At 46.9% G+C, this 286,291-nt stretch overlaps 11 protein-coding genes across 13 annotated transcripts in view; 2 read left to right on the top strand and 9 right to left on the bottom strand.

The window, feature by feature from the left end:
• OR10H3 (olfactory receptor family 10 subfamily H member 3) overlaps positions 1-2,353 on the bottom strand; it is a 4,349-nt gene extending 1,996 nt beyond the window's left edge. Inside the window, exon 1 of the mRNA XM_004060210.2 lies at positions 2,287-2,353. Within this exon, the coding sequence (XP_004060258.2) occupies positions 2,287-2,308 (22 nt within the window). The 5' untranslated portion in view covers positions 2,309-2,353. The remainder of the gene's footprint in view (positions 1-2,286) is intronic.
• An 8,925-nt stretch (positions 2,354-11,278) lies between these two features.
• On the bottom strand, positions 11,279-12,305 carry LOC101153947 (olfactory receptor 10H2). The gene has a single exon (XM_004060209.5). It carries the CDS (start codon positions 12,283-12,285, stop codon positions 11,308-11,310), a length of 978 nt encoding a protein of 325 aa, XP_004060257.3. The 5' UTR covers positions 12,286-12,305; the 3' UTR covers positions 11,279-11,307.
• Positions 12,306-43,793: 31,488 nt separating this feature from the next.
• On the bottom strand, positions 43,794-63,847 carry LOC101153230 (cytochrome P450 4F12). The gene is made up of 13 exons (XM_004060207.4): positions 63,766-63,847; positions 63,174-63,372; positions 60,779-60,923; positions 58,889-58,942; positions 58,667-58,794; positions 56,677-56,798; positions 55,386-55,656; positions 54,269-54,335; positions 53,954-54,083; positions 44,875-45,008; positions 44,719-44,783; positions 44,431-44,513; positions 43,794-44,035 (listed from the first exon to the last, which is right to left on the bottom strand). The coding sequence occupies exons 2-13, from the start codon at positions 63,369-63,371 to the stop codon at positions 43,858-43,860; spliced, it is 1,575 nt and encodes a 524-aa protein (XP_004060255.3). The 5' UTR covers position 63,372; positions 63,766-63,847; the 3' UTR covers positions 43,794-43,857.
• A 3,223-nt stretch (positions 63,848-67,070) lies between these two features.
• LOC101135418 (cytochrome P450 4F2-like) lies at positions 67,071-72,754 on the bottom strand. Its single transcript, XM_004060236.3, has 6 exons — positions 72,720-72,754; positions 72,498-72,624; positions 70,543-70,664; positions 69,652-69,922; positions 67,374-67,452; positions 67,071-67,204 (listed from the first exon to the last, which is right to left on the bottom strand). Exons 2-6 carry the CDS (start codon positions 72,573-72,575, stop codon positions 67,071-67,073), a joined length of 684 nt encoding a protein of 227 aa, XP_004060284.3. The 5' UTR covers positions 72,576-72,624; positions 72,720-72,754.
• Positions 72,755-74,076: 1,322 nt separating this feature from the next.
• Positions 74,077-95,823, bottom strand: LOC101152881 (cytochrome P450 4F3). 2 transcript variants are annotated; one of them, XM_004060206.5, is made up of 13 exons: positions 95,788-95,823; positions 95,120-95,318; positions 92,722-92,866; positions 89,735-89,788; positions 89,516-89,643; positions 87,558-87,679; positions 86,664-86,934; positions 84,300-84,366; positions 83,983-84,112; positions 78,452-78,585; positions 78,294-78,358; positions 78,040-78,122; positions 74,077-77,630 (listed from the first exon to the last, which is right to left on the bottom strand). In XM_004060206.5, the coding sequence occupies exons 2-13, from the start codon at positions 95,315-95,317 to the stop codon at positions 77,465-77,467; spliced, it is 1,563 nt and encodes a 520-aa protein (XP_004060254.4). In that variant the 5' UTR covers position 95,318; positions 95,788-95,823; the 3' UTR covers positions 74,077-77,464. The 2 variants fall into 2 exon arrangements, with proteins under 2 accessions (XP_004060254.4, XP_018871750.3); XM_019016205.4 differs by lacking the exons at positions 92,722-92,866; positions 95,788-95,823 and adding an exon at positions 90,952-91,096 and having other exon boundaries at positions 95,120-95,405.
• Positions 95,824-105,517: 9,694 nt separating this feature from the next.
• On the bottom strand, positions 105,518-121,151 carry LOC109024954 (cytochrome P450 4F8). The gene is made up of 12 exons (XM_055372038.2): positions 120,954-121,151; positions 118,705-118,849; positions 117,306-117,359; positions 117,087-117,214; positions 114,527-114,648; positions 113,489-113,759; positions 113,090-113,156; positions 112,761-112,890; positions 108,339-108,472; positions 108,179-108,243; positions 107,931-108,013; positions 105,518-107,581 (listed from the first exon to the last, which is right to left on the bottom strand). Exons 1-12 carry the CDS (start codon positions 121,149-121,151, stop codon positions 107,416-107,418), a joined length of 1,563 nt encoding a protein of 520 aa, XP_055228013.1. The 3' UTR covers positions 105,518-107,415.
• Positions 121,152-124,171: 3,020 nt separating this feature from the next.
• Positions 124,172-125,130, bottom strand: LOC101152273 (large ribosomal subunit protein uL23-like). Its single transcript, XM_055372037.2, has one exon. It carries the CDS (start codon positions 125,128-125,130, stop codon positions 124,660-124,662), a length of 471 nt encoding a protein of 156 aa, XP_055228012.1. The 3' UTR covers positions 124,172-124,659.
• Positions 125,131-152,065: 26,935 nt separating this feature from the next.
• On the bottom strand, positions 152,066-172,729 carry LOC101151919 (cytochrome P450 4F3-like). Its single transcript, XM_004060203.4, is given in 14 exon segments — positions 152,066-152,736; positions 153,089-153,171; positions 153,651-153,715; positions 153,812-153,945; positions 159,653-159,782; positions 159,974-160,040; positions 160,378-160,648; positions 161,378-161,499; positions 163,350-163,414; positions 163,417-163,476; positions 163,568-163,621; positions 165,333-165,477; positions 172,064-172,262; positions 172,676-172,729. Coding segments are annotated over 13 exon segments (1,572 nt in total). The 5' UTR covers position 172,262; positions 172,676-172,729; the 3' UTR covers positions 152,066-152,558.
• Positions 172,730-185,461: 12,732 nt separating this feature from the next.
• CYP4F22 (cytochrome P450 family 4 subfamily F member 22) lies at positions 185,462-229,219 on the bottom strand. Its single transcript, XM_004060202.4, has 14 exons — positions 229,081-229,219; positions 214,005-214,111; positions 212,245-212,467; positions 207,963-208,107; positions 200,451-200,504; positions 200,203-200,330; positions 199,872-199,993; positions 197,153-197,420; positions 193,857-193,923; positions 193,615-193,744; positions 189,738-189,871; positions 188,777-188,841; positions 187,233-187,315; positions 185,462-186,695 (listed from the first exon to the last, which is right to left on the bottom strand). The coding sequence occupies exons 3-14, from the start codon at positions 212,464-212,466 to the stop codon at positions 186,518-186,520; spliced, it is 1,596 nt and encodes a 531-aa protein (XP_004060250.2). The 5' UTR covers position 212,467; positions 214,005-214,111; positions 229,081-229,219; the 3' UTR covers positions 185,462-186,517.
• A 28,905-nt stretch (positions 229,220-258,124) lies between these two features.
• Positions 258,125-269,189, top strand: PGLYRP2 (peptidoglycan recognition protein 2). The gene is made up of 5 exons (XM_004060201.3): positions 258,125-258,603; positions 261,313-262,383; positions 265,770-265,980; positions 267,904-268,201; positions 269,082-269,189. Exons 1-5 carry the CDS (start codon positions 258,543-258,545, stop codon positions 269,169-269,171), a joined length of 1,731 nt encoding a protein of 576 aa, XP_004060249.1. The 5' UTR covers positions 258,125-258,542; the 3' UTR covers positions 269,172-269,189.
• Positions 269,190-273,232: 4,043 nt separating this feature from the next.
• Positions 273,233-286,052, top strand: RASAL3 (RAS protein activator like 3). 2 transcript variants are annotated; one of them, XM_004060200.5, is made up of 18 exons: positions 273,233-273,288; positions 273,416-273,762; positions 276,177-276,313; positions 276,477-276,555; positions 276,663-276,724; positions 277,526-277,581; positions 279,103-279,229; positions 279,332-279,430; positions 279,924-280,466; positions 281,041-281,185; positions 281,439-281,583; positions 282,794-283,030; positions 283,125-283,326; positions 283,420-283,538; positions 284,185-284,575; positions 284,867-285,024; positions 285,568-285,631; positions 285,738-286,052. In XM_004060200.5, the coding sequence occupies exons 2-18, from the start codon at positions 273,435-273,437 to the stop codon at positions 285,879-285,881; spliced, it is 3,036 nt and encodes a 1,011-aa protein (XP_004060248.1). In that variant the 5' UTR covers positions 273,233-273,288; positions 273,416-273,434; the 3' UTR covers positions 285,882-286,052. The 2 variants fall into 2 exon arrangements, with proteins under 2 accessions (XP_004060248.1, XP_055228010.1); XM_055372035.2 differs by lacking the exon at positions 285,568-285,631 and having other exon boundaries at positions 273,248-273,288.
• Positions 286,053-286,291: the final 239 nt, after the last annotated feature.

Below are 286,291 nucleotides of genomic sequence, written 5' to 3'. Positions count from 1 at the left end.
TAGAGAACATTTTGATTACAGTATGAATGAATGATTATGTATGAGTAATATTAAAGCATTATTATTGATCTAATTGTGAATTTTTTAGAGACAAGGTCTCACTCTGCCCCCCAGGTTACAGTGCAGTAGTAGGATCATGACTCACTGCATCCTGGAACTCCTGGGCTCAAGTTATGCTTCTTCTCAGCCTCCTAAATAGCTGGGACTACAGATGTGTGCCACCTCACCTGTCTAATTAAACATTTTTTTTTTTTTTTTGTAGAGACAGGGCTTTGCTTTGTTGCCCAAACTGGTCTCTAATTCCTGGCCTCAATCTTCCTGTCTCAGCCTCCCAAAGTGCTGGGATTATACACATGAGCCACCATGCTCAGCTAATTATTTTTTTAAGTGTTAACTGGTTATTTTGACTATGAAGAAAAATGTTTAGTTTTTCAATGCATACCAAGATTTTTAAATCTCACACGCACACACATGCACACACACTAAGGGACAGGGAATAATATTTATACCCATTAAAAGAACATAGCAACCAGCATCAATACTATAAATCCATATAACTATATATCCTGGAATATTCATTAATAAATAATCAATACAACTTCAGTGAGATAGATAGAAATAGCCAAATCGACGGCAGATTGATTATTTTTTTTTTTGAGACGGAGACTTGCTCTGTCACCCAGGCTGGAGTGCAATGGTGCGATCTCGGCTCACTGCAACCTCCCCTTCCCAGGTTCAACTGATTCTCCTGCCTCAGCCTCCCTAATAGCTGGGATTACAGGCGCGTGCCACCACGCCTGGCTAATTTTTGTATTTTTAGTAGAGGCAGTGTTTCACCATGTTGGCCAGGCTGGTCTCAAACTACTGACCTCAGGTGATCCGCCCACCTCAGCCTCCCAAAGTGCTGGGATTACAGGTGTGAGCCACCACACCTGGCAGATAGATTATTATAGTTAGAAATTTTAACAGAGTTCAGAAATGCAATTTATTATTAATTACAAAGCAATTAATAATATCCAGACATTAGCTATTATATATATTAGACTCTTCACCAAAAAGAAAATTAACACTCTTTCAACCACTCAGCGACTTTTACAAAAATGGACATTTCATTAGGATATAAAAATTTATTTAATTCCCAAGCATAATAATATGATATAGATTATAATGAATTAACATTAAAAATCAATAGGGAAGAAATAGCTTTACAAATCTCATGTGTTTGGAAGATAACTATATAATTAAATAATCTACAGTTTCAACAGTAAATCATAAAATGGAGGAATATTTAGAATTAAATGACAATTTAAATATTGAATGTCAACATTTTAACCTAAAATAGTACTTTGAAGGAAATATACAGCTCAAAATACCTTTATCAAAAAACTGCCTCAAGAAAAAAATCATGCATGATAAAATCAAAATCAAGTTATTGGAAAAAATTAATAAGATAAACAAGGAGAAGGTACCAATAACACAACCCAAACTTACAAATGGGAAATAATTACAGAGACAATTGATATTTTTAAATTAATAAAAACAGTAAAAGAAATAACAAATTTACATTGTAGATGAACAAGTACTTAGAAAAATACAAAATTCCAAAACTGGTGCAAGAAAAAAGGGGATGCTATATGTTCAAATAAGCTTTAAAGAAATTGAAATGGTAGTCAAAGATCATCTCTCTAAAATCTTTGCCCCAGTGGGTTTTATTAAAGTGTGGTAAGTACTATTAAACTGTTAAAAAAAAACAGTTGGTTAGAATCTTACACATGATCTTCAAAAAAATAGAAAAGAGTTAGGAAATCTGACAAACACACCTCCTCAAGTTAATGCAATCTTGGTCTAAAATCAGGCAAGAATCTTCACCGAAAAAAAGAGACAATTATAGGCTTACTTCACCTATCCAGGCAGATTTAAAATTCCAGAATAAAACATAACCTATTCAAACCTAATGGTGTATTAAAAATAGTTTACCATGATCAAGTGGCATTGGTTTATTCCATAAATGACAAGATTGGTTAACATCAGAAAACCTATCATACAATTTATCCCAGGAATCAATTTAAAAAGAAAAATCATGATTATTTCAATCAAGGCATAAATACATTCTCTAAAACCCTACTCCTATTATGATTTAAAACAAAAACACTTCACAACACAAAATCCAAGGAGACTTTCTTAACTAGATATAGAATATATAGCACAAAATTAGCAAATACAACACTGAAGAAGAAACTTTTCCATGCATCACTTTAGAGTCAAGAAAAAGCCAAGGATACTCACTAATTCCGCTGTTCTTTAACATGGAGCTGAAAGTCGTGAGCGATGGTATAAGGTAAGAGAAAGAAACAAGTTATCCAAGGTATCTAAGGACTGGAAGGGAAGAGACGTGATCATCTACCTAGAAAAGATAAAAGAATGATGACATCATATATTAGAACAGCAACAGAGCCCAGTGATGCAGAAGGCAAGGTCAGCTGGCAAAAACCCCGGTGATCCTCCTAGTATCACACCAGTAACAAGCATTCAAGAAGTAGAATCTGAATACAGAGAAAGAGAACAGTCCCAATAGCAACACAAACTATTAATATAAAGAAACATCGCTCAGGATCCCTTTACACCACAAAGTTACTAAGCACTCTAAAGGGCTTTTGTTTATGTGGTTTACAACTATCCATTTTTACCATATTGGAAATGAAAATTGAAAATCATTAAAAATATTTAGTTATTAGTATATTTAAAAAAGTATGCCCAGGCATGGTGGCTCACGCCTGTAATCCCAGCACTTTGGGAGGCAGAAGTGGGTGGATCACTTGAGGTCAGGAGTTTGAGACCAGCCTGGCCAACATGGTGAAACCAGGTCTCCACAAAAAATACAAAAATTAGCTGGGCATCGGGGCACGCGCCTGTAATCCCATCCACTCGGGAGGCTGAGCCAGAGAATCACTTGAACCCGGGAGGCGGAGATTGCAGTGAGCCGAGATCATGCCACCGCACTCCAGCCTGGGCAACAGAGTGAGACTTCGTCTCAAAAAAAAATTTCTAAAGAGCAATAATAAGTCTATTGAATGCTAATATGAGAAACATTTTCAGGCAAATAATCACATTAGGAAAAAAGCATTTCATGAGAAGAGTGGCCTTGTTTGACATTTTAGCCAATACATCACATGTCCTTGCTTGGCAGGAAACAGCTTGATGCTTTCATTTGCCTCTTCATTCAGTCTGTGGCAATATATTGAAGCATATGATGAAAATATATTCTCACATGTAAATTTGAAAAATAAGGATTTCAGGGACCACTCTGCAGAGGTCCTCATATCACACTTTGAAAAAATCTGCTATAAAATATCTAGGAATTAACCAAAAACATGACATAGCTCCAAAGAAAAAATTTTAAATACATACTAATAAAAATGTGGAAGATGATCTGAACACATGGGGAGCAGTATGGAGTCTTGGCTGGGATGGCCTGATGTGCTAATGGTGTCAATTCATCCTCAAATTATAACCTCAATACTTAATAATACTCAATAATATAATATTGTATTATATTTACAATTCCAGTGAATCAACTGTAAATTTGATAAAACTATTTGAAAATTCCTTCAGAAAAATAAATATCAAGCCAGGCACGGTGGCTCACAGCTGTAATCCCAGAACTTTGGGAGGCCGAGCTGGGCAGAACACTTGAGGTCAGGAATTCAAGATTAGCCGGAGCAACATGGCGAAAGCCCGTCTCTACTAAATATACAAAAATTAGCCAGGTGTGATGGCCCACTTGTAATCCCAGCCACTTGGGAGGCTGAGGCACGAGAATTGCTTGAACCTGGGAGGCGGAAGTTGCAGTGTGCTGCCCGGGTGACAGAGTGAGACTCTGTCTAAAATAAATAAATAAATAAATAAATAGATAAATAAATAAATAAATAAATAAAATGGAATCAAGGGAAGAGCTGTTCCCTCCCACGCCCTGAGACACACAATAGAGTCACAGTCATTTTTAAAATTATGAAACGTGGAACAGACACAGGTCTGGGTAAGTTGATTGGAAATCTCAGAAAATAACCCTGCATTATTCAAAACCTAATATAGTACACGATAAATGTACCGGCACAAATCAAGAGGAGAAGGTAGATTGTTCACCCATTGTAGTGAGAAAACTGCTCATTTTATGAAGCAAGTCAATCTGAATTTCTGCCTAACTCTACATACAAAGGAGGATCCAGATGCATTCAAGAAATAAATACCAAATATCAAGGTGTAAATTTCAGAGAAGAAAGTATAGGAGAATAACTTTGTGATCTAGGCTTGAGGAAAGACTTCCTAAACAAAATTTCCAAAGCACAATCATTAAGATGATTTTTAAAACATTAAAAAAGTCAACATTGAGGATTTCCATTCAACAAAGGATTTCCGGGATGAAGTTAACAGGCAGATGGGAAATGGGGAAAAATTATTTGCATTGTCTAAAACTGACAGGAGCACATCCAGTGGTGTGGGGAATTTCTTAAAAACTGACAAGAGAGTTCTATCTAGAACAAACAAGAAACCAGTTATATCAAGAAGAAGTAGGTATCTTAATGCAAAAATGAGCAAAAGATGTGAGAAGATAATGCACAGGAATTACTCAGGCAGATGAAAGGATGCTCGAAAAACAAAGAAAAAAGAAAAAGAAAAAAGGAAAAGAATGGAGGGAAGGGGAAAATGAAAGAGAGACTGGAATTTCACTGTGTACCTATGCAATTCCAAAAATTATAAAATGTCCATTATTGGTTGGGCTATGAGGAGAAAGAAATATTTACGCACTATAGGCTGGGCGCGGTGGCTCACGCCTATAATCCCAGCACTTTGGGAGGCCGAGGCAGGAGGATCACATGAGGCCAGGAGTTTAAAACCAGCTATGCCAACATGGCAAAACCCTGTCTCTACCAAAAAGACAGAAATCAGCCAGACTGGAGGTACACATCTGTAATCCCAGCTACTTGGGAAGCTAAGGCATAACAATCACTTGAACCCCTGGAGGTGGAAGTTTCAGTGAGCTGAGATGCCGCCACTGCACTCCAGCCTGGGCCACAGAGTAAGACTCCATCAGAGGAAGAGGAAGAGGAAGAAGAAGAAGCAGAAGGAGAAGGAGGGGAAGGGGAAGGGGAAGGGGAAATACTTACATACTATTAGTGGGCATGTAGAATGTTGGAAATTAAAATTTTTAATGGGATTCATGCTCTGTGTACCAGCAAATTTGCTACTGTATATCTATCTTGACTTCTGAAACCTGTTTATAGGGGGACATGTAAAAGAATGTTTCCTGCAGCAGTTACTTTAGTGGGGGTGATGGATAAACCTCCTTGTCCCTAATTGGGGAGAAGGCAGGTAAAAGTATATAGAGGCAAACAATGGATATAGAGGCAAAAGGATATAGAGCTTTTGTCATGAGTTAGATGCACACATAGTAATATAAATGAACTTTTAAAATAATATTGAGTGAAAAAAACAAAAAAACAGAATGAACTCTTGTGGACACATTAAGAATATATGTACATAAAACTATTCTGAATGATAAAGTAATAATGAACCCATGTCATTTGTCAAAATCCATATACACAATGCAAAGAGTATAACCTAATACAAACTATGAAATTTAGTTAATAATAATGCATCAATATTGGTTCATCGAGTGTAACACAGGTGATACAGAAATGCAAGATGTCAATAATAGGAGAGACAATCCCACATGCAGGGGTGAAGCATATGTGAGAACTCTCTTTACTTTCTGATCAATATTTCTATAAAGTTAAAACTGCTCTAACAAAATTAAGTCCATTAATTTACCATTTTAAAATAGTCACGTTAAATTTTGTGCAGACAGAAAGCAATGTGTTTCTTACAAGAACATATACAAATCAAAAAGTGCATACTAAGTATGTGAAAATGCCTGTCAAAGAACGGAAACAAAGTGAAACAAATGAAATAAGAGAAGGATCTTTCACAAATCAATGTTAATCAAAAGCCACAAACTGAAAATATCATGGACTCAAACCTTTGCACCTGAATTCTACCATAAAAGAAACAAATATTTTTATGAATAATGTGAGCCACATTGCTACAAGAGTTTCTGAAATCCTTCTTTCTGGATGGGCCCATTCATCATTACATACCCCTAGTAGTCTCACTAGGATATTGTCTGAAGTATCCCCTGACCAAAGCAGGAGTCAGTCAGGCGCTTGGAGAACACAGAATCACCCGGACAGTGAGGAACTTTACTGGAGTGAGGATGACGTATCCCACATGAAAAGACCACACTTATGACACGGAAGGAAAGTCTTCTGACCACGCAGCTGCCCTACCCAGAAACCATACTCCAGCATCAGCCACCTTCCTTCCCCATCCCTCCCATTGCTGGGCGCCCTCTCTCCTACTAAGCACTTCTCCATCTGCTCCCCTCCTCTCCATCCCCTCTCCTGGGCCGCTGCCCCATCCTCCTCATCTCCTCTCCTCTGCACACACTCCACTCTGGCTTCCAGAGAGAATTTCCTGAAATGTTTACAAGTTGTGGAGGCATCAGACTCAGGGTGGAAACCCCAGCCATCACTGTGTGTCTTTGGAGAAAGGACTTTGCAGCTCTGAGGCTCCTCTCCCCAAGTGAAAAACAGGAGTAACCAGAGCACTGTGAGAGTCCACCTTGTAAAAGTCATTGTCATTGACTGATAATGATTTTGGTCTTCTGAGCTGGTTTGTTTGTGTCGTTCTGTACCAAATGTCACTTGCTGACCCCATTCTAGGCTAATTCTCTGACCCCAGCAGGGTCCTTAGGATTTCTGGCAATGACACAACACAGTGTCTGATCCAACCAAGAGTCTCATCTAACCTTCCCCCTCTCCTCAAGCCCCTGTCTCACCCCTACAGTCCAACATCCCACCTCCCGCTTACTGGAGCAGCCACAGCTCTCAAGGCCCGGCTTCCCCATCTCCTCTGACAAGGGGACAGAATTCTGCCTACTCTGGTATCATTGCAGATGGCTCATACATACAGGCTGAGCAAACATCTCACAGCACTGGAGTGCATCCTGCCCTCCCACAGAGCCTTGCCCCCAGGTTAGCAGGGGCACAACAGTGAAGACAAAATATACCTAGAACAGGGTTTCTCAGTCTCAGCACTAGTGAGGTTTGGGACCGGATCATTCTTTGTGCTGGGAGCTGTCCTATGCTTTGTCTGACATTTAGTGGCATGCTTGGCCTCAATCTCTTAGATGCTAGTAGGAAAATCCCCTCAACCCCCATACACAAGTCCTGACAACCAAACTGTCTCCAGGCGTGACCAATTGTCCCCTGAGGGCCAGAATCACGTCCAGTTGAGAACTGATATGAGTGCCTGGGCTCACTAAACAACCAGGCATCTTGAGTGGGCAAACACAGAAGGCCCCAGACAGTCAACTAAAGTTGAGATCTCTCTCTTTTCCTCGTCTCCCCAGTTCTGCACCCCAACTCTAGGCTGGGCAGCTCCATCCACAGCTCTCTGACTCTGCCCTTGTACCCTCCTCCTCTTGGTCCACCTTCACCTGGGGCTGCCTTCAGTGAAGTGGCTCTAAGGAAAAGGCATAAAAAACACCCTTTTTAGGTGTTTTCACAGGACACCTGCAGGCAAGTGTAGGAGCCAGACCCAGGGCCTCCTTGAACTGGTGCTGTGAGCTTTATTCCTGCAGTGGCCTTCCCAGCAGGTCATTCCCATGGGCCTCTACAGGAAACCACGCTGGAAAGGCTGTCGTCTGGGTTTGGAGAGGCCAGGAAGAGCCTCAGGGAGCATTCAGGAACCTGCAGCCTCCACCTCTTCCTCCAGCACACAGGGCTCACTGCTACCTCTCTGCCCAGGGAGATTTTAGCTCATGCAAAGGATGGGAAGATTCCAGTCTCAAAGGAGACAGGGATGGAGAATTCTGGTTAAAGATTGATAAGGAAGGGCCATACTGAGGGATAGCCAACCTCTCCTTCCATCACAGCTGGGAACACGGTTTTTAAGATTTCTCTGGGGTTCTTATGTTCAAGAGGGTGTCTGTTCAGTTGGTTGGGGGCCTTAGGATTTTATTTTTATTTCTCAAAATCCAACAGACCCAGTGGTGCTCTGAGCAACTGGAAAATGAGGATGTTGTGTAAAACCTTGCAGAGCTCAATAGGAGATCCGCAGTGGAAATGTTTAATATATTAGAGCGAGAAATCACTATTCTTTCCTGGGACAATAAGTCTTCACTCACTTCTGAGCCCCATTAAGGACACAACCCAATATGCTTATCCTGGACTAGGCACGTTCCGTTCACAAAGCCATAAAATTAGATGCACCATCCAATTTGTCAGCAAGAACAAGTAGTATATAGCAAACTAGGCTCGAGGCAGTCTTTTTTTTTTTCTGAGACAGGGTCTCATTCTGTCACCCAGGTTGGATTGCAGTGATGTGATCACAGCTCACTGCAGCCTCAATCTCCTGGGCTCAAGTGATCCTCCTGCCTCAGCCTCCTGAGTATCTGGGACTAGAGGCTAGTGCAAGCATGCCCAGCTAATATTTTGTATTTTTTTTTGTAAAATTGGGGTTTCCCTGTGTTGCCAAGGCTGGTCTCAAACTCCTGGACTTAAGTTAACCTTCCACCTAAGCCTCCCAAGTAGCTAAGATTGCAGGCATGAGCCACCATGCCCACCTTCCACAGCTTGTATAGAGAAATCTCTTTCTAGAACTCAATCTCCCTCAAAGCCATTGAGAAATTATAAATAATAAGCAATTTTTGCTAGCACACTTGTCTTTTTACCTGTTACACAGTTTTAGACATGGAGAGATGATCTATGAAGGGTGCTGGACATAGTATACAGCTCATCATATAGTAGACACTCATACAGTGGCTACCATTATTATTTTACTATTGCTGTGCAGCAGCATGGGAAGCAACCTAATAGCTGGGAATGAAGTGTCTGTTTACTAATTCAGTCTGAATGATGTGTCTGCCTAGGGCCATGTGTGTGTGTGATGATGATTTCCTCATCCTCACAAACTTATATAATCACAGACATAGGTCACTGATGGAAGTTCACAGACAGGATTCATTCAACCACACTGAACCCAGCCAAAACTAAGATTAGGCCCCTACCTCACACCATACACAAAGTTTGACACTCAAAATATATCAAAAACCCAAATGTAAGAGCTAAAACTACAAAACTCTTATGAGGCAACATAGATGTTCATGACCTTAGATAAAGCAATACAATGTTTTTTTAGATGTGACACCAAAAGCACAAGCAACAAAAAAAAACCAATAGGTACACTGATGTTATCAAAATGTAAATCTATTGTGCTACAGAAAGACACCAAAAAGACCATGAAAACACAACCCACAAACTATAAGGAAATAACTGAAAATCACAGATCAGATAAAAGAGTCTTAACTAAAAATATAAAGCATTCTTACAACTTAACAACAAAAATACAAACAACCCAATTGGAAAATGGGTGGAGTATCTCAATAGCTATTTCTCCAAGAACATATCTAAATAGCCAATAAGCACATGATGAGATGGTCAACATCCTTACTCACTAGGGAAATGCAGATCAAAACCACAATGAGATACCACTTCACACCCACGAAGATGGCTGTGATCAAAAAGACAGTAACAAGTATTGGTGAGGTTGCAGAGACCTAGACCCCTGCAGCATTGCTGGTGGGAATGTAAAATGGTGCACAGACTTTAGGAAACAGCTTGGAAGTTCCTTAAAAAATAAACGTAGAAATACCACTTGACCCAGCAATTTCACTCCTAGCTATATATCCCAAGGAAATGAAAGCATATATTGCAACACTTGTACTGATCACTGATAGCAGTATTACTCAAAATAGCAAAAATTAGAAACACTGAAATGTCCGTCAATGACAAATGGGTAAATAAAATGTAGTGTATCCATACAATGGAATATTATTTGGCAATCAAAATGATATACTGGCCGGGCACGGTGGTTCATGCCTGAAATCCCAGCACTTTAGGAGGCCGAGGTGGGTGGAGTGTTTGAGGTCAGGTGTTCAAGACCAGCCTGACCAACATGGTGAAACCCCGTCTCTACTGAAATACAAAAATTAGCCAGGCATGGTGGCAGGCATCTGTAATCCCAGCTATTTGGAAGGCTGAGGCAAGAGAATCACTTGAACCTGGGATGCGAAGGTTGCAGTGAGCCAAGATCATGCCACTGCACTCCAGCCTAGGTGACAGGGCGAGACTCTGTCTTGAAAAAAAAAAATCATGTACTGATACAAGCTACAATGTAGGAGAACTTCAAAAACATTATGCTCAGTGAAACAATTCATTTGAAAATAAAAGAATTATATTTATAGTTGTCCATTGATATGAAACGTCCAGAAAAAGCAACTCTAACCAGACAGAAAGATTAGTGGCTCCCTAGGGCTGGAGGGCATGGAGATTTGGAGGAAACAGAGAATGACTGATAATGAGTATGGGTTGTTTGTTTGTTTGAGACAAGATTTGGCTCTGTTGCCCAAGTCAGAGTTCAGTGGTGATCATGGCTCACTGCAGCCTCGAACTCCTGGATGCAAGCAATCCTCCCACATCAGCCTCTGGAGTAGCTGGGGCTACAGGAATGTGCCACCCCATTTGGCTAATTATCAGAATTTTTGTGTGTGTCAGGAAGGAGAACATCACACATTGGGGCCTGTTGTGGGGTAGGGGGAGTGGGGAGGGATAGCATTAGGAGATATACCTAATGTTAAATGACAAGTTAATGGGTGCAGCACACCAACATGGCACATGTATATGTATGTAACTAACCTGTACGTTGTGCACATGTACCCTAAAACTTAAAGTGTAATAAATTTTTTAAAAAAAGAACTTGTGTGTGTGTGTAGATGGCATCTCACTATGTTGTCCAGACCGATCTTGAATTTCTGACAACAAACAATTCTCCCACTCGGCCTTCCAAAGCACTAGGATTTGGGTTTCTTTTTTGGATGACTAAAATACTCTAAGCCAGATTGTCATGATGGTTGCATAACTCTGAATACACAAAAACCACAGAAATGTGCGCTCTAATGTGTACATTGTATGGTAGGTGAATTACATCTTAATAAAGCTACTATAACTCAAAAATTAAAACTCAGATAAAGACATACAGATTAAGAGTTGTGGAAGTAAACATGCTTTTAACATTTACTGAGCACCTACTATGTGATGAGTGTTGTCGTATACAGAAATCTTTACACCTGCCTTACAAGGTAAGCGTTACTAGCCACACTGTGCAGACAAGGTGATGGTCATCCTCCTATCATATTCTATCAGCACTTCCACACCAGCCACTCAGGTGCCTGAGGAATAGTTTGCTGAGGAAGGTCCTCTTCATGGCAACCTTCAGTTCTTTGTTCCTGAGGCTGAAGATGATGGGGCTGAGGAAGGGCGTGAGGACTGTGTAGGTGGTGGCCATCAGGGTGTCACCCTCCTGAGAGTGGGGACCTTTGGGCTTGAGGTACATGACAGAGGCAAAGCCATAGTGCACAATGACCACAATAAGGTGAGAGGCACAGGTGGAGAAGGCCTTGTTCCGACCTTCAGCAGAAGGGATCTTCAAGATGTCGGCCACGATGAAGGTATAGGAGAGGAGGATGAGGAGAAAACAGCCCAGCAGTGCCATGATACATACCAAGCCCACGCCCAGGGCCACAGCTGGTACATTATTTCCACAGGCCAACTTCAACAGAGGTGGCACATGACATAAAAAGTGCTGGATCTCATGGGATCCACAGAAAGTCAGTTGGAAAATGGTCATTGTCACCACCATCCCCATGACCGAGCCACCAGCCCAGGAGCAGCCCACCAGGCAGGTGCAGCCCCGTGGGCTCATGAGCACTTTGTAGCACAGGGGGTGGCAGATGGCCACGTAGCGGTCATAGCCCATGACGGTGAGCAGGAAGGAGTGGGTGAAGCCGAAGCTGAAGGAGAAGAACATCTGACTGGCACAGGCCAGGAAGGCGATGGAGTGCTGGGTGGACAGCAGGTCGGCCAGCATGCGCGGGATGATGGCCACGGTGTAGAGGATCTCGGAGACGGAGAGGGCGCACAGGAAGAGGTACATGGGCGTGTGGAGGCTGCGCTCACTCCAGACGGTGGCCATGATGAGCAGGTTGCCCAGCAGCGTGAACAGGTACATCAGCAGGAACAGCAGGAAGAGCATCAGCTGGAGGTGGGGGAAGGCAGAGAAGCTGACGAGTATGAATTCAGACATGGAGGTGTGGTTTAGCCCCAGCATGACGGCCACCCCTAGTTGGGGAAGAGTGGAAAGAAGACCCAGTGGTTAGGAGCATGGGGGTGTCTAGTGATTCCTGCCTGGGAGGACATCTGAGAGCACCTCCTTCATCTGTCCAAGCCATGGTTACTCCATCTGCAGAAAGGCATTAATAATAATGTATTGAGGTTTAAATAAGATCACTCATCTTAAGTGCTTTGCGCAGGTCCTGACACAAAGTAAGAATTTAATAAATTTTAAATATTGATAGTAATAATTATTCTGCTATTGTTATTGCCATCACGATTATTAGATCCATGCACCACCACCTACACCTTACTTTTCTGCCTTTGTTCATGCTGGTCTTTTCATGCTTCTCCCTATCTTTATGGGTCCAAATCCTACCTGAATTTTATGAGCAAGCTGCTCTCTGATTGCCACCTTCGGCTGGAAGTCATCTCTTCCCTATGGCATGGAAACGTCCAGACTCTGTTTAATTCTCGGCACCACTGCTTTCTAGCTGTGAGATGCAGGGCAGGTTGCTTCCCCTCTCTGAGCCTCATTGCTCCCATGGAAAATTGAAACCACCTTTGCAAAATTATGACTGAGACAGCAAAAGAGATCTAACTTAACCAACTCCATCTTGCTTCTAACCTCCAAGCTGTCCTTGTTCATTCCAGGACATAGGGTGAACGAAGTTTGGGAGAAATTTAGTTTATAGTTTATAGTTTGGAACAAGGACGATAACAGCCCTTTCCCAAAGCAGACCTCTTTCTTGTCTGGGGATTAGATTGCCTTTGTAGAACTAACATTAGCCACAAGATTAGAAATTATGGTTTAAGAGTCATGCAGCTGGAGGCTACAAGATTCTGACCCTCCCTAAATTGCTCCCAAGATCAGTGCTTGAGATATTTTGCAGATCCTGCACTTGATGGATCAGCTGGCACCACCCAGGTCGATAAACTGGCTCAACTGATCTTGTGGCCCCCACCCAGGAACTGACTCACCGCAAGAAGACAGCTTTGATTTCATCTCTGACCAATCAGCACTCCTGGCTCACTGGCTTCCCCTCCACCCACCAAGTTGTCCTTAAAAACTCTGCTCCCCAAGTGCTCAGGGAGACTGATTTGAGTAATAATAAAACTCCAGTCCCCTGCAGAGCCAGCTCTGTGTGAATTACTCTTTCTCTATCACAATTCCGCCTTTTTTTTTTTTTTTTTTTTTTTTTTGAGACAGAGTCTCACTCTGTCCCTGCTGGAATGCAGTGGCATGATCTCGGCTCACTGCAACCTCCGCCTCCTGGGTTCAAGCAATTCTTCTGCCTCAGCCTCCTGAGTAGCTGGGATTACAGGCCTGCATCACCACACCTGGCTAATTTTTGTATTTTTAGTAGAGATGGGGTTTAACCATGTTGCTCGGGCTGGTCTTGAACTTCTGAGTTCAAGTGATCAGCCTGCCTCAGCTTCCCAAAGTGCTGGGATTTATAGGTGTGAGCCACCATGCCCAGTCAAAAACTTCTTAGCAGAAAATGGTTATGGTCCACCGACCTCTAGGTTATGGGCCCAGCATGCTTCCACTACGTGACTCTGCTGGTCTCCTCCTCTTTTTGACCCCAACCCCAATCCTCCAATCCCAAGCCTAACAGCAAAAACCTAGGCTATCAGCCATGGCTTCTCTCATCACCTTCCCTGAGTGGCCACAGAGTCAGATCTGCCCAATTTCTCTGCCAGGGCAGCTCTCCTCCCTGCACCAATAGGAGCCCTTCTACTTTATTTAGTTTATGGAAGTTCCCCAACAAACTAAACTAGGAGGTTGTGACCCCTCTCCCACTCTCTCTCTTGCCAGTCTGCAAACAGGCTAGATGCAAAATACAAAAGTTTATGTTACAATGCAAACTGGATCAATGAATGAATGGATAAACAAAATGTGGTCCGACCACACAATGAAATATTATGCAACCACGCAAAGATTGAATCAGTCATACATGCAACAGCGTGGATGCACTTTGAGAACATGAGGCTGAGTGAAGGAAGCCAGACACGAAAGGCCACACAGTATATGATTCCATTTATAAGAAATGTCCAGAATAGTTAAATCCACTGAGAAAGAAAGCAGATGCGTGGTTGTCAGGGAATGGGGCTAGTGTGAGATGGGGAATGACTGACGAATGGATATGAAGTTCTTTTTGGAATGGTGACAATGTCTTGTAACTAGAGGTAGTAGCTGCACAACATGTGAATGTACTAAATGCCACTGATTGTCCACTTTAAAATATTTAAAGGATAATTTCAGGTTAAATAAATTTAATCTAAATTTTTGAAAGCTCATGCCAGTTAAAACAGCTTTTATCTAAAAGATAGAAGACAATAAATAGCTTTGTCCAAAAGATAGAGAATCCAGGTGAGAACACAGAGCAAAGGGAATCCTCATACACTGCTGGTGGTGATGTAAATTAGTACAGCCACTATGGAGAACAGTATGGAAGTTTCCCAAAAACTAAAATAGAACTACCTTACAATCCAGCAATCTCACTGCTAGGCATATACCCTAAAGAAAGAAAATCATAATTTTATTTTTGAGAGAGTCTCACTGTATCGCCCAGGCTGGAGTGCAATAGCATATTCTCACCTCACTACAACCTCCACCTCCTAGGTTCAAGAGATTCTCCTGCCTCACCCTCCCGATTAGCTGGGATTACAGGTGCCTGCCACCACACCCAGCTAATTTTTGTATTTTTAGTAGAGAGGGGTTTCACCATTTTGGCCAGGCTGGTCTCAAACTCCTGACCTCAAGTGATCCACCCACTTCAGCCTCCCAAAGTGCTGGGATTACAGATATGAGCCAGGAAATTAGTACATTGAAGAGATTTCTGCACTCATGTTTACTGCAGCACTATTCACAATAGCCCAGATTTGGAAGAAACCTAAGTGTCCATCAACAGATAATTAGATAAAGAAAGTGTGGTACATATACACAATGGAGTATTACTCAGACACAAAAAAGGAATGAGATCCAGTCCTTTGCAACAAAATGAATGGAACTGGAGGTCATTATGTCAAGTGAAATAAGCCAGGCACAGAAAGACAGACTTTTCATGTTCTCATTCATTTGTGGTAGCCAAAAATTAAAAGAATTGCATTCAGGGACATAGTGAGTAGAAGGATGTTTATTAGAGGCTGGGAAGGGTAGTGCACATAGCTGGGGGGAGTGGGGATGATTAATGGGTAAAAAAGTATAGTTAGACAGAATGAATAAGATCTAGTATTTGATATCACAACAGGGGGATTACAGTCAACAATAATTTAATGTATATTTTAAAAGAGCTAAATATAATTAGTTAATATAATAAGTATAATTGGAGGCCGGGTGTGGTGGCTCATGCCTGTAATCTCAGCACTTTGGGAGGCCAAGGTGGGCAGATCACGAGGTCAAGAGATCGAGACCATCCTGGCCAACATAGTGAAACTCCGTCTCTACTAAAAATACAAAAATTAGCTGGGTGTGGTGGCATGTGCCTGTAGTCCCAGCTACTCGGGAGGCTGAGGCAAGAGAATCGCTTGAATCTTGGAGGTGGAGGTTGCAGTGAGCCAAGATCATGCCACTGCACTCCAGCCTGGGTGACAGAGTGAGACTCTGTCAAAAAAATATATATATATATGTAATTGGAATGTTTGTAACACAAAGAAACAACAAATGCTTGAGGTGATGGTTGAGGTGATGGATCCTGTATTTACCCTGATGTAATTATTACTCATCGTATGCCTTTGTCAAAACAGCTCATGTACCCCATAAGTATACACACCTACTATATACCTATAAAAAATAAAAAGGAATAAAGCACTGACCCATGCAACATGGATCATGACCCATGCAAAATGAGAAGCCTTGAAAACACGATATTGAGTGGAAGAAGCCAGACAAAAGAGTCACATATATTCTGATCCCATTGCTATGAAATGTCCAGAACAGGCCAATCCATAGAGACAGAAAGCAGGTGTTGGTTGACAGGGGCTGGGAGGGGGGAATGGGGAGTGATTGCTCATGGGTAGGGGTTTTTAAGGGTGGGGACAAAAATATTCTGAAACTAGATAGAGGTGGTGGTTGTACAACCTTGTGAATGTACTAAACACCACTAAATTGTACACTTTATACTATTTAATTCAATATTATGTGAATTTTATTTCAATTTTTAAAAAGTACACCATGGGCCCGGGCACAGTGGCTCACACCTGTAATCCCAGCACTTTGCAAGGCTGAGGCAGGTGAATCATCTGAGGTCAGGAGTTTGAGACCAGCCTGGCCGACCTGGTGAAACCGTGTCTCTACTAAAAATACAAAAATTAGCTGGACGTGGTAACACATGCCTGTAATCCCAGCTACTCAGGAGGCTGAGGCAGGAGAATCACTGAGAATCACAGGAGAATCACTGAGACAGGAGAATTGCTTGAACCCGGGCGGAGGAGGTTGCAGTGAGCCGAGATTGCGCCACTGCATACCAGCCTGGGTGACAGAGCGAAACTCCATCTCAAAAAAAAAAAAAAAAAATGCACCGTGGGCCACCCTCAGTCTTGTTCTACCTCTCCCTGTCTCTGCACTGTGTTCACAGCCTAGCCTGTGCTCAGGAAGGGAGAGGGTCCTGGGGTGCCCAGGGTCAGTCCGGAGCTAAGGGAGGCAGAACCCACAGCGCTGTCCCGGCTCAGCCTTCCTGCTCCCGCCCAGGACAGCGCTGAGCCCCACCCCAGCTGTGTCTGAAAGCAGAGGGGGAGGCTCCTCAGGAAAGCTCAGGGATGGGCGGCTTCCGCCTCCACAGACTGAGACACGGGTGCCCACTGTGTCCCTCACACACCTGTCCATGTACCTGCATCCGCCTGCCACCTCTCCCCACGTGCTGCAGGCTCTGTCGCCAACACCAAGCGTGCACCCAACCGGCACGCGCGCGCACTAGCAAGAGTGTTCAGACGTGAGCCCTCACAGAGGCAGAGACCCTGCCCGCGGAGGTGGACACGCACCTACAGAGCGTCCTGGCACCATGCACACCTGGAGATGCGTGCAGACATGCGCACTCGCAGCACCACTCACGGAGACGCGCCGAGGATGGTACACGACGGTGTCCCCCCCACGCAACTTTCACCCGGGATGATTCAAATCACTGCACTCCAGCCTGGGTGGCAGAGTGAGACCGTATCTCCAAAAAAAGAAAGAAAGAAAGAAAGAGAGAGAGAGGAGAAAGAAAGAGGAAGAAAAGAAAAAGAAAAGAGAAAGAAAAGAAAGAGGAAAGAAAAGGAAAAGAAAAAGAAACATCTTCTCCATCTACTTCCTTTCACTGCATTCTGCCCTTGAGTCAGGGACTGTGTGACAAATTCCTCTGTTTCTTCCATCTGATCCCAAATACACGAAATCTGGCAGATACTCATCTTTTAATTGGCAAAATGTGTATGTATTTATGCTGCACAACATGACGTTTGGATATCTGTATACACTGCGGAATGGTTCATTCAAGACTGTCAACATGTGCATTATCCCACATAGTTATCATTCTTTTCTGTGATGGCAATACTCAAAATCTACTCTCGTTAATTTTCAAATATACAATAGATTGTTATTAATTATAGTCATCATGATGCACAATAGATCTCTTGGTCTTCCTGTCTAACTGAAATTTTATGTTCTTTGACCAACATCAAAAAGATGAAAGATAAAAAAAAATGTTGGCAAGAATGTGAAGAAAAGGGAACTCTTGTAAACTGTAGGTGGGAATGTAGATGAGTACAGCCATTATAAAAAACAGTATAGAGGTTCCTCAGAAAATTAAAAATGGAATTATCATATAATCCAGCATATAATATCCAGCATATCATATAATCTGGGTATAGTATATACCCAAAGGAAATGAGATCAGTATATTAAAGAGATATCTTCACTCCCACATTCATTGCAGCACTATTCACAAAAGTCAAGAGATGGAATCAATCTAAGTGTCCATCAACGGATAAATGGATGAGGTAATAAATACACATGGAATACTATTCAGCCTTGAAAAAGAAGGAAATCCTCTCATTCATGACAACATGGATGAACCTAGAAGACATTGTGTCAAGTGAAACAAGCCACGCAGGTTCTCTTTAGTATTAATGGTAATTTATTCTAGATGAATTCCTTTTTTGGATCTTTTCACCTCAATGACTTTCAGAGAAGGGAAAAGGGCTGTAAGCAGGAGTCTGCAGCATTTTCATTGCATTTATCTTGTGGTATCTGAATGACTGATGCACTGGTCTGTCTCCCTTCTTTGCCCAGAAGCTCTTAGAGGTGGAATCCAGGTCGCAGTCACCATTCTAGCACATATTAGGTGCGTCATAAATATTCATAGGATAACATTTTCACTAAAGATCGGAAGGCTGAGTTGGGTTGAAGGGCTCTTCAATGCCTTGGTCAACTTCTTGCTCAAGAGGTCTCCTCCATCTGAGATAAGCATTGCCTGACAATAAATATTAGTAGAAACAGGAAACCTCATGCTTGATCTGCTCTTTGGTAACAGGGAGAAATAGAAAGAGCCACACTGGCTGCTTAAGATGATGAGAGTGATCAGCCTCAACCCCTAAAGACTGTGCATGAGATAACTCTTATCTCCAGCTCAGAGGAAGTTCAGCCTCATCTACCACACACTTAACAGATGTATCCAGAGCATTGGAGCTCATCACTGAGCCAGGAGCTGTGGAGACTGCAATGGCCAGTACAGACTTAATGCCTGTTCTTGTGAACTTTACAGTGGAGGAGAGAAGGTAGATGATGAATAACTGAATTTCAGACAAGAGCAGGAGGAGCATAAGGAAGGGATGGTAGTGGCTACAGGAGTAGGCAAACGAATCCTCAGAAAGTAGGACAGGCTGATAGGAGAGAACTTCACGGAGGAGGTAGCACTTCATTTGAGTCATTCTGCAGAGGGAGAGGAAAGGTTGTGCACCAAGCAGAGGGAAGGGCATGTGCAAAGGACTTAGGGTGGGAAAATGACTGCTCATCCAAGGAACCGAAGAAGGCCAATATGAAAGGGGCCTTGGGCAGCTAGGAGTGAGGAGTGGCTCAAGGAGCCTAAAAGACAGGCAGAGGTTTGCATCCAAAGGACCTTTCCCCATAATCCATCAGACCTGAGTTGACACAGGGGATACACACATAAGGGCAGGTGGGTTCAAATGATGTCAACCACATCTGCAAAATGAATTTCAGATTAACTGGAGAATAGCCATCCACATTTTAGAAGGGTTTTGCAACTCACAGACATGGAATGGGGTTGCAATGAGAGAGTCATTTGTTTGTTTTCTCTGCGAGTATTTATTGAGCATCTATTAGGTGCCAAGCAGTGAGAACACAAGGTTGGGCAAATCCAGTGTGGCCTTATCTTCTTGGGGGGAACTTTGAGTAGAGAAAGATAGTAGGTATTGAACAAGTCATTTATATAATAAGGAGAGTGTGGTAAGTGTTAGGATGGAGGAAGCAGAAGCCTGGCCCACCTCGGAGCTCTGGAGACCTTCCCCTCCATCCCATCCGGCAGCACAAAATGCTCACAGGGGCCACTCTTGGCACCAAGTACTTTGCATACTTTGGTTCTGATGTCCAAGATGCTGTGGTGCTTTCTGTAACATTTGGCTATGTGGAGCTCTGGGACTATAGTGTCTTGGGGAAGAAAGAGCCACTTCCAATGCCTACCTATGTCTCTTGCTGCTAATCAGGCACCTAAGTTTGGAACTGAGGCTAAATGGAAAACTCTCTGGGACCATTTCCCCAGAGTAAGATGAGCTGTGTTTCTGTCTCCACTTAATCCCTGAGCTATGCATTCAAACCTAACCTCCCTGCAGCTCTGTAGCTGATCCTTAGAGACCCTTTCATTTGCAAAAAAAAAAAAAGAAAAGAAAAAAGAAAAAAAATGAAGTGGAGATGGAAATTGTGTGTCAACTTTTAATGAGTCCCCAGGTGTTAGTGAAAATCCCATGGCTTGTTCACTATCAAAACTTAGAATTGGCTTCCTGGGGATTGTTATGCAGTGGAGTTTGGCGAGTTGTGCAGACAGTTGTCCCATTGGGATCTTTAATACCAACCAAGGCTCTAATCATGTTCTTCTCTGCTGTGTCCTCCAGAAAAGATACCTGGGGGCTTTGAACGATGTGCACTGAGAGCTTTAGAGCAGGGCTGGAGGTGGCAGGTTCAGATAAATTTTACTAATTGCCTGCTTTGGAGACCCCATGACATCACTTCGGTTGAATGCTCCAGGGGCTTGTTTTCTTCTTTAAACAGAGACCAGCTGATCACCATTGCGAATTGTTTGTTTCTCTTCAGTTTCTTAAACACAGATTAATGATTAAGGGGAGACTTGTAGCATAGCCTGGATAGCTCCTTGCTTCACAGCACTGACTCATCTCAGACAGACTAAGGTTCAAATCCTGGCTCATCCACTTCCTGGCTGTGTGGCTTTGGTAAAGTGAATTGATCTCTCTGCACCTCCATCTGCCAATTGGGAGGCTAATGTTAACAGCACCTGCTTTCATTTCAGTATGCAACTCTTGACTGTGCTGTCAGATCACAGGTGCATCACCCCACACATGAGAAATCTTCCAGGGGCAAGGGCTTGATCTGACTCACCTTTGAGTCCATAGTGCCTGGAACTTGAGTTGACACTCAGCAGGACTCCATATATGTCAGTGGACTAGTTGATTCACCTAACCATTTATACTGGGTAGAGCCAAACTCCTTACCTTTTTATCAATACCATTTAATAATATTCTTAATTACCACTTATCCCACACTCAGCTAGGCACTACACTGTGCCCTTATTTCTTCACTGAGCCTTGGAGGCGATTGTCATTGTTTTCTCCATTTTCAGACAAGGTGCTTGAGTGTCATATGTGTCTGAGTTGAATGATCACATACGCCTTAATAATGGTTCTGATGGATGTCAAGCCAGAGCATTCAGCCAGTACATTCAACTGTGACATTGACAATGGCCTCTGTCTGTGGGGTCCACTGTGTCTTGGTCTTTTTAGAAGACGACCCAACCCCTGGTCTTAGCTATGGTCCCACGTATCTCTTGACTATATCTTTTTCTTAGGCAGAATTTCATCACTCCAACTAAAGATGGTGACTATTATTGCACTGACCTCAGGAGATGGTACCTGAAGGACATTTACAAGTGGAAAGATGGCTCAGCTTCAACTTTCACATGAAACTCTTTTTGGGCTTTGAGAATACTTGAGACCTTGTAAATTCCCCTTTCTGGAGCTTGGAGAGGTTTTCCAACAAGACAATTTCTCAACTGCCTCAAGGGTCTAATTTTGGCATAAACCAAACTGGCTGTCATTTCTCCTATTGTCATGCCTACTGTTATTTTTTTAAATTGCAAGTGTGTGTGTCTGTGTGTGTGTCTAAATGATGGATCAAGCAATATGAAACAGGAAGTTCTTTATTGCAGGGAGTCATAGTACTTTTAATATGTTATAATAATTGTGAATTTTTAGGAGGATAATGGACAATGTGTCATTTTGCCAAGCTTAGTGATATCCAGAGTCCTCTGGATATATATTATCTGAGGTGTCTAGCATCCCAAAGGGCACACTGGCAGAAACCCTGTCTGGAAGATTTAGTCCTAATTCCTCAGCAGGACATTCAATGGCACCCATATTCTGGCTTCCTTCTGTCTTTGAGTTTTCCTTGATTTCCATTCCCTTTACCAGAACTTCACTCCATCCTTCTGGGGGATTCTTGAGTACATTTGCCTTCCTTCATCACAATGCTTCTTCCTTAATTCTGGTTCCATGGTTTCTGGACTGGACATTTGCTATATATCCTAGCTGTGGTATTGTCCTCATCAACTCATGCTCTGCTCAAGTCCATGGTGTCATCTTTCCTCCCAAGCCCCCACTCTGTGGGACCCCGCAAGGTGCTCAGGCCTTGGACTCTGAACTGCAGGAGTGTATGGGATGCACCTGAGCCAGTGTCCCTGCAGCCACAGAGGCCAAGGAGTCCGGGGGCAATCGCTGTCCCTGGTGCTGAATGAGGCAGACCCTCTATGACCCCTGCACCCTCCTCTCACTTCCCAGAATACCTGGCACAGGATGAAGTCTGGGTTACACTTCACATCAGCCTGTGCCTAGGTCACTGGGAGACCCAAGCAAGGAGCTGTCAGGGGCCGGTGAGGATGACCTGGGTCCCTAGGGTGGTGTCTCCTGAGTCTCCAAATTATGCTCATTATTGCTACTTAGCTCTTCCCGCAGCAATGTCAGTGTCTCAGAGGCTACTGGGTAGTGGAGGAGGTCAAATGCGTGATCCCCAGTCCTCAAGCGGGCTCCAGGCTTCTCTAAACTTGGAAACCCTCCCAGGTCCATGTTTTGACACAGGCTCCTTCCAGCTCCTGTTTCAGCCTCCAAGGATCAGGGGATTTGTCCAGCTCCCACTGCAGCACACTGCCCCCAGGACCAGCTCTCCTCACCCCTGACATCAGGCCCGCTATCCCCTGACTCAGAACACCAGAAGCACCCCCAGTGAGCTCAGCTGCACTGAGGTGGCTGATTCTAGGGGTTTTGAGGGTGAGGTGGTCAAGACAATCTCAGAGGTAGGAGAGGGCCATGCAGTCAGCGTCTGGGATGGGGTCCAGCTCTGTGGGCCTTTGTGATGGTTAATACTGAGTGTCAACTTGATTGGATTGAAGGATGCAAAGTATTGGTCCTGGTTGTGTCTCTGAGGGTGTTGCCAAAGGAGATTAACATTTGAGTCAGTGGATGGGGAGAGGCAGACCCACCCTCAATCCAGGTGGGCACCATCTAACCAGCTGTCAGAGTGGCCAGAATAAAACACAGACAGAAGAATGTGGAGAGATTAGACTGGCTTAGCCTCCCAGCCAACATCTTTCTCCCATGCTGGATGCTTCCTGCCCTTGAACATCGGACTCCAAGTTCTTCAGCTTTGGGACTAGGTCTGGCTTCTTTGGTCCTCAGCCTGCAGACGGCCTATTGTGGGACTTTATAATTGTGTGAGTTAATATCCCTTAATAAACTCTCCTTTATATATACATCTATCCTATTAGTTCTGTCCCTCTAGAGATCCCTAATACAGCCTGTCAGCTGCTTTTGTAACAAGAGTAGCTTCCTTTAATTCTAGAAGTTCTCCTCACCTCTCTTCATCTCTCACCACTCCCTCACTTCCTGCCCCAAGCCCACACTACATTCTACACACACCTGATGCCCTTCCTCCTAGAGGTGACCATGTGCCACCTCTTGAGACTGTCCACGTCATCTCATTACTGCCAACAGCAGCCTCAGAGGTGGGATACTGTGAACATGGTACAACTGAGGTTTGGTGAGGTTAAGGCTCTAACCAAGAGATGTGCATCTTAGAAGATGCAGAGCCAGGACTTGAACCAGCTCTGTCTGACCCCAGAGCCTGAGTTCTTACCACCAGGCCACTCTGCCTCCAGCAGACCCTGGTGTTCTCATTATGTTCACATTGAGCTGTTTGTAAGAGGGCACTCACCATTGAATGTTGCTCCAACTTCAGCTGACAAAGCACACATGGTTCCTCCAAAGCTGGGGATAGAGAGGAGGGACACAGCTCCCTCTGCATCCTCTCCCATCCCAGCAGCAATTAGCCTACCCTAACCCTCCAGCCATGCCTCCTTTTCCATCGCTGCCCCAGATATGTGGGATCCTCATTTGTGACATGGGAACTGGGGATCTTGGATCACTCCCATCACTCCAGATGCTACAAGGCCAGTGACTTACTCAGTACAATGCTGACGAACATGACCATCAGAAACAGGATCAGAGTCACTCTCAGGCAAAAAATAAATAAATAAATTTTAAAAACTCCAAGGATTAAATGTTTTTTCCCATTGTGCTGGGGACAAATTAATCCAAGGGAGGTCGCAGGGCAAAGAATTCCCCACCACCACCACCACCACCATGAGCATACCATCACCCATGGAGTTTTCTGATTTACTCTTTGGCCTATTAAGCATGAAATTTCTTATGCTAGGTTCCTTTCAGATAAGGGAGAAGAGATTAATATCTCCACATTTCCTCTCCTCCTGCTACATAGTCTCTGTATTCTAGGTTAAATTATAATTTATGTTGAGGATTTACAATGTCTGACACACCTAGCTTAGCCTTTTGCACAGAGATACATTGGGAGTGGAGGCTAATTGGGTCAAAGGAGAAATGCCATAAGCCCACACTCCAGCCTATCAGGGTGAATTAAAGGTCTGCCTTGCCCAACTCTTGTCACACCTGCTTCCATGGTCTGAATAAAAGTTTGGGTCCCAGGACTATGAGGTTGTATGAAGCCTTCCAGCCCCATACCTGCACAACAGTTTGCAGCTCACTCTGCTCTGAACTGCCCCAACTTTGAACAGATATTCTCTATTCCTCGAAATGAAACTGCACCTTCAAAGCTCACATATTTCTCTTCTTGGCTCAGCACTGGGCTCAGCAAGTTCTCCAGATAGCTTATTATCAAATAAAATGGTGGAGAAGGGAACCCAGGCAGCTGGACACAAAAGGGAATGAGCAACAAGCCTCCCCTCCGAACATGATTTTCTTTGTAAGATCTTGGACACTCCCTGGACTGCTCCCAGCCATCTGCCTCATGCTAGGTTTCTAGTTAACTTTGAATAAAAAATTTCACATCTTCCTTCTATATGCAGATTTGGTAATTTCAACTGAGGCAGTTGTGCTTGATAATCTTCTCCTTAATACCACATGGCAAGGTCATTCCCCAATGCTTTTACTTACCTTTAGTTGAGTTTTTATATTAAACATAGGATTGGACAAGAACAGAGAATCACAATTATTGAGTAGACTCTACTTCCAAACATTGTAGTTACATTTTCTCTTGTAATTATTACAGTGCTGGGACTATTTAAGCTTTAAAATCCTTTCTTGAGATCCTGAAGCTAGTCAGTGGTTCTACTGGCATTAGAGGTTGATATGGTTTGGGTCTGTGTCCCTGCCCAAATCTCATGTTGAATTGTAATCCCCAGTGCTACATGTGGTGCCTGGTGGGAGGTGTTTGGATCATGGGGGCAGATCCCTCATGGCTTGGTGCAGCCTTCGTGTTAGTGAGTTCTTACAAGATCTGGTCATTTAAAAGTGTGTTGCACCTGCCCCCGCTCTCTAGCTCCTGCTTATGCCATGTGATGTGCCTGCTCCTGCTTTGCCTTCTAACATGAGTCAAAGCTCTCTGAGGGCTCCTCAGAACCAGATGCCACTATGTTTCCTGTACAGCCTACAGAATCATGATTCAATTAAACCTCTTTTCTTTATAAATTATCCAGTCTCAGGTATTTCCTTTTTGTTTGTTTGTTTGTTTTCTTTTTAAAGATACAGTCTTGCTTTGTTGCCCAGGCTGGTCTTAAACTCCAGACCTCAACCTATTCTCCCGCCTTGGCCTCTCAAAATGCTGGGATTACAGGCATGAGCCACCATACCCAGCCAGGTATTTCTTTATAGGAACACAAGAGTGGCCAAATACAGAAGGATATTGCCACTGATTTAATACTAGTCTTCTTTTCTGTATGTCACTCTGTTTAACTAACCTTACACAGTCTCTAAATAACTTGTAAGATTCACCTAACTACACTTTTCATATTGTCCTTTAATCTTTGTACTTACTGCATAAACATGTTTTATGCTTATTATATAGGTATTTAAATAATGCATATAGGGCCTATATTTCTCTATCAATGTTACAATTTTTATCAGCTACATAATTTTGAATCACGTTTATATACCATCATTCACCTTCCATCTGTCCAAAAGATATGAGAAGGGGAAAGAAAGGAATAAAAGGAAACTGCTAGTAGATAATCCAAATAGGCCTATATCTATTAAACAATAATTAATAACCTTCCAAAACAGAAAGCCAAGACCCCAGTTGGCTCACTGATGAATCCTACCAAACATTTAAGGAAGAAATTATACCAATTTTCTTCTGTGTCTTTTGAAAGACAGAAGCAGGCGGAATATTCCATAACTCATTTTATGAGGCCAGCAGTACCCTAATGCCACATACAGACAGAGACATTACAAGAAATCAAAGAAAAGAGAAAGAAGAAAAAGAAGAAGAAATTAAGAAACAAAAAATTATACAGATTAATACTGCTCACAAACCTAGATGCAAAATCCTCAACAAAATATCAAATCGAATCCAACTGTATAAAAAGAATTACACATGTTAACAGCAGTGAGATGATATCTTACCATGGCTTTTACTTGCATTTCCTGGATGATTAGTGATGTTGAACATTTTTTAATGTATCTATTTGCCATTTGTATCTCCTCTTTTGAGAAATGTCTATTCAGATAGTTTGCCTAATTTTTTTAATAGAATGATTTTGGGTTTTTTTTTTTTTGCTATTGAGTAAAGTTCTTTATATATTCCAGTTACTAATCCCTTGTCAGATGGATAATTTGCAAATATTTTTTCTCATTCTGTAGGTTGTCTCTTCACTTTGTTGATTTGTTTCTTTGTTGTGCAGAAGCTTTTTAGATTCATATGATCACATTTGTCTATTTGTTTTTGTTGCCTGTGCTTTTGAGGTCTTACCCAAAAAATCTTTGCCCAGACCAATGTCCTGAAGTGTTTCTCAAATATTTTCTTCTACTAGTTCAAAGTGTCATGTCTTGCATTTAAGTATTTAATCTATTGTGATTGTTAATATTGAGTGTCAACTTGATTGGATTGAAGGATGCTAAGTATTGTTCCTGGGTGTGTCTGTGAGGGTGTTGTCAAAGGAGATTAACATTTGAGTCAGTGGACCGGGAAAGGCAGACCCACCCTCAATCTGGGTGGGCACAATCTAATCAGCTGTCAGTGCAGCCAGAATAAAAGCAGGCAGAAAAAATGTGAACAGACTAGACTGGCTTAGCCTTCCAGCCTACATCTTTCTCCCTTGCTGGATCCTTCCTGCCCTTGAACATCAAACTCCAAGTTCTTCAGCTCTGGGACTCGGGCTGGCTTCCTTGCTCCTCAGCTTGCAGATGGCCTACGGTGGGACCTCACCTTGAGATCGTGTGAGTCAATAATCCTTAATAAACTCCCCTTTATGCATACATCTATCCTACTAGTACTGTCCCTCTAAAGAACACTGACTAGTACAGATTTTGGCACCAGAAATGGGGTTCACACATCTATCCTATTAGTTCTGTCCCTCTAGAGAACCCTGACTAATACATCTATCTTGATTTGATTTTTGAATAGGTTGAGAGATAGGGGTCTAGTTTCATTCTTCTAAATATGAAGATCCAGTTTTTTCAGCACTACTTATTGAAGAAACTGTTTTTTTCTAACTGAATGGTCTTTGCACCTTTGTCAAAAATTAGTTGGCTCTAAATTCATGAATGTATTTCTGGATTCTCTGTTCTGTTCCATTGATCTATGCATCTCTTTTTATACCAGTACTATAAGTTTTTGGTTACTACAGCATTGTAGTATAATTTGAAGTTGGTAGTGAAATATCTCCATCTAAGTTCTTTTTCCTCAGGACGGATTTTGCTATTTGGAGTCTTCTGTGGTTCCACATGAATTTTAGAATTTTTTGAAATTTTGTGAAAAATCTCATTGGTATTTTCATAGGAATTGCATTCTCTCTATATATTGCTTTTAGTAGTAGAGTCATTTTCACAATATTATTTCTTCCAATTCATGAACAGGGGATGATGTTCCATTTTTTGGTGACCTTTTCCATTTCATTCATCAGTGTTTTATAGTATTTCTTGCAGAGATCTTTCAACTACTTGGTGAAATTTATTAAGAAATTATATATATATATATATACACACACACACACATATATATAAACACATATACATATCTACCTAATGTAAATGGCATTGGTTTCTTTCTTTTTCTGCTAGCTCATCGTTTGTGTATGGAAACACTAGTGATTTTGTAGGTTGATTTGGAATCCTGCTGCTTTCCTGAATTGGTTTACTGGTTTTAAGAGACTTTTGGTGGAGCACTTAGGGTTTTCTATGCACATATTATGTCATCTTCAAACAGGGAAAATTTGGCGTCCTTGCCCACTCTTTTCTTTCTCTTGCCTGATCTCTGTGGCTAAGACTTCCAGCACTATGTTCAATAAAAGTGGTGGAACTGGACATACTTCTCTTGTTCCAGTTCTTAGAGGAAAAGCTTTCAGTGCCCATTTTGCATGATAGTGGCTGTGGATTTGTCATGCCTATCCTTTATTTTGTTATGTATGCTTTTTCTATACTTACTTTGTTGAGTGCTTTTTATCATGAAGAAATGTTGAATGTTATCAAATGCTTTTCCTGCATTTATTGAGATGATCATATGATTTTTGCTATTCACTCTGTTGCTCTTCAATAAATATGATGTTATGTCACTTTTTATTTGAATGTATCAAAACATCCTTGCATCCCTGGGATAAAGCTCAATTGATCATAGTAAATTATCTTTGCAGCGTGCTGCTGGATTTGATTTGCTAGTATGTAATTGAGAATTTTGGCACCTCTATTGACCAGAGATACTTGTCTGTGGTTTTCTTTTCTTCTTGCATCCCATTCTGGTTTTGGTATAAGGGTAATGCCGGCTTCATAGAATGAGTTAAGAAGAATTCCCTCTTCTTTGATTTTTGGAATAGTTTGAGAAGAATTGGTATTGAGTCTTTTTTTTTTAATGTTTGGTAGAATTCATCTTTAAAGTCATCAGGTCCTGGGCTTTTCTTTGATGAGAGAATTTTTATTACTGATTATATTTCATTACTTGTAATTAGCCTGTTTAGATTTTTTATTGTGTCTCTTCCTTTTTCATTTCTGATTTCATTTATTTGAGTCTTTTTGTTCTCACTTGGTCTAGCTAAATGTTTGTTGATTTTGTTTATTTTTTTACAAGCCCAACTCTTTGTTTTATTGATCTTTTGTATTTTATTTTTACTTTCAATTTCATTTATTTTTGCTCTAATCTTTATTACTTCATTTTTTTTCTACTAATTTTGAGTTTGGTTTGCTTTTGCTTTTCTAGTTCCTTGAGGTGCATTATTAGATTGTTTATTTGAAATCTTTCTACTTTTTTGATGTAGGTGTTTATTGCTATACACTTCCTTCTTAATACTGCTTTTGCTGTATCTCATAGCTTTTGATACATTGTGTTTATACTTTAATTTAATCCAACAAATTTTAAATGTACTTCCTAATTTTTTATTTATCCATTAGTTGTTTGGGAGCATGTTGTTAATTTTCATGTATTTGTACAATTTTGAAAGTTATTTTTGTTACAGATTTCTAGGTTTATTTCCTTGCCAGCAGAAAGTATACTTAACGTGATATCAGTACTTTTTTTTGGGGGGGGGACGGAGTCTCTCCCTGTCACCCAGGCTGGAGTACAGTGGCTCAATCTTGGCTCACTGCAAGCTCTGACTCCTCAGCTCAGGCCATTCTCCTGCCTCAGCCTCCCAAGTGGCTGGGACTATAGACACCTGCCACCACACCTGGCTAATTTTTTTGTATTTTTAGTAGAGACGGGGTTTCACTGTGTGTTAGTCAGGATGGTCTCGATCTCTGATATCAGTACATTTAAATTTGTTGAGACTTCCTTTGTAGCCCAATGTGTGGGCTACATGTGCTAATGGAAAAAAAGTGTATTCTGCAGCTGTTGCACAAACTATTCTGTCAATGTCTATTAAGTCTATTTGGTCTAAAGTGAAATTAAATTTAAATACAATGTATCTTTGTTGACTTTCTGTCTAGATGACCTGTCCAATGTTGAGAGTGGCTTATTGAAGTCCACAATTATTATTGTATCGGAGTCTATCTCTCCTTTTAGATTTAAAAATATTTATTTTCTGTATTTAGGTGTTCCAGTGTTGGGAGCATATATAGTTACTATTGTTATATGCTCTTGCTGAATTTATCCCTTGTCTGTTTTATTTTTATCTGATATAAACATAGCTACTCCTATTTGCTTTTGGTTTCCACTTGGGTAGAATGTCTTTTTCCATCCCTTCACTTTCATGTATATATATAAACTATATGTATATATATACATATAAACTATATGTATATATATATAGATATAAACTATATGTATATATATATACATATAAACTATATGTATATATATACATATAAACTATATGTATATATATACATATAAACTATATGTATATATATACATATAAACTATATGTATATATATACACTTTCATATAAACTATATGTTTCTTGATAGGTAAAGTGAATTTCTTGTAGGAAGCACATAGTTGGGTCATTTAAAAAATCCATTCAGCCAGTCTATATATTTTAAGTGGGGGATTTAATCTATTTACATTCCAAGTTATTATAGGTAAGAACCTTCTTCTGTCATTTTATTCATTGTTTGCTAGTTGTTTTGTATATCTTTTATTCCTCTCTTCTTCTCTTATTGTTTATGATTGTGGTTTTGGTAGTTTTCTATAGTAATAAGGTTTGATTCTTTTCTCTCAAGTGTATCTGCTTTGCCAGTGGATTTTATACTTCTGCATGTTGTCATGATGGTAATGATCCTCTTTTCACTTCCAGATGCAGGACTCCCTTGAACATTTCTTGTAAGACAAAAAACTCAATATTGTCAGGATGTCAGTTCTTCCCAACTAAATCTATAGATTCAGTGAAATCACAATGAAAACCAAGCCAGAAGAGAGTGGGGGCCAATATTCAACATTCTTAAAGAAAAGAATTTTCAACCCAGAATTTCATATCCAGCCAAACTAAGCTTCATAAGTGAAGGAGAAATAAAATACTTTACAGACAAGCAAATGCTGAGAGATTTTGTCACCACCAGGCCTGCCCTAAAAGAGCTCCTGGAGGAAGCACTAAACATGGAAAGGAACAACCGGTACCAGCCACTGCAAAATCATGTCAAATTGTAAAGACCATCAAGGCTAGGAAGAAACTGCATCAACTAACGAGCATAATAACCAGCTAACATCATAATGACAGGATCAAATTCACACATAACAATATTAACTTTAAATGTAAATGGATGAAACGCTCCAATTAAAAGACACAGACTGGCAAATTGGATAAAGAGTCAAGACCCATCAGTGTGCTGTATTCAGGAAACCCATCTCATGTGCAGAGACACACATAGGCTCAAAATAAAAGGGTGGAGGAAGATCTACCAAGCAAATGGAAAACAAAAAAAGGCAGGGGTTGCAATCCTAGTCTCTGATAAAACAGACTTTAAATCAACAAAGATCAAAAGAGACAAAGAAGGCCATTACATAATGGTAAAGGGATCAATTCAACAAGAAAAGCTAACTATCCTAAATATATATGCACCCAGTACAGAAGCACCCAGATTCATAAAGCAAGTCCTGAGTGACCTACAAAGAGACTTAGACTCCCACACAATAATAATGGGAGACTTTAATACCCCACTGTCAACATTAGACAGATCAACGAGACAGAAAGTTAACAAGGATATCCAGCAATTGAACTCAGCTCTGCACCAAGCGGACCTAATAGACATCTACAGAACTCTCCACCCCAAATCAACAGAATAGACATTTTTTTCAGCACCACACCACACCTATTCCAAAATTGACCACATAGTTGGAAGTAAAGCTCTCCTCAGCAAATATAAAAGAACAGAAATTATAACAAACTGTCTCTCAGACCACAGTGCAATCAAACTAGTACTCAGGATTAAGAAACTCACTCAAAACTGCTCAACTACATGGAAACTGAACAACCTGCTCCTGAATGACTACTGGGTGCATAACGAAATGAAGGCAGAAATAAAGATGTTCTTTGAAACCAACGAGAACAAAGACACAACATACCAGAATCTCTGGGACACATTCAAGTCAGTGTGTAGAGGGAAATTTATAGCACTAAATGCCCACAAGAGAAAGCAGGAAAGATCCAAAATTGACACCTTAACATCACAATTAAAAGAACTAGAAAAGCAAGAGCAAACACATTCAAAAGCTAGCAGAAGGCAAGAAATAACTAAAATCAGAGCAGAACTGAAGGAAATAGAGACACAAAAAACCCTTCAAAAAATTAATGAATCCAGGAGCTGGTTTTTTGAAAGGATCAACAAAACTGATAGACCGCTAGCAAGACTAATAAAGAAGAAAAGAGAGAAGAATCAAATAGACGCAATAAAAAATGATAAAGGGGATATCACCACCGATCCCACAGAAATACAAACTACCATCAGAGAATACTGCAAACACCTCTATGCAAATAAACTAGAAAATCTAGAAGAAATGGATAAATTTCTCGACACATACACCCTCCCAAGACTAAACCAGGAAGAAGTTGAATCTCTGAATAGACCCATAACAGGCTCTGAAATTGTGGCAATAATCAATAGCCTACCAACCAAAAAGAGTCCAGAACCAGATGGATTCACAGCCGAATTCTACCAGAGGTACAAGGAGGAACTGGTACCATTCCTTCTGAAAATATTCCAGTCAATAGAAAAGGAGGGAATCCTCCCTAACTCATTTTATGAGGCCAGCATTATCCTGATACCAAAGCCGGGCAGAGACACAACAAAAAAAGAGAATTTTAGACCAATATCCTTGATGAACATTGATGCAAAAATCCTCAATAAAATACTGGCAAACCGAATCCAGCAGCACATCAAAAAGCTTATCCACCATGATCAAGTGGGCTTCATCCCTGGGATGCAAGGCTGGTTCAATATACGCAAATCAATAAATGTAATCCAGCATATAAACAGAACCAAAGACAAAAACCACATGATTATCTCAATAGATGCAGAAAAGGCCTTTGACAAAATTCAACAACACTTCATGCTAAAAACTCTCAATAAATTAGGTATTGATGGGACGTATCTCAAAATAATAAGAGCTATCTATGACAAACCCACAGCCAATATCATACTGAATGGGCAAAAACTGGAAGCATTCCCTTTGAAAACTGGCACAAGACAGGGATGTCCTCTCTCACCACTCCTATTCAACATAGTGTTGGAAGTTCTGGCCAGGGCAATTAGGCAGGAGAAGAAAATAAAGGGTATTCAATTAGGAAAAGAGGAAGTCAAATTGTCCCTGTTTGCAGATGACATGATTGTATATCTAGAAAACCCCATCGTCTCAGCCCCAAATCTCCTTAAGCTGATAAGCAACTTCAGCAAAGTCTCAGGATACAAAATCAATGTACAAAAATCACAAACATTCTTATACACCAATAACAGACAAACAGAGAGCCAACTCATGAGTGAACTCCCATTCACAATTGCTTCAAAGAGAATAAAATATCTAGGAATCCAACTTACAAGGGATGTGAAGGACCTCCTCAAGGAGAACTACAAACCACTGCTCAAGGAAATAAAAGAAGATACAAAGAAATGGAAGAACATTCCATGCTCATGGGTAGGAAAAATCAATATCGTGAAAATGGCCATACTGCCCAAGGTAATTTATAGATTCAGTGCCATCCCCATCAAGCTACCAATGACTTTCTTCACAGAATTGGAAAAAACTACTTTAAAGTTCATATGGCACCAAAAAAGAGCCTGCATCGCCAAGTCAATCCTAAGCCAAAAGAACAAAGCTGGAGGCATCATGCTACCTGACTTCAAACTATACTACAAGGCTACAGTAACCAAAACAGCATGGTACTGGTACCAAAACAGAGATCTAGATCAATGGAACAGAACAGAGCCCTCAGAAATAATGCCACTTATCTACAACTATCTGATCTTTGACAAACCTGAGAAAAACAAGCAATGGGGAAAAGATTCCCTATAGATGGTGCTGGGAAAACTGGCTAGCCATATGTAGAAAGCTGAAACTGGATCCCTTCCTTACACCTTATACAAAAATTAATTCAAGATGGATTAAAGACTTAAACGTTAGACCTAAAACCATAAAAACCCTAGAAGTAAACTTAGGCATTATCATTCAGGACATAGGCATGGGCAAAGACTTCATGTATAAAACACCAAAAGCAATGGCAACAAAAGCCAAAATTGACAAATGGGATCTAATTAAACTAAAGAGCTTCTGCACAGCAAAAGAAACTACCATCAGAGTGAACAGGCAACCTACAAAATGGGAGAAAATTTTCGTAACCTACTCATCTGACAAAGGGCTAATATCCAGAATCTACAATGAACTCAAACAAATTTACAAGAAAAACACAAACAACCCCATCAAAAAGCGGGCAAAGGATATGAACAGACACTTCTCAAAAGAAGACATTTATGCAGCCAAAAAACACATGAAAAAATGCTCATCATCACTGGCCATCAGAGAAATGCAAATCAAAACCACAATGAGATTCCATCTCACACCAGTTAGAATGGCAATCATTAAAAAGTCAGGAAACAACAGGTGCTGGACAGGATGTGGAGAAATAGGAACACTTTTACACTGTTGGTGGGACTGTAAACTAGTTCAACCATTGTGGAAGTCAGTGTGGCGATTCCTCAGGGATCTAGAACTAGAAATACCATTTGACCCAGCCATCCCATTACTGGGTATATACCCAAAGGACTATAAATCATGCGGCTATAAAGACACATGCACACGTATGTTTATTGCGGCACTATCCACAACAGCAAAGACTTGGAACCAACCCAAATGTCCAACAATGATAGACTGGATTAAGAAAATGTGGCACATATACACCATGGAATACTATGCAGCCATAAAAAATGATGAGTTCATGTCCTTTGTAGGGACATGGATGAAATTGGAAATCATCATTCTCAGTAAACTATCGCAAGAACAAAAAACCAAACACCGCATGTTCTCACTCATAGGTGGGAATTGAACAATGAGAACACAAGGACACAGGAAGGGGAACATTACACTCTGGGGACTGCTGTGGGGTGGGGGGGGAGGGATAGCTTTAGGAGATATACCTAATGCTAAATGATGAATTAATGGGTGCAGCACACCAGCATGGCACATGTATACATATGTAACTAACCTGCACATTGTGCACATGTACCCTAAAACTATAATAATAATAAAATAAAATAAAATAAATAAAAAAATAAAAAATAAATTTCAATAAACCCAAATGGATATTTTGGCAATAGAAAAAAAAAAGAAATCCTCTTAGCAATTAGTAATTAGCAATTATTGGTGGTGGGGATGGAAGGATCCCAGTGGTTTCATTCAAACTTTTTTTTTGGTTTCGTTTATCTCTGTGTTCGTTGTGCATAAATGTAGTTTAGCAAAACAGGTTTTAGCTGGTGTAGGACTGGTCTATTAGGACAAATTCCCTTAGCATTTCTTGTCTGAAAAAGATGTTATTTCTCCTTCTGTTTTTACTTAGTTTTGTTGGATACAAAATTCCTGGCTGACAGTTTTTTTCTGAACAAGGTAGCTAATGATAGGACCCTAATTCCTTCTGGCTCATAAAGTCTCTCATGAGAAGTCTTCTGTTAGTCTGATAGGTTTTCCTTTATAGGTACCCGATGCTTTTCCTCGCTGCTCTTAGCATTCTTCCTATGATGTTGTCTTTAGATATCCTAATGACTATGTGCCTTGGTCATGTCCTTTTTGCAAATAATTCCCCAGGAGTTCTTTGAGCCTATTATATTTAGATATCTAAATCTCTAGCAAGACCAGGAAAGTTTTCCTCAGTTATTCCCTAAACTAAGTTTTCCAAACTTTTTGTTTATCTTCTTCCTCAGGAACATCAGTGATACTTATATTTGGCCATTATAGATAATCTTGTATTTCTTGGGTACACTTTCCATTTCTTTTCTTTTGTTAAAAAAAAGAAATAAAAAAGTTTGTTCTTTTTTCTTTATTGTTATCTAATTGGTTTAACTCAAAGCCTTGTCTTTGAGCTCTGAAATTCTTTCTTCTACTTGGTCAAGCCTACTTCAAAACATTCCCCTGCATTTTGTAAGTCTCTAAATGTGTCTTTCATTTCTAGAATTTCTGATTGACTTTTCTCTAAAATAGCTATTTCTTTAGAAAATTTTTATTTATATCTTGAATTAATTTTTAAATTTATTTATGTTGATTTTCAGTTCTCTCTTGTATCTCCTTGAGTAACTTAATAATTCATCTTTTGAATTCTTTATCTGGTATTTCAAAGATTTCTTCTTGGTTTGGATCTATTGCTGGAGAGCTAATGGTTGTTATAGAACCCTGTTTTGTCATATTGCCAGAATTATTTTTCTGATTTCCACTCACCTGGTTAAACTACTTCTTCTAATTATTTTTGAAGTTATTTTTGATTAATTGTGATTTTTCTTAGATCTTTTTTCCCTTTGAGGATGTGACTTTAATGTTTAGAGTTTATTGTAACCTATGGCTCTGGGTGCTTTCGTGGGTGCAGACTCTGTATTAGTTCCTTGGTTATACAGAGTCTTTGTATGGTGGCTTTCTCAGATGCTAGTTGTAGTAGCAATGTGCTCAGTGTGAGGGCAGGTTCACTGTTTCTGTTGGTGTTGGAAGGGCAGAGGTCTCTTGAAGCTTATCTCATTCCCCAGTAGTATGCACTTTATTTATTTATTTGTATCCCCCCAACGTTTTTTTTTTACCTGGTTGAACAGTTCAGGCTTTAGGCCAGTCAAGGGAGGTACCCATGAATAAAAACCAGCTGTGGTTAAAGCAGTTTGGTCAATGCAGGTCCCAGTGGGGGGCAAAGGTCCCATCCTTGACAGATGTGGTTGGGGGAGCTCTCAGGGAAACACATTGAGGTCTTTTCAAGGGGAAGGGAGGGAGCCTCCTCACCTCCCCTGCCAGGACAGCAGGAAACCTACCCACCTCCCAGATACACTCCTGACCCAGTGATCTGACTAGTCAGATCAGATAGGCACCTCTTTTCATTTGCAGGAATGCTGATATTCCCTGTAGAGAGGGACTGTGGCTCTGCCACTCACGCAAGCCTGAACCTGGAGAGTGCTCCTCCTATAGAATTCAGTCACTCTGAACTATTCCAGAGAGAATGAATGTCTACATGTGTAGCCATGCCAAGCTGTCATGGGAGAAGCTGCAGCTGTGTCTGCAGTAGTGGACAAGGGGAAGAAAAAGTCCCCTTCTCTAAGACCCTTCATTGATCCCCAGAAGTGCCTGACTGTTGAAGTAGATCTGCAGACATTTCCGCCACTGAACCCAGGACTGCACCTGTGCCTCTGCTGAAAGAAACTTCTTGCCAGGCACAGCAGCTCAAGCCTGTAATCCCAACACTTTGGGAGGCTGAGGCGAGTGGATCACGAGTTGAAAACTAGCCGGCCAAGATGGCAAATCCTCATCTCTACTAAAAATACAAGAAGTTAGCTGGGCACGGTGGCAGGCGCCTGTAACCCCAGCTACTCAGCAAGCTGAGGCAGGAGAATTGCCTGAACCCAGGTGCAGTGAGCCGAGATTGCGCCACTGCACTCCAGCCTGGGGGACAGAGCAAAAGTCTGTCTCAAAAAAAAAAAAAAAAAAGAAAAGAAAAAAGAAAAAAAGAAAAAGAAAAGCAACTTCTCATATGCAGAAAATGGGACTCAAGGTCTACCATCTGGAATCTTGTCCTGTGGTGTGCTCCAGTGATACGGTGCACTCCCCTTCCCCCTAGAAGTAGGAGTCCCAGAGAGCCAGACTACTATGAAGGCTGCGGCTCCTCTTGCTCTAGCCACCCAGTGGGGCTGCCACAATTTATGCTGGTGCTGGAGAATATCTGCAAGGGGCCAATGATGTAACCGATCCTCAAAACCCCCAGCAGTGGTACCAGCACCAGCTCTGATGGCGGAAGAAGGGGAGTGATGTAGATTCTGTGAGATTGCTCGGTTATAAATAGCCTTGTGTGTTGGCTTTCTCAAATGCCAGCTGTGGTACTAACAAACTGGCCATGTGGACAGACTCAGAACTTCCTGATTAACCAGATGGATGCAGGCAATGGTGATAGCTGAGGTCATGCACAAGTTTTCTCCTTCCTGCTGGCTGTTATTGTGCTTGCAAGCAGATGTTATAATGGACTCTGTCAATTGGCCCACAGCCAGGAGGTGGCGCTTGCAAAATAACACCAGCTGTGGTGGTAGCAGTGGAATTTGTGTCTGTCTCATGTTACCCAGAGGAGGTACTCTCGCGTCTCAGGCAGTGGCGGGCCGGGCGGGGGGGCCATAGGGCTCCCAAAAATTTCTGCCCTAAGTATTAATATATCAGGGCAGGTGGAGGGGCAAAGCCAAGTGAGAGCTCAATCAGGCAAGTCCGCACTCTGGCTCTCCACCTCTGGACAAAAGCAGTAGCCCCACTGGGGATCAGAGAGTGGTTCTCTGGTTGCAAGAATAATGTTCCAGGGAGGAGCACAGCTGCCTCTGCTTCACAGAAGAGTCTGTATGGGGAATGGGGAGTAGCAGGTGGCAATAAGCCACACCCAGCTCCTACACTCTTGGCAAGACAGGTCTTGCACCCACAGTGTTCCACTAGCAGCAGCTAGCTAGGTTCCAGGCAGTCTGTGCTCAGAATTCAAATGTGCCCCAGGCCATACGCCTTCCCTGAGGAGCCAGTATCTGCAGCTTTCAGGCCACACCTCTCCAGGTTTGCCCATTAAGCAGGGACACAAAAGTCCAATGCTGAGCCAGTATCTGCAGCTTTCAGGCCACACCTCTCCAGGTTTGCCCATTAAGCAGGAACACCAAGCTCCTGTGCTGGGAGCTGCAGCTCACTTCCCACTTGCCCCTTGGTTCTGACCACAGGGGAGTTATCCCTACTTGAGATTATATTGTGAATCTCAGTTGGGAGTTTCTCTCAACCTGTGACCACCACCTGTGTTAGCTGGCAGACATCCGTGAGGTCCCCTGTGAGGTAGGATCAGGAATGGCTTCCCTTTGTCCTGCTGGAGACTGGGAATGCCTGCCCTGATGCCACTTCTCATATACTCCCACCACTTACTAAGTCAGCTCCAGTACTCAGAAGGATTAAGACCCAGCCACCCAGTTGGCCTGCCACAAGGAAGGATTAAGACCTTCCCTCTGGCCTGGATTGCCAGGTTCCCCGGTGGGACCGTATATCCTGGAGGCACTTTATCCCTCTCTCACACTCTGGGGACTTACAGTTGTCCACCTGGCTCGTGGTGTAGGCTGCAGCCTGATGCTTCTTTCAAAGGGTGGTTTCTTTCAGTTTTCCTGTTAAGTTCCTGTGTCACTTCTTGGAAAAAACTTCACAGTGTGAATCTTTACACACTATTTTGTCTTCCAAGTGGGAGAAGCATGCTAACAATCCCTCCAATCCACCATCTCAGGAAAAAAATAAATAAACTGTCTTTCTATAATCCCCATTTCAATGGGGGTGAGATGTTTTCTTACTGTGGTTTTGATTCCCATTTCCCAGACGGTTAGTAATGTTGAGCAACTCTTCATATACCTATTGGTATGTCTTCTTTTGAGGAATGTCTATTCAGATCATTTGCCCATTTTTACTCGAATTATTTTTGGGTTTCCTTTGCTATTTAGTTGTCTGAGTTCCTCATATGGTCTGATTACCAATCCTTTGTCAGACTGAAAACGTGCAAATTTTTGTTCTCATTCTGTAGGTTTTCTCTTCACTTTGTTGATGGATTTCTTTGCTCTGAAGAAGCTTTTTTGTTGGATTTAATCCCATTTCACCATTTTACCTTTGTTGCCTATGCTGTTGAGTTCTTATCAAAAAACTTCTTGCCCATATCAGTTTCTTTAAGCATTTCCCCAGTGTTTTCTTCGAGTAATTCATAGTTTCAGGTCTTGCATTTAAGTCTTTAATCCATTTTGGTTTGATTTTTGAATGTGGTAAGAGATAAGCGTCTAGTTCCATTTTCTGCATGTACACATTCAGTTCTTTCACCATCATTTATTGAAGAGATTGTCCTTTCCCCATTGAATATTCTTGGCAACTTTGTTGAAAATCAGCTGGGTGTAAATTCATGGATTTATTTCTGGGTTCTATGTTCTGTTCCATTGGTCTTTTTCCATTGGTCTCTCTTTATGCCAGTATCATACTGTTCTGATTACTATAACTTTGTAGTATAATTTGAAGTCAGATAGTGTGATTCTTCCAGATTTCTTCTTTTCACTCAGGACTGCTTCAACTCTGTGTAGTGTTCTATGATATCATATAAATTTTAGAATCTGTTTTTTTCTATTTCTCTAGAGAATGTCACTGGTATTTTGGCAGAGGTTGCATTAAATCTGTAGAATGTTCTTGGTAGTTGAGTCATTTTCACAATATTAGTTCCTCCAACTAATGTTGGAATAATGTTCCTTCCAACATGGAATGTCTTTCTATTTTTTTTTGTGACCTCTTCAGTTTCTTTTGTCAGTATTTTATAGTTTTCCTTGCACAGCTCTTTCATCTGCTTAGTTATTTTTATTTTTAAGTCATGTATATACACTATACTATTTCTTAGTAATCTGTATTACTTAGAAATATTTTTTTTTGAGATGGAATTTCACTTTTCTAGCCCAGGCTGAAGTACAATGGCGCGATCTCGGCTCACTGAAATCTTCGCCTCCCAGGTTCAAGCAATTCTCCTGCCTCAGCCTCCTAAGCAGTTTAGATTACAGGCACACACCACCACGCCCAGCTAATTTTTGTATTTTTAGTAGAGACAGGGTTTCACCATGTTGGTCAGGCTGGTCTTGAACTCCTGACCTCAGGTCATCCAACTGGCTCAGCCTCCCAAAGTGCTGGGATTACAGGCATGAGCCACAGCGCCCAGCCACCTAGAAATAAATTTAACTAAGTAGGTTAAATTTATTTCTAAGTTATATATATATAACATATATACACATATATATTATACTATTTCTTAGTAATATATATTGCATAGAAATTAATTTAAATAAGTAGGTGAAAGATCTCTGCAAAGAAAACTATGAAACACTGATGAAAGACACTGAAAAGATCACCAAAAAAAGGAAAGACATATTATATTATAATATATATTAATTAATATATGTATGTATAGAATACCAGTCTGACGCATGTTAGGAACCAGGCTGCACAGCAGGAGGTGAGCGGTGGGCGAGCAAGCAAAGATGAGCTCCACCTCTTGCCCTGCTGATCGGATGCAGATCAGCAGCAGCATTCAATTCTCATAGGAATGTGAACCCTATTGTGAACTGCAAACATGAGGCGTCTAGTTTACACACTCCTTATGAGAATCTAATGATAAGTGTAATGTGCTTGAATCATCCCAAAACCATCCCCTACCTTCGTCCATGGGAAAATCGTCTTCCGTGAAACTCATCCCTGGTGCCAAAAAAGATGGAGACTGCTAGTCTAGATGAACTGTCCAATGCTGACAGTTGGTTGCTGAAGTCCCCAGTGATTATTGTATCACAGTATATGTCTCTCTTTAGATCTAATAATGTGTGCTTTAGATATCTGGGTACTCTACTATTGGGTGTAAATAATATTGTAAATATTTACAACATTTGCAATTATTTCCTCTACTTGAATTGATCCCTTTATTATTATATAATAAACATCTTTGTCCCTTTTTACAGATTTTAACTTAAAGTCTATTTTATCTGATATAAATATAGCTACTCCTGTTTGCTTTTGGTTCCCAAAAAAACGTAAATCAAAACCACAGTGAGATAACACCTCACCCCCACTGAAAAGGGGATTACAGAAAAGACAGTTTATTAATTTTTTTCCTGAGATGGTGGATTCGTGGCATTGTTAGTATGCTTCTTCCACTTGGAAGACAAAATAGTGTGTAAAGGTTCACACTGTGAAGTTTTTTCCAGTTTCTGCCAGATAATTTTATACTTTTGTATGTTGTCATGATGGTACTTATCCTATTTTCACTTCCAGATGCAGGACTTCCTTGAGCATTTCTTATAAGGCAGAAAATATTCTCAGGATGTCAGCTCTTCCCAACTAATTCTGTAGATTCAATGCAGTCACAATAAAAATTTAAGAAAGCTTTTTTAATGGATATCAACAAACTAACTCTAAAATGCACATGGAGAGACAAAAGACCTAGAATAGTCAACACACTATTGAAGAAGTGGAATATTGTTTGAGGAATGACAATATCCCACTTCAAGACTTACTGTAAAGTTACAGTAATCAAGATGTTGCGGTATTAGTAAAAGACAAATAGGTCAATGGACCAGAATACAAATCCCAGAAAATAGACCCACGTTAAGTATAGGCAACTGATCTTTCACAAGAGTTCCAAGGAAGTACAATGGCCCTAAACAAGAAAATATACTGTATTTGGAGATAAGAATCAAGGACAAGGTGACTGAGTGTAACAAGGGAGGGATATGAGCTGGAGAGAAGATTTGACAAGTCTGCAGGGTGCAGTGGTGCAGAATTCCTTAGGCTATGAACAGAGGTCAATGTTTGTAGCAGGACATCATTTTAAAACATTAACTGAGGCTTCTTTCCTTCTCCTACCACCTTGCACTTTCAGGTGCCTGCAACCAGTCTTAGAAAAAATTGCCTCCTAAATGCACAGCCCTCTAAAAGGCAAGAGATTATTCAAGGAGCACAAATATTAGAATTTTTGCCTGTAAGTTCCAAGACAGTCTTTAAAGTCATGGTAGAAAAAAACTATCTTGAAAGGCAACATGGTTTATTAGCCAGACTTTCTCAGAGAGGAGGTAATAATGGCCACATTTATTAAGCATCCAATATGCACCAGGCAACAAGTTCTGAGTTCTCCACATTTTGTCCTCAGGACAACCCTGAGTTAGGTAGTGTTGTTGCCCACATTATATGTTTGAGGAAACTGAAGTGCATAGAGGGGAATTAACTTGCTCAAGTCACACAGCAAAGATGAGACTTCAGCCCAACAGTCTGGCTCCAGATCCCATGCCTTTGGGATGGTGTTCTGTTTCCAATCATCTGTCTTTGAATCTCAAGGGTCAAACAGGATGTTCCTGACTGCACCCCACCCCAAGATGGGTCAGTGATGGGAATGAAGGAGGAATCTAGAGGTGAAAGGGTGAAGACGTGCCCAACCCCTGACACTTGTGAGAGTGCCTGGCACATAGCAGAAGAGAGTAGGGGGAGGATTCAGATAGCAGCTGATGGACAAGCAGCCTGGGCAGAGTCAGAGGGCTCAAAAGAGGAAAAATAGGAGCTGCCTGAAGTTAGGGAAAGGGGTCACAAAAGCAATCAACTGGAAGGGGGAGACATAGGGTGGGACGTTAGCAAGAAAGGAAACAGAACTCCTGAGAGCCTGCCAGGGTATAAGCTGCACCCTTCTATCCTTGTGTTCTGAACTGGCCAGGGACCTCGGTCTTGGGACACTCCCAGACCAAAAGAAAGGATCTGCCCCTATGGTCGCTTCTCACTTAGCCTCAGTCGTACCTCTTAAATCCGTTCTTAATCCTGGTCCCTCTCCTGCTCAAAAACCTCCCATGGCTCCATACTGTCCACAGGATAAAGTCCATACTTGGGCTCTGAGAGACCCTGCTATAAGCATGGAGGCCCTATGCTCAGCCAAAGAGGCAGTCAGGTTCTTGGTTTCAGGGAAAACATCCCGCCTACCCCACCCAGGTTAGGCCCCTTCCCTGAAGCCTCCCAGTCCCCAAGAGCCCCCTGCAGGCTGTCAGTGAGGCCCAGGCAGAGGTGACAGCACCGTTTTATTCATGACAATCTGCAAAAAAACAGGTGGATGGGTCGGAAAGTCACTGCAAGCCAACATTCAGGGGCTCCACCCGCAGCCAAAGCCCGCCCTCGGCGCGCAAGATCAGTTCCGGCTTCCTGCGGGGCTCAGTGTGGTCTGGCAGGAACCGGAAGTGCAGCAGCATCAACGCCAGGACCACTTTCATCTCCGCCATGGCGAACGCCTGCCCCATGCAGTTCCTGCAGGCGGGAGTGGGGACTGTGACTGTGCCCAAGACCCACATTTGGGTCCCATCAACCCAGGAACCTGGCCTGGGAGCCCCAGCTGCACCCAGCTCAGCCTGAGAGATAGAGAGAAAGACTAAGCGTGCCTGGGACCCCCATGTGGGCTTGTATGTCCCGGAGACTGGGCCTGACTCCAGCTCCCAGCTCAGACCAGCAGATGGAGAAGGGGACTTTGAGCACTCCGCGGACCCCTCTAGGACCTACTCATCCCCATTCTATGGACGTTTTCCCATAAACTGTGAAGGAATGGAGGGAAGGAGAGCTGGAACTGGGACCATCTGCAACGTCCCCCTTTTTTTAACTCCCGCACCCATCATCCCATCCCTGCCTCAGACACAGGGCGCTCTTACCTGGGCCCTGCGGAGAAAGGAATAAAAGCCAGAGGTGACCTCCCCTTGCTGTTCTCTGGGTCAAAGCGGAAGGGGTCGTAGACCTGCAGGTGAGACAAAGAAGGTTCGCCCGTGGGATTTCCTATGTCCAGCAGCCTTGGAGAGACAGTTGTGTGTGTTTTGGGGCGAGGTGATGTTGGATTTTCCTCATCAAAACCCTGCCCCCTCCACTAGGAACCTTGGAATTCACACACACACACACACAAAAGTAGAGGATGGGGGTGGTGGTGGTGAATGGGGAAGGCGCACCTCAGGATCTGGCCACACAGTTGGGTTGTGATGGACCCCTATAATATTGATGAGGCAGGTAATGCCTGTGGGAGAGAAAGGGGCAGTCAGGACAAGGATCCCCTGAGGGAACCATCTTCCTACCCGGGAGGCTTCTCCCCCTGAGGCTGTGGGCACCTTTGGGGATGACTCGGCCATCTGGGAGAACAATGTCCTGGGTGCAGCATCGGGAGATGAAGGGAGCTGGGGGATGTAACCTCAGGCTCTCCTTCACGCACATGGTCAGGAAGGGCAGCTGGGCCAGGTCGTCCCTAAGGAAACACCCCAGCCCCAGTCATTATCAAGGGAGCAAAGACACAACTCTCCACCTTTTCTATTTGCAAATGAGACCTTTTCTCCCTATCACAAAATAAACTCCACGGGGATCAAACATTTGAGAATTTTAAAAAGCAGAAAACAATTAGAGAAGCAGAGAATTAGAAAAGTACCAGAGAAAATTTAGCCAAATAGATAAAAATAAATACTCTGAGGAAAACACCCAGAAGCCAGCGGTAAAAAATTAACAAACTCACATAAAAATAAATATTGTCTATGGCAAGAAAGCAAACTCAAATGCAAATGAATAACAAACAAAATACCCAGATCCAATGTTTTGCTCTTATTTAGCGTGGTGCTAGAGATACCAGCAAGTGCAATTAGGCAAGGGAAAAAAGGAGAGTCATGCAATTTGTTTTTTCTGTTTTGTTTTTTTTATTATTATTATACTTTTAGGGTACATGTGCACAATGTGCAGGTTAGTTACATATGTATACATGTGCCATGCTGGTGTGCTGCACCCATTAACTCATCATTTAGCATTAGTTATATCTCCTAATGCTATCCCTTCCCCCTCCCCCCATCCCACAACAGTCCCCAGAGTGTGATGTTCCCCTTCCTGTGTCCATGTGTTCTCATTGTTCAGTTCCCACCTATGAGTGAGAACATGCGGTGTTTGGTTTTTTTGTCTTTGCGATAGTTTACTGAGAATGATGATTTCCAATTTCATCCATGTCCCTACAAAGGACATGAACTCATCATTTTTTATGGCTGCATAGTATTCCATGGTGTATATGTGCCACATTTTCTTAATCCAGTCTATCATTGTTGGACATTTGGGTTGGTTCCAAGTCTTTGCTGTTGTGGATACTGCCGCAATAAACATACGTGTGCATGTGTCTTTATAGCCGCATGATTTATAGTCCTTTGGGTATATACCCAGTAATGGGATGGCTGGGTCAAATGGTATTTCTAGTTCTAGGTCCCTGAGGAATCACCACACTGACTTCCACAATGGTTGAACTAGTTTACAGTCCCACCAACAGTGTAAAAGTGTTCCTATTTCTCCACATCCTGTCCAGCACCTGTTGTTTCCTGACTTTTTAATGATTGCCATTCTAACTGGTGTGAGATGGTATCTCATGTGGTTTTGATTTGCATTTCTTTCATGGCCAGTGATGGTGAGCATTTTTTCATGTGTTTTTTGGCTGCATAAAGTGTTGGAAGTTCTGGCCAGGGCAATTAGGCAGGAGAAGGAAATAAAGGGTATTCAATTAGGAAAAGAAGACGTCAAATTGCCCGTGTTTGCAGACGACATGATTGTATATCTAGAAAACCCCATTGTCTCAGCCCAAAATCTCCTTAAGCTGATAAGCAACTTCAGCAAAGTCTCAGGATACAAAATCAATGTACAAAAATCACAAGCATTCTTATACACCAATAACAGACAAACAGAGAGCCAAATCATGAGTGAACTCCCATTCACAACTGCTTCAAAGGGAAGAAAATACCTAGGAATCCAACTTACAAGGGATGTGAAGGACCTCTTCAAGGAGAACTACAAACCACTGCTCAAGGAAATGAAAGAGGATACAAAGAAATGGAAGAACATTCCATGCTCATGGGTAGGAAGAATCAATATCGTGAAAATGGCCATACTGCCCAAGATAATTTATAGATTCAATGCCATCCTCATCAAGCTACCAATGACTTTCTTCACAGAATTGGAAAAAACTACTTTAAAGTTCATATGGCACCAAAAAAGAGCCCGCATCGCCAAGTCAATCCTAAGCCAAAAGAACAAAGCTGGAGGCATCACGCTACTTGACTTCAAACTATACTACAAGGCTACGGTAACCAAAACAGCATGGTACTGGTACCAAAACAGAGATCTAGATCAATGGAACAGAACAGAGCCCTCAGAATTAACGCCACATATCTACAACTATCTGATCTTTGACAAACCTGAGAAAAACAAGCAATGGGGAAAGGATTCCCTATTTAATAAATGGTGCTGGGAAAACTGGCTAGCCATATGTAGAAAGCTGAAACTGGATCCCTTCCTTACACCTTATACAAAAATTAATTCAAGATGGATTAAAGACTTAAACGTTAGACCTAAAACCATAAAAACCCTAGAAGAAAACCGAGGCATTACCATTCAGGACATAGGCATGGGCAAGGACTTCATGTCTAAAACACCAAAAGCAATGGCAACAAAAGCCAAAATTGACAAATGGGATCTAATTAAACTAAAGAGCTTCTGCACAGCAAAAGAAACTACCATCAGAGTGAACAGGCAACCTACAAAATGGGAGAAAATTTTCACAACCTACTCATCTGACAGAGGGCTAATATCCAGAATCTACAATGAACTCAAACAAATTTACAAGAAAAAAACAAACAACTCCATCAAAAAGTGGGCGAAGGACATGAACAGACACTTCTCAAAAGAAGACATTTATGCAGCCAAAAAAACACGAGAGTCAGGCAATTTGAAATGTGGTAGTAAATGTATCATTTTGGCAGATAGTGATTTTATACTTAGAAAACACTAGAGGCCCCACTGGAAAACGTTTATAAACATTTAAGATCGAGCAAAGGAGCTGAATTCTCTGCTTAATCTTTCTTCTTTTGCAGTGGCTATTTAAAATTTTCATACCGTCTACAATTATCTGGTTCAGAATTTGAAAACTATAAAACATAATTCACTCCTATGGCCCAATGCCATTTACTTCTCCCCACACGTTGCCAGGTTATTATTTTTTTAATGTATGCTTTCTGGGCTGATTTTAAGCATCTTAAAAAATTATATAGGAGCACACCATCTACTATAGACACTATTCTGTATCTTTTTTGACGGGGGGAGGGAATGGAGTCTCTGTCGCTCAGGCTGGAGTGCAGTGACACAATCTTGTCTCACTGCAACCTCCACCTCCCAGGTTCAAGTGATTCTCCTGCCTCAACCTCCCAAGTAGCTGGGACTACAGGCATTCACCACCACAGCCAGCTAATTTTTTTTTTATTTTTAGTAGAGATGGGGTTTCCCCATGTTGGCAAGGCTGGTCTTGAACGCCTGATGTCAAGTGATCTGCCCACCTTGGCCTCACAAAGTACTGGGATTACAGGCATGAACCACCGTGCCTGGCGTGTATCTTTTCTCATTTAACAGTTTATCACTTTTTCATAGCCCCTGGGACTTACGTCAAAATAAGGTTATCCCTACTCTGGCGCTATGAAATAATTTTCTCATGGTTCCTTCTAGAGCTTTTAGGACTCTTTAAGAAAAAAATGATTAATCTGAACATTATCTTGTCATAAGATATGAGAACCAGGTTCAGTTGCCTTTTTTCCAGAAGGCTTTCCAGTTGCCCCAAGAGCTTTTACTTAATTATCTATTTTTTTCTCTTGATACAGATACCATCTTTAGCATATACTATGTTCATTGGGCATAGAATTTATATGCATAAATCATTAGTTTTACCATGTAGAAATAACCATCAAATGAAAAGATAATAAAAGAAAAGATACTAGTCATAATAATATAAAATACCTGGATTAAACTTAAAAAGAAACATGAAATCTCTGTATTTTATTATAAATTTCCCTCAATCCAAATAAAACATACACTTTATCACACAACAAATGTTTGCAAGGGTTGATTTAACAACAAAAAAAAAGCCACTCTGCCAGATATTAAAACCTATTAGAAAGTCAGAGTATTGGGAGGCCGAGGTGGGTGGATCACTTGAGGTCAAGAGTTTGAGACCAGCCTGACCAATGTGGTGAAACCTCATCTCTACCTAAAACACAAGAATTAGCCGGGTGTGGTGGAGGGTGCCTGTAGTCCCAGTTACTCGGGAGGCTGAGTAATATCACATTGCACCCCATAAACACATATAATTAAAATTTGTCAATTAAAAATAAAAACAAACTAATTTTCCAAAACTCATATTTTTAGAAAAAGAAAAGCTCCCAAAGATATATTGTTAATGTGCAGATCTGTCTCTTCTTTATTTCCTTTTATTTCAATAGCATTTGGGATATAAGTGGTTTGGTTACATGGATGATTTCTATAGTGGTGAATTCTGAGGTTTTAGTGCACCCATCACCCATGCAGTGTATACTGTCCCCAATATGCAGTCTTTTCTCCCTTACCCGGCACCCAACCTTGCTCTCCGAGTCTCCAAAGCTCATTATATCACTCTGTATGTATTTGTGTCCTCACAGCTTAGCTCCCACTTATAGGTGAAAATATATGGTATTTGGTTTTCTATTCTTGAGTTACTTCACTTAGAATAATGGCCTCCAGCTCCATCCAAATTGCGGCAAAAGACATTATTTCATTCCTTTTTATGACTGAGTAGTATTCCATTGTGTATATATGCCACATTTTCTTTATCCACTCATTGGTCAGTGGGCAGTTAGATTGGTTCCGTATCTTTACAATTGTGAATTGTGCTACTATAAGCATGCATGTGCATGTGTCTTTTTCATATAATCACTTTTCCTTTGGGTGGATACCTAGTAGTGAGATTGCTGGATGGAATGGTACATTTACTTTTAGTTCTCTAAGGAATATCCTTATCGTTTTCCACAGAGGTTATGTTAATTTTCATAGCAGTATATGAGCATTCACTTTTCAATACATCCACAACATACATTTATTGTTTTTTGACTTTTTAATTATGGCCATTCTCGTAGAAACAAGATGGTATCTCATTGTGGTTTTAATTTGCATATCCCTGATGATTAGAGATGTTGAGCATTTTTTCATATGTTTCGTGGCTGTTTGTGTATCTTCTTTTGAGAATTATCTGTTCATGCCCTTTGCCCACTTTTTGATGGAACTAATTGTTTGTGTTTTTTTTTTCCTTGCTGAGTTGTTTGAGTTCCTTGTAGATTCTGGATACTAGCCCTTTGTCAGATGCATAGTTTGCAAATATTTTCCCCCACCTGTAGGTTGTCTGTTAACTCGGCTATTATTATTATTATTATTATTATTATTATTATTTTGTTGTGCAGAAGCTTTTTAGTTTAATTAAGTTCCACTGATTTATTTTTGGTTTTGTTGCATTTGCTTTTGTGGTCTTGGTCATGAATTCTTTGCCTAGGCCAATGTCCAAAAGAGTTTTTCCAAGGTTATCTTATAAAATTGTTATGGTTTCTGTCTTAGATTTAAGCCTTTGATTTTTGTACAAGGTGAGAGATGGGGATGCAGTTTCATTTTTCTACATGTGACTGTCCAGTTTTCCCAGCACCATTTATTGAATAGGGTGTCTTTCCCCAATTTATGTTTTTGTATGCTTTGTCAAAGATCAGTTGGCTGTAAGTATTTGGCTTTATTTCTGGGTCCTCCTTTCTGTTCCATTCATCTAAACGCCTACTTTTATACCAGTACCATGCTGTTTTGGTAATTGTAGCCTTGTAATGTAATTTGAAGTCCGGTAATGTGATGCCTCCAAATTTTTTCTTTTTGCTTGGTATTGCTTTGACTACACAGGCTCTGTTTTGGTTCCATATGAATTTTAGAATTGCTTTTCCCAGTTCTGTGAAAAATGATGAAGGTATTTTCATAGGCATTGCATTAAATCTGTAGATTGCTTTGCACTATGATCATTTTCACAATATTGATTCTTCCAATCCATGAACATGGGATGTGTTTTCATTGGTTTGTGTCATCTATGGTTTTGTCCAGCACTGTTTTGTAGTTCTCCTTGTAGAGAGCTTTAACCTCCTTGGTTAAGTGTATTCCTAGGTATTTTTTTTTTTGCAACTGTTTTTTTGTTTGTTTGTTTTGCCCTGTGAGAGTCAGAGGGTGGTTGTTAGGTCACTGGGGTAGTGATCCAGAGGTGAGTATAACGCCTCTGCCTCACAGAAGAGTTTGAGAAGGGAGTGGAGAGTAGCAGGTGGCAGTAACCCTCATCTAGCTCCCATGCAGTTGGCACAAGGTGGGTCTCACACATGCAGTGTTCCACTCATAGCACTGGATTTAGATCCAGGCAGTCTGTGCACAGAACTCAGCCCTGCCCCAGGCCATAAGCTTTTCCCACAGAAATAGCAATGCTTTCAGGCCATGTCCTTTTTTGTCCCTGTCCAAGGCCAGGCACCCAGCTTCTGAACTCCTGTCTGCAGCACACTTCCTGCTTGCCTCCCGGGTTCTGGTCAAGGGAGTTCATCCCCACTCGAGGTTATATCAAGAAATTCATTTGGGCATTTCATTCAACCTGTGACCTCACCTGAGCTAGTTGTCTGACTTCCCCAAGGTCCCCTGTGAGATACAATAAGGAATGGCTTCCCTCAGTCCATGCTGGAGATTGTGAATGCCTGCAAGGGACTTCCTGCTGCTGCTTCTACTTTTATATTTCTTACCACTCCCTAAATCGGTTCAAGCCCTGGATAGAGTTAAGGCCTTCTCCTGTGGTCTGGATTTTCAGATTCCCCAGTGAAGATGTGTACCCTGGAAGCAGTCTCTCCCCCTCTTACTCTGAGGATTCACAGTTTTTCACCTGTCTCACAGAGTAGAATGCAGCCTGTAGCTTCTTTTGAAGGGTCTGTGAATTCTTCTGGTTTTCCTGTTAAGTCCCTGTGTTGTTTCTTGGGAAAAGAAAGCTTACACTGTGAATCTCTACACACTATTCTGTCCTTCCACATGGGAGAGGCACACTGACATTGCCTCCAACCCATCATCTTGGGAAAAAGTACCGTGTCTATTTTATACACTCTTATTTGTATAGAAGAAGTCTGTGTTCTTATAAAGTGGGCATCAAGATAGCCATCTTCTGGAGGGACACACAAAACCATTGATGGTAGAAACTACTAGGGCGACAGTTAAGAAGGAAGCTCTTTTTTTTTTTTTTGAGACAGAGTCTCACTCTGTTGCCCAGGCTGGAGTGCAATGGTGCGGTCTCAGCTCACTGCAAGCTCCGCCTCCCGGGTTCACGCCATTCTCCTGCCTCAGCCTCCAGAGTAGCTGGGACTACAGGCACCTGCCATCACGCCAGGCTAATTTTTTATATTTTTAGTAGAGACGGGGTTTCACCGTGTTATCCAGGATGGTCTCGATCTCCTGACCTCGTGATCCGCCTGCCCTGGCCTTCCAAAGTGCTGGGATTACAGGCATGAGGAAAGCTCATTTTTATAAATGTTTTAGACACTTTTTTGTTTACAAAGTGCACAATATTACTTGATATCTTGGTTTTTAAAAGCATAAAAAGTGTTGCCACCTTTTAGGACTGCTGTGCTGAGCAAAGGCTTGGACAGAAGGACACGGCCTCCAAAACACATGTCCAGTCCATTGCCTCCTCTCCATCCCCAGCCCCTGCCCTGGCTCAGGTCCCAGAATGTCTTCACTGGGACTTCATTCTACAGCTGGTCCTCTCTCCACAGTAGCTCTGAAAAGATCTTTCTGGTGCCCAGATGACCTGCCCCTCTCCTGCTCAACCACTTGTTATGGCTCCCCATTGCCTTTGGGTTAAAATGGAAGCCATTACCATTTTCCCATATTTTCCACAGCCAGACTCTGCTTTCACTTCCATAGTTATTATCTCATTACAACTCAGTTCCTTTCTCTCTCATTCTCTCTCTGTCTCCTTCTGTCTTCCCTCCTCTCTTTATCTTGCTCTCCCTCACTTTTCCTCCCTCTTACTTCTTCCTCCCTTTATAACCATCTCCTTCCCTGACACACAAACCTCTCTTTCCCCCTTCTCCCTCTCTCCTGCTCCCTCTTTTTGCATTTTTGCCCAGGCTTTCTTTTTGACCTAGGGCACTACTGCATCCAAACACCTACTGATCACCATTCAGGGTTTCAGTTGAGGCACTTTATTATTTTGGTTTTTTACTTTTTTAGAAATGGGTTCTTTCTATATTGCCCAGGTTGATCTTAAACCTGACCTCAAGTGATTCTCCCACTTCAGCCTCCTCGGTACTTGGTATCACAAGCGACAGCCACCAGATCTGGCTTGAAACACTTTCTATAACACTTTCTGTACTCCCAGCCATGCTTCTCTTGCTCTCAACTCCATCCTTGCCTATGTGGACTGGGAATGTCTTGTGGTGGGACTGTTCCTACTAGGCTGGGAGTACCTGGAAAACACATCCATAGGCAGGTTTCTTTCCAGGTCTCCAGAGCACAGAAAGGTGCTGGGAACAGAACTGGCAATGGAAAGGCATGTGGAAGAGTTTGCTGAATGAAGACTGAATGGATGAACGATGCAGGTGTTCTAGACAAAAGATAGATGACTTTTACCCCCAGGTCTCCCTTAGGACTCCCTGGACTGGACTGGAGGGTAGGAATTAGGGAACAGAAGAGCAAACATTCAGGAAGTAAAGATGTTTGAAAAAAATATGATAATTCAGAGTAAACAAGAAAGGAAGGAGTGAAGGGAAAATTCATTGACTGAACATGTCTAGATGTCATCATCTGCCTTCATATATTGTCCCTAGTTCTCTCAGCAGGCTAGGACTCTCTGTCCCAAAAGTCTGAAAACTTTCCCCTGCTAGCCAGGTTGGATACCAAGTTCTGCCTCTGTGCTCTGCTCCTAGTACTACTAAGCAATAATGGAAGAATTGACAAAAACAACTTCCCCCTCCCCACCTGAGCAAACATTCAGGAAGTGAGGATTTTCGAAAAAACTGATATTTCTGGGAGAACAGAAAGAGAGTGGAGGGGAAGTTCATTTGCTGAACATGTGCAAAGTAGCATTATCTGTCCTCACACATTGTCACCAATTCTCTTAGCAGCCCGGGTCTTTCGGTCCTAAAGGCCTGCAACTTTTCCCCTGACAGCCAGGCTTGGTATCAAGCCCTGCCTGTGGTCCTCTGCTTTTATACCCACTAAGCAATAGTGGAAGAATCCACAAAACAACTCCTCCACCCCTCCTCACTTGGGGAGCAGAACCAATGATGGGCTCAGGAACAGGCCAGAAGAACTTGCACTCACCATTCAATCTCTTTAGGATCGCGGTCCTTCAGAAGCTCTTGCACCTCCTGTCGGCAGCGCTCCTGGTACTGTGGGTGCCTCGCAAGGTTGTACAGGACCCAGGAGAGGCCACTGGCCGTGGTGTCATGGCCTGAGGAGCAGCCAGGTAAGCTTGGCTTCAGCACCAGAGGGTGGACAGCGCCCAGATATTGAGGCCCTCAGGAGGATGGAGGGAGGGGGAAGATGGGCAGAATGGAGTGATCCAGGGTCCACCCACCCAGATCCTGAGATGGAGGGACCTCTGCCTCCACTGTAGTCCCACACTGGGACCCTCACCTCCAAACATGAAGGTGTCAGCCTCTGCTCTTATATCCTCATCTGACAATGCCTTCCCATCTTCATCCTGAAGAGAAAGCAAGACACACACACACACACACACACACACACACACACACACACAAATTATACTATCTCTGAGACTCCGGAGTCTAACCTGAGATAATCTCTGAAGCTCTGATCTTCCAGAAACTCAAATGCACTCTGCACGTCTAGATCTCTCTTGTTCACCATCACCACAGCCCCAACTCCAAGGGCTTCCCCCAGATCCTTTGCCTCCTCTTTGTACCCTGGTGACAGGAATCAATGGTTCTCAAATATTTTCATTTTTCTGCATAATACAGACTTTCAGAGAAAAAGATACTGGCAACCTGGGGTACAGGATATTTGAATGGCAATTTGCCTTGGAGGTTAGAAATTATGTATTGCTCCAAAAATATTTGCTCACATTCTAGAGTGGTAAACCCAGAGAATCTTATCTTTCCAGAAGATATTTGGGTTATAAAACTATAGAAATTGCCATCTCACAGGAGAGGGGTAGTTTATACTCCAGAACAAAGCATTCTCTCTCTCTCTCTTTCTCTGTCTCTAACTTTCACCCTGTAATAAAGAAGGAGCATATGAGCTAGCTGTCCTATATAAGCTATAATACTCATAATGTGGGGGCCCCTCTCCTTGGTGCAAATTCTTGTGCATTTACAGGTAAAAACATTGTGTTGCCCTAGGAATGGGGAGCCAGCACTACCATCCTACTCCACCTGCTGTTACTGCTGTAAATAATTAATGGGCTGCTGTGATCGAGGGGTTTGGTGCATCTTTTATCATAGATACAGACGTAGACAAAGACATAGACATATAGATACACATAAAAATGTGAAAGACTAACACACTAACTTGTAAGTTGAATAAAATATCATGCTCTTCACAGTTTCAGAATTAGCAGTGCCCTGTGGGCTGCATGCAATAAAGTCATCTCTAAAACCTATCTGTGACCTTCCCTTTCTCAAGCATCTTCCATGGCTCCCAGTGCCCTTTGGATCAAAACCAATTTATTTCACCTGACATTTGACATGAAGCTCTATTCTCTCACCTAAATTCAGATCATAGAGAAACCTACCTTGCTCAGCAGAAGCACATCAATGAAATCCAAAGTCTTGGACTTGGCTTTGTCTTTGAAAAAATCATCAATACCCTGAGTGGGGAGGGTGCGACGCCGCTCCCGGATGACAGCGTCTGTGAAGTCATGCACCAGGCGGCAGGCCCTGTGGAAGCGCCGCCCGTCATGGGAGAGGTAATATAGAAAGTCCATGTGCTGGAGGATATGATGGCTTCTTTTCTCTACAAGGGCACTGAGCTCCAAGATGGTGGCAATATATTCACTGGGCCTCCTGCAGGCCAAGGGCAGAAAGGGAGGCAACAATGTAACGTATGCAAAGCCCCAGGAACACCTCCCACCAGCAGTCAGGAGCTACCTCCCATCAGGAAACTGAGTATCTAGAAATAGATGGTCCTAGAGATACATGGTGGGTATCAGTCATGAGATTGACTCTCTAGACTGTCTTCTCTCCCTGCATCCTATCTCTGAGAGCTGTCTCCATGCACCTAGGTACCCAGAGTGTAGCTTGGACACCATGCTTCTCTCCTCTGTCTCCCATCCAGTATGCAGTACTGATCATTTTCCTTACCAAAACTGTCCACACAACTCAGACTTCATCCTGTTCCAGTTCAGCCCTGCTCCAGCCCCCAGCATAACCAACTCTCTCTCTCTTTCTCTCTCTCTCTCTGTCTCTCTGTCTCTGTCTCTCTCTGTCTCTCTCTCTCTGTCTCTCTCTCTCTCTCTCTCTCTCCCTCTCTCTCTTTCACCCTGTAAGAAAGAAGGAGCAGCCGGGCACAGTGGCTCATGCCTGTAATCCCAACACTTTCTGAGGCCAAAGAGGGCAGATCACCTGAGGTCAGGAATTCGAGACCAGCCTGGACAACATGGCAAACCCCCTCTCTACTAAAAATACAGAAATTAGCTGGGCGTGGTGGCGGGCTATCAGTTTCCCACACAGCTCAGCTCTTACCACATCCATCATCAGCTGAAACTACAAAAGGTCTCTGGAAATGTCTTGATAAACTTCATACCACTTTTCCTGATTTTCAGTGCCCTTAATATCTAGCCCCTACTTCCACAACCTCATTTCTACTGTCTCTTGCACATGCTTGGCTCATCCTAACCTTCTTGCTTTTACACACATATTTCTACCTGGAAAGACAGCACTTTCTCCTCTTCCTCGACCTTCAAAGCACAGCTATGATACAAATCCTCCCGAAAGGTACTTCGGGTTACTTTGCTCATTCCTCCCTCCCCAACTTACTCCCTTTGGTCCATGGATTCACATCCCAGGCCCTAGGAAGGAACTCACTCCTGACAATGGCTGTCAAAGCTGAAGATGCATTTCTGCAGACTGTCCAAGGTCATGAGGCTGATGTGCTCAAACATGTCCAGACGACTGCTGCCCTCTGAGGCCAGGTGCTGCCACTTGTCCTGGCCAGAGAAGGGAAGAGAGCTAGAGCTGGGCCCTGCCTCCTTTGTGCCCCTCCCCAGTCCCAAACATCAGGATGGACTCCCCCACAACCAGCCTCCTGGTCCTCTGCCCCAGGAACCCATTGCCAGCAAGGACCAGACTGGGATGCGAGCAGAAACTGTTAGTATAGGAGATGAAGACCCATGGCTTGGAGTCAAGAGACCTGCATTCAAGTCTCAGCTCTGTCTCCTATGCTCTGTGTGCCCTTGGTCAACCTATTGCCCTCCTCTAGGTCCCACCTGTCAAATATTCAATAACAGTCAAGGTGATCTGCTTTGGGGCCAGATAAACCAGATAGAATCTCTGCTCCACCAGTCCTAGCTCACTTCCTGGCTGGTTGAACTCTGTCCAGCTCCCTAATCTCTCTGGCCCTCAGTTCATCATCTGCAATAGGACAAAAATAACCATAACCTCACAGGATTATTAAAATTAACTTAGACAACTTATATCCTGGCATTGGGACATGACATTTTCTCAGGCATATGATGAGTAAATGTTTGCTTTATTCATCTCCATTGTAATAAATTCATTTCAAAAATATCCCTGTGTTAGAAGAGGCACTTCTTCATCAGCCCTGAGCATCCTTGCTGGGTATGCCACCAATGCAAGACCATGATGTTCTTACCTGAGCCATTTCTCAGAGTTGTATTTGCAGATAACAACCTGGAGAGATAAGGCAATGACTCCCCCTGGACCAATATCAGGCTTGTTTCTGCCACTATTAAAGTAGATTCCCTAAGCCTAATGCCCATTGTATGTCATGCAATGTACTGCATGAGCAGGCTAATGTAGAGGCCCACCAGTGTCACCCCCATGGAATTTAGGTTGACTCAGAAAAAGGATACAAACCAACAAGAAGTACATGTTGCTTATTGTGCCATGAGTAATCACCTACCCTTTGTCTCTGATCCAGGAGTCTGTTAGAATGCATGAGACAGTAACAAGCTAACTTATCAGTTTGCATATTTAAAAAAAATCCTAGACACTTCACAAAATCCTGACCCCCAATTCTTCACTTCTCCCTGTATTCATACCCTTTCCACAGTAATTTTTCAGCAACTCCCATTAAGAGATGCATTCTATTTTACACCCCTTTGAGTCTCTACTGGACTTTTGACTTTCAACTTTCTTTGGCCAGTACAATGTGGTGAAATGATGATGTAATAACTCTAATAGACTCAAACCTGGTTGAACTTTGAAGTATTGCAGAGACAATGTCCACAGGCATTGCAGCCTCCTCTCAGTTTCTCGGAACCCAGTCTCTGCCACGTGAACAACAGGGTGCCTTCTGGAGGCAGAGAATCACATGGGGGAAAGTCCAGGTGTCACAGCTGAGCCCATCCCAGATCAGTCTGAAGGTACTGAAGCCCCAAACGTGAATGAACTGAGCCAGGATCAGCAAAGCTGCCCCCCGACCCACAGCTGCTCATGTGCCAAGAGTGATCCCTTCCACATCCAGAAGAACTGGCCAGCTGTCTCACAGACTCGTTAGCAATTGTAAACCCTTATGGCTCTAAGCCAATGAGTTCTGAAGTGGTTTGTAATCAGCAACGACTACTACACAATCTTCATTTTTACTCTCTTGAGTTTACAGGGATTCTGTGAGAAAAGCACAGAAACTGACACCTTCTGAGAACCTACTGTGTGCCAAGTAAATGGCCTCTCAAGTAGGGATTATCATCCCCATTTTACAGATGAGGAAACCAAGGCTCAGAGAGGAAGAGCAATGGCCCAGTGCCACCCAGAAGAGCCAAAATTCCAGGCCAGATCTGTCCATGGTCCCTCCACCCCAAGACTCCAGCTGGGACCCAGACTTCAAGGGACTCACAAGCATGATGTTTGCACTCTTGTTGAAGATCGTTATATAGGACTTCAGGATGTTGAAATGGAAGGCGGGCGTCAGCATCCGACGGTGGCGGCTCCACTTGTCAACGCCACTCAGCAGGAGCCCATCCCCTGGCAGGGCAGCCAAGGACAGTGGGCAAGAGCAGCACTTCCCCTACCGTCCCTGCAAGGTTGTCCCCAACCCCTTTCACCTGCAGGTACTCACCCAGCCAGGGCTTCAGGAACCTGATGGAGAGATCATCCTTGGGTGCAATGGCAGCTGACATGAATGAGGACCATCAAGGGCCATGTAGAGGGCAAGAGAGGAACTTCAGGTATAGGGCAAGGCTCCCTACTAGCACTTTCCCCACTCCATGCCCAGCATAGCAGGAAGGGGGCCAAGGGCAAAGGACGAAGGGAGGATAGAGGAAGAAGGACCAGCCCAGGCTGCAACAGCACAGTAAAGCTATGACACAACCTAGCAGGTCATAGCACACCCCAGCACGCCTTGACATGGCTCCTATATATCCCAACATGTTCTGCAACAACTGAGCACAGCTCCACACTCTACAAAATACCTTTAAAGGACCTCGGACACCCTGTCTGCCATAGCACTCTCTGTCATCTCCTGACATGGACCTGAGATAGTCTGACATGACCTCTGTATACCCCACAGACAGGCCCCAGATAGGGTTTAAATGTGATTTCTTAAATGTCCCGGACATTTCCCAGGTGTAACCAAGAGTTTTCTTCAAGCGTGATTAGAATGGATTCCGAAACCTGGCTTAGGGAGACTAAAATAATAACTCTGACAATTCCAAAGAGACCCTAGCTCCCAGACCTTGGACAAGCTACAAACATGGCCAAGAGATGACAAGGAGGAGAAAAGACAATTTCAAATCACACATCAGAGAAGAACCAGAAAGTCTCTGACATGCCCCAAGTGTCCTCGACCACAGCTGAGCCACACACATGATGACTTTTCCATATGATCCCAGGTTAAACAGAAAAGATATAACCAGGTATAATATTGAAACTATAGGCTATTTATGGGACCCCTGGGGGAAAGGTGAGCTTTCTGACAAGAACTGAGCTGCTAGGACCCATGGTTGACAGCATAAGAGAACGGCTGCCTTAAAAGAAAAAGTGATGCAGAGAAATGGTGAAATTAAGAAAAGGAGACAGATTCCTGATAATGTTCATTGACACCTGGATTCAGCCATGCCTGAAGACCACCCTCCCTGAACTTTACACTCCTTTGATTCTCTTTATTTGCTTAGAGCACACGAAGTTGAGTTTCCATCACTCACAACTGAAAGAGACCTCAGCAGCCAGAGAGCTGGTGACCTGCACAGAGTCACTAAGGATTTGGGAGTCAGAGCCATAGTTTTTGTGGGATGCTGCCACTTCCCTAGCTCAGCCTGGTGTGTCCAAGGATGAGAAGAGCAGAGAGCAAGGGGAGATCAAGCAGCTGGTGTGGGTTCTCCTATTGGAGAATCCTGAAGCCTGTAGGAGGAGAGCAGGAAACTTAGGGTGGATGAGTGATAGGATGAGGTAGAAGGAACTGACCCATCATAAGTGGATGTCACATAAATAGCAGCCCAGGTTCTCCACCAGCCACAAATCCTCCTACCGCTTTGGACTGAGGGATGGGCAAGGCTGGTGCCAGGACTGGCTGGGACCCCAAATACCAATGATGCCCACTGCATCATCCTGCCCCACACTTAAAAAATCCTACTTATTGGTCCAGACATAGCTCCAACCACTCTTCCTCCAGGAAACATTCCAGCCTGCCCCAGCAGACACCCAGTTCTCTGTGTTGTCATACCCATCTCTCTCTTGCCCATTCCTGACCCCATGAAGCTGGAAATGTCTCTGTCTAGACCCGTGTCCTTAAGCATGGGGGTTCCTTCCAGAAAGGGCCCTGAATTGAGGCCTCTTGGAGCCCCAGTGGTGCCCAGAACACCAAGACAGGGAGCAGATGGCAATGGAGGGAGAAGACATTGAGATGGAAGTCTCAATGAGGGGCACGAGTACTCAAGGAGGGACCTGGGTACTGCAGAGACCACACAGAAGTTTGGCCTGGCACCCACCACCACAAGCTCTGCATGGGTACCTGAGGCATTGGTGATAGACCGGATGGTGTCAGGGTGGCATAAAACGATGAACGGGATGATGGGACCCAGCCATATCGTAAAGCCCTGGGGATAGGTGGCCGACATCTGGGTCGAGTTCTTCAAGCCCTCCTCTGTAGGAGTGATCTGAAAGCAAGTCAAGGGCTGCCACTTCCTGTGATGGTTAATTTTAGGTGTCCACTAGACTGGGCTAAGGGATGCCCAGATAGCCAGTCAAACATTATTGCTGAGTGTCTGTGAAGGTGTTTGAGAAGAGATTAGCATTTGAAGGTAAACAGGATGGAAATAGTAATGCAGAGGAATGAGTGAGTGAGGAAAGGAATGAGTGAGTGAGGAGAGGAATGAGTGAGTGAGGAGAGGAATGAGTGAGTGAGGAAAGGAATGAGTGAGTGAAGAGAGGAATGAGTGGGTGGGTAGAGGAATGAGTGAGTGAGGAGAGGAATGAGTGAGTGAGGAGAGGAATGAGTGAGTGAGGAGAGGAATGAGTGAGTGAGGAGAGGAATGAGAGTGAGCAGAGGAATGAGTGAGTGAGCAGAGGAATGAGTGAGTGAGGAGAGGAATGAGTGAGCGAGGAGAAGAATGAGTGAATGAGGAGAGGAAGGAATGAGTGAGGAGAGGAATGAGTGCATGGGTAGGGGAATGAGTGAGTGAGGAGAGGAATGAGTGTATGGGTAAAGGAATGAGTGAGTGAGGAGAGGAACGAGTGAGTGAGGAGAGGAACGAGTGAGTGAGGAGAGGAACGAGTGAGTGAGGAGAGGAATGAGTGAGTGGGTAAAGGAATGAATGAGTGAGGAGAGAAATGAGTGAGTGAGGAGAGGAATGAGTGAGTGAGGAGTGGAATGAGTGAGTGAGGAGAGGAATGAGTGAATGCAGAGAGGAATGAGTGAGTGAGCAGAGGAATGAGTGAGTGGATAGAGGGACGAGTGAGTGAGGAGAAGAATGAGCGAGTGAGGAGAGGAATGAGTGAGTGAGGAGAGGAATTAGTGAGTGAGGAGAGGAATGAGTGAGTGAGGAGTGGAATGAGTGAGTGAGGAGAGGAATGAGTGAATGCAGAGAGGAATGAGTGAGTGAGCAGAGGAATGAGTGAGTGGGGAAAGCAAAAAGTGAGTGGATAGAGGAATAAGTGAATGGGTAGATGAATGAGTGAGTGGAATAAGTGAATGGGTAGATGAATGAGTGAGTGGATGGAGGAATGAGTGAGTGGGCAGAGGAATGAGTGAGTGAGGAGGGGAATGAGTGAGTGAGGAGAGGAATGAGTGAGTGAGGAGGGGAATGAGTGAGTGAGGAGAGGAATGAGTGAGTGAGGAGAAGAATGAGTGAATGAGGAGAGGAAGGAATGAGTGAGGAGAGGAATGAGTGCATGGGTAGGGGAATGAGTGAGTGAGGAGAGGAATGAGTGTGTGGGTAAAGGAATGAGTGAGTGAGGAGAGGAACGAGTGAGTGAGGAGAGGAACGAGTGAGTGAGGAGAGGAACGAGTGAGTGAGGAGAGGAATGAGTGAGTGGGTAAAGGAATGAATGAGTGAGGAGAGAAATGAGTGAGTGAGGAGAGGAATGAGTGAGTGAGGAGTGGAATGAGTGAGTGAGGAGAGGAATGAGTGAATGCAGAGAGGAATGAGTGAGTGAGCAGAGGAATGAGTGAGTGGATAGAGGGACGAGTGAGTGAGGAGAAGAATGAGCGAGTGAGGAGAGGAATGAGTGAGTGAGGAGAGGAATTAGTGAGTGAGGAGAGGAATGAGTGAGTGAGGAGTGGAATGAGTGAGTGAGGAGAGGAATGAGTGAATGCAGAGAGGAATGAGTGAGTGAGCAGAGGAATGAGTGAGTGGGGAAAGCAAAAAGTGAGTGGATAGAGGAATAAGTGAATGGGTAGATGAATGAGTGAGTGGAATAAGTGAATGGGTAGATGAATGAGTGAGTGGATGGAGGAATGAGTGAGTGGGCAGAGGAATGAGTGAGTGAGGAGGGGAATGAGTGAGTGAGGAGAGGAATGAGTGAGTGAGGAGGGGAATGAGTGAGTGAGGAGAGGAATGAGTGAGTGAGGAGAGGAATCAGTGAGTGAGGAGAGGAATGAGTGAGTGAGGAGAGGAATGAGTGAGTGAGGAGAGGAATGAGTGAGTGGGGAGAGGAGCGAGTGAGTGGGTAGAGGAGTGAGTGAGTGGGTAGAGGAGTGAGTGGGGAGAGGAGTGAGTGAGTGGGTAGAGGAGTGAGTGAGGAGAGGAATGAGTGAGTGAGCAGAGGAATGAGTGAGCCATCTCCCTTGCTTCTCTGGGGTCGCAGACCCCAGCCACCGTCAATACCCAGCTCACTGAACCCCATTCCTGCTCCTCTGGAAGTCCATCCACCCTGAGACCCCAGACACATTTTGCTGTCACACTCACCAGGCCCAGGTGACCCCAAAACCAGTTCCGTTTTGGGGGCTGTGGGAAACACTGGAGCCGGCGGCAGTTGTTATAGAAGGCATAGGTCCAAGCCAGGATTCGGGCGAGTAGCCAGGAGCCCACAACCAGCAGCAGGAGTAGCCATGGGGACGTTGCCACCGGTCTGAGGCCCAGCCAGGGCAGGCTCAGCAGCGACATCCTGCAGGGCAGACGGGATGAAGGGTGAGGACCTGAGGCCCAGGGAAGAGCTCCGGGGACAGTGGATAGGGGCGAAGTCAGGAACTGCTGGGGCAGGGCAGGGAGGGCTCAGGGGTGAGTAAACGAGGGCTGAGATCTAAAGTCCAGAATGTCCCAACCAAAACCAACAACCAAGTGGCCTCCAGTGACCTGGTAACCACACAGAAAGGGAAAGAGATGGGCCGATTAGAGTCCAGAAGGGCCCCGCCTGAATCCTTGGGAGTTTGCTAGGAGTCCAGTTACCAGGAAACCCCCAGTTTCCCATGCCAGCATCTTGGAGCCACCCCAGCCTTAGGCAGTCCCCTCTTCATCCCAGGCCAGGACCTTCCAGCCCTGCCACCCCCCAGCCTGGTACCTTCTGTCGGGAGCAGCTTGTCCCACACAACCTCCTCTCCTCTTCTGCTGGGAGGTCTTTGGCCCTGGCCCCTGATCTAGGGAAGGCCGTAGGAGGCGGGGCTGGGCTGGGCTGGGCTGAGGCAGCCAATCCCCACAGCCTGGGTGTGTCTTCCGTGCCTGGGCAGCCAGCCAAAACCTGGGGTTGGGCCCACTGGGTGCAGCTCAGGGTGCCCCAGCACAAACACTGAATTCTCAGGTCTCAGTACCTTCTTGGGAGTTTGCAGGGGAAGTTGGGGGGTGGTTAGAGGGGACTCTGAGCCCCAAGTTTACCTCCACCCTGCCCTTCCAAGACAAGGGTGCTCAGATAAAAGCATATACTTATCATGACAGTTCGCAGCCAGCTGAGCTGGGCCAGGCCAACCCTTGTCCCAGATCATCTGGGCTCCTCTCCAAACATGGGCGGGGAGGATGTCAGGCGCTACATCTTGGTGCAGACTTACGAGATTCAGAGACAGAAGCCTCTCATCTCTGGCTTCACAGCCTGGCAAGAGTTCAAGTCCTGCCTCCAGGCAGCCCAGGGCCTGAGTTGAGACCTGACTGCTTGAAGCAGGAAGAAAGAATCCAGCCCCAACCCCGCTGAGGATTACCTTCGTCAGAGTCTGGGGATAAAGAGCCCAGCTGGAGGAGCAAACCTAGAAGCTGGGCTCAGCTTAGGAGGACAGAGCAGAGGCACAGGGGATGAGGCTGAGAGGGGCCTTGAGCGGACGGGGTCCAGGCAGGGGAGGGCAGAGCGAGGGGACCCCGAGTGTAGTCTTTGTTCTGCCCTGTCCTTTCTCTGACTGTGGGCAGTGTGGCCATCCTGGGCTCAGGCTTCCCATCTGGGAAATGGGATGTCAGATGAGGCCTTAGAGGGCGACGGAGGAAGGCTCCTAAGAAAAGGGAGCTCCAAAAAGAGGGACCGAAGGGAAGGGGATGACAACTAGCACTTGAGCTGCTGTGTGCCTGTCTCTACCCCATGCGAAAGACTGTATGGAAAGCACTACTGTGTGCACCTAGTGTGTGCCAGTCTCACTATATAAAGCGCACTTACTGTGTATCAGATACTCTACATAAATTCTGTCTACTATGTGCCAGGTATGCCACATAAAACTCACCTACTGTGTGCAGCATGCCGTACATAATGTAAGCTTACTTTATGCAGAGTACTTCATATAAAGCGTGCCTACTCTGTGCCATGTGCTGTATATAAAGCATACCTACTGTGTGTCAGGTGCTCCACATTGAGCATGTCTACTATGTACCTGGTGACCCACAGAAAGCGCACCTACTCTGCATCAAGTAATCTACATAAATCTTGTCTACTGTGTGCTGGCTATTCTACATATAGTGCACCTACTGTGTGCCAGGAGCTCCACAAAAAGACTGTCTACTGTATGCTGGGAGCCCTTCACAAATCCTGTATCTTGAGTCCCTGGCCCTTTCTATAAACCATGCTTGCTGTGTACCAGGTGCTCTAAATAAAGCACACCTACTGTGTGCCAGATGTTCCACATAAAATGCTTCTCCCATGTGTTAGGTCCCCTACATAAAGTAAAACTACTCGGTGCAACATACTTGACATAAAGCACACATACTGTGTGCCAGGTACACTATATAAAGTGTGCCTTATTGTGTGCCAGATATGCTACATAAAGAGCACCTACTGTGTGCCAGGTATGCCGCATAAAGTGTACCTACTATGTGCTGGGTACGCCACATAAAGTACACCTACTGTGTGCCAGGTGCTCTACATAAGGTGCACCTACTATGTGCCAGGTGCTGTATATAACATGCACCTGCTTGTGTCAGATGCTCACCTGCATCACAATTCCCAAAGCTGTCCCACCACCCTCCCAACAGCTCCCTAGGCCAGAACCCTGGGCATTGTTGAAGAGACCTGAGTGATGGCATCCAGAGGAGGGAAGGTGTCCATTTAACACAAAAGCAAACTGAGTCTCAGAGAGGGCAGGCCTCTAGTCCAAGTTGCAGAGCTCATAGGAACTCAAGACTATGAGACCCTCAAGTCCAAATCCGTTCCCTCTGCCATGCTGCTCCACCCCCATTCTTTAGTGTCAATGCCATATTAATATAGGACATTTATAATGGAGTAATCTCAGGCAGTGTGATAGCCTCAAAGGGGAAATATCTTGAGGCCCTTGGATCAGCACCTGGCTCCTTCTCCCACATGCAGGATTCTCCTCCCAACAGATCCAGGGCTCCCCTCCTGGCCCTCCCTAGATCCTGCCCTGAATTGCCCTGTGGGGTGGACTCAGGTGAGGGGGGCGCTTGAAGGAAGGGGCTCCTAGCAGAACTGCTGAGCAGGAGGGTGGGGAAGACAGTACTCCTGACACTGGCTGGGTACTGGGGAGCCCCTAGACCACCCTCACCCCACTACCCCTGCCAGCTCAATCAGCCAGGGGATTCAGGCGCCTGGTCCTACAGCTTCATTCGCGTAGGGTGCATCCCCCAAAATCCCCACTACCTCTGCAAGGACAGACCTCACCTGCTGGTGGTTCCATCCTTCTTAGGCTCAGGGAGCAAAGCCAGAGGTTGATGAACAGGCAGGGTCCTAGGGACACAGAAGAAAGTGCCCCCAGTGGCTAGAGGGGCTCAGCTCACTGCAGACCTCCTGTGTGCCTGGGATGGGCAAGCAGGTTAGAGCAGGAATGGCGGCCATCGACATTGCCAACATGAGTCATGGAGCCTGTTTTAAGTCTTTTAACTATATTAACCATTTTGTTTTTCCATTTTACAAATGAGAAATCAAGTCTGGAAAATACTTAAGTGACTACCCACAGTCATACAGCTGGTAGATCTGGGCTGTGCACCCAGACCACCCACCCAGCCTCACATTGTGCCCCCCTCACCACCAGGCTGTGCTCCTTCATGTCCGTAAATGGGCGTTTCAGCAGCAGCACCTCACAAGGTTGTTGCAATAACTAAAACAGATTATGCATGCAAAATGACATTTCAGGGATAAAAAGAAGGGAGTAAAGGGGAAGTTCATCTACTAAACATGTGTTAAGTGGCATCATCTCCCCTCACATATTGTCACCAATTCTCTCAGCAGAGCAGATCTTTTCTGTCCAAACAGCCTGCAACTTTTCCCCTGATAGCCGGACTGGGTATTAAGCCTTGCCTGTCATCCTCTACTCCTACTCCCACTAAGCAATAGTAGCAGAATAGACAAAAACAACTCCTCCTCCCATCCCCACCTGGGGAGCAGAGCCATCGGCATTGCCAACATGAGTCATGGAGCTCAGGAACAACCACCAGCACCTGCACTCACCATTCTATCTCTTTAGGCTCGCAGACCTTCAGAAACTCTTGCATCTCCTGCCCGCAGCGCTCCTGGTATTCTGGGTGCATTGCAAGGTTGTACTGGACCCAGGAGAGACCACTGGTCCTGGTGTCATAGCCTGAGGGGCAGCCAGGCAGTCTTGGGTCCCTGGGCTGCTTCAGCACAACAGGGTGGACAGCACCCATGGATTGAGGGCTTCAGAGAGGATGGGGGAAGGGGGATGGGAAGGGTGAAGCCATCCAGGGTCCACCCACCACGTCCCTGGGATGAGACATCTTGGTCCTCACTGGGATCCTCTCCCTCAAACATGAAGGTGTCAGCCTCCGCTCTTATGTCCTCATCAGACAACTCCTTCCCATCTTCATCCTGGAGAGAAGGCAAAACACCCTTGAAAAGCACACAAGCTCTGAGGACTCCTCAGTCTAACATGAAATAAACTCTGAAGATCCATCCTCTTTCCAGAAACCCAAGCCCAGCTTGCACTCCTAGATGTCTCCTGGTCACCATCACCAGAGCCCACACCATGCAATCTTCCTCACTGGCTTCCTTCCTTCCTCTTTTGTCCCTGGTGGGAAGAATCAATGACACATGAATATTTTCATGGTTTCTACATGTTGAGAACTTTCTGAGAAAAAGTTACTGGCAAATGAGCTTACAGGATAATTAAATAACAATTCGCCTTGGAAGTTAGAGATTAAGTATTGCTCCAAAGATGTATACTCACATTCCAGTGTGGTAAATGCAGACAATCTTATTTATTTCCCCTGAAGACATTTATGTTGTAAGTCTACAGACTATTACATCTCACTGGAGAGAATTGGTTTACGCTTCAGAATAAAGCACTCTCTCTTGCTCTCTCTCTCTCTCTCTCTCTCTCTGTCGAGAAAATAAATAGAAAATGTGCCAAGACTCGTAATGTGGAGTCCCTCTCCTAGGGCGCAAACTCTGTTCCACATACAGATAAAAACATTGCATTGCTCTTGGAGAAATGTGGTTTGGGAATGAAGCCAATGCTACAATCCTACTCCGGCTGCTAGTGTTGCTGTGAGCAATAAATGGGCTGCTGTGATCCAGGTGTTTAATGCACTTGTTACAATAGACATCTGTCACAATAGAAAAAGTCATGGACAGAAGAAGACATAGACATAAACATAGAGAAAGATATAGATATAGACATAGACACAGACACAAATATAGACAAAGATATAGACATAGACAAAGGTATAGACATAGGCAAAGTCATAAACGTAGGGAAAGATGTAGATGTAGACATAAATAGAAACAGACAAAGACGCTGGGCGCCGTGGCTCACTCCTGTAATCCCTGCACTTTGAGAGGTCAAGGCAGTCAGATCACAAGGTCAGGAGATCTAGCGCACCCTGGCCAACATGGTGAAACCCCATCTCTACTAAAAATACAAAAATTAGCTGGGCGTGGTGGCGGGCACTCGTAGTCCCAGCTCAGGAGGCTGAAGCAGAATCACTTGAACCCAGGAGGCAGAGGTTGCAGTGAGCCGAGATCACGCCATTGCATGCACTCCAGCCTGGCAACAGAGCAAGAATCTTTCTCAAAAAAAAAAAAAAAAAAAAAAAGAAAGAGAAAAAGAAAAGAAACAGACAAAGACACAGACACAGACAAAGATGTAGACATTGACAAAGACCAAGAATTAGACAAAGACAGACACAGACATACAGAAAGATATAGACATGAGCATAGACAAAGGCATAAACATGACATAGACATAGGCACAGACATAGACAAAGACAGACATTGACAACGATATAGCTGTAGATAAATACATAGACAGACATTGACAAAGAGAAAGAGATAGACATAGACATAAACATACACATACACATACACATAGACAAAAAGACACAGAAATATACATAGACATAGACAAAGACACAGGCACAGAAAAAGACAAAGACATAGATACACAGATATGACATGAACAAAGACATATAGATCTAGATATAGACATTGACACAGAAAAGACACTAAACATAGACATAAAGACTGAGATGAAGACATACATAAAGATATAAACAGACATACACAAAGACATAAACATAGACATTGACAAAGATATAGACAAAGAAAAGACACAGACATAGACATAGAAAAGACACAAAGACATAGATATAGACACAATGAAAGAAAAAGAAGCAGATACAAAGACAGACACTAGCAATGACAAAGACAAAGACACAGACATAGTCATAGACACAGACACAAATTCAGGCATGGACAATGACCTAGACATAGACATAGACATAGATATAGATATAGATATAGACATAGATATATTAATACATATATAGACTAGCTTATTAATGCATAAATAGAGTAAAATCTTATACTTCTCAGTTTCACATCTAGCAGTCCCCTGCTAGGTGCATTCAGCAGAGTCATCTCTAAAACCTATCTCTGACCTGTCCCTCCCTTCCTCAAGCACCTGCCATGACTCTCCAGTGCCCTCTGGATCAAGTCTAAGTTCTTTGATCTGACATTTGACATTAAGCTCCCTTCTGCTTCTTGAATTCAAATCTCAGAGAAGTCCACCTTGCTAATCAGGAGCACATCAATGAAGTCCAAGGTCTTGGACTTGGCTTTGGCTTGGAGGAAGTCATCAACACCCTGGCTAGGGAGGGTGTGGCGTTGCTCCTGGATGACAGCGTCTGCGAAGTCATGCCCCAGGCGGCAGGCCCTGTGGAAGTGCCGCCCATCATGGGTGAGATAATACAGGAAGTCCATGTGCAGGAGGATCTGCTGGTTTCTTTTTGCCACAAGGGAACTGAGCTCCAAGACAGAGGCAATATATTCACTGGGCTTCCTGAAGGATAAGGGCAGAAAGGGAGGCAACAACTTAACATATCTGAAGCCCCAGAAGCACCTCCCACCAGCAGCTAGGAGCTACCTCCTATCAGGAAACAGAGTATACAGTTAACAGATGACCCCACACATACAGAGAGGGGGTCAGCCATGAGATTGATTCTCCAAGCCCTTATCTCCCTGCATCCCATCTCTGTGAGATGCCTTCATGCCCCCAGGCACCCAGAGCATAACTTGAACATCATGCTTTTATTCTCTCTCCCCTGCCTCTGGTATATAATCCTGCCCCTTCTCCTTCCTGAAACTGTTCACAAAGATCAGACCTCAACCTCTTCCAACTGTCCCTACCCTACCCTAGCCTCCTTGCATCCAACGTCAACTCCATTTAGTGTCCACACTACAGTCAGTCCCTCACAGAACTCAGCTTTGACCATGCCCATTAGCTCAAACCCCTTCAATATCTCCCTGGAAACCTCATGATAATGTTTATACCAGTCATTCAAAGACTGTGACACAACTCCTCCAGGTAGGCACTTCTGCTTGCCCTCATCAGTTCTCTCTCCCCCAGCCTACTCCTTTGGGTCCATGGCTCAAATTCCCAGCCCCTGGGCAAAGACTCACTCCTGACATTGGCTGTCAAAGCTGAAGACACATTTCTGCAGACTATCCAAGGTCATGAGGTTCATGTGCTCAAACATGTCCAGACAGGCATTGTGCTCCAAGGTCAGGAGGTGCCACTTGGCCTAGCCAGAGATGGGGACAGAGCTGGAGCTTGTCCCTGGCTTCCTGGAGCCCCTCCCCAAACCCAACCACCAAGGCACACTATTCCAGCCTCTTCGTTTTCTCCCCAAGAATCCCTCTCCAGCGGTAACCAAATTGCAGTGAGAGTAAAAGTTGTTAATATTAAGAGATGGAGATGCAAGACTGGGAGTCAGGAGACCTGGGTTCAAGTTCCAGCTCTGAATGTCCTTGGTGAACTCCTTATCCTTCCCTACGTTCTACCTGTCAAATCTTGAGGAACAGTTGAGATGACTGCCTTGGTGCCACATAAACAAGGTTAGAAACCCTGTTTCACTACTCCAAGCTCACTTATTAGCTGGGTGAACTTGGGCAAGCTCCCTAATCTCTCAGACCCACAGCTTCATCCTCTACAGTGAGGCAAAAATATCTCCTTCAAAGAATAGTGACATCAAATCAGTCAATATACACTCATACCATGGGATGGGCACATGGCATTGTTTATGGCATATAGTGAGGGTTCAATAAATGTTGGCTTTCCTTATCTGCCTTGTTATAAATTGATTACAAAAATATCTCTATGTTGGGACAGGAAGTCCTCCATGAGCCCTGAGTATCCCTTTTGGGTATGCTAAAAATGCAAAACACTGAGTTCTTAACTTCAGCCATTTCTGAGAGTTGTGTGTGCAGAGAACAGCATTCAAGAATAAGGTAATGACTCCCTTTGGACCCGTATCAGGCTTACTTTGCTTGCTATTCCCTAAGCCTAATGCTCCTTCCCTGTAATGCAACATACTACCTGAGCAGGCATTTATAAAAGCTCAACAATGTCACCCGAAGGGATTTGGGTATCCTGGAGAAACAATGCAATCTGACAGGAAACACATACTCCTTGCTGTGCCATGAGTAATAAACCACCCTTTGCCTCTGACCCAGGAGTCTCCTGTCTTCTGGCAGAATCCATGAAATAGTAACAAGCTAACTTATCAATTTGCAAGTTTAATAAAACCCCAGAGACTTCACAAAACCCTCGCCCCAATTCTTCACTTACCCCCATATCCACACGCTTGGCAATGTGATTTTTTAGCGACTTTCCTTAAGAGACAGCCTATTTTACTCCTCCTCTCCTTTTCTGATTGTGTGCTGGGATTTTGGCTTTCAATGATGAAATGCAATGTGGTGAAAATCATGAGGTAATAACTAATGAAGCTAAGCCTCGTGTCACTCCATGGAAACCTGCCTGCCTGCATTGTGAACCATGGGGTGCCTTCTGGAAGGAGAGAATCACATGGAGGAACATCCAGGGGTCCCAGCTGGGGCCATCTGTATCAGTCTGAAGCCAGCCAAAACCCAAACATTGAGAGAACTCAGCCAACACCTGCAAGGCTGCCTACCTGACTCCAGGTTGCTCATGTACCATGACTGATCCCTTCCACATAGAGAAGGACCTGCCAACTGTCCCATAGACTTATTAACATTCATAAACCTTTATTGTTTTAAACCAATGAGTTTTCAAGTGGTTTCTTATCAGCAACAGCTACTATGCAATTGTCGTCGTGACCCTCTTGATTTTATAGGGCTTGGGTGACAGAATCATAGAAACAGACACCTTCTGGGCACCTACTGTGCACCAGGAACATGACTCCATTACATCACCTTGACCACCTTTTAAGTAGGGATTATTATACCCATTTTACAGATTAAAAAAAAAAACTAGCGATCAGAGAGGAAGAACAATGGCCCAATGCCACCCAGCAGAGCCAAAATTCTACACCAGATCTGTCTGTGGTCCTTCCACCCCAAGTCTGCAGCTGGGACCTTGGCTTCAAATAACTCACGTGCATGATGTTCACACTCTCATCGAAAATCTTCATATAGGGCTTCAGGATGTTGAAATGGAAGGCAGGCATCAGCATCCCACGGTGGCAGCTCCACTTGTCACCAGCACTCTGCAGGAGCCCGTCCCTTAGCAGGGCAGCCAAGGGCCATGGGCAAGGTCATCTTCCTCCCCTGGTCCCCCAACTTTTTTCCCAACCCTGTTCACCTGCAGATACTCACACAGCCAGGGCTTCAGGAAGCCGTAGAAGACCTTGTCCTTTGGTGCAATGGTGGCTGACATGAATGGGGACAATCAGGGGCCATGGAGGTGGGTAAAGGAGGGACTTTGGGGTTGGGGGAAGTCTCCCAGCTAGAGGTTTGCACTTCTCCCCTCCGAGCCCCACACAGCAGGAAGAGGGCCAAAGAGAGAGGAAGAAGAGAGGATGGGGGAGGAGAGAGGAGACTAGACCAGGCTATAGCAGCACAGTGCAGCAATGACAGCCTAACATGGCACAGCATGCTACAGTATGACTTGACATGGCCCCAAAATAGTCTAACATGTTCTGCAAAACCTGAGCATAGCTCAACACTACAAAATGCCTCTACAGGGACCTAGCATACTTCGTCTTTCTTGGCACTTTCTACCATCCCCTGACATAAAGCCGGAACATGTGACATAGCTCCAATATATCTTAACATGTCCTGACATTCAACATCACTGATTATATAAAAATGCAAATCAAAACCACAATGAAACACCACCTAACACCAGTCAGAATGCCTCACATATGCGCCTGTATGCACGCACACGCATGTGCTGTTACGACACTGCACACAGTCACACAAACACATAGAGTTACATACGCACACACTCTGTCTTCTCTTGCTCTCTCACATACATACAATGAAACTAATAAAGACTCTATAGGGCCAGTTGTCCCCGAACCGTCCAGCAGAGTGTGCCTCCTTCACACTCACTCAGGAGAGGATGGAGGTCTCATAGCAGCCAGTAACAAGACCAGGCCTGAGTGTGTTTTGAGAATTACATACACAGGTGTAGCAGAGTCCTGTGGGTTTATGTCTCATTTATAAACCCTCACTCCCCTGAGAGGATTCTCAAAGCCTGTTTGGAGTGGGAGAGGAGACATTTGACACCCACGTGTGGGTCACTCTTTGAGGGAGTTTGCTGCATAGTGGGGCAAAGAAATGGAGCATCGACTGGTGTGAAAATGAGGCCAAGAGGGGAAGTGTTTTAAGACTGAGGAAATAACAGCATTATTGTATTCCAATAAGAATGATCCAATATACAGACAATATACAAAAATCAACCATATTCCCATATCCCAGGGTCAGCAAACCATGGTCTATGGATCAAATATGGCCTGTGTACTGTATATGTATGGCCTATGAGCCAAGAATGGTTTTTATATTTTAAAAGGTGGTACAAGGAGAAGAAGGAGAAAGAGAAGAAGAAACCAGATAGGGCGTGCAAGACCTAAAATATTGACTATGTGGCCTTTTACAAAAACAGGATACAAACTTCTACCATGTATTAACAATAAACAACTGAAGAACACATCTTTTAAAGCACCATTTTATTAGCATTGTACACCAGAAAAAATTAAATTCTCAGCTGTACATTTAACAAAATATGTGCAAGACTGTCATGGTGAAAACTACAAAACAATGATAAAAGAAATTCAAGAAAACAAATAAATACAGGGGTATACTATATTCATGAATTGGAAGAATCAATATCATTATTAAGTCTCCTCAGATTGATCTATAGATTCACAGAAATCCCAATTCAAACCCTATCAGGACTATTTGTAGAAATAGACACACTGATGATAAAATTTACATAGAAACACAAAGGAAGCAGAATAGCCAAAAATTATTGGGGAAAAAAATGTAGTTGAAGGATTCCCATGACTCCTTTAAAGATATACTATAATGCAACAGTGACCAGGGCAGTGTGGTATTGGTCCAACATGGAATAGAATAGAAAATCCAGAAATATATCCACCCAAATTTCAACAATTGAGTTTTCTACAAACCTGCAAGGCAAGTTAAAGCAAAAAGGATTTTCTTTTCTTTTCTTTCTTTCTTTCCTTTTTTTTTTTTTTTGAGACAGAATCTAGCTCTTTCACCCAGGCTGGAGTGCAGTGGCACAATCTCGGCTCACTGAAATCTCTGACTCCTGGGTTCAAGCGATTCTCCTGCCTCAGCCATCCAAGTAGCTGTGAATACAGGCACACACCACCACGCCTGGCTAATTTTTCTATTTTTAGTAGAGACGTGGTTTCACCATATTGGCCAGGCTGGTCTCAAACTCCTGACCTCATGATCTGCCCACCTTGACCTCCTAAAGTGCTGGGATTACAGGTGTGAGCTACTGTGCCCTGCCAAGGATATTCTTTTCAAAAAAATTGTGTGGAACAATTGGATATCCATATACAAGAAAACAGTCAAACCACAGTTCACACCCCATACAAAATTTAACTAAATGGAGATTATGGAATTACATGTAAACTCTGAAACTATAAAACTTTTAAAAGAAAATGTAGGAGAAAATCTCCATGACCTCCAGTTAAGCAAAGAGTTCCTATATACGGCAGTATAAACATAATTCACCAAAAATAAAAATGAGAAGTCTTACCTCATAAAAATTTAAAACATTTGCTCTATGAAAGAAAGAAACTTCAGAGTCTAGGAAGAAGACTTGCAAATCACACGACTGACAAAGGACTTGTACATAGAACTCTCAAAATCCAACAATAAGAAGGCAAACAACCGAAGGAAAATTTAATGAGCAGATGATTGAACAGACACTTCACCAAAGAAAATATAGGAGTGTCAAATAGGCACAGGAAGGCACGAGTGGCTCAACACCCTTAGTCACTGGAAAATGCGAATTAAAATCTCAGGGATATGCCACAGCATACCCATAAGGAAGGCTGAAACAAAAACTGACACTACCAAGGACTGCTAATTATTTGGAGGACCTAGAATTCTCATACATTACTTATGGAAATTAAACACGATGCAGATGCTTTGGAAACAGTTTGGCAGTGTTTTGTTTTGTTTTGTTTTGTTTTGTTTTTGAGACCAAGTCTCGCTATGTCCCCCTCCCCCAGGCTGGAGCGTAGTGGCACCACCTCAGCTCACTGCAACCTCCGCCTGTGGGTTTCAAGTGATTCTCCTGCATCAGCCTCCCGAGTAGCTGGGATTACAGGCCCACACCATCATGACCAGCTAACTTTTGTATTTTAGTAGAGAGGGGAGCCTAAGTTCTCATTGCTGTTGGAATGAGATGGCTGGATCATATTCTAAGTGTACGTATAACATGATAACAAACTATCAAACTGGGCCGGGCCTGTAATCCCAGCACTTTGGGAGGCCGAGGCGGGTGGATCACCTGAGGTTAGGAGTTCAACACCAGCCAGTGCAACATGGCGAAACCCTGCCTCTATTAAAAATACAACAATTAGCTGGATGTGGTGGTGGGTGCCTGTAATCCCAGCTACTTGGGAGGCTGAGGCAGGACAATCACTTGAACGCAGGAGGCGGAGGTTGTAATGAACCGAGATCATGCCACTGCACTCCAGCCTGGGCAACAGAGCAAGACTCCATCTCAAAAAAAAAAAAAAAATTAGGCACCCCTGTCAAAGTCTTGTCTACTCACTCTGGAGTGGTCCCCAGGTGATCTGATGTGCCTAGGGCAGAGACTTACTTTGAAAATTACTTCTGTGGTAGGAAAAGTCATGGCCTCTGATGCCAAACGAACCAGATTTATCCCCACTCTTCCACTCACAGAGTGACCTTGAGCAAGAGAGTTAAGGTCCAGTCCATAAAATTGGTGTGAGGATGAAAACCACTTTTACCTGGGAAAGCTAAAATGTCACCTTCTCCCTTCTCAGCGGTCTGCTTGTTAATAGGACAAAAACAGTCAGTGTCTGTGGAGTTTGCAGGGCATACCTGTTCTAGAAAAGTGTCTAACCACACCTGTATCTTACAGGAATATCTGTGCATCTATTGCTATAAAAATAAAATCTCTACTCCAAAAGTCATTTGATGAAGAATAACTCGATTTGTAACTGATAATGATACCTCAAGCCATTAAAGTGCCAGGAAAGAAATCTTACAAACTGAGACAAAACCTTTTAAATTATTTTCTAAAATTACATATTTTTAAAAATTTAAGACTGATTTGAATACTTAACATGCACATTTTGAAGAACACAAAATAATGTTTCCTAAGATAATTTAATATCATGGAAAATGCTCCAACATATTCTTTTGTGAAGAATCCAGATGGAAAAAAGTATATATGAGCTGTAATAGCATGTTTAGGTAGAATTCACATAAAAATCACCATTTCAACCATTCTAAAGTGTCCAATTCAATAGCATTTAGTGCACTCACAGTGTCGTGCTACCTTCGTCACTATCTAGGTCCGGAACATTTTCACCATCCCAGGAGGAAACCCCATCCTGATTAGCAGTCGCTCCTCAGTCCCACCTCCCCACAGCTGCTGAAAGCCACCAATCCACTATGCATCGCTTCAGATTGGCCTGTTCTGGAAATTTCATATAAAAGGACCGTACACTATGTGACCTTTTGCATCTGACGTCTTTCATTCAGTATCATGCATTCAAGGTTCATCCACAGTGTAGTAGGGATCACTGCTTCATTCCTTTCTATGGCTGTGTAATATTCCATTGTATGGATGGACCACATTTTGTTTATCCTTTCATCTGGTAATATATACCTTGGGGTTGTTTTCATCGTTTGGCTACTGTGAATAGGGCTGCCATGAACATTCATACACAAGCGTCTTTCTGTTTGAACACTTGTCTCAATTATTTTGAGTAGATATCTAGGATGGAATACAGGACTGTGGAACAGGGTCTTAGGGTAATTCTAGGCTTCACTTTTGATGAATCAGGGGTCATTTTAGTGGGGTCAGAGTGGGTCTCTGCAGAACTCAGCTCAGGGGCTCCACCCGTAGCCAAAGTCCGCCCTCTGCGCGCAGGACCAGCTCCGGCTTCCTGCGGGGCTCGGTGTGGTGCGGCAGGACGCGGAAGCGCAGCAGCGTGAGCCCCAGGACCGCCTTCATCTCAGCCATCGCGAACGCCTGCCCGATGCAGTTCCTAGGGGAGAGGGGTGGAAGCTCTGACTGCACCCAGGAGCCCCATCCTGGCCCCATCAAGCCGGGAACCTGGCCTGGGACACCCTTCCCCGCCCAGGTCAGTTTGAGGAACAGAGAAGGGGGTATCCGTGCCTGGATCCCCATGTGGGCTTGCATATACTGCGAGCCTAGCCCAGCTCCAACCCCCAGCCTAGACCAAGGTGGGGTGGGAGGGAGCTCTGAGCACACTAGGGATCCTTCTAGGACCAACCCAACCCTACTCTATGGGCCTTTTCCCATAAACTCCAGAGGAGGTGAGGGAAGGAGAGCTGGAACTCGGACCGTCTACAATGTCCCCCTTTTCCCTACTGTCATGCCCAGACCCCTGCACCCATCTCCCCGTCCCCGCCTCAGACACAGGCCGCCCTTACCTGGGCCCTGCCGAGAAGGGAATAAAAGCCAGAGGTGACCTCTCCTTGATGTTCTTTGGGTCAAAGCGAAAGGGGTCATAGACCTGGAGGCAAGACCAAGAAGGGTTGCCGGGTGGGGTCTCCCAGTCCGCCAGCCTTGGAGAGACAGTGGTGTGTGTCTTGAAGGGAGGCGATGTTGGATTCTCCTGATCAAAACCCTGCCCCCTCCTCTAGGAGCCTTGGAATGGACAAAAACAGAGAGGGGGGCCCCGCACCTCAGGGTCCGGCCACACGGCTGGGTTGTGATGGGTTCCAAAAACACTGATGAGGCAGATAATGCCTGTTCGAGAGAAGGGGGCAGTCAGGACAAGGCTCCCTGCCTGAGGGGCCCCTCTTCCTACCCAGGAGGCTCCTCCCCCTGAGGCTGTGGCACCTTTGGGGATGACCCGGCCGTCTGGGAGCACAATGTCTTGGGTGCAGCAGCGAGAGACGGCAGGGACTGGGGGATGCAGCCGCAGGCTCTCCTTAATGCACATGGTCAGGAAGGGCAGCTGGGCCAGATCGTCCCTAAGGAAACACCCCAGTCCCAATCCTTATCAAGGGAGCAAAGACACAACTCTCCAGCTTCTCTCTGTTTGCAAGTGAGACCTTTTCTCCCTGTAACGAAATAAACTTTTTAAAAGAATTGTTACAAAGTCGCAGGAATAAAAACAGTGTGACACTGTTGCAGAAACAAGAAAATAGACCCATGGAACAGCATAAAGAGCTCAGAAAAAGACATGAGAATAAGTGAAAACTTCACATTTGGTAAAGGGGCCCCCACCTACCCCAAACAAAATCCTGGGAAATGGATGGATTTTACAACTGTGAAAGAAAAATGTGGACCTACATAACGTCATAAAAATTAATCAAAAGTACCCTCCAAAAGTTAAAACGCAATATTTTGCAACACTAGGCAGAAAAAAATCAATCTTAATACACATTCTTAAAAGTAAATACTTTTAAAGGGTCCAAAGAAAAAGAGGAAAAATAATAAGAAAACCAGTTCCATAAAAAGAAAGCAAATAACATCAACACGTGCAAAAGATGTTCAGCCTCACTCTTACTTTTTTTTAAATGTCCATCAAAAGAAGAAATATGAAGATTGGCCAAGATTTAAAATTCAATAATACAATAGTACTATTGGTAAAGTTATGGGAAAGTTTGTGCCATAAAACTCAGCTAATAGTAAAGGATTTGCAGTCATATTGTATGGTGGCTCATGCCTGTAATCCCAGCACTTTGGGAGACCGAGGCAGGCAGATCACCTGAGGTTAGGAGTTCGAGACCAGCCTGGCCAACATGGTGAAACCCCATCTCTACAAAAAAAATTACCCAGGCATGGTGGGGGGCACCTGTAATCCCAGCTACTCAGGAGGCTGAGGCAGAATTGCTTGAACCTGGGAGGCAGAGATTGCAGTAAGCTGAGATCACACCATTGCACTCCAGCCTGGGCAACAAGAGTGAAACTGTCTCAAAAAAAATTATTATTATACAGTGCAAATGGTCTTTGATTCAGCAATTGCACTTCAGAGAATTTGTCCTGCAGAGATGCCTATGCATGTAAGGAATGGTCACTGTGCACACGTGCTGACTGCATCATGTCCAGTTTAGCAAAAGTTTGGAGACAAGCCAAATATACACTAATGGGAAAATGTTTAGATAAACAGCCACACAATGGAATACTATACAGCTACACAAAAGAAGGAAATAGGGATCACTAGTCTCACCACATACTGCAGGCTAGAAGGTAAATCAGTACAGACACTCTGGAAGGAAAATTGGAAATATCTACTATAATTGAAAATGTTTAATGTCCTCTTCAATACAGAAATGAGCTGAATAAAATATGAAATAAAATATACAGCACTCAGAAAAAGATAGCATTAAGGCACCCTGTTGAGTGAAAAAAAGTGACAAATATATACATATGTACATGTAAAACAGCAAGAAGCATATGGATATATATTTATAAAAATGAATGATTCATAGATGATGGAGAGATAGATCATTGATGGATGGATGGATAGATAGATAGATAGATAGATAGATAGATAGATAGATAGATAGATAGATACATAGATGATATAGATAGATACATAGATAATAGGTAGATAGATAAGTAGAGAGATAGATAATAGATGATAGAGACATAGTTACATAGATGATAGATACAGAGATACATAGATGATAGATAGACAGATAATAGAGATAGATGATAGATACATTGATAGATGATAGATAGATGATAGATACGTTGATAGATGATAGATAGATGATAGATAGATAGAAGATAGATAGATAGATAGATAGATAGATAGATAGATAGATAGATAGATAGCAAATCTATGGCTCTAGAAACACCTTTGGAGAATGAGAAAGGATTAGGTCAGGTGGCAGGATTGTCAAGGAAAACCCTAGTCTTATCTGTAATGTCTCATTTGGTGCAAGAAGAACTCTTTTTTATCATTCATTTTGTAATTTAATGTTGTTTTTCCATGTGGTGTATATATGTATATACACAATGGAATCCCATTTAGCCTTTAAAAAGGAAAAAATTATCTCATTTGCCACAACATGGAAGAACCTGGAGGAACTCATGCTAAGTGAAGTAAGCCAGGTGCAGAAAAGACAAACGCACATGATCTTACTTATCTTGGGACCTAAAATAGTTGAGCTCATAGAAATAGGAATAGAATGGTGGTTACCAGAGGCCAGGGCTGGGGGAGGGACAGAGAAGGGTGAAATGTTGGTCAAAGGGTAGAAGCTTCAGTTAGACAACAGGAATAAGTTTTTGAGATCTGCTGCCCAGCCTGGTGCCTTTGGTGAACAATGTATTGTATTAGTTGAAATTGCTAAGAAAGTAAACTTCAAATGTTCTCAACACAAAAATGATAAACACATGAAGTGATGGATTTGTTCATTACCTTGATTTAATAATTTCAGGTTGTATACATATATCATAACATCATACTGTGCCTCTAAACATATATAATTAAAACTTGTCAATTAAAGACAAAGAACAAATTTAAAAACAAACTCATTTTCCAAAATGTATATTTTGAGAAAAGTAAAAGATCTCAGAGATAATATGCAGACCTGTGTCTATTTTATGGACTTTCATTTACAAAGAAAAGCACAGTATGTGTTCATATAAATAAAAGTCACAGTGTGAGTTCAGATAAATGTGGGCATCGGGATAGCCATTTTCTAGAAGAATACACAGAGAACTGTTGACTGTAGTCACCGCTAAGGTGGAGCTTAATAAGGAACTTCATTTTTGTCATAAAGCCTTTCGACCATTTTTTTTAAACTACACACATAATTTTGCTTGAAATCTTGGTTTTATACTCCGGGACATGGGTCTGGGCAAAGACTTTCTCTGTAAGACCTCAAAAGCAGAGCCAATAGAGAAATGAGATTATATCAAGCGAAAAAGCTTCTGCACAGCAAAGGAAACAATCAACAAAGCGAAGAATCAACCCACAGAATGGCAGAAAATACTCACAAACTACTCATCTGACAAGCGATTAATAACCAGAATATATAAGCAGCTCAAACAACTCAATAGGAAAAGTAACCAAATATCTGATTTTAAAATGGGCAAAAGATCTGAATAGACATTTCTTAAAATAAAACATACAAATGGCCAATAGGTAGATGGAAAAATGCTCAATGTCACTAACAGTGAGAGAAATGCAAATCAAAACCACAATGAGATATCATCTCATCCCAGTTAAAATGGCTTTTATCAAAAAGACAGGCAATGATAGATGCTGGTGAGGATATGGAGAAAGGAGAACTCACACACACTGTTGGTGGGAATATAAATTAGTGCAGCCACTGCAGAGAACAGCACAGAGGTTCCTCAAGAAATTAAAACTAGAACTGCCATATAACCCAGAAATTCCACTACTGAAAAGAAAGAGAAGAAATTTCTATCCCAAAGAAAGAAAATAAATCTGTGGAAGAGACATCTGTACTTCTGTATTTATTGCAGCACTATTTGCAACAACCAAAATATGGAATCAACCTAAGTGTCTATCAATAGATGAATGGATAAAGAAAATGTAGTGTGTATACACAATGGAATACTATTCAGCCATTTAAAAGACTGAAATTTTGTCATTTGTGGCAACATGGATGGAACTGGAGGTCATTGTGGTAAGTAAATAAGCCAAAAACAGAAAGACAAATATCGCATGTTCTCACTCCACGCATGTGGGAGCTGAAAAAGTGGATCTCATGAAAAAAGAAGATAGATTGGCAGAGGGGAGGGAAGGATAAGGAGAAGTTGATTAATGGGTACAAATTTGAGGTTTGATAGGAGAAATAAAACCTAGCACTCGATAGATCAGCAGGTTCACTGTAGTTTACAATATGTACTGTACATTAGAAAGTAGTTTAAAAAAAAAAAGAAAGAAAGAAAGAAAGAAGAAAAAAAGAAACAGTTTCTGAATAAATGGATAAACAGAAAAAAAAAAGAAAGTAGTTTGCTTATGTTAGTTATGTTTCTAGCGTAAAGAAAAGACAAATATTTCAGGCGATGGATATCCCAAGTACACTGATTTGATCTTTATCAATTATATGAATGTATTAGATTATCACATGTATTTCAAAACTATGTGCATCTAATATGCATCAATAAAAATGTGTTTTAAAAAATAAAATTGCAAAAATATTCTTTATGTTAAAAGCATAAAAATGTTTCTTCCCTTCCCAGGACTGCTGTGTTGGGCAAAGGCGTGGACGGGAGGACGCTGAATCCAAGACACCCGTCCACTCCATTGTTTCCTCTCCTTCCTCCAGCCCCTGGCCTGGCTTGAGCCTCAGAATGTCCCCACTGTGCTCTCATTCTATAGCTGGTCCTCTCCAGCACACCCTCCACACTAGCCCTAGAAAAATCTTCCTGGTACCCAGATGTGACTTGTCCCTCCCCTGTTCAAACACTTCTCATGGCTCCCTATTGCCCTTGGGCTAAAACTGAAGCCATTAACATTTTCCCCAAGGCTTCCACAGCCAGCCCCTGCTACCATCTCCAGTTTTATCATCTCACCACAACTCAGTCTCTCCCTCTTTCTCCCCTTCTCCTCCTTTCTGTCCTGACCCTGCTCTCCCTCTCTCACTCTCTCTCTCTCTCTCCTCTCTCTCTTCCTCCCCCGAAGACCCCAGGCAGTCTTCTTGACCTACAGCACTGCTCCCCAACTGTACCCAATTATCTACTGATCATTATTCAGGCTTTCAACTGAGACACTTTCTATACCCCCCTAGTCCTGCTTCCCTTACTGTAAGCCCCATCCCTGCACACGTGGGCTGGGACTGTCCTACCCAGGGACAGTTCCCCCACCAGGCTGGGAGCATCTGGAAAATAGATCCCTGGTTGGGTCCTTCCCAGGTCTCCAGAGCACAGAAAGATGCTGTGCACAGATGTGGGGGTTGGAATGCAGTGTGAGAGTATTTGCTGAACGAGGACTGGATGGATGAATGATGCAGGTGTTCTGGACAAGAATGGATGAATTTTACCTCCAGGTCTCCCTTATAAATCCCTGGACTGGACAGAAGGGTAGGAATTAGGGAACAGAAGAGCAAACATTCAACAAGTGAAGACATTCAAAAAAATATTTCTTGGAGAAAAGGAAGAGAGTGGAGGGGAAGTTCATTTGCTGAACACATGCTAAGTGGCGTTATCTGTCCTCACATATCATCAACAATTCTCTCAGAAGCCCAGGTCTTTCTGTCCTAAGGGCCTATAACCTTTCCCCAGACAGTCAGGATGGGTACTAAGTCCTGCCTGTGGTCCTCTGCTCCTATTCCCACTAAGCAATAGTGGCAGAATCAATAAAAACAACCCCTTCTCCCCTCCCTACCTGGGGAACAGAGCCAACGAGAGAGGCTCAGGTACAGGGCACCAGCACCTGCACTCACCATTCAATCTCTTTAGGCTCACGGTCCTTCAGAAGCTCTTGCACCTCCTGCCGACAGCGCTCCTGGTATTCCGGGTGCTTTGCAAGGTGGTACAGGACCCAGGAGAGACCACTGGCCGTGGTGTCATGGCCTGGGGGGCAGCAAGGCAGGCTTGGGTCTCTGGGCTGCTTCAGCACCCGAGGGTGGACAACAACCTTTCATTGAGGACCTCAGGGAGGATGGGGGAAGGGGGATGGGAAGTGTGAGGGGTCCACCCACCCTGTTCCTGGAATGGAGATATCCAAGTCCCCACTCTAGCCCCACACTGGGGCCCTCACCCTCAAACATAAAGGTGTCAGCTTCTGCTCTTATGTCCTCATCGGACAACTTCTTCCCATCTTCATCCTGGAGAGAAGGCAGTAACCCCCCCAACCCCCACCCCCATAAAAAGTCACAGTACCTCTGAGGGCTCTTGAGTCTAATCTGAGACAATCTCTGAAGATTCATCCTCTTTCCAGAAACCCAAGCCCATCTTGCACTCCTAGACCCTTCTTGGTCACCATGGCCAGAGCCCCGACCCCATGGGCTTCCTCCCTGGCTTCCTTGCCTTTTCTTTGGTCCCTAATGGGAAGACTCAATGACCCATGAATGCTTTCATGTTTCTGCCTGATGAAAACTTTCTGAGAAAAATTACTGGCAACCTGGGTTACAGGATAATTAAATGGCAATTTGTCTTGGAAATTAGAGATTAAGTATTGCTTCAAAGATATTTGCCCACAATCTACGGTGGTAAATGAATCTCATCTCCCTGGAGACATTTGAGTTGTAAGTCTATGGAATATGGCATCCAGAACAAAGCACATAATCTCTCACAAAGCTGGTGCCCTCTCTCTTTCTTCCTCTTTCTCTCTCTCTATAGAAAATGTGCTGAGACTCATAATATAGGGTGCTTTTCCTAGGGTACAAAGTCTGCTGCACGTACAGGGGAAAACATTGCATTGCACTTGGAGGAATTTGACTTGGGGATGGAGAGTCAGTGCCACAATCCTACTCTGGCTGATAGTATTGCCGTAAGCAAGACATGAGCTGCTCTGATCCAGAGATTTAATGCCTCTGTCACAACAGACATACACATAGACAAAGACATAGACACACAGACATAGACACAGAAACACATAGAAAAAGTCATAGACTTAGACACAAACACAGACACACAAATACACATAAACATAGACATAGACATAGACACAGACACAAATACTCATAGACATAAACATGGACAGACAAAAACAGACACAGGCACAGGCAAATTCAAAGACAAAAATATGGCCAGGCGCGGTGGCTCACACCTGTAATCCCAGCACTTTGGGAGGCTGAGACAGGCAGATCACGAGCTCAGGAGTTTGAGACTAAAAATAGTGAAGCTCCGTCTGTACTAAAAATACAAAAAATTAGCCAGGTGCCTCTAATCCCAGCTACTTGGGAGGCTGAGGCAGGAGAATCATTTGAACCCGGGAGGCAGAGGTTGCAGTAAGCCAAGATCGCACAACTGCACTCCAGCCTGGGTGACACAGCGAGACTCCATTTCAAAAAAAAAAAAAAAAAAAAAAAAGACAAAGATATAGATATAGCATTGACATAGACGTAATCATAGACACAGACAAAAAAACATGGACATAGACATACACTGAGACAAAGACACAAACACAGAGAAAAGACAAAGACATAGACACAGACACATAGACATAGACTAGAACGAAAATATCGATATAGAAAAAGACATAAACACAGACATAGAAAAGACATGACAAGGTGGGGCACAGTGGCTCACGCCTGTAATCCTAGTACTTTGGGAGGCCCAAGGTGGATGGATCATGAAGTCAGGAGTTCGAGACCAGCCTGGCCAACATGGTGAAACCTCGTCTCTACTAAAAATGCAAAAGTTAGCCAGGCATGGTGGAGTGCCCCTGTAGTCCTAGTTACTCGGGAGGCTGAGGTAGGAGAATCACTTGAACCCGGGAGGCAGGGGTTACCAGTGAGCCAAAATAATGCCATTGCACTGCAGCCTGGGTGATAGAGCGAGACTCCATCAAAAAAAGGAAAGAGAGAGAGACAGAAAAAGAAAGAAAGAAAGAAAGAAAGAAAGAAAGAAAGAAAGAAAGAAAGAAGGAAAGAAGGAAAGAAAGAAAGAGAAAGAAAGAAAGGAAGAAAGAAAGAAAGAAAGAAAGAAAGGCAGGGAGGGAGGGGACAAAGGCATAAATGTAAACAAAGACGACACAGATGCAGACAAAGACATACAGATATGGCCAATGAAAAAGACAAAGACAAAGACATAGACATAGTCATAGTCATAGACAGAGACACAAACTCAGAGATAAAGATACAGAAAGACATAGGCAAAAACATAAACATAGACCCAGACATAGGTATAGATGTAGATATATAGATTAAAAGGTGGCCAATTAGCTTATTAACTTATAAATAGAGTAAATCTCAGACTCATCACAATTTCATTTAGCAGTCCCCTGGTAGGTGCTACTCCACAGAGCTATCTCCAAAACCTATCTCTGACCTGTCCCTCCCTTCCTCAATCACCTTCCATGGCTCCCTAGTGCCCTCTTAATCAAGTTCAAATTCTTTCATCTGACATTTCACATGAAGCTCCCTTCTACTTCTTGAATTCAGATCCCAGAGAGGCCCACCTTGCTCAGCAGGAGCACATCAATGAAATCCAAAGTCTTGGACTTGGCCTTGGCTTGGAGGAAGTCATCAACACCCTGGCTAGGGAGGGTGCGGCGCCGCTCCTGGATGACGGCATCTGTGAAGTCGTGCACCAGGCGGCAGGCCCTGCGGAAACGCTGCCCATCAGGGGTGAGATAATACAGGAAGTCTATGTACAGGAGGATCTGCTGGTGTCTTTTTGTCACAAGGGCACTGAGCTCCAAGATGGCGGCAATATATTCACTGGGCTTCCTGCAGGATAAGGGCAGAAAGGGAGGCAACAATTTAATATACCTGAAGCCCCAGGATCACCTCCCACCAGCAGCTAGGAGCTACCTCCTATCAGTAAACGGGGTATCCAGGAACAGATGGCCCCTCAGATGCAGGATGGGGATCAGCATGAAAGCGACTCTCCAGGCTCTCTTATCTCTCCCTGCATCCCATCTCTGTGAGATGCCTCCATGCCGCTAGGCACCCAGAGGATAGTTTGCACATTATGCTCTTATTCTCTCTCTCCCTCCCAGTATACAGTCTTGCCCCTTCTCCTTCCTGAAGCTGTCCACAAAGCTCAGACTTTATCCTCCTCCATGGTCCAGCTTCCACCCTAGCTTCTTTGCATCAGTGTTAACTCCATTTAGTGCTACATTACAGTCAGTCCCTGACAGAGACCCGCTTTGACCACACCCACCAGTTCAAACCCTTTTAATGAGTCCCTAGAAACCTCAAGATAAAATTCATACCAGTCCTTCAATGATCAGATATAACACAATTCCTCCAAGAAGGTTTGTCTGATTTCCCTGCTCAGTCCTCCCCCGCCCCTCACCTACCAACTTGTGTCCACGGCCCAAGATCCCAGACCCTGGGCAAGAACTTACTCCTGGCAATGGCTGTCAAAGCTGAAGACACATTTCTGCAGACTGTCCAAGGTCATGAGACTGATGTGCTCAAACATGTCCAGACGAGCACTACCCTCTGAGGCCAGGAGCTGCCACTTGGCCTAGCCAGAGAAGGGGACAGAGCTGGGGCAGGTCCCTTGCTCCCTTGAGCACCTCTCCAACCCCAACAATCAATATGCACTCCCCAGAATAAGCCTCTTCATCTTCTCCCCAGGGACCCTTTACCCAGGAGCACCAGGTTATGGTGCAAGCAAAAGCTGTTACTATTAAGAGATGAAGACCCAAGATTGGGAGTCAGGAGACCTAGGTTCAAGTTCCAGCTCTGTCCTCTGTGCTCTGTGTGCCATTAGTCAACTCATTACCCTCCCCTATATCCCACCTGTCAGATATTCAGGAACAGTTAAGATGATGTGCTTTGGAGCCATATAATTCATGTTAGAAACTCTGCTCCACCATGCCAAGCTCACTCATTAGCTGGGTGAACTTGGGTTAGCTCCCTAATCTCTCAGACCTGCAGTTTCATCATCTACCATGGGGCAGAAATACATAATCTCTCCTTCACCGAGTTGTTAAAATCAAATTAGACAACATATACTCATATCATGGAATGGGCACATGGCATTTTTTTCTGGCATATTGTGAGTTCTCAATAAATGTTGGGTTTCCTCATCTGCAGTTATAAATTGATTATAAAAATATCCTAGGTTTGTAGAGGCAGTCCCCCATGAGTCCTGAGCACCCTTTCTGGGCATGTCACAAATGCAACACGCTGATGTTCTTAACTTGAAAAATTTCTCAGAGTTGCGTTTGCAGAAAATAACTTTGAGGATAAGGGACACCCCCTGGATATGCTGCTTCTGCTTGCTATAAAAACAGATTCCTAAGCCTAATGCCCCTTCCCTGTAATGCAATATATGATGTCAGCAGGCATTTATAGAAGCCCACTTGTGTCAGCCCATGGGATTTGAGAGGCTTGGAGAAGAAATGCAATCTAACAAGCAACACATGCTGCTCTCTGTGTCATGAGTAGTAAAACTATCCTTTGTCTCTGACCCAGGAGTTTCTTGTTCTTCCAGAATAATTTATGAAACAGTAACTAGCTTAACATCAATTTTAAAGTTAAAAAATTCTAAACACTTCACAAAACCTTTGCCCCAATTCTTCCCTTCTCCCCATATCCACACCCTTTGCAATGTGCTTTTTCAGCAACTCCCAATAATAGACAGAGCCTATTTTACCCCCTGCCATTGATTCCGTGTTGGACTATTGGCTTTTGATGTCAAAATACAATGTGGTAAAAATGATGAGGTGATAACTAATGAAGCTGAGCCTCATCTTATTCCCTGGAACCCTATCTGTATTGTAAACCATGGGACTCCTTCTGGAGGGAGAGAATCAGATGGAGGAACATCCAGGGGTCTAAGCTGAGGCCATCTGTATCGGTCTGAAGCCAGCCAAAACCCAAACATGTGAGAGAACTCAGCCAACACCAGCAAGGCTGCCTACCTGACCCCAGGCTGCTCATGTACCATGACTGATCCCTTCCATCCACATCCAGAAGAACCCACCAACTGTCCCACATTCTTATTAGGATTCATAAATCTTTATTGGTTTAAACCAATGAGTTTTCAGGTTGTTTCTTATCAGCAACAGCTATTATGCAATTGTTGTCATGACCCTCTTGAGTTTACAGGGTTCGGGTGACGCAAATATAGAAACAGACACCTTCTGGGCACCTACTATGCGCCAGAGACATGACTCCACTACATCACTTGACCTTCTTTTAAGTAGGGATTTTACAGATGAGGAAACCAAAGCTCAGAGAGGAAGAGCAATGGCCCAGAGGCACCCAGCAGAGCTGAAATTCCAGACTAGATCTGTCTGTGGTTCCCCCCAACCAAAGGCTGCAGCTGGGACCTTGGCTTCAAATAACTCACATGCATGATGTTCACACTCTCATTGAAAATCTTCATATAGGGCTTCAGGATGTTGAAATGGAAGGCAGGCGTCAGCATCCGACGGTGGCGGCTCCACTTGTCACCAGCACTCAGCAGGAGCCCATCCCCTGGCAGGGCAGCCAAGGACCATGGGCAAGGGCATCTCCCTCCCCTGGCCCCCCAGGTTGTTCCCAACCCTGTTCACCTGCAGATACTCACCCAGCCAGGGCTTCAGGAAGCTGTAGAAGACCTTGTCCTTTGGTACAATGGCGGCTGACATAAATGAGGACAATCAGGGGCCATGGAGGCAGGTGAAGGAGGAACTTTGGGGGTGGGGGGAGGCTCCCAGCAAGAGGTTTGCAATTCTCCCCTCCAAGCCCCACATAGCAAGAAGAGGGTCAAGGGCAGAGGAAGAAGGCAGGATGGGGGAGGGGAGGGAAGACCAGACCAGGCTACGGCAGCACAGTACAGCAATGACGCTGCCTAACATGGCATGTAGGAGCTATGTCAGGGCTCCAGCATGCCTTGACACGCCTCCTACATGATCCAACATGTTCTGCAAACCCTGAACACGCTCAGCACTCTACAGAATGCCTTCACAAGGACCTAGGACACCCTGTCTGTCCCAGCACTCTCTGACATCTTCTCACATGGCATCTTCTGACATGGACCTAGACATGAGACATGACACTGACATGTGTTCACATGTCCTGACATGGCCACAAAATACATGACAATTCCTAACATGAGATGGTATGCTCTAACATGCACATGAGATGGTCTAACATGACCTTAAAAGCATGTTCCACATACAGGCTCCAGGTTGAATATAAATATGGTACCTTTAACGTCCCAGACATAGCCAACACATGACCCAGACTGTTCCTCACATATGACCCAAACATACTACAACACATGCCTCAGACAAGACTCAAATAATGTCTCAGACAGTTCACGTAGGGACCCTGGGTCCCAGACCTCACACAACCCCCAAACATGGCCCACATGTGACCAGCAGGAGAAAACGGCAGTGTCAAACAGCACCTGCGACAAGAACCAAACAGCCCCTCACATGCCCCAAATGTCCTTGGCCACAGATGAACCCCACATATGACCATCTCTACATGACCTCAGTTGGAATGATATACCAGATGTAACCACGTATAACATATTTCATGTGTAACCAGGACCCAGGTGTAAATATACAGGTGAAAAGACATAGCCGTACAGCAGACTTGACCATATAACAGCCATCATAGAGACACTTCCCAGACATGAGCAAACAGGAACAGAGGTCAGACAGATGGAAGTCGAGGGGAGATGGAAGCAGTGGCATCTCCACCACAGCCCCTCCTGTCTGCACATGGGCACGCGACCCGCTGGAGGCAGCACAGAGACCCCAGCTGTGGGCAAGGCGTGGCCAATGCAGTGTCTACCTGGAGCAAAGAGCACAGGCTTGATGTAGGTGGGGTGGAAGATGCGGACGATTGCGTGCCAGGGCCCCACCCACCAGCAGCACATATCACCGAAGGTGCACGCCAGGCTTTGTGTGTATAGGAGACCTTCCTCCGAGCTGTGAATCTGGAGAGAAAGACACAGGACCCAATTCATGCTCTCCTAGGCTGCGAGAGAGAAGGATCTGCAGGGAAGAGGTGGAAGCCCTCTCCCTGAGAATTTCAAGCAGCATCTCATCTTCCTCTCAGTGCTGAGCACCCCTGGGCTTCCTACTCACATCCTCCATGCAGGACTCCCCAGTCCTTCAGTTACACAGACAGTAAAGGTCTTTCCCCGTGTGGATCCACACACCATGTTCCCTGGGCTCTCATTCATCCCATTTTCCAGATGAAGAGACTGAGGCTCTAAATGATAAAGTAATTTGCCCGTAGTCCCAGACCATGGCAAGCCTGAGGCCTGAGACTGGGTCTATCTGCACCCATGGCCTGAGTCCTTAACCATCAAACTTCTTTGTGCCCCCAAAACAGTAGCTTTAGAAGGCCCAGGCCTGCCAAGACTAGGCAATCAGAAACACAGGGACTGGGTGAAAAATTGGTCCTGCGATCCAGGCCAGGAGAAGTAAATCATGGGCCTTTTCCGGGAACTCTGGGGGAAATGTGGGCTTTCCCATGAGAATTGAGCTTCTAGGACTCATTGTTGACGTCATGAGGGAAAGACTGTCTTGAAAGCAAAAGTGGCATGGAGAAAGCTAAAGCCAAGAGAGGAAGTGACACTGTGTGAGACCTGGATCCAGCCATGCCTGAAGGCCATCCTCCCCGGACTTTAAAATCAATAGATTCTCTTTCTTTGCTTAGACTACACCAGGTTGGATTTCCACCACTCACAACTGAAAGAGACCTCAATAACCAGAGACAGCTGGGAACCAGCCCAGAGTCACTCAGCATTTTGAGGCCAGAGCCATGGTCTCTGTAGGATGCTGCCTGTTTCCCTGCTCAGCCTGGCCTGTCCAAGAAGGGAAGCACAGGGGTCAAGGAGAGGGCCCCAAGCTGGGGTGGAGTCTCCTTTTGGAGATTCCCAGGGCCTAGAGCAGAAAAGCAATGAACTTAGGGCAGACAAACTACAGGATGGGGTAAAAGGACTTGACCCACACCAGAGATGGACATCACGGAAATAACAGTCCAGATCCTCCACCAGCCACAAGTCCTCCTCATTGTTCTAAGCTTTGTGACAGGCAAGGTGACGCTAGACCTGGCAAGGGGCCTTGAACACTAATGATGCCCAATTGCGTCACCCTGCACTCTCCTTTCAAACATTCCTACTCATTGTTCCAGACATGGCTCCAGTAACTCTTCCTCCAGGAAGGCTTCCAACCTGCCCCAGCAGAGAACTTGCACTTCTCTGGGCTGTCATCCATCTCCCTCTGGCCCTTTCTTGACCCCATGAAGTTGGGGATGTCTCTGTCCACACCCATCTCCTTAAGCTTGGGGGTTCCTCCAGGACAGGGCCTTCGGTTGAGGTCTCTTGGGGCCCCAGGGCAGCCCAGAACACCAGGACAGGGGGTCAGATGGCAATGGAGAGAAGAGATGCTGAGATGGGAATTGGTGAATACATGAAAGAAAGATGAAGATGGCTGAGAGAGAAGGAAAGTAGAGACCAGAGTACTGCAGGGGCCACACAGGGGCTTGGGGGTAGAGGGACTTGCAGGCCTCAAATGCACCACAGCACCCACCACCAAGTATTCCAGGTGGTACCTGAGGCGTTGATGACAGACCGGATGATGTTGGGGTGGCAAAAACGGATGACGGGGAAGATGGGGCCCATCCAGATCTTAAAGCCCTGGGGGTAGGTGGCCACCAGCTGAGTCAGGACCCTCATGCCCTGCTCCGTGGGGGTGACCTGCAAGCAAGGCAGGGGCCGTCACCTCCTGTCATGGTTAATTCTAGGTGTCCACTTGACTGGGCTAAAGGATGCCCAGATAGTTGATCATCCGTCTGTGAGGGTGTTTCCAGAAGAGACTGGCATTCAATTTGGTAAACTGAGGAAGGAAGAATCACCCTCCCCAGTGTGGGCAGAGCTCATTCAATCTGTTGAGAGCCCAGGTAGCACAAAAATGCAGAGGAAAGGCTAATTTGCTCTGTTCTGGGGCTGGCACATCCATCTTCTCCTGCCCTTGGACACCAGAACTCCACCGTCTCAGGCCTTTGGACTCAGTTACACAACAAGTGTCTGTTTATCCAGCCTGCAGACAGCAGTCCATGAAGCATCTCAGCTTCTATAATCCTGTGAGCCAATTCCCGTAATAAACTCCCCCTTCTGTCTGTCTGTCTGTCTGTCTGTCTGTCTGTCTGTCTGTCTATCTATCTATCTATCTACCTATCTACCTATTTACCTATATATATATCTACATATCTACCTATCTATCTATGTATCTATGTATCTATCTATCTATCTATCTATCTATCTAATCTATCTACCTATGTTTCTATGTATCTATCCATCTGTCTAATCCATCCATTCTATCTTATATATCTATCTATCTATCCATTCATCTATCCTATCTGTGCATCCATTCATCCATCTAGCCTATTATCTATCTACCTATCTATCTATTCATTTATCTATCTAATCTATTCATCCTATCTAACTTTTCTATCTATGTATCTATCTGCCCATCCATCCATCCATCCATCCCTCCATCCATCTTATCTGTACATTCATCCACTCATCCATTTATCCTATTATCTATCAATCATCTAGCTATCTATCCATCCATCTGTCTAATCTATCCATCCTACATATCTAATCTACCTATCTATCCACCTAATCTATCCATCCTATCTACTACTTTATGTATGTATTATCCATCCATCCATCCATCCTATCCATGCATCCATCTGTCCATCCATCCATCTATCCTGTTATCTATTTATCTATCTGTCTATTTACCCACCAACTTATCCAGCCAGCTAGCCATCTATTCACCCTATCTGTGCATCCATCCATCCATCTATCCTATTACCTATCTATCTGTCTACATTCCTCTTGCTCTATCTCTCTTGGGGCCACCTCCAAGTCCCAAGAGCGCATCCCAAGGCAGAAGGAAAAGACACACTGTCCACTCACAGAGGCCCACTTAGCTTGAGAGGAAAGATTTCCTTGTTCTGGGAGTCATTTCAGCCCAGAGGTGGGCATATGAGGAGGTCCTCACAGGGGAGGTTTGTGGGGAGCAGTATGTCCTCAGGACATGTCCCTAAGGCTGGTCCCCACATCCCTTCATGCCCTGGCTGGTTCCTCCACCAGCCACACAGGTTCCAGTTCCTCCCATGGAGAAGGTTCTGCACACAGGGGACCTTCCCTTCTCAGCAGCCACTAGGGGAGCAGAGGTGACTCTAACTGTCCATCATGACAGTGGCTCCCACCTGGGAGAAGCTTCTGCACCAGGCTCTGTGCTAGTGCATCCTGTGCACCCTCCCACTTCACCTGTGGACACACCCATCAATCCTGCCATTTGCAATGAGCAGATTGAGACCACGTTCCCCAAAGGGGAGAGCAGGTCTAAGTCAGAGGGCAAGGTCTGGGGGAGGAGAAAGGTCAGGGAAGGCTTCTGAAAGGGGAAGTGAGTGGCCAACTTTTATGTGGGTTTGGCAACAGGACCCCATTGGGACATCTTACTGGGGAGGAACAAGATAAGAGGAAGGTGCCTCCGGATGTGGTGGAGGTGACAGACAGCCCACACCTCTCCTCTGGCCCACCTGTACCCTCATAACAGGAAATAGGCCAGGTAGAGAGAGGACCCTGGACAGTGGGTGCAGGAGGCCTCAAGTCCAGCAATGGAGAATGTGGGAACACCAGGGGTTCACCTTTCTGTGCACCCAACCCCCTGCCCAAGAGCCCCGCAGAGGTGCATTAATGTGGAAAGACAGGCAGGAAAAGGATTCAACACAGGCCAAGAGTGGGAGAACAGGGAGGTGAGAAGGGCTTGGGTTGGCACCTCACAGAAATGAATAAGCAGAGGAATGAGTAAGACGCCTCCCCTGCTTCTCTGCCACCCCAGACCCCAGCCCACCCCCTCTCGCCTGAGCCTCATTCTTACCCCTCAGGAAGTCCATCCACCCTGAGACCCCAGACCCGTCCTGCTGCCACACTCACCAGGCCCAGGTGACCCAAGAACCAATTCCGTTTCGGGGGTTGCGGGAAACACCGGAGGCGGCGGCAGTTGTCATAGAAGGTATAGGTCCAGGCCAGGATGCGGGCCAGGAGCCAGGAGGCCCCGACCAGCAGCAGGAGTAGCCACGGGGATGCTGCCATCGGCCAAAGGCCCAGCGAGGACAGGCTCAGCTGTGGCATCCTGCAGGGCAGACAGGATAGTGAGTGAGGTCCTGAGGCCCAGGGAAGGGCCCAGGGAGCTCCAGGGACAGTGGAGAGAGGCAGAGACGGGCAGTGCTGGAGATAGAACAGTAAGAGTAAACAGGGATGGATAAACAGGGGCTGAGGGGTAAAGTCCAGAAAGGCCCAGCCAAAACCAGCAACCAAGTGGCCTCCAGTTACCTGGTAAGCATTTAGATTGAGAAAGATAGAGAAACTGATTAAAGTCCAGAAAGGCCCATCCTGAATCATTAGGAGGTTGCCAGGGGCTTGGTTTCAGTTAGAAAACCACTCATCCTCCAAGCCAGCAACCAGGAGCTGCCTGGGCCTTGGGCAGCAATGGAGAATGTGGGAAGGCTGGGGCTCCCCTATGTGTGCACCCAATCCCTTGCCCAGTGCTCATCTCCATCACAGGCTAGGATGCCCCAGGCCCACCACCCCCACCCTGGCACCTTCTGTCAGGAGCACTTTGTCCCACACAACCTCCTCTCCCCTTCTTCTGGGAGGTTTTTTCCCCTGGCCCCTGATGTAGGGAAGGCTGTGGGAGGCTAGGCTGGGCTAGGCTGGGCCAGCCAATCCCCACAGCCTGGGTGCCGCTCCCATGTCTGGGCAGCTAGCCAAAACCTGGGTGTGGGAGACCAGCTGGATGCAGAGGAACCAGCTCAGGGTGACACAGCACAGGCACTGGATCCTCAGGTCTCAGCACCTCCCACATAAGGTGGAGAGTAAGCCGAGAGGGGTCAGATAGAGTTTCCACTGTGTGACACCTGCTCTTAAAGAGCACCTACTGAGTGTGTGGCAGATAAAAGCATGAACTTGAGAGTTTAGGTGTCAAGTGAGCCAGGCCAGGCCAAGCCTTGTTCCAGATCATCTCCTGTGCTCCTCTCTAACCCTGGGCCGGTAGGACACCGTGTACCACTTCTGGATGCTGAATCAGGCAAGCTGGAAGAGACAAGCCTCTATCCCCCTGCTGCTGGATGGAGTTCAAGGCTTGCCTCCAGGCAGTCCAGGGCCCTGTTGGAGACCTGACTGCTAGGAACGGGAACAAAGAATCCAGCCCCACTGAGGATTACCTGGGTCAGATTCTGGAGATTAAGAGCTCAGCTGGAAAAGCAAATCTGGAGGCTGGACTCAGTATAGGAGGACAGAGCGGGGACGTGGAGGGTAAGGATGAGAGGGAACGGATGGGGTCCAGGCAAGGGAAGGGCAGAGCCAGGGAACCATGAATGGAGTCCTCATTCTGCCTCATCCTTGCTCTGACTTTGGTCAGTACTGCCCCTCCTGGGCGCAGTCTTCCCATCTGGGAAATGGGATGTTCGATGAGGGCCTTAGCGGGGGACTATGAGGGCTCCTAAGAGGAGGGAGCCCCAAAAAGGAGTGAAGGGAAAGGGTGGCAACTAGCACTTGAGCTGCTGTGTGCCAGTCTCTACTCTGCACAAAGGCTGCATGGAAAGTACTTCTACTGTGTGCCAATACTCTAAATGAAGGGCAGCTACTGTGTGCCAGGTGCTAAATCCTGTCTACTCTGTGCCAAGTGCTTTCCATAAAGTGTGCCTACTGTGTGCCAGGTGCTCTACATTAACCCTGTATACTCAGTTCCTGATATTCCTCATAGAGTGCCTACTGTGTGCCACCTGCTCTACATAATGAGTGCCTATTGAGTGCCACCCCCTGTATATGAAGAGTGCCCACTGAGCACCAGGTGCTGTCTACATAACACATGCCTACTGAGTGCCAAGTGCTCTACATAAACAGTGCCTACTGATACCACCTGCTCTATATGGTGACTTCCTACTGAGTGTTTCCTGATCTACATAAAGAGGGTCTATTGAGTGCTGCCTGCTCAAGTGTTGCCTGTGCTCCATAAAGTGTACCTACTGTGGGCTGCCTTCTGTACATAAAGGGTGCCTACTGAGTGCTGCTTGCTCTACATGAAGAGTTCCTACTCTTGCCTGTGCTACATAAAAAGTACCTACTCAGTACCACCTGCAATACATAAAGAGTGCCTACTGGCCAGGCACAGTAGCTCACGCCTGTAATCCAAGCACTTTGGGAGGCCGAGGGAGGCCGAGGCAGGCAGATCATCTGAGGTCGGGAGTTCAAGACCAGCCTGGCCAACATGGTGAAACCCCATCTCTACTAAAAATACAAAAATTAGCAGGGCGTGGTGGCGGGCACCTATGATCCCAGCTACTCGGGAGGCTGAGGCAGGAGAATCTCATGAACCCAGGAGGCAGAGTTTGCAGGGAGCTGAGTTCATACCACTGCACTCCAGCCTGGGCAACAGAGTGAGACTCTGTCTCACAAAAAAATAAAAAAGAGAGAGAGCCCATTGAATGCCACTTGCTCTAGATAAAGAGTGCCTACAGATGCCACCTGCTCTATATAAAGAGTGTTTACTGAGTATCATCTGCTCCTGATAAAGAGTGCCTACTCACTGCTGCCTGCTCTACATAAAGAGTGCCTACTGCTGCCACCTGCTCTTCATAGTGTGCTCACTCTGTGACTCACGGTCTACATATGGTCTACATAGAGTTTCTACTGTGTGACACCTGCTCTTAAAGAGTGCCTACTGGGCCAGGCACAGTGGCTCACACCTGCAATCCCAGCACTTTGGGAGGCCGAGGCGGGCAGATCACGAGGTCAGCAGTTCGAGACCAGCCTGACAAACATGGTGAAACCCTGCCTCTACTAAAATTACAAAAAATTAGCTGCGCATGGTGGTGTGTGCCTGCAATCCCAGCTACTCAGGAGGCTGAGGCAGGAGAATTGCTTGAACCCAGGAGGCAGAGGTTGCAGTGAGCTGAGATCATGCCACTGCACTTCAGCCTAGGAGACAGAGCGATACTCATCATCAAAGAAAAAAAAAAAAAAAGAGTGCCTACTGAGTAAATGTTTTTTTGGTTTTTTGGTTTTTTTTTTTTTGGTTTTGTTTTTTTTTCTTTTTTTTGAGACGGAGTCTCACTCTTGTTGCCCAGGCTGGAGTGCAATGGCACTATCTTGGCTCACAGCAACCTCCGCCTCCCAGGTTCAAGCGATTCTCCTGCCTCAGCCTCCCAAGTAACTGGGATTATAGGCATGCAGCACCATGCCCGGATAATTTTGTATTTTTAGTAGAGACAAGGTTTCTCCATTTTGGTCAGGCTGGTCTCCAACTCCCAACCTCAGGTTATCCTCCTGCTTCGGACTCCCAAAGTGCTTGGATTATAGGCATGAGCCACTGTGCCTGGCCGTAAATGTAATTTTAAAATGAGTGGGGCTGTCCACAGGCAAGGACAAGGAGAAGGAGTTTGAGACCATGCAGGAGGCATGCGGTGTTGTGGATGTTCACCAGGCCTAGGTTTGGATACAGTTCTGCTATTTCCTGGCTGTGTGACCTTGGGCAAATCTCTCAACCTGTCTGCACCTTACGTATCTCATCTGTAGGAGTCATATGGTGGATGAAACGGCTGGTGGAGTTGACCCTGAATACAGCAAGAGTTGTGAGGGTTTTACAGTTGTGCCCCAGGGAGGTGAACTGACCATCGGGGGGGGGGGGGGGCAATTCATCATCCTGACCAAAGGAGATTAATTACATGTATTATTTGCCTAAATATACTATGAAAGGATACAGAAAAAGTTAAAGTGTTTACCTTTGTAAAGATGGGGAGACTGGATAAATGAAGGGCATAGGTACAAGAAACATTTTTCACTGTGCATTTTATTTTTTACATGAGTGAATACATTTTCTGCCAAAAATATTGCATTTGAAAATTTAGCCACCAGCTGTCAAGGAGTCTCATCTGAATCACAAAAAGGAGGAGGTAGAGCAAGATGGCAGAATAAAATGCGTCATTGATCGTCTCCTCCACAGGAACGCCAAATACAACAAATATCCACACAAGAAAATACCTTCATAAGAACCAAAAATTAGGTGAGTGATCATGGTATCTGGTTTTAACATCATATCAAAAAAAGAGGTACTTTGAACTCATGGAGATAGAGAGTAGAAGGATGGTTACCAGAGGCTGGGAAGGGGAGTGGAGGAGTGAGGGGAAGTTAGGGATGGTTAATGGGTACAAATAAAGATAGAAAGAATTAATTAGACCTATAATAAGACCTACTATTTGATAGTACAACAGGGTGACTATAGTCAATAATAACTTAATCGTACATTTTAAAATAATGAAAAGAATGTAACTGGATTGTTTGTAACACAAAGGATAAATGCTTGAGGGGATGGATAATCTATTCTCCATGATTTGATTACTGTGCATTGCATGCCTGTATCAAAATATCCCATGTACCTCATAAACATATATACCTAGTATGTACCCACAAAAATTAAAAATTTAAAGAGGCACTAAAGAATGTACAAAAGACAGGTTTTTTTTCTTTTTTCTTTTTCTTTTTTTTTTTTTTTTTTTTGAGACAGAATCTTGCTCTGTCACCCAGGCTGGAGTGCAATGGCACGATAGCTCACTGCAACCTCTGCCTCCCGGGTTCAAGCGATTCTCAAGCCTCAGCCTGGCAAGTAGCTGGGACTACAGGCTCATGCCACCACGCCCGGCTAATTTTTGTATTTTTAGTAGAGACAGGGTTTCGCCACGTTGGCCAGGCTGACCTTGAACTCTTGACCTCAGGTGATCTGCCGGCCTCGGCCTCCCAAAGTTCTGGGATTACAGGAGTAACCCACTGTGCCTGGCCAAAAGAGTCTTAAACTGCCTACACTAACACTTCCCCATCTCCTAGAAGTGGCCTCATGGCTGGAGAGAGAATCTGTGTGCTTGAGTGGAGGGGAGAGAGCACAGTGATTATGGGACTTTGCATTGAAACTCAGTGCTGCCCTGTCACAGCAGAAAGCAACATGGGGTAGAATTTAGCCAGTGCCGACAGAGGAAGCATTTAGGCCAGCCCTAGTCAGAAGGGAATTGTCCATCCCAGTGGTCAGAACCTGAGTTCCAGCTAGTACCACCATTGCAGGCTAAAGTGCTCCAGGGTCCTAAATAAACTTGAAAGGCTACCACCTATGTTGGTTAAAGGCCCAAGGGCTCTACAATCAGTATGTGGTAAATCCAGCTACAAGGACTGCAATTCTGGGGCAAGTCCTGGTGCTGCGCTGGGCTCAGAGCCAGTGAACTTGGCGTGCAGACAACCTAGTGAGGCACCAGCCAGGGCAGCCAAGGGAGTCTTGGCAAGCATCATCCCTCCCACAACTCCAGGCAGCACAGCTTGCTGCTCCAGGAGAGACTTCTTCCTTCTGCTTGAGGAGAGGCAGCTTGGATACCAGCTCAGCCACAGAAGAATAGGGCACTAGACAGCATCCTGAGGCTCCCATTCCACGCTCTAGCACCCAGACAACATTTCTAAACACACTCTTGGACAAAGGAAACATGCTGCCTTGAAGGGAAGGACCCAGTCCTGGCAGGATTTACCACCTGTGGATTAAAGAGGACATAGGCCCTGAATAATCAACAGTGGTAGCTGGGTTGTACTTGTTGCAGGCCTTGGGTGAGACTCAGTGCCATACGGGCTTCAGGTGTGACCCAGCACATTCCCAGCCGTAGTGGCCACGGGAGAAGCTCCTTCTGCTTGAGGAAAGGAGAGGTAAGAGTAAAGGGGACCTTGTCTTGCAGCTTGGGTACCAGCTTAGCCACAGTGGGATGGAGCACCTGGAGTCCCTGGAGTCCCTGATTCCAGGCCACAGCTCCTGGACAGAATCTCTGGACCCACCAGATATGTGGGGAACTCACTGCACTGAAGGGAAGGTCACAAGGCCTGGCTAGATTTACCACATGCTGATTATGCAGCCCTTGGGCCTTGAGTCAACACAGGTGGTAGCCAAGCAGTGGTCACTGTGTGCCTTGGGCAAGACCCAGTGCTGTGGTGGCCTCAGATCTGACTCAGCACAGTCCCAGTGGTAGATGCCACAGGGGTGTTTGTGTCAACCCTCCCCTAGCTCCAGACAGATCAGCACAGATCGAGAGAGAGACTCATTTGCTTGGGGGAAAGTAAGGGAAGAGAAGAGTCTCTGCCTGGGAATCCAGGGAATTTTCCCAGATCTTACCCAAGACAACCAAGGCAGTACTTCTACTAATCGGCAAGAGTCCCAGCATTACTGGGATTGAGGTGCTCCCTGTGTAGATACAGCTGTGGTTACCAAAGACTTAGATTACTGCACTCAATTCCCTTTGAATATTTGGAAAGCTTTCCCAAGAAGGACAGGTACGAACAAGCCCAGACCACAAAGACTATAGTAAATGCCTAACTCTTCAATGCCCAGACATCAACAAACATTCACAAGCATCAAGACCATCCAGGAAAACATGACTTCACCACATGAGCTAAATACAACACCAGTGATCAATTCCAGAGTGACAAAGATATGTGACCTTTCAGGCAGATAATTCAAAATAGCTGTTTTGAGAATGCTCAGTAAAATTCAAGACAACACAAAGAAGGAATTCAGAATCCTATCAGGTAAATTTAACAAAGAGATCGAAATAATTAAGAAGAACCAAGATCGAAATAATTTAAAAGAACCAAAGAAATCCTGGAGCTGAAAAATCCATTTGACATTCTGAAGAATGCATCAGAGTCCCTCAACAGTGGAACTGATCAAGCAAAAGAAAGAATTAGTGATCTTGAAGACAGACTATTTGAAAATTCACAGTTAGAGAAGATAAAAGACAGAAGAATTTTAAAACGAAGTATGCCTACGGGATCTAGAAAATAGCCTCAAAAGGGCAAATTTAACAATTCTTGGCCTTAAAGAGGAGGTGGAGAGAGATCAGGATAATAACAGAACTTCCCAAACCTAGAGAAAGATATCAACATTCAAGTACAAGAAGGTTACAGAACAGCAGGCAGATTTAATCCAAATAAGACTAACTCAAAACATTTAATAGTTAGGCTGAGCAGGGCGGCTCACACCTGTAATCTCAGCACTTTGGGTTGCCGAGGCAGGTGGATTGCTTGAGCCCAGGAGTTTGAGACTAGCCTGGGCAACATGGCAAAACCCTGTATCTACCATATATATATTAGCCGGGCATGGTGGTATGCATCTGTAGTCCCAGCTACTTGGGAGACTGAGGTTGAAGGACGGCTTAAGCCCAGGGGGCAGAGGTTGCAGTGAGCTGAGATCATGCCTCTGCACTACAGCCTGAGTAACAGAGCCAGATCCTGTCGAAAAAAAAAAAAAAAAAGATTAATAGTTAAACTCCCAAAGGCCAAGGATAAAGGATCCTAAAAGCAACAGAAGAAAAGAAACAAACGTACAAAGGAGCTCCAATATGTCTGGCAGAAGACTTCTCAGTGGAAACCTCATATGCTGAGAGAGTGGCATGACATATTTAAAGTGCTGAAGGGAAGAACTTTTATCCTAGAATAGTATATCCAGCAAAAATATTCTTCAAACATGAAGGAGAAATAAAGATTTTCCCAGACACACAAAACCTAAGGGGTCTGCAGACCTGTCTTAAAAGAAATGCTAAAGGGAGTTCCTCACTCTGAAAGAAGAGGATGTTAATGAGCAATAAGAAATCATCTGAAGGTACAAAACTCACTGTAAGTACATAGACAAACACAATACTATAACACTGTAACTGTGGTATGTAAACTACCCATATATTGAGTAGAAAGACAAAAAATAGTTGTTATCTATTGCTTTGAAAATGAAATCTTTACCCCAAAAGTTATCCGATGAAGTTACTCAATTTGTAACCAATGATACCTCAAACTGTCAACTTGTATGAAGACAATTCTTGCAACGTGAGACAAAGCACTTCTATATCATTTTGTAACATCATGCCATTTTTAAGAAATAGAGTGGTTTGAATACATAACCCAAATATTTGTTAAAACCACAAAATAATGTTTCATAAAATGATTTGATGCCATGGAAAGATGTTAACAGCATATTGTGTGAGTAGCCCAAATTAACAAAAATTTGAGATAAAATAGCATTTTTTGTTTGGGTAAAATTCACATAACATAAAATTCACCATTTTAAAGGGTACAATTTAGTAGCATTTGGTATATGCACAATGTTGTGGAAACTTCACCACTATCTAGGTCCAGAACATCTTCACCACCCAACAGGAAATCCTGACCCCATTAGCACTTCCTATTCCCACTTCCCCACAGCTCCTGACACCACCAATCTCCTTTCTGTCTCTATAGATTTGCCTATTCTGGACATTTTTTTTTTTTGAGACAGAGTCTCACTCTGTTGCCCAGACTGGAGTGCAGTGGCATGATGGCATGATCTCATCTCACTACAACCTCCGCTTCCTGGGTTCAAGTGATTCTCCTGCCTCAGCCTCCCAAGTAACTTGGATTACAGGCATATCCCATGACGCCCAGCTAATTTTTCTTGTATTTTTAGTAGCGACAGGGTTTCACCATGTTGGCCAGGCTGCTCTTGAACTCCTGACCTCAAGTGATCTGCCTGCCTGGGCCTCCCAAAGTGCTGGGATTACAGGCATGAGCCACCGCACCCAGATGGACATTTCTTATAAATAAATCATACACTATGTGACCTTTTGTGTCTGACTTCTTTCACACACTATAATGTATTCAAGGTTCATCCAGGTGGTAGTATGTATCAGTACTTCATTCCTTTTAATGGCTGAGTAATATTTCGTTATACGAATAGATCACATTTTCTTTATCCATCCATCTGTTAATGGATATTTGAGTTCTTTCTACCTTTTGGCAATTGTGAATAGGGCTGCTATAAGCATGAATGTACAAGCTTTTTTGTTTGAACAACTGTTTTCTATTCTTTTGAGTATATAGCTAGGAGCTTAATATGATATAGTGGAATTGGGTCATATAGTAATTCTATGTTTTACTTTTTCAGAATCTCCAGACTGTTTTCCACCGCAGCTGCACCATTTTTACAGTCACACCAGGAATGGATGAGGGCTTCGATTACTCCACATCCTCTCCAACACTTGTTATATTCCCTTTTTTAGATGCTAGCCATCCTGTAGGTGTTGAGGTGACATCACATTGTGCTTTTGGTTTGCATAATGGGAATAATGTTTAGCATCTTTTCATGTGCTCATTTGGCAGAAAAATAGCATTTGTAAACAAAATTACATGCAAATGTGATATGACGCAGCTATATAGATGTAAATAAACATTTTCATATGTAAAAAGATCACATATGAATTAAAAACTGGAAGCATATGCAAGAAAATATAAACAGTGATTATTTTGACATTTTGAAATTATGGATGATTTTTATTTCTTGCAATTTCTTCTATAAGCATGCATTATTTATGAAACTTAAACTTTAAAGGGAAGAAAAACAAATTGACTTTCAGCATAGAATATATTAAATAGTTATTTATTTCGTTTTGCAATGTTCCATTCTTATTTTGCAGCCAATAATCCTTCCAGGTTCCCAATCTGTGGGCCCCTGAAAGGCGCTCAGTCCTTGGACTCTGCGCCCCGCAGGAGCCCCCTACAGTCAGACAGGGGGAAATCCCGGTGCAGCCGCTGTCCCTGGTGCTGAAAGGGGCGGGCCCCCCCCCCCCCCGCCCCCCCAAGCCCACACCCTCTACCTTCCTCTCACTGCTGAAAACCTTCATGACCTGAACTTTTCAGACAGGAATAAATTCCGAGTCGTGCCTCTCTAGAAAAATTAATTTTTTCCGTTCTAAGCTTTGGGCCAACCTTTCAGCAAAGTCCACTGTAGATTCTCGGATGTAATAACGGATATTTTGAGCACACAAAATATTCGAATGAATTTTCCTCAAGAGAAGGTTGCCATGCATCCCAAAGCTTGAAGCAACCTCTTGCGATTTTTTAAAATGTCAAAACTTCAAATGTGATGCAAAAAGAAGAGAGAGAGAGGCAATCAACCCTCATGGACCGCTAATGCCCAACAGATGTGGCTCAGGGATGTTGTAGATACTGGCTTTTTCAGTCTTCCAGCAGCCCAGTGAGGTGAATACTATTAAGTGGTAAACAAAACCAGGGCTACAGAGATAAACAAGTTTTCCCCAAGCCAATCAGCTAGTGAATAGCAGACTGGGATTCTCACATTTATAATACAACTTCAAGGTGATGTTTAGTACAATTCCAAGGGGATATGGATTATCTTAGCCCATTCAGGCTGCTATGACAACATAACTCACACTAGGTAGTTTATAAACAACAGGTATTTATTGCTTACAATTTTGGAGGCTGGGAAGTCCAACATCAAGGTGCCTGCAGGTTCAGTGTCAACTAAGGGCCTGTTCCTCATAGATGGCACCTTGCATGTGTCTTTACATGGTGGAAGGGGCAAACAAGCTCCCTCAGGTCTCTGTTATAAGGGGTAATCTCACTTACGAAGGCAGAGCCCTCACAACTTAATCACCTCCCAAAGGCCTCCCCTCTTAATACCACCACATGCAGACTAGGCTTCAATGTATGGATTTGGGGGCTACATAAACATTCAGGTCACGGCATGGATCTAGGGTCATAGACCCTGACTGCTTCTAGCCATCTGCCCCATCTGCCCTAAATAGCAGTCCCTGTCCTCATGGGCCAAGATGGAGCTCCAGAGGCCACATCAATCTTGCAAGCAATTTGTTAAAAAGTCAAAAAATAGCAGATGTTGCCAAGGCTATGGAGAAAAAGGAACATTTATACACCGTTGGTGGAAATATAAATTAGTTCAGCCACTAAACTAAAGGAGTATGGACAGCAGTTAGGATATTTCTCAAAGAACTGAGAGTTGAACTACCGTTTGACCTAGCAATCCTACGACTGGGTATACACCCAAAGGAAAATAAGTCATTCTGCCAAAAAGATACATGCATCCACATGTTTATCGCAGCTCTAATCACAATAGCGAAAATGCTGAATCAACACAGGCGCCCATCAATGGTGGAGTGGATAAAGAAAATGTGTAGAAATACACCATGAAATACTATGCAGTCATTAAAAAGTACAAAATCATGTCGCTTGCAGCAACATAGATGCAGCTGGGGGCCATTATCCTAAGCAAACTAATGCAGCAACAGAAAACAAAATATTGCGTGTTCTCATTTATAAGTGGGAGCTATGCATTGGATACACATGGTAATAAAGATGGGAACAACAAATCCTGGGGACTACTAGACGGGGGAAGCAGGGAGGGGGAAAAGCTGAAAAACTGCCTATTAGATACTATGCTCACTACATGGGTGATGGAGTCATTCATACTCCAAACCTCAGCATGATGCAATATACCTTTGTAATAAATTTGCATGTTAGCCCCTGATTCTAAAATAAAAATTGAAACTCAAGAATTTTTATTCTCACACCTGCAATTCTGGCACTTTGGGAGGCTGAGGTGGGCTGATCACTTGAGGCCAGGAGTTTGAGACCAGCCTGGCCAACATAGCAAAACCCCATCTGTACTAAAAATACAATTAGCCGGGTGTGGTGGTAGGCGCCTGTTATCCTATCTACTCAGGCGACTGAGTCAGGAGAATCACTTGAACCCAGGAGGTGGAGGTTGCAGTGAGCCACTGCACTCCGGCCTGGGCAACGAGAGACACCCTGTCTCAAAAAAAAAAAAAAAAAAAAAAAAAAATCTTCCAAGCAGCAGGAAGGAAGAGGGGAGGACTGAGCAGACAGACTGTAGCAGCTTTCTCTTAAGAAAGGTTACCAGAATTACCACATAATCTTTGGCTTCTACACACGGGACAGCCACAGTCACTTAACCAATTGAGCTTCAAGAAAGGCTTTCAAATGTGATCTGTATTTCAGGCTGCTATGCACCTAGCTAAAAAACAGGGATTCTAAATTGGCAAAAATTTATATCAGAATACACAATCATTTTTGGGGGGAAAAAGTCTTTACTTAGACTCTGGGAGATCCCACCCTCAGCACGGGGGTCCTGTGCTCACCCAGAGAGGCAGTGAGTATCTTGGGCACAGAGACATCTCCCCGCCTCTTCCCAGCCAGGCCCTAGATCCCCGCAGTCCTCCAGCGCCCCCTACTGGCCATCCGCGGGACTCAAGCACAGGGGCCAGCACAGATTTATTACCGGAAATCTGAAAAGGTAGTTGGTGCAAAGGTAGGTGATGCAAAGGTAGGTGGGTGGGTCACTGCAGGCCTCAGCCCAGGGGCTCTACTCGCAGCCAAAGTCCGTCCTCCGCACGCAAAACAATCTCCGGCGTCCTGCGTGGCTCCCTGTGGTCGGGCAGGATGCGGAAGCGCAGCAGCGTGAGCGCCAGGACCACCTTCATCTCTGCCATCGCGAACTTCTGCCCGATGCAGTTCCTGGGGGCCAGGGTGGACGGTCTGACTGCACCCAGGACCCAGATCCCGGCCCCACTGCGCTAGGAACCAGGCCCGGAACCCCCAACCCCACCCAGATCACCTTGGGCAGACAGGGTGGAAGCTGGGTCTGGGACCCCCATGTGGGCTTGCATATTCCCAGAGCCTAGCCCAGACCCCAGCCCCAACTGAAACCAGACGGGGCAGGAGGCTCTGAGCACACCCTTTTTCCTAGGATCTTCTTTAAAACCCCTATCACAGAAACACGTGGTCCTACAAGTCAGGCATCTGACAAGGCAGCCATCTGTGCCACCCTCAGCCCATGCCCACCTCAGACACCCCCTGGCCTCACCTGGGCCCCGCCGAGAAAGGAATAAAAGCCATAGGTGACCTCTTCTGGGCGTTTTCTGGGTCGAAGCGGAAGGGATCATAGACCTGGGGTGGAGGCAAGTTAAGGCTGCTGATGGGGCCTCTCAGGACACCCAGCCACCCCCACATAAAACAGATGTGGGTGGAGTAGAGAGGGAGTATCTGGTTTTCCGGGACAAGACCCCTCCCCCGACCAGGCCCGGGGGATGGAGAAACAGGGAGGGGCAGCACCTCAGGGTCTGGCCAGACTGAGGGGTTGTGATGGATTGCGAAGATGTTGATGTTACAGATATTCCCTGTCATGCAGGAGAGGACAGTAAGGACAAGGTCCGAGCTGCCTGCTGGGACCACCGCCCTGCCCAGGACCCTCCTCCCCTGCCATGGAGGGCACCTTTGGGGATGACTCGGCTGTCTGGGAGCACCACGTCCTGGGTGCAGCTGCGGGCGAATGTAGGGATTGGGGGATGCAACCGCAGGCTCTCCTTCAGGCACATGGTCAGGAAGGGCAACTGGGCCAGGTCGTCCCTAAGGAAACACCCAACAATTATCCAGGGAGCATACACGGCCCTCCTGCTGCCCCTGGAGACCCTCTCACCACCTCCCTCTGACCCTCAGTCCTATAACAAAATTAATTCCAGAAGCAACAAAGATGTAAGCATCAGAAAACCAAAGTCACAAAACTACTAGAAGAAAAGTTGACCTGGTGTTTTTAGAGGTATTTCTGAGCAAAACAATATTCAGAGGATGTCTCTTAAAAGTGTTCATTCCGGTGGGGTGCAGTGGCTCACTCCTGTAATCCCAGCACTTTGGAAGCCTGAGGCAGGAGGATCACTTGAGGTCAGGAGTTCAACACCAGCCTGACCAACATGGTGAAATCCCATCTCTACTAAAAATACAAAAATTAGCCATGCATGGTGGTGGGCACCTGTAGTCCCAGCTACTCAGGAGGCTGAGGCAGGAGAATCCCTCGAACCTGAGAGGCAGAGGTTGCAGTGAGCCGAGATCACGCCACCACATTCCAGTTTGGGAGGCAGAGCAACTCCATCTCAAAAACAAAAGTGTTCATTTGTTTGTGTGAAAAAGTATTTAAAATTATATAAAGAGGTAACAAAAGCAGGAAAAAAACATCTCTACAAAGGGCTCATAAAGTTATTTGAATAAATAATCTCCACTCCACACTGTAGGGGGGGATGACCATATGTTGTAAAGGTGTCAATTATTTCTAAACTAATCAATATACTTCATTCAATTAATAAAAATCTAGCTGGATTCTTTTTGGAACTTTGAAATCTTATTCTAATTGAAGGAATTTTAAAGTTCACCAAGAGCTAGGTCAATTTTTTTTTTTTTTTTGAGATGGATTCTCACTCTGTCACCCAGGCTGGAGTGCAGCGGCCTGATCTCAGCTCACTGCAACCTCCACTTCCTGCATTCAAGCGATTCTTGTGCCTCAGCCTCCCAAGTAGCTGGGATTACAGGTGTGCACCACCACACTCAACTAATTTTTGTATTTTTAGTACAGATGGGGTTTCACCATGTTGGCCAGGCTGGTCTCAAACTCCTGACCTCAAGTGATCTGCCTGCCTCAGCCTCCCGAAGTGCTGGGATTACAGGCGTAAGCCACCATGCCCTATCCAAGCTAGGTCAATTTTTAAATAAAAGATTGAAGAAGGAGAACCCAAGCTTCCAGATATTAAGAGATATTACAAATGCATACTAATAAAAATAAAATAATTTTTAAAAAAACTGTGGGACTGCTGCAAGAACAGAAAAACAGATCCATAGAACAGAGTAGAGAGCTCAGAATCAGGCCTGTGAATAGGGGGAAACTTAATATCTGCTAAAGGAAGGTCCACACGCCCCTGGAGAATGGATAGTGTGGTGGAAGTTGTTCAGACCACTGGAAATGTGGGAACAGAGAGAAACGGGTTCTTGTCTACTGCATATACAAATTTTTCCTTTATGAGAAAGGTAAAATTATAATGTTAAAAGATGATAACATAGGAGAAATTTTTGTGACTTAAGAGTAGGAATTCTTAAAACCCCAAAAGCTTAAACAAGATAAAATATAAAGGATAAATACGCATGCAAATTAAGGATTTCTGTGCAGTAAAAGATACAGCGGACCCAATTAACATTCCAATGAGAGATAAGAGATTCAGAGAAGATGCCTAAGATAGATAGATAGATAGATAGATAGATAGATAGATAGATAGATATCCAGAACAATATCTGAATATGTCAGGAATTCCTGCATATCTACAAGAGAACGAACAGGTGACCCAAGTGAAAAGTAGACAAAGGATTTGACCTAAGAATTCATGGATGCTCAAACATGAGAAATGTAAGAGGAGATGTGCAAAGTCACTAGCTATCATAGAAATGGAAGCTAGCTGACAACGAGGTACCACTTCACATCTATTCGAGGCTAGAATGGCCAAAGGTAGGTGTTGCCAAGGGTTGGCTGAGGTGTGGGTAGAGGGGTCACATGCACTGATAGTGGGGTGCACAGAAGCTGCCAATATGGAAGGCAACCTCCAGGACATGGCCAAGGAAAGATGTGTGTTTTACAGCCCAGCAAGCTGGTTCCCAACTATAGATCCCAGAGAAATTATCAGACATGCAGATAAAGAGATATGCACAAAGATGGTCATTGCACTGGAGAGATAGAAGCAGTCCAGGTATCCACTACAGAATTGAAGAGAAAAGGACTAGATCATAGCTAAAAGCAAGAGAATAAATGTACTTAGAACCACGGTGCTGCAAATCATAGTGCTACATTTATATAGCACAAATCATAGCATGCAACCACGGTGCTGCAAACGTAGCACAAATCATAGTGCTATATTTCTGAAAAGGTAAGAACCAGCACAACATCTGTGAAATAAAAACATATATAGAATTTTAAGATGTATCCACCCAACAACAAGTTTTACAGATAAAAGTATCCACCATTTTGTAATCATGCTGATGGAGGGCTGGAAGTAGAGATTTGAGATAAATGGGAAGAAATACGTATTGTATAGAAAAATGATGAGAATTTACCATGAATTGAGGAGCATCGTTAACTCAAACATTAGCATCTAAGGTCCAAAAAATTTATTAATTAACATTTTCAAAAGTATTTGTCAAACTAGCTAACCTGATCACAGAGTTCAAATGGAAAAAAATAGGAACTTGAGGGGAAAAAAACTGTAAACACAAAGTAATGAGACAGAACAAACTCTACCAAATATTAAAGTGTTTTTAAAAGTAGACTTCATGCTGCTCATGTAGGACTACATAATAAATGGAACAAAATGAAGGCAACAAATAAAACCATATATATACATACATGCCTAAGATAGGCATATATATATATATGGTTTTATTTGTTGCCTTAAAATACATATATATATAGTGTATACACTATATATAGTGTGTGTGTGTATATATATATACACACACACTATATATATACACTATATATATACACACACACTATATATATACACTATATATATACACTATATATATACACTATATATATATACACTATATATATACACACACACACACACATAGTTTCTTGTGAATTTGTTGTTATTTAGAATCATGACACAAGGACAAAATATTCACTAAACTTGGTTGGGACAATTAGACATTTGGAGAAAAAATAGATTCCAACATAGATTTCAAAGGGAAAAATTTCTAAATGTGAAAAATATTGATAAAATGTTAAACTTTTAAAAATATATAAGTCTATTAAAATAAGTCAAACAAGAGTTTTGCATTTTACTATTAGAGTATAAAAGGGTTTTTAAATAATTTTTTAAAAACACAAACAGGAATTATAAAAGAAAAACTTAATAAATTTGGTGACAAATAAATGAACCAAAAATAAAAATAAAGTCCAAGACAATGCAAGGCAACATTTTGCATAACAGAAAAAAGAAATAATTTTCTTAATATGTGAAGAGTTTTTATAAGTAAATAAGAAAACTAGTATGACCCAAAGTAGAAAAAACAAATTACGCAAAAACTGACTTCACAGAAAAAGAGATATGGATGGCTCATCGGCAGGTGAAAACAGTGCTCAACTTTACCCACATTTAAAGTTATGTTCATTAAAATAACAAAATGTTATATTGCATCTATCAGATTGGCAAATGTTTTAGTTTCATAATAGGCACTTCTGGGGAGGTTATGAGGAAATTTGGTATTCTCAAAATCTGTGTATAGGAGTAGATTTCCCAAGAGCTATTGAATTGTAAAACTCAAATGGTCTTTGGCTCAGCAGTTGCACTTCTAGGAATCTGCTCTACAAAGATGACATGTCAGCAATGATCATCGTACACCGATATTCAACACATCATGTCTTTTATACCAAAAGGCTGGAAAGTATAAAAACACACGTTGATAAGAGAATGTTTTGATAAATCATAATATTAGATTGGTCCAAAAGTCACTGCGGTTTTTGCCATTAATTCTCCAAGCAGCCCTGTGGGACAGCAATTCCCCACACCCCCAATTTACAAAGGAGAAAAGTTGTTCAGAAAAGGGAATTGATTTTACTAAGCTTGCATAGCAAGTTAGTGGGGAAATAAATATGGACTCCCAGACCATTCTGTCTCCAAAGCATGCAATGTTACCCTTGCTAGCCCCCGTTAGGTAGAGTAGTAGAGCCCTGTTTCTGGGCTCTACTCCTATTCCCACTAGGCAACAATGTCAGAATCATCAAAAAGATCCTCCCCTTTTCCCCCACCTGGGGAGAAGAACCAACGAGAAGGACTCAGAAAGGCAGAAAGGCAGAGCCACCGGCACCTGCACTCACCATTCAATCTCTTCAGGCTCACGGTCCTTCAGAAGCTCTTGCACCTCCTGCCGGCAGCGTTCTTGGTATTGTGGGTGCCTCGCGAGGTTGTACAAGACCCAGGAGAGGCCACTGGCCGTGGTGTCATGGCCTGAGGGTCAGCCAGGCAGGCTTGAATCTCTGGGCTGCTTCAGCACCCAGAGAGTGGACAGCGCCCATACATTGAGGCTCTCAGGAAGGTTGAGGGGAGGGGGAGGTTGGGCAGAATGAAGTGATTCAGGGCCGGCCCTCCACTTCCCTGGAGTGGAGAGACCCCTGTCCCCACTGTAGCCCCAGACTGGGACACTCACCTCCAAACATGAAAGTGTCAGCTTCTGCTCTTATGTCCTCATCTGACAACTCTTTCCCATTTTTATCCTGGAGACAAGAACCCCAATCACACTAGTTCTGGGGTCACTGGAGTCTAAACTGAAACAGTCTCTGAAGACCCATTATCCCAGAAGGATCCCTCCCTTGTCACCTCGAGATCTACCCCCACATGCTTCCTTCCGACCTCCTGTTTGTTCTTCCCAGGCAGCTTTCTATGCAGCTTTCTATGCAATCACCTCTAAAATTTATCTGACTTGTCCCTCCCTTCTTCGAGCACCTTCCATGGCTCCTTAGTGCCCTCTGTATCAAGTCCGGTCCTTCGATCTGACATTTGACCTGCTCCATTTTACCTCTTGAACTCAGATCCCAGAGAGGCCCACCTCGCTCAGCAGGAGCACATCAATAAAGTCCAAAGTCTTGGACTTGGCCTTGGCTTGGAGGAAGTCATCAACACCCTGGCTAGTGAGGGTGCGGCGCCGCTCCTGGATGACGGCATCTGTGAAGTCGTGCACCAGTCGGCAGGCCCTGTGGAAGCGCCTTCCACAGGGAGTGAGGAAGTACAGGAAGTCCTTGTACCGGAAGAACTGGTTATTCCGTTTCACTACAAGGGCACTGAGCTCCATGATCGCAGTAATATATTCCCTGGGCTTCCTGCAGGGCCAGTCCAGAGAGAGGAAACAGCTCCTTACCCACATGAAAGCCTGGGAGCACCTTCCAGCCAGAATCCCAGGACCACGTTCCATGCAGAAAGGGGTGCCCTGCAAGCACACTTCACTCTCTGCCTCCCATTCTCTGTGAGCTGCCTCCTGCCCCAGGTCCCCAGGGCACAGCTTGGCCATCATGGGCATCTCCTCTCTCTGTCTTATAAAACATCTGCTCCTGCCTATTATTACTCAGGTTCTCCCAAATCTGCCCCATTTTCTCCACCAAACTCAGACCTCCTCTCCCTGGCATCCTTGCATGCTGTGTCTACACGACAGTCAATCTTCCATAGAGTCCCATAGAGTCCAGTGTCCAAGCTCAGTACTGACCATGACTCTCATCTGCTCAAACACCTCCATGGCTCCTTAGGAACCTTGGATAAAATGCATCTCCCTTTGTCTGACTTTTCAAGATCCTTAAGATCTAGTTACTGCCAACCCCTCCACCTTCATTTCCAAGTGTCTCCCAACTGCCTGTTGCACATGCTGTGCTCATCTTAGCCTCCTTGCCTTGACCCAAACAGTTCCATTTGTTTGGAGGAAACTTCTCTTTCTCTCGCTCTCTCTCTCTCTCCTTCTCTCCTTCTTTGTCCTTCAGTGCCTAGTTCTCATCACCTCTCCAGGAAGGCTCTTCTTGTCTCCCTGGGCTTTGCTCTCCCCACACCCACCCCCCACCCCACTCCATCCCATGTTCCCAGGCCCTGGGCAAGAACTCACTCCTGACAATTGCTGTCAAAGCTGAAGATGCATTTCTGCAGACTGTCCAGGGTCATAAGGCTGATGTGCTCAAACACATCCAGACAAGTGCTGCCCTCCATGGCCAGGCATTGCCACTTGGCCTGGCCAGAGAAGGGAACAGGGCTGGGGCCAGGCCTTGGCTCCTCTGAGTCCCCCTGCAACCCCAACCACCAGGATGGACTCCCCCAGAGGCATGCTCCTGGTTTTCTGTCCCCGACGCCCATCCTCAGGGAGGACTAGGCTTGGGTGAGAGTGGAAGCTGTTACTATTAGGAGATGAAGATCCCATGGCTGGGTTCAAGCCCCAGCTGTGTGTACCCTTGGTCAACTTACAGCCCTCCTCTAGGTCTCACCTGTCAAATCCTCAATAGCAATCAAGATGACCTGCTTTGATGCCAGAGAGCCAGGCTAGAACCCCTTTTCCCCCACTCTTAGACTCACTGACAAGCTGGGTGAACTTGGGAAATCTCCCTAACCTCTCTGGCCCTCAGTTTCACCATTTGTCGTGGCATGGGGGAGAGAGTGGAAAATATCCTCTACCTCACAAGGCTGTGTAAATTAAATGAGACCACATATACCATGGAATAGGCATATTACATCGTTTCTGTCATATGATGAGTTCTCAATAAATATTATCTTGATTCATCTTCATTGTTATAAATTGATTACAAAAAGTCCCTATGATCCCCCTGAACATTTTTTTCTGAGCATGCCAAGAATGCAAAACTCTGAAGTTTTGTTGTTGTTGTTGTTTGTTTGTTTTGTTTGCTAGTTTTTGAGATGGAGTCTCGTTCTGTTGCCCAGGCTGGAGTGCAGTGGCACAGTCTTGGCTCACTGCAACCTCTGCCTGCTGGGTTCAAGCAATTTTCCTGTCTCAGCCTCCTGAGTAGCTGGGGTTACAAGCACGCACCACCATGCCCTGCTAATTTTTGTATTTTTAGTAGAGACAGGGTTTCACTATGTTGGCCAGGCTGGTCTCGAACTCCTGACCTCAAGTGATCCCAATGTGCTGGGATTACAGGCATGAGCCACCACACCCGGTCAACCCTGAGGTTCTTAATCTGGGCTATTTCTCAGCATTGTGTTTGCAGAGAACAGCCTTGGGGTATAAGGTAATGGCTCCTCTGGGACACACGTTAGGCTTATTCTGCTTGCTCTAAAAGCTGATTCTCTAAGCCTAATGCTCCTCCCCATCATGCAAATATACTACATGGCAGGCATCTATAGAAGCCCACCTTATCACCCCAGGGAATTTGGGTGGCTTAGAGAAAGGATCCAAACCAACAAGATGCACATGCCACTTGCTGAGACATGAGTAATAAACTTTTGTCTTTGACCCAGAAGTCTCGTGTCTTCTGGCAGAATCCATGCAAAAGCAACAAGCTAATTTATTAGCTCACAGGAGAAAAAAAAATCCTAGTCGTTTCACAAAACGCTTGGCTCCATTTCTTCTCTTCTCCCTGCGTCCACATCTTTTGCAATGTGATTTTTTAGCAACTTCCATTAAGAGATGGAGCCTATTTTGCCCCACATTGATTCATGGTGGACGTTTTACTTTTTTTGGCCAATAGAATGTGGTGAAAATGATAAGGCCATAACTAGTGAGAAGTTGGCTGGGTGCAGCAGCCCATGCCTATAATTCCAGCACTTTGTGAGGCCGAGGAGGGCGGATCACTTGAGGTCAGGAGTTCAAGACCAGCCTGCCCAACATGGTGAAACCCTGTCTCTACTGAAGATACAAAAAATTAGTTGGGCATGGTTGTGGGCGCCTGTAATTCCATCTACCCGCGAGGCTAAGACAGGAGAATTGCTTGAGGCGGGGGTTGCAGAGAGCCAAGATCGCACCACTGCACTCCAGCCTGGGAGACAAAGCGAGACTTCATCTCAAAAATAAAATAAATAATAATAACTAGTGAGAAGCATTGTATCCTCCTCTCACTGCCTTGGAATCCTGTCTCTGCCGTGTGAGCAATCCTGGGGTGTCGTCTAGAGGCAGAGAATCACATGGAGAAAAGTCCAGGTGCCCCAGCTGAGGCCATCCTAAATCAGCCAGAAGCCAGCAAAGCTCCAAACATGTGAGAGAACTGAGCTGGCACAAGCAAAGCTGCCTACCTGACCCACAGCTGCTCTTATACCATGAGGGATCCTATCCATATGCAGAAGGGCTGGCCAACAGTCCCACAGATTTGTTAGCAAATATAAACCCTTATTGCTCTAAACCAATTAGTTTTGAAGTGATCTGTACTCAGCAATGAGTACTATGCACATGTCATCATTCCTTTCTTGAGTTTACAGGGCTTCTGTGAGAAAAATGTGGAAATTGACTCCTTTTGACCACCTACTAAGTGTCAGAGACATGAGTCCATCACTTGCTCCTACCACCTTTTAGTGAGGATTATTAGCCTCATGGGGAAGTCAAGGCACAGAGAGGAAGAGCAATGGCCCCAAACCCACCCAGGAGAGCCAACATTCCAGACCCAATTGTATGTGATCCCTCCACCCCAAGGCTGCAGCTGGGACGCTGAGTTCAAGGCACTCACATGCATGATGTTTGCACTCTTGCTGAAAATCTTTATATAGGGCTTCAGGATGTTGAAATGGAAGGCAGGCGTCAGCATGCGACGGTGGTGTCTCCACTTGTCACCAACACTTAACAAGAGCCCATCCCCTAGTATGGCAGCCAAAGGCTGTGGGCAAGGGCAGAATCTTCCCCTGGCCACAAAAGTTGGTCCCCGTCCCGTCCACCTACAGTTACTTACCCAGCCAGGGCTTCAGGGTCTTGTAGAAGACTATGTCCTTGTCTGTAATGGCATCTGACATGAATGAGGACCATCAGGATCCATGGAGAGGAATAGAGGAGGGACTTTGGGTATGGAGGGTGGCTCCCAGCCAGAGGTTTGGACTTCTTTTCTCCAAGCCCAGCATAGCAGGAAGGAGGCCATGGGCAGAAGAAGAAAGGAGGGTGGGGGGCATAAAGGGGGCCGGACTAGGCTGCAACAACACTATAGAGCAATGATACACCCTGACATGGTACAGCACACCCAGCATGCCTTGACGTAGCTCCTACATGGTCCAACATGTTCTGCAACACCCAAGCATAAGTCAGCACTCTACAAAACACATTTACAGAATAAGAGTTAAAGACAGAATTCTGATGATATTAGGTGAGACCTGGATCCAGTTGTGCCTGAAGGCCATCCTCTCTGGAAGTTGCAGTCAACAGGTTCTCTTTAATGGCTTAGACTGCGTGGGGTTGAGTTTCTACCACTCACTATGGAAAGACAACTCAGCCCCCACAGAGAGCCATGGACCAGCCCAGAATCACTCAGCATTTTGGGGCCTGAGCCATGGTCTCTGTGGGGTGATACCCCTTCTGCTGCTCTCCCTGGCCTGTCCAAAGATGAGAAGGGCATAGGGCAAGGGTACAGCTCCAGGCTGGGGTGGTGTCTCCTATTGGAGATTCCTGGGGTCTGGAGCAAGAGGGCAATGAGCATATGGTGGAAGTGCCACAGGATGGGGTTAGAAGGAATCGACCCACAAGAGGTGAATGTCATGGAAATAGCAGCCCAGATCTTCCACCAACCACAACTCCTTCTCATCTTCTTGTCCTTGCTCTGGGCCTGCAGAAGGACAAGGCCAATGCCAGGCCTGGCCCGGAGCCTTGAATACTACCAATGCCCACTGCATCACCCTGCCCCTGCTTTAAAAAAAAAATTATCACTCATCGTTCCAGACCCAGCTCCTGCTACCCCTCCTCCAGGAAGCCTTCCAGCCTGCCCCAGTAGAAACCTTGTTCTCCTCTGATCTGTCACAGCCTATCTCCTCCTGGCCCATTCTGAACCCTATGAAGTTGGGGATGTCTCTGTACTGATCCATCTCTTCAAGTTTGGGGATTCCTCCAGGACAGGGCCTTGGATTAAGGCTTCTCGGGGCCCCAGTGGTTCCCAGAACAACACGGAGGTGGGGAAGATGGCAGCAGAGAGAAAAGACACTGAGGTTGGGGTTGGTGACTACAGGAAGGAAAGAGGAAGGTGGCTGAGAGAGAAGCAGGAAGGAAGGGGCTGAGTACTACAAGAGCTGCACAGAAGCTTTGGGGATGAGATCTAGAAGCCCTCCAATGTTCTCCTGTGCCCACCGCCACAAGCTCTGCAGGAGTACCTGAGGTATTGATGACAGATCGGACGATGTCGGGGTGGCACAAGTTGATGATGGGAGTGATGGGGCCCAACCACCTCACAAAGCCCTGGGGGTAGGTGGCCACCAGCTGGGTCAGGACCCTCAAGCCCTCCTCTGTGGGAGTGACCTGCAAGCAAGGCAAGGGCCATCACCTCCTGTGATGGTTAATTTTAGGTGTCCACTTGACTGGGTTAAGGGATGCCCAGATATCCAGTCAAACATTATTTCTGGGTATGTCTGTGAGAGTGTTTCATGAGAGATTAGCATTTGAAGGAAAACTGAGGAAAGAGGATCTCCCCTTCCCAGTCTGTGTGGACATCATCCAATCTGTTGAGGGTCCACGTAGAATGTAAAAGTGGAGGAAGGGTGAATTTGTTTTCTCCTCTGCAGCTGAGACATCCATCTTCTCCTGCCCTTGAACATTAGAACTCCAGGTTCCCAGGGCTTTGGAGCCAAACGGAATTGCACCACCAGTGTCCCTGATTCTCCAGCTTGCAGAAGGCATAGAGTGGGACTTTTCAGCCTCCATAAACATGAGTCAATTCCTATAACAAATGCCCTCTTCTGTCTCTCCATAGATTAGATAGATCATAGACAGATGGACTGATAGATAGATAGGTAGATAGATAGATAGATAGATAGATAGATAGATAGACAGACAGATAGATAGATGTAGACATTGATATCCTATTAATTCTATTACTCTGGAGAAATAAATACATTTCCCAGGAGGAGCCACAGCAGGTCCCACTGCAGGCTTTAGAGGTGGCACAGCCTCTGCAATGAACGGCATGTCCAGATTCTGCACACATAGGGGTAATCTCCACTCCCTCCTGCTCCCATCTCTTGGGGGCAGTATCTAAGTTCCAAGGCTACATCCCAGGGAACAGGGGGAAGACAAACTGTCTGTTCACGGAGAAGCCCACCTTGAATAAAGAGGATGGATTTTCTCATCCTGGGAGTGGCTCCAGCCCACGGACAGTCATGTGGGGTGGGCTCCACAAGGGTGGTGTGTGGGCAGCAATGTGGCCTCAGGACATGTCCCCAGGGCTGGTCCCCACTTCCTTTTATGTCCTGGCTGGGCCTCAGGGGCTCCAGGTCCTCCCATGGAGAAGGTCTGCACACTGTGGAACTTCCTTTCTCAGCAGCCCCCAGGGGAGAAGAGGTGACTCTAACTGTCTGTCAGGAAGAACAGCGGCTCTCACCAGGGAGCACCTTTTGCACATCAAGCTCAGAGCTAGTCCGTCCTGTGCTCCCTCACCCTGCACCTGTGGACACACCCATCATTCCTGCCATTTGCCAATGAACAGACTGATGCCAAATCGCCCAAAGGGGACGGCAGGTCTAAGTGAAAGGGCAGGGTCTGAAAGGTCAAAGATAACTTTAGAGAGGAAGTCACTGGCCAATTTTTATCCAGGTTGGGCAACACAACTCATTGGGACAGCTTAGTGGGGATAAAGAAGATGCCCCTGCAAGGGAGAGGGTAGAGATGGCACACATCTCTCTTCTGGCCCAGCTGTGTCACGATGTGAGGGTAGGGGGTGTATAGCTACTTCCTATGGGAAAACTGCAGCCCAGAGATGGACGGACACAAGCAAATGGGCCAGGCAGAAAGTGGGTTCCAAACAGTGAGCCCAAGAGGCCTCCAGTACAGCAGTGGATAATGTGGAAATAATGGTGAATACCTGCTGTGTAACCCCCACTCTCCCACAGGAACCCATCAGAGGTTCACTAGTGTACTGAAAACAGTCAGGAAAAGAATTCAAAACAGGCTAGGGGTGACTTCCCCTAGACAAGATGAGAAAGGCTTGGCATGGCAAAGCAGAGGAATGAGTGAGTGGGCAGAGGAATGAGCAAGTGAAGAGGGGAATGAGTGAGCGAGGAGAGGAGTGAGCGAGCAAGGAGAGGAGTGAGCGAGCGAGGAGAGGAGTGAGTGAGGAGAGGAGTGAGTGAGTGAGGAGAGGAGTAAGTGGGTGAGGAGAGGAGTGAGTGAGTGAGGAGAGGAATGAGTGAGTGAGGAGAGGAATGAGTGAGTGAGGAGAGGAGTGAGTGGGTGAGGAGAGGAGTGAGTGAGTGAGTGAGGAGAGGAATGAGTGAGGAGAGGAATGAGTGGGTGAGCAGAGGAATGAGTGAGTTTCTCTGCCGTCCCAGACCCGAGCCCACCTCCTCAGCCTGAGCCCCATTTCCACCCTTCCACCCTGAGACACTAGATCCATCCTCCTGCCACTCACCAGGCCCAGGTGACCCAAGAACCAGTTCTGTTTCTGGGGCTGCGGGAAACACCGGAGGCGGCGACAGTTGTGATAGAAGGCATAGGTCCAGGCCAGGATGCGGGCCAGGAGCCAGGAGGCCCCGACCACCAGCAGGAGCAGCCACGGGGATGCTGCCACCGGCCTGAGGCCCAGCCAAGACAGGCTCAGCAGCGACATCCTGCAGGGCAGACGGGATGGAGGGTGAGGTCCTGAGGCCTAGGAAAGGGGCTGGGGAGCTCCAGGACCAATGATGGGTAAACATGGTTAAGAGCATGGAGGGAGATTCAGGGAATCTCAGGGGAAGAGGCCAAGGGAGAGGGGAGAGGAGAAGTGACACAAAATTAGAGATCAAGGAAACTAGAGACCAGAAACCAAACAGCCTCATCTAGAACCACCAGCCAACTTGACCTCTGGTTACCTGCAAGCACCCATCACCAGGGCCAGCTCCCTGGAGCCATCCCAGTCTTGGGCAGTGCCCCTCCCTATCCAGCCCTGCCACCCCCAGCCTGGCACCTTCTGTCAGGAGAAGCTTGTCCCGCACAACCTCCTCTCCTCCTTTGCCAGGAGTTTTTTGCTTCTGGCCCCAGATCTAGGAAACACTGCAGGAGGCTGGGCGGGGCTGGGCTGGGCTGGACTAGCCAATCCTCACAGCCTGGATGCCTCCTTTGTGCCAGGGCAGCCAACCAAAACCCGGGGACTGGTGGGGACCATAACTGTAGAAGAACCAATTCAGGGTGACCGAGCATGGCCACTCAGTCCTTGGTACCTCTCATGTAAGGCAGAGGGTAAGTTGGAGGGCAGCCAATGGTGGTCTGAGCCCCAAAATCTGCAGCCACCCTGCCTTTCCAAGACCAGGGGAAGGTAGGTAAAGGAATGAAGTGTTCAGATGCCAGGTGAGCTGGGTGAGGCCAAGCCTTCTCCCAAAACATCCCCCGAGTTCCCCTCCAAATGTGGGCCAGGAGAATGCTCTGCACCATTTCTCAGTGCAGATTTAGGAGATTCAGAGACAGAAGCCTGTTGCCCTCCACTGCCAGCCTGGCAGGAATTCAAGTCCTGCCTCCCAGCAGCCCAGGACCTAGGCTGAGACCTGACTGACAGGAGCAGGAACAAAGAATGCAGCACCACTGGGGATTACCCAGGGTCAGATTCTGGAGATAACGAGACCAGCTGGGAAAGCAACCTGGATGCTGGGCTCAGCATAGGAGGACAGAGGGGGCCCGTGAAGGGTAAGGCTGAGGGAAGCTGACAGCAGACGAGGTCGAGACAGTGGAAGGCAGAGCCAGGGGACCCTGAGTGGAGTCCTCCTTCTGCTCTGTCCTTGCTTTGATGATGGGCAGTACTGCACCTCCTGGGCTCAGGCTTTTTTTTTTTTTTTTTCTTGAGACGGAGTCTCGCCCTGTCACCCAGGCTGGAGTGCATTGGCGCAACGGGATGGAGGGTGAGCTCGGCTCACTGCAACCTCTGCATCCTGGGTTCAAGCGATTCTCCTGACTCAGCCTCCCGAGTAGCTGGGATTACAGGTGCCCACTACCATGCCCAGCTAATTTTTTGTATCTTTAGTAGAGACAGGGTTTCACCACGTTGGCCAGGCTGATCTCGAACTCCCGACCTCATGATCTGCGCACCTCGGCCTCCCAAATTGCTGTGAGCTCAGATTTTGCATTTGGGAGATGGGATATGGAATGAGGGGCTTTAGAGGGGGACAGAGGAGGAGTCTTCAGAGGAAAGAGCCTCAAAAAGAGGAGGTGAAGGGAAGGAGCTGGCAACATGCACTTTAACTGTAAGGCTCAGTTACTCAAAGTGTGGTCCAGGGACCTGCGCCATGAGCATTACCTGAGAGCTGGCAGGAAATGCAGAATCCCATGCCCCAATCCAGAAATACTAACTCAGGATTGCATCTTAATAGAACCCCAGGAAATCCCTATACAATCCTTCAAGTTTAAGTAGATTTGTTTTAAGATTCCTGGCTCCAGGCTTTACAGGGATGCTGGGAGTTAACCCCTTAACCTTTCTGATTCTCAGGGCTTCTTTCAGTTACAAAATAAAAAGAAAAATCTATGCCTCTCAGGGCTGTTCATGCCACTATATGTTTCTTGAGCACCTACTATGTGCCAGGCACTGGGGATGCAACAGTGAGTGCTCGGCTGTCAAAGGTATCACATCACGTAAAGAGACAGGCAATGATCCAATAAATCAGACAATCCAATAAATCAGAGAATCAGGGAGGGCTTCCAGGAGGAGGTGACCTTTTAGCAGAGACATGAATGAAGAGGGAGACCCTCCAAAGGCAGCCATGGGATGCGGCACCCAGGCTGCGCAAAAATGCACATGACTTCTTGTTCCTTTGCAGTTCATGCTGAGATCACCAACACGTGGGACCACACAATTCATCCTTGGGAAGGCCAAGGTGGGAAGCGAAATCTGGCCCAATATTGAAGCCATAAGCATATGTTGAACTTTCATGAGCCATGAGCAAGGACTCACACCCCAGCAGGACTCTGCAGCCCGGGAGAAGCCAAGGTTCATCACTGAGGTCCTGATTCCTGGACCAGGTAGCAGAACAGGAAATTGAGGCCAAGGGCAGGAGTGATAGTCCAGAGGGAGCTCTCTATTCTGGGAGTTCTGTGCCTGAGAAGGCTGGAGTCTCCCCAAGATTTCTCATCCAACCAGGAATATCTCAGGGGCCAAATCACACAGCCTGGCTTATGGAAAGTCCCCTAGTGAGTATTGGAGGGAGGGGAGTCACTCTTGGGAAAACAGATGCTGGTGCTTCTCTGCAGGGGCCCTTCCACCCCTACCCAGAGTGGGGCAGTGGGAAAGTGCACCAGACCACAGAGTGACCAGCCTCAGTCACCACCCATCAATTCCTAAGCCTAAGTCTTCACATCTGACAAATGTGTCTCCTAAAGCATCACAAAGCATTGCCAGCATTCTATCAGACACAGGGAGAGAGAGCAGAGAATAAGTTTCAAATTAAAGATGTGAGTAATGGTCCCATCAATATAAAAAACGTACGAGTGTATGTGTGTGTCTGTATGTACACATGTGTATGCACATTGAAAAAAATCCAGAAGAATGCACGTACCACGATGGAATTGGAGAAATTACAATTGGAGTAGAAACCTTTTAACTTTCTACATGTCTCTGTTGCTTCGTTTTTCAAGCTGGGCTGCTATAAATGTAATAATTAAAACAAATTTTTTTTCCTCTGAAGTCCTTGTCCTTTATTGGGCAAGGGGTGAGGGAAGCAGACAGACCGGTTGGACATAGTAGATGGGTGTGTGAGGACAAAATGCTATCAGAAAGCCAGCCAATCCACACTCCCCTGAAACGGATGCTAACGCCCTTCAAACCCTGGGCACTGGTTTCATACACAGCCTCTTCCAGGGATAAAAGGGGTTCTTGTACAGCTTCTTGTTACCCTCAACCATGGAGGCAAGTTCTGAGTTCTGGTTTTCCTAGGACACTAACTCTAGTCACAAAGATCTCTGGAGTGATCACACATGGTGGAGTGGCAGGGTGAATATTTCAAAAGGATAAGTAGAACAGGAGTCTTGCCCAAGCCCTGTCATGTCAGTGTCTGTGTGTGGCCTCCCAGCCCAACCAGAAATTGACAGAGAGGCATGTATATGGTGAAAAGATATATATATACATATATATTCAGAATTAGGCAGCTGCACTCAGTTTAGATAATCCCAATTTTGTTGGCAACACCCAAAGCATCGTAATGAGGAGCCAGTCGAACATATACCTTCTTCTCTCCATCAGGCCGAATCAGGGTGTTGACCTTGGCCACATCAATGTCATAGAGCTTCTTCACAGCCTGTTTGATCTGGTGCTTGTTGGCTTTAACATCCACAATGAACACAAGTGTGGTGTTGTCTTCTATCTTCTTCATGGCAGACTCAGTGGTCAGCGGAAACTTGATGATAGCATAGTGGTCGAGCTTGTTTCTCCCGGGAGCGCTCTTCCGAGGATATTTGGGCTGTCTCCGGAGTCGCAGTGTCTTCGGCCGCCGGAAGGTGGGTGACGTGTGGATCTTCTTCTTTTTGTGGCTGTGGACACCTTTCAACACTGCCTTCTTGGCCTTTAAAGCCTTCTCTTTGGCTCCGGCTTTAGGAGGGGCAGGAGCTTCCTTCTTCGCTTTCGGCGCCATCTTGTGAGAAGGGTCCAAAACAAATTTTTTTAAATAAATAAGGATTTGGTACAGTGGGGACACAGTTGATCCACAACATAGGTGAGTAGTTCTGTTTCGCTTTGTTTTGTTTTGCTTTGCTTTGTTTTCTGAGACAGAGTCTCACTTTGTCACCCAGGCTGGAGGGCAATGGTGCCAATCTCGGCTCACTGCAACCTCCGCCCCACCAGGTTCAAGCGATTATCCTACCTCAGCCTCCAGAGCAGCTGAGCTTACAGGCATCAGCCACCACACCCAGCTAATTTTTGTATTTTTAGTAGAGACAGCGTTTCACCATGTTGGCCAGGCTGGTCTCGGACTCCTGACCTCAAGTGATCCGACCACCTCGGCCTCCCAAAGTGCTGGGATTACAGGCGTGAGCCACTGCGCCCAGCCAATAGGTGAGTTGTTCTTACTGTGTCACCATGAAGACCCAGCTCCCAGGAATCGGCCTGCGGTCTCCCTAGAACAAGCACACGGGCTGCCCGCTAGCTGGAGTTTCACCTTCCCTGTCCTTGAATGCTCAGGAAGGAACACGTTCTGGCTTCAGCACAACTGAGTTCAAGTCCAGGCTCTGCCACTCACTAGCTGTGTAACCCTCTGAGTCTCACAGCCTCCTCAGTAAAATGGAGAGGTCAAGTTCTAACTTTTAGGTAATTAGTTTCTCAACAACAAACTTCACATGAACACTTAAATGGTAGCAGGCATGGTGCTAGGACCTGGGACACAGGTTGAACAAGACAGACATGGTCTCTGCTGATAACCTACCAGTCACATTTGGCAGGCTCCCCAATTAGCCCCCGGAAAAGATCTCTTGATGCGTGGGTTACATCCTGTTCCTGAGTAAAGAATCTTGTGAGTTCCTCAAATCTTATCTTTAATTACTCAGATCTTATGAGTTCTTCCAACTGCTGATGTTCTGATTTTCCACTGATATGGAAAAGCACAATCCTTTGTTTCTAAACCATGAAGTTTTGCTGATATATTTATAAATCATAAAGTTTTTCTTTTCTTTTCTTTTCTTTTTTTTTTTTTTTTTTTTGAGACAGGGTCTTACTCTGTCACCCAGGCTGGATTGCAGTGGCGCAATCTTATCTTACTGCAACCTCCATCTCCTAGGTTCAAGCAACCTTCCTGCCTCAGCCTCTCGAGTTGTTGGGATCGCAGGCATGTGCCACCATGCCCAGCTAATTTTTGTATTTTTAGTAGAGACAGAGTTTCACCATATTGGCTAGGCTGGTCTCGAACTACTGGCCTCAGGAGTGATGAGCTTCTCCTCAAGTGATCTGCCTGTCTCAACCTCCCGAAGTGCTGGGATTACAGGCATAAGCCACTGTGCCCTCTCTTATAAAGTTTCACTGATCGTTTTACATACAAAATGTTTTAGCCTGTATGTTATAACCTGTACCTAATCATTATGACCTCTGTATTATATCCTCCAACAAAAACAGACAATTCTGATATAAGATGTTCCCTTCTTTTCTGCTAAACTTTCTTATAAAAACATTCCAAATTGTAAAATATTCTGGCACACATCCAAATGTGTTGGTGCATCTTTCTGGGTTGATCCTCACCTTTGGCTTCAAATAAACCTTTATCAAAATATTTCTGCCTCGGCAGCTTTAATTTCAGTCCACAAAATGATGTAGTCATCAGTGTTTCAGAGTGGCCTCCCTGGTCACCCTGGACCTTCCTGAGCAGGTATCAACCTTCATGCACGGAATCCATCGTGTTCCCCCAACTGGGATGCCCCTGCTGGATGCAACAGATAAGTTTCTCCTGAAATCAGCCAACTTCCTGTTTTAGGCAAAGTTCTCCCTTATTGAAGCTGCTTTCCCCCTTGGCTAGGAGGTGCAGTGATGTTCTCAGAATAAGAGCTACTGCTACAAATTTAAGGTAAGGGTTTTTGTTGAATTCTAGGGCAGGGTAAAATAGGATCTTTGTGAATGGTTTCTCTAGGGGGTTGGGGAGAGACAAACTTTCCTTCGTTTTATCATTTTTTGATCACATTAGGGCACTCTTGCTCCACAACATAGCTTGTCTCACTCAAAACAACCAGGATGGGAAATGGGTCCTGTTAAGACTGACCGTACATCAGCCAGTGTTTATACATAAAAGTTATGGAGAAAGTTGTTTGTTTGTTTGTTTGTTTGTTTGTTTGTTTGTTTTGAGACGGAGTTTCGCGCTTGTCACCCAGGCTGGAGTGCAATGACGCAATCTCAGCTCACTGCAACCTCCACCTCCAGGGTTCAAGCGATTCTCCAGCCTCAGCATCCCAGCCTCCCGAGTACCTGGGACTACAGATGCCCACCATCACGCCCAGCTAGTTTTTTGTTGTTGTTGTTTTGTTTTGTTTGTATTTTTAGCAGAGACAGGGTTTCACCATGTTGGCCAGGCTGGTCACGAACTCCTGACCTCAGGTGATCCGCCTCCCTCGGCTTCCCAAAGTGCTGGGATTACAGACATGAGCCACTGTGAGAGGTGACAGCGTGCTGGCAGTCCCAACAGCCCTCACTCGCTCTCGGCGCCTCCTCTGCCTGGGCTCCCACTTTGGCGGCACTTGAGGAGCCCTTCAGCCCACCGCTGCACTGTGGGAGCCCCTTTCTGGGCTGGCCAAGGCCGGAGCCCACTCCCTCAGCTTGCAGGGAGGTGTGGAGGGAGAGGCGCAAGCGGGAACAGGGGCTGTGCTCGGCGCTTGCAGGCCAGCTGGAGTTCCGGGTGGGCGTGGGCTTGGCGGGCCCCGCACTGGGAGCAGCCGGCCGGCCCTGCCGGCCCCGGGCAATGAGGGACTTAGCACCCGGGCCAGCGGCTGCGGAGGGTGTACTAGGTCCCCCAGTAGTGCCAGCCCACCGGGGCTGCGCTCAATTTCTCCCCAGGCTTTAGCTGCCTTCCGGCGGGGCAGGCCTCGGGACTGCAGCACGCCATGCCTGAGCCTTCCCCTGTCTCCGTGGGTTCCTGTGCAGCCCCAGCCTCCCCGACGAGCGCCGCCCCCTGCTCCAGGGCGCCCAGTCCCATCGACCACCCAAGGGCTGAGGAGTGCGAGCACATGGCGCGGGACTGGCAAGCAGCTCCACCTGCAGCCCCAGTGCGGGATCCACTGGGTGAAGCCAGCTGGGCTTCTGAGTCTGGTGGGGCCTTGGAGAACCTTTATGTCTAGCTCAGGGATTGTAAATACACCAATCGGCACTCTGTATCTAGCTCAAGGTTTGTAAACACCAATCAGCACCCTGTATCTAGCTCAGGGTTTGTGAATCCACCAATGGACACTCTGTATCTAGCTGCTCTGGTGGGGCGGTGGGGAACCTTTATGTCTAGCTCAGGGATTGTAAATACACCAATCGGCACTCTGTATCTAGCTCAAGGTTTGTAAACACACCAATCGGCACCCTGTGTCTAGCTCAGGGTTTGTGAATGCACCAATTGACACTTTGTATCTAGCTGCTCTGGTGGGGCCTTGGAGAACCTTTGTGTCCATACTCTGTATCTAACTAATCTGATGGGGACGTGGAGAACCTTTGTATCTATCTCAGGGATTGTAAACACACCAATCAGCGCCCTGTCAAAACAGACCACTGGGCTCTACCAATCAGCAGGATGTGGGTGGGGCCAGATAAGAGAATAAAAGCAGGCTGCCAGGAGCCAGCAGTGGCAACCCACTCGGGTGCCCTTACACACTGTGGAAGCTTTTTTCTTTCGGTCTTTGTAATAAATCTTGCTACTGCTGGCTCTTTGGGTCCACACTGCTTTTATAAGCTGTAACACTCACCGCAAAGGTTTGCCGCTTCACTCCTGAAGCCAGCAAGACCACGAGCCCACTGGGAGGAAAGAACAACTCCAGACGCGCTGGCTTAAGAGCTGTAACACTCACCGCGAAGGCCTGCAGCTTCACTCCTGAGCCAGCGAGACCACGAACCCACCAGAAAGAAGAAACTCCAAACACAGCTGAACATCAGAAGGGACAAACTCCAGACGTGCCACCTTAAGAGCTGTAGCACTCCACTTTGGAAGGCTGAGGTGGGCGGATCACGAGGTCAGGAGATCGAGACCACGGTGAAACCCCATCTCTACTAAAAATACAAAAAATTAGCCGGGCGCAGTGGCGGGCGCCTGTAGTCCCAGCTACTCGGGAGGCTGAGGCAGGAGAATGGCGTGAACCCGGGAGGTGGAGCTTGCAGTGAGCCGAGATTGCACCACTGCACTCCAGCCTGGGCGACAGAGCGAGACTCCGTCTCAAAAAAAAAAAAAAAAAAAAAAAAAAGCTGTAGCACTCACCGCGAGGGTCCGCGGCTTCATTCTTGAAGTCAGTGAGACCAAGAACCCACCAATTCCGGACACAACTGCACCCAGCCATGAAAAATTATTTTTAAAAGTCTTCATATTTACAAGTGCTGAGGAAAGTGGTCCTGCCTAACTCACGATGGTTATAAGCAACAATAGCTGAAACGGAGATCTTTTTGAAATGCCTTAAGTGACTTATTTGTGTGGGCAATTAAAAAAGATGCTAGTCCTGGCCGGGTGCGGTGGCTGACGCCTGTAATCCCAGCACTTTGGGAGGCCGAGGCGGGCGGATTATGAGGTCAGGAGATCGAGACCAACCTGGCTAACACGGTGAAACCCTGTCTCTACTAAAAATACAGAAAAAAATTAGCTGGGCGTGGTGGCAGGTGCCCGTAGTCCCAGCTGCTCTGGAGGCTGAGGCAGGAGAATGGCGTGAACCCAGGAGACGGAGCTTGCAGTAAGCCGAGGTAGCGCCACTGCACTCCAGCCTGGGCGATAGAGCGAGACTCCCCTCAGGAAAAAAAAAAAAAAGAAAAGAAAAAAAAAAGTTGCTAGTCTTAGAACCAGAAAAATTAAATGAGAGACTTTCAATGGGACTTAGAAGCTTCTAAACCTCCAACTGTTTCCCCTCCTCTTACCCCCTGTGCTATTGTGGCAGGAGAGTTCTCCCTGACAACCACACAACCAGGCCTACATGACAGTCACACAGACAGGCGTGAATAGCACTTGTGTTACACAAACAGATTTCCACAGAGCTGCCTTAAAAATTGAGCAAATAGTCCAAACTAGGGAAATAGGTGCCCAGACATCAAAGCTAGAAATGAAACATATGGTCAGTAGGAGCCTTGCACAGGCTTCTCCCTAACCTGGAACAAGTCAAAATAATAGAGACAGTCTTACATTCCTAGTGCCAGGACCCATCTCGGGTAACAGAATCTGAGACAAGTCAAGGTAATAGAGGCAGCTGTTTGAATAGATTCATTGGAGAGTCTAAGGCAGCTCTCTGGGTCAAGCTGTAAAGGAGATAAGATAGAAATAATCACTCCAGGCCAGGCGCGATGACTCACACCTGTAATCCCAGCATTTTGGGAGGCTGAGGCAGGCGGATCACCGGAGGTCAGGAGTTCAAAACCAGCCTGGCCAACATGGTGAAACCCCCATCTCTACTAAAAATACGAAATTAGCCAGGCATGGTGGCACACGCCTGTAATCCCAGCTACCTAGGAGGCAGAGGCAGGAGAATCACTAGAACGCAGGAGGCAGAGGTTGCAGTGAGCCGAGATTGTGCCACTGCACTCCAGCCTGGGCGACAGAGTGAGACTCCGTCTCAAAAAAAAAAGAAAAGAAAGAAAAAGAAATAGTGACTCCAGTACCACAGTAGACAGGCCTTGAAGGTACTAGGACCCTTTTAATCAGACTTAGCCAGAATTTTTTGCCTCTGAGCTTCTAGTTGAAACAAAATTAGTTACCAGTAGACTTAGGCGAATGATATACAGCAGATAGGCACATAACCCCAACCTATGTAAGCACTAAGAAAATTGTAACACTTTGAGTTGGTCTGTTTGAATTATCTCTGGCCTTCTCCCTGTGTCTGGTTACAGTAATAAATTCCTTTCTTTCTTAGTTTGTCTGCTTCTCCTTATCGGGCCTCAAGAAAACCCAGCCAGACCCAGTTTGGTTCCGGAAACAATATGAGTTCATCCCTTTTTCCTTGTTCACTCAGCTCCCATATATCTCTTAGGCAGAGATTTTTAGGAGTTCACAATGCACACATTTCCTTCCCTCAAAAGGGGAAAATATATATAAATGTAAAACGAAAAGAGCAAATGGAACAACTACAAAAAGAAAATGAAACTTAAGATTAAAAAATGCAGATCCAAAAATTTTTTTCTAAACTGGGAGATTAAGAAACAAAATAAAATTCTCAAACATTAATATATGCCAGGTTTTTTTGAGACTACAGCTGGCTATGTATCATGGCTGGTTCTTCTGTACATTTTAAATTGATGGACAGATTACACTAAAACAATTCAGGGGCCGAGCGAGGTGGTTGAAGCCCGTAATCACAGGACTTTGGGAGGAGGAGGCGGGCGGATCACTTGAGGTCAGGAGTTTGAAACCAGCCTGGCCAACTTGGCGAAACTCCATCTCTAATAAAAATACACAAATTAGCTGGGTGTGGTGGTACACACCTGTAGTCCCAGCTACTTGAGAAGCTGAGACAGGAGTATCACTTGATCCCAGGAGGCGGAGGTTGCAGTGAGCCAAGATCGTGCCACTGCACTCCAGCCTGGGTGACAGAGCAAGACTCCTGAAAAAAAAAAAAAAGAAAAAGAAAAGGAATTCAGAGCTCAGATGGTCAACTTATAACTTTAGAGTTAGCACACAGAGCCTTCTAAGTTCTCTGTTTTTTTTTTCTGCCCACTTTAAATCTGCTAACTTTTCTACTGGTATTGAGATAAAGCTCACTGTTTATGGTATTGCTAATGCAAAATTACTTAGAGATTGTGTGTGTGTGTGTGTGTGTGTGTGTGTGTGTGTGTGTGTGTGTGTGTGTTTAACAATTCAGCCAGTTCTAACTAAAATATAAACATTAAAATGTTAACCCTAAGCTCATTTAGAACTAAAGAAAAAAGGGGCAGAAGATGTTTTTAAAATCAAACTGCCATAAGAATTGCTTTACCCAAAATTTTGATCCACAGCCTTCATTAAGTTATCTGTTGAGACAAATAAAATTTAAGCCATGTAAACAAGTTCCAGTTTTGTCAGATGTAATATGGATCCAACTGTCTTTTATAAACTAGTAAGTTTATGCTACTCTCTCATGACTAAAATTCTAAAATAAATACTATAAAGTCTTTATGTGTGTGTATATGTTTGTTTAGATGTGTTTAAATATATGTACATATATTGTTATATGTTGTATCTATATGCTACAAAACTGACATAAATAGATGAGAGCTCATAAATTACTAAACCCAAGTATGTTCCAAGTTTATATGACTTAAAGAAGTCTTTAATAAATAAGTTGGTGTTCAAATTATTGATAAGATAAACATTTAAATGTCTTTAAAATTGTCAACGTACATTTTTGTCTGAGTTTACTGGTCAGAAAGTTTTGTATTTCTCTCCACTAGATAGTTTAAGGTGCCTGGGTTTGACACAAAGGTTATAAGACTATAAATCTGGTCAAAACCAAATGATCTTTGTTTGTGTAATTTTAATAAATAAGACATTTAATATTGTTAGCTTAATAAAAACAGCTAAATCTTCTGAGTTGTTGACAAAATACCCATATTTTAATTTAAGTTTCTCACTCGGGTGAACACCTGATAATCACAGGCTATAAAAATGTTTAACATAACCATACATAACTTTTGATAATGACTAACTTTGTCTAATATCTAAGTTCTCATAAATAGTCTAGTCAACCTATTAAAAATAAATAAATTGGGTAAGCATAAATGAGATAAATGCTTATTAAAAACTTTTTGTGTAATTCAAAATCTTAAAGTTATGTTAAATTAAATAATAGATTCTCATTAAACATCTGGGTCATTTCTAACTAAGAAAAAATTATGTCCAAGCTGAGAGCCAGATCAAGAATGCAACCCCATTCACAATAGCCACAAAAGAATAAAATAACTAAGAATACCGTTTTTTTGTTTTTGTTTTTGAGACAGAGTCTCGCTCTGTCACCCAGGCTGGAGTGCAGTGGCGCGATCTCAGTTTACTGCAAGCTCCGCCTCCCAGGTTCACGCCATTCTCCTGCCTCAGCCTCCCGAGTAGCTGGGACTATAGGCGCCCACCACCACACCCAGCTAATTTTTTGTATTTTTAGTAGAGACAGGGTTTCACCGTGTTAGCCAGCATAGTCTCGATTTCCTGACCTCATGATCCGCCTGCCTCGGCCTCCCAAAGTTTTAGGATTATAGGCATGAGCCACCGCGCCTGGCCCAATAACTAAGAATACTGTTAACCAAGGAGGTGAAAGACCTCTACAACTAGAGTTACAAAACACTGCTCAAAGAAATCAGAAATGACACAAGCAAATGGAAAAACATTCCATGTTCATGAATATGAAGAATCAATATTGTTAAAATGGCCATACTGCTCTAAGCAATTTACAAATCCAATGCTATTCCTATCAAACTACCAATGACATTGTTCACAGAATTAGAAGAAACTATTTTAAAATTCATATGGAAACAAAATATAGCCTGAGCAGCCAAGGCAATCCTAAGCAAAAAGAACAAAGCTGGAAGCATCACGTTACCCAACTATACTACAGGGCTACACTAACCAAAACAGTATGGTACTGGTACAAATACAAACCTATAGACCAATGGAACAGAATAGAGAGCCAAGAAACAAGTTCACACACCTACAACCATCTGATCTTTGACAAAGCTGACAAAACAGGCAAGGGAAAAAGGACTCTCTATTCAATAAGTGGTGTTGAGATAACTGGCTAGCCATATGCAGAAGACTGAAACTGGACCCCTTCCTTATACCATACACAAAAATTAACCCAAGATGGATTAAAGACTTAACTGTAAAACCAAAAACTATAAAAACTCTGAAAGATAACCTAGGATATGCCATTCTGGAAATAGGACTGGCAAAGATTTCATGATGAAGACGCCAAAAGCAATTGTAACAAAGCAAAAACAAAAATCAACAAATGAGACCTAATTAAACTAAAGAGCTTCTGCACAGCAAAATAAGCCATCAACAAAGTAAACAGACAACCTACAGAATGGGAGAAAATATTTGCAAACTATGCATCTGACAAAGGTCTAATACCAAGAATCTATAAGAAACTTAAATTTACAAGGAAAAAACAAGCAACCTCATTAAAAAAGTAGGCAAAAGATATGAACAGACAGTTTTCAAAAGAAGACATACACGTATCCAAAAAGCATAGAACAAAATGCTCAACATCACTCATCATTAGAGAAATGCAAATCAAAACCACAATGAGATACCATCTCACACCAGTCAGAATGACTATGATTAAAAAGTAAAAATTATATATATAGTAATAACATGCTGGAGAGGTTATGGAGAAAAGGAAATGCTTATACACTGCTTGTGGGGATGTAAATTAGTTCAGGCATCGTGGGAAGCAGTTTGACAATTTCTCAAAGGACTTAAAACAGAATTACCATTTGACCCAGCAATCCCATTATTGGGTATATACCCAAAGGAATAGAAATTGTTCTACCATAGAGACACATGCACATGTATGTTCATTGCAGCACTAGTCACAATAGCAAATACATGGAATCAACCTAAATGTCCATCAAATGGATCAAGAACATGTGGTACATATACCCCATGGAATACTACGCAGCCATAAAAAAGAATGAGACCATGTCCTTTGCAACAACAAGGATGGAGCTGGAGGCCATTATCCTAAGCAAACTAACACAGGAACAGAAAAGCAAATACTGTGTGTTCTCACTTATAAATAAGAGCTAAACATTGAGGACATATAAACACAAAGAAGGGAACAACGACACCAAGGCCTACTTGAGGGTGAAGGGTGGGAAGCAAGGTGAGAGCCAAAAACTACCAACTGGGTACTATGTGTATTACCTTAGTGATCAAATAATCTGTACACCAAACTCCTGCAACGTGCCATTTACCTGTGTAACAAACCTGCACATGTACGCCTGAACCTAAAATAAAAGTTAAAGAAAAGAAAAAATTATATTATAAAAAAAATGTTTCTAAACATTATAAAGTAGCTCATCTCTTTAACATACTAATTTGTGACAGACAACTCAAGATCTTACTTTCTAAGTTTCCACTAAAATTTAAGGTTACTAAAAATAAAAATTCAGGCCAGGCGCAGTGGCTCACAGCTGTAATTCCAGCACTTTGGGAGGCCAAGGTGGGTGGATCATCTGAGGTTGGGAGTTCCAGACTAGCCTGGCCAACTTGATGAAACCTCATCTCTACTAAAAATACAAAAACAAATTAGCCTGATGTGGTAGCACATGCCTGTAATCTCAGTTACTAGGGAGGCTGAGGCGGGAGAATCACTTGAACCCGGGAGGCAGAGGTTGCAGTGAGCCAGCGCCACCGCACTCCAGCCTGGGTGACAGTGCAAAATTCTGTCTCAAAAAAAAAACCACAATCACACTACAAGAGATTTGTCTTTACATTTCGGTCATTGGCCTTAAAAACAAAAAGTTTACATGTTATTGAAATAATTTCTGTGTTATCTTTATCAGATTTTTAATTACTTACTAAGACTAAGCTGCAAACGAGTTAGGACAGGCCTGGTGGCTCACGCCTATAATCCTAGCACCCTGGGAGGCCGAGGCAGGTGGATTGCTTGAGCTCAAGAGTTCAAGATTAGCCTGGGCAACATAGGGAAACCTCGTCTCTCCAAAACAAACAAAAAAAAAGCTGGGTGTGGGGACGTAAATCTGTAGTCCCAGCTACTCGGGAAGCTGAAGCAATGGGATAGATTGAGCCCAGGAGGTCAAGGCTACAGTGAGCTATGGTCGCACCACTGCACTCCAGCCTGGGTGACAGAACAAAACCCTGTCTCAAAAATAAATTAATTAATTAAATAAAATAAAACAGTTAAGATTTTCACGTCCATATAATTTTCTCTATTGCTTGCAAAGTCTTTTGATCATCACTCTAGTTAAATAAATATTATTTTACAACGACCTGTGATTTTAATTTGTTTTCTTTTTTTTTTTTTTTTTTTTGGTGTTTTTGACACAGGGTCTTGCTCTGTTGCCCAGGCTGGAGTTCAGTGGCACAATCTTGGCTCCCTGCAACCTCAACCTCCTGGGCTCAAGCAATCCTCCCACCTCAGCCTCCTGAGTAGCTAGGACTACTGGTGTGCACTACCACACCCGGCTAATTTTTGTATTTTTTGTAAAGATGGTGTTTCACCATGTTGCCCAGGCTGGTCTTAAACTCCTCAGCTCAAACGACCCACCCGCCTTGGCCTCCTAAAGTGCTGGGATTGCAGATGTGAGCCCCCATGCCTGGCCTACGATTCCAATTTGACAAGGTGTTTAGATCTTTTTATATCTTTTACAGGTTTCTCCAAGATCAAAATCCTAAAATAAGTCTTTATAGATTAAATAATTAGATTTTAAAAATTATGTTAAAAATGTTGTCAAATGATAAATAATACTAGATCTTTCAGTCATGTTTATAAATATGTTATTGATATAAATGTTCCAAAAATTATTTAAATTTATAAATATCGAATATATTTGCAGTCATAATTTTAATTACGTTAATCCTTTCTAAAATTAGATTTATATAAATGTTATAAATATAAATATCCTAAAGATTATGCAAAATTTATAAAAGTCTGATGATTCTGATGTGATGCTGCTGCCAGTGATAATTCTGGTCATTATCTTTTTTTTTTTTTTTTTTGAAGAAGGAGTCTCACTCACTCTGTCGCCCAGGCTGGAGTGCAGTGGCGAAATCTCAGCTCACTGCAACCTCCACCTTCCAGGTTCAAGCGATTCTCCTACCTCAGCCTCCCAAGTAGCTGGGATTACAGGTCCCCGCCACCATGCCCAGCTAATTTTTGTATTTTTCGTAGAGATGGGGTTTCGCCATGTGGCCCAGGCTAGTCTCAAACTCCTGACCTCAGGTGATCCATCCGCCTTGGCCTCCCAAAATGCCGGGATTACAGGCGTGAGCCACCATGCCCGGCCCAAAAACATTTGCAACCAACTCTAGTATAAAATTACTTTTTTTTTTTTTTTTTTTGAGACAGAGTCTCATTCTGTTTCCCAGGCTGGAGTACAGTGGCATGATCACTGCAACCTCCACCTCCCAGGTTCAAGTGATTCTCCTTCCTCAGCCTCCCTAGTAGCTCAATCTACAGGTGCACACCACCACCCCCGGCTAATTTTTATATTTTTAGTAGAGACGGGGTTTCACCAAGTTGGCCAGGCTGGTCTGGAACTCCTGGCCTGAATTGATCCATCCCCGTTGGCCTCCCAAAGTGCTGGGATTACAGGCATGAGTCACTGCACCCAGTCCAAAATTACTTTTCTTATAAAAGACTCTACAACACAGATTTCTAATAATTTAATGATCTATAGACTAAATAAAAACGTTCAAAACTCCAATAAAAACTTATGCATAAAGATTATTAACCCAACATCAAACACAACAAAAATTATAGGAGACTGAAATGATAAAAGACTAAAATGATTTATATGACCTTCTTTTTGTTGTTGTTGTTGTTATTGTTGTTGTTTCCTGACTTTTTTTTTAAATTTTATTATTATTATACTTTAAGCTTTAGGGTACGTGTGCACAATGTGCAGGTTAGTTACGTATGTATACATGTGCCATGCTGGTGTGCTGCACCCATTAACTTGTCATTTAGCATTAGGTATATCTCTTAAAGCTATCCCTCCCCCCTCCCCCCACCCCACAACAGTCCCCAGAGTGTGATGTTCCCCTTCCTGTGTCCATGTGTTCTCATTGTTCAATTCCCACCTATGAGTGAGAACATGCAGTGTTTGGTTTTTTGTCCTTACGATAGTTTACTGAGAATGATGATTTCCAATTTCATCCATGTCCCTGCAAAGGACATGAACTCATCATTTTTTATGGCTGCATAGTATTCCATGGTGTATATATGCCACATTTTCTTAATCCAGTCTATCATTGTTGGACATTTGGGTTGGTTCCAAGTCTTTGCTGTTGTGAATAGTGCCGCAATAAACATAAGTGTGCATGTGTCTTTATAGCAGGATGATTTATAGTCCTTTGGGTATATACCCAGTAATGGGATGGCTGGGTCAAATGGTATTTCTAGTTCTAGATCCCTGAGGAATCGCCACACTGGCTTCCACAATGGTTGAACTAGTTTACAGTCCCACCAACAGTGTAAAAGTGTTCTTATTTCTCCACATCCTCTCCAGCAACTGTTGTTTCCTGACTTTTTAATGATTGCCATTCTAACTGGTGTGAGATGATATCTCATTGTGGTTTTGATTTGCATTTCTCTGATGGCCAGTGATGGTGAGCATTTTTTTCATGTGTTTTTGGCTGCATAAATGTCTTCTTTTGAGAAGTGTCTGTTCATATCCTTCACCCACTTTTTGATGGGGTTGTTTGTTTTTTTCTTGTAAATTTGTTTCAGTTCATTGTAGATTCTGCATATTAGCCCTGTGTCAGATGAGTAGGTTGTGAAAATTTTCTCCCATTTTGTAGGTTGCCTGTTCACTCTGATGGTAGTTTCTCTTGCTGTGCAGAAGCTCTTTAGTTTAATTAGATCCCATTTGTCAATTTTGGCTTTTGTTGCCATTGCTTTTGGTGTTTTAGACATGAAGTCCTTGCCCATGCCTATGTCTTGAATGGTAATGCCTAGGTTTTCTTCCAGGGTTTTTATGGTTTTAGGTCTAACGTTTAATCCATCTTGAATTAATTTTTGTATAAAGTATAAGGAAGGGATCCAGTTTCAGCTTTCTACATATGGCTAGCCAGTTTTCCCAGCACCATTTAATAATAGGGAATCCTTTCCCCATTGCTTGTTTTTCTCAGGTTTGTCAAAGATCAGATAGTTGTAGATATGCAGCATTATTTCTGAGGGCTCTGTTCTGTTCCATTGGTCTATATCTCTGTTTTGGTACCAGTACCATGCTGTTTTGGTTACTGTAGCCTTGTAGTATGGTTTGAAGTCAGGTAGCATGGTGCCTCCAGCTTTGTTCTTTTGGCTTAGGATTGACTTGGCAATGCGGGCTCTTTTTTGGTTGCATATGAACTTTAAAGTAGTTTTTTCCAATTCTGTGAAGAAAGTCATTGGTAGCTTGATGGGGATGGCATTGAATCTATAAATTACCTTGGGCAGTATGGCCATTTTCATGATATTGATTCTTCCTACCCATGAGCATGGAATGTTCTTCCATTTCTTTGTATCCTCTTTTATTTCATTGAGCAGTGGTTTGTAGTTCTCCTTGAAGAGGTCCTTCACATCCCTTGTAAGTTGGATTCCTAGGTATTTTATTCTCTTTGAAGCAATTGTGAATGGGAGTTCACTCATGAGTTGGCTCTCTGTTTGTCTGTTATTGGTGTATAAGAATGCTTGTGATTTTTGCACATTGATTTTGTATCCTAAGACTTTGCTGAAGTTGCCTATCAGCTTAAGGAGATTTGGGGCTGAGACGATGGGGTTTTCTAGATATACAATCATGTCATCTGCAAACAGGGACAATTTGACTTCCTCTTTTCCTAATTGAATACCCTTTATTTCCTTCTTCTGCCTAATTGCCCTGGCCAGAACTTCCAACACTATGTTGAATAGGAGTGTTGAGAGAGGGCATCCCTGTCTTGTGCCAGTTTTCAAAGGGAATGCTTCCAGTTTTTGCCCATTCAGTATGATATTGGCTGTGGGTTTGTCATAGATAGCTCTTATTATTTTGAGATATGTCCCATCTTTGCCTAATTTATTGAGAGTTTTTAGCATGAAGGGTTGTTGAATTTTGTCAAAGGCCTTTTCTGCATCTATTGAGATAATGATGTGGTTTTTGTCTTTGGTTCTGTTTATATGCTGGATTACATTTATTGATTTGTGTATATTGAACCAGCCTTGCATCCCAGGGATGAAGCCCACTTGATCATGGTGGATAAGCTTTTCGATGTGCTGCTGGATTCGGTTTGCCAGTATTTTATTGAGGATTTTTGCATCAATGTTCATCAAGGATATTGGTCTAAAATTCTCTTTTTTTGTTGTGTCTCTGCCCGGCTTTGGTATCAGGATGATGCTGGCCTCATAAAATGAGTTAGGGAGGATTCCCTCTTTTTCTATTGATTGGAGACAGATCAACGAGACAGAAAGTTAACAAGTATACCCAGGAATTGAACTCAGCTCTGCACTAAGCGGACCTAATAGACATCTACAGAACTCTCCACCCCAAATCAACAGAATATACATTTTTTTCAGCACCACACCACACCTATTCCAAAATTGACCACATAGTTGGAAGTAAAGCTCTCCTCAGCAAATATAAAAGAACAGAAATTATAACAAACTGTCTCTTAGACCACAGTGCAATCAAACTAGAACTCAGGATTAAGAAACTCACTCAAAACCGCTCAACTACATGGAAACTGAACAACCTGCTCCTGAATGACTACTGGGTACATAATGAAATGAAGACAGAAATAAAGATGTTCTTTGAAATCAACGAGAACAAAGACACAACATACCAGAATCTCTGGGACACATTCAAAGCAGTGTGTAGAGGGAAATTTATAGCACTAAATGCCCACAAGAGAAAGCAGGAAAGATCCAAAACTGACACCTTAACATCACAATTAAAAGAACTAGAAAAGCAAGAGCAAACACATTCAAAAGCTAGCAGAAGGCAAGAAATAACTAAAATCAGAGCAGAACTGAAGGAAATAGAGACACAAAAAACCCTTCAAAAAATTAATGAATCCAGGCACTGATTTTTTGAAAGGATCAACAAAATTGATAGACCGCTAGCAAGACTAATAAAGAAAAAAAGAGAGAAGAATCAAATAGGCGCAATAAAAAATGATAAAGGGGATATTACCACCGATCCCACAGAAATACAAACTACCATCAGAGAATACTACAAGCACCTCTACGCAAATAAACTAGAAAATCTAGAAGAAATGGATAAATTCCTCGACACATACACCCTCCCAAGACTAAACCAGGAAGAAGTTGAATCTCTGAATAGACCCATAACAGGCTCTGAAATTGTGGCAATAATCAATAGCCTACCAACCAAAAAGAGTCCAGGACCAGATGGATTCACAGCTGAATTCTACCAGAGGTACAAGGAGGAACTGGTACCATTCCTTATGGTTTATATGAGCTTCTATTTAACACAATGCTAATTATTTTTATAGTGTTTTCCAAAATAAAAAATTTTTTTCTTTTAAACTATGTATGTCTTACAACAAATGGATAAAACACAATTTTATAAACAAAATTAAAACATTTACCTTTCTCTCTACCTGAATTCTCTAGAATTTTAAAACTATTCGTCAACAGCTAAGACCAAAATAATGGTTGCCCAACAACTAGATATGACTCGCAATTCAAAAGAAAACACAGAGCCTCAAGTCATGACCTGCCCCATGTCGCTAACAATTTCACCTGCCTGCAGTAACAAAATTATTTATCTCCTCAGCCTGGAAAGACATGACTTCTTGCAAATGAGCCTTCCCAATGGCGAAAGATAAATAACCCCTGTTACTCTAACCTGAACAGAGATTGGTCATCACTGCTTCCTTGAAAAGATTCTCTATCCAAAGAACTAATAATCTACAAGTCACCTTTGGCAGGCTTCCAAAGTAACCATCCCAGGAAGATCTTATGATTCGTGGTTTACCTCCTGTCCCTGAATGAAAAATAATGCATGGCAGAACCAGCTGTCCTGCACACCTACCCGTGGTGCTGATAAAATTTGGCCTGATAGTCGAGCCAAGTGCTTACTCAGTGCCATTTACCACAATAAAGGTCATGAATCATAGCCAGCCTCAAATTTTATCCTGAGTTCCTCAAACTGTTGACATGCTTAATATGTAACCTACTGACATTAAAAAAGACACAAATTTGTTTCTAAATCATAAAGTTGTACAGATTGTTTTACATATATTAATGTTTTAGCCTATATGTTGTCATTTGTAGCCAATAATTATAATCTGTATATTATACCCTGCAATGAAAAAGACAACTCCAGCTAGGCACAGTGGCTCATGCCTGTAATCCCAGCATTTTGGGAGGCTGAGGTGGGAGGATTGCTTGAGCCCAGGAGTTTGAAACCAGCCTGAGAAACAAAAGGAGATCCTGTCTCTACAAAAAAAATAATTAACCAGGCTTGGTGGTGCACACCTGTGGTCCTAGCTACTTGGGAGGCTGAGGCAGGAGGATCGCTTGATCCCAGGAGGTTGAGGCTTCAGTGAGCTGTGATTGTGCCATTGCACTCCAGCCTGGGTGACAGAGTGAGACCCTGTCTCAAAACAAGAAAGAAAGAAAGAAAGAAAGAAAGAAAGAAAGAAAGAAAGAAAGAAAGAAAGAAAGAAAGAAAGAGAAAGAAAGAAAGAAAGAAAGAAAGAAAGAAAGAAAGAAAGAAAGAAAGAAAGAAAGAAGAAAGAAAGAAAGAGAGAGAGAAAGGAAGAAAGGAAGGAAAGAAGGAAGGGAAAGAAAAACATACAACTCCTGTTTGAGTTCCCCTCCCTTCTCCCAAACCTTCTCACAAAAACATTCCAATTTATAAAAGGCTTTAAAGCATGCTCAATTTCGTTACTGTGTCTTCCCCAATCAATCCTCACATTTGACTTCCAATAAACCTTTATCGAATTATTTCTGCCTCAAAGCCTTAATTTCAGTCAACACTGCCAACCTGGTGTTCCCGTCTGACGGAGGAAGCCAACAGATCGTAAGACCAAATCCAATGATGATGGTGATGAAAGAAATTACAAGAGTGAGATGAGATAGAAAGGGACCAAGGGGGCCGTTCTGGACACGGTGATCAGGCAGGGGGCCCCCAGGAGGTGACCTTTGAGCAGAAAACTGAGTGACGTGGAAGAGTCACCTGTGGATAAGAACCAGCCCATGAAATCATGCCAGGTGTGTAAAGACCCAGCACCGGGAGGAGTAAATGAGTGGCCAAAAAGTTTGTCCATTCTTGCATCCTTCTTTAGTTGTACCAAGATAAGCAGAAACTTCAGCAATTTCCCTTGGGGTGCATGGGGTAAACAGGAACGAGTCGTCCTGCAAACTTGCCCATGGTGCTGATAAAATTTGGCCCAATAGTCAAGCCAAAGTGCTTCCTGAGTGCCGTTTACCACAATAAAGGTCATGAATCATAGCCAGCCTCCCAAGGCATGTCCAGAGCTAGACTGACTGGCTAGCACCTTGCCAGAGGCAACAGGAGATCAGATGAGCTGGAGAAAAACAGCCCCAGGAAAGTTTCAGAAAAGTCCAGATGACCCATAAGAGTTGGCATCAACCCCTCATGGGTGGGATCTATTGGGTGGTGCTGGTCCTGAACAGCTGACCCCAGCACCCTCACCAGTGACCCATCCCTATTGTATTAGTCTGTTTTCATGCTGCTAATAAAGACACAGGGTAATTTAATAAGGAAAAAAGTTTCATTGACTCACAGTTCCACAGGGCTGGGGAGGCCTCAGAAAACGTACAATCATGGTGGAAGGGGAAGCAAACATGTCCTTCTTCACATGGCAGCAGCAACGAGAAGTGCCACGCAAAAGGGGGAAAAGCGCCTTATAAAACCATCAGATCTTGTGAGAACTTACTCACTATCATGAGAACAGCATGAGAGTAACCACCCCCATGATTAAATTACCTCCCGGGTACCTTCCACGACACATGCGGATTGTGGGAACTACAATTCAAGAGGAGATTTGGGTGGGGACACAGCCCAACCATATCACCTATACATTTTATAAAATTAATCATGGAAGAAGGGAGGAGGAAAAAAAATGAACCAAGTTTGCAGCACATTCAGCATTAATCATTACGTCAGCTTGTTCTCTGACTGCTCCCTCATAGCTGTTTGCAGCTTCTTGCCTTAGAATCACATAGACCCTGTCACAAAATTAGTCTTCTTTAACTGCCCTAGAGACAGCGTCTCAAGCATTGTGAAATGTGAGTTCTCCATTTGAGATATTCTTTCAGGTTTTGCATATGAGGGAAACTACTGACATCAGTTATTCTGCAGGAATAGATAGAAAGGGACCAAGGGGGCTGTTCTGGACACGGTGATCAGGCAGGGGGCCCCCCAGGAGGTGACCTTTGAGCAGAAACCTGAGTGACGTGGAAGAGTCACCTGTGGATAAGAACCAGCCCATGAAATCATGCCAGGTGTGTAAAGACCCAGCCCCGGGAGGAGTAAATGAGTGGCCAAAAGAGTTTGTCCATTCTTGCATCCTTCTTTAGTTGTACCAAGATAAACAGAAACTTCAGCAATTTCCCTTGGGGTGCATGGAGTAAACAGGAACGAGTCGTCCTGCAAACGTGCCCGTGGTGCTGATAAAATTTGGCCTGATAGTCAAGCCAAAGTGCTTCCTGAGTGCCATTTACCACAATAAAGGTCATGAATCATAGCCAGCCCCCCATGAGGGGCTCACTCACCAAAGAAGGCAGTTTCCACATCTTGATGATTTCATCCTCCTTTCTTCAACCAATCAGTGACCCCCATTTTTTAATCCCTCAACCTGCATGGAGTCCTTAAAAACTCCAGCCCAGAACTCCTGGGGGAGATGTATTTGAGAGTTCCTTCCATCTCCCAGCTCGGCCACCCCGTGATCATTAAACTTTTTCTCTGCTGCAAACACTTCTGTCTCGGTGTATTTTCTGTTATTGCACAGCAGGGATATGAACCTGGTGGTCCTGTAACACCAGCCACCAGCCCTAGATGGAGGGACTCAGGACATGAACAACAGAGACCCTCCCTGTGACAGGGAAAAGAGGAGAGTACAGGGAGAGACAGAATATTGTTCCTCATTCAAGTGCCTGCCTAGTCAGTGAACAAGGGGGCCACCCAAGGCAGAGAAGCTGAGTGGATCTCAGTCTGTGGGATCGGGGGGACCAGCACTGACCCGCTGTCAGGAATGAACCACAACAGGAGGCTTTGGACACCTGCCTGCAGCCTCTCCAGTCGTATAAGCAGATGGCAGTTTGGTCAATGGGAGCATCCACTGATGATCAGTGGGGAGAGCAGAATGAGGTCTGTCCTCTGCCCTCCTCTTTCAGCCACAGATCTTGGTTCTAGGAGCAGCTGTTTCCTGGCACCACCAGCCTGGGAGTGGTGACAGCTCTCGGTGGATGCTAACCTCCAGGGTGCTGCACCATCCCTCATGGTTCCCCTTGGCCCTGCCCACACCTTTGCAAACAGCTCCTCCTTAAACCCCCTCCTTTAGCCCCTGTGGGTTCCCTGCCAGGACCCAAGTGCTACATTCCCCAAAAAGATGGGACCTCTCAACACACCAGTTATGTGGGTGCTGAAGTTTACATGAGCACATCATAAGCATTCTCCCAGCTGTCAGAATGGGAGCAGGGGGTTGAAGGGAGAATTCTTGTTCTCAGTGCTTACACTTAGCAATTGTTTCCTTTTATTTTATGAGGTTGTACAGCATGTTTAATTATAATTACTAATATATATAATTACAAATTATATTTTAAAAGAAATTGCTGGTCGGGTACGGTGGCTCACGCCTGTAATCCCAGCACTTTGGGAGGCCGAGGCAGTTGGATCACCTGAGGTCAGGAGTTCAAGACCAGCCTGGCCAACATGGTGAAACCCCATCTCTACTAAAAATACAAAAATTCACCGGGGGTGGTGGAGCATGCCCATAATCACCGCTACTTGGGAGGCAGAGGCAGGAGAATCACTTGAACACAGGAAGCGGAGGATGCAGTAAGCCAAGATTGCACCACTGCACTCCAGCCTAGGTGACAGAGCGAGACACTGTCTCAAAAACAAAAACAAAAAAGAAATTGCTTAGCATCGTGCCTGACATTTAGTAGAACTCCATCTATATGACTTGTGAGAAGCCAGAGAGTGTCGTGGTGAAGAACAGGGACTCCAGGTGCAGGCTGCTTCGTTCAACTCTCAACCAGCTATGTGAATTTGGGCCAGTCTATTTCTCTGTGCCTCAGTTTTCTTGCCTGAAAACCAGGAGTCATAGCAAGGCTGTTGTGAAAATTAAGTGAGTTTTAAAGAGTAAAGTGCTTACAACAACATTCCCTGGCACATAATCAGCCACAAGCATGTGCATGCCATTATTACTCTAATGACAGGACAAGGACACAGACACCAGCTATGAGCCTTGCTTCCCTCTGGCACATGCAGCAAAGCCCTTGATGGCTTCGAACTTCCTATGTTGTTTCCGCTGGCCTTTAGTAGGGTGGAGTCTCTCAGGAGAGGAGCAAGCACCAAGCTTGGGATTAGATGACCCATGGTCAAACCTGGACCTGCCACTAATCAGCTGTGTGACTTTGGGCAAGTGACTTGTCTTCTCTGAATCTCATGTTCCTCTTCAGTACAAAGGACACAATGATAAGCCTATTGAGATGGGAGAAGCCAGCAGACATGCTTGTCTTAGTTTGGGTTTCCTGGAAGTAGACCCTGATGCAAGGATTCAAGTGCAAATGATTTATTCAGAGGTGACCAAATTTCAACTGCCAGTTGTTTGTTTGGGAGGTAAGTCCAGGAAACACCAGTAGGACAGCTGGAAACTGAGACAGGAAAGGAAATGTAGCAATTAAAAGGAACTTATTTAAAATAGTTTCCACCATGGGCAGCCAAGGCTCAGCCCTCCATGGCACCTCTGGCAGACAGCATAGAACAGGCACCTCAGAGTCATCCCACTCAGGGAAAAGGAGCTGGGGCATTTACCCACCAATACTCACCACCCATTATTGAGGGCTGCTTCCAAGAGCATGAGAATGTGCTGCCTGCACTGCAAAGGTCAGACATGGGATCAAGGGCATGAAAATGTGCTGCCTGCACTGCAAGGGCCAGATGTAAGGTCAAGGGCATGAAAATGTGCTGCCTGCACTGCAAGGGCCAGATGTAAGGTCAAGGGCATGAGAATGTGTTGCCTGCATTGCAAGGGTCAGATGTGGGGTCAAGGGCATGAGAATGTGCTGCCTGCACTGCAAGGGTCAGGCCTGGGGTCAAGGACAGTGGCTCTGATAGTGGCTCCAGTCATGAATAGGAACACAGCCTGGTGTAGACAGCTACAGTGGATCAGTGACAACAACATACACACACACATGCACACCACACTCAGACACTCAGTCGCCAACACAGGGTGTAATACAGACATATGCATATGTGATCACAGCCACCCATGCAATTACATACACTCACAAACATACTTGCACACGCTGTGAATGCAGTCCCACAGATACAGTCACACACACACCTATAACCACACACCCACACACATCCTCTCCCTCTCTCTCTGTCACACACACACAAACAAACACAGAGACAAACTAATAATCCAGACACCTTGGAGTCTGTTCTCCCCAAACTGTCCAGTGGTACCTCCTTCACATTCAAGAGAGGAAGGAGGCCCCACAGCAACCGATGACAAGACCAGGCCTGAGCAGGCCTGAGTATGTTTTGTTGTTGTTGTTGTTGTTATTTATCTTTATTTTTATTTTTATTTTTATTTTTATTTATTTATTTTTTGAGACGGAGTCTTGCTTTGTCGCCCAGGCTGGAGTGCAGTGGCGCGATCTCGGCTCACTGCAAGCTCCACCTCCCGGGTTCACGCCATTCTCCTGCCTCAGCCTCCCGAGTAGCTGGGACTACAGGCGTGCACCACCACGCCTGGCTAATTTTTGTATTTTTTAGTAGAGACAGGGTTTCACCATGTTGGATGGGCTGGTCTCGAACTCCTGACCTCGTGATCCACCCGCCTTGGCCTCCCAAAGTGCTTGGATTACAGGTGTGAGCCACTGCACACAGCCCTGAGAATGTTTCTAGAATTATAAACACAGGTGTAGCAGAATCCTAGAGGCCCACTGGCCCTCTGCCTCCTCACTCACTCTCTCTTTCATAAACCATCACTCCCCTTAGAGAAAGCTGAAAGCCTAGGTGGAGTGGGAAAAGAAACCTTTGGCCGGCCTGTAATCCTAGCACTTTGGGAGGCTGAGGCGGGTGGATAACGAGGTCAGGAGATCGAGACTATCCTGGTTAACACGGTGAAACCCCATCTCTATGAAAAAATACAAAAAATTAGCCGGGCGTGGTGGCGGTCGCCTGTAGTCCCAGCTGCTCGGAAGGCTGAGGCAGGAGAATGGCGTGAACCCAGGAGGCGGAGCTTGCAGTGAGCCGAGATCGCGCCATTGCACTCCAGCCTGGGTGACAGAGCAAGACTCCGTCTCAAAAAAAAAAAAAAAAACCTTTGACTCTGCAAAGATAAGTCACTCTTTGAAGGAGTTTGCTGCAACTCCATGGATAGAACTAAAGGCAGAGGGTGAATTTGCTCTCTGTTCTGGAGCTGGGACATCCATCTTCTCCTGCCCTTGGACGTGAGAACTCCAGGTTCTCAGGCCTTTGGACTCAGATGCAACTACCCCACCAGGCATCCCTAGTTCTCCAGCTTACAGAGAGCATCTTGTAGAACTTCTCAGCCTCCCTAATGACAAGAGGCGATTCCTGTAATAAATTCCCTATTCACTCTACCTCCCTTTCTAGATAGATGGATAGATACAAACATAGATAGAGATATATTCTATTGATTCTGATTCTAAGGAGAACCCTGACTAAGATCGCAGGTCTGCCTGCAGCCTCTGGCAGTGGCGCAGCCTCAGCAGTAAACAGTGTCTAGATTCTGCATGGATAAAGGGAAGCTCTGCTTCTTCCTATTCCTTCTGTATCAGGGACATCTCCAAGCCCCAAGGGTGCATTCCAGGGCAGAGGGAGAAGACACACTATCTGCCAACAGAGAGGTCTGTTTTGGCTTGAGAGAAAATATATTCTTTTCCTGAGAGTGGTTCCAGCCCACAGAGAGTCATATGGAGTGGGCTCCACAAGGGCAGTTTGTGGGCAGCAGTGTGGCCTCAGGATACACGCTAGGGGCTAGGGCTGGTCCCCAAATCCTTTCATGTTCTGGCTGGTCCACCCGGGCTTCAGTTCCTCTCATGGAAAAGGGTCTATACATAGGAACCTTCCCTTCTCAGCAGCCTGCAGAGGAGCAGAGGTGACCCTAACTGTCCATCAGGATGGTGGCTCCCACCTGGGAGCAGCTTCTGCACCAGGCTCTGTACTAGTGTGTCCTGTGCACCATCCCACTGCCCTTGTGAACAGGCCCATCAATCTTGCCATTTACAAATGAACACACCGAGGCCGCATCCCCCAAAGGTAAGAGCAGGCCTAAGTCAGAGGGCAGGGTATGGTGGAGAGAAACGGACAAGAGTTGGCTTCTGAAAGGGGAAGTGAGTGGCCACCTTTTATCCGGGTTGGGCAACATGGCCCGTTGGGACATCTTAGTGAAAGGGAGCAAGAGGAAGGTGGCTCCAGAAGGGGAAGCGTTGGGTTGCATAAGTGCAAGTCAGATGGTGGCAGTAATGAAAGACATTAGCAGAGTGAGAGGAGCTGGAACGTGACCGTGGGGTCTGTTCTGAAAACAGAGATCAATCAAGAGGCCGAATCAAATCCAAATTCCATCTGCTCCCTCCAGCCAGCTCAAAGTCCACGATTTCTGGGTGATGTGCAGTTCTTTTTTTAATGTTTTTTTTTTTTGAGATGGAGTCTCGCTCTGTTGCCCAGGCTGGAGTGCAGTGGTATAATCTCAGCTCACTGTAATCTCCACCTCCCAGGTTCAAGCAATTCTACTGCCTCAGCCTCCCAAGTAGCTGGAACTACAGGCACATGCCACCATGCCCAGCAAATTTTTGCATTTTTAGTAGAGATGGGGTTTCGCTATGTTGGTCGGGCTGGTCTCCAACTCCTGATCTGAAGTGATCCACCCACCTCGGCCTCCCAAAGTGCTGGGATTACAGGAATGAGCCACTGCACTCGGCCTTGATGTGCAGTACTCTGCTTCACATTTTGATGTGGGCTCGTGTGGTGGGGAAATCTATAAATTTAATAGCAATTATCAGTTCTAACACATCCCAGAGTGGAGCAATCACTGGATCATGACAATTTAACTTTCTGTTTTATACTTGTTGCTTCCATTAATAGCAAACTAAGTTATTTGGATCAAAATTCCAGCATTTTTAAAAAGCTGGATGCAGCTGGGTGTGGTGGCTCACGCCTGTAGCCCCAGCACTTTGGGAGGCCGGGGTGGGTGGATCACTTCAGGTCAGGAGTTCGAGACCAGCCTGGCCAACATGGTGAAACCCCATCTCTACTAAAAATACAAAAATTAGCCAGGCATGGTGGCAGGAGCCTGGAATCCCAGCTACTCAGGAGGTTGAGGCAGGAGAATCACTTGAATCCGGGAGGTGGAGGTTGCAGTGAGCCGAGATCATGCCACTGCACTCCAGCCTGGGCAACGGAATGAGACTCTGTCTCAAAAAAAGAAAAAAAGGTAGATGCTTCTTCAATTCTTCATATAAATAAATGACATGAAAAGACAGTGAAACAATAGCGAAGACATGTAATCAACCCAAATGCCCATCAGTGATAGACTGGTTAAAGGAAATGTGGTACATATACACCGCGGAGTATTATGCAGCCATAAAAAGGAACAAGACCCGGTCCTTTGCAGGGACATGGATGGAGCTGGAAGCCATTATCCTCAGCAAATTAACACAGGAACAGAAAACCAAACACTGCATGTTCTCACTCATAAGTGAGAGCTGAACAATGAGAACACATGGACACAGGGAGGGGTACAACACACACTGGGGCCTGTGGTGGGGGCAGGAGGAGGGAGAGCATCAGGACAAACAGCTAATGGATGTGGGGCTGAATACCTAGGTGACGGGTAGGTATCACCATGCAGCAAATCACATTGCTGCAGTCACATTGCAGCAAATCACCATGGCACACATTTACCTATGTAACAAACCTGCACGTCCTGCACGTGTATCCCAGAACTTAAAATAAAATAATTTTTTTAAAAAAAGAAGAGTGAAAAATCACAAAAACATGATTCAAATAATAACAGAAACCTGGAGATAAAGTGAGTATAAATTATACCTTCTCTCTGAAGGCATTTCTCAAATCAGGAAAATTTGAAACTCTTTTAACAGTTTTGTGATTGCAGGAAAAAAAAAAACTCTAAGCCTAGGTGTGATACAAGGAGAGAAAATGGTAAAAATCCCCTCCTTGCATATGTGGAGACCTCAAAGGGCTACATCTCTCAGAGTGAGAAAAAAATAAAGCAAAACAGCTTGCAAGTGTGATTTCAGCTTAAATTTAAACCTCCTGGGTGACCTTGGTCACCACAAGCCTAGAGGGTCATGAACATAAACCTCAACCAGCAGTCCTCCAAAGACTGCTCCCTAGACAAAGCTGCCTTCTTCTGGCTGAGCACAGTGGTTCACGCTTGTTAATCCCAGCACTTTCAGAGGCCAAGGCAGGCGGATCACTTGAGGTCAGGAGTTCGAGGCCAGCCTGGCCAACATGGTGAAACCCCGTCTCTACTAAAAATACAAAAAATTAGCCGGGCGTGGTGGCGGGCGCCTGTAGTCCCAGCTACTCGGGAGGCTGAGGCAGGAAAATGGCGTGAACCCAGAAGGCAGAACTTGCAGTGAGCCGAGATCACGCCACTGCACTCCAGTGAGGGCGACAGAGTGAGATTCCGTCTCAAAAAAAAAAAAAGAAAAAAAAAATTAGCCGGGGGTGGCGGCAGTCACCTGTAGTCCCAGCTACTTGGGAGGCTGAGGCAGGAGAATCGCTTGAACCCAGGAGCGGAGGTTGCAGTGAACCGAGATCTTGCCACTGCACTCCAGCCTGGGTGACAGAGCAAGACTCTGTTTCAGATAAAAAAAGAGAGAGAGAGAACGCTGCCTTCTTTAAATCCTATGAATATTATTTCAAATATGCAAATATGGCAGCCAATACCAGGCAAAGATAACCGAAACACTGACCCCATGACAAAAATGACAGTCATTGTAATAGATACAGGTACTTTCAATGATCAGACACACTGTAAAACAACCAGGCTGATTATTGTTTAATAAGTGCAGTCGTTTAAGAACAATGAAAACAGTGAAGAACCCTGAGGTGAGAGGAAAAAAAACAACTGGATGTATTAGGAGATGAGAATTGAGATCGAGGGGCGGGGATGTAGTGCCGCTCTGGTTTTCCTCAGTGACTCAGAGCCTCAAACCTGCCCCATAGGTGCCTCCTCAACCCTGGTCCCTCTCCTGCTCAAGCACCCGCCATGGCTCCCTATCGCCCACAGGATACAGTCCCGACCTGCGCTCTGGGACAACCCGCCCTCAGCACGGGGCCACTGTGCTCAACCAGAGAGGCTGTCAGGGTCTTGGCTCAGAAACACTCCGCCTCCCCTCGCCAGGCCCTGGATCCCTGCAGTTCTCCGACGCCCCCTGCTGGCTGGCTGTGGGACTCAGGCACAGATGGATTCCCCGGAATCTGCAAAGGTGCCTGAGGAGGGCGCGGGTGGCTCTGAGACCTGACAGTGGTGGGTCACTGCAGATCCGCGCTCAGGGGCTCCACCCGTAGCCAAAGTCCATCCTCCGCGCGCACGATCAGCTCCAACTTCCTGCGGGGCTCCGCGTGGTCCGGCAGGACGCGGAAGCGCAGCAGCGTGAGCGCCAGGACCAGCTTCATCTCAGCCATGGCGAACGTCTGGCCGATGCAGTTCCTGCGGGACGGGGTGGGGACTCTGACTGTGCCCAGGACCCCCATCCCGGCCCCATCGCGCCAGGAACCTCGTCTGGGACTCCCAACCCCACCCAGATCCTATTGAGGGGCAGAGAGAGGGACTCTGTGCCTGGGACCCCCATGTGGGCTTGCATATCCTCCAAGCCTGGCTTAGACTCCAGCCCCCAGACCAGCAGACGTAGGAGTGGGGAAGTCTGAGAACACACACCCCCTTTTCCTGGGATCTTATTCAAACCCTCGACTCCCTGAAACACGTGGCCCCACAAGTCAGACCTTGCCTCCACCTGTGGCACCCTCACCCCATGCCCGCCTCAGAAGCCCCTTAGCCTCACCTGGGCCCTGCCGAGAAGGGAATAAAAGCCAGAGGTGATGTCTTCTGGAGATTTTCTGGGTCGAAGCGAAAGGGGTCATAGACCTGGTGGGTGGGCAAGTTAGGGCTGTTGGGTGGGGGTCTCTCAGGACACCCAGCCACCCGCATATAAGACAGATGTGAAGCCGGGCACGGGGACTCATGCCTGTAATCCCAGCACTTTGGGAGGCTGAGGGGCGAAACTCCTGAGGTTGGGAGTGCGAGATCAACCTGACCAACATGGAGAAACCCCGTCTCTGCTAAAAATACAAAATTAGCCGGGCGTGGTGGCACATGCGTGTAATCCCAGCTACTAGGGAGGCTGAGGCAGGAGAATCGCTTGAACCCGGGAGGCAGAGGTTGCAGTGAGCCGAGATCGCTCCATTGCACTCCAGCCTGGGCAACAAGAGCAAAACTTCGTCTCAAAAAACAAAACAAAAAAAAAGTACAGATGTGGGTGGAGTAGAGAGGGAGTATCTGCTTCCCTGGGAAAAGACCCCTCCCCCGACCAGGCCCCGGGATGGAGAAGGGGGAAGGGGTAGCACCTCAGGGTCCGGCCAGACTGAAGGGTTGTGATGGATCCCAAAGATGCTGATGGTGCAATTGTTCCCTGTCGGGGAGGAGGTGCAGTCAGGACAAGGACTCCACCACACGATGGGACCTCCGCCCTGCCCAAAGCCCTCCCCGCCTGCCCAACTGTGGGCACCTTTGGGGATGACCCGGCCATCCGGGAGCACCACGTCCTGGGGGCAGCAGCGGTGGATGCTGGAGACTGGGGAATGCAGCCGCAGGCTCTCCTTCAGGTACATGGTCAGGAAGGGCAACTGGGCCAGGTCATCCCTAAGGTAACACCCAACAATTATCCAGGGGGCAAACACAGCCCTCCTGCAGCCCAGAGAGACCCTCGCACCAACTTGTAACCGTCCAGTGAATTCACCTTGCCCGCTGCCTAGAAAGAGCCGATTTATCAAGACGGGGGGTGTTTTCGGGAAAGGGCTATTATCAATTTGGTTTCAGACTCAAACCAAGAACTGAATTCCTTCCCAAAGTTAGTTCAGCCTATGCCCAGGAATGAACAAAGACAGCTTAAAGGTTACAAGCAAGATGGAGTCGATTAGGTCTGATCTCTTTCACTGTCATTATGTCCTCAGTTATAATTTTTGCAAAGGCAATTCCAACCTCCCTCTGACCCTAAATCCAATAACAAAATGAATTCCAGAAGAATCAAGGATTTAAGCATGAGAAAACCAAAGTTGCAAAAGTATTAGAAAACTTGATATGGTATTTTTAGAAGCATTTCTAAGCAAAACACAACATATAGAGGGTCTCCTTAAAAGTGTTAACCTATTTGCATTAAAAAATGTTTAAAAATATATAATGAGGCCAGGTGCTGTGGCTTATGCCTGTAATTCTAGCACTTTGGAAAGCTGAGGCGGGTTGATTACTTGAGGTCAAGAGTTCAAGACCACCCCGGCCAACATAGCAAAACTCCGTCTCTATTAACAATACAAAAATTAGCCGGGTATGGTGGCATGCACCTGTAATCCCAGCTACTCAAGAGGCTGAGGCACAAGAATCACTTGAATCTGGAAGGTGGAGGTTGCAGTGAGCGGAGATCATGCCACTGCACTCCAGCCTGGGTGACAGAGCAAGACCCTGTCTCAAATTAATAATAGAATATACTAACAAAGACGAGGGGAAAATCTCTATAAAGATTACAGAATTGTTTCAATAAAATCCCCTCAACACTCTAGAATGAGATGACTTAATATTATAAAGGTCTCATTTCTTTCTAAATTAATCAACATATTCAAAGCAATTCAATAAAAAATCTAGCATTTTATTTTGTAGGAACTTAACCATCTTATTCTAATTGGAAGAATTAAAGTTCATCAAAAGCTAGGTCAATTTAAGAATAAAAGATCCACTAGGCATGGTGGTGCATGCCTGTGGTCCCAGCTACTCAGGAGGCTGAGGTGTGAGGATCCCTTGCGCCCAGGAGTTCAAGGCTGCAGTGAGCTATGATCATGCCAATGCACTCCAGCCTGGGCTATAAAGTGAGATCCCATCTCTTAAAAAAAAAGTTAAGATAAAATTAAAATAAAAGATTGAAGAAGATAAATCCAATTTACCAGATATTATGATCTATTACAAAGGTGTAGCATAAAAATGAAATAAAATATTTTCTAAAAGATAAAGCGGCCAGGGGTGGTGGCTCAAGCTTGTAATCCCAGCACTTTGGGAGGCCGCCACGGGAGAGCCACAAGGTCAGGAGTTAAGATCAGCCTGGCCAACATAGTGAAACCCCGTCCCTACTAAAAATACAAAAACATAGCTGGGCGTGGTGGCAGGCGCCTGTAATCCTAGCTACTCTGGAGGCTGAGGCATGAGAATCACTTGAATCCGGAAGGCAGAGGTTGCAGAGAGCCGAGATCACGCCACTGCTCACCAGCCCAGCTGAGACTCCGTCAAAAAAAAAAAAGAGGCGATAAATGCGCTGGGCAAGGTGGCTCACATCTGTAATCCGAACACAGTGGAAGGCCAAAGCAGGCAGACTGCTTGAGCCCAGGAGTTCACAACGAGCCTGGGCAACATAGTGAGACCTTGTCTCTACTAAAAATACAAAAAATTAGCCTGGTGTGGTGGCATGTGCCTTTACTCCTGGCTACTCGGGAGGCTGAGGTGGGAGGACCCCTTGATCTTGGGAGGTGGAGGTTGCAGTGAGCCATGATCACACCACTCTACTCCAGCTTGGGAACACAGCAAAACCAAGAAAGAAAGCAAGAAAGCAAGAGAGAGAGAGAGAGAGAGAGAGAGAGAGGAAGGAAGGAAGGAAGGAAGGAAGGAAGGAAGGAAGGAAGGAAGGAAAGAAGGAAGGAAAGAAAGAAGGAAGGAGAAAGAGAGAGAAAGAGAGAAGGAGGGAGGGAAGAAAGAGAGAAGGAGGGAGGGAAGAAAGAGAAGGAGGGAGGGAAGAAAGAGAGAAGGAGGGAGGGAAGAAAGAAGGAAGGAAGGAAAGAAAGAAAGAGAAAGAAAGAAAGAAAAAGAAAGAAAGAAAGACAGAAGGAAAGAAAGAAAGATGGAGGGAAGGAGGGAAAAGGAAAGAAAGGAAAAGAAAAGAAACGAAAAGAAAAGACTGGTACTGCTACAAGAACAGGAAAACGGACCAGAGGAAGAGAGAAGAGAGCTTGCAGTCAGGCACAGGAATAGGTGAAAATTTAACAACTTCTGGTAAAGAGGGGCCCACACACCCCCGGGCAATTGATAGATAATTTGGAGGAAGATGTTCAAACAATTGGAAATTTGGGAACAAAAAAACCAGATCCTTGTCTACTTCATATGCAGGATGGAATCTCTTCCTATATGAGATGAATAAAGCTATAAAGTTAAGAGAAGATAACAGAAGAGACACTTTTGTGACTTAGGGGTGGGAATTCTTAAAACCTCGAAAGGACAAAGTAGAAGATCAAAAAGAAAAAGGATAAATATGCATGAAAATTAAGGAATTATGTGTAACACAGGATACCATGGACCAAATGAACATTCAGATGAGAGATTCAAAGGTTTCTACAATATCTAGAATACAAGGAATTCCTGCAAAATAACAAGAGAAAGAACAGGTGACCCAAGAGAAAAGTAGACAAAGAATATGATCTAAGAAATCATGGATGCCCTGAGGTCTATAAGAGATTTAACCCATTTATGCCTGAGGTTTCAATTTTTTGACTTTTGAAAATCAGACCTTGGCAATGTCCTGGAGCAGTAGAATATGAATAACTCCCACATGCTTAGCATTCCGATAATGGAACACTAGGCATAAGTGGGACAATAAGAAGAGGTGCTCAGGCCAGGTGCGGTGGCTCACACCTGTAATTCCAGCACTTTGGGAGGCCGAGGCAGGCAGATCACCTGAGATCAGGAGATCGAGACCAGCCTGGCCAACATGGTGAAACCCTGTCTCTACTAAAAATACAAAAAAATTAGCCGGGCGTGGTGGTGGGCACCTGTAATCCCAACTACTCGGGAGGCTGAGGCAGGAGAATAGTTTGAACTCAGGAGGCAGAGGTTGCAGTGAGCCGAACTCAGGAGGCAGAGATTGCACCACTGCACTTCAGCCTGGGTGACAGAGCGAGGTTTCATCTCAAAAAAAAAAAGAAAAGAAAAGAAAAAAAGAAAAACTTGTAAAAGCAAAGTAATAAAATAGGATCACCTTTATCAAATATGAAAGTGTTATTTAAAGTATAATGATGAAGACATCTTGATGCTTATGTATGACTATATAATTAACTGGGCCAGGCGTGGTGGCTCACGCCTGGAACCCCAGCATTTTGGGAAGCCGAGTTGGGCAGATCACTTGAGATCAGAAATTTGAGACCAGCCTGGCCAACATGGTGAAACCCTGTCTCTACTAAAAATACAAAAATTAGCCGGGTGTGGTGATGTGCACCTCTAATCCCAGTTACTCGGGAGGCTGAGGCAGGAGAATCGCTTGAACCCAGGAGGTGGAGGTTACAATGAGCTAAGATCACATCACTGCACTCCAGCCTGGGTGACAGAGCAAGATTCTGTCTCAAATAAATAAATAAATAAATAAATAAATAAATAAATAAATAAATAATATTAAGTGGAACAGAATAAAGCCCAAGAAACAGACCCAAATATATAAATAAATTTCACTTATTGTGAATCTGCTGTTATTTAAAATCGTAAGACAAATACAAAATATTCATTAAATTCTGTTGGGGCAACTAGCCATTTGGAGGAAAATGAATACATTCCTACAACAATTCTTATACTATCATAGACTTCATAGAGAAAAAAGTAATAAATATTTTTAAACTAAAATAATAAATAAAATATTTTAAAAACAAATAAACCCATCAGAGGAAAACAAACATGAGTTTTACATTTTAATTTTAGAGCATGAAAGAATTTCCCATGCATGATTTAAAAAAACAAAAACATGGCCAGGCGCAGTGGCTCACGCCTGTAATCCCAGCACTCTGGGAGGCCAAGGTAGGTGGATCACCTGAGGCCTGGCCAACATGGTGAAACCCCATCTCTACTAAAAATACAAAAATTAGCTGGGCATAGTGGTGGACACTTGTAATCCCAGCTACTTGAGAGGCTGAGGAGGAGAATCATTTGAACTCGGGAGGCGGAGGTTGCAGTGAGCTGAGGTGGTGCCACTGCTGTCCAGCCTGGGTGACAGAGCAAGACTCTGTCTCAAAAAAAAATAATAAAAATAATAATAAAAACAAAAAATGGCACGTATAAAGAATTTGACTGCAAATAAATTAATCAAGCCAAAATAAATGAATGAAAACCAAGAACTAATTCAAAGACAATCTGAAAAAGAACTTTGCAAAACAGAAAAAAAGAACTAGTTTTCTTAATATGTGAGCAGTGCTTATAAATCAATAAGAAAAAAACTACAAAACCCAAACTAGAAGGAACAAATTGTGCAAACACTTCACAGAATAAGAAATACCCATGGTCAGTAAGTGAAAACAATGCTCAACTTTACCCATGCTTAAAGTGATGTTCATTGAAGTATTATGTTGCATCTATCAGATTGGCAAATGTTTTAAAGTTTCATAATATACACTTTAGGGGAGAATGTGAGGAAGGCATTCTCAAAATGTGTGTGTAGGAGCTATTGAATTGTAAATCTCAAATGGTCTTCAGTTAGCCAACTGCACTTCTCAGAATTGGTACTGCAAAGCTGCTCACAGATGTAAGCAATGGTCAGTGTACATGGGTGCCCACTACATCATGTTAGTTATAGCAAAAGCCTGGAAAGCACACAGATGTCCATCAATGGAGAAATGTTTTGATGAATTACAATACATCCTTATGAGAGAACACTATGCAGCTATCAAAAAGGAGGAAACAAAGAGAACTAGTTCTACCACACACTGGAGAGTTAATCAGTGCAGAGACTCTAAAAGGCAATTCGGCAGTATCTATTAGAACTGAATGGGTTTGGCCAGGCGCTGTGGCTCCCACCTGTAATCCCAGCACTTTGGTAGGCTGAGGTAGGCGAATCCCCTGAGGTCTGGAGTTCGAGACCAGCCTGGCCAACATGGTGAAACCCCGTCTCTATTAAAAATACAAAAATTAGCTGGGCGTAGTGGCGGATGCCTGCAATCACAGGTCCTCAAGAAGCTGAGGCAGGAGAATCACTTGAACTCGGGAGGCAGAGGTTGCAGCGAGCAGAGATTATGCCACTGCACTCCAGCCTGGATGACACAGTGAGACTGTCTCAAAAAAAAAAAAAAAAGAAAAGAAAAGAAAAAAGAAAGAAGAAACAAAAAAGAAAGAAGAAAAAATAATTGAATGAGTTTAATTGCAATAGATAGTAAAGGCAAAAATCCTGCAACATTTCCTTTGCTCCAGGCTGAGTACCAGGCCCTGTTTCTGAGCTCTGCACCAATTCCCACTAGGCAGTAATAGCACAATCACCAATAAGACCTTCTCCCTTTCCCACCTGAAGAGCTAAACCAATGAGAGGGACTCAGGAACAGGTCATGAGAACCTGCACACTCACCATTCAATCTCTTTAGGATCACGGTTCTTCAGGAGCTCTTGCACCTCCTGTCGGCAGTGCTCCTGGTATTCTGGGTACCTCGCGAGGTTGTACAGGACCCAGGAGAGACCACTGGCCGTGGTGTCATGGCCTGAGGGGCAGCCAGGTAAGCTTGGGTCTCCGGGCTGCTTCAGCACCCAAGGGTGGACAGCACCCATGTATTGAGGCCCTCAGAAGGAAGTGGGGAAGGAAGATGGGATGGGGTGATCCAGGGTCCACTCACCACATCCCTGGAATGGAGACACTCCTACCCCTAGTGACATCACACCCTGGGATCCTCACCCCCAAACATGAAGGTGTCAGCCTCCGCTCTTATGTCCTCATCTGACAACTTCTTTCCATTCTCATCCTGGAGACAAGACAAGACCTCTAAATTACACCAGCCATGAAGGCACCTGAGTCTAACCTAAAACAGTTCATGAAGATCCATATTCCAGGCAAGATTCCTCCCTTATCATCATTAGACCTGCCTAGCAGGACTCTTTCCCAGTCTCTTGCCTCCTGTTTGCTCCTTCTAGGAACTCTTCTACAGAGTCACCTCTAAAATATATCTTACTTGTCCCTCCTTTCCTCAAGCACCTTCCATGGCTCCCCAGTGCCCTCTGGATCAAGTCCAAGTTCATGGATCTGACATTTCACATCAAGGTCCATTCTACTTCTGAAATTCAGATCCCAGAGAAGCCCACCTTGGCCAGCAAGAGCACGTCAATGAAGTCCAAAGTCTTGGACTTGGCCTTGGCCTGCAGGAAGTCATCGACACCCTGGCTAGTGAGGGTGCGACGCTACTCCTGAATGACAGCATCTGTGAAGTTGTGCACTATGTCACAGGCCCTGCAGAAGCGTCGCCCATTGGGAGTGAGGAAGTACAAGAAGTTCATGAGCAGGAAGATGTGCTGGTGCCATTTCAGACTGAGGGCACTGAGCTCCAAGATGGCATCAATATATTCGCTGGGCTTCCTGCAGGGTCAGGCGAGGAAGAGGAAGCAGTTTCTAAACACACATGAAAGCCTGGGAGCACCTTCTAGCCAGAATCCCAGGACCACGTTCGGTGCAGAAAAGGGTGCCCTGCAAGTACACTTCACTCTCTGCTTCCCACTCTCTGTGAGCTGCCTCCTGCCCCAGATGCCCCGGGGCACAGCTTGGCCATCATGGGCATCTTACACAACATCTGCTCCTGCCTATTTCTCCTTGGTTTCTCTCAAATCTGCCCCTTTTTCTCCACCAAGCTCAGGCCTCTTCCTCTCCATAGTCTCCTTGCTTCCTGTGTCTACATACCAGTCAATCTTCCACAGAGTCAAATGTCCAAGCTCAGCACTGACCATGGCCCTCATCTTCTCAAATACCTCCCATGATTCCCTGGGAGCCTTGGATGAAGTTCATACCCCTTTGCATGGCTTTTCAATGTCATTAAGTTGTAGCTACTGCTGACCCCTCCAATCTCATTTCCAAGGTGTCCCCTTGATGGCCATTGCACGTGCTCTGCTCATCCTAGCCTCCTTGCCATTACCCAAACAGTTCTACCTACCTGGAGAACTGATCTTTCTCTCTCCCCTTCCCTGTACTTCCATGCTCAATTCTGACTCATTTTCTCCAAGAAGACACTTCAGATGCCCTGATCAGTCCTCTCTCCCTAACCTACTCCTGTGGGTCCATGGCCAAGATCCCAGGTCCTGGGGAAGAACTCACTCCTGACAATTGCTGTCAAAGCTGAAGATGCATTTCTGCAGACTGTCCAAGGTCATGAGGCTGATGTGCTCAAACATTTCCAAACGGGCACTGCCCTCCAAGGCCAGGCGTTGCCATTTGGCCTGGCCAGAGAAGGGGACAGAGCAGGAACTGAGGCCTGGCTCCCCTGAGTCCCTTCCCATCCCCAACCTCCAGGATGGACTCCCCCAGAACCAACTCCTGGTCGTCGTTCCCAGGTACCCATCCCCAAGGAGGACCAAGCTTGTGAGGGACAGAAGCTGTTACTATTAGGATATGAAGGCCCAAGGCTGGGGGTCGGGTGACCTGGGTTCAAGTTCCAGCTCTGCTCCTGTGCCCTATGTACCCTTGGTCAACCCACTGCCCTCTTTAGGTCCCCCCTGTCAAATCTTCAGTAACAGTTAAGATGATCTGCTTTGGGTCAGGCACAGTGGCTCACACGTGTAATCCCAACACTTTGGAAGGTGAGATGGGCAGATCATGAGTTCAGGAGATTGAGACCATCTGGGCCAACATGGTGAAATCCCGTCTCTACCAAAAAATACAAAAAATGGCTGGATGTGATGGCATGCACCTGTAATCCCAGCTACTCAGGAGGCTGAGGCAGGAGAATCGCTTGAACCCAGGAAGCGGAGGTTGCAGTGAGCCGAGATCACGCCACTGCACTCCAGCCTGGTGACAGAGTGAGACTCCGTCTCAAAAAAAAAAAAAAACAAAAAAAAAAACAAGATGATCTGCTTTGGTGCCAGATAACCAGGTTAGAACCCCTTCTCCACCACTTTTAGCTCACTTCCTAACTGTGTAAACTTAGGCAAGCTCCCTAATCTCTCTGACCCACAATTTCTTCATCCATAATGTGGCAATTATGATCATCTCTACCTCAAAGGATTGTGAATATTAAATTAGACAACATAGATCATGGAATTGGCATATAGTTTCTGGTATACACTAAGTGCTCAATAAATGTTAGCTATCATTATCATCCTCATCATTAGCACAGAGGCAAGTGATTGCAGAAATGTCCCCAACTTTTTGCCCCTCACCCTTGGCGATGAGACTTGGCACCTCCTTCCATTTGCAGGCAGAGCCTGAGTCTCCATCTCCGGGATTTGAGCTGGTCTTGAAACTGGCTTTCACCAGGATAATGTGGTAAAAATGCTAGTGTGCTAGTTCTGAACTAAGCATCAGGAGGTACTCAAATGTTTCTGCTCACTCTCTTGAAACTCAGGCTCCATGGTGGTAGCGAACCCAGGCTAGCCTCCTGGAAAATAAGGGACAAATGGAAGTGTCTGCTTGGCCCACCAAGGCCAGTGAGTTTTAAAGTGGTTTGCTATGCAGAAAAAGCTATATGCAATTTTTTTTTTTTTTTTTTTTGGAAATGTAGTCTCACTGTCGCCCAGGCAGGAGTGCAGTGGCACAATCTCAGTTCACTGCAACCTTTGCCTCCTGGATTCAAGCAATTCTCCTGCCTCAGCCTCCCAAGTAGCTGGGATTACAGGCATGCCCCACCATACCAGCTAATTTTTTTTTTGTATTGTTAGTAGAGATGGGGTTTCACCACGTTGGCCAGGCTGGCCTCAATCTCCTGGCCTCAAGTGATCCACCTCGGCCTCAAAAGTGCTGGGATTACAGGAGTGAGCCACCGCGCCCTGCCATTATCCAAATTTCATCATAACTGTCTTTATTAGTTTGCAAGGTTTCTGTGAGGGAGACTAGTAATTAATGCCTTCTGAACACCTACTATGTGCCAAGAACATGACTTCGGTACAAGATCTTGACCACCCTTTAAGTAGAAATTATTATCCACATTTTACAGATGAAGAAACCAAGGCCTAGGGAGGAAGAGCTATGGCACCAAAGCCACCCAGCAGAGCCAGCATTTCAGACCAGATCTGTCTGAGGTCACTTCTCCTTTCCCAAGGGCCCAGCTGGGATCCGAGTTTGTGGCACTCACGTGCATGATGTTCATGCTGTCACTGAAAATCTTCACATAGGGCTTCAGGATTTTGAAGTGGAAGGAGGTGTGAGCAGGTGGCGGTGCCATCTCCACTTGTCACCGGCACTAATCAGGAGCCCATCCCCTAGTAGAGGCAGCCAAGGGCCATGGGCAAGGACAGCACCTTCCCCTGGCCCCAGAAGGTTGTCCCCATCCCCATTCATCTAGTTACTCACCCAGCCAGGGCTTCAGGAAGCCATAGAAACTCATATCCTTGAGTGCAACAGCAGCTGACATGAATAAGGACCATCAGGGGTTATGGAGAGGGGCAGGGGAGGGACTTTGAGTGTAGGGGGAGGCTCCCAGCCAGGGATTTGCACTTCCACCCTCCAGGCCCAGCATAGCAGGAAGAGGGTCAAGGGCAAAGGAAGGAGGGAGGACAGGGGAGGAGACTGGGGACCAGACCAGGCTGCAGAGGTGCAGTAGAACAATGACACAGCCCAACATGGCACAGCACACCCCAGCACGCCTTGACATGGCTCCTACATGGTCCAACATGTTCTGCAACACCTGAGCATAGCTCAACGCTCTACAAAATGCCTTTACAAGGACCTAGGACACCCTAGCCGGGCACGGTGGATCACACCTGTAATTCTAGCACTTTGGGAGGCTGAGGTGGGTGGATTGCCTGAGCTCAGCAGTTCAAAACCAGCCTGGGCAACACGGTGAAACTCCGTCTCTACTAAAAAATACAAAAACATTAGCTGGGTGTGGCAGCGGGCGCCTGTAGTCCCAGCTACTCGGGAGGCGAACTGCTTGAACCGGGGAGGCGGAGGTTGCAGTGAGCCAAGATCGTTCTACTGCACCCCAGCCAGGATGACAGAGTGAGACGCTGTCTCCAAAAAACAAAAAAAACAAAAAGGACCTAGGACACCCTGTCTGCCCAGTACTCTCTGACATCTTCTGACATGGACCTGAGATATGTGGCATAGCCTGAGATGCGTTAACATGTTCTGACATTGACACAATATACATGACCTGTCCTGATGTGGCATGCGCAGACATGGACCTCAGAGAGTCTAAAATGACTTCCACGTGCCCTATAGATGGGCCCCAGATAGGATTTAAATCTGGTCCTATTAGCATCCCACATGTAACCTAGGCTTGATTTAGGCTTCCTCAGTATCCTGCCACACTCCACAATAAGCATTAATGAGTGAGACCCTGTCTCAAAAAAATTACAAAAAGAACTAAGAGGGAGGCCTCGATATGCTGTGTGACCTTGAGAAGTCATTGCACCTCTCTGCGCCTCAGTTTTCTGACTCAGGAAATGCCTATCTCATGCTGGTGAATGGATGTCTGGTGAATGGTGGTATCTGCCTGTCCAGCATCCATCCTCCTCATGCCTTCCCCACTCTCAATCCAAGTAGTTGAGAGGGTTCTCATCCCCTGCTCCAGAGCTAAGCATATGACCTTAAACCTATGCAATCAAGCTGCAGTGACTGGATAAGAAATTGGTCCTGTGACCCAGGCCAGGCAAATTTAGGGGAATCCTGGAAATTTTCCTGGAACTACAGGGAATTTTCCATGGGGGTTGAGCTTCTGGGATTTATCTTTAGCAGCATGAGAGTGAAACCATCACAGAGGGATACAAAGCTAAGAGATGAAGACTGGCATTATGATGGCCTGGATCCAGCCATGCCTGAAGACCACCCTTCCTGGACTTCACTTTTACTTCCTGACTTTTACTTTACAGTCAGTGCATTCTGTTTCTTTGCTTAGACCACACAGGGTTGAGTTTTCTTCATTCAGAACTAAAAGAAGCCTCAGGAGCCAGAGAGCACCAGGGACCTGCCCAGAGTCACCCAGCAGGTTAGTGGCAGAGCCATGGTCTCTGTTGGATATGTCCATTTTTCTGCTCAGCATGGCCTGTCCAAAGGTTGGGAAGGCAGGGAGCAGAGGCAGGGAAGAGGCTGCAGCATAGCCTCCTGAGAAAGATACCTGAAGCCTGGAGCACAGGGGCAGCGAACGTAGGGTGGACAAGATGCAGGACAGGGTAGAAAGGCCCAAGCCACCAGAGTTGGACATCACGGAAGTAGTGGCCCAGATCCTCCATCAGCCGCATGTCCTCCTCATTGCCTCGCATCTGGGGATAGACAAGGCTGACACCAGGCTGGCAGGGGGCCTCAGATGCTACCACTGTCCATTGCACCCCCCTACCCACCACACACCCCCAAACTTCTCAGCCCTTTCACCTGAAATATTGGTCTCTGCCTGTCTCTTTCTGTGTCTGTGTCTATGTGCTTCTCTGTTCCCTCACTCTCTTCCTCTCTCTGTGTCTTTCTCTAGATAGATATGTAGATGATGGATGGATGGATGGATAGATAGATAGATAGATAGATAGATAGATAGATAGATAGATAGACAGACAGATAGATAATAAGACAGATGGTTGGATGGACCCGTAGATAGGATGGGTGGATGCATGGATGGATCGGTAGGTAGGTGGGGAGGGAGGGAGGGAGATGATAGATAGATAGATAGATAGATAGATAGATAGATAGATAGATAGGATAGATAGGATAGGATAGATAGAAGGATGAATGGATGCACAGACAGGATGGATGGATGGATAGGTAGGTAGGTAGGTAGGTAGGTAGATAATACGACAGATAGATGAGAGAAAGAGAAAGGTAGGTGACAGATCGATAGATGATAAATAGGATAGATGGATAGAGAGATAAGAGAGACAGGTATAGATGAGAGAGATGTATGAGTGATGGCTACATAGATGACAGATATGATCAATGATAGATTTAGATATGTGTGTCTATGTGTTTCTTTTACTTTCTGTTTATGTGTCACTTTCTCTGTGTCTTTCTCTCCCTCTCCCCTCTCTCTCCCTCACTCTGTCTCTCACTGTCTCTCTCTTTCTCTGTGTGAGCATCTTTTTCCCCATCACTGTTTCTCCCAAGTCCAATTCTCCATCCCTCTCCCTGTCTCTCCCCACCAACACTTGACCATTCACCCCACTTGCTGTTTATCCCAAATTCATAATGAATCTCAGTCCATTGAACTTTCTCTCCTGTCCCCTAGTCCCAGCACAGCCTCCTGCCCCTAGCTCTAGACAGGTACCCCCAGCTTTGCAGCAAGTTAGCAGGGGGACGATGTAGACACAGCCCCTTCTCCCAAGCCTGGCTGCACCACCCCAGACCAGGCTCCACGTCCCACCCCAAGGATAGCCCTGAATTTGAGTTCATGGGAGAATGTTCTGTCTCATACTCCCATCACTCCCACAACTGTGCCCAGGCTGGAGCCAGCTGGGAAAGACTGAAGGAGATGCCCAGAAGAGATCCAGAAGGAAGTGGAAGAAAATGGGTAGAAGCCAGTCAGAGAACAAGAGCAGAGGTAGCAGGTCAGCGGGAGAGGAATGACTGGAGAATCATAAGGCCCTGTCTTAGTGTGGGCTCTCTAGAAGCAAAACCTGAATTGCAGATACTTCTGCAAGGGGTGCTATAGAAAGGAGCTTGATAAAAAGGGAGAGAAACCAGGTGAGGCAAGGGAAGGAGCCAGTCAGCTGATATTGCCCCTCTCCTGTTCACACACCCTCCATGGCTCCCCATTGTCCTCAGAATCAATCTCCTCCCCTCCCTCTTTCTTCTGCCTCTCATCCTGATTGTTCTGGTGGCACCAAGCTCTTTCTTGCTGCTCAAAAGCCAGGTGCTTGCTCTCACCTCCAAGTCTTCCAGTGGGCCCAACCTCCACATGAAATTATCTTTCTCTTTCTCTTCTTTGCTTAAAAAAAATCCTACTCATCATTCCAGACCCACTTCCACAAACCCCTCCTCCAGGAAGCCTGCCTGCCTGCCCCAGTGGCAAAAACCCTGATTCCCCTCAGGGGTCCCACAGTCCATCTCTCCTTCAAGCCAGCCCTGACCACATAGGATGTGGAGTGTCTCAGTCTAGTTCTGTGGCCCCAAGATTGGGGGTGCCTCCAAGGTAGAACCTCAACTGAGTCTCTCCAAGGATCCCTAGGATGGAGATTGGCAAATAAATGAAAGAAATAAAAGATGACCAAGGGCGTCCAGAGCCACGGGGACCTTGGGTCCTACAAGATCAACACATAAGCTGGGCAAGAAGGGGCTCACAGGCTTTGGACACTGCCATAGCACCCACTTCCGGGTGTTCTGAGTGAGCACCTGTGGTGCTGATGACAGATCGTATGATGTTGGGTGGCACAAACCAATAAAGAGGAAAATGAGGCCCAGCCACTTTTTTTTTTTTTTGAGATGGAGTTTCACTCTTGTTGCCTAGGCTGGAGTGCAATGGGGCCATCTTGGCTCACTGCAACCTCCGCCTCCCAAGAAGTGGCTCAGTCTATCAAAAAAGTCTGTCCAGATCTCATCTTTTTTTTTTTTCTGAGACAGAGTTTTCCTCTTGTCACTCAGGCTACAGTGCAATGGATAGATCTCAGCTCACTGCAACTTCTGCCTCCCAGGTTCAAGAGATACTGCTGCCTCAGCCTCCAGAGTAGCTCAGATTATAGGCGCCCATCAGCACACCCGACTAATCTTTGTATTTTTAGTAGAGATGGGGTTTCACCACGTTGGTCAGGCTGGTTTCGAACTCCTGACCTCAGGTGATCCACCTGCCTCGGCCTCCCAAAGTGCTGGGATTACAGGCATGAGCCACTGCACCAGCCATCTCATCTCTTTACTTCAATGCAAATAACAAACTTTAAAACCTGAGATCTCATTCTATAAGATCTGTGTCATGTTTTCATGTAGCTTGATGTTTTAATTATTCTTCAATCAGTCTTCACAAGCATAATTATTAATGTTTTCATACAGTTCCTTCAACAAATAGTTATTCAAGATAGACTGTGTACATTCTACATTCAGGTGATAGAGCAGGGGATAGGACAGGTGAAGTCACTTTTGCTCTCAGGGAACTTGCAGTGGTCCATATGGCTTTACCATAATTAATTCACTAGTTTTGAAAACATGTTTACTATTTATTACTAGCATAACAAATGCAATGGAAGTCTCATGTAATTATGTTACATATACCTGATTATCAACTGAATATAGTGTCCTCAAAATAAGTCATTTGTATAGTTTGAAGTTTTTGATATATACTGCAAAATTACTTTGAAGAAGAATTTTATAAATATCCACGTGCCTATCTGCTCCATATGAAGGTGGATAGCATTACACACTGAAGGCCTTATATGTTTTTAAAAAGCGTTTATCAATGTAATAGTCAAGAAGTAACATCTTGGCTGGGTGTGGTGGCTCACACCTCTAATCCCAGCACTTTGGGAGGCTGAGGCAGGCGGATCACCTGAGGTCAGGAGTTTGAGACCAGCCTGGCTAACATGGTGAAACCCTGTCTCTACTAAAAATACAAAAAAAAAAAAAAAAAATTAGCTGGGTGTGGTGGTGCACGCCTGTAATCCCAGCTACTCCAGAGGCTGACGCAGGAGAATCACTTAAACCCAGCAGGCAGAGGTTGCAGTGAGCCGAGATCATGCCACTGCACTCCAGCCTGGACGGCACAATGAAACCCTGTCTCAAAAAAATAAAAAAATAAAATAAAAAGTAACATCTGAAATTGTCTTTATTGATTATGAGATTGCATCGATTTTCTTAAATTTGTCAATAATCTCTGTCTCTATTTATTCAAACTGTGTAGGCAAAACTTTTGCCTGTTAGCCAATTAATAGTATCGCTAATGGATTTGTAGTGTAATTTGTGTGCTTTTGTCTGTAATTTTTATAAATGGTTTCCTTTTTTAGACAGAAAAAGAAAGAAAGAAAGAGAGAGAGAGAAGGAAGGAAGGGAGAAAGAAAGAGATAGAAAAGAAAGAAGAAAGAGAAAGAAAGACAAAGAAAGAAAAGAAAGGAAAGAAAGAAAGGAAGAAAGAAAGAGAAAGGAAGGAAGGAAGGAAGGAAAAAGTCTGTCCAGGGCTGAGGAGAGAGTGGAGGAAAGGATTGGGCACGGCAACAGGGAGACCAGGGAGGAGCCCGTGGGAGGCGTCCAGGAGAGAGGCGGCAAGGGACGGAGCCAGGGGAGGCAGGAGGACTCAGAGAAGGAATTGACGGAGGAGAGATTGTGCCAGGCAGCACCAGCAGACGTGCTGAGGGACAGGATGTGCAGATGAGAGGAAGAGAACATCAGGAGACCCCAAAGCGTGGGGTCTGGGAAACTGAAGGACTAGACCAAAATGGGGGACAGTGTAGGGAGGGGGGCCATGAGTTCAGATTCAAACCGGTTGGAATGGAAGTGTTTCTGAGACCACCCCTCCCCGAGAGGAGAGAAGCAATGACCTCCAGCTCAGGAGAGGTAAACTCAGAGCTCACTTCTAGAGGGAACTGATGGTCAATTTAGAAGCTGGAGCCCTGGGTAAGGAGGTGACCTCAGGAGAGAGGCAAGAGGGAGGAATGACTAGGACCATGGGGGATCTCCCCATAGTGAGGAGCCAACAGCAGAGACACGGGGGCACACGAAGGTCAGAGGAGACCAGGGAATGGCAACGTCCTGGAACCAAGGAAAAAGGAGGTACTGGGAACGACTGAGTAGTCACAAATTCAGAGAGCTGCTGGGAGGTAGATGAGTTGGGGCTGGGAAGTGTCCATGGGATTTGGGGGCTTGGGGGTCACGTTCACCTCAAGACAGCAGGATGGGGTGGAGAGCAGGTGAGGGGCGATCAGAGAAACAAAGGGAGTGAGTGGAGGCAACTCTGTCTTTGAGTGGACAGCAGAGCAAGCAGGCTGAAGGTCTGGGTGCAGAATGAGGTGCACAGGAGGTGAGTGGGAGGGAATTTACATATCACCCATCTGACCTGCTTTGTGACCTTCTCTAATAATGTTGTAGAGAAGAAATAAGAGAACATGGGTGGCCAGACACCACGGCTCATGCTTGTAATCCCAGCACTTTAGGAGGCTGAGGCAGGTGGATTGCTTGAGCCCAGGAGTTCAAGACCAGCCTGGGCAACATAGTGAGACCCTGTCTCTATAAAAAATGAAAAATAAAGACAGAACATGGGCGACTGAGCTCATCTAAGGCAAAGGTCTTCCAAATGGCCAGGAAAGAAAGTCCCATTGGCAAGAAACCAGCCCATGAGCAAATAATAGGAACTATGCCTAGGAAGGACTGGAAGAAGCTGCTAGACTGGGGTATAGAGAGAACTGGAAGTCCCAACAGGGTGTAAGATGAGAAGCAGTGAGCCAGGTGCAGTGGCTCATGCCAGCACTTTGGGAGGTCAAGGTGGGCAGACCACTTGAGGTCAAGAGTTTGAGACCAGCCTGGACAACATGATGAAACCTCATCTCTACTAAAAATATAAAAATTAGCCGGGCGTGATGGTGGGCGCCTATAATCCCAGCTACTTGGGAGGCTGAGGCAAGAGAATCACGTGAACCTGGGAGGCGGAGATTGCAGTGAGCTGAGATCACGCCACTGCACTCCAGCCTTGGTGGTAGAACGAGACGACATCTCAAAAAAAAAAAAAAAAAAAAGGTTGAGAGATAGTGAACAGAAAAAGCTGGAAGGAGAGAGGGGATTGTGGTCACAGAAGGCAACACTTGAATCAATGGCATTGGAGTGGCGCCCTTACAGATAATGACCAACCCAAGGTATGATTCTGGCAGTAGAGGGCCAACACAGCATGGAGAAAAGTCCTCTAGGGAGGAGGCTAGGATGAGGGAGATGAGGAATCTCCTCCCAGGGAATTTGGCTGTTAGGGCAGAGGCCAGAATGATCCCTTCTGAAAGGAAAAGTAGTCAACTGTTATCCAAACTGAGCAATGGGGCCCATTGACATATCTTAGGGGTGGAGGGAAATGTAAGAAAAAAAAGTGCCTGATTAAAGACATGGAGGGAGAAACCAGCCACATCTTTCCTCTGGCCCAGCTGTGCCCTGTGGGTGCGGTAGGGAGAAATAGCAAATCTTATGGGGAGGCAGCAGCCCAGAGAGGAGTAGACACCAGCCTGAGGCCCACAGAGATGGGCCAGGCAGAGAGTGGCCTCTGGACTCTCCCCCTGAGGAGACCTCAAGTCCAGTGATAAGGATTGTGGACTGAGCTAAATGCAGTGCTTCATGCCTGTAATCCCAACACTTTGGGAGGCAGAGATGGGAGGATTGCTTGAGGCCAGGAGTTTGAGACCACTCTGGGCAACATAGTGAGACCCTGTCTCTACAAAAAAAAAAAAAAAAAACTAGCAGGTCTGGTGGTGCACGCCTGTAGTCCCAGCTACTGGGGAGGCTGAGATGGGAGGATTGGTTGAGCCCAGGAGGTCAAGGCTGCAGTGAGCTATGATTGCACCACTGCACTCCAGCCTGGGTGACAGAGCGAGACCCTGTCTCAAAAAAAAAAAAAAAAATGGGCAGCCAGGGAGTACCTGCTCTGTGCAGTCCACCCTAGACGCCCCCAGTAGAACAAGGATACAATGATGCATTAATGTGGGGAAGACAAGTAGGAACTTGAGCCAAAGCAGGCTTAGGGTGGGGAAGAGAGAGAAAGAAAAAGGCCTGGGGCCATGGAGTGGACAGAGAGAAGGAATGAATCCGGTTGGGGCAGTGAGGAAATAGGGGCTCCCCTCGGCCTCCCTCACTCCTCTGATGTCCCAGACCCCAACCCACCCTCAATATCCAGCTCCCTGAGCCCCATTCCCGCCCCTCTAGAAATCCACCCACCCTGAGACTCCAGACCCGTCCTGCTGCCACACTCACCAGGCTCAGGTGACCCCAAAACCAGTTCCGTTTTGGAGGCTGCTGGAAACACTGGAGGTGGCGGCAGTTGTCATAGAAGGCGTAGGTCCAGGCCAGGACACGGGCCAGGAGCCAGGAGGCCCCGACCAGCAGCAGGAGCAGCCATGGGGATGCTGCCACCGGCCCGAGGCCCAGCCGGGACAGGCTCAGCAGCGACATCCTGCAGGGCACACGGGATGGAGGGTGAGGTCCTGAGGCCCAGAAAAAGAGCCCAGGGAGCTTCGGGGACATTGGACAGGGGCAGGGATGGGAGGTGCTGGAGGCAGGGAGAGCTCAGAGATGAGAAAACAAGGGCTGAAAGCAGAGAGGGAAACCCAGGTACAGCCAGGAGAAGAGGCGGAGAGAGAAGAGAGTAAAGAAGAGAGAGAGGAGAGAGAAAGAGAGAGGGGAAGGCTGATTAGAGTCCTGAAAGGCCCAGCCTGAATCACTGCAGGTTGTCAGGGGTTTGGTTTCAGTTACCAGGAACCCATCAGCCCCACCAGGACCAGCTCCCTGGAGCCACCCCAGCCTTGGGCAGTGCGCCTCCCTCTCCCAGACCAGGACCCTCCAGCCCCGACAGTTTCAGCCTGGCACCTTCTGTCAGGAGCAGCTTGTCCCACACAACTTCCTCTTCCCTCCTCCTGGGGCTTCTTTGTCCCTGGCCCCTCACCTAGGCAAGGCTGGGCTGGGCTGGGCAGTCAGGGGCAGCCAATCCCCGTAGGCCATAGGCCTGACTGCCTCCTCCCTGCCTGGGCAGCTGGCCAAAACCTGCAGGCAGTATCAGCTGGGTGCAGAGAGGAACAAAGTCAGTGTCACAGTTCAGAGTGGAAACTGGACCTTCAGCCTTCAGTATCTCCTGCTTGAACCTGGGGCCAAGGTGACTCTGGGACCCCAAGTTTACAGCTGCCCCTGCCCTTCCAAGGCCACGTAAATCATGAGGTTGGGAATTCAGGCGTCAGGCAAAGAGAACCAGGCAGGCCAAGCCTTGCACCCAAACATCTCCCACAAGTGGGCTGGGAGGACACCATGCACCATTTCTCGGTGCAGAATTAGGAGACTTGGAGAAGGGAGTCTCTGGCCTCTGACTGCACAACCTGGCAGAAATTCAAGTCCTGCCTCCAGCCAGCCCAGGGCTGAGATGACACATGACGGCCAGGAGCAGGAACAAAGAACAAAGAATCCAGCCTCGCTGAGGATTACCCAGGTCAGATTCTGGGGATTAAGAGGAGAACTGGAAGAGTAAACCAGGCAGCTGTGGTCGGTTTTGTTTGTTTTAATTAATGCAAAACAGATTTATTTGCATGCACAGCAGTGAGGATTAGGAAACTAGATAGAAAGGAAAGAAGCCTTCAGCAGCAAGCGAAACTCATCAGGACTCTTTTTTTTTTCTTTTCTTTTCTTTTCTTTTTGGAGGCGGATTCTCGCTCTGTCACCCAGGCTGGAGTGCAGTGGCGTGATCTCGGCTCACTGCAAGCTCCGCCTCCCAGGTTCATGCCATTCTCCTGCCTCAGCCTCCCAAGTAGCTGGAACTACAGGTGCCCACCACCACGCCTTGCTAATTTTTTTGTATTTTTAGTAGAGACGGATTTCACCCTGTTAGCCAGGATGGTCTTGAACTCCTGACCTCAGGCGATCCACCCGCCTCAGCCTCCCAAAGTTTTAGGATTACAGGTGTGAGCCACCGTGCCCAGCCAAGACCTTTAAGTAGCTGACTCTAGGATCTCTATAATGGGAAGACTTACTCAGTCTAGAAGGTGGGGTGGGAGGCACAGGGGGCAAGAGTGAGAGGGGCCATGAGCAGACAGGGTCAGGCATAGGAGGGCAGAGCCAAGGGACTCTGGGTGGAGTCCTCGTTGTGCCCCGTCCTTGCTCTGACTGAGGGCAGTGCTGGGTCTCCGGGACTGGGTCTTCCTATCTGGGAAATGGGATGTTGGCCTTAAAGGGGCACATCTTGTTCAGATACTGTCCTGAAATCCCCTATTGGGTGTTCTTAGCCCTCAGGCGCTAAGATGAGGGTGAGTGGGGTTTTCTGTTTTCTTGGTGTTTTGGGTTTTTTTCGTTTTTTGTTTGTTTTTGAGGTGGAGTCTTGCTCTTTCGCCAAAGCTAGAGTGCAGTGGCGCGATCTCAGCTCACTGCAAGCTCCACCTCCAGGTTCAAGCTATTCTTCTGCCTCAGCCTCCCAAGTAGCTGGGATTACCGGCACCCGCCATAACGCCTGGCTAATTTTTGTATTTTTAGTAGAGACAGGGTTTCACCATGTTTACCAGGCTGGTCTTGAACTCCTGACCTCATGATCTGCCCGCCTTGGCCTCCCACAGTGCTGGGATTACAGGCGTGAGCCCTCAAGCCCAGCCCCAAGATGAGAGTAAGTTTGAAGGATGGAGCTGCTGAATGAGAAAATCAGGATAGGTATTCCTCCTGTAATTGATCAAATGTTGGAGAGATGTCCAAAATTTCCTTCCCCCACTAAGAGCTAACTACATACCATGTAGCCCTGCCTGATCCAGCTTCAGGTCCTAGAGCACGTTGGAGGGCCCTGGAGCTGCCAGCAAGCTGAGATGTACAGATTCTCCTCCTTCTCTACTGGGGTGGCTCCACCTGGTCCACCCCACAGACGAGCCAGGGGCAAGGCCAGGGCCCCCTGGAGTAGGTGGGAGGCAACAGGGTAGGTGCCCAGCTAGGTCTGGGGAGAAGAGGGAGGGGGGAAATTAAAGACAGAGAGGTGCCAAAACTTGCTCCAGCCACACAATGAAGTAATTAAACATTAGCATGGGTGAAAATGAATCCTGGCACGTAGTAGGTGCTCACTAAATATTTAGGGAAGAAAGGGATTTTTCTAGCCATGAGCTATAAGAAGAGGATACTCAAGATGTGGTCCTCGGACCAGCAGCATCTTGGAAATGCAGAATCTCAGATTCGAACCCAGACCCCTTAAAGGTGATAGCCGCAAAGTCTTTGTCACTGTCTTCAGCAAGAGGGAGAGCTTAATTTCTTTCCCCTTGAATCTGGACTGGCCTGGGATTGAGAACAGAAGTGGCATGTCACCACCTCCACCACGCACTATTGGTTGCTTAACCTATAGTGCCTGGGTGACAGTGAGACCTCATCTCTGCAAAAAAAATACAAAAATACAAAAAAATTAGCCAGGTGTGGTGGCACACGCCTGTGGTCCCAGCTACTTGGGAGGCTGAGGTCCCAAGCTACTCAAGTTGCTTAACCAATAGTGCATGGTGGAGATGGTAACATGCCACTTCTCTTATGGGAAATTAACAGAATGTGACAAGCTAGATAGTGACTGAGGGGGCTGTTCTGGACTCAGTGATCAGGCAGGGATGTCCCAAGAGGAGACCTTTGAGCAGGAACCTGAATGACATAAAGGAGTGGGCTCTGCATAAGGGCCACTGTATAAAGACCCAGCACCAGGTGGGACACACATGTTCATTCTCACTTCCATCCTCAAATGCACTGAGATAATCAGGGCTAGAGGGATGCCTGCAACCAAGAGATGCAGAAGAAGCAGGGTGCACTGGAGACCCATGTGGTGACCGATGAAACCTCACCCAACACTCACACCAGAAGCCAGTGTTGAAGTTTCATTTAACACTCTCAAGAACTCAAAACCCAGCCAGGCACAGTGGCTCGTGCTTGTAGTCCCAACACTTCGAGAGGCCAAGACAGGTGGATCGTTTCACCCCAGGAGTTCGAGACCAGCAACACAGCGAGACCCTATCTCTGAAAAAGTAAATAAATAAATAAATATATATATATATATATATATATATATATATATATATATATATATATATACACATACATATATAAATACAAAGAATTAGCCAGGTGTTGTGGCACATGCCTGTGGTCACAGCTACTTGGGAGGCTGGGGTGGGAGGATCGCTTGAACTCAGGAAGTTGAGGTTGCAATGAGCTAGGATTGCACCTCTGCATTCCAGCCTGGTGACAGAGTGAAACCCTATGTCAAAAAATAAATAAATAAATAAAAATAAAAAAGATGATGAAGAAGAAGAATTGCAAACCCAACAAGCCCCTTAGTCCGTATTGAGGGCAGGACCAGCAGGTATAGCTGTAACTGCCACATTTGCAGCCCGGGTGACAGAAGACCGGATGAACTGGACTGGGAGACAGAAACCCTAGAAGGGAACTTTGGAAAAGTTCAAGGTCACACAAGAGCTAGGAACCACCACCGGAGCATGTTACTCGATGTTACTCAATGATTGCCTCTCTTCTTCTTTTTCAATAAACTTTATTTTTTTAACGTATTATATATTTTGGCCAGGTGCGGTGGCTCACGCCTGCAATCCCAGCACACTGAGAGTCCAAGGCAGGTGGATCACTTGAGGTCAGGAGTTTGAGACCACCCTGGCCCACATGGCGAAACCCTGTCTCTACTAAAAACACAACAAACATTAGCCAGGCGTGGTGGCATGCACCTGCAATGCTGGCTATCCAGGAGGCTGAAGCACAAGAATCACTTGAACCCAGGAGGCAAAGATTGCAGTGAGGTGAGATCGCATCACTGCACTCCAGCCTGAATAACAGAGCAATACCCTGTCTCAAAAAAAAAAAAAAAAAGAAAAGAAATAAGAAAGAAAATAAAAGAAAATGGTCAGGGCATTGTGGCTGACGCCCGTAATCCCAGCACTTTGAGAGGCCGAGGCAGGCAGATCACCTGAGGTCAGAAGTTCAAGACCAGCCTGGCCAACATGGTGAAACCATGTCTCTACTAAAAAAAAACAAAAATTAGCATGGTGGTGCCTGTAGTGCCAGCTACTTGTAGTGCCAGCTACTTGGGAAGCTGAGGCAGGAGAATCGCTTGGACCTGGGAGGCACAGGTTGCAATGAGCCAAGATCATACCACTGCACTCCAGCCTGGGCAACAGAGTAAGACTCCATCTTGAAAACAACAAAACAAAACAAAACTAGCCGACCACCATTCACCACTCCAAGCCTCAGAAGGGAGACTTGGACAGTGGACCCTTGGGAAGTGTGGTGTCATAAAAATAGGTCATTTGCTGCCCCTTCTCTCCCTATGCAATAGATTAAAACTGGCAGCAAACTCTTTGCTACCTCCCCATTGAGAGGCTGTGACAGCTAGTGTTTTACGTCAACTTGGCTCAGCTCTAGTACCAGTTATTAAGTCAGACACTAAACCCGGTGTTGCTGTGAAGGTGTTTTGTGGATATAATTACCATCTACAATGTGGGCTTCTTTTTTTGAGACAAGTTCTCTCTCTGTTGCCCAGGCTGGAGTGCAGTGGCACAATCATAGCTCACTGCAACCTCGACCCCCTGCGCTCAAGCGATCCTCCCACCTCAGCCTCCCAAGTAGCTGGAAGGCCGCAGGCATGTGCCACCATGCCCAACTAATTTTTCTATTTTTTGTAGAGATGAGATCTCCCTATGTTGTCCAGGCTGGTCTCAAACTCCTGGGCTCAAGAGATCCTCGAACCTCAGTCTCACAAAGTGCTGGGATTACAGACAATCTGTGGACTAAGTAAAAGAGATTACCCTGGATTAGGTGAATGAGCCTCATCCTGTCAGTTGAGAGACCTTAGAACAAAAACTGAGTTTTTCAGAAAGTAAGAAATTTTGCCTTGAGACTACAGCATCAGCTCCTGCCTGAGTTTCCAGCCTGGTGACCTGCTGCAGCTATAGATTACCGACTTGCCAGCCTATAACAGCATGAGTCAAATTCCTTAAAGATATATGTCTTTTTTTTTTTTTTTTTTGAGATGGAGCTTCACTCTCATTGCCCAGGCTTGAGTGCAATGGCATGATCTCGGCTCACTGTAACCTCTGCCTCCTGGGTTCAAGCTATTCTCATGCCTCAGCCTCCCGAGTATTTGGGATTACAGGCTTCCGCCACCACACCCAGCTAATTTTTGTATTTTTAGTAGAGACAGGGTTTCACCATGTTGGCCAGGCTGGTCTCAAACTCCTGACCTCAGGTGATCCACCGGCTTCGGCCTCCCAAAGTGCTGGGATTACAGCCCTGAGCCACCGTGACCAGCCAGATATATGTCTTAAAATGGATTTATATATATATATAGTTATAGTTATCTATATATATATGTATATATATCTTAAGATGTTAAAAATATGACTTAAGATAAATATATGATATAACTTTTTTTTTTTGAGACAGGATCTTACTGTCACCCAGGCTGGAGTGCAGTGGCGTGATCACGGCTCACTGCAGCCTTGACCTCTCGCACTCAAGCGATCCTCCCACCTCAGCCTCCCAAGTAGCTGGAACTAAAAGTGCATGCCACCGTGCTGAGCTAATTTTTGTAATTTTGTAGAGGTGAGTATTTGCCATGTTGCCCAGGCTGGCCTCCAACTCCTGGGCTCAAGCATTCCGCCCACCTCAGCCTCCCAAACTACTGGGATTACAGATATGAGCCACCATGCCTAACCCAGATATATCTTAAAATAAATATATAAATATTGGTTGGTTGGTTGATTGATTGATTGATTTTATTGATTCTGTTTCTCTGAAGGACCTTAACTGATACAGAGGTGAAGTCTAATTCCCCACTCCTTGAATCTGGGCTGTCTCTGTGTCTTCTAGGACTTCAGGGCCTAGGTCATAAGAAGCCTTATAGCTTCCTTCTAGGCCCATTGAAATAGACACCTTGGACCCAGCTGTCATGTAAAAAGGAAGCACACGCATCCCCATGGAGAGGCCTCATGTGACAGAAACTGAGACCCCCAGCAAATAGGAAGCACCAAAGTGCCAGCCATGAGAGTGAGCCACCTCAAAGTATCTCTTCCAGCCTCAAATGAGCTGCCCACACTGATGCTGTGTAGGACTGAGAAAGCCATCCTGGCTGAGCCCTGCCCAAATTGTAAACTTGTGAGCAAACTAAAAGTTGTATATATTCTGATACAGATAGGAGTTCATACACACATACCAAAAAAAAAAAACTTGTATATCTTTTTTATTTTATTTTATTTTTTTGAGATGGAGTTTCGCTCTTGTTTCCCAGGCTGGAGTGCAATGGCGTGATCTTGGCTCACTGCAACCTCTGCCTCCCTAGTTCAAGCGATTCTTCTGCCTCAGCCTCCCAAGTAGCTGGGATTACAGGCTCACGCCACCGCGCCCGGCTAACTTTGTATTTTTAGTAGAGACGGGGTTTCTCCGTGTTGGTCAGGCTGGTCTCGAACTCCCGACCTCAGGTGATCCGCCAGCCTCGGCCTCCCAAAGTGCTGGGATTACAGGCGTGAGCCACCGAGCTTGGCCTGTATATTGTTTTAACCTACTAAGTTTCCTGGTAGTTCAATATACAATAATAGATAATTGAAACAGATATATTTCCCAACAAGTCTGGAGTCATCAAAAAACTGATAATGGACTGGGTGCAGTGACTCAGGCCTGTAATCACAACAGTTCGGGGGGCCAACATAGGCGGATCACTTGAATCCAGGAGTTCCAGATCAGCCTAGGCAACATGGTAAAACCCCATCTCTACAGAAAATACAAAAAAAAGCATCTGGATGTGGTGGTGGGAGGATTGCTTGACCCCAGGAGACAGAGGTTGCAATGAGTTGAGATTGAGCCACTGCACTCCAGCCTAGGCAACAGAGCAATACCCTGTATCAAAAAAAGAAAAAGAAAAAAAAGGCCGGGTGCGGTGGCTCGCCCCTGTAATCCCAGCACTTTGGGAGGCCAAGGTGGGTGGATCATTTGAGGTCAGGAGTTCAAGACCAGCCTGGCCAGCATGGTGAAACCTCATATCTACTAAAAATAACAAAAAAAATTAGCCAGGCATGGTGGTGCGCCTGTAACCCCAGCTACTCAGGAAGCTGAGGCAGTAGAATCGCTTGAACCCAGGAGGCAGAGGTTGCAGTGAGCCGAGATCATGCCACTGCACTCCAGCCTGGGTGACAGAGTGAGACCCTGTCTCCAAAAAAAAAATTTTTTTAATAAACAAAAAAAAACCGGTAACATGTGCATAAATGCTTTTATATACATTGGAAAATGTTCATATATATATGAACGTTTTTTAATTTTTAAAAACTGAAAAAAGAGCACACCAAACTGCTGGGCCAGAGGTAGGAAGCAGAAGCAGAAAGCGGAAGAATTTCCCTTTCAAATTTTACACTTATAACTTATTCCCTGCTCCTTCCATGTCCTTGAGGAGGGAGGAGGCTGTCAGGAGAGGAGCGAGCACCCAGCTTGTGGTCAGACAGCCCATAGTCAAAGCCAGGCTCTGCCACTCCCTCACTGCCATGTGACCTTGGGCAAGTGATTTGCCCTCTCTGAGCCTCACATTCATCGTTGGTAAAAAAAAAAAAAAAAAGGGCACACTGATAGGCTTCTGGGGATTGGAGGAGCCAGCATACATGTGTGTCTTAATTTGGGTTCCCTGGAACTAGACCTTAATACAAGGAGTTGAGTGCAAATCCTCTATCAGGAGGGTGACCATAAGACAAGAGTTCAACTGCCTGTTGTTTCTTTGGGAGGTGATCCCTGGAAACACAATTAGGGCAATGGAGAAGAGGGATGGGGAAGGGAATGCAGCAGCAGTTAAAGGGACCTTTATTGAGGAAGTTTCCACTGTGGGTAGCTAGGGCTCAGCCCTGCCTAGTACCTCAGGGAGACAGAATAGAACATGCACCTCCCAGAACAAGGGAGTCTTCACCCCCAGAGAGAGGGAGCTGGGGTATTTATCCACCAATACCCACCAGTCATTACTGACAGCTTCCTCCAAGGGCATGATTTCTTCAGAATGTCCTGCCTGCACCGCACAGGTCAGACCTGGGGACAGAGGCAAGGGCTCTGACAGTGGCTCCAGCCATGAGCAGGAACACAGCCTGGTGTGTGTGGATAGTTACAGTGACTCAGTGAGTGGAGTTCTCCTCTCCTCTCCTTCCAACACACCCACCCATATGCGCACACACAGTCACACCGACACATACACATTTACACACACTCGTGTGCACACTACAACACATGCACACACTGTTACCCAAATGCACCCAAACACATACGCGGTCACACATGCACGCTCAAACGTGCACGGACACAAAATTGAACGAATAGAGAATGGATGCCTTAGTGCCTGTTGTCTCCAAATTGTCCAGCAGAGGGAGCGTTCTTCACACTCAGGAGGAAGGAGGTCCCACAGCCGCCAGCGACAGGACCAGACTTGGGTGTTTTGAGAATTACACTTGCAGTACGTGTAACAGGGCTCCGGGGACCCAGGGACCTTACTCCTCCCCTTCTCATTCTCATTTATTCACCCTCGTGGCCCTTGGCGGAAACTCAGTGTGCATTACAAGTATGATGATACCGGACTATTCTCATGACAAGAAAAAGCCGAGGTGCAGAGAGGGACAGTCACGTGCCCAAGGCCGCCCCTAGGAAGGAACAGAGCCTAGATTGAGCCCACATATGTCGGATCTCAAGGCTAACTTTGTTTGCTAGTGGATGGCGAGGTTGCGCCGAAAAGGGCCCAGGAGATGTTTGGCAAAGGATGCGCTCTTGGAGACCCTCGGTTGGGAGGGGGGTGTAGGAGAGGCAGCACCTGCAAGATCCGGGTGGCTCACGTAGGGTCTGGGACTGTCTGTTTCCCATTCAGCCCCGGAGTACGTCGGACAGGGGATCCCGGCCGACGACCCCAGCACAGGCCACCGGGGGCGCCCCAGGACACACGCCGCTGCTACTGCCTCTCGCACAGCCAGCCCCGCTTTAGCTCATCTCCACGCCCCAACTCTAGCCCAACCCCCGTCGACGCCCCCTTCTACGCTAAGTGGCTAGGGACCTAGACCAGGACTGGGAGCCTGAGGGGTGGGGCAGAAGAGGACTCAGCGCCAGCGCTGAGGCCGCACCGAATGATCATGGGTAAGTCACTTCATTCGGGGGCTCAGTTTCTACCTCTGTTAAACGGAATAATAAAAAGTGATCTTACAAGTCAGTATGAGGATTAAATGGGAATATATGGGAAGAGCACACAGGAAGCACTCAATCAAAAAAAAAAGTTTTGTTTTTGTTTTTGTTTTTTTGTTTTTCAGACAGAGTCTCGCTCTGTCACCCAGGCTGGAGTGCAGCGGCACTATCTTGGCTCACTGCAACATCTGCCTCCCGGGTTCAAGCGATTCTCCTGTCTCAGCTTCCCGAGTAGGTGGGACTACAGATGCACGCCACGTCCGGCTAATTCTTTATTTTTATTTTATTTATTTATTTATTTATTTTTGAGACCGAGTCTCGCTCTGTCGCCCAAGCTGGAGTGCAGTGGCGCGATCTCGGCTCACTGCAACCTCCGTCTCCCGGGTTCAAGCGATTCTCCTGTCTCGCCCTACCGAGTAGCAGGGACTACAGGCGCGTGCCACCACTCCCGTCTGATTTTTTTTTTTTATATTTTTAGTAGAGACAGTGTTTCACCGTGTTAGCCAGGATGGTCTCAATCTCCTGACCTCGTGATCCGCACGCCTCGGCCTCCCAAAGTGCTGGGATTACAGGAGTCAGCCACCGCGCCCTGCCCTAATTTTTTGTATTTTAAGTAGAGGGAGTTTCACCATGTTGGCCAGGCTGGTCTGGAACTCCTGGCCTCAACTGATCCGCCCACCCCGGCGTCCCAAAGTGCTGGGATTACAGGTGTGAGCTACCACGCCTGGCCTCATAATTGTTAGGTTAACTTTGGAGACCACCCCCAGGGCTCCCTTAAGCCCTTACTCCATACACACACACACATACACACACACAAACACGCGCGTGCGCGCACACACACACGCACACATGAATCTCACCCAGTCTTAAAGTTTTGCTTCTTTTCTTCTGTTTTTTTTTTTTTTTTTTTTTTTTTTTGGTTCTCCGGTTGATGGTTTTTAATTAGCAGAACTGTTTGCCTTTGGGACTGGATAATTACTTGTTTTATTGAGCTAGGTATCCTGTGTCTTGTAGAATGTTTAGCAGAGTGCTGGGTCCCTACCCTCTAGACGCGAATAGTAACCACCAGTTGTGACAACCAAAAATGTTTCCAAACAACAACGAATGTCCTCTGGTAGGAAAAATCACCCCCATTTGAAATCGCTTCACTAGTTTTTGGAAAAATATATAAAATATTTATACTAAGGCTTCCCAAATATACATGCCCAACCCAAAACTCTTAAATTGGAGAACCGTTTATTCGACTGACATGTCCAATTCCTCTGAACCGAAACTGACATCCTGACATCTCCCACAAAACAACTTACTCCACTCAGCATTCCCCACGTCAGCTGATGGCAGTTCCATTTTTCCAGATGTTCAAGCCCAAACCTAGTGTCCCCCACTTCTTTCAAACTTCACGTTTTATCCACCACCAAGCCTGACAGCACTGCCTTTGTGAACAGTCTCTCCTCCTTGGAATCCAATTGCTCTTGACCACATCTAAAGACCCCGGCTTGGTTGAAGCCACCATCATGTCTCACCTGAACGAATGCAGTCACCCCTAACTGATCTGCCTAGTCTCATCTTTGCCTCACACTGTCTCTGTTTAACAGAGCACACAAAGTCCTATGGTAGTCCTGGCATGGTGGCTCACACCTGTAATTCCAGCACTTTGGGAGGCTGAGGTGGGAGGATCGCTTGAGACCAGGAGTTCAAGACCAGCCTGGGCAACATGGTAAGACCCCCGTCTCGATAACAAATACAAAACTTAGCTGGGCATGGTGGTGTGTGCCTGTGGTCCCAGCTACTCAGGAGGCTGAGGCAGGAGGATCGTTTGAGCCCAAGGAGGCCAAGGCTGCAGTGAGCTATGGTTGCACCCCTGCACACCAGCCTGAGCAACAAAGCAAGACCCTGTCTCAAAAAAAAAAAAAAAAAGTTCATATGACAAAGCTTGTCCCTCCTCTGCTCAGAACTCCCCATTTCTGTCACAAAAAAGGCCCTGTGTGAATTTACTTATTTCTTTACTTATTTATCATTTATCATGTCTCCTCCCTAGAGGTAAACTCTGGGAACCTAGGGCTCAAACAGTGCCTGTCTCACGGCAGATTGCCCAATAAATATTTGGTAAATTAATTTTTTTTTTTGGACAGAATCTCACTCTGTCGCCCAGGCTGGAGTGCAGTGGCACAATCTCGGCTCACTGCAACCTCCACCTCCCAGGTTCAAGCAATTCTCCTGCCTCAGCCTACTGAGTAGCTGGGATTACAGGCACCCGCCACCACACGTGGCTAATTTTTGTATTTTTAGTAGAGACAGTGTTTCACCATGTTGACCAGGCTGGTCTCAAACTCCTAACCTCAGGTAATCCACCTGTCTCAGCGTCCCAAAGTGCTGGGATTACAGGCATGAGCCACCGCACCCGGCCTGTTGAATTAATATTATTGTCTCTAGTGACCTAGATGGAAATAGTCTACAGGCAAATGCTACCTAAAAGGAAGATGATACCACTATTATACCACCACTATATATATAATGATGGTATATATAGTGCATATATATATATATATTATATATGTGGTATAATAGCAGTATCATTTTCCTTTAGTGTAGCATTTTATATGTATAAAATTGCTGACATTGTCATTGCCCACCTTTTTTTGTTTGTTTGTTTTTGGAACAGGGTCTTGCTCTGTTGCCCAAGCTGGAGTGCAGTGGTGTGATCATAGCTCACTGCAGCCTCAAACTCCTCAGCTCAAGTGATCCTCCTGCCTCAGCCTCCCAAGTAGCTGGGACTACAGATGTGCACCGTTACACCTGGCTAATTTTTTATTTTTTGTAGAAATGGGGTCTCACTGTGTTGCCCTGGCTGGTCTCTAACTCCTGGTCTCAAGCAATCCTCCAGCCTCAGCCTCCCAAAGTGCTGGGATTACAGGTGTAAGCCATCATGCCTGGCCCCCATCTTTTATATTCCCGTATCAGGGACTACTCCACCATCAAGTTCCCTCAGCCAAATACCTGAGCATCACCCTTACCGCCTCCCTCCCCTCAGCCCCCACTGCTAGATAGTCACCCCAATCCTGGCCCTTCCTGTTGTCTGGACCTCAGCTTCCCTCTTTCCCAGAGTCCCAACCCCGCAGTGATCCCCCACAAGTCACCTCCCTGCCAGCCCTAGATCTGGCCGTGTCCTGTCCTGATCCCGCTCACACACTCTCCATGGCTCCCTATTGCCCTCAGCATAAAGCCTGTGCATTTGGCCCCTTCCTTCATTCTGCCCCCACTTCCCAGATCCAACCACCTGGCCCCTGGTGAGTTCCTCAAACACACTCTGTTCTCCCTCAGCTCAGGGTATTCTCAGATGTTGTTCCTTCTGCCTGGAATACTCTTCCCTCCCCTTGTCACCCACTCAACTTCCACTCCAGCATCAGAGAAGCTCTCCCTGACCCATCCCCATCCCTCTGCTATATTCATCCAGCACCCGGGGCCTCTCCTTTGGAGCACCTGTCCTGGGTTGTAAATAAACCTTTACACGTGGAATTATTTGTTCAACATCTGTCCCCCACCCCCTAAGAAGGCAGAAAACAGGGCCTGCCTGTGGTTCTGAAGCAGTGCCAGCAAACAATATGTGATCTGTTGATGAAATAAATGAATACACAAACTGACCCCCAAAATCTGAGTTTATGTCCTAGGATAAATGGCTTTCCAGCCTCCTAGCCCGCAGCTTCGCTCAGTTGCAGAGCCCCTCATTCCCATGCTGGGGGCTCCACGTGTAAGGGTCTGGCTGAGCTAGGGGTGGAGGGTGGGGTAAGTCTGCATCCTTTGCTTTTATTCTGCAAAAACAGAACACTCAGCAAAGGGTCTTTGGGCAAGGGAGGAAGGAAGGGGCTTACAAGGGTCTGAGTTTACGAAACAACAACAAAAGCAAGCAGCCTCGAACCCTACGATCCAGCCTCACGCCTGAGCAGTCTGCCCGTATGAGCTGAGGGCCTCAGGTGGGTGATGTCCGGGTTAAAAGCTCTGACGTCAGGCCCCAGCTTTCCTCAGTTTGGAAGCCTGCCAGGGGTTCAGCCAGTTGGGGGGTGTGGGGGGTGGTGGGCCCCGAGTCACAGGTGGGCCTTAGGTCCTCTGAAGGCTCAGTGGGCAAGGCCTGGAGACCTGGATCTGCAGGGGCGTGGCCTGAGGACCTCAATCCGTAGGATCCTGGGGGCAGGGCCTGATCCAGAAGGGCGGAGCCTGAGCCCAAGGGGGCAGGGTCGACCCTGGTCCCTCAAACAGGACAGGTGCGAGAAGTCAGGGGGCGGGACCTAAGCCTCAAGGGGCGGGATCAGGCCCCCTAAGGGGCGGAGCCTTGCCTTGAGGGGCGTGGCCAGCACCACCAGGCTGCTCAACAGCGGTGCCTGGTCATCCAGGAGCTGAACCTGAACTTCGAGGGGGGTGGCCTATGCCCTCGGGATCTTTGGGGCGAGTCCTGGTCCTTTGGGGGCGTGGCCTTGGCCCGTCTGGGCGGGGCCTGGACCCCTGGGCGCCGCAGGGGCGCGCCCACGCTCAGGCCCGCGGAGGCAGCGGCTCCACCTTGAGCCAGAGCCCGTTCTCCGTGCGCAGGATGAGCTCCGGTTTCCGCCGCACCTTGCGCGTTCGGTCCACGCTCAGGCGGAAACGTAGCAGTGTTAGTGCCACAACCACGCGCAACTCGGCCATGGCGAAGCTCTGTCCGATGCAATTCCTGGAGGAAGAAGGGACAGGGCTCAGGCCCAGCTTCTGTGTGAGCACTGGTCCCCGGGTGTCACATGCCTCCTTTGAAAATGAAGCAAGCATCCTGGGCTGGGTGAGGGTTAAAGTGAAACCCCACGCTGGGTGAGGGTTAAAGTGAGACCCCACGAATCGCTCAATTAATGTGACCTTGGGGTTGAGTGTCTGAATCCCGGTACAGCCTCTTACTAGCTGTGTGTCCTGGATACATGGCGGCCCCTCTGAGTCTCAGTTCCTTCATCTGTAAAAACGGGGACAAAGGCATCATAGAGCCAATGGGAGCGTGGGAGCCCAGAACTCAGGGCTTGACACACCGTTGGTGCTCAATACCCAGGATGCTATTGCAGAGTCTAATTTGGGGGCCTCCTGGCGCATTGGGGAGAGGGTGCTGGGTCTTCAGAAAGGACGCCTGGGTGCCATCTGATCTCTGCTCCTGAGAGGCACATTCCTGATCTTTCCCTGCCTCTGTTCCTCCACAGCTGGCTTGGACTGGGGGAAATAGAGGGGTTACCTGGGTCCTGCAGAGAAGGGCACATAGGCCAGTGGAGAGCGCTGCTGTGGGTTGTCCGGGTCAAAGCGGTAGGGGTTGTACACCTAGGGAGGAACAGCCTGGAGATGAGTCTGGGGGCTGCCCCAGACATCCCAGCCTGGCCCCCTTCCCTGAGCCTCTGGGGGCCAGTAAAGATGGATGGGGAGCACCCCAGGGCCACCTCTTCCATTCCACCTTGCACTTCCTGCAATGCAGCCACACCTGCCTCCTTCTGTTGTTCACACGCACCAGCGAGATTCCACCTCAGGGCCTTTGCACTTGCTGTTTCCTCTGCCTAGAACAGGCTTCTCCCTGATCCTTCATCCCCTAAGTTCTCAGCTCAAACATCTCCTCGGCAAGGCCTTTCATAACCACTCAAGCTAAAGTGCCCCCTCCACCTGTTTTTCTTTTTTTTGTTTGTTTGTCTTTGTTTGTTTGTTAGAGTCAGAGTCTCACTCAGGCTGGAGTGCAGAAGCGCGATCATAGCTCATTGCAGGCTGGGCGCGGTGGCTCACACTTGTAATCCCAGCACTTTGGGAGGCCAAGGCAAATGGATCATCTGAGCTCAGGAGTTCAAGACCAGCCTGGCCAACATGGTGAAACCCCATCTCTACTAAAAATACAAAAAAATTAGCCAGGCATGGTGGCACACACCTGTAATCCCAACTACTCGGAAAGCTGAGGCAGGAGAATCTCTTGAACCCAGGAGGTAGAAGTTGCAGTGAGCCAAGATCGCACCACTGCACACGCTCCAGCCTGGGCAACAGAGCAAGACCCTGTCTCAAATAAATAAATAAATAAATAAATAACCACAGCTCATTGCAGCCTCAAACTGCTGGGCCCAAGCGATCCTCCTGCCTCAGCCTCCCGAGTGGCTGGCACTGCAGGTGTGCATCACCATGGCTGGCTAACTTTTTTTTTTTAGAAATGGGGTCTCACTGTGTTGCCCAGGCTGGGCTGAGCTGGAACTTCTGGCCTCAAACAATCTTCCCATCTTGGTCTCCCAAAGCACTGGGATTACAGACACAAGCCACCACATTGGGCCAACTTTTTCCTTTTTTGGTAGAGATGGGGGTCTCGCTGTGTTGCCCAGGCTGGTCTCAAACTCCTGGGCCCAAGCAATTCTCCCACCTTAGCCTCTCAAAGTGCTGGGATTACAAGTGTGAGCCACTGTACCTGTAAACCGGAATTGGCCCAGTTTTTCTTTCTTTTGTGCATGTATCAATACCCAAAATCTTATTTATTTGCTTGTTATCTTCCCCCAAAACTTCACTGTGAGCCCTGTAAAGGCAAAGATAGTATCATCCTCTATTTTCAGAGCCCAGCACACACTCTGGCACACAGTAGGTGCTCAATAAATATTTTCTGCCCTAATGAATTAACAATGAGTGGGTGAATAAATGGCTAAGTGCGGAGTGGGGAGGGGTGTGCACACTCAGGCCCTGCAACCAGCCCTGCTCTCTGGCTCCCTGGGGCGCAGGGGAGGGGAGGACCTGAGGGCAGGGAGGACTGGGGCAGGCACTCACCTTGGAGTCAGGCCACACTGTGGGGTTGTGGTGGGTTCCATAGATGCTGACCAAGCAGATGATTCCTGTGGGGAAAGATGGGGTCAGTGGGGCCAAGGGGAGCCAGGGCCTCCTCCAGAAACATCCCCCAACTTGGGTCTCCCAAGAGCCATGATGTTCCCATGAGCCATCTGCCACCACCTTCTGTCCATCCTTCTCTAAAAAATTCTGCTGCCCCATCCACTCTTCCCACCTTTCCCTAAGAGGAACCTATCATCTTCTTTCTGGCTGCCAAGCTGGCCACATAGGGATCTTTCTTACTCGCAGATCTGACGTTGCTCGTCTTCAGCTCAAACACCTACCTTGGCTCCCTGCTGCCCCCAGGATTGAGTTCAAGCGCCATCACCTGGCACTCAAGGCCTTTTAAAATCTGCATCCTGAGGCTCTACTCCATAAACATGCTCACTCTTTCACTTCCACACTCCAAGCCTCACCTCCCACATTCCCTCCTCCAGGCAGCCCTCCCTGCATTCCTCTCCATATTTGAGCTACTCCAGCCCCTGTCTCTCCCTTTAGCCCATTCCTGATTCCATACGCCTGGGAATGTCTGCGCCCTGCTGTATCTCCCCCAGAAAGGGCAATACTCAAAACCTGAGCCAGGGTCCCCAGTATCAACCAAGACAGGGCTTGGTCTCCAGGGAGTAACTGGCAACCGAATGAAACTGACCCTCCCCAACTGCACCCTCACAGGCCCATCCCTGCGACACTGCCTCCTTCCTTTCCACCCAGACTCACCCGGCTCTATCCCCCTGCACACACAACTGGGTTTCCTCCAACACCCCAGAAGCAACAGGCACACAGAGAGCTATCCCATCTGCAGGGATAGTGCACCTGGGGCAGGCATGGCCAGGCCCCTGTGGACAATAGAGCAGCTACATCATTGGAGGCAGTGCACCAGCAGCAGGCGGAACATGGTAGGCACCTTTGGGGATGATGCGCCCATCTGGGAGCTTGATGTCCTCCGTGCATTGGCGAGAGACAAGAGTGACAGGTGGGTACTGGCGCAGGCTCTCCTTAATGCACATAGTTGTGAAGGGCAGCTGAGTCAGATCATCCCTGGGGAGAATGGAGATATAACTAGAGGCCGAGCCACCATGGCACCACCTCCCCGAAACACACACACACACACACACACACACACACTCAGGGGCAGCTGGGCAAGAAACCAGTCCAGGATTTTAGACTTGCCCAACTTCTGCCATTTGCAGTTGTCTCATGCACAGGTGGGAAGTACTAATACTTAGTGGTTTTTTTGTTTTTTTCTTTTCCTTTTTCTTTCTTTTTTTTTTTTTAAGACCGAGTTTCGCTCTTGTTGCCCAGGCTAGAACGTAGTGGCACATCTCGGGTCACTGCAACCTCAGCCTCGCAGGTTCAAGCAATTTTCTTGCCTCAGCCTCCCGAGTAGCTGGGATTACAGGCATGCGCAACCACGCCCGGCTAATTTTTGTATTTTTAGTAGAGATGGGGTTTCTCCATGTTGGCCAGGCTGGTCTCAAACGCCTGACCTCAGGCAATCCACCCACCTCGGCCTCCCAAAGTGCTGGGATTACAAACGTGAGCCACAGTGCCCGGCCAGTACTAATACTTAGGATGCAAAGTATCTGAGCACTGACCATTCAGAACAGCACTAGCACTGGGCCCTGTGCTGGGCCCAGCATTAAGCCTTTAATTGATGAATTATGTGGAGGTCCAGGGGCACCTAGGCGAGGTGCCAGGACAGCCAAGGGGACTCACGGCAACAGCAATATGCCAGTTTATATGGTCCATTTCTGTACTTAAAAAACTGCTGCAGGACAGGTGTGGTGGCTCTCGCCTGTAATCCCAGCACTTGTGGAGGCTGAGATGGGTGATCGTCTGAGGTCAGGAGTTCAAGATCAGTCTGGCCAACATAGCAAAACCCCATCTTTACTAAAAAACACAAAAATTAGCTGGGTGTGGTGGCGTGCACCTATAGTCTCAGCTACTTGGGAGGCCGAGGCAAGAGAATTGCTTGAACCCGGAAGGCGGAGGTTGCAGTGAGATGAGATTGTACCACTACACTCTAGCCTGGGCGACAGAGTGAGACTCTTGTCTTAAAAAAAAAAAAACAAAAAAAAAACAAAAAAAACTGGTGCAGGCCAGGCATGGTGGCTCATACCTGTAATCCCAGCACTTTGGGAGGCTGAAGCAGGTGGATAACTTGAGCCCAGGAGTTCGTGACCAGCCTGGGCAACAAAGAGAGACCCCATCTCTACCAAAAGTTAAAAAATTAGCTGGGCATGATGGCACACACCTGTGGTCCCAGCTACTCAGGAGGCTGTAGTGAGCTATGATCATGCCACTGTACTCCAGCCTGGGCCACAGTGTGAAAGCCTATCTCAAAAAAAGAAAGAAAGAAAAAAAGAAAAAAGAAAGAAAAGAAAAGTGCATTATCTCCTTATAATATTATTTACTTAATATTTTTTCCTTTGGACTTTAGGGCCCAAAATTGGGCTAATGATAACTCTTGGTTCATGTTCTAGATTAGATTAGTTTCTTTAAATTAACAGGTTCTCTTTCTTTTTTGATGGAGTCTTGCTGTTTCATCCAGGCTGGAGTGCAGTGGCGCAATCTCAGCTCACTGCAACCTCCGCCTCCCAGGTTCAAGCAATTCTCACGCCTCAGCCTCTCAAGCAGCTGGGATTACAGGCACACACCAATACACCCAGCTAATTTTTGTATTTTTAGTAGAGACAGGGTTTCACCATGTTGCCCAGGTTGGTCTTGAATTTCTGGCCTCAAGTGATCCACCCGCCTTAGCCTCCCAAAGTGCTGGGATTACAGGCATGAGCCACCGCACCTGGCCCAGGTTCTCTTTCAAAGAAACTTTATGGCTGGGCACAGTGGCTCACACCTATAATCCCAGCACTTTGGGAGGCCAAAGTAAGAGGATTGCTTGCACTCAGGGATTTGAGACCAGCCTGGGCAACACAGCGAGTCCCCATCTCTTAAAAAAATGTTAAAAATTAGCCAGTTGTGGTGGCACACTCCTATAGTCCCACCTACTCAGGAAGCTGAGGCAGGAAGATTGCCTGAGCCCAGGAGTTTGAGGCTGCAGTGAGCTATGATTATGCCACTGCACTCCAGCCTGTGTCTTAAAAAAAAATAAACTTCATGTTGCTATAAAGGGCAAACAGCATCCCTGGCATAAAGGTATTCATCCATACAAACACCACTGTGAAAGCAGTAGTGTGTTATTAAATTGTGGCTACACACCAACTCCCACCCAACTCTCTCAACCTGAGACATCTTCTCCACTTGTTTAAAAGGAAGATTAGCAAAGTGTTCAGGACACAGTAGCACCCCACTGAGCATGTCCCCCTGAGGCCATAAGGCAAAAGGTTGAAATAGAACCGAAAGGAACCTCCTCACTGTGTGAGTTGATGCTATTTAATGTTGCGGCTGTGTTTTCCTTTTCGAGACAGGGTCTCACTCTGTCACCCAGGCTGGAGTGCAGTGGCGTAATCTTGACTCACCACAGCCTCCACCTCCTGGGTTCAAGCAGTCCTCCCACCTCAGCCTCCCAAGTAGCTGGGACTACAGGCACGCGCCACCCTACCCAGCTAATTTTTGTATTTTTTTGTAGAGACAGGGTTTAGTCATGTTGCCCAGGCTGGTCTCAAACACCTCAGCTCAAGCAATCCACCCCCCTCGGCCTCCCAAAGTGCTGGGATTACAGGCATGAGCCACCACGCCCAGCCTAATGCTGTGTTTTCTTTTCATCACCCAGAATCAACTCTACATAGCATGAATCTGGTAGAGACTGGATATGTGTTCTGATTCTCCACTTCCTCCCTGAATTAGAATTATATACCTGTACCCTTTGTCATATGATTCTTCAGTGCCTTCTGCTCAGGTGAGTGGAGTATATGTCCTGCCCCATTCATGCTGGGCTTGGTCACGTGACTTGTTTTAGCCAATGCAATCCTCTAGTGCAAGCAGAGCTTTTGGGTTTTTTAAATTTTATTTATTTACTTATTTTATCTTTTTTTGTGGGAGGGGGGGACAGAGTTTCACTCTTGTAGCCCAGGCTGGAGTGCAGTGGTGCAATCTCAGCTCACTGCAACCTCCACCTCCCAGGTTCAAGTGATTCTCCTGTCTCAGCCTCCCGAGTAGGGGGGATTACAGGCGCCCACGACCGTGCCTGGCTAATTTTTGTATTTTTAGTAGAGATGGGGTTTCACCACGTTGACCAGGTTGATCTCGAACTCCTGACCTCAGGTGATCCACCCACCTCGGCCTCCCAAAGTGCTGGGATTACAGGCATGAGCCACCCCACCCAGCCCAAGCAAAGCTTTTAAATTTCATGGCTTTTTGTGCTTCTGGAATCTGCCTTGAGAAGAACACGACCCAGGGTAGCCTCTGGTCCAAAGAGAACAGAAAGGGAGTATATGAAGCAGATCTGAACCCAGCTCTTAGTTTGGAAGCAACTCCACTCTACTCAGCCAAGTCCAGCAGCAATTAGAGTAATGAGCAGACAAGAGCAAGAAATGTGTGCATACAAAAGCAAGAAACAAATGCTTGCTGTAAACCACTAAGTTTGGGAGCTGTTTGTTATGCAGCATTATTGCAATAATTGCTGACTAGGACACTTTGAGAACTTCTGCATTATGAGGTGGGCATAGGCACTATAACCACCCCCATTTTGTAGTTGAAGAAATTGCAATTCAGGAAGCTAAAGTGGCTTGTCTGAGGTCACACAATCAGTAAGTGGGAGAGCAGGCTCTGGCCAAGGCTCTGGCCTCAACCTGCCCCCTCCATTCCCCTGACCCCACACTCACCACTCCAGCTCCTCCAGCTCCCGGCCTTTCATGACTTCCTGAATCTCTTCCCGGCATTTCTCCTGGTATTCCGGATACTTTGCCAGATTGAACAGCATCCAAGAGATCCCACTGGATGTTGTGTCGTGACCTGCAGGGAGATGAGGGTATCTGAATGGAGGCTGCCTGAAGAAAGCAGAGATGCTGTCTACAGACAATGATGTCCCTTCCTGCCCTCCTCCAGCCTCACCCCACATCCTCACCCTCAAACATGAAGGTGTCTGCTTCGGCTCGGATATCCTCGTCTGACAGTTCCTTTCCATCTTCATCCTGGAATGGGCAGTAGAGGGTGCTCAGCCCACTTCATCCCACCCTCCGCATCCTAGGGGCTCCTCAAAACTCAGATATCTCCCCCGCCCCATCTTTTTTTTTTTTTCTGAGATGGAGTCTCGCTCTATCACCCAGGCTGGAGTGCGGTGGCACAATCTCGGCTAACTGCAGCCTCCGACTGTCAGGTTCAAGTGATTCTCGTGCCTCAGCCTCCTGAATAGCTGGGATTACAGGCACATGCCACCACTCCTAGCTGATTTTTGTATTTTTAGTAGAGATGGAATTTCGCCATATTGGCCAGGCCAGTCTCGAACTAGTGGCCTCAAGTGATCTACCTGCCTCATCCTCCCAAAGTGCTGGGATTACAGACATGAGCTACCATGCCTGGCTCCCCTCTCTCTCTTAAGCCAAGCTGTTGGAGGGAACTAGTCCAGGAAGATGGAAGTATGCAACTTGTCTAAGAAAGATGGAAAGTGCCCAGCGTGGTGGCTCACACCTGCAATCCCAACACTTTGGGCGGCTAAGGTGGGAGGATCACTTGAGCCTACGCATTCAAGACCAGCCTGGGCAACATGGTAAGACCCCATTTCTCCAAAAAAAATCAGCCAGGTGTGGTCATGCATGCCTGTAGTCCCAGCTACTGGCGAAGCTGAGGCAGGAGGATTAAGCCCAGGAGATCAAGGCTGCAGTGAACCATGACTGCATCACTGCACCCCAGCCTGTGTGACAGAGCAAGACCCTGAGTGAGAGATGCTGGTGAGGCTGTGGAGAAATAGGAACGCTTTTACAAGGTTGATGGGAATGTAAATTAGTTCAACCATTGTGGAAGACAGTGTGGCAATTCCTCAAAGACCTAGAACCAGAAATACCACTTGACCCAGCAATCCCGTTACCGGGTATACAACCAAAGGAATATAAATTATTCTATTACAAAGATACATGCACACATATGTTCATTGCAGCACTAATAACAAAGACATGGAATCAACCCAAATGCCCATCAATGAAAGACTGGATAAAGAAAATGTGGTACATATATACCATGCAATATTATGCAGCCATAAAAAGGAACAAGATTATGTCCTTTGCAGGGACCTGAATGGAGCTGGAAGCCATCATCCTTAGCAATCTAACGCAGGAACAGAAAACCAAACACCATATGTTCCCACTTATAAGTGGGAGCTGAACAATGAAAACACACGGACACAGGGAGGGAAACAACACACACTTGGGGGCCTATCAGGGTGGCAGGAGGAGGGAGAATATCAGGATAAATAGCAAATGCATGCAGGGCTTAATACCTAGATGATGAGTTGATAGGTGCAGTAAACCACCATGGCACATGTTTACCTACGTAACAAACCTGCACGCCCTACACACATATCCTTGAACTTTTAATTTAATTTTAAAAAAATTTTTTTGAGATGGAGTTTCTCTCGTTGCCAGATTGGAGTGCAGTGACGCAATCTTGGCTCACTACAACCTCTGCCTCCTGGGTTCAAGCGATTCTCCTGCCTCAGCCTCCAGAGGAGCTGAGATTACAGATGCATGCCACCACGCCCCGCTAATTTTTTTTTTTATTTTTAGTAGAGACGGTGTTTCAATATGTTGGCCAGGCTGGTCTTGAACTCCTGACCTCAGGTGATCCTCCCACCTCAGCTTCCCAAAGTGCTGGGATTATAGGCGTGAGCCACTGCGCCCGGCTTATCCTGGAACTTTAAATTACATTTTTAAAAAACAAGAAAAAAGAAAAGAAAGATGTAAAGAGGGACAGAAAGTCAACAGTGAGGAGAAGAAGGAAGTTCATATTTCTTGAGCAGCCTCCAACACCAAGCATCCCACTGGATGCCTGACAACCTTGTGATCAGGTTTTATGATCACCATGGTATAAATGGAGAAACTGAGGCTTGGGAAGAAGAGTCAATGACTAAGGTCAAACATCCACTAAGCGACAGAGCCAGGACAGGAATCCAGGACTATTTGAATCCAGAACCCAAAAGGTCCACAGACACACCAATGAGTGACCATAGACGTGTCTCATCTCTTCAAGGTCATGTATTTCTTTTTTTTCTTTTTTTTTGAGACGGAGTTTCACTTGAGTGCAATGGCATGATCTCAGCTCACCGCAACCTCCATCTCCCAGGTTCAAGTGATTCTTTTGCCTCAACCTCCCGAGTAGCTGGGATTACAGGTGTGTGCCACCACGCCCGGCTAATTTTGTATTTTTAGTAGAGATGGGGTTTCTCCGTGTTGGTCAGGCTGGTCTCGAATTCCTGACCTCAAGTGATCCACCTGCCTTGGCCTCCCAGAGTGCTGGGATTACAGGTATGAGCCACCACACCCAGCCCAAGGTCATGTATTTCATTTTCGCAATTGTGATGAGCTGAATGGTTCCCTGCCCACCCCCGCTCCGCTAGAATTCATAAGTCCTAACTTCCAGTACCTCAGGCTATGACCATGTTTGGAGAGAGGTCTTTGCAGAAGTAATCAAGACAAAATGAACTCATTAGGGCAGGGCCCTAATCCTTATACAAAGAGACGAAGACAGCAGAGACAGGCACAGAGGGAAGATGATCCGCAGACATAGGGAGAAGACAGCCTTCTGCAAGCCAGGGAGCAAGGCCTGGAACAGATTCATCCTTCATGGGCCTTAGAAGAAACCAGCCCTGCAGATACCTTGATCTTGGACTTCTAGCTTCCAGAACTGTGAGAGAATAAATGGCTGATGTTTAGGCCATTTAGTTTGTGGTACTTTGTAATAGCAGCCCAAGAAAACTCACGCAGTGAGTCTTACATGTTCTGACCCCATCCCAGACCCATGTGAATTTCTTTTTGTTTTGAGCATGTATATTGTTTTGTTTTGTTTTGAGACAGAGTCTCGCTTCTGTTGCCCAGGCTGGAGTGCAGTGGCACCATCATAGCTCACTGCAGCTTCCAACTCCTGGGCTCAAGCCAGACTCCTACTTCAGCCTCCCAAGTAGCTGGGACCATAGGCATGCGGCACCACACCCAACTTATTTATTTTTTGTAGAGACAGGGTCTCCCTATGTTGCCCAGGCTGATCTCCAATTCCAGGGCTCAAGCGATCCTCCCGCCTTGGCCTCCCAAAGTGCTGGGATTACACGTGTGAGCCACCACGGCTAATGGAGTTTTAACACTTATCATTTTACATGCAATTCCTGGGGAGGCCATCCCAGGCAGGGCTCCACCCTCCAGGGCCCAGCCTCACCCTGGCCAGGAGCAGCACATCAATAAAGTCCAAGGTCTTCCCCTGCTTGGCCTTAAGCCAGGCCTCGGCCCCCTGCTGACGCAGTGCCCGCCGCCGTTCCTGGATGACTTCAGTGGTGAAGTGGTGCACCATGTCACAGGCCTGACGGAACCTCCGCCCATCCGCCGAGCGGTAGTAAATGAAGTCGAGGTAGTGGTGCAAGCGATACTGGCGCCGGACAGACAGAGCGCTCAGTTCAATGATGGCGGAGATATAATCACTCATCTTCCTGCCAAGGAGAAGGGGATCTATGAGTGTAGCCCCTTCCCCTAGCATAGCACAGCCCTGGCTTGGCTAAGATAAGCCTCCTGTCCCCATTGAATAGATAACAAAGAGAAGCCCTATATTAACTCTATTTTTAAATTCATTTATTTATTTTTTTAGATAGGGTCTTGCTCTGTCACCTAGGCTGCAGTACAGTGGCACAATCATAGCTCACTGCAGCCTTGAACTCATGAGCTCAAGTGATCCTCCAGCCTTGGCCTCCCAAAGTGCTGGGTTACAGGTCTGAGCCACCACACCCAGTCTCGGGTATATTTTTGAACAGGCCCAAAGAGGGATAAAGACTTTCAACATAGCCATAGTAACTGTAGCATCACTAAAACTAAATGGTTACACTCCTCAGCATGGGAGAAAATATTTGCAAATTGTATATCTGATAAGGGATTGGTACCTAAAATAAATAAAGAATTCTTAAAACTTATTTTAAAATGGGCAATGGATATGAATAGGCATTTCTCCAAAGAAGACAGAAATTTCCAATGAGAATGTGAAAAGATACTTAACAGCACTGGTCACCAGAGAAATGCAAATCAAAACCACAATGAGATACTACTTCACCCCACTAAGGTGACTAAAATCAAAACTTATAATAACAAGTGTTGGGCTGCACTCCAGCCTGAGCAACAGAGCAATATCCTATCTCTAAAAAGCAAACAAAACAACAACAAAAAGCAAGTGTTAGTGAGTATGTGGAAAAACTGGAGCTCTCATACATCACTGGTTGGGAGAGCAAAATGGTACAACCACTTCATACCATGTTGAAACCCACTGAAATAAAGTTTAGCAGTTCCTCAAAATGTTTAAAATGGAATTACCATATGACCCAGCAATTCTGCTCCTAGGTATATAGCCAAGAGAATTAAAAACGTATGTTCACACAAAACTTTGTGCATGAATGTTAATAGCAGCATTATTCATAATGGTCGAAAAGTGGAAACAATGTCCATCGATGGGTGACTGGATAAACAAAATGTGGTATTATGTGGTAAATGGAACATTATTCATCAATGAAAAGAAATACATAACTGATACATGCTACAATATGGATGAGCCTTTAAAACATTATTCTGGGTGAAACAAGCCAGACACAAAAGTCTGTATGATTCCATCCGTGTGAAATATCCATAACAGGCAAATCTATAGAGATAGAAAATAGATTAGTGATTGCCTAGACCTGAAGGAGAAAGGGAAGGGCATGGGTTGCTAAAGTGTATGAAGTTTCTTGGGGTAGGGGGAGGATTGATGAAAATATTCTAAAATTGATTATAGTAATGGTTGCACAACTCTGAATATACTAAAAGCAATTCAGGTGTATTCTTTAAATGAGTAAATGGTATAGTATGTGAATTGTGTCTCAACAAAGCTATTATTTTTTAAAAACTAACAGGTGAAGCAGGCTTGAAGGGAGCTGTCCTCAGTCCTGAAGTGGGCTTGTTTTCATGCACTTATTGCAGTCTGTCGTTTTCTTGTTTATTTACTTGTTCATGGTTATTACCTGTCTTCCTACTAAAACGGAAGTTCTAGAAAAGCAACATCTTGTCTTTCTTGTTGAATATGATGTTCCCAGCACCTAGTTCAGGGTTGGCACTTACTAGGCACTCAGTAAATATTTCTTGGATGAATTAATTATTTAATTTCTAAGACAATCTCTGCCTTATCCAACTGGAACGTGCCCCTATAATGCCTAGAGTAACGAAGTCATTAGCTTGTTACTGAGGACCTACTATGTGTTGCAAGTTTTGCATTAATTATCTCCCTTATTCCTTATGTCCCCACTTAGACTATAAACTTCACAGAACTGTGACTGTCTGTTGTTCACCACCGTGTCCTCAGCAGCAATATCATGGTGCCAGGCACATAGTAGGTGCACAATGAATATTTGATGAATGAATGAATTAATGAAGCAAGGCATTGGTTATTTGATTCATTTACTCAACAAATATTCTCTGAGCATCAACTATGTGCCAGGGCAGTGCTGCATCATTTTATCCTTAAAGCATCTCTCAGAAAGTAAGAGATTGTCATCCTTTTTTTACAAACAAGGAAACTGAGCCTCAGAAAGTGGGGAGGACACTGTCCAAAGGCCACATACTCTTCATAGTGGAATGAAAAAATACTAACATTTACTAAGCACCTACTTTATACCTAGCCATTGATTCACATTATCTCATTTAATTCTCACACAATGACTATGGGGAAGGAATTATGATGCCCATTTTTTTTATTAAAAAAAAAAGTGAAGCCCAGAGAGATGGTCAGTTTCCTGGAACCACATGGCCCATCCGTGGCAGAGCTCCCATAGGCCAGGGTTGTCTAATGCCTGGGAGTTCCCTTTCTCCTGCCACCATCTTGCTCCTAGAGCAGCTGGCTCCATCTTCCCAAGAAGGGTCACACTCACTCTTGGCAGTTGCTGTTGTAGCTGAACACACATTTCTGAAGACTGTCCAGGGTCATGAGGCTGATATGCTCAAACATATCAAGGGAGACCGCTGAGCCCTCTGCCAGATGCCGCCATTTAGCCTGGAAGAGAGATACATGGTGACTGTGCATGGAAACCACAGAGAGGGAGTGAGCCTAACAAGGACCCGACTGCGTTTTCACTACAAGCTCATTTTATAGATAAAGTCAGTGAGGGCTCCTGACATCACATGGCTTGCCCATGCATGAGTTGGAGCCTGGACCAGCCTCACTCCCAAGACACCCTCTTCCCTCAAAGCCTTAGGACTCACATGCATAATGTCAGCGCACTGGTTGAAGATCTTCATGTAAGGCTTCAGGATGTCAAAGTGGAAGGCGGGTGTCAGCAGGCGACGGTGCCGGCTCCACTTGTCACCTTTGCTGAGCAGCAACCCATCCCCTGGGCCCAGAAGACTGAGGTTAGGGACCTCTCCTGTTACTCTGAAACCTTCCAAGGAACCCCATGCTCTTCCCTCTCTTCTCTAAAGCCCCAGCCCCAGCCTACCCACTGGGCACTCACCTAGCCAAGGTTTTAGGAAGCCATAGAAGAGGTCATCCTTGGGGGCGATGGCAGCTGTGGAGGGCAAAGGGAAAATGATGACTCAAAACAGAGTTCTTTTTTTTTTTTATGGAGTCTTGCTCTGTCATCCAGGCTGGAGTGCAGTGGTGCGATCTCCACTCACTGCAACCTCTACCTCCCAGGTTCAAGCAGTTTTCCTGCCTCAGCCTCCTGAGTAGCTAGGATTACAGGTGTCCGCCATCATGCCCAGCTAATTTGTTTGTATTTTTAGCAGAGACAGAGTTTCACCGTGTTGGCCAGGCTGGTCTTGAACTCTTAACCTCAAGTGATCCACCCACCTCAGCCTCCCAAAGTGCTGGGATTACAAGCACGAGCCATCGTGCCTGGCCTCAAAACAGAGTTCCAACCCTTGACCTTTGCTTATGACTTCCTTAGTCCTCCTCACTGGGCTCCAACCTCCCACTGTATTCACCCAGTCTGTCCTCCACACCTACCCGAGAAAAAATCCTTATAAAACACTGATCTGAACATGAGCCTCCCCTGCTCAAACACCTCCCATGGCTCCCCATTGCGCTTGTAAAAAGTTCAGGCTCAGCCTGGCATTGAAACCCAATTCCATCTGGCCCCCGTATGCCTCTCCCACCACCTCATCCTTCAACATACACCAGATAACCCTATTCTCATCGCCTGCTGTGGATCACCTCTGAACCTTTGACCAGGTTGAGCTGTCTATCCAGAATGGACTTCTTCACCTGAGTCTTCCCCTAATCCACCCCCTTTTTTTTCTGCCAGCTCAGGCCATCTGAATCACACCTCCTGTGCTCCCAGCCTCCAGCCTCACCCTCTCCAGTGTGTCCCTCATGAATGGCCCCAGGAGAATCTCATCTGACTATCAGATCTGACCACACCCCTTCCTGCTCACACACCCATCACCCTCACATACCAGCCCATTTTCAAAGCCCTGAATCATTTGCCTTTGTCCAAATCTCTCTCAAGACACCTCTGTCTTCCACCCCTCATTCGACGTCACAGAACTAACACCACATAACTTTTTGTTTTTTGTTTTTTTGAGATGGGGTCTCGCTCTGTCACCCAGGCTGGGGTGTGTGGTGAGATCATAGCTCACTGCTGCCTCCAATTCCTGGGTTCAAGCGATCCTCCCACCTCAGCCTCCCGAGTAGCTGGGACTACAGGCATACGCCACCATGCCTGGCTAATTTTTTAATTTTGTGTATGGACAGGGTATCGCCATATTGCCCAGGCTGGTCTTGAACTCCTGAGCTCAAGTGATCCTCCAAGTTCAGCCTCCCAAAGTGCTGGGACTATAGGCATAAGCCACCATGCCCGGCCACACCACAGAACTTTTCTCAGCTCCTTAAAAAGACCACGTGCTCTCTCTTCTCTGAGACTTTCCACCAGCTGTTCTCTCTGCCCCAAACACTCTTCCCTCATCCTGTATGAGAACTTGAATGCTTCTCCCCACCCCTGACCCAGCAGTCACTCTGGATTGTATCCACTTAGTTATAAGCACCTTAACAGGAGGGTTCATGTTGATTACTGATATATCATGCTAGATACATTTTTATTAAATGAATAAATAAGTCAATCCAAGGATGGATGAATGAAAGAATAAATGGGTGGATGGATGAGTAGAGGGACAGATGAGTACATGGATGGATAAATAAGTGGATGGATGAATAGCAGAGGGATAGATGGTGGGTGGGTGGATGGATGGATGGATGAACGGATGGATGGGTGGATGGTGGATGGATGGATGAGTGGATGGATGGATGGATGAATGAGTGGATGGATGGATGGATGGATCCTCCTCCTATATACTGAACAGATTTGGGGCTGAATGGGCAGAAGCCCAGGAAGGAAGTATCTGAAATTCGAGTGATATCACTTTTACCTGAATGCGACTCAGCCACCTACACAGACACACTCCCTAGGAATTGGCCAATTGCCTACACAATCATCAGCCCACTCATCCCCCCATTCATCACACCTCTTCTGCTGCCTTTCTGTGCCCAACCCAAGCTGGGTGATGCTGGGGATCCACAGATGGCTCAGCTCTATGCCCTCCCTGGAGGAGCTCCTGAGTGGGGCAGGAAGGGGAAGCAGAGACACACCATGCAATTACCAAGAAGGTAGAAAGTGTGCTAGGTGCTAAGGAAGGCTCAGAAAAACGGCTGTTGGAAGTCAGGGCAGGCTTCCTGGAGGAGGCAGCATTGAAGAGGAAAGCAGGATTCTAGTCACTCCTCTCCTCTCTGTGCTCTGGACTCCAAGATAGGCTCCACAGGGATCTTTCTGACACCAAGATCTGGTCAATAGCTGTCTTGTTCAAATACTTCCTGTGGCTCCCTATCACTCCCAGGATAAAGTACAAGTTCATTCACTTTGCTGTCCAGTTCCTGCTTAACTGTCAGTCTCATTTCCTATTCCCCCCAACATATCACCTTCACTCCAGCCACCCTAAATCACCTGAATTCCCCTGGAATTTTCACACATCTGCATCAAGGCACTGGCAGGACCTTCCATCTGGGACTCCTTCTCTGGCAAACTCCTAGGCATCCTTCGAGGCCCAGCTTCACTGACACCTACTCCAGGAAGCCTTCTCCAAACCCCCTTCTCAGCTGAACCATTGCTCTCTCATCCTCAGGTTCCTTTTCCACTCCAACTCTGACCACAATGCCAGGAAAGTCTGTGTCCACGTTCCTCACCAGTTTTCCCCTCCAGCAAAAACGAGATGGTAGGCCAGGTGCAATGATTCACACCTGCAGTCCTAGCACTTTGGGAGGCAGAGGCAGGAGGATCACTTGAGCCCAGAAGTTCAAGACCAGCCTGGGCAACACAGCAAGACTCTGTCTCTACAAAAATGTTTTTGAAAAGAAAAAAAAAAAGAGGGAGAGATGGTAATGCCTACCATGGATGAGACGGTGTACGAAATACCCCCACATGGTGCCAGCATGGAGAAACTCATGCTCAGAAAGCTGCATATCACTATGTTTGAGAGCTTGGGTTCTGGGCCAGCCAGGTCTGGGTTCAAATCCCAGCCCTGCCACTAACTAGATATGTAAGCCTGGACATGTTACCACTGCCAAAGGAGAAAATAGAACAATCTTGCCTCATGGCATCCCTATACGACTCAACAAGCTCTTGTGTTCCTGGCACATGGTAGATGCTCATTAAATACGTGCGTAGGTAAATGAATAATTGACCAACTGTTGGCTATTTTTATTACTATGGTTAAAATGATTATTTATTGGCATCAAGAACTTGTGAGATAAATAGTTGGGTTTCCTGTTAGTAGAAAATTAATGCACACCCTCTGTGGAAAACAGCAAGGTGGCTCCTTAAAAAGTTAAGTACAGAATTCCATATGACTTGGCAATTCTACTCCTAGGTATCTACCCAAGAGAGAAATGAAAACATATGTCCACCCCAAAACTTGAACACATATGTTCATAGTAGCATGATTCACAACAGCCAAAAGGTGAATGGATAAACAAAAAAAAAAAATCCATACAGTGAAATGAATTCAGCCCTAATGACCAACCTGGACAACATAGCAAGACCCCATCTCTACAAAAATAAAAATAAAAATTAGCTGGGCATGGTGGTGCGTGCCTGCAGTTCCAGCTACTCGGGAGGCTGAGGCAGGAGGAGAATCACTTGAGCCCAGGATTTCAAGGCTGTAATGGGTTATGGCTACACCACTGCACTCCAGCCTCTGGGTGACAGGGTAAGACCCTGTCTCAAAAAAAAAAAAAAGAATGAAACTGATTCCTACTACAACGTGAATGAACTTCAAAAACATTATGCTGAGTAAAAGAAAACAGACACAAAAAGATCACATTTTATGTGGTTCTCTTTCTATGATGTACCCAGAATAGGCAAATACATAGAGACAGAAAGCAGATTCGAGGTTACCAGGGGATGGGAGGAGGAGGGAAATGGGAAGTGATTACTCAATGGGTACAGAGTTTTTTTATGGGGTGACTAAAAATTTTGAAACTGGAGAATGCTGGTGGTTGCCCAACATGGTGAATACACTAAATACCACTGATTGTTCACTAGTAAATGGTTAATTATATGTTACATGAATTTCACCTCCATTTTAAAAAGATGATATAAAAGCAAGCTACAATTATATGTCTATATATCATCATGTTCTCTATAAAGCATGTTTATCTACTTTCTCTCATTAAAATTTCCTAGTCCAAAGGCCCATAAGACGATGGGGAAACTGAAGCTCCAACAGAAGCTGGGCCCTCCTCCAGGCTCAAGGGCTGTGCAGCTCCAAGCTCAGAACAGCAAGCTACTCCCAGGTGTGGCCCCAGGAGGTCCTGATCCAGGGTGGTGTCTGTGACTGGAGCCTGATCTGTGTAATTCCAGGTGGGGGCACCCTGGGGCCAAGAGGCCTCACTCCAGGCTGACTCACAGCCCCACCCTTTGTTCCATCCTGGAGTTCCCTATCTGGCTTCTCTGATGGGGTACACAGAACATCCCCTCCCTCCACTGGACGAGGGGAGGGCAAGAGGCTTAAGCATCTACTACATGCCAGCCCCTGCTGGGGCACTACTCCTCGGTCTGTTTGGAGTCTCAGAACCAGGCAGGATGGTGCTCAGGAAACTGATGCTCTGAGGGGGAGGAGGAGGGAGGAAGAAGGAGAAAAAAGAGAGACCAGGCGCTGTAGCTCACGCCTGTAATCCCAGCACTTTGAGAGGCCAAGGCGGGAGGATCACTTAAGGTCAGGAGTTCAAGACCAACCTGGCCAATATGGTGCAGCCCTGTCTCTACTGAAAAAAAAAATACAAAAATTAGCCAGGTGTGGTGGTGCACACTTGTAGTCTCAGCTACTTGGGAGGCTGAGACAGGAGAATCACTTGAACTCGGGAGGCAGAGGTTGCAGTGAGCTGAGATCATGCCACTGCACTCCAGCCTGGGTGACAGAGTGAGACTCTGTCTAAAAAGAGGAAGAAGAAGGAGGAGGAGGAGGAGGGGGATGGGGAGGAGAAGAAGGAGGAAGAGAAGGAGAAGAAGGAGAAGAAGAAAGAAGTAGAAGGAGGAGGAGAGAAAGAAGAAGAGAAGGGAGGAGGGGGAAGAGGAGGAGTAGAGAGAGAAGTAGAAGGAGGAGGAGAAGAGGGAGGAAGAAGAAAGGGAAGGAGGAAAAGAGAAAGAAAAACCTATATTAAAAAGGCAGAAGAGAAGCCCTTACTAATGCCTATCCATATTATTTTTTTTTAATTTTTTTAGAGACAGAATCTCACTCTGTTGCCCATGCTGGATGCAATGGCACAATCATAGCTCTCTGCAGCCTCAACCTCTTGGACTCAAGCAATCCTCCTACCTCAGCCTCCTAAGTAGCTGGGACTATAGGCACGCACCACCACACCTGGCTAATTTTTTAAATTTTTTGTAAAGATAGAGTCTTGCTCTGTTGCCCAGGCTGGTCTTGAACTCCTGGGCTCAAGGGATCCTCCTGCCATGGCCTCCCAAAGTGCTGAGACTGCAGGCATGAGCCACTGCAAGTGGCCTCTTATCCACATTATATTATTCAGGCTTCACAACTGCACCCATTTTACAGATCAAAACCTGAGATCCAGAGAGGCTAGATAAATGGCTGGGGTCTCACAGCAAGCATGTGCCAAGGCCATAATTTGAAGCCAACCCACCTCAGTCTTGGCCCAGGGCTCTTCCCACAAGTTGGTATTCATCCCTCAGAAGAGTCACTTCTCCCTCCCAAGGTCTAGGTTTTCCCCTTAGTTCAATAGGGATCGTCAGCCCTTCACAAATGTAATAACGGGAGACAACAAGGCATTGAGAGGGAATAGCTGCGGAAGGGGAAGATGGCAGCTTCTTTCACAGCTCCTGGGTGGCAGCCCTGGAGATGGTCCCCAGATGCGTGTTTGTAGAGGCAAAGCTGGGACAGAGATCCTAAAATTCCTGGAATCTCCCACTTTTTTTTTTTTTTTTTTTTTTTTTAGAGACTAAGCCTTGCTCTGTCACCCAGGCTGGAGTACAGCAGTGGTGCAATCATAGCTCACTGCAGCCTCCATCTGCTGGGCTCAAGCAATCCTCTCACCTCAGCCTCCTGAGTAGCTGGGACTACAGGCATGCACCACCACACCCAGCTAATATTTTTAAATGCTTTTGTACAGATGGGGTCTTGCTAGATTACCCAGGCTGGTCTTAAACTCCTGGGCTCAAGTGATCCTCCCATCTCAGCCACCCAAGTAGCCGAGACTACAGGTGCACATCACTGCCACTGGGTAATTATTTATTTTTTTCGAGAGACAGGGTCTTGCTGTGTTGCCCAGGCTAGTCTCAAACTCCTGGCCTCAAGCAACCCTCCTGCCTCAGCTTCCCAAAGTGTTGGGATTACAGATGTGAACCACCATGCCTGACCTACTGGAGCTCATTGGTTCATTTGAGAGTTCTCTCAGATGTCCCGATACCTCTGGAGGTGCCCAGGTAATATGGTTTGGCTGTGTCCCATCTAAATTTCATTTTGAATTATAATTCCGATAATCCCCATGTGTCATGTGAGGGATCCGGTGGGGGGTAATTGAATCATGGGGGCGGTTACCCCCATGTTGCTGTTCCCATGACAGTGAATGAGTTCTCACGAGATTTGATGAATTTCCCCCTTTTACTTGGCACTTCTCCTTCCTGCTGCCATGTGAAGAAGGACGTGTTTGCTTCCCCTTCCGCCATGGTTGTAAGTTTCCTGAGGCCTCCCCAGCCTTGCAGAACTGTGAGTCAATTAAACCTCTTTCCTTTATAAATTACCCAGTCTAGGGTAGTCCTTCATAGCAGCGTGAGAACTGACTAATACACCAGGTACACAAGGCCACACTGAGGATCCAGAGTCCCGCTCATGAGGAAGATAGAGCTGGACACAGACATACCCAGGTCCAAAGGGTTAGGACTGAGAATAGGTCCGTCTGGGAAGCCAGGGAAAGATTCCTGGAGGAGGCAGCCATTGGAGCTGGGTGTTGAAGGCTGAGCAAGAGCTTGCCAAGCAGACTTGGGAGTCTCACATCTTGAGATAGGTGTGGACTGCACGAGGAAGAAGCAATTCTTCCACATCTCCCTCCCTGCCAGTCAGTCAGCCCAAGTGATGACAGCAGGCTGCAGACTGAGTCACCAAGAGTCCTGGCCATAATGGGAATGTCAGAACCAAATGATGGGTGTGCCATGGCCAGGGATTGAGTAACACTTACTTAACAAAACCATAGGGAACAACTGCCTATCCAAACGTGCTTGGCTCTGACTGCCAGATGGATGGACATTCCCTCGAAGTTTCTGGAACTCTTAGTCATTGCCACATCTTTGCCCATACTGTTCTCACAATCTGGATTGCCATTCTTGCTTTGGCAAACTCTTATTCATCCTTCAAAGCCCTATTCAAATGACCCTTCCTCTGGATATCCCACCTGCCTAGAATCTCAGATAGGCTCTGGGAGTTGAGGACTCAACCATAGCTCAGAGGCCCAGCCCACGTACCTGAGGCTCCCAAAAGGGGTTTGATGTAATCAGGGTGCACCAGAACCAACAGCGGCAGGACAGGTCCCATCCATACCAAGAGTACATGGTGCATGTTGTCCAGTACCTTCTTCTCATCTTGAAGGCCCGCCTCATTTGGAAGGTACTGCAAGAGGTAAGGGAGGAGCAATGAGGAGGTACCCAGCCCCAGCTTCCCCCACTGCCTTCCTCCTGCCACCTCCTGTAGTCTCAAAACAAGACCAATAGTGCTACATTATGATTTCAGGCAGTTGGCTGCACCTCCCTGGGCCTCCATTTCCTCATCTGAAAAAAATGGAGGAGAATCAACTCTCCCTCTGAGGGCAGTAGAAAGGATTCATGAAATAACAAAGCAAGAGCCCCAGCATGGGCCTGACCCATGGCTGATGTTCAATAGCTAAAAATAGTAGCCAAGTGTAGTGGCTCACATCTGTAATCCCAACACTTCGGGAGGCCAAGGCAAGCAGATCACCTGAGGTCAGGAGTTCGAGACCAGGCTGGACAACATGGTGAAAGGCCGTCTCTACTAAAAATACAAAAATTAGCTGGGCTTGGTGGTGGGCGCCTGTAATCCCAGCTACTCAGGAGACTGAGACAGGAGAATCGCTTGAACCCAGGAGGCAGAGGTTGCAGTGAGCCGAGATCATGCCATTGCACTCCAGCCTGGGCGACAAGAGCAAAACTCCACCTCAAAAAAAAAAAAAGAAGATAAAATTAGCCAGGCTTGGTGGGACATGCCTGTAGTCGCAGCTACTCAGGAGGCTGAGGCAGGAGGACCACCTGAGCTTGGGATGTCGAGGCTGCAGTGAGCTATGGTCACACCACTGCACTCCAACCTGGGTGACAGAGCAAGACCCTGTCTCTTAAAAAATAAAAATAAAAATAGTAATGATAAACACAATAATGATCATGGTTGGCATTTATCAAGTACTTGCTATGTGAGTAATAAGATGTTACTACTGTTGTTATCTTTACCACATACAGGTGCCTGCACTGTGTTGGTCACTGTGGTAGAGACTTTTCATGTACTGGCATATTTGATCAGTACAAGAACCCTATGAGACCATTGCTATTATTTTCCTCATTTTATTTTGTTCAGCAAGGTCGAATGGTTTTTCTGAATTTGCAAGTTAAGTAGGTGACTGTTCTGGTTGAGGCTCCCCCAGAAGGAAGTCCTGAGACAAGGGTTCTAGGGCAGGTAGTTTATTTGGGGCATGATCCCCAAAAACATGGGTCATGAGATAGGGGAAGAAGACCACCAGTAAAGGATGAGTTGTCAAGGAAATTACCACCAAGGGCAACCAGGGCTCGGTCCCACTGGGGAGCTTTGGAGGACAGAGTAGCGCATTGCATCTCAGAGTCACTCCACCTGAGGGCAAGGGAGCTGAGGTATTTATACACCAATGCCCATCAGTCATTGGTTGAGGGTCACTCCTGGGGGCGTTAATTCCCAAGCTCACAGAAGCGACAGTGGCAGGACAGGCACTGGGACTCTAGGCATGCACCACCAAGCCTGGCTAATTTTTAATTTTTTTTGTAAAAACTGGGTCTTGCTATGTTGCCCAAGCTGGTCTCAAACTCCCGGGCTCAAGCAATTCTCCTGCCTTGGCCTCCCAACGTGCTGGGATTGCAGGTGTGAGCCACTGTGCCCAGCCTTTATTTCACTTGCAGAGTGGGCTCCAGCCACCAGAGACAGCCCCTAGAATGCAGGAGCTGGCAGCTGGACGTCAGGCCACTGCATCCAAAAATGGGTTGAGAGGAATATGGGCAAGCTTTGGCATCATCTGCAAAGCTAGTACCTGAACCCAGGCCACCTAGCTACAAAACTGCACTTCCTCACCTGCTGTATGAGGCAGGAAAGCTTCAGGCTCAACATCAGAAAAATCCAAGTTCAAACCCACCCTCAGCGGCTATGTGACTTTGAGCAAGCCACTTAACCTCTCTGTGCTCAAATCCATAAAAGTGTGAATCCATGAAATAGGACAGATCCATCCCCACTTCACAGGCTATGAGAATTAGAGAAGAGCTCAGCTACAAAGGAGCCTAACCCAGTGCCTAGCCGGTGATAAGGCTCAGCAATTGCCAAATGATTCAACCAACAAATGACTCCTTTCTAGCTCCTGTGTCTCCTTCCCCGTCAGGCTCAGCCCTGATCATGTCCACACCCAGGGCTCAATTGCAGCCTCACCCAGCCCCCATGGGCCCAGGAGCTGGGCAGGACAACGTCAAGGCTGGGCTTTAGAGCTGGCCCTGGCCAACTCCTCCAGGCACTAGAGCCTGGCCACTCCCTCTAGGACAACCATCAAACCCAGAGAGGGCTTTCTAGAGTAAAGGCACTGGAGATGGGGCATGAAAAATGAGTAGAAGTTGATTTAGCAGAGAGGATACCTGGACAGAGAGTACAGTCTTGGCAAAGGCCTTGGAGGTGGGAGCCTTGTTACAGGAGTGGGAAGTGATTCTATGGAGCTAGGGAGGGATGGTGGAACAAGTGAGGAGGATGGAGGTTGGAGCCAAAAGGGCCTTGAACACCAGCCTTTTTCTGAATGGCAATAGGGAGCCATGGAGGGTGTGTGAGCAGGGGCAGGGATGTGGTTCAATCCAAGAATCCCTCTGGGGCCAGGATGGGAGATGGACTGAAGGGATGAAACTGGAGGTAGGAACTCAAGGAGGGGGCTGGACCATGGACCAGCAGTAGAGGGTAAGGCCTGAGCAGAGGTAAGGGATGGAAGAAATGAAGGAGAAAAGTCCAAAAGGGAAAGTCCAGCCTATCTCATCCAGAAAGTAGAGGCATCAGAGAGTAGAACTAAAAACAGGGAGGCTGAGCACGGTGGTTCACTTGAGGTCAGGGGTTTGAGATCAGCCTGGCCAACACGGTGAAACCCTGTCTCTACTAAAAGTACAAAAATTAGCCAGGCGTGGGGGCATGCGCTTGAAGGCTTGCAGTCGCAGCTACTTGGGAGGCTGAGGCAGGAGGATCCCTTGAGCCCAGGAGGTAGAGGCTACAGTGAGCCATGATTGTACCACTGCACTCTAGCCTAGGTGGCAGAGAAAGACCGTCTCAAAAAAAAAAAAAGGAAAAGTCTAGCCTATCTCATCTAGAAACTAACTACAGAAACTAGAGGCATCAGAGGGTAGAACTGAGATCAAGGAGGCTGGAGCTTGACAGGCTGGGTTTGAACCCCAGCTCTGCCACTTACAAGCTGTGTGACCTAAGGTCAGCTACTTAACCTCTCTGTGCCTCAGTAATCTTCCATGCAAAATAGGGCTAGTCATGGGACCTACTTCCTAGAATTGTCAAGAGAACTGAATGAGTTAATATTTGCCTGGAAAAAATACTTGGCACATATCTGCAAAATTAAAAAGGACTCAGCAGGCTGAGGCCAAAGGATTGCTTGAGCTTAGTAGTTCAAGATCAGCCTAGGCAACATAGCGAGACCCTGTCTCAAAAAGAAAAAAAATTCAATGCAATAAAAGGGTAAGAGTCCTGACCTGGGACCACAGCATTCAAGGGAGAAGAGTGGAACCACATTGGGAATAGGATGTGTTCCCCTCTCCTCCTCCAACCCTGCCCTGGGATTCCAAACTCCAAAGGTAAAGGTACCTATCGTACCGTGATAGCTATAAAATTATAGAGAGCGTTCTTTTTTTTTTCCTTAGAGAGACAGGGTCTCCCTAGGTCACCCAGGCTAGAATGCGGTGGCACAATCATAGCTCACTGCAGCCTCAAACTCCCAGGCTCAAACAATCCTCGCGCCTCAGCCTCCCAAGTAGCTGGGATTACAGGTGTGTACCACTGCACTCAGCTAATTTTTGTAATTTTTCTTATAGAGATGGGGTCTCACTGTGTTTCCCAGGCTGGTCTCGAACTCCTAAGCTCAAGTAATCCTCCTACCTCAGCCTCCCAAGTGGCTGAGACTACAAGTGTGCACCACCACACCCATATAATTTTTGTATTTTTTGTAGAGACGGGGTCTCACTATGTTTCCCAAGCTGGTCTCAAACTCCTGGCCTCAAGCAATCCTCTCACCTCAGCCTCCCAAAATAATTCATCTTTAAAGTTAGTTCTGCCTCCTCCCACCTGTGTGACCTTGGGTAAACTGCTTGCCCTCTCTGAGCCTCAGCCTCATACCCCATTATACAAATCTGCTGCTAGCCCCAACCAGATTCTTGGGAGGCTGTGGGAAGCCAGCAGGCCCACCATCCTTACCTATTACCCTGCACCTGCCCAGCCCAGCCCAGCCCAGTCCTGCCTGGCCACACTTACCATGCCTAGGTGGCCCAGCAGCCAGTTGCGCCGGGGGGGCTGGGGGAAGCAGCGCAGCCGGCGGCAGGTGATGTAGAAGCTCCGGCAGAGCCTCAGGAACCGCAGCAGCAGGCGGAACAGGAAGAAGAGCAGGAAGAGGAGAAGGGTGGACACCGCGTATATGCGGAACGCCGTCTTCTCCAGCCCCAGGAGGTGCAGCAGGCGGTCTGTGATGGGCAGCATCCTGGGGACACACAGGGTCAGGGGGTCGGTGCCATGCACAAGACGATGACCCATGGGGTAAGGCGTGGTGTGCCTAGTGCACAGAAGGTTCCCAGCACACGTGAGTTCCAGACACCAGGGATACCTCTTCATCCCCCAGCCGTGATCTCCAACCAGCTGGACAGATGGATGCACTCGGGGCCCTGCTCGTATGCTCTCAGCCTTGACTTTTACAAGGCCATCCTCTTGACTTCTCTACCATAGGGCATTCTCTGCCCAGGCATAGCCGGTCAGGCTGGGAAACCAAGACACCCCTCCCAAAGGAGCAGCTCTCAACCAATGACTGAGGCTCACTGGTGGATAAATACCCCAGCTCCCTCACCCCTTGGGTGCAATGACCCTGAGATATAGGTTCCACACTCACTCTAGGCTTCCCCAATGAGATTAAACTCCAGCTGCCCACAGTGGAAACTCCCTATTGGCCACGTCCTTTCCCCCTCTTTCTTTTTCTTTTTCTTCTTTTTCAGTTGAGATGAGATTCGCATAACACAAAATTAATTATTTTAAAGGGAATAATTCAGTGGCATTGAGTACATTTACATATAATGCAACTACCACCTCCATCTAGTTTCAGGACTTCTTTCTTTCTTTCTCTCTCTCTCTTTCTTTCTTTCTTTCTCTCTCTCTCTCCTTCTTTCTTTCTTTCTTTTTGAAAGAAGGTCTCCTCTGTCACCCAGCTGGAGTGCAGTGGCACGATCACAGCTCACTGCAGCTTTAACCTCCCCAGCTCAAGCAATCCTCCCACCTCAGTTTCCCAAGTAGCTGGGACTACAGGTGCATGCCACCAGGCCCAGCTAATTTTTGTATTTTTTTGTAGAGACAGGGTTTTGCCATGTTGCCCAGGCTGGTCTCGAACTCCTGGGCTCAAGCAATCCTACCGCCTTGGCCTCCCAAAGTGCTGGGATTACACGCATGAGCTACCTCACCCAGCTAGTTTCAGAACATTTTCATTATCCCAAAACAAAACCCCATCCCTGTTAGTAGCCACTTCCCATTCTCCCTCCCTGGAGCCCCTGGCACCACTAATCTGCTTTCTGTCTCTATGGATTTAAGTATTCTGGATATTTCATATAAATCTATTAAATGCTATGCAGCCTTTTGTGTCTGGCTTCCTTCACTCGGCATCCTGTTTTTGAGGTTCATCCACATTGTAGCATCAATCAGAGCTTAATTCCTTGTACTGCTAAGTAATATTCCATTGTATGGATATTCCACATTTCCTTTTTTTTTTTTTCTTTTGAGACAGGGTCTGGTTCTGTCACTCAGGCTGGAGTGCAGTGGCATGATCACGACTCGCTCCAGCCTTGACCTCCCTGCCTCATGTGATCCTCCTGTCTCAGCCTCCCGGGTAGCTGGGACTACAGGTGCATGCCACCACACCTGGCCCCACATTTTCTTTATTCATTCATCTGTGGACGGACATTTGGGCTGTTTCTACATTTTGGCTATTATGAAATATGCTACTCTGAAAATGTGTGTACATGTATTTATCTGAGTACCTGTTTTCAATTCTTTTGGGTTCACTGTCTTCTTCCTTGCTGGTATTTTCTGTGATTACTTCCCAAAAAAATTACTTGCACTCAGGTCCTTGCTTTAGGGCCAGCTCCTAAGGAACCAAAACAAAGCAGTTAGGTAACCATAATGTTAATAAAACAATGAGCAGGCAGGAAGGGCTTGTCATCCGCCGTGCACCACCATGCTGTGGGCAGTACCAGCCTCATCTCAGAGAATCTGATATGGTTTGGATCTGTGTCCCCACCCAAACCTCATGTTGAACTGGAATCCCCAGTGTTGGAGATGGGGTCTAGTGGAAGGTCATTGGATCATGGGGGTGGTTTCTCATGAATGGTTTAGCACCATCCCCTTGGTGCTGTCTTCCAGATAGTGAGTGAGTGAGTTCTCATGGGATCTTGTTGTTGTGAGTTTTTTTGTTTTTTGTTTGGAGACAGAGTCTTGCTCTTGTTGCCCAGGCTGAAGTGCATTGGTGCGATCTCAGCTCACTGCAGCCTCTGCCTCCTGGGTTCAAGCGATTCTCCCACCTCAGCTTCCCAAGTAGCTGGGGTTACAGGCACCTGCCACCATATCCAGCTAATCATTTTTTGTGTATTTTAATAGAGACGGGGTTTCACCATGTTGGCCAGGCTGGTCTTGAACTCCTGACCTCAAGTGATCCGCCCACCTCAGCCTCCCAAATTGCTGGGATTACAGGCGTGAGCCACCCCACCACGCCTCACTTAGGTCTTCTGCCAGCCAATGCCAAACCACATTTTCCATGCAGAAGTGAAATGTGTTGGCCGGGTGCAGTGGCTGACACCTGTAATCCCAACATTTTGGGAGGCCAAGGTGGGCAGATCACTTGAGTTCAGGAGTTCAAGACCAGCCTGGACAACATGGCGAAACCCCATCTCTACTAAAAATACAAAAATCAGCTGGGCGTGGTGGCGTGCGCCTATAATCCCAGCTACTCGGGAGGCTGAGGCGGGAGAATAGCTGGAACCTGGGAGGCGGAGGTTGCAGTGAGCTGAGATCGTGCCACTGCACTCCAGCCTGGGCGATAGAGTGAGACTCCATCTCGAAACAAAATAAAAATAATAAAAATAAAGAAGTGAAATTTCTTTTTGAGACAGGGTCTCACTCTATCACGCAGGCTAAATAGTGACCCTAAAGAGTACTATCACGGCTCAATGCAGCCTCAACCTCCCAGGCTGAAGCAATCCTCCCACCTCAGCCTCCAGAGTAGCTGGGACTATAGGTGCACACCATCATGCCCAGCTAATTTTTTCTATTTTCTGTAGAGACAGAGTCTCATGACGTTACCCAGGCTGATCTCAAATTCCTAGGCTCAAGCAATCCTCCCACCTCTGCCTCCCAAGCGCTGAGATTTACAGGTGTGAGCCACCTCGCCCAGCTGCAGAAGTGAAATTTTTATTAGTTAACACTTCCTGGGAAAACAGCTAGGTGGGTCATCATCAGATTTGGAGATCCCAATTGGGATGGATATTATGACTTAAAATACAGACTACATGACCAGTCTTAAGATGGTTGCAACTGAAACAAAAAACAGAAAATAAGTGTGGTTGAGGATGTGAACAAATTGGAACTGTTGTGCACTGGGGAAAACCATATGGTGTTTCCTTTTTTTTTTTTTTTTTTTTGAGACAAAGTTTCACTTTTGTTGCCCAGGCTGGAGTGCAGTGGCACAGTCTCAGCTCACTGCAACCTCCGCCTCCTGGGTTCAAGCAATTCTCATGCCTCAGCCTACCGAGTAGCTTGGATTACAGGCACCCGCCACCATGCTGGGCTAATTTTTGTATTTTTAGCAGAGACAGAGTTTCACCATGTTGGCCAGGCTGGTCTCAAACTCCTGACCTCAGGCCATCCACCCACCTCCACCTCCCAAAGTGCTAGGATTACAGGCGTGAGCCACCACGCCCGGCCACTGGTGGTTCCTTTTAAGATTAAACAAGCTGAGCGTGGGGTGCATGTCTGTGATCCCAGCTACTCTAGAGGCTGAGATGGGAAGATTGCTTGAGCCCAGTTGTTCGAGGCTGCAGTGAGCTATGATCGTGCGACTGCACCCCAGCCTGGGTGACATAGGGAGATCCTGTATCTTAAGAAAAATTAAAATTAAACATAGAATTACCCTATAATCCATCCATTCTACTTCTGGGGATATACCCCCAAAGAATTGAAAGCAGTGTCTCGAAGAAGTATTTGCACACTCATGTTCAGAGCAGCACAAGTCATAATCACTAAAACGTGGAAGTAGGCTGGGCAGGGTGGCTCATGCTTGTAATCCCAGCACTTTGGGAGGCTGAGGGGGCAGCTCACCTGAGGTCAAGAGTTCGAGGCCAGCCTGGCCAACATGGCGAAACCCCGTCTCTACTAAAAATACAAAAAATTAGCCAGGTGTGGTGGCAGGTACCTGTAATCACAGCTAATGGGGAGGCTGAGGCCCAGGAATCGCTTGAACCTGGGAGGAGGAGGTTGCAGTGAGCTGAGATCGAACCACTGCACTCCAGCCTGGGTGACACAGCGAGACTCCGTCTCAAAAAAAAAAAAAAAAAAAAGGTGGAAGTAACCCAAGTACCCACCAACAAATGAATGTATAAACAAAATAGGGTCCATCCATATAATAGAATATTATTCGGCCTTCAAAAGCAAGGACATTCTGACACATGCTACACCAGGGTTGAACCTTGAGGGCATCCTGTTCAGTGAAATAAGCCGATCACGGCTGGACGTGGTGGCTCACACTTGTAATCCCAGCACTTTGGGAGGCCAAGGCAGGCAGATCATGAGGTCAGGAAATCGAAACCATGCTGGTTAACATGGTGAAACCCCGTCTCTACTAAAAATACAAAAAATTAGTCAGGTGTGGTGGCTCATGCCTGTAATCCCAGCTACTCGGGAGGCTGAGGCAGGAGAATTGCTTGAACCCAGGAGGCGGAGGTTGCAGTGAGCCGAGATCGTGCCACTGCACTCCAGCCTGGCGACAGAGCGAGACTCTGTCTCAAAAAACAAAACAAAACAAGACAAAAAATTAGCAGGGCGTGGCAGCATTCGCCTGTAGTCCCAGCTACTCGGGAGGCTGAGGCAGGAGATCGATTGAACTTGGAAGGCGGAGGTTGCAGTGAGCCGAGATTGTGCCACTGCACTCCAGCCTGGGTCACAGAGCGAGACTCCATCTCAAAAAAATAAAAATGAAAAAAGAAGTGTGTGCACTGAGGCTCTGTGTATGGTCCGTAGGGAAAGCCTGGTACCCCTGCGAGTGAAGTATTGCCTCCATTCATTGTTTATGCTGGCGTTTTTCTACTCATGGAATGCAAGTAAAACTTAGTGTTTGTCACCAATAAATGGTGACAAGAGCAAAACTCCGTCTCAAAAAAAAAAAAAAAACAGCGAAAAAAGGGAAAGAGACTTTCTGTTTTTAGTTTTTTTTTTTGTTTTTTTTGTTTTTTTTTGTTTTTGAGATGGAGTCTTGCTCTGTTGCCCAGGCTGGAGTACAGTGGCGCGATCTCAGCTCACTGCAAGCTCCTCCTCCCGGGTTCACGCCATTCTCCTGCCTCAGCCTCCTGAGTAGCTGGGACTATAGGCGCCCACCACCACGCCCGGCTAATTTTTTTTGTATTTTTAGTAGAGACGGGGTTTCACCGTGTTAACCAGGATGGTCTCGATCTGCTGACTTCGTGATCCGCTCGCCTCGGCCTCCCAAAGTGCTGGGATTACAGGCTTGAGCCACCGCGCCTGGCTGAGACTTTCTTTTTAAATGCATGCGTGTACTTGTGCACGCGCACACACACACAGACACAAACATACACGATGAACATCTGGATTCTATGTCTGCCTCCTCACCGATTGGCTATGTGGCCTGGTCCTCAGTTTCCCTGTTTGTACCTGGGGGCGACTATAAAAAGATGATCTCTGGGTCCACACCAGTGTGACCTTTTCGTCTGCAGCCCGGTCAGGGGGTGTGGGGTGGGTGTTACCATCTTGGCAGGCCCAAAAGTGCTGAGAGGGAGTCAACATATTCAGCCAACAGGGGTCACATGAATCATCACATCCACCCCCAGGAGCTACGTGGCTGCAGTTCAGTCCCATTCCAGCCACCACAATCCCCTTTCTAACAGCCTGTGACTCCCATGCTCTAACACCCTCCATGGCTCCCTACTCCCCTCAGCCTGGCATCCAAAGCCCTTCAGGAACTCACTCCTGCCCATCCTCCACTTCAGCCTCAAAAAGTCCCCTCCTCTGGCTGAGCACAGTGGCTCACACCTGTAATCCCAGCACTTTGGAAGGCCAAGGCGGGTGGATCACTTGAGGTCAGGAGTTCGAGACCAGCCTGGCCAACACGGCAAAACCCCATCTCTACTAAAAATACAAAAATTAACCGGGCATGGTGGCGGGCGCCTGTAGTCCCAGCTACTCGCGAGGCTAAGGCAGGAGAATCGCTTGAGCCTGGGAGGCAGAGGTTGCAGTGAGCTGAGGTCGCATCATTGCACTCCAGCCTGGGCGACAGAGTGAGATTCTGTCTCAAAAAAAAAAAAAAATTCCCATTCTCAGTCTGCTTTGAGCCCGTCTTTCTTCACCCAGCTTGTAAATGTTGGGGCTTCTAAGAGCCACGTTGTCTCCCCTTTCCTCTGTGCCCACATCCTGAGGATCTCACCCCTCCCGTGGTTTCAGAAATCCTATCTCAAAGGCAATTCCCATGTCTCAGTGTCCAGCACTGCCAGGTCCAGCCAGCTCCTGAACATCCCCCGGGGGGCATCTCCTAGACTCTCAGATTCACCTCACCCTCTTCCTCCCCCTTTCAGCCACATCCAATCTGTTGCCGGGTCCTGCTAGTTGTCCATCCTAAACATCTTCAGAATGCATTCATCATTCTCCATCCCCATCATCCCAACCCACATCAGGCCAGCACTGCAGTGGCCCCTTCCCACTGGTCCCCTGAGTTCCATCCTTTCTCCCTGCAAGAAGTCCATTCTGCACACACAGCCAGAGGGATCTTCCTCAAATTAAATCAGATCATGAACCTTCCCTGCTCAAAATTCTCCCATGGCTCCCCACTTTGCTCTAAATGAAATTTAGACTCTTTTGTTTTCACAGTTTTTCTTTTTTTTTTTTTCTGTGTTTTGTTTTGTTTCTTTTTTTTTTTTTTTTTTTTTTGAGACAGAGTCTCACTCTGTCGCCAGACTGGAGTGCAGTGGCGCCATCTCGGCTCACTGCAAACTCCGCCTCCCGGGTTCACACTATTCTCCTGCCTCAGCCTCCTGAGTAGCTGGGATTACAGGCGCCTGCCACTACGCCCAGGTAATTTTTTTTTTTTTTTTGTATTTTTGGTAGAGATGGGGTTTCACCGTGTTAGCCAGGATGGTCTCGATCTCCTGACCTCGTGTTCCGCCCGCCTCGGCCTCCCAAAGTGCTGGGATTACAGGCGTGAGCCACCGTGCCCGGCCCTTTATCACGGTTTTTCTTTTAGAGGCAGGGTCTTGCTGTGTCACCCAGGCAGAAGTGCAGTGGTGCAATCATAGCTCACTGCAGCCACAAACTCTTGAGCTCCAGAGATCCTCCTACCTCAGCTTCCCCAGTAGCTGGGACTACAGGCATGCACCACCATGCCCAGCTAATTTTTAAATTTTGGGTAGAGATGGGGTCTGGCTATGTTGTCCAGGCTGGTCTTGAACTCCTGGTCTCAGGCAATACTCCCACCTCAGCTTTCCAAAGTGCTGGGATTCCAGGCATGAGTCACCTCATCCAGCTAAATTTAGACTTTTTGTCGTGGACCACAACAACCTACATGGCCTACCCCTGTTGACGCCTCTAGCCCTGTCTCCCACCACCCTCCTCCTCACTTGCTCACCTCGGGCCGCTCCAGGCCACTCCTTCCACAGGCCAAGCAACTTCCCATCTCAGAGCCTTTGCACATTCTGTTCCCTCCATCCACATTCCTTTCCTCAGCTGTGCCCACACCAGCTCCTCATCCTCCAACCCCAGCTCTGCCCTGATGGTCCACTCCTTTGCACCGCAATCAGCCACCTCCCCTAGATCACTCTCCAAAGAATCATTGAGTGCCTGTTATGTGTGATGATTTTCACTATCATTCACTCCATCTTCCCAGTAAGCCTTAAAGAGAGCTGGAAGACTTCTGAGTGAAATCACAGCTAGAGCCCCCAACCCGCACCCAGGAAAATCCCAGCTGAAATCTCAACAAAGGAAATGTCTTCTGGAATGAATGAAATGGGAAAGAACTGGGATAAGAGAAGGTGCCAGCCCTAGAGAGGGATCCCTGCTCCAGGTGGCTGCGTACATGGGGAGATGGGTGCCTGGGGAGGGTGAGAGAGGGGAGTTGTGGAGCCCTGTGTCCGCTTCACCTCCCCGTCCCCCTACCAGGCATGGGCTGAAGTCCTTCCCAGGACAAACAACCCCTGGCTCTGCCCCCAGGCAGGACCACATGTTGTTGAGTCCCCAGTTGGGACACTCTCTGGAAGCCTCCAGTTTCTCCACTACAAAATGGGAATCATGACAAGAGGTCCACCAGATGCCCATAGGAAGACCACCATGAATGGTACATTGGGGAAGTCCTATACTTTCCACAGCTGGGGTTCTCCTGTCCCTCAAACAAGAACACTTCTGTCTGGCACCCACAAAAAAAAATAGTGCAGCCACTGTGGGGAAACCCTAGAATTATCATTTGAGGTCGGGCACGGTGGCTCACACTTGTAATCCCAGCACTTTGGGAGGCTGAGATGGGCGGATTGCCTGAGGTCAGGAGTTCAAGACCAGCCTGGCCAACATGGCAAAACCCCTTCTCTACTGATAATACAAAAAATCAGCCATGCGTGCCTGTAATCCCAGTTGCTTGGGAGGCTGAGGCAGGAGAATCGCTTGAACCCAGGTAGTCAGAGGTTGCAGTGAGCCAAGATCGCGCCACTGCACTCCAGCCTGGCAACAGACTCTGTCTCAAAAAAAAAAAAAAAAAAAGAATAACATCTCTTCAGGCCATGTACCCCATTGACCTCTCATGAGATCCTCTGAGCAAGTGGACTATCTTTCCAGAGTCCAGGGATTCCAGGTTGAATACAAAGACTTCCCCAAAAACAACAAGAATGAATTTGTATCTCTTATCCATTGCTCCTCTCAGCCGCCTCTGATAAGCCATAGTGTTATAAGTAAAATGTTTATTCAGAAACAGAATGCTTGTTCCTCGGTACTGCAAGTAAAAATCAGCATTCAGATAATAAGTTTTCTCAGCAAGGCAATTTTACTTTCTGCATAAAGGGTGCTCCTTGCAGATGGAATAATGGTGAGAGCACACCTGAACAAAGGAGGGAAGCAATTTTTATCCCTTATGCAGTTTGTCCTTGCTACTGTGTCCTGTCTCCATTGGCTGGAGCAAGACCTCACAATCTAAATTAAACCGGACTGGCTAATAATTTAAAACTTTCCTAAATAGGTAAAGGCAATAGAGAGCAAAGGAAAAGAGGAAGTTGCTTGCAAAAGGACTTAGAAAAGCAATAATATTTCCAAATAAGGAAAGGGCATGGGCTGCGAGCTGGGACATGCCTGTGAGCACATCCAGCACAGATATCTTGGTTAAAGTACAAGGACGTAGAATGTACTATGTGCCTGTGAGCATGTCTAGTACAAATATCTTGGTTAAAGTACAAAGACATAGAATGTACTTATTCCCTTATATCTAACACATAGTATTGGCAAGGATGTTGAGTCCTGCTATGATATGGCTGCACTGAACATCTTTTTCTTTTTCTTTTTTATTTTTCAAGACCGAGTCTCGACCGGGCGCGGTGACTCGTGCCTGTAATCCCAGCACTTTGGGAGGCCAAGGCGGGCAGATCACGAGGTCAGGAGATCAAGACCATCCTGGCTAACACGGTGAAACCCCATCTCTACTAAAAATACAAAAAATTAGCTGGACGTGGTGGCGGGCGCCTGTAGTCCCAGCTACTCAGGAGGCTGAGGCAGGAGAATGGCGTGAACCCGGGAGGCAGAGCTTGCAGTGAGCCGAGATCGCGCCACTGCACTCCAGCCTGGGTGACAGGGTGAGACTCCATCTCAAAAGAAAAAAAAAAAGACAGAGTCTCGCTCTGTTGCCCAGGCTGGAGTGCAGTGGTGCTATCTCAGCTCACTGAAGCCTCTGCCTCCCGGGTTCCAGCGATTCTCCTGCCTCAGCCTCCTGGATAGCTGAGATTACAGGCATGCGCCATCACACCTGGCTAATTTTTGTACTTTTTAGTAGAGACGGGGTGTCACCATATTGGCCAGGCTGGTCTTGAACTCCTGACCTCAGGCAAACCACCCACCTTGGCCTCCCAAAGTGCTGGGATTGCAGGCGTGAGCCACCGTGCCTGGCCAGCTGCACTGAACACCTTAAAGGTGCTGTCTGAGTTGGACCAACAAAGTACAGAGATGCCAAGAACAGGAAATGGATCAATGTCTGTGTGTGGGAGGTGCTGAACCTTTTCTGGCCATGAACCATTATAAAATCCCAACATATACACTGAAAATATTAAAACTGCTTTGAAAATTTGGAATTTCTGATACCTCTAGCGGGCCGAGAGACACGGTAGGTAAAGGATGTGGGCAGCAGCAGGGAACACAACAGAGGAGGTGGCTGTGGCCGGGTTGGACTGTGCTGGGGTTTGTTGTGACGGCCACTCGGTGACCTGGCTGTCCCTACGCAATACCAGCTGCCTTTGGGGAAGAAGGGCTGCCCAGCCAGCTGGCTCTCCTGGGGCACCAGCAGATCCACGCCCTGGGCACCTTCCTGTTTGGTCTTTTTTTTCCCATGTGAAAGAAGAAACTGAAAGCATGACCCCTTCTCAAGCTGGCTTAGTTGGGACAAACCCCGGACAGCCACACCAGAGAGAGGCCTTCAACCAGCCCCAGAGCTAAAAGCACCAGAGAAAGTCAAATGCTTCCTATTCAGCATGACCTAACTTCTAGGGTGCTACGGCCCCACCACTTCCTGCAGTACCCACACCATCACCACTGCTTTCTCTTCCAACAGTGATCTGTATTCTTAATTTCATTATTTCCTTTTTATTGATATGACACTATATAAAATTTTCCTCCTTCCTTCCTTCCTTCCTTCTTTCTTTCTTTCTTTTTCTTTCTTTCTTTCTTTCAAGACAGAGTCTCACTCTGTCACCCAGGCTGGAGTGCAATGGCACAGTCTTGGCTCACTGCAACTTCCACCTCCCAGGTTCAAGCAATTGTCTGCCTCAGTCTCCCGAGTAGCTGGGCCACCACACCCAGCTAGTTTTTGTATTTTTAATAGAGACGGGGTTTCACCATCTTGGCCAGGCTGGTCTTGAACTCCTGACCTCGTGATCCACCCGCCTCGGCCTCCCAAAGTGCTGGGATTACTGGCATGAGCCACCGTGCCCGACGACACTATATAAAATTTTCATTTGAGAGTTTCTCAGCTGTATCTAGTTATATCGCACAGTTTGGAAACTTTTCTGAGACTGACTTTATCAATAATCTAACCGGCAAAGATCATATCCACGTGTATGTAGTTAGACATTTTTATTTCATTGACTAACCCAGCACCATTTCAGTGATGCAAATTATGTGCCCTATGGTTCAGCTGAAACAATCCTGGACTTTCAAAAACCTTGAATAAGTCTCCCACAGTTGTATAAATTGGACAATTTAGGAATTTTAAACTTTAGATGATCATTTGCTTCCATTTTATTTTATTTTTATTTTTGTTAATGCAAACAGGACTTAAACAAATGAACTTTGATCTCCATTTTAAATATTGTTTAAAAAAATCATGTGTCTATACATACGGCTCTTGAGGACTTAGCTTTCACTACACTACAGGATATGATCTCCATATAGTTCACATAAAACTGCAGACTGATTTTCCAGAGTGCTCGATACTATTAATTACATCTCGATTAGGGCTGAAAAGAATGACCTATGTTTCTCTATACAGTTGTGTTGCTTTTGATGTTGTGTTACTGTACACAGAAGTGTGTGCACTGGGCCGGGTGCGGTGGCTCACGCCTGTAATCCCAGCACTTTGGGAGACCGAGGGGGGTGCGGATTGCCTGAGCTCAGGAGTTCGCAACCAGCCTGGACAACATGGTGAAACACCATCTCTACTAAAATACAAAAAATTAGGCCGGGTGTGGTGGCTCACGCTTGTAATCCCAGCACTTTGGGAGGCCGAGGCGGGCAGATCACGAGGTCAGGAGATCGAGACCATCCTGGCTAACACGGTGAAACCCCGTCTCTACTAAAAATACAAAAAATTAGCCGGGCGAGGTGGCGGGCGCCTGTAGTCCCAGCTACTCGGGAGGCTGAGGCTGAAGAATGGCGTGAACCCGGGAGGCGGAGTTTGCAGTGAGCCGAGATGGCGCCACTGCACTCCAGCCTTGGTGACAGAGCGAGACTCTGTCTCAAAAAAAAAAAAAAAAAAAAAATTAGCAGGGCGTGGCAGCATTCGCCTGTAGTCCCAGCTACTCAGGAGGCTGAGGCAGGAGAATCGCTTGAACTCGGGAGGCGGAGGTTGCAGTGAGCCGAGATCGTGCCACTGCACTCCAACCTGGGTCACAGAGCGAGATTCCGTCTCAAAAAAATAAAAATGAAAAAAGAAGTGTGTGCACTGAGGCTCTGTGTGTGGTCCGTATGGAAAGCCTGGTACCCTTGCGAGTTAAGTACTGCCTCCATTCATTGTTTACACTGGAGTTTTTCTCCTCATGGAATGCAAGTAAAACTTAGTGTTTGTCACCAATAAATGGTAATACAAAAAAGAGAGAGAGAGAGAGAGAGAAAAGCTTTGGGGACCCAGGAAAAATGGTGGCAGCCTCTGGAAAGGGCCTGAAAGAACTCGGGACAGGGGTGGAAGGGAAACTTAAGTTTACTATCCACTTTTCTAGTCGTTTTGGTTTCCTATACCATGAGCACATGTCACCCATTCAAAAAAAATTTAATCAATTATAAAAATTCATTAGTTCACTGCATGACACAAAGAGTGAATCCTAATGTAAACTATGGAGTTTAGATAATGGAGGAAAGGTATCAGCCGGGTGAAGTGGCTCATGCCCGTAATCCCAGCACTTTGGGAGGCCAAGATGGGAGGATCACTTGAACCAAGGAATTTGAGACCAGCCTGTGCAACATAGTGAGACTCTGTCTCTACTAAAAAACAAAAAAATCAGGCCAGGCATGGTGGCTCATGCCTGTAATCCCAGCACTTTGGGAGGCCAAGGAGGGAGGATCACTTGAGGTCAGGAATTTAAGACCAACCTGGGCAACATGATGAAACCCTGTCTCTACCAAGAAAAAAAGAAATAGCTGGGCATGGTGGTGGATGCCTGTAGCCCCAGCTACTTGGGAGGCTGAGGCGGAGGTTGCAATGAGCCAAAATCTTGCCACTGCACTCCAGCCTGGGGGACAGAGTGAGAATCTATCTCAAAAACTAAAATTAATTTAATTTAATTTAATGTTTGCTTTTGACTTCAACAGGCCTGGGTTCAAATCTCAGCTCTCCTATTCCCTAGGTTAGCAGCCTTGGGTGAACCCAGTCCCTGCCATCAGCCTCCCTTTGCCAATCTGTAAAATGGGTTGATAATAACAGGACCTACCCCCTAAGGTTGTTTGGGATGGCTCAGTGAAATGAGGCATAGAAAGGCCTTGTCACGTAGCTCACAAAATGTTAGCCATGATGACTACTCCTATTATTGCTATTTGATAGAAGTGAGAGCAATTCAAAGGTGACACCCTCAGAATGTTGTGGGCGGCTGGCATGTCCACTCCCTATCTACACCGGCCCCCGATCTCATCCAGCAGGCCCGCCTTGGCAGAGGTGGCCCTGCCCTGCCGGGGCCCGCATTATCTGGTGGTGGTGAAAGCCAGCGACTGGCTCCGAATCCCGGCCCACGCCCAGGTCGCGCTGGTTTGTCAGGTTGGCCCAGCCATTCACCCACTGAGGACTTGTTATACAAGGTGTGTGGGCTCCCAAGAAGGAGTGGAGGGCACGGACCCAGCCAGGAGCCTGATGGAAGAGCACCCCAACACTGGCCCCATCACCCCACATCCCAGCCCTCCTTTTCACTCCAAGCCTGTAGTCAAGGCAGCCTGCCCCCGTCCCAACTGATTCATGGTACCACCTTGGCTTCCTCAACATCAGAGGGCTGTCTTACCCCAGAGACTCACATATTCCCCCAAAGTGCCAGACCCCAGAAGGCTGGAGCTGAGAGGGGACTTCTAAGTTGTTTTGTTGTTGTTGTTGTTTGTTTGTTTTGTTTTTTAGACATGGTCTTGCTGTGTCCTTCAGGCTGGAGTGCAGTGGTGTGATTTTGGCTCACTGCAACCTCCCCGTCCTGGGCTTGAGTGATCCTCCCACCTCAGCATCCTGAGTAGCTGGGACTACAGGCGCCTGCCACCATGCTCAGCTAATTTTTTTTTAATTTTTTTGTTAAAAAAAATTAATATCGTGCTGGGCGCGGTGGCTCATGCCTGTAATCTCAGCACTTTGGGAGGCCGAGGAGGGAGGATCACCTGAGGTCGGGAGTTCGAGACCAGCCTGACCAACATGGAGAAACCCCATCTCTACTAAAAATACAAAATTAGCCAGGCATGGTGGCACATGCCTGTAGTCTCAGCTACTCAGGAGGCTGAGGCAAGAGAATAGCTTGAACCCGGGAGGCAGGGGTTGCAATGAGCCAAGATCACACTATTACACTCCAGCCTGGGCAACAATATGGTATCCCTATATTCCCCAGGCTGGTCTCTAAGCCCTGGGCTCAAACCATCCTCCAGCCTTAGCCTCCCAAAGTGCTGGGATTACAGGCTGAGCCACCACGCTCAGCCTGGCTTCTAGGTCTTCAGTCTCCACTCAGCACTCTAAATTTCTAAGGTTCTGAGAAAGAGCTTCAGAGTCATTTATGACTAATGAGGGCAGGGCCAAGTTGGCAAATGGGGTAAAGGAGACAGTCCTATCGCAGCTTTGATCATATTCAAACCTTTTGCTAATAATTTCCTTGGCCCAAAGGGGATCCTGGCAGAAAAAGAAGTTTTAAAACCACTAATAATCTAGACCATTGCAGGGTTGTAATTGTTTCTGCCCACCATCCCAAGTGTGGCCACACCTGGACAAGAGCCTCAGAAAGGATTCTATAAAGGTCTGCCTCTTTGCTGTGCGACCTCGGGTGAGTGTCTGCACCTCTCTGAGCCTCAATTTCTTCATCCATTAAGACAGAAGCCCTATTTACCCACCTCATGGGGCTGCAATCTTCCAGGCACATAGTAAGCCTTTGATCAATGATATCTCTCATTACTGTTGGTGCTGCCATCACGTTCATTATTGTGACCTGGCCATCTGGGGTTTGGAGAATCAGGTCCAAGTTTTATCAACAAGGAGAGATGAGTCAGGCGCAGTGGCTCATGCCTGTAATCCCAGCACTTTGGGAGGCTGAGGTGGGTGGATCACTTGAGCCCAAGAGTTCAAGACCAGCCTGGGCAACATGGTGAAACCCCATCCCTACCAAAAATACAAAAAGTAGACAGGAGTGGTGGTGCATGCCTGTAGTCCTACATACTCAGGAGGCTGAGGTAGGAGGATTGCTTGAACCCAGGAGATCGAGGCTGCAGTGAGCTATGATTATGCCACTGCAATACTGCCTGGGTGACAAAGTGAGACCCTGTCTCAACAACAACAAAAAAAAAAGAAAGAAAGAAAGAAAGAGAGAGAGAGAAAAAGAAAGAAAGAAAGAAAGAAAGAAAGAAAGGAAGGAAGGAAGGAAGGAAGGAAGGAAGGAAGGAAGGAAGGAAGAGATGGGTCCCATTCCCTGAATGCCTCTCAAGTCATCCAAGCCCCTCTGCAGATACCAACCTGGGTCACCGCCAGACACCAGGCCAGAGTTAATGTTACTGTTCAGAAACCCAAGCTGGGCCGTTTGGTGATGCCGGGGACATCGGAAAGTGGACCGGGGCTTTGGGGTCAAACAGGGCTTGTTTTTTCAAATCCCAGCTCTCCCACTGGGCACTGGGTATCCACAGGCACAGGCTTCTTCTCTCTGGCCCTCAGTTTCCTTGCCTGTAAAATGAGGGTGGTAGGGAAGATTTGGGGAGGTTCCTTCTCTTTGGGGTTTGGAGTTACACAAGAAGGAGTTTGATGCTGCCAGCCCTGGCTGGGCACAGCTCCAGGACCTAGAAATAAGGGGTGGAGCAAGGGGCACAGGGTAGGAGGAATTTAGGGTGCGCAGCCAGCCCTGGCCATCTCCTTTGCCTACGGGGCGGTGAGACACACAATGAGTGCATGAATGAGGGGTGAGCGGGCAGATGAACCAGGAGAGATGCCCTGAGCCTGGGCCTCTCCAGCCTTCGACTCCCCAGGTGGCCAGCCTCGGCCAACTTGCACACCCAGGCTGGGCCAGGCCCCTGGGAGGCCAGAAAACATCATCCTTCCAGCATCTATCAGACGAACATCACTTGGGACCAACCCCAGGACCTCACACAACCCTCAGAGCCAACTCTCGGGGCCAGAAGAACACCGTCTTTTCATAGAGGGGCTCTGCGTCTGGCATGGATGGGCAGAGGGTTCCTGATAGCAGTTGGACCACAAGCCTAACCCCATCGGTTGAATGTACTACAACCTCCCCGTCAAGACAACGTGCAGCGGTGAAATCTCAGGGCGAATCCCCATTCAGCCCCAAAGAGGCGTCCCAGGGAGGGGCTTGAACCCATCTGGGATGTCCTGACCACCAGAGGGGTCTTTTGGAGGCCCCCTGCCCATCACAGATACCCAGAGAAAAGGATGCGCCTAGGACTCCGAGGCGCACACAGAAAAAAAAAAAAAAAAAAACTCACAAATGCAGCAAACGTCGGGGACACACCCACGTGCCCCTCTCCCCACGAGTGCCCCGGGCATGCAGCCCCGTCCTGGGTCCTGGGGTGGTCCCCGTGGCCGGCTGCGCCACGCCCGCCGCCGCGCGCAGACCTTCGCCCTTGCGCCGCCAGCACCGAACCGCTCGAGCCTCGGGTTCCAGCGCAGCGCCGCGGCCGCGCTCAGGTTACAGCCCTCACCACGCGCGCACTCACCCGCGGGTCTCAGCCTCCTGCCCTCGATCCGGATCCACCGGCGCCACTACCTGGGATCTGACCGCGCCGTCCCACGGCCCAACCCTTTAACCCCGCCCGGCCGTGCCGAGGGGTCCGCCCCCGGACACCCCGCCCCGGGCTCCCGCAGGGTTCTGGGCGGGGACTCCAGCGCTGCCCCTAGAAAAGGAGAGAACAAGAAATAGGAGTGTGGAGGGGTGGAGAGCGATGGAAAGAGAGAGAGACTGAGACTGAGATGGAGAGATGAAGAGAGACAGAGACTTGGACACCTAGAAGTCCCAAACCATCAGGCTCCCTGCCCTCCTGCCACTGCTGGGCCGCATTAGCGCCCAAGTCCCGCTCTGGACCACACTCCTCCCACACCAACACCCCCCATGGCCCTTACTTCCAGGTTTGCTCCCAAGCTTGGACAGCGATCCCTAAACGATCACCCCCTGGGGCCCCACTGACCCCCGAGAAGCCTCCTTTGGGGCCCTCAGGAATTCTCTGGCTCCACCAGCCCTTGGGAACCAGCCCTTCCCCTCTCTCTGGATCCTGGGCCTAACCTCTCCCCCGCACCCACCCCTGGAGGCTCTGCAGCCTCTTCCTCCAGGAAGACCTCCAGCCTCAACAAGCAGCACCAGACTGGTTCTGCTCCCCGCCAACCCGCCCTGCGCCACTCCTCCCCACCCACTGCCAGACACTTTGACCCTCTGGCCAGGATGTTGTCCTTGGCCAACCCGTCTACTCCAGATGTGTCGAGACAGAGTCAGCTCCGCCTCTGGATGTGTCTGTCCTCCCGAGTCGGTGGGTGGATGTGTGGCTGACCTTAGCACGTGGGCAGACAGATGAGAAGACAAGAATCTCCACTTGCCCCAGCAGGTGGTAAACTTAGAAGACTTCCTTATCCTTCTTTTTTCTAAGAATACGCTCTCATTTGGTGCTGGGCCCTTGGGAAGAGGGTGTGGGAGGTGTGGGGCATGTCTCCTGGTGAAGAAGAGGACACACAAGTAATTGAAGTTTTGCTGCTTGGAGGAGGCAGACATGAGGTCAGGGAAGGCTACGTGGAGGATGTGACATTTGAGCTGGGACTGCATGGAGAGGTTGGATTTCAACAAGTGCAGGAGAGGGGGTAGAGCTCAAGCACAGAGAAACTGGAGGGTGTGACTTGGCAGATGGCTTTCCCTGGCCTTGGAGTGTGAGAGGTGTGGAGGCTGGAGGGATGCAGGAGTTGACTGTGAAGGCCAGTTTGAATGGCTGGATCTTGATCTGGTGGGCAGTGGGGAGCCATGGATGGTGCTTGAGTAGGGGAGGTGCCCCCTGTTAGTTGATTGGTCTCACTCTGTCATCCAGGCTGGGGTGACTCCTGGGCTCAAGCCATCCTCCTGCCTCAGCCTCCTGGGTAGTTGGGACTACAGACACATGCCACCACACCCAGCTAATTTTTTTTCATTTTTTTAGAGACAGGGTCTCACTATGTTGCCCAGGCTGGTCTCAAACTCCTGGGCTCAAGCCATTCTCCCAGCTCCTAGAACTTTTAAAAAAAATTATTTATATTTATTTGTGTCTTTAATCTTTTTTACTTCTGAGGAAGAGCTTATTTTATTAATTTTTTATTCATATTAACGCAGCATGAAAGCCTATTTTTTAGGGATATGAATTTTGTTTTGCCAGTAATTCTGGCCAAGGGGGAGCTTACTAGAAGCACTTTGGAAAATGCAGAGATTCACACAGAGTGAAGTTTGAGAGGGACCCCTCCAGTGGCTGCAGGGGACAGAGACAAAGGGTGGGGGTAGCTGAGACCCAGGAAGGGGTTAAGGATGAGGTCCCAGAGGTCATCTCCCCTGGCCACTGGCTAAATACAGGGTTCTAGGGAAGAGAGAAGGAAAAGAAGCCATCTACCTGGCTTCTCTGCTCTCAAACAGCTGGAGACCAGGAAGGAGGAGTAAGTGAAAGGGCCTGGAGCACTAAGAGTGGGCTTCATGGATGTGTGGCCTTGAGCTAGTCACATGGCTGCTCTGAGCCTCCGTCTCCCTATGGATAAAATGCAGAAGAAGCCCATGTGATGAGGTGGTGTTCAGCCCCACTCCCGGCACAGGGCACAGGCAGGACAAACATCAGCTGTTTGAGTTTGCAGTTGATTGGGGCCATCCCAGCAGAGTAGAGTTTTCTGCCAGGGAATGTTTAGCAACATCAGGAGATCATACTGCTGGGTGGGGGGTAGAGGTGGGGGTGGGGGAATTCAGGGTGGTGCAACTGACATCTAGTGGGTGAAGGCCAGAGATATTATTCAACATCCAGAACACCCCCACCCCCAAAGAATAATCCAGCCTCAAATGTTGACAGTGCTAAGATTGGGAAACCGTGGGTCACCTTCAGTCTAAAAGTCTCGTGGGTCTCATGGGATGACATTCAGGGAGACACCCAGGAGGCAGTTGGGCTCAGCGTGAGGGCACCTCCTGAGAATTGCATCTGTGAGTCACCTGCCTTGGGAAGACGGTGGATGGCATGGCAGTAGGTCAGCGAGATCACTCAGGAGGGAGGTGGGCAGAGAAGAGGAGGGGAGAGCAGAAGTGGGGATCACAGCCACCTTTTCTTTTTTTTTTTTTTAAGATGGAGTCTTGCTCTGTTGCTCTGTTGTCCAGGCTGGATACAGTGGCACAATCTTGGCTCACTGTAACCTCCGCCTCCCGGGGTCAAGCGATTCTCCTGCCTCAGCCTCCCGAGTAGCTGAGACTACAGGTGCCCACCACCAAGCCCGGCTAATTTTTGTATTTTTAGTAGAGACGGGGTTTCGCCGTATTGGCCAGGCTGGTCTCAAACTCCTGACCTCAGGTGATCCACCTGCCTTGGCCTCCCAAAGTGCTGGGATTACAGGCATGAGCTGCCGCGCCTGGCCTTTTATTTATTTTTTTAATCAAACAGAGTCTTGCTCTGTCACCCAGGCCGGAGTGCAGTGGTGCTATCTTGGCTGACTGCAACCTCCACCTCCTGGGTTCAAGCAATTCTCCTGCCTCAGCCTCCTGAGTAGCTGGGATTACAGGCTTGCACCACCACGCCCGGCTAATTTTTGTATTTTTAGTAGAGACAGGGTTTTGCCATGTTGGCCAGGCTGGTCTCGAACTCCTGACTTCAGAGATCATAGCTACATTTATAGAAAGGACAGGCAGCAGCACAGAGCTGGAGCTGGAGATGGAGTTTGAAGAGTCGTAGTAGGGACCATCACTGGCACCTAGACGTCAAGGAACCCAGGCTCTAGAGCTGTGTGGTTCCCATGCCACCAGAGCCCTCAGCCTGCCACAGCCCAGGGCTCAGTGGGGTGAGGTTGAAGTGGGAGGGGAGGAAGTGGAGGCTGTGGCTGGACTTGGGAAATGGTAGTAGAAAGCTGTCTGGGAGTGGATGTGGTAGGTCATGGCAGGGAGTCAAAGATAAAAAGAAGAGGGATCTCGCCATACCCTGCTGGTGGCAATGTAAAGTGGTTCAGCCGCAGTGGAAAACAGTTTGGGAATTTCTCAAAAAGCTAATCAGAATTACCATAGGACCCAGATATTCCACTCCTAGGTATACACACACAATCACTGAAAACAAGTACTTGCCAGATACAGTGGCCTACAGCTGTCATCTCAGCACTTTGGGAGGCTGAGGCAAGAGAGCATCACTTAAGCCCAGGAGTTCCAGACTAGCCTGGGGAACAACATAGCAAGACTTCATTTCTACAAAATATAAAAAATTAGCTGGACATGATGTGCATACCCGTAGTCCCAGCTACTTGGGAGGCTGAGGTGGGAGGATAGACAGCTTGAGACTGGGAGGCTGAGATTGCAGTGAGCTGAGATTGTACCACTTCACGCCAGCCTGGCTACAGAATGAGACCCTGTCTCAAAAAAAAAGAAAAAGAAAGAAGAGACAGAGAGAGAGAGAGAGAGAGAGAAAGAAAGAGAAAAGAAAACAGTTACTCACACGTAATTGTAGAGGAGTGCTCGGGATAGCACGATTTATTATAGCCAAAGGTGGAAACAACCCAAATTCCACCAACAGATGAATGGATGAACAAACTGTGGTCCATCCATACAACGGAATATTACTCAGTCATAAAAAAGAATAAAGGCCGGGCGAGGTGGCTCTTGCCTGTAATCCCAGCACTTTGGGAGGCCGAGGCAGGTGGATCACCTGAGGTCAGGAGGTTGATCCAGCCTGGCCAACATGGTGAGACCCTGTCTCTACTAAAAATACAAAAATTATCTGGGCATGGTGGCGGGCACCTGTAATCCCAGCTACTCGGGAGGCTGAGGCAGGAGAATCGCTTGAACCCGGAAGGCAAAGATTGCAGTGAGCCAAGATCGCACCACTGCACTCCAGCCTGGGGGACAGAGTGAGACTCCGTCTGAAAAAAAAAATACAAATAAAAATAAATAAAACCCTGATCCATGCCGCAATGTGGATAAGCCTCATAAACATTGTGCTGAGTGAAAGAAACCAGACACAAAAGGTCACACAGTGCATTATTCCATTTATATGAAATATTCAGACTAAGTGAATTCACAGAGACAGAAAGTGGAGTAGTGGTTGCCAGGGGCTGGGGGAGGGGGGATGGAGAGAGAAGTGGTTATAGGACCTCCTTTTGGGGTGACAGAAACACTGGAACTAGATAAAGGTGATAGTTGCACAACATTGTGAATGCACTAAATGTCACTGAATTCTACACTTTAAAGGGTTAATTTTATGTTATGTGAATTTCACTTCAATTTTTTTTTTTTTTTTTTTGAGACAAAGTCTCACCTGTTGCCCAGGCTGGAGTGCAGTGGTGCGATCTCAACTCACTGCAAACTCCAGCTCCTGGGTTCAAACAATTCTCGTGCCTCAGCCTCTCAAGTAGCTGGCATTACAGGCCTGTGACACACAGCCAGCTAATTTTTTTATATTTTTAGTAGAGACGGGGTTTTGCCATGTTCACCAGGCTGGTCTCAAACTCCTGGCCTCAAGTGATCCTCCCTCTTCAGCCTCCCAAAGTGCTGGGATTATAGGCATGAGCCACTGTGCCCGGCCTCACCTCAATTAAAATAAATACTTTATATATATATATATAATATAAAAAATATATATAAAATAATTATATATATAATTATTATTATTGGGAGGTCAAGGCAGGAGGATTGCTTCAGTCCAGGAGTTCAAGACCAGCTTGAGCAACATAGCCAGACCCCATCTCTAAAAAAAATAATTTTTTGTAAAAATTATAAAAAACAACAAATTAGTCAGGCATAGTGGTACACGCCTGTAGTCCCAGCTACTCAGGAGGCTGAGGTGGGACGATTGCTTGAGCTCAGGAGTTTGAGGTTTCAGTGAGCTACAATTGCACCACTTCACTCCAGTCTGAGCAACAGAGTGAGACCCTGTCTCTAAAACAAAAGAGGGCCAGGCGCGGTGGCTCATGCCTGTAATCCTAGCACTTTGGGAGGCCGAGGCGGGCAGATCTCCTGAGCTCAGGAATTCGAGACCAGCCTCGTCAACATGGTGAAACCCTGTCTCTACTAAAAATACAAAAATTAGCCGGGCATGGGGGCTCATGCCTGTAGTCCCAGCTATTCGGGGGGCTGAGGAAGGAGAATCACTTGAACCCGGGAGGCGGAGGTTGTAGTGAGCCAAGATCATGCCACCGCACTCCAGCCTGAGTGACAGAGTGAGACTCCATCTCAAAAAAATAAAAATAAAAAAGAACTCGGCAGGAAACAGACCTAACACTTAAGTGGAGTAATTTGTAGAGAGTTTAATAAAAAGCACTATTTTCAAAGGGATAGTGCAGCACACCAGGGGCTGGTAACAGCTGAAATTAGTTACCACCCCTAGGACCTGGGGCCAAGGAACTAAAGTTGCTAGAACCTGGACCAGACAGGGCTATGCAAAGAGGTCCACCTGTCAAGAGTTCCGAACCTCCGGTGGAGGGACACAGCCAGCCTGCATGGAAAGAAGATGAGTTACAAATACCCTAACCTCACTTTCCTCCCTCCCTCCAATGCCTGCTATGGCTCCCTGTTGTTTCAACCCAACTGGAAGCCACAAGACAAAGGAGCTCATTGAGTGGTCCATATACATCAGCCTCCTGAGACACAGAAACAGTGAGGCAGAAAAGTGGAAACAGAACAGGTGATATCAGAGATTTCAAACAAAGAAAGCAATTCAGCTGGGCAAGGTAGTTCATGCCTGTAATCCCAGCACTTTGGGAGGCCAAGGCAGGCAGATCACCCGAGGTCAGGAGTTCGAGACCAGCCTGGCTAACATGGTGAAACCCCGTTTCTACTAAAAATACCAAAAAATTAGCTGGGCATGGTGGCGCGCACCTGTAATCCCAGCTACTTGGGAGGCTGAGGTAGGAGAATTGCTTGAACCTGGGAGGTGGAGGTTGCAGTGAGCCGAGATCATGCCATTGCACTCCAGCTTGGGCAACAAGAGCAAAACTCTGAAAAAAAAAAAAAAAGAAAAAGAGAGAGCGAGAGAAAGGAAGGAAGGAAGGAAGGAAGGAAGGAAGGAAGGAAGGAAGGAAGGAAGGAAGGAAGGAAGGAAAGCAATTCAAAGGTGAGAGGCAAGTGGGGTGTTAAATGGCCCCTTTTAACATGTGCTGGCCACTTTCCTTCTCCCCATCCACACACAAGCCACTTGGGACCATTTTTGCCAAACCCATCAAAGACCATCTCTCCAACTAAATCCTTTGCACATGCTCTTCTCTCTGCTTGGAATTATCTTCCTCTCACCCACCCAACTAACTCCTACTTAAGGCCATTTTTTCTGAGGGCTTCCCCAGTCACTGGGCTTAGTTCCAGCCCATACTCAATGCAGCCACAGCCCCTGAGTGTCCTCGCTCCCAGTAAAATTGCTCTTGGAATGATTTTTTTATTTTGTTTTTGTTTTGTTTTGTTTTGTTGAGACAGAATTTTGCTCTTGCTGCCCAGGCTGCAGTGCAATGCGCGATCTTGGCTCACTGCAACCTCCACCTCCCGAGTTCAAGTGATTCTCCTGCCTCAGCCTCACAAGTAGCTGGGATGCACCACCACACCCAGATAATTTTGTATTTTTAGTAGAGACAGGGTTTCAGCATGTTGATCAGGTTGGTCTCGAACTCCTGACCTCAGGTGATCTACCCGCCTCGGCCTCCCAAAGTGCTGGAATTACAGGCATGAGCCACCGCGCCTGCCTCTTGAAATGATTTGTTTAGCCCTGGATAGGGCTGTAAACTCCACGCAGGTAAAAGGGATCTTTCTCTTTCTCTGCCTTGTGCCCAGCCCCAGCTGTCACACAGCACATATTCATTCAACAAATGCCAAGTTTGCACATGGTACCAGGCATTGCTCTGCAGTGAATAAACAAAAACACATAAATTAAAAGTGTATAATCTATGTGATATGTGCTATGGGACAAAACCTATCAAGGTAAGGAGATGTGGAAGCCTTCTCTGAGGAGTTGATATTTGAACAGGGATCTTAAGCATTCCAAGCAGAGGGCACAGCCTGTGTAAAGGCCCTGAGGCTGGACCATGCCTTAAAGAACAGTCAAGAGGCCAGTGAAGCTGCAGCAGAGTGAGTGAGGGGGATACCGGGAGGAGATAAATGCAGGGAAGTGACAGGACAGGTTGTCTAGGACCTGGGGGACCACTGAGAGGGCTTAGGTTATTACTCTGAGGAAGGTGGGAGCCATACAGGGTGCTAGGCAGAGAAGGGATGTCCCCTGAGAGGTTTTAACAGGCTTCCTCTGGCTGCAATATCATGAACAGAGTAAACGGGGAGCAAGAGCTTGCTTCCTCACTGCCCAACCCTGAAGGAACTTAGAGTTGTGAAAGGTGGTAGAGTTTGGGATTTGTTTAATAAAAGGTGGAGCTGATGGGATTTGCTGACAGACTGGATGTAACTCCAAGGTTTTCCACCTGGGCATCATTTAGGCTGGAGGTTTTGTTTTGTTTTTGAGATAGGGTCTCACTCTGTCATCCAGGCTGGAGTGCAGTGGTGCAGACATAGTCTACTGCAGCCTCGACCTCCTGGGCTCAAGCAAGCTTCCCATCTCAGCCTCTCAAGTAGCTAAAACTACAGGCGCTCACCAACACGCCCAGCTAATTTTTTAATTTTTTTGTAGAGATGGGCAGGGGGGATCCCACTATGTTGCCCTGGGCTCAAGCCTCAGCTTCCCAAAGTGTTGGGATTACAGGCATGAGCCACCGTGCCTGGCCTAGGCTGGAGTTTTTAACAGAGTGAGTAGAAGAGAAGAAGAAGGGTGAAGGAAGAGAGATAAAGACAGTCAAACAGGAAGATTAGGGGTGGAGGAAGGGAGGGGAGAGAAGCTCCCGGTGGAGGAAGACAACAGCGATAAAAACCCAGTGGGGGCCGGGCGAGGTAGCTCACGCCTGTAAACCTAGCACTTTGGGAGGCCGAGGCAGGAGGATCACAAGGTCAAGAGATTGAGACCATACTGGCCAACATGGTGAAACCCCGTCTCTACTAAAAATACAAAAATTAGCCAGGTGTGGTGGCAGGCGCCTGTAGTCCCAGCTACTCGGGAGGCTGAGGCAGGAGAATCACTTGAACCCGGGAGGCGGAGGTTGCAGTGAGCCGAGATCGCGGCACTGCACTCCAGCCTGGGCGACAGAGCGAGACTCCATCCCAAAACAAAAAACAAAAAAAACTCAGTGGGTGCAAGAAGATGCCTTTGGGCAGGCAGGTGGAGGGAGGAGAGGTCCTTGTCATCAGAAACTAGAGAGATGGAGAGTGTGGTCCCCTAGGAAGGGAGAGGATTGGGGAGAAGGGGTTCTGCTGGGGAGGGGGAAGGAGTGAGGAGGACCCCTGCTTCCTCCCTGGGAATTATAGAGGGGCTGGGTGACACCTCTCTCTTCTGGGCCATAAATCCTAGTGGTCACTCTGGAGGAGGCGTGATGGGAGGTGGAGAACAAGATTCTTTCTCAGCAGGTATGGTTGGGGAGGTGTCCTCTCTGGCCTTTGCCTGGGGTGACTCAGCCTCCTCCCCTCCTCCACACACATCTGCCTCCATTTCCCCATAGTCCTAGGAGATTAATCTCCACCTACTTCTACCAGGGCCCAGAGACACGGGATTTGTGAAGGAGAGCAGAAATGACATTGCTAACACCCCCGGGGAAACTTCATGCTGAGTTTCCCCCAGCCAATCAGATTCCACCCTCCCACACCTCAGCAAATTAAATGCTCTCATATCCCTCAGTCAATCAAACCCCAATCTCCTGTTTTTCATCCGATTAGACTCTGCCCTCTTCCCCCTCCCTCAACTAAACGCTGCTCTCACACCCCTCAGTCAATCAGAGTCTGCCTTAGTCAATTAAACTACTCTCTTAACTCTCACCCAATCAGACTTCCATATCCTACTTTCCAGCCAATCAGACTTTGCTTGTCTACCCACCCTACCAACTACTTCCACTTTTTGGTTCCTCGGCCAATCAGATTCTTCCCTCCCCTTCCCCCACCCCCACCCCCTGCCGCCCCCCGGCTCCCACAGCCTATCAGAAGCAACCTTGTGCCTCTGTTAATAAGAATTCCCCTTCAGGAGAAGCAGGCAGGTAGGTATCTAGGCCTGGCTCTGACACTTACCAGCTCTGTGGCCTTAGGTACACATCTTAGCGTCTCTGTGCTTTATTTTTCTCAACTGTAAAATGGGAGTGGTCCTCCTCCTTCCCTCTTAAGGTGGTCCTGAGGCTCCAACAGGGAGGTAGGTGTGAACGTGGTCTGTCCTCAGGAAAGTGTTGTGTAAATTCCCTTATTAATCTCAGCCTCCCAGATTGTTGGGATTCCAGGCTTGAGCCACCGCGCCCAGCCAGAGGTGGGTTTTAAAGAATATATAGGAGTCTGCCAGGTCAAATGAAAAGGCTTGGGAGTATTTTACACACTCACATGCTTAACTAATGGAGAATGCAAAGTAATCCCTGGGGAGAGAAAACTGGTAATATCTGGCAGAATTATATATGCGTTTATCTAATTATAGGAAAGTGAAATAAGCCAGTCACAAGGACAAATATTGTATGATTCTATTGATATGAAGTATCTACAGTAGTCAAATTCATAGAGACAGAAAGTAGAATGATGGTTGCCAGGGGCTTGGCGGGGAGTAGGGAATAGGAAGCTAATGTTTAATGGGGACAGAGTTTCAGCTGGGGAAGCCAAAAAGTTTTGGAGATGGCTGGTGGTGATGGTTGCACAACATGAATGTACTCAGTGCCCTAGAACCGTGCGCGTGAAAATGGCTAAAATGGTAAATTGTATGTTATGTGTATTTTACCACAGTAAAAAAGTAATGTGGTATTACTTCGTCTGAATGACCCAGTAACTCAAAGCTGCATGCGGTAAGGTACTATATTTATTTATTTTTTATTTTTTTATTTTTTATTTTAATTTATTAATTAATTTATTTATTTTGAGACAAAATCTCGTCCTGTCGCCCAGGCTGGAGTGCAGTGTCACGATCTTGGCTCACTGCAACCTCCCACTGCTGGGTTCAAGCGATTCCCCTGCCTCAGCCTCCAGAGTAGCTGGGATTACAGGCATGCACCACCATGCCCGGTTACTTTTTGTATTTCTAGTACAGGCGAGGTTTCATCATATTGGCCAGGCTGATCTCAAACTCCTGAGCTCAGGTGATCCACCCCCCTCGGCCTCCCAAAGTGCTGGGATTATGGGCCTGAGCCACTGTGCCTGGCCTAAGGTACTATATTTATAATGATATTTTTAAATGGGGGTGGGGGGTGGATGTAATAGGTGAAGTTTGCAATAGTAACAGATTAATATTAACGATAATATTAATAATAACAGGCCGGGCACGGTGGCTCACGCCTGTAATCCCAGCACTTTAGGAGGCCGAGGCAGGCAGATCACCAGAGGTCGGGAGTTTGAGACCAGCCTGACCAACATGCAGAAACCCCGTCTCTACTAAAAATACAAAATTAGCCAAGCATGGTGGTGCATGCCTGTAATCCCAGCTACTCGGGAGGCTGAGCAAGGAGAATCACTTGAACCTGGGAAGCGGAGGTTGTGGTGAGCCGAGATCGTGCCATTGCACTCCAGCCTGGGCAACAAAAGCGAAAACTCTGTCTCAAAAATAATAATAATAAATAATAATAGATTAAAGATAATTGTTATTATGACATTATTAATCCTGTTATTTGACGTTTTCTTTTCTTTCTTTCTTTTTTTCTTTTTTTGAGACGGAGTCTTGCTCTGTCGCCCAGGCTAGAGTGCAATGGCTCAATCTCGGCTGGCTGCAACCTCCACCTCCCAGGTTCAAGCAATTCAGCCGTCTCAGCCTCCTGAGTAGCTGGGATTACAGGTGCATGCCGCCAAGCCCCGCTAATTTTTTGTATTTTAGTAGAGATGGGGTTTCACCCTGTTGCCCAGGCTGGTCTCGAACTCCTGAGCTCAGGCAATCCACCTGCCTCAGCCTCCCAAAGTGCTAGGATTACAGGCATGAGCCACAGCACCCAGTCCTATTTCAGGTATTTTCTAATTGAACAGTGGTTCTATTAATAGTTGCAGTTATAATGCACAATCTTATTGTGAGGTGTTGTTTTTATTGTTGTAGGTCATTTTTTTTTTTTTTTTGAGACAGAGTCTCACTCTGTCACCCAGGCTGGAGTGCAGAGGCGCGATCTCAGCTCACTGCAACCTCTGCCTCCCGGGTTCACGCCATTCTCCTGCCTCAGCCTCCCGAGTATTGTAGCTATTTTTAAAGTAAATACTTTCTACACTCAAAAAAAAAGGCCCTAGAAATTAAACACTTCTGGTTACCGGCATAACCAATCAGAAAGAAAGTATTTTAGCTCAGTAATTTAATGGTACATCCCTAGTGGAATATACCAAAATGAAAAGGGACAGGGGAAAAAATGTTAAACTGTTTCCTATAACCATATCACTTAAGATACTGTTGGTGTGTTCTTCTGAGATTAATGTGTGTGTATTGTGGAATAAAGCAAATGAGTGAATGTGTTGGTGGTGGTGAGAATTTGGATTTTCAGTGTGGGAAAATAAAAATGCAGGTATCAAATTGATCAGGCTAAATAAAAGGCATTTAGTCCAAAATATGAATTGGAAGCATCAATACAAACTCATTATATATATATATATATATCTCGAGGCTCCTGAGTAGCTGGGATTACAGGTGCCCACCATCATGCCTGGCTAATTTTTGTATTTTTAGTAGAGGTGGGGTTTCACCATGTTGGCCAGGCTGGTCTCAAACTCCTGACCTCAGGTGATCCACCTGCCTCGGCCTCCCAAATTGCTGGGATTACAGGTGTGAGCCACCGCACCTGGCCCATGTTATATATATTTAAAAAAAAAAAAAAAGTAGTGGGAGACCAGGCATGGTGGCTCACACCTATAATCGCAGCACTTTGGGAGGCTGAGGTGGGCAGATCACCTGAGCTCAAGAGTTCAAGACCAGCCTGGGCAACATGGTGAAACCCTGTCTCTACAAAAGATACAAAAATTAGCTGGACATGGTGGCACACCAGTGGTCCCAGTTACTTGGGAGGCTGAGGTGGGAGGACCACTTGAGCCTGAGAGGCAGAGGTTGCAATGAGCCGAGATGGGACCACTGCACTCCAACCTGGGTGATGGAGACCCCCTCTCAAAAAGAAAAAATATGTGGGGAGCCGGCGCAGTGGCTCATGCCTGTAATCCCAGCACTTTGGGAGGCCTAGGTGGGCAGATCACGAGGTCAAGATATCAAGACCATCCTGGCCAACATGGTGAAACCTCGTCGCTAATAAAAATATGAAAATTAGCTGGGCGTGGTGATGCACACCTGTAGTCCCAGCTACTCGGGAGGCTGAGGCAGGAGAATCACTTGAACCCGGGAGGTGGAGGTTGCAGTGAGCCGAGATGGCGCCACTGCGCTCCTGCTTAGGCAACAGAGCAAGACTCCGTCTTTAAAAAAAAAAAATAGTGGGGGATTTTCTATTTGTGTCCAGTGAAAATACCTAGAAACAAAACTAACTTATTAGCCATGAGCACTTCAGCTCCTTGATTGTGGAGCTGATTCCTCATTTTCCAATCAAAGGAATAAGGGTTCCTGGGAGAAATTGCTGATCCCAGGCCTGTGGCATGAAATGAACAAGATGTTCCCACAACATCCGGTTAGGACATCTTGTTACGTCATGAAGCAAGAAAGCCACCTAGGACTCTGAGCCATGCCAAAAGAACGCAGGAGTCAACATAAAGAGACTCCCACCAGCCAAAGAAGGAAGCCAATTTGATTATCAGTAATGATAAAAACTGCAATGTATTGACATATTTCATTAGTTTAATGAGATCGTAAATCTATAAGGGAAAAAAAAATCTCAGTGTTTACTTTTTGAGGATATTAAGGGACTCAAGGCTGGGCGCTCATGTCTGTAATCCTAGCACTTTGGGAGGCCAAGGCGGGTGGATCACGAGGTCAGGAGTTCAAGACCAGACTAGCCAAGATGGTGAAACCCCATCTCTACTAAAAATACAAAAATTAGCCGAGGTGGTGCGCACCTGTAGTCCCAGCTACTCAGGAGGCTGAGGCAGAGAATTGCTTGGACCCGGAAGGCAGAGGTTGCAGTGAGCCAAGATCACGCCACTGCATGCCAGCCTGGGCGACAGAGCGAGACTCCGTCTCAAAAATAAATAAATAAATAAATAAAAATAAATAAACGGGCCAGGCGCAGTGGCTCATGTCTGTAATCCCAACACTTTGGGAGGCCGAGGCGGGTGGATCACCTGAGATCAGGAGTTCAAGACCAGCCTGGCCAACCTGGTGAAACCCCGTCTCTACTAAAAATACAAAAATTAGCCGGGTGTGGTGGCAGGCGCCTGTAATCACAGCTACTGGGGAGGCTGAGGCAGGAGAATCGCTTGAACCTGGGAGGCAGAGGTTTCAGTGAGCTGAGATCATGCCACTGCACTCCAGCTTGGGCGACAGAGCGAGAGACTCTGTCTCAAAAATAAATAAATAAATAAATAAATGGGCCAGGTGGGGTGGCTCATGCCTGTAATCCCAGCACTTTGGGAGGCTGCGGCGGGCAGATCACCTGAGGTCAGGAGTTTGAGACCAGCCTGGCCAACGTGGTGAAACCCCGTCTCTACTAAAAATACAAAAATTAGCCGGGCATGGTGGCAGGCACCTGTAATCCCAGCTACTCGGGAGGCTGAGGCAGGAGAATCGCTTGAACCTGGGAGGCAGAGGTTGCAGTGAGCTAAGATCATGCCATTGCACTCTAGCCTGGGCAACAAGAGAGAAACTCCATCTCAAATAAATAAATAAATAAATAAATAAATAAATAAACTGGAAAAGAACAAGAATCAAGTGCTCATCTTGCCTTTCCCATATGAATGGTACCACTGGGTAACCAAATGGAAGATGAGAGACTGTTTCTTTCCTTTTTTTTGAAATAGAGTCTCGCTCTGTCACCCAGGCTGCAGTGCAGTGGCGTGATCTCAGCTCACTGCAACCTCCACCCACCAGGTTCAAGCAATTCTCCTGCCTCAGCCTCCTGAGTAGCTGGGATTACAAGCATGCACCACCACACCCAGCTAATTTTTGTATTTTTAGTAGGCCATGTTGGCCAGGCTGGTCTCGAACTCCTGACCTCAGGTGATCCGCCCACCTCGGCCTCCCAAAGTGCTGGGATTACAGGCGTGAGCCACTGCACCCAGCCGAGACTGTTTCTTTCTATAGAACTGCATCAACTAATGAGCAAAATAACCAGCTAACATCATAATGACAGAATCAAATTCACACATAACAATATTAACCTTAAATGTAAATGGGCTAAATGCTCCAATTAAAAGACACAGACTGGCAAATTGGATAAAGAGTCAAGACCTATCAGTGTGCTGTATTCAGGAAACCCATCTCACCTGCAGAGACACACATAGGCTCAAAATAAAGGGATGGAGGAAGATCTACCAAGCAAATGGAAAACAAAAAAAGGCAGGGGTTGCAATCCTAGTCTCTGATAAAACAGACTTTAAACCAACAAAGATCAAAGGAAGGCCATTACATAATGGTAAAGGGATCAATTCAACAAGAAGAGCTAACTATCCTAAATATATATGCCCCCAATACAGGAGCACCCAGATTCATAAAGCAAGTCCTTAGAGACCTAAAAAGAGACTTAGACTCCCACACAATAATAATGGAAGACTTTAACACCCCACTGTCAACATTAGACAGATCAACGAGACAGAAAGTTAACAAGGATATCCAGGAATTGAACTCAGCTCTGCACCAAGCAGACCTAATAGACATCTACAGAACTCTCCACCCCGAGGCTGGGCGCAGTGGCTCATGTCTGTAATCCCAGCACTTTGGGAGGCCGAGGCGGGTGGATCACAAGGTCAGGAGTTCAAGACCAGCCTGGCCAAGATGGTGAAACCCCGTCTCTACTAAAAATACAAAAAAATTAGCCGGGAGTGGTGGTGGGCACCTGTAATCCCAGCCACTCGGAAGGCTGAGGCAGAGAATTGCTTGAACCTGGGAGGCGGAGGTTGCAGTGAGCCAAGATCGTGCCTCTACACTCCAGCCTGGGCCACAGAGTGAGACTCGTCTCAAAAAAAGAAAAAAAAAAGAAAAGAAAGAAAGAACTCTCCACCCCGAATCAACAGAATATACATTCTTTTCAGCACCACACCACACCTATTCCAAAATTGACCACATACTTGGAAGTAAAGCTCTCCTCAACAAAAGTAAAAGAACAGAAATTATAACAAACTGTCTCTCAGACCACAGTGCAATCAAACTAGAACTCAAGATTAAGAAACTCACTCAAAACCGCTCAACTACATGGAAACTGAACAACCTGCTCCTGAATTACTACTGGGTACATAGCGAAATGAAGACAGAAATAAAGATGTTCTTTGAAACCAACGAGAACAAAGACACAACATAGCAGAATCTCTTGGGACACATTCAAAGAAGTGTGTAGAGGGAAATTTATAGCACTAAATGCCCACAAGAGAAAGCAGGAAAGATCTAAAATTGACACCCTAACATCACAATTAAAAGAACTAGAGAAGCAAGAGCAAACACATTCAAAAGCTAGCAGAAGGCAAGAAATAACTAAGATCAGAGCAGAACTGAAGGAAATAGAGACACAAAAAACCCTTCAAAAAGTCAATGAATCCAGGAGCTGGTTTTTTGAAAAGATCAACAAAATTGATAGACCACCAGCAAGACTAATAAAGAAGAAAAGAGAGAGGAATCAAATAGATGCAATAAAAAATGATAAAGGGGATATCACCACCAATCCCACAGAAATACAAACTACCATCAGAGAATACTATAAACACCTCTATGCAAATAAACTAGAAAATCTAGAAGAAATGGATAAATTCCTCGACACACACACCCTCCCAAGACTAAACCAGGAAGAAGTTGAATCTCTCAATAGACCAATAACAGGCTCTGAAATTGAGGCAATAATTAATAGCTTACCAACCAAAAAAAGTCCAGGACCAGATGGATTCACAGCCGAATTCTACCAGAGGTACAAGGAGGAGCTGGTACCATTCCTTCTGAAACTATTCCAATCAATAGAAAAAGAGGGAATCCTCTCTAACTCATTTTATGAGACCAGCATCATCCTGATACAAAAGCCTGGCAGAGACACAACAAAAAAAGAGAATTTTAGACCAATATCCTTGATGAACATTGATGCAAAAATCCTCAATAAAATACTGGCAAACCGAATCCAGCAGCATATCAAAAAGCTTATCCACCATGATCAAGTGGGCTTCATCCCTGGGATGCAAGGCTGGTTCAACATACAAAAATTAATAAATGTAATCCAACATATAAACAGAACCAAAGACCAAAACCACATGATTATCTCAATAGATGCAGAAAAGGCCTTTGACAAAATTCAACAACCCTTCATGCTAAAAACTCTCAATAAATTAGGTATTGATGGGACGTATCTCAAAATAATAAGAGCTATCTATGACAAACCCACAACCAATATCATACTGAATGGACAAAAACTGGAAGCATTCCCTTTGAAAACTGGCACAAGACAGGGATACCCTCTCTCACCACTCCTATTCAACAAAATGTTGGAAGTTCTGGCCAGGGCAATCAGGCAGAAGAAGGAAATAAATTGTATTAGATTAGGAAAAGAGGAAGTCAAATTGTCCCTGTTTGCAGATGACATGATTGTATATCTAGAAAACCCCATCGTCTCAGCCCAAAATCTCCTTAAGCTGATAGGCAACTTCAGCAAAGTCTTAGGATACAAAATCAATGTGCAAAAATCACAAGCATTCTTATACACCAATAACAGACAAACAGAGAGCCAAATCATGAGTGAACTCCCATTCACAATTGCTTCAAAGAGAGTAAAATATCTAGGAATCCAACTTACAAGGGATGTGAAGGACCTCTTCAAGGAGAACTACAAACCACTGCTCAATGAAATAAAAGAGGATACAAACAAATGGAAGAACATTCCATGCTCATGGGTAGGAAGAATCAATATCGTGAAAATGGCCATACTGCCCAAGGTAATTTACAGATTCAATGCCATCCCCATCAAGCTACCAATGACTTTCTTCACAGAATTGGAAAAAACTACTTTAAAGTTCATGTAGAACCAAAAAAGAGCCCGCATTGCCAAGTCAATCCTAAGCCAAAAGAACAAAGCTGGAGGCATCATGCTACCTGACTTCAAACTATACTACAAGGCTACAGTAACCAAAACAGCATGGTACTGGTACCAAAACAGAGATATAGACCAATGGAACAGAACAGAGCCCTCAGAAATAATGCTGCATATCTACAACTATCTGATCTTTGACAAACCTGACAAAAACAAGAAATGGGGAAAGGATTCCCTGTTTAATAAATGGTGCTGGGAAAACTGCCTAGCCATATGTAGAAAGCTGAAACTGGATCCCTTCCTTACACCTTATACAAAAATTAATTCAAGATGGATTAAAGACTTAAATGTTAGACCTAAAACCGTAAAAACCCTAGAAGAAAACCTAGGCAATACCATTCAGGACATAGGCATGGGCAAGGACTTCATGTCTAAAACAACAAAAGCAATGGCAACAAAAGCCAAAATTGACAAATGGGATCTAATGAAACTAAAGAGCTTCTGCACAGCAAAAGAAACTACCATCAGAGTCAACAGGCAACCTACAGAATGGGAGATATTTTTTGCAATCTACTCATCTGACAAAGGGCTAATACCCAGAATCTACAATGAACTCAAACAAATTTACAAGAAAAAAACAAACAACCCCATCAAAAAGTGGGTGAAGGATATGAACAGACACTTCTCAAAAGAAGACATTTATGCAGCCAAAAGACACATGAAAAAATGCTCATCATCACTGGCCATCAGAGAAATGCAAATCAAAACCACAATGAGATACCATCTCACACCAGTTAGAATGGCAATCATTCAAAAGTCAGAAAACAACAGGTGCTGGAGAGGATGTGGAGAAACAGGAACACTTTTACACTGTTGGTGGGACTGTAAAGTAGTTCAACCATTGTGGAAGCCAGTGTGGCGATTCCTCAGGGATCTAGAACTAGAAATACCATTTGACCCAGCCATCCCATTACTGGGTATATACCCAAAGGATTATCAATCATGCTGCTATAAAGACACATGCACATGTATGCTTATTGTGGCACTATTCACAATAGCAAAGACTTGGAACCAACCCAAATGTCCAACAATGATAGACTGGATTAAGAAAATGTGGCATATATACACCATGGAATACTATGCAGCCATAAAAAATGATGAGTTCATGTCCTTTGTACGGACATGGGTGAAGCTGGAAACCATCATTCTCAGCAAACCATCGCAAGGACAAAGAAACAAACACCACATGTTCTCACTCATAGGTGGGAATTGAACAGTGAGAACACATGGACACAGGAATGGGAACATCACACACTGGGGACTGTTGTGGGGTCGGGGGAGGGGGAAGGGATAGCATTAGGAGATATACCTAATGCTTAATAACGAGTTAATGGGTGCAGCACACCAGCATGGCACATGTATACATATGTAACAAACCTGCATGTTGTGCTCATGTACCCTAAAACTTAAAGTATAATAATAATAATAAAAAGAAGTATTTCAGCTAATACATGAAGGAGGAATATTATCACTCAAATGTCATTATGTTATTCCTACTAATGAATTAATAGATCCTGGCAATGATCGTCAACAGCAGATAATATCACAAAAGAGAGACAATGGGTGGAGTATAGAAGAAACAAGATGAATTGTGATTTGAAGATGTCAATTCAGTGATCGGTATGCGTAGGGGTTTTTAACAATTCTCTCTACTTTTGAATATGTTTGGGATTTTCTATAGAAGATATGTTTAAAGCCCTTTGCCCTGTGTCATTCTCTGAAGCAGGGTGATGACAGCTAAGAGCCCATGGGTGCTCTGTAAATATTCCACCGGGAAGCGCTAACATATGGCCCCATCCCCCCACACTCAGTCTTGGCTCCTCGCATACTGGCAAGAGCTAAGCTCACCATATCTCTACAGTATCCCACATCGCGAATTACTAAACTCCGTCCTCCCCAGTTCCAGGACCAGTTGCCTGAGAGATTAAATCTCACCTCTGATGTCCCAGAAAGATGCAATTGAAGTCAACTTCTGCCCACTGGGAATGGCAGAAAAGCCCCAGCTGGGGGCCGCACGGTCGCTGGCTCACGTCATGACTTGAGTCTCTTTTTAGTGAATTGGGCTCGACTGATTTGGGGGCTGGCTGACCTTGGCTTTCATGATTTGGCTGTGGTTCCAGATCGGCTCCAGGCCCAGCCCTAAGGCCCAGCTGGCTACTGGAAGACCAGGGGCCAGCAGGGAAGCCTTGGGCTTGGACAGGTGCCCCAGATGGAGAAATAATGCATGACTATGAGTCTGGACTCCTCTAGGAGATGGAAATCCAGCCATGATAATAATTAAATGGATTTTTCCCATGGGCTGGGCTGAACATTTGCTGGGGAGGCTGGGGCAGGCGGGTGGGACAACAGGAACCCAGGACATCACCATCCTCTACTCCCTACTCATCAAGTGCATTCCATGTGTTTTTGTGTGTGTGTGGGTGGGTTTTTTGTTGTTTTTGCTGTTGTTGTTTAATTTTGAGACAGAGTTTCACTCTTGTTGCCCAGGCTGGAATGCAGTGGAGTAATCTCGGCTCACTGCAACTTCTGCCTCCCAGGTTCAAGCAATTCTCCTGCCTCAGACTCCTGAGTAGCTGGGATTATACGCACACACCACCACGCCTGGCTAATTTTTGTATTTTTAGTAGAGACGAGGTTTCACTATGTTGGCCAGGGTGGTCTCGAACTCCTGGTCTCAGGTGATCCGCCCACTCCAGCCTCCCAAAGTGTTGGGATTACAGGCTTGAGCCACCACACTCAGCCATGCTAGGCACCGTTTTAAGCACTTTATACAAGTATCAACTCATTTAACCCTAACAGTCACCCTTTGCAGTTGGTACTATTCTTCCATTTTAGAGATGGACAAAATGAAGACTAGAGATAAAGCCACCTTCTCCAGCCAGTAAGCAGCAGCATAGGCATTTGAATGCAGGTGGGCTGGTTCGGCAGGGGTCAGCAAAGTTTGTATTAAAAGGCCAGATAGGCCGGGCACGGTGGCTCATGCCTGTAATCCCAGCACTTTGGGAGGCCAAGGCGGGCGGATCACGAGGTCAGGAGATTGAGAACATCCTGGCTAACACGGTGAAACCCCATCTCTACTAAAAAAAATACAAAATTAGCTGGGCATGGTGGCGGGCGCCTGTGGTCCCAGCTACTCAGGAGGCTGAGGCAGGAGAATGGCGTGAACCCGGGAGGCAGAGTTTGCAGTGAGCTGAGATCACGCCACTGCACTCCAGCCTGGGTGACAGAGCAAGACTCCATCTCAAAATAAATAAATAAATAGATACATAAAATTAAAAAAATAAAAGGCCAGATAGTAAAATTTATTTAAAAAAAAAAAAGCCAGGCACGGTGGCTCATGCCTGTAATCCTAACACTTTGGGAGGCTGAGGCGGGTGGATCACGAGGTCAGGAGATAAAGACCATTCTGGCCAACATGGTGAAACCCCGTCTCTACTAAAAAAACAAAAAAAACAAAACAAAACAAAAAAAACATTAGCCGGGCATGGTAGCACATGCCTGTAGTCCCAGCTACTCGGGAGACTGAGACAGGAGAATCGCTTGAACCCAGGAGGTGAGGTTGTGGTGAGCCGAGATCGTGCCACTGCATTCCAGCCTAGGTGACACAGTGAGACTCCGTCTCAAAAAAAAAATTAAAAAAAAGAGCCAGGCTGAGGCAGGGCAGGAGAATCGCTTGAACCTGAGAGGCAGAGGTTGCAGAGAGCCGAGATCACACCACCGCACTCCAGCCTGGACGACAGAGTGAGATTCCATCTCAAAAAAAAAAAAAAAAAGCCCAGATAGTAAATAAATATGTTTTGCTTTGTGACTCAGCTGTTATAGCAGGAAAACAGCCACCATAGCTATGTAAATGAATGGAAGGGAATGTGTTCCAATAAACATTCAATCACCTAAACAATTTGTGATCCTTTCATACAATGGAATACTGTGCAGCCCTGAAAAGGAATGAAGCACTGATCCAGGCTATAACGATGAAGCTTGAAAACATGATGCTAAGTGAAAAAAAAAGACAAGCACAAAAGGCCGTAGTGTGAGATTCCATTGATCTGAAATGTCCAGAACAGGCGAATCTATAGAGACAGAAAGCAGATTTGTGGTTGCCAGGGGCTGTGGGAGGGGGAATGAGGAGTGACTGCTGATGGGGACAAGGCCAGATAGTCAATAGTTTCTGCTTTGTGACTCAGCCATTATAGCAGGAAAACAGCCATAGAAATGTAAATGAATGGAAGGAAGTGTGTTCCAGTAAACATTCAATCACCTAAACAAATCGTGATCATTTCCCACAATGGAATATTATGCAGCCCTGAAAAGGAATGAAGCACTGATCCAGGCTATGATGATGAACCTTGAAAACATGATGCTGAGTTAAAAAAAAAAAAAAAAAAGACAGACACAAAAGGCCATAGTGTGACATTCCATTGATCTGAAATGTCCAGAATAGGTGAATCCATAGAGACAGAAAGCAGGTTTGTGGTTGCCAGGGGCAGGGGAAGGGTGAATGAGGAATGACTGCTGATGAGGACAGGGTTTTCTTTTAGGGGTATGCAAATTCTTTAGAACTAGGTAGAGGTGACAACTGCACAACACTGTAAATATGCTAAGTGCCTCTAAACCGCACACTTTAAAATGGTTAATTTTGGCCAGGTGTGATGGCTCACACTTGTAATCCCAGCACTTTGGGAGGCCAAGGTGGGAGGATCACTTGAGCCCAAGAGTTCAAGACCAGTCCAAGCAACAAAGCAAGACCCCATCTCTTCAAAAAATCAAAAAATTAGCTGGATGTGGTGACACACATCTGTAGTCCCAGCTACTTGGGAGGCTGGGGGCGGGGATCCCTTCAGCCCCAGAGGTCGAGGCTGCAGTGAGCCATGATCCCGCCACTGCCCTCCAGCCTGAGCAACAGAGTGAGACTCGGTCTCAAAAAATAAATAAATAATAAAATGGTGAATTTTGTGTTAGGTGAATTTCACCTCAAAAAACAGTTTTACAAAAACAGACATCCAGCTCATAAGCTGAGGTTCTCTGACTTCTGCTGTATAACATTGCTTAACAAATCCCAGTGATAAAAAAAAAAAAAGGAAAAAAAAATAACCACAGGCACAGGCACATAAAACCTTAGCTCAGAGCCCCACACACAGCACTTTTATTAGTACTGTCAGAGGCCTGTGAACCAGAGCAACTCCATCTTGAACAGGAGCTGGGTGAAATAAGGCTGAAACCTACTGGGCTGTATACCCAGTTAAGGCATTCTAAGTCACAGGATGAGATAGGACATTGGCACAAGATACAGGTCATAAAGACCTTGCTAATAAAACAGATCGCAGTAAAGAAGGCTGCATGGCCAGACGCAGTGGCTTATGCCTGCAGTCCCAGCACTTTGGGAGGCTGAGGTGGGCAGATCACCTGAGGTCAGGAGTTCGAGACCAGCCTAGCCAACATGGTGAAACATTGTCTCTACCAAAAATACAAGAATTAGCTGGATGTGGTGGCGGACGCCTGTAATTCCAGCTACTCGGGAGGCTGAGGCAGGAGAATCACTTGAACCCCGGAGTGGAGGTTGCAGTGAGCCAAGATTGCGCCACTGCACTCCAGCCTGGGCGACAAAAGTGAAACTCCTCCAAAAAAAAAAAAAAAAAAAAAAAGCAGCAGCAGCCAGCCCAACCCATCAAAACCAAGATGGCGACAAGAGTGACCTCTGGTCATCCTCACTGCTATACTCCCCCAGCGCCATGACAGTTTGCAAATGCCATGGCAATGATAGGAAGTTATCCTATATGGTCTTAAAAGAGGAGGCATGAATAATCCACCCCTTGTTTAACCTATAATCAAGAAATAACCATAAAAATAGGCAACCAGGCTGGGCGCGGTGGCTCACGCCTGTAATCCCAGCACTTTGGGAGGCCGAGGCGGAAGGATCACCTGAGGTCAGGAGTTTGACACCAGCCTGGCCAACATGGTGAATCCCTATCTCTACTAAAAATACAAAAAATTAGGCCAGGCACGGTGGCTCACGCCTGTAATCCCAGCACTTTGGGAGGCCGAGTCGAGTGGATCACGAGGTCAGGAGATCGAGACCATCCTGGCTAACACGGTGAAACCCTGTCTTTACTAAAAAAAAAAAAAAAAAAAAAAAAAAATTAGCTGGGTGTAGTGGTGGGCGCCTGTAGTCCGAGCTACTCGGGAGGCTGAGGCAGGAGCATGGCGTGAACCAGGGAGGCTGAGCTTGCAGTGAGTGGAGATGGCGCCACTGCACTCCAGCCTGGACGACAGAGCGAGACTCCGTCTCAAAAAAAAAAAAAAAAAATAGCCGGGTGTGGTGGCACATGCCTGTAATCCCAGCTACTCAGGAGGCTGAGGCAGGAGAATCACTTGAACCCAGGAGGCAGAGGTTGCAGTGAGCCGAGATCATGCCATTGCACTTCAGCTTGGTCAACAGAGCAAAACTCCGTCTGAAAAAAAAAAGGCAGCCAGCAGCTATCAGGGCTGCTCTGCCTATGGAGCAGTCATTCTTTATTCCTTCACTTTCCTAATAAACTTGCTTTCACTTTACTCTGTGGACTCACCCTGAATTCCTTCTTGCGCGAGATCCAAGAACCCTCTCTTGGGGTCTGGATCGGGACCCCATTCCTGTAACAGTAGTAGCGAGCGGGGTCTTCATTATTAGCATCATTAGTGCCACCATAGTAAATGCTGTTGACTCTGACGTTGAGCCCAAGCCCAGCCCTGCCCCAGGTTCCTTCTCCTCTGGCCTCATCCCAGCCTCACTTAAGATCCAGGGCCAGAGGCTCTGCCTATCTGTGCCAATGCTACAACCCATGAGAACCGGCCCTGTTCCATAATCAGTGGCTACTCTTGTGACCCCTCTAGTCTCTCTGCAGCCTGGAGGGGCCTTGGTTTTTTTTTTTTTTTTTTTTTTTTTTTTTTTTTTTGAGACAGAGTTTTGCTTTTGTTGCCCAGCCTGGAGTGCAATGGTGCGATCTCGGCTCACCGCAACCTCCGCCTCCCAGGTTCAAGCGATTCTCCTGTCTCAGCCTCCTGAGTAGCTGGGATTACAGGTGCATGCCACCACACCCGGCTAATTTTTGTATTTTTAGTAGAGATGGGGTTTCATCATATTGGTCAGGCTGGTCTCGAACTCCTGACCTCAGGTGATCTGCCCACCTTGGCCTTCCAAAGTGCTGGGATTACAGGCGTGAGCCACCGCGCCCGGCCAAGGGGCCTTGATTTATCCTGACAAGTGGGCCTTCTGAGGTTGAAGGAAACCTGGGGTAGAGGTGATTCATTGTGGGATTTCCAGCCTTCCTTCTGCCTCCCAGGCCCAGCCCAGCCCTGATGCGTTGGTGTGTGAGTGCCTGAATGTGGGTGTACATGTGTGTGTTTCAGATCCTGACCCCAAACTGGCCCCACATCATTCATCAGGCTTTTTGTGCATTTAGCAATCCCTCCCTGACACTCACTTGGTCTTGAGTCTGTGCTGGGCACTTCTGGACACCCCCAAAAAACTCAGCATCTCCTAGATTTGGGGAGACAAAACTGGACAAAGAACCTTCCAGCACTGTAAGCACAGCCTAGGTTGAAGGGAGGAACAGCAGGTCAGGGAGCTGGGAGGGAGTAAGGGGAGCAAGGGGTAACCACAGAGGCTCCCTGGAGGAAGGGTCCTGCCCCAGAAGGTCACAAATCCTACATAGACCCTAAGGAAACATCCTGCCATCCATGACATGCCCCTGGCTTAAAACAAGGCAGTCTCTGCCCCAACTCCAAGCTTTAAAGGGAAATCAGGTGGGGTGCAGTGGCTCACGCCTGTCATCCCAACACTTTGGGAGGCCAAGGCAGGTGGATTACCTGGGGTCATGAGTTCAAGACCAGTTTAGCCAATGTGGTAAAACTCCATCTCCACTAAAAATAGAAAAATTAGCTAGCCTTGGTGGTGCATGACTGTAGTCCCAGCTACTCTGGAGGCTGAGGCGAGAGAATCACCTGAACCTGGGAAAAAAGAAGAGTTACTAAGAAAATCGTATGGAAGAGGAAGTATGTTTACTATTCATTAAGTAGAAGTGTGTCATCATAAAAGTCTTCATCTTCATCGTCTTCATGTTGAATAGGCTGAGGGGGAGGAAGGGAAGGGGTTGGTCTTGCTGTCTGAGGGGTGGCAGAGGCGGAAGAGGTGGAGGAGGTGGAAGGGGAGAGAGGAGAGGCAGACACACTCCATGTAATTTATTGAAAAAAATCCACGTGCCAGGTGCAGTGGCTCACGCCTGTAATCCCAGCACTTTGGGAGGCTGAGGTGGGTGGATCACTTGAGGTCAGGAGTTTGAGATCAGCCTGCCCAACATGGTGAAACCCCATCTCTACTAAAAATACAAAAATTATCCGGGCATAGTGGCAGGTACCTGTAATCCCAGCTACTCAGGAGGCTGAGGCAGGAGAATCGCTTGAACCCAGGAGATGGAGGCTGCGGTGAGCTGAGATTATGCCACTGTACTCCAGCCTGGGGGACAGAATGAGACTCTGCCAGAAAGAAAGAGAAAAAGAGAAAGAAAGAGAAAGAAAGAAAGAAAGAAAGAAAGAAAGAAAGAAAGAAAGAAAGAAAGAAAGAAAGGAAGGAAGGAAGAAAGAAGGAAAGAAAGAAAGAAAGGAGGGAGGGAGGAAGGGGGGAGGGAGGGAAGGAAGGAAGGAAGGAGAAGGGAAGGAAGGAGAAAGGAAGGAAGGAGAAGGAAAGGAAGGAAGAAAATATGGAAGAGGAAGTATATTTACTATTCATTAAGTAGAGAATCATCATAAAGGTCTTCATCCTCACCATCTTCATGTTGAGTAGGCTGAGGAGGAGGAAGAGGAGGGGTCTTGCTGTCTCAGGGGTGGCAGAGGTGGAAGAGGAGGAAGGGGAGAGAGGAGAGGCAGGCACAGTCCATGTAATTTTTATTGAAACAAATCTAGGTATAAGTTGACCCTCACAGGTCAAACCCATGTTGTTCAAGGGTCAACTGTACTCCGTATGACACTCTAATGGTGGACATATGTCATTATACATTTGTCCAAACCCATAGAATGTACACCACCAAGAGCAAACCCTAATGGAAATGATGAACTTTGGGTGATAATGGTGTGTCAGTGAAGGTTCATCGATTGTAACAGATATACCATTCTGGTGCTGGATAGTGATAATACGAGAGTCTGTGCATGTGTCAAGGCAGGGAATAGAACTCTCTGTAACTTCTGCTCAATTTTGCCACGAACCTAAAACTGCTCTAGGCCAGGCATGGTGGCTCACGCCTGTAATCCCAGCACTTTGGGAGGCTAAGGCAGGAGGATCCCTTGAGTCCAGGAGATTGAGACCAGCCTGGCCAACATAGCGAGACCCTCATCTCTATAAAAAATTAAAAATAGAGGCCGATGCGGGTGGATCACCTGAGGTCAGGAGTTCAAGACCAGCCTGGCCAACATGGTGAAACTACATCTGTACTAAAAGTACAAAAATCAGCCGGGAGTGGTGACGGGCACCTGTAATCCCAGCTACTCGGGAGGCTAAGGCAGGAGAATAGCTTGAACCTGGGAGGCAGAGGCTGCAGTGAGCCGAGATTGTGCCACTACACTGCAGCCTGGGCAACAGAGCGAGACTCTGTCTCAAAAAAAAAAAAAAAAAGCCTGTAATCCCAGCACTTTGAGAGGCCAAGACGGGTGGATCACCCGAGGTTGGGAGTTTGAGACCAGCCTGGCCAACATGCTGAAATCCCGTCTCTACTAAAAATACAAAAATTAACTGGAAGTGGTGGATGGGCACCTGTAATCTCAGCTCCTTGGGAGGCCGAGGCGGGAGAATCACTTGAACCTGGGAGGCAGGGCTGCAGTAAGCCAAGATTGCACCACTGCACTCCAGCCTGGGTGACAGAGGGAGACCCTGCCTCAAAAAATAATAATAATAAAATAAAAAATAAAGCTGGGTGCAGTGGCTCACGCCTGTAATCCTAGCACTTCGGGAGGCCGAGGCAGGAGGATTGCTTGAGGCCAAGAGTTTAAGACCAACCTGGCCAGCATAGCAAGGCTCCATCTGTTAAAATAATAATAATAATAAAACTGTTCTAAAAAAGTCTTAAAATTATTTATCGGCCGGGCATGGTGGCTCACGCTTGTAATCCCAGCAATTTGGTAGGCCAAGTTGGGTGGATCACCTGAGTCAGGGGTTCAAGACCAGCCTGGCCTACATGGCAAAACCCCGTCTCTACTAAAAATACAAAAATTAGCCAGGCATGGTGGCGCATGCCTGTAATCTGAGCTACTTGGTAGGCTGAGGCAGGGAGGCAGGAGAATTGCTTGAATCTGGGAGGTGGAGGTTGTAGTGAGCTGAGATCGTGCCATTGCACTCCAGCCTGGGTGACAGAGCGAGACTCTGTCTCAAAAAAAAAAAAAAAAATTATTGGTGACTTAGATTTTCAACACTGCCTTAAATTTTGCGGCAAAGAGGATGCCTCAACCTAGTCCCTGCCTCAGCCCACAACCTTCACATGGTTCTCCCAGGCAAAGCTCCTATCCCCCAATCCTGGGAAACGAGCTTGGAGGAGGACACTGTCTCTTACTCCCATGGGAAGTGTCCCCCATTCACTCTATCACTTAGCACCCTACATCCTGAGCTTCCACTATGTGCCCAGCTTTTTTCTGGGAGGTCCCCAGAAAGAGGACACCTGAGGAGGCCCCAGGGGTGGCCCCCAGGGGAATCCCAGGCCTGGCTCAGGCTGGACATTCCCAGGCCCGCCCTGGCTGATTCTCCAGCCGGTGGGTCTCCTGGAAACTCCCCGGGCTGGTTTTGAGGTGGGAGCCCCATAGGGAAGCAATTTACATACACAACAGCCCAGTCATGTCAACCTGCCCCATCTGATGCCAGAATAAAGGGGAGATGGGCCCATTCTGCAGGTCTCAGTCACGGGCACCCGGAGAAGAGGAAGGACATTTCACTGTCAGCCCAGGTGAGTCCAGAAGCCAGCTCCTGGGACAATGCCAGGGTCCTGAACACTCAAGCTCAACCCCTGCTCTCAGCTACTGCTGGTGGCTTGAAATCAAGGGCTGGAACTGGATGAGAGGTGACAGCCCCTGGTCCCCATGGGCTCAGAGCAGGCCTCAGCAAACACTGTCCTCAGCCCCTGCACCCATGCTCTGCCTGAGCCTGAAGTGTTGGTTGCAAAAAAAAGCAGGAGGCAGTGCCAACTTCAGGCCTCAGCAAACACTGTCCTCAGCCCCCACACTGATGCTGTGCCTGAGCCTGAAGTGTTGGTTGCAAAAAAAAGCAGAAGGCAGTGCCAACTTCAGACCTCTGCTTCTCTCCTCTCCCTCAACACAGCCGGTCTTACCAGTACAGCAGGCGGCAGCTGAGAGTCCCCTCTGGTGGCCAGCAGCGGCTACAGAGCCGTCACTATGGGGAGGGACAGGACTTGAGGGGTTGCCTCGGTCCACCTCACTGGAGAATGGGCAGAGTTTATGAAGTCTGAACCACCTGGTCTCCATGCCCCTCCGGGGATGGGCCTGGCTTACTGACCACTGACCTCAGCCTAGGAGGGACAGAAGAGACTGGGGGAGACCATGATGCCCAGATGACCTTGACCCAGGGTACACTGCCCCGTGTCCCTGCTGCCTCCCGCCCACAGCTCTACAAGAGGCAGGTCTGTCATTTGCCGCTGGACTTTGACAGTGGTCAAAGGCTCTGCTCAGTTCTCTGTGCCTGTCTCCCTCCAGCACTGCCGAGGTTCTCTGCCGAGGCCAACCAGAAATACCCCTTGGAAGCTGGAATCCTGCAACAATGGCCCAGGGTGTCCTCTGGATCCTACTCGGATTGCTACTGTGGTCAGACCCAGGGACAGGTGAGTCAGGGGGCAGAGTCCTGGGACCAAACCTCTTGGCTCTGCAGAAGGCGTACTGCTGTCCCATCTATGTCTTGCCCTGCATGGAGTGAGGCCGGAGACTCAAGCTCTCAAAGAAGCTCCAGCATGGGGACATAGATATTCCCAGCTCCACAAAGTCAAGGCAAGGATAAGGGAAGGAATCTGGGGCCTGGGGAGCAAAAGTAGAGAAGGCTTCCCGGAGGAGGAGACATAAGAGCTAGGCTAGGAAGAAAGAGAAATGATTTGGGGGAGAAGCCAGAAAGGGCATTTTTTGCAGAGAAGAGCAAAGCTACACAGGTTAGGTGGTGGACTGGAGAAGAACCTAGATTCTAGACAGGAGAGTGTGTCGAGTAAGACTTCCTGGATTCAAATTCTACTACTGTCCAGGCCTGTAATCCCAGCACTTTGGGAGATCAAGGCAGGCAGATCACTTGAGATCAGGAGATTGAGACCAGCCTGGCCAACATGGTGAAACCCCATCTCTACTAAAAATACCAAAAATTAGCCAGGCATGGTGGCAGGCACCTGTAATCCCAGCTACCCAGGAGGCTGAGGCCAGAAAATTGCTTGAACTCAGGAGGTTGCAGTGAGCTGAGCACTACTGCACTCCAGCCTGGATGATAGAGCAAGACTCCGTCTCAAAAAAAAAAAAAAAAAAAAAAAAAACAGAAAAAAACAAAGGCAAATCCTGCCTCTGCCACTTCCTTCCTGTGTGACCTTAGGCAGGTAACTTAACCTCTCTGTGCTTCAGATGCCTCATCTGTAAAGGGACACCATTTTAGTCCCTTTGTGCTTCTATATAGGCCAGGGTACCTGAAACTGAGTAAATTTGTAAAGAAGAGAAATTTACTTTCTTGCAGTTCTGCAGGCTAGGAAGTCCCAAATGCCAGTGCTTTGATCTTGGACTACCCAGCCTCTAGAACTATGAGAAATAAATGTCTGTTCTTTTTTTTTTTTTTTTTTTTTTTTGACAGAGTCTCACTCTGTCGCCCAGGCTGGAGTGCAGCCGCATGATCTCAGCTCACTGCAACCTCCACCTCCCGGGTTCAAGAGAGCCTCCTGCCTCAGCCCCCCAAGTAGCTGGGATTACAGGCGCCCACCACTGCACCCAGCTAACTTTTGTATTTTTAGTAGAAACGGGGTTTCACCATGTTGGCCAGGCTGGTCTCAAACTCCTGACCTCAAGTAATCTGCCTGCCTCGGCCTCCCAAAGTGCTGGGATTACAGGCATGAGCCAGCACACCTGGCCAAATTTCTGTTTTTCATAAATTACCCAACCTCAGAGATCTGTTATAGCAGCACCAATGTGCTAAGACAGGGGCTAAAAGGACCTACCTCACAAGGGCTGTGAAGATTAACTGCGTTAAATTATTAATATATAAGTCACCTAGACTAGTAGCTAGCACGTAGTAAATGTTTACTGAATGTTAGCTATTATTTGATAACCCATCTCTGAACCAGCTCTGAGCCTAACTTAGCATTTATAGGTTTGCAGTTCAGCCACTGACATTTCCCCAACATGGCACAAGCCCATCCTGCTCTTCCCCCTGCCTCCCAGGCATCTTTCTTCTTATTTTATTTTATTTTATTTATTTATTTATTTTGAGATGGAGTCTCACTCTGTCACCCAGGCTGGAGTGCAGTGGGGGGTTCTTGGCTCACTACAACCTCCGCCTCCTGGGTTCAAGCAGTTCTCCTGCCTCAGCCTCCTGAGTAGCTGGGGTTACAGGTGTGTGCCACCACGCCCAGCTAATTTTTGTATTTTTAGTAGTGACGGAGTCTCGCCATGTTGATCCGGCTGGTCCTGAACTCCCGACCTCAGGTGATCCACCCGCCTCTGCCTCCTAAAGTGCTGGGATTACAGGTGAGCCACTGCGTCTGGCATTTTTTTTTTTTTTTTTTTTGAGACAAAGTCTCGCTCTGTCCCCCAGGCTGGAGTGCAGTGGCGTGATCTCGGCTCACTGCAACCTCCACCTCCCATGTTCAAGTGATTCTCCCATCTCAGCCTCCCAAGTAGCTGGGATTACAGGCACACACCACCATGCCTGGCTAATTTTTGTGTTTTTATTAGAGACGGGGTTTCACGGTGTTGGCCAGGCTGGCCTTGAACTCCTGATCTCAGGTGATCCACTCACCTCGGCCTCCCAAAGTGCTGGGATTACAGGCCTGAGCCACCACAGCCAGTCCCAGGCATCTTTCAAAATACCTTTCCCTCTAACATCCCCAATTTTTAACTTCAATTCATCACAAAAGACCATCCATCTCTCCCTCTCAAGATCTGGGGACTCTTCCACTTTTGTCCACTGCAATGTCACTACCTACCTTCTGCCACCTTCATCTCTCACCTCCACACTGTCTCCCCTTTTCTATCCTGGCACCTCAAAAATCCATTTCCTTATGGCAGCCAAATAAATCTAAGCCTAAGAAAGGAGTCTTAGAATGCCAGGTTCGTCACACCTCTGTCCTGCTCATAAATCTGCCATGGCTCCCCAGTACTCACAGACAGTCTGAGCTCCTTAACCAACAGGCAACAGTCTGTGTACCTCACTTTCCTCATCTACACAAGGATAGTGTTGGGGGTCATGGGGTTATCAGATGGAGGGCTGGGAGCATTGGGAAGATGTGGAATCAATACGAGGAGGCTCAGGAATGGGCGGGGCTGGGCTAACACATTCTTTCCTCCTGCAGCCTCCCTGCCCCTGCTCATGGACTCTGTCATCCAGGCCCTGGCTGAGCTGGAGCAGAAAGTGCCAGCTGCCAAGGCCAGACACACAGCTTCTGCGTGGCTGATGTCAGCTCCAAACTCTGGCCCCCACAATCGCCTCTACCACTTCCTGCTGGGGGCACGGAGCCTCAATGCTACAGAGTTGGATCCCTGCCCACTAAGCCCAGAGCTGCTAGGCCTGACCAAGGAGGTGGCCCGACATGACGTACGAGAAGGGAAGGAATATGGGGTGGTGCTGGCACCCGATGGCTCGACCGTGGCTGTGGAGCCTCTGCTGGCAGGGCTGGAGGCGGGGCTGCAAGGGCGCAGGGTCATAAATTTGCCCTTGGACAGCATGGCTGCCCCTTGGGAGACTGGAGACACCTTTCCAGATGTTGTGGCCATTGCTCCAGATGTAAGAGCCACCTCCTCCCCAGGACTCAGGGATGGCTCTCCAGATGTCACCACTGCAGATATTGGAGCCAACACTCTAGATGCTACAAAAGGCTGTCCAGATGTCCAAGCTTCCTTGCCAGATGCCAAAGCCAAGTCCCCACCGACCATGGTGGACAACCTCCTGGCAGTCACCCTGGCTGGAAACCTGGGCCTGACCTTCCTCCAAGGTTCCCAGACCCAGAGCCATCCAGACCTGGGAACTGAGGGCTGCTGGGACCAGCTCTCTGCCCCTCGGACCTTTACGCTTCTGGACCCCAAGGCATCTCTGTTAACCATGGCCTTCCTCAATGGTGCCCTGGATGGGGTCATCCTTGGAGACTACCTGAGCCGGACTCCTGAGCCCCGGCCATCCCTCAGCCACTTGCTGAGCCAGTACTATGGGGCTGGGGTGGCCAGAGACCCAGGGTTCCGCAGCAACTTCCGACGGCAGAACGGTGCTGCTCTGACTTCAGCCTCCATCCTGGCCCAGCAGGTGTGGGGAACCCTTGTCCTTCTACAGAGGCTGGAGCCAGTACACCCCCAGCTTCAGTGCATGAGCCAAGAACAGCTGGCCCAGGTGGCTGCCAATGCTACCAAGGAGTTCACTGAGGCCTTCCTGGGTGAGGAAGTTCCCCACACCCTGTGATCCTTCCCATTACAGATACAGATGCCCCCACCCCGTATATTCAGGGAAGTTGAGGACTAGGAGAGTCCAGAGGGGGCAATAAGGGATCTGGTCGGGGGTGGGTGGGACAGCTGCACAGGTGAGGAAATGCCAGAGTTGGGCCTTGAGGGATGAATAGGAGTTCATCTAATTTTGTTTTGCTTCATTATATTTATTTGCATTAATTTATGGGGTACAAGTGTAACCTTGTTTCTCGCATAGATTGCATAGTGGTCAAGTCTGGGCTTTTAGGTACCCATCACTCCAATAACATACATCGACCCATTAAGTAATCTGTCATCATCCTCCCTCCTCTCTCTCCCTCACCCTTCTGAATCTCCACTATCTATCTTTCCACACACTACATCCATGCATACACATTATTTAGCTCCCATTTATAAGTGAGAACTTACGGTATTTGTCTTTCTGTGTTTGACTTGTTTCACTCGAGATAATGGCCTCCAGTTCCATCCATGTTGCTGCAAAAGACATTCTTTCTTTCTTTTTTTTTTTTTTTGAGTCTCTCTCTGTCGCCCAGGCTGGAGTGCAGTGGCACGATCTCGGCTCACTGCAACCTCCGCCTCCTGGGTTCAAGCAATTCTCCTGTCTCAGCCTCCCGAGTAGCTGGGACTACAGGCATGTGCCACCATGTCTGGGTAATTTTTTGTATTTTTAGTAGAGACGGAGTTTCACCATCTTATCAGGGTGGTCTTGATCTCCTGACCTCGTGATCCACCCACCTCGGCCTCCCAAAGTGCTAGGATTACGGGCGTGAGCCACCATGCCCAGCCGACATTATGTCATTTTTTACGGCTGAGTAGTATTCCATTTCCTGCCGACCACTGTAGACAACCTCCTGGCAATCACCCTAGCTGGAAACCTGGGCCTGACCTTCGTCCAGGGCTCTCAGACCCAGAGCCATCCAGGCCTGTAATATATATCATATTTTCTTTATCCAGTTCTCCTTTGATGGACACTTAAGTTAATTTCTTACCTTTGCTATTGTGAATAGTGCCCTGATCAACATGTGAATGCAGGTATCTTTTTAATATAATGATTTATTTTCCTTTGGGTAGATATCCAGTAGTGGGATTGCTGGATTGAATGATAGTTCCAATTTATTATTATTATTATTATTTTTGTTTTGTTTTGTTTTTAGGCAGAGTTTCACTCTTGTCTCCCAGGCTGGAGTGCAATGGCACAATCTCAGCTCACTGCAACCTCCACCTCCTGGGTTCAAGCGTTTCTCCTGCCTCAGCCTCCTAAGTAGCTGGGATTACAGGTGCCTGCCACCATGCTCGGCTAATTTTTGTATTTTTAGTAGAGACAGAGTTTCACCATGTTGGCCCAGGCTGGTCTCAAACTCCTAACCTCAGGTGATCCACCCACCTCAGCCTCCCAAAGTGCTGGGGTTACAGTCGTGAGCCATCACCCGGCTTTTCTGTCTTTTTAATAATAGCTATTCTGATTAGAGTAAGATGATATCTCATTGTGGTTTTAATTTGCATTTCTCTGATGATTGGTGATGTTGAGCATGTTTTCCTTTGCCTATTGGCCATGTGTATATCTTCTTTTGAAAAATGTCTATTAATGTCTTTTGCCTGCTTTTTAGTGGGTTTCTTTTTCTTTCTTTCTTTTTCTTTCTTTCTTTCTTTTCTTTCTTGAATTGTTTGAGTTCCTTGTAAATTCTGGGTATTAGTCCCATACCAGTGCATAGTTCGCAAATATTTTCTCCCATTCTGAAGGCTGTCTGTTCGTTCTGTTGATTATATCTTTGGTGTGCAGAAGCTTTTTGGTTTAATTAAGTCCCATTTGTCTACTTTGTTTCTCTTGCTCTGTGCTTTTGAGGTCTTAGTCATGAATTCTTTGCCTAGCCCAATGTTCAGAAGTGTTTTCCTTAGGTTTTCTTCTGGTATTTTAGAGTTTCAGGTTTTACATGTAAGTCTTTAATCTATCTTGAGTAATTTTTTTTTTTTTTTTGAGACAGAGTTTTTGCTCTGTTGCCCAGGCTGGAGTGCAAAGATGTGATCTCAGCTCACTGCAACCTCTGCCTCCTGGGTTCAAGCTATTCTCCTGCCTCAGCCTCCCACATAGCTGGGATTACAGGTACCCACCACCATGCCCGGCTAATTTTTGTATTTTTAGTAGAGACGGGGTTTCACCATGTTGGCCAGGCTGGTCTCAAACTCTTGACCTCAGGTGATCCACCCACCTCAGCCTCCAAAATTGCTGGGATTACAGGTGTGAGCCAGCGCATCTGTCCTTGAGTTAATTTTTGTATATGGTAAGAGTTAGGGGTCCAGTTTCATTCTTCTGCATATGGTTGGCCAGTTGTCCCAGTACCATTAGCACCATTTACTGAATAGGCAGTCCTTTTCCCATTGCTTATTTTTGTCGACTTAGTTGAAAATTATTGTTTGTAGGTGTGCAGCTTTACTTCTGGGTTCTCTATTTCATTCCATTGGTCTATGTGTCTATTTTTGTAACAGTACCATGCTGTTTTGGTTACTATAGTATTGTAGCATAATTTGAAGTTAGGTAATGTGATACCAGGCTCGTTTTGCTTAGAATTGCTTTTGCTATTTGGGCTCATTTTTGGTTCCTTGTGAATTTCAGGGTAGTTTTGTCTAATTTTGTGAAAAATGACATTGATATTTTGATAGAGATTGCATTGAATCTGTAGATTGCTTTGGGAAATCTGATTTCTTTTTTTCTAGAAAATGAGGTCTCACTATGTTGCCCAGGCTGGTCTTGAACTCCTGGGCTCAAGCAATCCACCCACCTCGCCTCCCAAAGTGTGGGATTGATTACAGGAGTGAGCCACCATGCCTGCCCCCCCCAATTTTTTTGGGGGGGGACAGAGTCTTGCTCTGTCACCCAGGCTGGTGTGCAATAGCACAATCTTGGCTCACTGCAACCTCCACTTCCCAGGCTCAAGCAAGTTGTCTCATGCCTCAGCTTCCCAAGTAGCTGGGATTACAGGCATGTGCCACCATGCCTGGCTGATTTTTGTATTTTTAGTAGAGACCGGGTTTCACCATGTTGGCCAGGCTGGTCTCAAACTCCTGACCTCAAGTGATCCACCCACCTCGTCCTCCCAAACTGGACTACAGGTGAGACCCACTACGTCCGGCCCACCCCCAATTTTTTTTGATAAAAATAAAATAGATTTAGTTGAGTATAGTTAGTTGGTCCCCAGGGAGGACCAATGTGGGGTGAGACTGGACCCTTTCCAAATCTGAGAGGAGGCTGAGGGATGGTCTGTATGTGCGCTTTAATGCGGGTGGAGGAACAGGCAGAGAAACAGTTCCTGACCCCAGCCTTCAACCCCCTTGCCTGTAGGATGCCCGGCCATCCACCCCCGCTGCCGCTGGGGAGCGGCGCCTTATCGGGGCCGCCCGAAGCTGCTGCAGCTGCCGCTGGGATTCTTGTACGTGCATCACACCTATGTGCCTGCACCACCCTGCACGGACTTCACGCTTTGCGCAGCCAACATGCGCTCCATGCAGCGCTACCACCAGGACACGCAAGGCTGGGGAGACATCGGCTACAGGTAGGAGGGGCCCGACCGGGGAGGGGGCGGGGCCCACGTTCGGGGATGGGGTCTGAGTGGGCGGAGCCTGATGCAGGGGACCGGGCTTGAACCCGAGGAAAGCTGGCAAGACCAAGGAGGAGTCCTGATAGGTAGAGCAAAGTTGGAGAGGTGGCGTGGCTTAGGCTAGGGGCGGGGCCTTAATAGGGATCGGGAATAGCTAAATCATGGGACTCGAGTCAGGGTAGAGAACTAGTACAGGAGGCGGGATCTGGGAGAGGAGCGGGACCTGTGGCAGAGTCTGGTTCTGGGGCCAGGCAGAGATGGCCTAAAACAGACAAGGAGGCCTGGTGCGGTGGCTCCCGCCTGCAATCTCACCACTTTGGGAGGCTGAGAAGAGAGGATCGCTGGAGCCCAGGAGTTCGAGACCAGCCTGAGCAATATAGGAAGACACCCCCCACACCACCCATCTCTACAAACAAAAAAAACTTAAAAAGGCCAGGCGCAGTGGCTCACGCCTGTAATCCCAGCACTTTGGGAGGCCGAGGCGGGAGGATCACGAGGTCAGGAGATTGAGACCTTCCTGGCTAACACGGTGAAACCCCGTCTCTACTAAAAAATACAAAAAAATTAGCCAGGCTTGATGGCGGGCGCCTGTAGTCCCAGCTACTTGGGAGGCTGAGGCAGGAGAATGGCGTGAACCCGGGAGGCGGAGCCTGCAGTGAGCAGAGATCGCGCCATTGCACTCCAGCCTGGGCGACAGAGCGAGACTCCGTCTCAAAAAAAAAAAAAAAAAAAAAAAAAAAAGCTGGGCATGGTGTTGCGCGCCTGTAGTCCCAGCTACTCGGCAGGCTAAGGTGGGAGGATCGCTGGAGCCCAGGAGTTCGAGGCTTGAGTGAGTTATGATCGCATCTCTGCACTCTAGCCTGAGTGACAGAGCGAGAACCCGTCTCGAAAAGAAGGAGGCCGGGAGCGGTGGCTAACGCCTGTAATCCCAACACTTTGGGAGGCTGAGGCGGGTGGGTCACCTGAGGTCGGGAGTTCCAGACCAGCCTGGCCAACATGGAGAAACCCCGTCTCTAGTAAAAATACAAAATTAGCCGGGCGTGGTGGTGCATGCCTGTAATCCCAGCTAGTCGGGAGGCTGAGACGGGAGAATCACTTGAACCTGGGAAGCGGAGGTTTCAGTGCGCCGAGATCGCGTCGTTGCACTCCAGCCTGGGCTACAAGAGCGAAACTCCGTCTCCAAAAGGGAAGGGAAGGGGAGAAGGGAGGGGTGGCGAGGGGAGGGGAGAAGGCTGGGCACAGTGGCTCACGCCTGTAATCCCAGCACTTTGGGAGGCCGAGGAGGGCAGATAACCTGAGGTCAGGAGTTCAAGACCAGCCTGGCCAACATGGCGAAACACCGTCTCTACTAAAAATAAAAATTAAAAAAAAAATTAGATGGGCGTGGTGGCGGACGCCTGTAATCCCAGCTACTCCGGAGGCTGAGGCAGGAGAATCGCTTGAACCCGGGAGGTGGAGGTGGCAGTGAGCCGAGATCGCGCCCTTGCACTTCAGCCTCAGCGACAAGAGTGAAACTCCATCAAAAAAGAAAGAAAGAAAGAAGGAAGGAAGGAAGGAAGGAAAAAAAAAAAAAACCCCCAAAAACAGAAAAGCGCTCTGAATTGGGCAAGAACTGGGCTTGAGAAAAGGCAGAGGTGGGGAGGAGAAGGGCAGAAAGGGGCGTGCCAGTACTGAAGGGCGGATCCAGAGAAACCGAACGGTCCTGGAGTGGCAGCTGGTGTGAGAGTGGAACAGAGCTGGATGGGACACAGGCAGCGCGACCGCGCGGGTCTTGGGGTCGGTGGCCCTTGGCACACCAACAGAATCGGGGAGGGGAGCGGATAAGGGCCCGGGTCCCCCTCACGCCGCATAGTGCTTGCTTCTCCCTCCCCTCTGCAGTTTCGTGGTGGGCTCGGACGGCTACGTGTACGAGGGACGCGGCTGGCACTGGGTGGGCGCCCACACGCTCGGCCACAACTCCCGGGGCTTCGGCGTGGCCATAGTGGGCAACTACACCGCGGCGCTGCCCACCGAGGCCGCTCTGCGCACGGTGCGCGACACGCTCCCGAGTTGTGCGGTGCGCGCCGGCCTCCTGCGGCCAGACTACGCGCTGCTGGGCCACCGCCAGCTGGTGCGCACCGACTGCCCCGGCGACGCGCTCTTCGACCTGCTGCGCACCTGGCCGCACTTCACCGCGGTGAGTCTTCGCAGCCTGCACTACCACGGCCCGCCGCCCCTCCGTCTACACAAGCTCCACGAGGCCCATGCCCCCTGCCTGTAACAGCTGTGCCCGCACAGCCTCAGCCAGGCCCCCAACTTCCCTGCGGCACGTCTATTCAGGAAACCTAGGCCCAGCCTTTGCGGGTCACTCTGCGGGCAACATTCCTGATCCTGTGACTTCTGCCTATGCAGCCTCAGCTGAGCCCCAGACCCAGCCAGCCTGTCCTTTCCCCAGCTCCTAATACCTCTACCTTTCCAGCCAGGGCATGGACCCTGACACCTGCCAACAGCCCCTCTGCCCTCACAACCTCAGCCTGGCCTTCATGACTTCTCTACCCAAGTCACAACCTGTCAGGCTGCACCACCTCATCCTGGCCCGCCGAAACTTGACCTCACCCCTGCCCCCACCCGAAGGCCCTCTGTCCACACAACATGAACCTAGGCTGTGACCTTTTGCCTTCACAACCTCTGTCCAGTCCTTAATCCTGTGTTGAAATTCTCTGTCCAGACAATCTCAACTCTGAGGTTGCTTGTTTCGTCCCTGACTCCTTAACCCCTGATGACAACTCTTATGCCAGCACAACTTTGACCTGATGACCTCATCCCAGCCCTTGATCGCCATCACTAAAACAATTTTAGAATCACACCTGGACAATCTCGTGCTACCTACATACTGCCACTCCATTTCATTAAGCTATTGACTAGCACATCCATCTCGGCCTACAGTTGGCTTTGTCCTCACTCTCTCACTTTGGGCCACTGTCCCCTCCCTGATCCAGGGTTCCACCACCAGGAGGGCAGACCCAGCCACACACCACAACCACCCCCAAGCCTCACACTCCCTTGTCTTTTTCCAGACTGTGAAGCCAAGACATGCCAGGAGTGTCTCTAAGAGATCCAGGAGGGAGCCACCCCCAAAGACCCTGCCAGCCGCAGACCTCCAATAAAGACAGCATGGAAACAAAGTCTCTGTTCATGCATCATCATGCATTGTCTTAGTTTGGGTCTTCCCAAAAGCAGACCTTAAGACAATAATTCCAGTACAAGTAGTTTATTGAGAGGAGATCCCAGGGCAGGGCACGGTGGCTCACATCTGTAATCCCAGCACTTTGGGAGGCCGAGGCGAGGGGATCACCTGAGCTCAGGAGTTCGAAAACAACCTGGGCAATAGAGTGAAATCTCATCTCTGCAAAAAAAAATTTTCAAATTATCCAGGCATAGCCAGGCATGGTGGCTCATGCCTGTAATCCCAGCATTTTGGGATGCTGAGGAGGGTGGATCGCCTGAGCTCAGGAGTTCAAGACCAGCCTGGCCAACATGACAAAACCCCGTCTCTAACAAAAATACAAAAAATTAGCCAGGAGTGGTGGCACACACTTGAGGTAGAAGGATCACTTGGGCCTAGGAGGCAGAGGTTGCAGTGAGCTGAAATCACACCACTGCACTCCAGCCTGGGAGACAGAGCGAGACCCCGTCTCAAAAAAAGAAAAAATTATCCAGGTACAATGTTGTGTGCCTGCAGTCCCAGCTACTCTGGAGGCTGAGGTGGGAGGATTGCTTGGGCTGGGAGGTTGAGGCTGCAGTGAACCATGATTGCATCACTGTACACCAGCCTGGAGAAGAGAGTGAGAGCTTGTCTCAAAGAAAAAAAAAGAAAGGAAGGAAGAAAGAAAGAATGAAAGAAAGAGGAAAGAAGGGAGAAAGGGAGGAAGGGATAAAGGAAGGAAGGAAGGAAGGAAAAAAAAAGAAAAAGAAAAAAAAGAGAGGTGAACAACCCAGGTGCCGATGCAGGGAACTGGAGGCAGCCAGGGAATAATGTGTTTTCAAGCAAGTTTCCACTGTAGGCAAGAGAGCTCTGTCTCACTTGGAAGCCCTGGGGGAGAGCATAGGACACATACCTGACTCATCCCACACAAGGGTTGAGGGAGCTGGGGTATTTATACACTAATTCCCACCAGTTATTAGGTGAGGGCTGCTCTCAGGGACATGTTAATTCATTGGCACTTTTGGAATGCTTGTTACACAGACATAGTGGACTCCATCTGCTAGATACAAATGGCTGCAAATGTCACCTCCTCAGGGAAGTCCTCCCTGATTTTTCCAGCTCAAAGAGTGGCATTTTTGCTCAGCATTCACTGCAGCCTATTTCCTTCTAGGTCCTCCTTACCAGCTAGAAATGTCTCATGTATGAGTTTAGGATCTTATCTACCTCCATCATCTGTGAGCTCCAGGAAGGCAGAAACCAAGTTTGGTTAGTTCTCTGCGGCCTCTCCAGCACCTAGCACGTAATAGGCACTCGGGAAACATTTGTTGACTAGACAAAGGCTTACATGAATCTTTTGAAACTGATATTATTGTCTTGTACAAATAAGGAAACCGAGGCTCAGAGAGAGGAAATGACCTGTCTGAGGTCACACAGAGGGAGAGGGGCCAGCTGGTACTCGGCTCCTGGACCGTATTTATGCTGACTCATTTATTCCTCAGAATGGCATTTACTTACCTCTGGCTTTCAAGTAAACATCTGTGGAAGCCTAACAGAGATACAAGAAAGTGCTCCCAAGGGCACAGCTTGATGAATTTTCACAACAGCACACAGCCATGTAACCAGGACCCAGCTCAAGAAATAGAACATGTTAAGCCAAGTGTGGTGGCACACATCTGCAGTCCCAGCCACTACAGAGGCTGAAGCAGGAGGACTGCCTGAGCCCAGGAGTAGGAGACCAGCCTGGGCAACACAGTGAGACCCTGTCTCTTTACAAAAAAAAAGAAAAATTAAAATTAGCCAGGCATGGTGGCATGCACCTGCAGTCCCAGCTACTCAGGAGGCTGAGGCAGGAGGATTGCCTGAGCCCAGGAATTCAAGGTTGCAGTGACCCACAATCATGCCTGGGAATAGCCACTGCACTCCTGCCTGAGTGACAGAACAAGGCTTCGTCTCTCTGGGCACAGAGGCTCATGCTATTCCTGTGTTCCCAGCACTTTGGGAGGCTGAGGCATGAGGATTGCTTGAGCCCAGGAGTTCAAGACAAGCATGGGCAACACAGTGAGGCCCAATCTCTACAAAAAACAAACAAACAAAAAGTTAAAAATTAGCCAGGTAGCATGCACCTGTAGTCCCAGCTACTCGAGAGCCTGAGGTAGGAGGATCACTTGAGCCCAGGAGATCGAGAATGCAGTGAGCTGTGATTGTGCCACCACACTCCAGCCTGGCCAACAGAGCAAGACCCTGTCTCAAAAAAAAATCTTATTAAAAAAAAAGAACATGCTAAATTTGTGTTATATGAATTTTACCTCAATTAAAAAAAAAATAGGCCAGGCATGGTAGCATGTGCCTATTATCCCAGCTACTTAGGGGGCTGAGGTGGGAGGATCACTTGAGGCCAGGAGTTCAAGAATAGCCTGGGCAACAAAGCAAGACCCTCATCTCAACAACAACAACAAAAATTGTTTTTAATTAGCCAGGTGCGGTGGCACGCAGCTGTAGTCCCAGCTACTCAGGAGGCTAAGGTGAGAGGATCTCTTGAGCCCAGGAGTTAGAGGTTACAGAGAGCTATGATGGCACCACTGCACTCCAGCCTGGATGACCGACCTCATCTACAAAAAATAATAATATTCATATTACGTATAATATTATTTATATTACTATGTAATATAAATATTATATTTTTATTTTATGAGATCTATATTATTTTTATAGACCTCATTTATAAATAATAATAATAATAAGGGCTGGGACGGTGGCTTACGCCTATAATACCAGCACTTTGGGAGGCCAAGGCGGGCAGATCATTTCAGGTCAGGAGTTCAAGACCAGCCTGACCAACATGGTGAAACCCCGTCTCTACTAAAAATACAAAAAAATTAGGCAGGCATGGTGGTGAATACCTGTAGTCCCAGCTACTCAGGAGGCTGAGTCGGGAGAATCACTTGAATCCGGGAGGCAGAGATTGCAGTGAGCCAAGATCGTGCCACTGCACACCAGCCTGGGAGACAGAGCGAAACTCCTTCTCGATAAATAAATTAATTAATAATAATAAGAGTAATAATAAATCTTGCCGTCTTCCAGAAGCCCCCCTTGTACCCTCTTCCCAGCCACCAGTGCCTCCAAAAGAAACTGATACCCTGCTTGTTAGACATGGTTTTGCCTGCTTTAGGACTTTATGTAAATGGAATCACAAAGTGTATACTCTTCATTGTTTGGGGGTTTTTTTATTTATTTATTATTGCTTTTTAGAGATGGGGTCTCCCGAGGGCAGGGAGGGGAAAAAGAAAAAAAAAGTTAGATATGAGGTCTCCCTATGTCATCCAGACTGGAGTGCACTGCCTATTCACAGGCGTGATCACAGCTCACTGCAGCCTCAAACTCCTGGCCTCAAGCGATCCTCCTCCCTCAGCCTCCTGAATAGCTCAGATTACTGGCATTTTATGGCTTTGGTTTTGGTTTTGGCTCAACATTGTTTGTGATTCACCCAAGTTAAATCATTCTTTAGTTTGTTCTCACTGCTGTATGATATTCTGCTGTGCGAAGACATCACAATTTATTCCTTCTCCCACTAATGGGTACTTGGGCTGCTTCCAATGTGGGGCTATTATGCATTGTGCTGGGGGGACATATCTATTGGACGTCTACCTAGCAATGGAATTGCTGAGTCAGAGAAGATCCAGCTAATAGTGTTAGTAGATCCTGCCAAACCGTTTCCCAACATGAGTGAATGGGTCTACACTCCGGCCAACTGTGGATTAGAGTTCTAGGTGCTTTGTATTCTCGCCAGCATTTGTTCAGCCTGTACTCATTTTGCAGAGAAGGCAACGGAGGCTCAGAGAGAGGGGCAAGTGCTGCCTCCCCGTCAGGGAGGCAGTCTGGGTCCTTCTTGCTAGAAGCCTGGTAACCCACCTCCTCTCTTCTCCTCCCTCGAACCTCCAGCAACCTGCCCGCACTGTGCCCTCCCAGCCTGGCTGTGGGGTGGGGTGGGACAGAGAGGGTCACGTGGAGTTGGGTTCCGAGGGAGGAAGCCAGGCGGGGTGCAGACGGCTGCTGATTCTGGGGCTGGTCAGGAAACCAAGGTAAGGAAGGGAGTGGAGGTGGGGGCAGGGGGATTCCTGGAGGCAGAGCTGAGGGTGGGGAGGGGGCCGAGATGAGGGCAGTATGTGGACAGACACTGGGCACTACTGTCACTCTCTTATCCCCCAGGAGACCCCCCCCCCCAACCATGGACCCACCGTCGCCAAGCCGGACCTCCCAAACCCAGCCCACAGCCACCTCTCCGCTGACTTCCTACCGCTGGCACACGGGGGGCGGTGGGGAGAAGGCGGCTGGAGGGTTCCGCTGGGGCCGCTTTGCTGGCTGGGGCAGGGCCCTGAGCCACCAGGAGTCCATGGTCAGCACCCAGCCAGCCCCTCGCTCGATATTCCGTCGGGTCCTATCTGCGCCTCCCAAGGAGTCACGGACCAGTCGCCTTCGACTCTCCAAGGCCCTCTGGGGGAGGCATAAGAACCCACCGCCGGAGCCAGACCCGGAGCCGGAGCAGGAGGCCCCAGGTACATGGTTCCCCCACCCTGAGCTTGGGCCGGGCTGGGAAGCCGGATGCTTGGGTTTTGTCTGCCTCCGGAGCATCAACCATACAGACACAGGAAGTTGTGGGGAGTGCAAAAGCCCAGCAGGAAGCCGCTGGGGCCCAGCTACCCTGTTCCCTCTTTCCCCCTAAAGAGGGTAGGAGGAGTTGCCGGGGTCCTGTGGGCAGAGGGTCCATCTGAGGAAGGAACAGTGAATGTAAACCCATGATAGTATTGTCCAGAGGCTAAACGGCTCTTGGCCCCAACGGGTCTCTCCTTCAATGGCTCAGGCCCATCCTTTCCTACCTGGATATCCATCTTCAGCCTGCCTCCTACTCTCCTACCTTCTAGCTTCCGTGTCTTTGTTCTGAGCCCTTAAGCCTCAGCCTCTCCATCAGTTCAGTGAGAATAATGATCTCCATTTTGGAGAGTATATAATTTTATTTGCTCATATTCATTCATTTATTCAAGCAGAGGTTTGTTGAGCGCTTCTATTGTATGTGCCAGGCCCTGATTTAGGCACTGAGGACACACTAGTGAAAGAGACAGATGACCCTCCCTGCCCCATGGAGCTCACAGTGTAGTGGAATTGACAGGAAATCCATCAACAAGAAAATGACAGATGGGCCAGTCATGATGGCTCACACCTGTAATCCCAGCACTTTGGGAGGCCAAGGTGGGTGGATCACCTGAGCTCAGGAGTTTGAGACCAGCCTGGCCAACATGGCAAAACCCTGTTTCTACTAAAAATACAAAAAAAAAAAAAAAGTATCTGGGCATGGTGGCACATACCTGTACTCCCAGCTACTCAGGCTGAGGCAGGATAATCGCTTGAACCCGGGAGGTGGAGGTTGCAGTGAGCTGAGATTGCACTACTGCACTCCCGCCTGGGCGACAGAGGGAGACTCCATCTCAAAGGAAGAAAAAAGAAAAAGAAAAAAAATGACAGATGGTGCTAAGTGTCACACAGGGGGATCTAGAAGAGTAATGGATATCACAAGAATTAGGGCTCAGGAATGTAACACTAGCCTAGGGTCCAGCATTTTTTTTTTTTTTTTTTTTTGAGATGGAGTCTCGCTCTGTGGCCCAGGCTGGAGTGCAGTGGTGCGATCTCGGCTCACTGCAAGCTCCGCCTCCCGGGTTCACGCCATTCTACCGCCTCAGCCTCCAGAGCAGCTGGGACTACAGGAACCCGCCACCACGCCCAGCTAATTGTTGTATTTCTAGTAGAGACAGGGTTTCGCTGTGTTAACCAGAATGGTCTCGATCTCCTGATCTCATGATCCGCCCGCCTCAGCCTCCCAAAGTGCTGGGATTACAGGCGTGAGCCACCGTGCCCGGCCCCAGGCCCAACATATTTTAAGTGATCCGTTAATAAGCAGGAGTTATCATTTATTGCTCCTGGTGGTAAAAACAAGGGAACAGACAGGCAATCCGGGAGGGCTAATTCAGCCCTCCTATTTCCTGGAAGCTCATTTAATTCTCACCACTTATATTCCCATTTTGTTTTTGTTTTTGTTTTTGTTTTGAGACACAGTCTCACTTCCTTGCCCAGGCTGGAGTGCAGTGGCGGAATCTCAGCTCACTGCAACCTCTGCCTCCCAAGTTCAAGAGATTCTCCTGCCTCAGCCTCCTGAGTAACTGGGATTACAGGCATGTGCCGCCACGCCCGGCTAATTTTGTATTTTTAGTAGAGACAGGGTTTCTCCATGTTGGTCAGGCTGGTTTTGAACTCCCGGCCTCAGATGATCCACCCGCCTAGGCCTCCCAAAGTGCTAGGATTACAGGTGTGAGCCACAGAGCCCAGGCACATCAGGCTATTTTTTAAAGACAGGGTCTTGTTATGTTGCCCAGGCTGGTCTCAAACTCCCGGTCTCAAGCAATCTGCCCCACCTCGGCCTCCCAAATGTTGGGATTACAGGCATGAGCCACCTTGCCCAGCCCCTGTCCTGTTTTTTAACCTCTTGGACCCACATAACGTCTTGGTTAAGAGAAGAATGCAAAAAAAAAAAAAAAGAGAGAGAGAGAGAAGAATGCTTGTGACTGAAGCCCAGCCCAACCACTCACAAACTGTGTGACCCTGGGCAAGTCACTCAGCCTCTCTGAGCCTGTTATCATAGCCCTTTGAATGGCTTTTGGAGGATTCAATGCAAGAAGGTGTGTGGAATGGTATACAGGGTACTGGGCACATGGTAGGTGAGCTGTGTCTGCTACCCATGGTTAGTGGGGACAAGGCCCAGACAGAGATGAAAGCTTGCCCAAGGTCATACAGTCTGATACGGCTGCTGGGGTGGGGGGCACCTAGGAGGGAACCCACCATGAGCCTTCGGGAATGGAAAGGGTAGCCTGAGGGAGAGAAAACGTCTCTTAAGTCCCCCAGTGCCTCCTCTTCTTCCCAGAGCTGGAGCCGGAGCCAGGGCTAGAGCCCCCTACCCCACAGATCCCTGAGGCCCCCACACCCAACGTGCCTGTCTGGGACATTGGGGGCTTCACCCTGCTTGATGGGAAGCTGGTGCTGCTTGGAGGAGAGGAGGAGGTGAGAGGGGGCACCTGGGAAAGGGGAGGGAAGAAAGAAAAAGGAGGAGGGCAGAACAGAGGCAGGGGCTGGAGGGAGGATAATGGGAAGGTGTCTGCCTCTCCCTCGGTCTGCCTGCCTGCCTGCCTCCCCTCTCTGACTACCCACTCCTGCGGGAGAACAGGGTCCTCGAAGGCCCCGGGTGGGAAGTGCTAGCTCCGAGGGCAGCATCCACGTGGCCATGGGGAACTTCAGGGATCCAGGTAAGCTTGAGGGGTGGAAAGGCCTGGGGCATTTGGGAGGCTCTAAAAGTGGGGCAGAATCTAAGATGACTCCAACCCCCCAACCTGCCACCCATAACTACCCACAGATCGGATGCCTGGAAAAACAGAACCAGAGACTGCTGGTCCCAACCAGGTCCACAACGTTCGGGTAAGGCAGCCAGTGAAGGTGGGAGGTAGAGGGGAGAGCCAAGACTCTCAGACCCTCAAAGCTGAAAGGGCACTCTTGCTGGGTGATCTGGAGCAGGTTGCTGACCCTCTTTGGGCCTCAGAGTCCCAGTCTGTCAAATGGAGCTAATGAAATAACCTTTTTCTAGGGGTTGTTTATGGGAAGCCAATAGAGAGTGCAAGAGCCAGGCAGGGCAGTGCGCAGCTATAGTCCAAGCTACTCGGGAGGCTGAGCAGACAGCACTGCTTGAGGCCAGGAGTTCAAGACCAGCCTAAGCAACATGGGGAGACTTCATCTCTTAAATAAATAAATGAATAGTATAGGAGAATATATGATTGATGCTTTACAAATGGGAGTTTGGGCCAGGCACAGTGGTTCACACCTGTAATCCCAACATTTTGGGAGGCTGAAGCAGAAGGATTGCTTGAGACCAGGAGTTCAAGACCAGCCTGGGCAACATAGCAAGTCCCCAATTCTACATGGTAACATTCACCTGTAGTCCCAGCTGAGGCAAGAGGATCACTTGAGCCCAGAAATTTGAGGCTGCAGTGAGCCATGATCGCACCACTGTACTCCAGCCTGGGCGATAGCACGAGACCCTGTCTTAAAAAAACAAATGAACAAAGAATTAGGAGCTGTTGGTTGCTCTTATTATTCCTGCTAATACAGCCTGAGCTTGGTGTTGGTCCTCCAAGACCGGTAGACCCTCTGGGATGTCTTGGGAGGGAAGGAGCTGAGGAAGGAGCACAGATTTCTGTCCAGCTGACATTCCCTTCCCCACAGGGGTTGCTCAAGAGGCTGAAAGAGAAGAAAAAGGCCAGGCTGGAGCTCCGGGATGGGTAAGGGTGTGTGAGAGGCTGGAGGGGCTGGGGTTCAACACTGGCCCCTCCTCCTCCACCTCCTGCATATCATTCCAATCTACACCAAACACCCCCTGTGGCCTCTGTGTTCTGCCCCACATCAGTTGATGCTGGGGACATTGAATGATCTAGCACAGAGCCAGGGTGGGGGCAAAGTCTGACACAGTAACTCTAAAATGGGAGCTAAGTCAATCAACTGGTCTGGGAGGGTTAGGGAAGGTACCCTTGAGCTGAGATCTGAAGGGTGGATGGAAGTTAACTAGGCCAACAGGGGGGTGGAAAAAGCATTCCAGGCAGAAGGAACAACAAGTGCAAAGGCCAAGAGGCCGAAAGAAGCAACTAAAACAAGGCCAAGGGGGCTGGGTGAAGTGGCTCCCAGCACTTTGGGAGGCCAAAGTGGGCAGACTAGGAGTCTAGGAGTTCAAGACCAGCCTGGGCAACATAGTGAGACCCCATTTCTACAAAAAATACAAAAATTAGCTAGGCATGGTGGCAGGCACCTGTAGTCCCACCTACTGGGGAGGCTGAGTGGGAGGATTGCTTGAGCCTGGGAAGTTGAGGCTGCAGTGCACAGAGATCATGCCACTGCACTCCAGCCTGGGCAACAGAGCAAGATTGTGTCTCAAAAATAAATAGGGCTGGGTGCGGTGGCTCACACCTGTAATCCCACAGTTTGGGAGGCAGAGGCAGGTGGAACATTTGAGGTCAGGAGTTCAAGACCAGCCTGGCCAACGTGGTGAAATCCCATCTCTACTAAAAATACAAAATTAGCCAGGCATGGTGGCACATGCCTGTAATCCCAGTTACTCAGGAGGCTGAGGCAGAAGAATCGCTTAAACCTGGGAGGTGGACATTGCAGTGAGCCAAGATTGTGCCACTGCACTCCTGCCTGGGCAAAAGGGCAAGACTCCATCTCAATAAATAAATAGGGCTGGGCACGGTGGCTCACACCTGTAATCCCACACTTTGGTGAGGCTGAGGTGGGTGGATCACTTGGGATCAGGAGTTCAAGACCAGCCTGGCCAACATGGTGAAACCCCATCTCTACTAAAAATATAAAAATTAGAAAATTAGCCAGGCATGGTGGTGGGCACCTGTGATCCCAGCTACTTGGGAGGCTGAGGAAGGAAAATCGCTTGAACCTGGAAGGCCGAGGTTGCAGTGAGCTGAGATCCAGCCACCGCACTAAACAAGACTCTGTCTCAAATAAATAAATAAATAATTAGTATAAAATAAAACAAGGCCAGGGAGGCTGGAGCTCAGAAAGTGATGGATTAGGTGGAGGGAGATGAGGTGACAACATCTGGACTCAGCTTGGTCATGTAGGTCACCAGGAGTTGAGTTTATCCTAAAAGCAAGGAGGTGCTATGAGGAGGGGGCACAGAGGGGAAACGGGATCCGAACTGGGTTGAAGTCCTTCCTGGCCTTCCTCTACCCTTCAGGCTATGGGGGATGGGGAAAAGGCAGGAATGACGGTGTGCTCACCCACCCCCTTCCCAGACCCCCCAGTGCTCTGGGCTCTAGGGAGTCGCTGGCCACACTCTCTGAACTGGACCTGGGCGCCGAGCGGGATGTGCGGATCTGGCCACTGCACCCTAGCCTCCTGGGGGAGCCCCACTGCTTTCAGGTAAGTGCAGACAATCCACCTCGATTCCACCTCAGTCCCACCTCCCACCCTTTGGCTTCACCCTTGGCCTCGATCACACCGTTGGATTCTCCATCCCAACAGGTAACCTGGACGGGTGGAAGCCGCTGCTTCTCTTGTCGCTCGGCCGCTGAGAGAGACCGCTGGATCGAGGACCTTCGTCGCCAATTCCAGCCCACCCAGGTCATTGCCCTCAGAAAAGCGGGACACGGAGACCCCGCCCACAGGCCTGGCCCGCCCCTTCCACTCTACCCAAAGCCAGCTCGCTCCATAACCCGCGCCCCCAACACACCTGCCCCGCCTGCATCGTTGCAACGGCTTCAAGACTCCCCTTCCGTCTATTACCAGCCCCGGCAATATCAGACCCGCCCCTTCTGTCCACTCCCGGCCCCATATGCACCCAAAGCCCTGCCTGCCAGGCAATCGCGAAGTCTTTACTCCAGTACTACTCTTCTATGCCCTGGAGCCCCCAACTCTCCCGGAGAGCCCAGAAAAGCTAGAAGACTTCCGCGTAACCGCCTCCGGACTCCCGTGGCTCCACTTCTTTCCCCAAAGGCCCAGCAATCTCCCTAGGGACCCGACGCAACAGGTTTGAGGCTCCACGCTTCACTTGCGGTGCCTTCTTTGGGGTGCCAACAAACCAAAACGCTTCCCCCCATCCCACTCCCATCTGCAGGACAACGTGGAGCGGGAAGAGACATGGCTGAGCGTGTGGGTGCACGAAGCGAAGGGGCTTCCCCGGGCAGCGGCGGGGGCACCCGGCGTGCGCGCCGAGCTGTGGCTGGATGGCGCGCTGCTGGCACGCACGGCGCCTCGGGCCGGCCCAGGCCAGCTCTTCTGGGCCGAGCGCTTCCACTTCGAGGCGCTGCCACCGGCACGTCGCCTGTCGCTGCGGCTGCGCGGCTTGGGCCCGGGAAGCGCGGTGCTGGGCCGCGTGGCCCTGGCGCTGGAGGAGCTGGGCGCCCCACGCGCGCCTGCCGCCGGTCTGGAGCGCTGGTTCCCGCTGCTCGGGGCGCCGGTGGGCGCAGCGCTGCGAGCGCGGATTCGGGCGCGTCGCCTGCGCGTGCTGCCGTCCGAGCGCTACAAGGAGCTGGCAGAGTTCCTCACCTTCCACTATGGGCGCCTCTGCGGGGCCCTGGAGCCCGCGCTGCCTGCGCAGGCCAAGGAGGAGCTGGCGGCAGCCATGGTGCGCGTGCTGCGGGCCACCGGCCGGGCGCAGGTGCGGCACCGCGACAGCGCGGACCGGGGCTACCAGGGGTAGACCGATAACGCGCTTCGGGCAGGAGTTGGGGCGCAGGACCTGAGTTGCACCTGTAATGGGGGAGACACCTTGAAGGGGTGTGAGGGGCGTGGTCCAAGTGTCACCTGTAAGCGGCGGGGCACCTAGAAGGGCGGGGCACCTAGAAGGGCGGGGCCTGAACATCACCCGTAAGGGGCGGGGCACCTTGAAGGGCGGGACCTGAGCGTCGGCTGTGAGGGGCGGGACCTAATTATCACCCATAAGGGGCGGGACACCTTGAAGGGCGGAGCCTAAGCTTCAGCTGCGACAGGGGCCTGAGCATCACGCGTGAGGGGCGGGGCCCAGGTTGCACCTCAGCGCTGAAAGGCTTAAATTTCTGCTGTGAGGGTTAGAGGTTCCGGCCTCGGTTATGAGCCCCAGCAGTAAGGACTGGCCCTAAGCATCAGCTACGAGGGGCGGGGCCTGTGCTTCTGGTGTGAGGGACCAGCCAAGGATCCGAATTCCCTTGGACTCTGTCTGCATCTGGTGCAACCTGACCTCCTGCCCTTCCTAGGCGCTGGTGACTGACCTGGGCACTGCGGAGCTGGCGCGCTGTGGAGGCCGTGAGGCGCTGCTGTTCCGGGAAAACACATTGGCCACCAAGGCTATCGATGAGTACATGAAGCTCGTGGCACAGGATTACCTTCAGGAGACCCTGGGTGAGCTGGGGGAGAGTCCATGTCGGCGGCCTGCTGGTGAGCTAGGGGACCTGGGTGAAGTTCTAGGAGTCCTTGAGCAACCTGGATTCTGGTAGTGAGTGGTGTTTTGGGGGTGCTAGGATCCTGGGGACAATTGGGAGCTTCCCAAGATGTTGGGTGCCTCCGGAATAACCTGAAGACAAGGTTGGAGGATGGGTGTGGCAGGTTTTGGTGGTCATGGCCCCAGCCCCCATCTGGCTGTGCTGGGCTGCAGGACAGGTTGTGCGGCGTCTCTGTGCTTCTACTGAGGACTGTGAAGTGGACCCCAGCAAATGTCCAGCCTCGGAGCTGCCAGAGCACCAGGCCAGACTTCGGAACAGCTGCGAGGAGGTCTTCGAAACCATTATCCATTCCTACGAGTGAGAATCAGGGCCCCAGCAGCTTAGCCCACCCCTGCTTACCCTGCTAGCCCCGACCTCCAGTTTAGGGTGGCCAGATAAAATACAGGAGACACTCAGTTAAATTTGATGCAATAATTGGGACCATGCTTATACTAAAAAATTACTCATTTGAACCACGCGTGGTGACTCACGCCCATAATCCCAATGCTTTAGGAGGCCGAGACAAGAGGATTGCTTGAGCCCAGGAGTTCAAGGCCAGTCTGGGCAACATAGCAAGACTCCATCTCTCCAAAAAGCTTTTTAAAAATGAGCTAGGCATGGTGGCACACACCTGTATTCCCAGCCGAGGCTGGAGGATCGCTTGAGCGCAGGATTCAAGGCTGCAGTGAGCTATGATCATGACGCAGCACCCCAGCCTGGTTGACAGAGACCCTGTCCCAAATAAAAGTAAAAATATAAATAAAAATCACTCTGTTATCTGAAATTCATGTTTAACTGGATGTCCTGAAGTTTCGTTTGCTGCATCTGGCAACCCTATCACCATGCAACCCTATCACCACTGACCCCAAGTAACCTGAGACCCAATTCCTTGTCCTGTAACCACAGTTGATTCCATATCCCCAATTTCATGCCACTGGCTCCAGTTAACATAGGACCTCAATCCTGTGACCATATGATGCCCCAAGTCCATGATCCCTGGCTTTAAGTGACCCTCCACCTCAAATCCCATGCAACTGATCACAGGAGACCTGGGATTCCAATCCCTTGACCTCTGACCCTAGGTTAACCTGCATACCTAATCCCTGACTTCAATCAAGTGACTTCTGACCCTAGGTGACCTCCAGAGCCCCAATCCTACTTTATATCTTGTACTCTGGCCCACCAGTCTCATGTCTAATTATAAGTACATCCAAGCTCATAACCTCTGTCTTCATGTGACCCTGTATCCCCAACTATAAGAGTATTATCCCCAGCGATTGCCATAGCTACACCATAAGCCATGGCCCCATGCTGACTCATAACCCCAAGCATTGTTATCTCAGATATTCCCAATCCTGGAGCCCAGACCCCAGGTTCAGTGAGAAGGAGGCCTGCATGGGCTTCATGAATAGCTCTCTGGAGGATCATGGACCAATCATGCAGTGCTTCTGGGACTCCCAACCTTATGACTTTAACCTTTATGCCCATAGCCTCCCCGTCTGACCATTCATTGCCTCTTCTGCACCAGCTGGTTCCCTGCGGAGCTGGGCATCGTGTTCTCAAGCTGGCGAGAAGCATGCAAAGAACGTGGCTCTGAGGTGCTGGGCCCCCGACTGGTGTGCGCCTCCCTCTTCCTGCGGCTCCTGTGCCCTGCCATCCTGGCACCCAGCCTCTTTGGTTTAGCACCAGACCATCCAGCACCCGGCCCAGCCCGCACCCTCACACTGATTGCCAAGGTCATCCAGAACCTCGCCAACCGTGCCCCGTAGGTGCTGGGAAGCCAGGGGTGGGGGAACCATGCTGGGAGTGTGGGGGTGGCAGGTGCCTGACCTGACCCACCCAGCCTGGCCCTGATCCAGGTTCGGTGAGAAGGAGGCCTACATGGGCTTCATGAATAGCTTCCTGGAGGAACATGGACCAGCCATGCAATGCTTCCTGGACCAGGTGGCCATGGTGGATGTGGATGCTGCCCCCAGTGGTTACCAGGGCAGTGGTGATCTGGCCCTCCAGTTAGCTGTCCTGCATGCCCAGCTCTGTACAATCTTTGCTGAGCTTGACCAGGTATGGCCTGAACCCAGGGTAGGGAGGCAAGAAGGCTTGGGAGACTCTGACCCTGGAGACTTTGCTCAGTCTCTGTCCTGCATGCCTCACCAGACAACCCGAGACACCCTGGAACCGCTGCCCACCATCCTGCGAGCCATTGAGGAGGGCCAGCCTGTGCTTGTGTCAGTGCCAATGCGTCTCCCACCGCCCCCGGCCCAGGTCCACTCCAGGTAACCTCAAGTCTGGTCTGGGGTCTGATGGGTGGGAACAGGAAGGAGCAGGGCTCAGACAGGGGTCAGAGGTGAAGTTGGATCATTGTGAGCAGAGGTCAAGCCCAGGGTCAGACGGGAATCACAGGTTATAGAAAGGGTTGGGTCAAAGGTCACAGTGTGTTTGAGGTCGGGGATGAGAGGAGAGGTTAGGGTGGAGAGATGTCAAGGGTCATAGAGAGGACAGTATTATAGTCAGAAGTCAAGGACAGGAGCCAGGCTCAGTGGCTCATGCCTGTAATCCCAGCACTTTGGGAGGCTGAGGCAGGAGGATCACTTGAGGCCAGGAACTTAAGACAAGCCTGGGCAACATAGGGAGACCCCATCTCTACAAAAAAAAAAAAAATTACCTGGGTATAGTGGCATGTGCTGGTAGTCCTAGATATTTGGGAGGCTGAGGCTGGGGAATAGCTTGAGCTCCAGAATTCAAGGCTGCAGTGAGCTATGATCTAGCCACTGCACTCCAGCCTGGGTGACAGAGCAAGACCTTGTCTCAAAAAAAAAGAAAGGACAAGTTCACCTGGGGGTGAGGTCACTTCTGGTCAGGTCGGGATGGGGTCGTCTCAGGGGCCAGTAGAGGGTCTAAGATCCTCCATCCCACCCCTAGCCTCTCCGCAGGGGAGAAGCCCGGCTTCCTGGCCCCCCGGGACCTCCCCAAGCACACCCCTCTCATCTCCAAGAGCCAGTCTCTGCGCAGCGTTCGCCGCTCAGAGAGTTGGGCCCGGCCACGGCCGGACGAAGAGCGGCCCCTGCGGCGGCCCCGGCCGGTGCAGCGCACGCAGAGTGTCCCGGTCCGGCGTCCTGCCCGCCGCCGCCAATCTGCGGGGCCCTGGCCGCGACCCAAAGGCTCCCTGAGCACGGGACCAGCGCCCCGCGCCCGGCCTTGGACCCGGGACTCCGCCTCGCTGCCTCGGAAGCCGTCGGTACCCTGGCAGCGCCAAATGGACCAGCCGCAAAACCGAAACCAGGCACTGGGCACGCACCGACCTGTGAATAAGGTAAGGTCAGGCCCAGGTCCGCGCCTGGGGAGTGGGAACAGGGACGCGACTGGGGAAGACTGAAGGGCCAGGCAAGTCTGGGTTCAAGTACCCAGCTCGCTGCGCTGTGTGACCCCAGGCCTAGCCCGACCCTCTCTGAGCTTCAGTCTCCCCAGCTGTACCGCAGGAGGGATGTTCCCCAACTAGGCAGGCCGGTGATGACGCTGAGCGCTTGGGCCTGGGAGGTCAGGGTCTCCGGGGAGACACAGGGGCTGGACAACGGGTCAGATTACAGCTGCTCTCCCACCACAGTTGGCAGAGCTGCAGTGCGAGGTGGCCGCTCTGCGTGAGGAGCAGAAAGTGCTGTCCCGCCTCGTGGAGTCGCTGAGCACCCACATCCGGGCCTTGACGGAGCAGCAGGAGCAGCTGCGGGGCCAGCTGCAGGATCTGGACTCCAGGCTCCGTGCTGGGTGAGCCCAGCCCTCTCCATTAGCTCCGCCCCCAGGTGGGCCCGATCCAATTAGATCTGACCAGGCCCTCCCCCAAACCACGCCTAGCACGGCCAAGCCCCACCCTGGCCCCGCCCCAATAAGTCTGTCCAGGCCCTGCCTCTTGGCAAGCCCCGCCCCCAGGTGGACCCACCCAATGAAGGTCGGCCTAGGACCCTGGCAGATTCTCTCATCCAGGCCCCACCCCTCCATCAGCCCCTCCCAACCTGGCTGGGCCGGGCACTGAGATATCTCTCAGCCTGAGCACTCCCTCCAGCTCAGTCACGACCCCACCCAGGACTGGCCAAACCCCACCTCCAAGGGATGATTGATAGGTCCTGTCATTCCAACCATTCCCGTCTCTGGTCCGACCCTTCTTCAAGCATATTTAGGCCCCGCCCTTTAGTCTGAACAAGCTCCGCCTCCACTCCAAGCTCCGCCCCCGGAATCCCTGGCACTCCCACCAGGAGCTGGAAGGGACTTCCTTAGCCTCTGCCCTTCGCCCCAATCCCCCGACCCCCACAGGAGCTCAGAGTTTGATTCAGAGCACAACCTAACAAGCAATGAAGGGCACAGTCTGAAAAACCTGGTGAGATTGCCATCTGAGCCCTCGGGCACGTCTGGGCGGTGGAGGAGCAAGGGTTGCGGTGCAGCCCTCTCCTGGTTTCTGAACCCCATCACCACTGCCTCCCCAGGAGCACCGCCTAAATGAGATGGAGAAAACTCAGGCTCAGCTGAGGGATGCTGTCCAGAGCCTGCAGCTTTCTCCAAGGACGCGGGGGTCTTGGAGTCAACCCCAGCCCCTCAAAGCACCCTGCCTCAATGGAGACACCACCTGAGCTGCCCATCCTGCCTCATCACACGTGGTCTGGGAGCAGAGAGATAGCCATCTTAGGGCGGGTGTCTGACCTTGCCTTAGCCCTACTTGGCCTACAGTGGGGAGTGGAGCTGCTGGTCCCAACCACTCTGGCAGTATGAAGCTGCCCAGTAAAATCTTGATTTCAGTGAAATTGGTGGTTTCTTTGCCCACTAAGAATTGCCAATTCTTAGGCATTTGCCCCGCAAGCCCTATTCATCTCTCCCAAATTCTCCCCTAATTAGAAGTCTCATGGAGAGGGCCATGTACACAAGTTCTCACCAGCTGTGTGACCTTAGACCTTCATTCTCTTAAGAACCCGTTTTCTTATCTGTGAAATGGACGTAAAGTTCCCTACACAGTGAGAGGACCCATAGTTAAAGGCATTCGATA

Source organism: Gorilla gorilla, chromosome 20 (genome assembly GCF_029281585.2).
Source record: "Gorilla gorilla gorilla isolate KB3781 chromosome 20, NHGRI_mGorGor1-v2.1_pri, whole genome shotgun sequence".
In the NCBI taxonomy this organism is placed as follows: domain Eukaryota; kingdom Metazoa; phylum Chordata; class Mammalia; order Primates; family Hominidae; genus Gorilla; species Gorilla gorilla.
The sequence above is the reverse complement of the archived record's forward strand: the minus strand, read 5'-3'. Positions and strand labels throughout refer to the sequence as shown.

Bases quoted from the DNA above. Each gene is read 5' to 3' on its own strand.
- LOC101153947 (XM_004060209.5), bottom strand. From the start codon at position 12,285: ATGCTGGGGCTAAACCACACCTCCATGTCTGAATTCATACTCGTCAGC.
- LOC101153230 (XM_004060207.4), bottom strand. From the start codon at position 63,371: ATGTCGCTGCTGAGCCTGCCCTGGCTGGGCCTCAGACCGGTGGCAACG. The intron at 60,924-63,173 runs GTGAGTGTGACA...ACTTGCTTTCAG, and splicing joins TTTGGGGTCACCTGGGCCTG to ATCACTCCTACAGAGGAGGG. The intron at 54,336-55,385 runs GTAGGTTTCTCT...CTTTCTCTTCAG, and splicing joins ATGTGCTTCTGCTGAGCAAG to GATGAAGATGGGAAGGCATT.
- LOC101135418 (XM_004060236.3), bottom strand. From the start codon at position 72,575: ATGCTGATGCCTGCCTTCCATTTCAACATCCTGAAGCCCTATATGAAG. The intron at 67,453-69,651 runs GTGGACTTCTCT...CCTTCTCTCCAG, and splicing joins ATGTGCTCCTGATTAGCAAG to GATGAAGATGGGAAGGAGTT. The intron at 67,205-67,373 runs GTGAGGACCAAG...GCTGCCCCTCAG, and splicing joins GTTTGAGGGAGAGGATCCCA to GCTATGACACCAGGACCAGT.
- LOC101152273 (XM_055372037.2), bottom strand. From the start codon at position 125,130: ATGGCGCCGAAAGCGAAGAAGGAAGCTCCTGCCCCTCCTAAAGCCGGA.
- CYP4F22 (XM_004060202.4), bottom strand. From the start codon at position 212,466: ATGCTGCCCATCACAGACCGCCTGCTGCACCTCCTGGGGCTGGAGAAG. The intron at 200,331-200,450 runs GTGAGTGCCCAG...TTCTGGGCCCAG, and splicing joins CTTCCTAAAACCTTGGCTAG to GGGATGGGTTGCTGCTCAGC. The intron at 189,872-193,614 runs GTGAGTGTGGGG...CATTCTCCCCAG, and splicing joins GAGCTGGAGGAGCTGGAGTG to GGATGATCTGACTCAGCTGC.
- RASAL3 (XM_004060200.5), top strand. From the start codon at position 273,435: ATGGACCCACCGTCGCCAAGCCGGACCTCCCAAACCCAGCCCACAGCC. The intron at 279,230-279,331 runs GTAAGTGCAGAC...CCATCCCAACAG, and splicing joins GGGAGCCCCACTGCTTTCAG to GTAACCTGGACGGGTGGAAG. The intron at 284,576-284,866 runs GTAAGGTCAGGC...CTCCCACCACAG, and splicing joins CGCACCGACCTGTGAATAAG to TTGGCAGAGCTGCAGTGCGA.
- LOC109024954 (XM_055372038.2), bottom strand. From the start codon at position 121,151: ATGTCGCTGCTGAGCCTGTCTTGGCTGGGCCTCAGGCCGGTGGCAGCA. The intron at 117,215-117,305 runs GTAAGTAACTGT...CTGCCATACTAG, and splicing joins GACCCTGAAGCCCTGGCTGG to GGGATGGGCTCTTGTTAAGT. The intron at 107,582-107,930 runs GTGAGGCCAGGG...CCTGGCCCCCAG, and splicing joins CCTTTCTCGGCGGGGCCCAG to GAACTGCATCGGGCAGAAGT.
- LOC101152881 (XM_004060206.5), bottom strand. From the start codon at position 95,317: ATGCCACAGCTGAGCCTGTCCTCGCTGGGCCTTTGGCCGATGGCAGCA. The intron at 92,867-95,119 runs GTGAGTGTGGCA...CCTTGCTTGCAG, and splicing joins TCTTGGGTCACCTGGGCCTG to GTCACCCCCACGGAGCAGGG. The intron at 84,367-86,663 runs GTGGGCCTCTCT...CCTTCTCTCCAG, and splicing joins ATGTGCTCCTGCTGAGCAAG to GATGAAGATGGGAAGAAGTT.
- PGLYRP2 (XM_004060201.3), top strand. From the start codon at position 258,543: ATGGCCCAGGGTGTCCTCTGGATCCTACTCGGATTGCTACTGTGGTCA. The intron at 265,981-267,903 runs GTAGGAGGGGCC...TCCCCTCTGCAG, and splicing joins TGGGGAGACATCGGCTACAG to TTTCGTGGTGGGCTCGGACG. The intron at 268,202-269,081 runs GTGAGTCTTCGC...GTCTTTTTCCAG, and splicing joins CCTGGCCGCACTTCACCGCG to ACTGTGAAGCCAAGACATGC.